General features: G+C 47.1%; 7 protein-coding genes across 11 annotated transcripts; 3 read left to right on the top strand and 4 right to left on the bottom strand.

Annotated features, from left to right (window-relative positions):
• Nucleotides 1-19,098: 19,098 nt before the first annotated feature.
• On the top strand, nucleotides 19,099-61,591 carry PLCH2 (phospholipase C eta 2). The gene is made up of 22 exons (XM_040084783.1): nucleotides 19,099-19,208; nucleotides 34,513-34,659; nucleotides 35,010-35,253; nucleotides 35,763-35,892; nucleotides 36,903-37,073; nucleotides 38,900-38,993; nucleotides 41,365-41,568; nucleotides 42,629-42,749; nucleotides 43,984-44,155; nucleotides 44,427-44,534; nucleotides 45,704-45,862; nucleotides 46,584-46,676; nucleotides 47,135-47,235; nucleotides 47,552-47,649; nucleotides 47,968-48,150; nucleotides 48,509-48,616; nucleotides 48,781-48,905; nucleotides 49,304-49,388; nucleotides 49,889-50,035; nucleotides 50,937-51,016; nucleotides 55,244-55,583; nucleotides 59,859-61,591. The coding sequence occupies exons 1-22, from the start codon at nucleotides 19,166-19,168 to the stop codon at nucleotides 61,589-61,591; spliced, it is 4,686 nt and encodes a 1,561-aa protein (XP_039940717.1). The 5' UTR covers nucleotides 19,099-19,165.
• Nucleotides 61,592-64,717: 3,126 nt separating this feature from the next.
• Nucleotides 64,718-75,120, top strand: LOC120762273 (probable glutamate receptor). Of its 3 annotated transcripts, none has more exons than XM_040084508.2 (11): nucleotides 64,718-64,863; nucleotides 66,024-66,132; nucleotides 67,798-67,829; nucleotides 68,859-68,918; nucleotides 69,607-69,786; nucleotides 70,609-70,835; nucleotides 71,092-71,189; nucleotides 71,647-71,864; nucleotides 72,316-72,541; nucleotides 72,967-73,214; nucleotides 74,052-75,120. In XM_040084508.2, exons 1-11 carry the CDS (start codon nucleotides 64,798-64,800, stop codon nucleotides 74,151-74,153), a joined length of 1,566 nt encoding a protein of 521 aa, XP_039940442.1. In that variant the 5' UTR covers nucleotides 64,718-64,797; the 3' UTR covers nucleotides 74,154-75,120. The 3 variants fall into 3 exon arrangements, with proteins under 3 accessions (XP_039940442.1, XP_039940441.1, XP_039940443.1); XM_040084507.2 differs by having other exon boundaries at nucleotides 66,021-66,132; XM_040084509.2 differs by lacking the exon at nucleotides 64,718-64,863 and adding an exon at nucleotides 65,380-65,474 and having other exon boundaries at nucleotides 66,021-66,132.
• Nucleotides 75,121-75,651: 531 nt separating this feature from the next.
• PANK4 (pantothenate kinase 4 (inactive)) lies at nucleotides 75,652-94,650 on the bottom strand. Its single transcript, XM_040084506.2, has 19 exons — nucleotides 94,418-94,650; nucleotides 91,741-91,823; nucleotides 91,071-91,279; nucleotides 89,480-89,663; nucleotides 88,877-88,969; nucleotides 87,564-87,717; nucleotides 86,674-86,855; nucleotides 85,202-85,283; nucleotides 83,986-84,086; nucleotides 83,201-83,356; nucleotides 82,296-82,408; nucleotides 81,684-81,771; nucleotides 80,284-80,435; nucleotides 79,816-79,871; nucleotides 79,357-79,406; nucleotides 78,064-78,171; nucleotides 77,806-77,906; nucleotides 77,278-77,346; nucleotides 75,652-76,163 (listed from the first exon to the last, which is right to left on the bottom strand). The coding sequence occupies exons 1-19, from the start codon at nucleotides 94,533-94,535 to the stop codon at nucleotides 75,950-75,952; spliced, it is 2,313 nt and encodes a 770-aa protein (XP_039940440.1). The 5' UTR covers nucleotides 94,536-94,650; the 3' UTR covers nucleotides 75,652-75,949.
• Nucleotides 94,651-102,885: 8,235 nt separating this feature from the next.
• Nucleotides 102,886-104,718, bottom strand: LOC120762339 (transcription factor HES-5-like). Its single transcript, XM_040084659.2, has 3 exons — nucleotides 104,604-104,718; nucleotides 104,125-104,302; nucleotides 102,886-103,949 (listed from the first exon to the last, which is right to left on the bottom strand). The coding sequence occupies exons 1-3, from the start codon at nucleotides 104,667-104,669 to the stop codon at nucleotides 103,681-103,683; spliced, it is 513 nt and encodes a 170-aa protein (XP_039940593.1). The 5' UTR covers nucleotides 104,670-104,718; the 3' UTR covers nucleotides 102,886-103,680.
• A 9,870-nt stretch (nucleotides 104,719-114,588) lies between these two features.
• Nucleotides 114,589-116,395, top strand: LOC120762332 (transcription factor HES-5-like). Of its 2 annotated transcripts, none has more exons than XM_040084644.2 (3): nucleotides 114,589-114,843; nucleotides 114,991-115,171; nucleotides 115,302-116,395. In XM_040084644.2, exons 1-3 carry the CDS (start codon nucleotides 114,781-114,783, stop codon nucleotides 115,538-115,540), a joined length of 483 nt encoding a protein of 160 aa, XP_039940578.1. In that variant the 5' UTR covers nucleotides 114,589-114,780; the 3' UTR covers nucleotides 115,541-116,395. The 2 variants fall into 2 exon arrangements, with proteins under 2 accessions (XP_039940578.1, XP_039940577.1); XM_040084643.2 differs by having other exon boundaries at nucleotides 115,299-116,395.
• Nucleotides 116,396-122,463: 6,068 nt separating this feature from the next.
• On the bottom strand, nucleotides 122,464-146,085 carry MMEL1 (membrane metalloendopeptidase like 1). Of its 2 annotated transcripts, none has more exons than XM_040084723.2 (23): nucleotides 145,032-146,085; nucleotides 144,719-144,882; nucleotides 138,137-138,196; nucleotides 137,377-137,538; nucleotides 136,884-136,964; nucleotides 136,318-136,413; nucleotides 135,925-136,043; nucleotides 135,206-135,271; nucleotides 132,690-132,824; nucleotides 132,006-132,095; nucleotides 131,621-131,757; nucleotides 131,067-131,160; nucleotides 130,691-130,819; nucleotides 130,324-130,422; nucleotides 129,873-129,956; nucleotides 129,511-129,614; nucleotides 128,889-128,947; nucleotides 126,838-126,957; nucleotides 125,707-125,840; nucleotides 125,213-125,278; nucleotides 124,153-124,248; nucleotides 123,809-123,885; nucleotides 122,464-123,460 (listed from the first exon to the last, which is right to left on the bottom strand). In XM_040084723.2, the coding sequence occupies exons 1-23, from the start codon at nucleotides 145,079-145,081 to the stop codon at nucleotides 123,361-123,363; spliced, it is 2,322 nt and encodes a 773-aa protein (XP_039940657.1). In that variant the 5' UTR covers nucleotides 145,082-146,085; the 3' UTR covers nucleotides 122,464-123,360. The 2 variants fall into 2 exon arrangements, with proteins under 2 accessions (XP_039940657.1, XP_039940658.1); XM_040084724.2 differs by having other exon boundaries at nucleotides 145,070-146,085.
• An 11,451-nt stretch (nucleotides 146,086-157,536) lies between these two features.
• On the bottom strand, nucleotides 157,537-170,353 carry TTC34 (tetratricopeptide repeat domain 34). Its single transcript, XM_040084874.1, has 7 exons — nucleotides 168,748-170,353; nucleotides 168,474-168,697; nucleotides 166,668-166,860; nucleotides 165,066-165,232; nucleotides 164,363-164,630; nucleotides 163,235-163,449; nucleotides 157,537-158,311 (listed from the first exon to the last, which is right to left on the bottom strand). The coding sequence occupies exons 1-7, from the start codon at nucleotides 170,351-170,353 to the stop codon at nucleotides 157,793-157,795; spliced, it is 3,192 nt and encodes a 1,063-aa protein (XP_039940808.1). The 3' UTR covers nucleotides 157,537-157,792.
• Nucleotides 170,354-260,571: the final 90,218 nt, after the last annotated feature.

Here is a 260,571-nt window from a genome sequence, read left to right as displayed (position 1 = left end):
GCTCTGTGCCATGGAGTTGTCTGAACTGAGCTGGGAGATGCAGAGCTCAAAGAATAACTATTGTTGGCTGTTGTTCTTTTTTCAGTGTTGACAGCTCGCGCAGGGGAAAATGATCTCTTCTCTTAGGAAGCTCTGGAGATTACAGATGTGATTGTGCACATCAAGTGTAGACTGGAGATTGGGTAGGAGGGAGGGAATTGTGTAACTGATGTCTGTGGCAGATGAATGTGTGCTATGGAAGACATCTGAGGCAGGAGAGGCTGGGTTTTTTTGCATTTAAAATAAATTAAAAAAAGATTATTTAGCTTAATATTTACATCAGAACTTCATTTATTCAACACAGGACTCATTTGCTTGAAACATATTTAATTTACTGCCTACAATGATGAAGTAGACAGCACTAAAAGTTTTGGCTGGGTTTTCACAGGACCTGATTTTCTAATTTTGGTTAAATATCCAGCAACTGTGAGGTCAATTTCACTTTCTGTTGTTTTAAAATTTGTGCTGGTAAGATTATTTTTTACTAGCTGAATATATTTACATTGTAGGTGTATTAAAAATAGCCTGACAATGAAATAATTAATCCATGATTGATAGTCATTATCCTAGTTCTTACCTTTTTTACAGATTTGTTGGTGTTAATTTTCCTAGTAGAGCCATCAAACCATTATCATTGTCTAAGTGTGCTTCTTTCCTTATATTAATTTGCAAAGAATTTGAAAAAGGAAAGTGCAGAAATTTAGATGTGAAATGGGTGCACTGCATCATTTGTGTGTTCTGGCGCTACAGAAGTGAGGTGATCTATTCCAGTTATTGCTGTATCACACAAAGTGTCTGCTAGGGAACTCGTTTTTTATCTATAGGGTGATAACTCCTGGATGTGCATTACATATTCCTGCACATGCAGCTCTGTCAGTGTGCAAACATAAGACAAAGTGCAAAGGAAAGTCAGAAACAGCTGGAGGGAGAGAAAGTCTGTATTGTGCCTGGGCAGCACTTCCAGCATTCCAATGCAAGTGGGTCTGGACCTAAACAAAAGCTGGTCTGGGTTGAGGAATCCCTTTGCAGGCTCAGAACACCCACTTGAGCCTGGCCTTGACTCCGTCATTAACTCTTTCCCTGGCTCTGTTGAAATGCAGCTCTGATCTTGTTTTGCCCCTGCACTGTCACAGACACTGAGCCACCTGCAGAGATGTGACAGTGACACTGCTGAGCTGCTGTCTGGGGCAGCCTGTGCCTTCAGAAATTACACTTCAGCTTTGTCAGGCCCAGGCTGCCAAACGCTTCTCTTTTCATATTTCGGTGAGTTTATCTGCTAGAAAACTTAGGGAAGGACAGAGCTGGAGAGTTAAACCACTGGTTGCAATAACTCCATGAAGTTAATCAAATGCCCCTCAACTGATCATTTGACCCCACTGTATCATAGTTACCTGCAATCTCCTTTTGTACTTACTCATTTTCAATGGCTTGGAACTCTTGGCACTCTTGTGCAGCTTTCTGATGTTTCAACTGAGACGGTTTTCAAAACCTGTTGCTTTATTGTGGTAAAAACTCCACTTTTCTGTGTAGGCTGTACATGGATCAGGAAGCAGATTGCTATGTAAAAAGGAAATCTGAGTGGAATGCAATTAACTTTTATGTAATTTGGTTATATATAATGCCATTAGTCCTTATTACGGTAGCATTGGGAGAGTCCAAAATCAAGGAGGGATATGGCAAATTCAGTAATCCTCTATTTTTCAAATATGCTCTGGCATGTCTAGACTCACTTTTCCCTTGTAATCTGATGAAAGAGTGTTGTGCACAGACATGCAAAATCCTGTTTGCTGAGATATGTGGTACATCAGATTAGCCTGGAGAAGCACTTGAGCTGGCCTTCAGCTTGGGCTCCCACATCTGCCTGGCTGTGAGCAGCGGCTGTCATGGCAGGACTCAGGCTGGGGCATCTCCAGAGGTCCCTCCCAACCCAAACCACCAAGATGAGCTGAATGGACACGCAGGTGGCATTTTGTGAGTTGGCACCAGCTGTCTGACAGGAGCTTCAATTAAACTTAGATTTCTGTGAAACTGCCCATCAGCTAAAAATAAAATGTGACCTGATGCCGCAGTTCTGCTTGTTCTGCATGTACAAGGGAGTGAGGGAAGAATGGGCCCTGGTTTGGGTTTGGGTTTTGTTGGTGCAGTTTGAATCCAATCTGCACAGACACACTGTTGTCCCTTTAATGACTGAACTCAAACATGTCACTCTCCCCAATTTGGTGTGACACAGGGGGTGGTGCTACAAAATTGTCACACCAAGTCCTGAAGGTTTTGCACAGTCTCAGCTGAGAGTTGTGTTTTCAAGACCTTTTTTCCTTCCTGAATGGAGGACAAGGCTGTAGTGTAATGAACACTGAGAGCTGCTGTTTGTCCTCCCTTTTGCTGCAGAGGCAGAAATGCACAAGTGAGGTTTGCAGAATGCACAATTGTTTCCTTTGTTGGCAAGGTCAGCTTATACTAATTTATGTTAATAAGTCCACAGACTGTTGTAATGAAGATATGAATCTAAGGACACAATATTGGACTGCTCAGCAGATCCAGATTCTAGTTCTGATTCTGTTACTGCATTCTTGTTTGGCTCTTTTTGTAACTTCGTTTCATCCTTGTGGACGATGGAGGGCAGGGATTTGGGAATTACGAATGGCATAAGGTACCTGCAGGATGTCTGGCTCCTTGCTGCCAGCAAAGCGCTGAGCAGGAGGCTCAGGCTTAGGAGTCCAGAATGAACCACTGGAGTCCAGGACCTTGAACTTCATTATGACTGTGCTTAAGTATCATGTCTTTCAGCTTATGTGACTCAGATTCCTTTTTCCTGTCTTTGAGGAATGTATGTTTGTTTCCTCAATGATTTTTAGTTTGAATCAAGTGAACTTTTCAAGCCTTGCCGTTTAGCCCAAATAGATTCAACAGGTAATGAAAATCTCTAAGACTTTCTAGATTAATTTATTTTTTAGTTTTTTTGGTTGGGATTTTTGTTTGCCTGTTGTTTTGGTAAAAGTGCATTGTAATGCAGTTTTGGAGGCTCTGTGCCAAAATGCCTAAAGGTGTTTAGTCTCCTAACTCCTATTCAGGCTCAGACATTCCTGCTGCAATCTCCTGGAAGGCAGGAGCCTAAATACCAATGAATTGACACCTGCTCTGGAGCAGGGAGGTATCTGCTTTGTCTTCAGCTCACACAGCCTCTGCCCTTGGTAGTGATTTTGCTTTAGAATCAGGAAATGCTAATAACCACTTGTCTTTGTCTCAATGGAGGTTTATTAGGATAAACGCTTAGAAGGTTGTAAATCTGACACAAAAAACAATGGGCACTACAAAGGCGCTTCCGACAGAGCTCTGCTTTGTTGGTCCTTCTCCGTGGTCTGTAGGAATATTGCAGTTTGGCCTCACCTTTCTTTGCTCTGTGCTAGTGAATCATGAGGCTGTAATAAAAAGGGGAGCGTTACCTGGATACTCAATTTATGTGGCACCTCTGCTTCTCCTGTAAAAGTTAACTGGGGGAAACGAGATAAACGGGGCTGACTGAACTCTGTTGCAGAATCAGTGGTTTTTTTCTGGATTAGAAACTAAATCACCTGAATGTTACCATCTGTTTCTTTTTCTTTCTTCTCCTCTGTCCCCTCAAGTGTTCCTGCCCTATCTCATGTATCTGCTGCTGCCTGTAAAGATTTTGGGCGTGTAGCGGGAAATGGGACAAATCCAGCAGAATAAACAGCGCCGTGCGCACCCCGCTCCCGGTTCAGGACGTCGCTCATGCACTGCGCTGTTTCGCGGTTGCCATCTACTGGGTGAACGTGTGCTCGTGGACACACAGCCTCCATCCTGCCAGAACACAGGGCTGGGAAATTTCAGCTGCCCCAGAAGCAGCTGAGTGCCGATGTTCATGGAGCTTTTGTAGCTGGCATCCCTTGGGGGTTATTAACCAGGGTAACTGCTACTCGTAACCACTGCTCCTTGCGAGGCAGAATAAAAGCTCCTGGTAGATGTACCTGGTAGCAGCGAAGTTACCCTGGTTTGAGCCTGATAACAGTGAAAGAGGTAAAACTCATGCTCAGTCAGATGGTTAGAATAAGTACAGTATGTTTAGGGGTAGTAAACCAACTTCTGGATTGGCTGAACCAGTGCTGGAGCAGTTAAAAATAAGGTCTTTATACTGCTGCGAGAGGAAAAATATGTTCCTTTCATTCATTCATATGAGTGCTCAGGCTGTGCGTTGTCAGCAATGGGAGGGGAGGAAATCCAGTATTCTTTAACGAAGTGCAACGATATTGGCATTATCTGTGGGAAGTTCTGGAGATGCTGCCATTAGCTGTGAATAAGCCTGTCAGTCAAAGCCACTCAGGGAGATGCTGCTCTGGGAGGCTCTGTAAACAAGAGCTGAGTCTCTCCCCCTTGCACTTTCTCACAAGCAAATTATTTGTATCTGCTGATAGCTCTAATAAACTTAATCTCCCTGAAAGCCACTGAATGCAGTGACTACTAGCCTGTGTGTCTTACAGCATGGCTGGCTTTGGTTTGCATTTGGAGTTTGGCAAATCGCTTTTTAAAATCCAAGCAGTCCCTAACTGTAATACTGTGAGCTTCCCTGGCTTTTGGTATTACTCACCTCCCCAAACATTTCAATGCCCTTCTTCTCCAAGCAGTTTTCTATTTATCTTCACATCAGAATCTTATCTGTCAGTTTGATCTGAGGTTAAATGCTTCATCAGAGAGAGGAATGCTTTGTTTCTTGAGAGAACAAATGACTCCAGTTGTCTTCTGAAGCAAACCATTGTGGTTTTCTACAGTTATCAAACTATGAGGAACCGCTTGATGCGTGGCTGCTGCCATCTCCCAGGCAAATCCAGGATCCTTCAGCTGCATTGCTGGCTCTGTAGAGAAGAAATGAGAATATTCCTGAACTCATGATCTCAGAAGTACAAACCATGAGTTAGACCTGTGTAGCCACAGTGAAAAGAAGCTGTTCTATAATGGCCTTTTATGCTGAAAATGCTCTGCACAAAATAGAAGAGCTGTGAATTGTTTAGAGAAGAGTGAGTGAGATTATTTTTGACAATATCAGAACCACTGATATTTCCCTGGAGTAATAATCTTTTTCCCTGCTGAAATGCTGAAGTTCCAGGCAATTGGCTCAGTGAAGAAGACAAAAGATTTTCAAACTGTTTAGAGACTATTCTAATCCCCTTAACTGGTGTCTTTCTTACTGAACTGAAAGGGGGGATGTTGAGTCCCAGTAGGCCAGCAGGATTTGTGATTGGATCTAGGGAAGGAAAGCTTGAGGTTTGTGTCAGTGAATGAACTGTGTGTTGTCATATGCAAGTACTTAGAAGTGTGGGACAATCAGTGAAACTCAGAGGAAAGTCATTCCAAGGAAGTGTGCTCCAGCACCAGGCAAGTCTTTGGAATAGCGGCAGATGCAGGAGCTGGGCTGCTGTCAAGATGGTGCTCAAACATCAAGAAATGAAGCTTAATGAAAGTTCAAAATGCTCATTTGCTAGAATTAAATATGAAAATAGAAATATGTCAGAAACACTAGTATTCAGATCCATGATTGCAGAACAGGTTTTGTCCTCATTTACCAGCAGAAAAAAAGGAATAGATGGACTACAAAGTGCTGTTTGAAGTAGGGGAAAAAAGGGTTTGTGCTTAATCCTGCATGCTGTTCTCTGGAGGAAAATGGTTAGTGAGGAAAATCTAGTCAATTTGACTCGTTTTTCTCATAGAACTCTGAGTAAAAATTTGCATCAGAGAGGTTTTACTGTGGGCAGGGATTAAAAAGTTAAAACTCTCTCAAGAGATGCAAATATCTACAGAGTTTTAGATGTACATACATACATATATACATATATTCATATATTCATATATTTGTATATATATATAGTAGTTCTCCCAGCAAAACACAAAACTTGGTGAAACCTTTGCACACCTGGTTGAGTGTGGAATTGACTGTGGGGTGGTGTTACTAAACTGTGTTTCTTTTTTAGAACAGGAGGTTGAGTGAAGCAAGATCATTTGTTCTTACCTGACTGAAAATTCACTGCAGGAGAATGAACAGGATTCTGTTCTGTTTCCTTGAAAATTTAAGTGTTTGGGGATGAAGGCAGTATACACAGGTGCATCCACATTTCATTCTTCTAGCAGCACTGAATTTGGTTTCATTGCAAGTGATTCTGTTCAGTTTTGGATGTTCAAGGTTAGAAGTGTTAAGCTCTCTACCTGAAGAAGCAGCAAGCATTAGTTGGAGGAGAATAAATCCCTATCAGAGATCCCTGTAAGTTTTAGAAGCTGTAGGGACTGGGGAACAAAATAAACTTAAAACGTTCATAGGATTTGTGACCCTTAGTCCCTCAGGCATAACTGAGCAGGGGCACCTCGTGTGGTTGTAGGAAGTCATGGCTGTGTTGGTGTCTGACTGTAGCTCCCAGTTAAGCAGTACAAGAGAAAAGCAGAGGAAACTTTAAAAGAAGGAACATGAGCATTAAGCAGCTGTCAGAGAGAATCCCCTGTTGCCTTGGAGGAGCAAACATTTCAGTGTCAACTGACACGAGGTACACCAGGAAGGAGCTGTCAGTCAGGAAAGAGTTAATTGTTCCAGCAAAAAGTAGTTTAGCTAAAATCCTACCTCTCCTCTCTCCCCCGCTTCCTCGGTGTTGTGTAGAGGAAAGGAGTTTGTACATCGCAAAACTGACTGTGATTCCTCAGTGCCTGAGCTAATAAACGGGATGAAATGCAAACTGCCTTCTCACACAGACACAGAGAGAGACTTGCAGAAGAGGGAGCAAGACGGAGGGAAATGCAGAGAATTTTTACTTCCTAACATAGGCAATTGAGGAAAACTCTCTTATCTCTACAAGACGATGGATTTAGGAAGCCCATCACAGAAACACAGTAGGTGGATTTATTCTTTTTACTCTATCCACTAGAATTTTTGCTAGAAGATAAATTGTAGTTGTGCTTATGGGCTCAGTTGTTGTTCAGTAGTACTTTCATAACATCACATTACTCTTCCTTTTCCTCACTTGCTCAGAGACATTCAGCCATTTGACCCTATTTGTTAGAGGACAATATTTTTTTAGACCTTATCAGCTCACTGTCATTTCAAGAGATCTTTTATCTTTAAGAAGGCATGTTTTATTAATTACGGCCACAGCATCTAGGTAAATACAAAGACTGCTAAGTAAATGAAAATCCATTCCACTTACAGCAAATGAAACATGTATTGCTTCGGAGAAACCATAATGCTAAGGACAGAGCAATTCCCAATTCTCTAAATGAATTGTTTACTCCAGAGGAGTTTCAGCAGCTGTAGACATTGCATTTGAGTGTGCCTTGCAAAGTTTACTGATGGAGGATGGCAAAGCTGGCTTTTAAACAACAGAAACTCCACCACAATGCACTGAACTAAACCCTGCCCATCATTTCCTAATGTCATTACTCACTGCTGCGTGTATAGAATGATTTCTGCTGCCATGCAATGCTGATGTTCCCGCGTTCTCTCAGTGATTATACAGGAGTTCTGCTGGTGACGATTATGCTGGTCAGGTTTGATTGTGCAGTCATCTTATCTTTACGTGGTACACAGTTCATTAAAGCCATTCCCATGGGCAGTTCTCAGATGGTTCTGCAGTGTTGTGTGTTCCTGGGGCTCTGTACACGTTTGTCAGGTGCATGTCTCTTGGCAAGGTGTGTTTGTGCAGAGGGGGCTGTTCCTCGGTCTGTGTCTGCTTGAGGATCATGCTACTGCATCTCTAACGATGGTTGTAACACTTCAGGTACCCTGGGTGATGAGGCATTTGAAGGAGATAATTAATCAAGTAAATGACTGACAAGTAAATTACAGCCAGCACTCAAAATGCATCTCACTGTTAGGAGCACCTGCAGGCATTCAGGTGCTGTGCAAGCCAGGTCCTCAGTTCTAGTCTGCATTTTCCTTCTCTCTGTGGGCTTTATATAACCTTCCCCACTCATCTCACATGCATTTGCACAGTCCTACTGAGATGATTAATCCTCAGCTGGAAGAGCTTTTTTTAATAGTACAAGTACCAGATATTAGACTCAAGCTTCTTACAGACAGTGTAGGGATAAATCTCTGGATTCTCTGCACAGGGTATCATGGTTGCAACGTCCTGTAAACGTGGCTGTGATATCAGAGAGACTTTGCCAAGAACTATCACCAGAGGGTCTCTGAGTCCTTCACTGTCTGTTTCAGAGCCTGATTTGCTTTCTTGCCCTGAGTTCAGGTGACTGGACAGGCTGTGCTCTGAGCAGTTTGCTGTTTGCTTCTCAGCAAAGTTGTGAACTGACTGCAAGTGCCATGCAAGATGTGCAGATTCCCTGTCTTGATCAGAATAAAGTTTAAAGCAATAGTAAAAGTTAGAACTGTGAGGGAGTTGTGAAGATTCCATGCTTCCTTTTTGTTGTGAAAGGTGCAGCATGAGTAGGTAATTTAGGGACAAGAGACAATGCAGTGACAGACTGTGCCTTTCATTTTCATTTTCATAGTGGAGAAATAACTGTTCTGTCAATCTCCAGCACCTGAAGAGGTGATGCTTGCTTGTCTCGATGGATGAGATGCACGCACTTGTGAGAAGTGAGGAGGCTCGGGCATGCCCCTGGAAGACACTACCCGGATTGGCACAGCTTTTTGTGTCTAAGACCTGTAGCTCAGCACTGTGCACTGAATTCTCGTGCCCTTCTACCCGGTGGGGGATTTGCAGCTCTGTTTGCAGTTTCTGTGAGGATCGAACAGCCGGTGCTTGTGCTGCTCTCGGTTTCCCCTCCTCCCTGGGCAGTGGCTGTGCTGCCCGGGGCTGCTCCCATCGCATCGGACGGGGGAGCTTTCCGTGCCGCTCCGTGCGCCCGCAGCGCATCCCGGCGGCAGCGAGGGACAACCGCGACCCTGGGGGAGGCGATTGTCCCCTCCCGAGCGCCGCTTCTGAGGCCACACCGGGCGCTGTTTCCAGCTGGGGCTCCTCAACACACGGTGATGTTTCCAACTCGAGATCCAGCAGCGCTTGGTGCCAAGTTACAGCTCTGGAGCATGCGATGCATAAGCTTATAATAAACTTAGAAACTTCTTCAGCAGCCCTTCTTCACCTTTTTTTCTTATTTGCCGGCTTTGTATTTTCAAATGGCATCAGTTGCCCTGACTGACAACTCTGTTAGTGAGAATTAACAACATATTTCTGGTGAGAATTATCAATTTACTTGTGACCTTCACTCCCAGTTCAGACTGACACAAGATAGTGAAGACCTTTGATACCCACGTGCTTCTGGCAAGCTTTTCATTTGGTGTTTCGTTCTTTCCCTGTGTTTCTGGGCCAGCTTTCATGCCATGCCCCTGCTGTTCAGCCATTCATGTTCATAAGAGGCGAGTCCTAACCCTCTTAAAAAATAAAACCCAGCTGAGGTCAAGCCTGGCAGTACAGCTTTGATGCTTGCTGCTGTAGCAGAGAATTCAAAGTTTAGTTCCCCACAGTTCTCTCCCCTCAGAGCAGTCTATTCGTTTATTCATACATTATTCACTGGTGATTTGAGTAACAGATGTGTATGGGGGGGCATCCATAATTTATTACAAGGATGAACAAACTGTGGCCTGTGGACAGTGAGGACAGGCTGAATTCCCTGTGCTGGTGGGGGCAGGGGTTTTCCTTAAACAGAAACAGGAGTGTTTCATGCACTGGGGCCTTTGGGCACCTGGGAGTAAGATCAGCTTCGAGTGAAAATTTTGATCCTTGGAATTCTGTGCCTGAGAGGGCAGAGCAAACATAGAGTGGGCACAAGGTCTCTGATCTAAGATATCTTCACTAAGAACAGTGAAGCTGCTGCTTGCAGGTTGATTTTTTTTCTGCTGCTCAGACTGGCTAATCAGATAAACTGAGTTCTGTGCTTTCATTTAATCAGTGGCAGATAGCTAAAATGAGTGACTGTAATTGTAATTTAGCAGTGACGGGCAGAGATATGTGCAGAGAATTGACTTGCAGCAGGCTCCTGTGCTAAGGCAGGAGCTGCAGCGCCTCTGTTCTGTTTGTAGGACAGCCCTGGGATGTGACAAGGCCCAGACTCGTGTCTCTTTTTTGGTCTGCTGGATTTTGGGGCAGGTTAATAGGATTTTTCAGTCTCCAGTCAGGAAGTATTTGTAAAGCCCATCTTTTAACTGCAAGACTCAGGTCCAAAAAAATTTTATACTAAACATCTTAACTAGAGGTGTCTTGGAAAACTTGAATGAAATCACTTACTTTGGCTCTATGGAGTTTCACTAAATGGGAAATCCTTTGTAGAACAGAATTTTTTAAAATTTGTTCCTCATGTCAGATGAAAAAGAAAATAGTATTTCACTGAAGGTTCAAATAAACCTGTTTATTCAGTTTTAGAACAAAATGTGCAGATTTTTTCACTGTTATAAACCATCTCATCTAATCTCAATTTATATATATCTAATCTGTACTAGATACAACCAGGTACATCTAATCTATAATATATATATATAAGTAACATATACTATATACTATCTCATGTGCTTTTTTCAGCCAGTAACTATTTTGATGAACCAAAACATGTTGATTCAAAATACATGAATTATTTTGGGAACTCTCCTCTGTAGAAATCCTGGAAGGAAACGTTCCCATTTCTTTTCACAATTCTCTGCTACAACACTGTCCACTGATGCTTCTAATACCTGAAAGAAATCTAAGTAAATATAGCTGTCATAAGACATGAACTGTGAGTTGTAATAGGAGTAGAATAAATATAATTGCTAAAAGAAGAAAAGGGACTTTTGGAACAAGCCCTTCCAATCCCATATGTTTTAATTCCGCCTGTGCCAGTCTGCATTTGTGTCATGGCTGAGTCTTTGGTTCTTTCACGAGGTGATCCAAAGGAACACTTTGGCACCCTTAGTGGTTCTTGGAAAGAAACTTGAGTTTTATTCTTGAGTCTCTTCCATTTCTAACTTAAAGCCCATCTGTGAAAGCCCAATATTCTGGGTTGGGATTTTTCAGCACAAGTCTGTTGTAATATTCTGATATTTTTGTGCAGAACAAATGGCAGTGGTGGCATTGAAGGAACTGAGGCACGGTCAGTTCTTTCACTGTTGGGTTTTATCAATAAACAGCAAAGATCAAAATGTCACTTTCCATGGTGTTCTCATGGCAGTGCATGTGTTAAAACCAACACGGCTGTTCAGTTCAGCTCAGGAACTGGAGCAATCCTGGCTCTATCCACACTCAAAATGTGGCACAGCAGCTCCCTGCAGCAGGTTCTGCCAGGAATATTTACACCCCAGAGAAGGACACAACACATTTCCTGAGCTGGGCATTACCTGGAGCACCCAAAACCCCACAGCTGAGGGGAGAAAATCAGTGAGCAGGGAGCTGCAGCCCCCCCAGAGGCTGTGTGAGAGCCCAGCAGGAGCGACCTGGAACAGGGAACTAGTCTGGGACTCCAGGGAGCGGCTCGGGCCGAAGATGTCGTGGAGCTGCCTGGGGATGATCGGGCACATGAGTGCAATTATTTTTTACAGTAAAATGGACTAGGTATTTTGTAATAGTCTCTGACTGATGGCTGGGAGAAGGGGGATGAAAGGGAAGGTAGGTGCACTAGCTTGCAGGTATGAAACAGAGCTTAGGATTTTAGCTGTGTAACGCGGTTTAAATTCCACATCTCTCTGCATCTTGCAGAGAAACCTAATTTTTTTAAATCTCCACAGGCTTCTCGGAGACAGAAGATGCTAATTTTAGAAATGTGGCAGCTCGTCTTCTTCCCCACCCCCTTCCATTTGCTGCCAGAATGCTTAAAAATCCAGTAAACAAGCTGGAGGAGAACGGGGAATAACCTCAAGACCTGAGGTTGGTGTTGGCCTCTTGTCGGTGGCATTTTTGGGGAAGGATTTGCCCCCTGCCCGTGGGTCTTGAGTTTGAAGCCGATTTAAAAATAGAAGAGTATCAGTTGAACTGACAGTGAAAAGAAGTATTTAAAGGTGCAGTAATTGTGGCTGGCAGCCCCTTTGCTGACCTGATTAATTCTGCACCAGTACTCAGGATAGTCTAAATGAAAGCATTGCATAAGGAGAGTGCTGAGAAGTAAAGGATCAAGGCTGAAACTTTCACGTAGAACTTGGATATTTCATTTTTGGTTTCTCTACACACCAAAAACCTGACACAGAAATCTCATGTATCTGCTGTGGGAGTTTGTTCTAATTGCAAAATACAAAGTACACTACAAAAAGGTCTGGTTAGAGATACCTTTTTACTGTGCAAAAAGGTGAGTTAGTTCCTCTTAATGAGTACCCAGAGCCCTAATTAGTGGATTAGCAGGTATTGAATGATAACTTCCACACTCTATACTGATCTTCTTGTATTGATGCATCTTCATCCTCTGCTTCAATCTTGTGTGGACAATGTATATCCAAACCCAAATGTGTTAGGGTTGCAACCATCTAATTATCAGGCCTTAGAGAGCAAATTGTTTTGTCTTCATTTTGGCAACAGGTGGAGTGATCTGAGTGTGTTAGGCAGAATTTTCATGATGAAACTTTTTTATTTGAGAACTTCTGAAGCAAAGTACCCAAAATTCCTTTGGCTTAGAAAGACCCAGCACTTCTCCACTAATATTATGGAAGTCTTTTATTGTACCTGCTCTTGTGGGCACTTGAAGCTGTGTGTGCATAAATATGTAGGAAAACGTTTAAAATTAGACATTAATTGCTGCTTCAGAGCATGTGTATGACTAAAAGTGTTGTGTTAGACCTATACAAGACACACGTGTGTGTTCAGTCTAGAAAATCTGCTATTTTTAAAGTAGGAAATGTGAGGCAGTGAAGTGTTCATTACACTCGGAACACGTGGATAATAAATCTGTTTAAATTTAACATGCATCATAATTTCAAACACCCTCGAGTGTCTGGAAAGTTTAACAAAGCATGAATGCCTCATCTACTTTGTGCCTGCACAGAGCAATGCATTTATCTTTTCCAATTTATGTGGGACAATGGAGCAGAGTGCAGCACAGCTGTTTTCTAGGGATGCAAGCATATGTGTCTTCTATTACTAATTAGTAATCGATTCCACCCCACTGTGCGTTTTTCATGGCTCAACTGTCTGAGAACTGTGTCTGTGCTCAGGAATCCATGTCACAGTTGTGACTGAATGAATTGCAAGTTTTGATTTTGGGAGAGAATTATCTCAGGAGATTTTGTCATATGTGTCAGAGTGCTGTCTGCTGAAAAATGAAATGATTAATTTATTTCTTTGCTCCGTTCCTGTCTTGGGTATCTCATATCTTGTCCCCAGCACACACCAAAGATGTGAATTAGCCTGAAGCAGGTTATTATCTGTTCGTAGGGACAATCCATATAGTTCAGGCAGCCATGATTCTCTTCTGGTAGTGGTTGTTTTGTGCCTTTTCCACAGCTCTCCCACAGTGCTGACACCGGATTCTCAGAGGCAGCACAGCTTTGCAGACAATGGGCTGCAGGGTGGAAATATGTCAAAAGCAGTAACAGGACCAGGAGCAGGGAGCTGTGAGCAGGCTCTCTCCACTACAAACGGCAGAAACATGGAATAAAGCAACTGCACTGGGCTGCACTCAAGCAAGAATATTAATGCATTTCTATTTTTAAGGGGAGAAAAAAGATTGCGTGGAGAAACAAAAAGGGATCTGAGGTAATTTAACATTAATCTCTGTGAGCTGTGTCTCTGTTGCTTGGATGCATCTAAGACAACCAGACCCACTGGAGTAATTGAGGTTTAGCACCTCAGGAGGAGTTGCCAAAACTAACTAGAAGAACAGGGAAAATATTGTGAGGGAGGAACTACAGTCAGAGGGAAGGGAAATGATCTCTAGGATCGTTCTTCAAACACAACTCCTTCCTAGGACGCCTGGAAGATCTGCCTGCCCTAAGGTGTCCTGTTCCCAAGGGCAGGTGGGTGTTTGCCCGACAGCTCTGGCTGTAGAGAATTCCTGCATTTGGGAAACAGCTCTGGCTGCAAGCAGGCACTGCCAGAGCCACACACTCTGCAAGGCAGCATTCACTGGTGCCTCTGGGCTGCTTGTAGTTTGTCAGATATTTAATGATACCACAATGAGAGCAATAGCGCAGCAGGATATAACACAGAGTTCGACTTTCCAGTATAAAACTTGGAGAGACAAAGATGGGCAGCAAGTTACGTTTTTCTTTCAGTGATCTGAAAAGAAGTAGCAGGAATTCCAGCAGCAAACACATCTGTGTGTCTGCTGCTGTCACTGCAGCACCTCCAGATTTTATCACCTGCACACAGTATAAACTACTTACTGAAGTGTTTTTGTTTAAACAAAGTGATTGTTAGTCAGAAGTTTGAAAACTTGTTTATAAAACACCATAGGAAACAGAAGTGCTGCAGAGAGGCTCCTGGTGTGTGTGGGGCTGGGGTTGTGGTGCTCTGGACTCTTCTTGTCACTGAAGTGGTTGAGAACTCAGTACTAGTTCAGTCTGGTTGGTAGCTGAGCTTTACTTCTACCAAGATCTATTTGAAACTGTTTTTGCCTTCTTTCATTGCTGCTTTTCCCCCTTCTCTGCTAGACATGAGCATCTTCCATCTTACGTAACACAGATTTTCTTGGAAGAATGTGTGTTCCCTGAAAACCCCAAACAGCCAAGATGATTTATGGGTCTATAAGAAAATAGGCCACCAAAACAGTTCAGTTCTCCCAGTCTCCAAATCACAAAAAAATCTAAGACTTAAATAATAAAGATTGTAAATGTTGTTTATTCCAAAAGCGTATGGTGAAAAAATCAGGTTAAACCGGGTTAGTTCAAACAACTTTCTCAGTGCTCTCTTTCCTTCTGGTGTTCAATAGAAGTTTGGGAGAAGGGGGATGAAAGGGAGAACCAAAGGAATAGTTGATATCTCTGAGAGCCAAAGGAAGGGTTGTTATCTCTGTGTTACAAACAGGCTGGTGAGCCCCAGGGAGGTGAGCCAGGCGGTGGCACAGGGTTTCAGGAGCAGGTACAATTTAGCTGTTAAGTTTTGATTTCTGTCCTGCTGTCAGACACACGTGGCAGGATATGAGCCTGTAGCACTGGACACGTGCAGGACATCACCTTTGCTCCTCTGCCTGAGGAGAAGCAGAAGGCAACACAGCACCCAGTATCAAAGTGTCTGATTTTATTACAGAAAGAGTCGCAAAACTTATGTATGCAAAGCAGCCCCTTGGTATTTACAGCACATTCAATGCCAGTCATTTTGCCCTCTATTTGAGTTGACAATGGAGAAGTTATTACTTGCAAGCTGTGAGAGTTTTGATAGCAGCCTTCAAGTCAATTTTTGTTTTAGTTGAACACACTGTTGGTGGTTGTTTTCACTGTTTCTATTCCACGAAGATAATTTTATTTGGAGAAATCCATCTTGTGTACAGTGTGCTGGGCCTCTTCACCTTTTCTCTGTAGAAAGTACATGGGAAGGTATCAAGGGGACCTAGGGAGAATTTCAAATTACAGAGACATAACTATTGCTGCATTAGATTGTGCAATCCCATGGCATCATCTGATGCAGGGCTGGAAATTGATCATCCTACTGGATGCTGAATTTATTGTTGACTCAGGATTAAATGTATGGAAGGATCTGATAGTTTTCTAATCTGATAGTGTTCGTCTTGGTTACTGTCTGTAAACATTTCACAATAAAATCTTAATTCGAAACTTCCCAACTCTTCATATGTTGAAAGAATGGTGATTTTGTTCTGTGTCTTGCCACCTGCTGTTCTCTTCTGTGGTAAAGTACATTGGTAACTATGGGAACAAAAACTTAAGAACAGACACCCACATGTGTTGAAGTTGATTTATAGAAGGTCTTGAAGTGATGCCACAGATTGTGAGAGATGGAACTCTCTGGATGGAGTTTGATGGCTTTCAACGAGGGCTCAGTGTTCGACTTTCAGAAGTTATTTAGAACGTCCCTGGGTGTTGTGGATGTTCCATTCTCCACATAACCATGGTGTAATGTGGTGGTGCTGCATTTCCCAGCTGGCTCATTCTGTCCCTAGCAGTGCTTACACTCTGCTGTGCTGGGCAACAAGATCTCCGTTATTTCTGTCAGGAAATAGGTCTGAGGATGTGATAAAATGTGGCAGCTGGAGCCTTGGGATGAAGGATGTATGTGTAGCTGCATGTGTAGCCCAGTTATAATGCAGCCTTATAGTGCATGCCACTGTGGCCTCAGCTGAAGCCTGGGTGCTTTGTGTTGCTCCTCTGGAAGTGCCCCGTTCCTTTCCCAGGCAGCCAGGATGGTGCTGTGGCTGTGGCAGAGGTCTGGGACAGCTCAGGATCCTGTGTGGACAGTGCAGCCACACAGCAAGGGCAGATCTTTGCCAGGTCTGGCTCAGCTCTTCTAACCAGAATCAGCTGCTCAGTAGCATCACTCTGGGCTTCTTCTGCTTATCTTGGAAAGCAGGAACTGAGAGGATTCCTGGCCCCCTTTAGTCCCTTCTCAGGACTTAAATCTTTGTGATGTGACAGCACCACACCACAAGGCACTCTTCTGCTCTGGTTGGTAGAGTTGGAGAGCTGGGAACGGAGGATGAAGGAATTAGGGCATGCTATGCTTTGTGTAATACGGAACTGACAACGGTGTGGGTTTGCTCCGTGCCAGCGCTGTGCTCTCTGAACTGGAGTGCTGGTGACCTTTCCCTCTCATATATGAACTTCTGGTGTGAATCAGAGTCCACAAAAGACAGATAAAAGTTCATCATTGATTTCAAGAGTCAGCAGATTGTCTTTGCACAGAGAAGTTTCCTGGTTTAGACTAGACATTACTTGGCATAAAAGAATCTTTTAATGTAAAATGCTTTGGTCTCGATGATAGCACAGTCTGTGTTCTCTTTATTTCAAAAAATTTGCATCTGTTGTGAAGGCATTCAAATGTTTCTCTGACGTTTGTTCTGTGACCCTGTTCTAACTGCACAGCAAAAAACCCCCAGAGAAACAAAACATTTCATTTTATGAAATTGATGTCTTACGGTAATTAGGTTCTGATTCTGCATCTCGAATGGTCTCAGATGGGAGTATATTTTTCTTTCTAAAGAAAGCATAACCTGGTGAAGCAACAAGCTTTGCTCAATTTGAGGGGGGAATTAGTGAATTAGTTGATCATCCTTAGCTGTTATCTTTAAATTTGCTCTGTCTCTTGATCGGGTTGTGAGGAATAGGTGGGGTTGAATGGGAGGTTCATTTCTAGCGGTGAATTGAGCCTCCCCTGCAGTGTGAGGATTTCCTGCCCTGGGATTCCCCAGAGAATTTGTCTGACAGGCATTTTCTGCACTTGCCCGTCTTCTCCCCTCTGATATGAGACAGAGATTTGTTGATAACCTGCACTTGCCAACAGGAAATAAGAACAAAAATGAGAGTTACTTTTAGGATAAACCTGGCACATTCTCCGCAGTGTTTGCCCCGATAATCCTGTGTTAAAGCACAGTGGCTGCAAGAGGAGTTACCCAAATGTAATGTGGTCTAAATACATGAGGCCCCAGAGGCTCCTGCAGTAAGTGCTCCTCAAGTGCTCCTGCATGGGTTGCTCAGGAGATGAGACCTCAGGGGACGCAGCTAATGCTGGAAGCACTAAGCAAATAGGATAATGTTTTATTGAAAGTAAACTTGAGCCAAATCCTGGAGTCATTCCTTAGATGGCAAGGACCATGGGATTCATGCCTAAATGAAAACTGTAGAGGGTTTTGACAGATCTCGCAAAGATCTTGATCTTCCTGCAATAGCAACTTATACCTAAAATGCAAAGATGATGTAGGATGGAAACAGCAGGACAATCCAGCTGCAGCAGCTGGGAGCTGTGAATGAGAGTTTAACAGCCCTAGTGTGGAGAGCCTGAGTGGGGTGGGAGAAGGGTGACTCTGGGAGCATTACACAGCCCCTCATGTGCTGAAGTGGGTCAGGATGAGGAGGTACGAGGCAAGAGGGCAACATCAAACAGCACAAACAGATTGGCTTCATTTCTGCAGTCATGTGGGGAGAGGATCCAGAGCAGCGCTGCCTGCCTGAGCTGTGTGGGGTCCCTGCCTGCGGGGCTCCGTGGCAGATATGCCCCGGGTGTTGGGCAGGATACTGCAATCCTGCTTACCCTGCATCAGTTTCCTTTCCTAGAGGGGACAGGAACTTTTTCCCCAGTCCTTTATCATTCCTGTTTAATTAGACTTCAAGTCCTCAAAGGAACAAATTGTTTTATCCTGTGTATTTCAGCACCATGTAGGAGGGGCAGGAACTATCCCTGGTTGGAATTTTTAGGCAGCACCCTCATACAAGGATGCTGAAATTCTTCCCCAGGATTTAGACAGAACTCAAAGGTCTGTGTCTGTCTTCTTCTGCATTGTGCTTTGGGACACAGCCTACAATAATGTGCATTGTTTCCTAGCCATATCCCATTAATTCTGCATTAATATTTCCTTGCATATTAAAAAGGTGGGAAATAGATCATCTTTGCCAAGAAAAGTAATTAGAAAGAAATCCAAAGAGAACGGCTTGCCTATTTTTATCAGTAGCTGTAGACTTGCTTTCTAAACTTAAGCGAGTCTGGGAGAATCCCATAACAATGTGTAGGATGTTGAATGGGCACAGGGGAGGCATTTACATAAAAAAGGAGTTGGTTTTTTTCCCCTTCTTAAATGAAGCAGCACCTCACTGACGTTCGCTGCCTACTGCAATACATCCCGGAGGAATCAAAAGTTAATTATCCTCTGCGCTTCTTTGCTGACATCCACAAGTTTTTCCTTCAGTTCTTTTCCGAGGGAGTGAAGCAAAAGACATCCCCACGTCCTGCCTGAGAGCAGGGAGGCAAAGAGTTAACAAACAGTTATCCCAGGTGGCTGAACACTTGAGTTGCAGGGGAAAGGCTGGGAACATTCATTGAGCTCCTGCGCTGGTTTCTACCTGCCAGCAGCTCCTGATGCACTCCTGCACAGGGAATAAAGGATGAGCCTGCTCCGAGCACGGGCAGCAGGCATCCCTAGGAGCCCTCGGATGCTGCAGTGAAACCAACGGGCAATGCTCTCTTCCTCATTCTTTAAAAGAGTCTTTTGAAAGATCAGGGATGTGCATATGGTCTTTGCTGCTTCCCCTGGTGTTTTCACTTGAATCTCTCACTGGAATATGGATGATGCAAGCACAATTAAATGCCTCAGCCCAGAAAAAGGTAAGGGGAAAACCTTTATTTTAACCACCTTTCTGAGGGAAATTAGTTTTACTGTAGAGGAAAGTGTAGTTTACAAAGCTTCCTTGGGCACTTCTTTTCTGTTATTCAAACTTAAATGTTTTACACAAATACAGCAGGTTCTTAAGGGAGCTTTTGCTGTACCTTTGCTCCTACTATCATTAAAGCTTAAATAATAAATGTATCTCTAATGGCTGCTTCTTCCTGCATAAAGTGTGCAATGAGGGAGTGCACCAGGTATGTTCATGTTCCTTTTCTGCTCGCTTAACTAGCTGCTGTCACCATAAGAAAGGCTTTCTATTTTTAACCAGAGACCTTCTGCTACCCACATTAGAAGAGAGAAAAGAGACTACAGTTCTGTTGTGAGTCAGCTGTATTGTTTTAATTTTTAAAAACAGGTGATTTTCTACTCATTAGATGTAGTTTCTTTGCACCCATCCAACAGGAAGAGTGCACAGAATCAGTTGGGTTTGAAGTTGTCCCTGATGGGATTAAACCAGGGGTGTAGCCAGGGAAGTGCCTCGAGCTGGAAGAACTGTGCTGCAGTGTCCTGCATGCTGAACTTGGAGCTCATCCCTCCTGTACTGATGGCTGCTGAAGGAATCTATGAATTCAAGACCAATTCTCAAAAGCCCAGCTTTTATTTTTAAAAGCTTTAGTTCCTTGTTGGTTTACTCAGGAAAAGCCCAGAGTGAGAAACCCTTCCCAGTGAGGTATTTTAATTGACTCCAATGCCTGGTTGCTTGTCTGTATGCATTCTGTATTTTATGCCTGTTAGGTTCGTGGTTTTATAGGAGTTATGCAACAAGTAAAGAAGGGTGTCTTGGGTTCTGTGTCCCCAGAAAAGCTGCTCTGAACACTGGCCTCACACCTTGGTGTCTTTGGGAAGGCAGAGCAGCATCCCTCACTCCCTGTGTTTTCAAATAATCAATGCCTAGTGCCACATTCCTCAATCCCTTTTGAAGAAAACACTCCTTAAAGTTCTGCCTTCTTTTCTAAAAATCATTTCTGGATGAAAACTTTACCAAAGTGGAAAAATGCTTGGCTCTGACTTGGTGTTTGAGTGTCAGAACCAAACCTCGTACCCGTGAGCTCTGGTTTGGCTTTGCCGTGTCTTTGTTATTAAAATACCAAAAATAAGCTCCAGCAGTGCCATTCACTGAGAAAAGGACACCAGGTAACTCAGAGAGGTGTGGCTGTACCTGTGCAGTCATTCATCACTGCAGCAAATGCTTTCCAGTAACTGAAGAAGGATGTGGATGTGAAAATTACAGCAAATTGTCTTTCAAAGGTCCCATTCTAGAGCAGAACTGTAATTAAAAAGAGGGTGACCATAGAAGATCACATAGGAAAAGGTTCTGTTGTACATAGAAATTGTTTTTTCCATAGTTTAATGACCATTTTGGAAATGGTTTTATTTATTAATGAAATTAATATCAAATCTAAGAATACTTCTAGGCTGTGACAGATTTAAGGAATCTTAGAAGTATGCAAACAATTCAGGTAAATAATGAGAGAGTCTCCGTGTGCATCACAACAACAGAAAAATGTTAACCAGTATTTCCTTGGAGATTTGTTAAGAATGAAGCAGAGATGATGAGATGCATTTGAGCATTGTCAATATTTATTTAAAAAGCAAAAAGACCCCAGATTTTAAAACTTGGCATAGGAATTTATTTACCTGTACCATATTGCTGGCATAGAGGCTGGAGATTTGGGAGCTTTAACTGAGCAATATGCTAAATAGGGAGTAACTATTTCCTATATGGAGGAACTTCTTTTATTCCAAGGAAAGAAGGTGGCTTCTTAAATCTTCTTAAGACTCTGTAAATCCTCAAGTTTTGGATTGAGTTGGCTGAAGTGGTGCATTTATCACAGAACTGTGGAATGGCTTGGGTTGGAAGGGGCCCAAAATATTGTTTTGTTTCCTCTCCCTGCCATGGGCAGGGACACCTTCCACTATCCCAGGTTGCTCCAAGCCCCATCCAACCTGGCCTTGGGCACTGCCAGGGATCCAGGGGCAGCCACAGCACCTCTGGGCACCCTGTGCCAGAGCCTCAGGACCCTCATAGGGAACAATTCCTTCCCAATATCCCACCTGACCCTGCCCTCTGGCAGTGGAGAGCCTTAACATACTTTTAATGATTGCATTTTCTAACAGAAGCATTTCAGGACTGAAAACAAGAATAGTTTGGTTTTGAAAATATCATGAGGGGACAGCCTGAGTATTCCTGATCCAGTTATTGTTCCCTGAGACCTGATGTACCAGTGTGCATTTGTATTTTGAACAGACAAGGTCCTCAGTGAAGGTGTGATGGAGCAGAAATTGTGTCACCCAAAGTCATTTTGGCTTCTTCCTACTGGGTTTAACCTCCAACTTCTGAAAACAGAGGAATGAGAGAAAGGGGCTCTCACCTGAGGATCTCCCTGCAGATCATCCAGGTAGCAGTTACCAGGCAGGAAACTGCAGAGGCTGAGATTGAATCAGTTTGTGATTAAACCATCTCGGTGTTTCTGCCAGATGGTGTCGTTCTAAGCCAGCGAGTGGAAACACCTGGAGAACAAATGGGGTCACCGAAAAGAGCAGAGGTTCCATGGGCAGGGCTTCCACGGGCTGAAGCCACGGGCAGGGGGTTGGATGAAGGTTCTTTTTAAAGGGTTCCACCTTCTTGCTGTCATCTGTAGCATTAAAAGGAAATGGGATTCTCCTCCCTTCTCCTCCCACTCAGGTATAAAACCACTCATGGTGCAACTGAAGCCAGGAATTCCCAAGTGTATGGAAGCCTCCAGAAGCCTTCATATGATGGTCTATTCAAGCATTCATAGGGAGAGGCACCAACATCCAGGCTCTCAAGGCTCTGGTGTTCCAGTGACTTGCCACTCTCCTTTTTTAAGGGGTTCTGGCTGACTAGAGGCTGAGTGATGATGATCCAAAATATTCCTTGCTCCCAGTAATTCTGAAATGTTCCGCTACCACTAAAGATAGTGATAAACAACTGATACTGTCAGTGCTATTGGGAGAAGAATGGGCCATGTCCTGAGAGAAACATCTTGTCTGGGAAAATCCTTCAACAATGTGGCAGCTGCCAAATATCTTCCAGTGGAACAGCTCGTGGGATGTGGCTGCAGAATTTCAGCCTCCAAACTGCGACAGACCCCCAGGAGCAGCATGTGCACAGTGTCTCTCACTGGGGAAGATCTACACTCACATGTTCTCAGGTTCTCCAGCATCATCGCTCCTGATTTTGCTTCTTACTGAAGATGCTGTTTCTGCTGGTCTAACCCTCAATTAGAGACGGTTTCCAGACGCCTCATCTTCAACTTGATTAAGGAAAAAAAAAAAAGAAATAGGGAAACATTGCAAAGAAAATGTCACGTTAATGCTAAGTGGACAACTTCAAATTAACTGGTACCATACGTGCAGATTGCTGTGATTCATGTCCCTTCTGTCCCTGACAATCATTTGTGTGGGGAATGTGAATTGAGTCCAGCTAAATGGGAAAGATTTCCCACTTCAGGGAATTACAGAGGGATAATCAGTATTGGCCCCTGCAGGTCTAAAGATGTTATGTGGCAGAGAGCAACTAAATTTTCTGGCCTGATGAGATCTGACATAGAGTGAGTGTGGACCTGCCAGCACTGAACAAAGTCCAGAACCACTGCTAAATGTGGATCCCTGTAAAATATTTTCCTGAAAGCCCATTTTTCCAGTTCAGCCAGTGAGCTGACACTTTCATCAGCCTTCAAATGCCTGCTTATCTTCTGGCTCTAAGCCCTGGGGAGAAATGAATCTGTCAGGATGTTTTGTTTCAAACTGAGGTAGATATTGGAGGCCATAGCAAAAGACAGAAACACATTTCCTGTAAGAGCCCAGGAGCAATTACTTTACTTCCTGTACATTTACCTGAGCCCTACTGAAACCAGGACCAAATGAAATTGTCAATCAGCTGTGAGACTGCAGCCCCTGACCTTGCTGTGGGCTCCAGCTCAGCACCCTGCACTCTCTGTGCTGCTTTCTGCTGGAAATCTTCACCTCAGGGGTTACAGCAGGTGGTTCCTGCTCAAAGGAAACCACAATTAAGGTCATCTTTCAAGCTTCCAGGAAAACCTGCCATTGGTTTCTGAGATTTACAGATGCTGGGTTCTGTTGAGTGATAAGTTTTTGAAAGGAAAATTTAAAGAAGAGTCTCATAAGGCTGTCTCTTGGATGTCGCAGAAGCTGAGAAAAGCACTGAATGAAGACAGAGGCAGAGTTATTCCTAGAGCCATTGCAGCTCCTTTTTTTTCCCCCCATCTTTCATGAGACTGGTCTATATTTGAAGAAATAGGGAGTCTGTCACATATTTCAAAATGTACATGGCACAAAAGGAAGGTCTAGAAGAGTTCTGAATTTATAGAGATAGAATACATTAAAATTCATCCCAAATACAGAAGTAAAATTTGTGAGGTAAAATCACTTTGTGGTGATGCATTTCAGTATCAGGTGTCTTTTCTGAACATCTTTCAACCTGTCTTGCATTCCTGTGCCCATTTTGCCTTGGAGTCTTGAATCCTTGGTGGGGATTTCCTAGAAGGAGTGATCATATTGATGGATTGCTTTCCTCCCAACCTGCCTTAATCTCCCCTCTCTGTGTTTATGGGCCAGGGCCCTGAACAGATGGTCAAGCACTGAAAGACCTTTAAATGTAAAGGGTTTATGATCTTACTTCAATTAAGTGTGTAGGGACATTTTCTTATAAGAGTTGGTGGTTGGAGACAAGGTGACCTTAGAGCACCATTTATAGTCTTAAAATCTTCATTTTATGCTGACATTTTTCTACAACTGGCAAAATTTGTTTATAAACAGCTTTGCGAGGAAAAGACTTCAGCAGCTCAAATCACAAAGCCCGTTCTCACTTAATTAAAATAATTGCAGCATTTTTTTTCCAGATGAGCCCAGTAGAACTAAACATCATGGCAGGAGGCAGAGCAGTTGTCATTAAATTAGTGCCGTTGTTGCTAATGGGTCCACGTTCCACAAACACTCCTTCAAGTGAATGAAGTAATTTAAGGGATTTCACAACTGATTCATTTTAATAGTGGGACTTTCTAACCAGTTTTGGGGAGCCCTGGGAACGTTCATGGTTGTGGTTGCTTAAAGCAGCTGTCCCAGGGCTTTCCCACTGTGAATTCCAGCATGAAAGGAGCACCAGGGAGAAGTGATGTTACAGCCTCTCCCAGTGGGATCAGTGGAATCAATGGCTGGATGCTGAAGGCAGGTGTATTTCAGACAAGATAAATAACTTGCTGAATATGCTCTGAGCAGGTGCCCAAATGTTTCACTTGGAGGCCTGGTGGGTGAGACACAGAGAATAACCTGAATTCCGCTCGATCCAGGCAAGATGTGCGGCGTTAATCTCGAGGGGGGATTACTGTGCTTAGAGGTGCTGTCCAGATGGTCGGGCAGGCTCTGCCTGTGCCCATGGCAGAGGTCGGCTGGGTGGAGCTGGGCTGGAATTAGGGAAAAGGCAGCTTATGCACAGTTGGGATAAGGCTCTGGTCTGGCAGGTGCTCTGGCTTTTCTGAGCCCAAAGCATGTAAAAATGATTGATTTAGTCAATTCTTAATAGAACCAATACAGAATTATTTAGTTGAAAGACAAAAATAGAAAATGTAACGGTGAGTGTCTTTTCTTCATCAGCATCTGCTCCCCAAATCCCTCTTCTTGGGAAGAGCCCACACTAAAAACATGGGCAGCTGTTGCATACACACACAGCTGTGAAAAAGCAGAGAGTGCATTGGAAACACAAAGGCAAATAACTCCAGCAGAGAGAAGCTGCAGCTGAGCTGGCTGGTCTGGCTGCCCACTTCATGCTGCTCGAGACCTCTTGGAAGCAGCATTTCTGGGGAAAAGGGAAGAAACATAAATCACATGTTTAGAGGTAGTGAATGAGCATCATCCACCTTCGGTTCATCAAGTCCAGACATCTCTGCTTGTGCTTGTGCCTCTGTATGTGGGGTTTTGAACCTTTACTGTAACCAAGAGTATCCCTGACTTGTATTTAGTGATGTGCACTTCAACGAGATGCATTTGCTTTCTGTATTTCAGACACATCTTTGCATTTAGTGCTTCAGAAGGCAGTGACAGGCTGCCTAACTCCTGTGAAGATCTTGGGCTGGGGTAGCTAAGATGTAGCTCTAAGTGGAGTTTCTGCAGCCTTTACAGGGTATTTTGACTGGGGTTTAGAGCTGAAAGTGCAATGAGGAGGGCAAAAGTAAGTGAGAGAGAGGTGTGCCAGAAGGCACTGATATCTTCTGTCTCCTCCTTGTATTTTATGGCTATTGTTGGTTGGCAATCATTTTCTTTTGATTCTTCAGCCATGAGGAGTAAGATTTCCCTGGGTGGGAAAAAGGAAATGGGAATAACTGTATCGAAGTTCTGTGTATCACTGATAGCTGCCCATGAGTGGCTCAGTGTTTTAGAATCAGACTCTTGCGATGAGGTCAGTTTGTTAATCTGGTAAACTGGGTCTGTAGAGTAGCCATGCAAAGGTAAAGGGAGTGCATGGCTGGGAAGTCACAGGTCTAATCCTGGTGGATTTGCAGGTCAAATACCCTGCCAGCCTTGTAACATTTAATGTCTTTGGCAGTCAAGATACTGAAATTTCTACTTCTGGTTTTTCTACTTTGAGGGCTGCAGCTGTTTCCCCATGTATTACATAACTGTTCACACTTTTCCCATCCCTCAGCAGTCAAGTGAATCCCTCCATCCTGAAGGACTGCATTAATGATAAACCCATTTGTCTCAGGAGGATCTCCATCCTGTTCCCTTTTCTCCATCTTCCAAACCATATGCGTGCTGTGCTCCTGTGTCTTCTTCAAGATGTTCTTTCTGTGGGATGGAGTCTGGCTCCTCTGGCACTCTTGAAGTGAATTTCTTCCTCTGCAAGACTTTGACATTCCAGCATTGTTCAAGGGTTCTGAGTTCCATTTTTAGCTAAGCCACAGGCCAGCCTGGAGATTCAGACATTGTTGGTTTTAAAATCTGTTTCGTGGCATGAAAAGCCTTTGTTACACTCAGACAATAATACGTTCCTGAAGTGCTGCGGAAAGAAGTCTTTAATCTCCGTGTTATGTCAGGTGAGCAAGATTTCTCTGAGGATGTCAAGTGAGGCAAGAATAGAAACCCATTTCAGTAGGCTTAGATCCTAAGTCCTCAGCTCAGTGCGCTTAAGAGTTGGGGGATGGATTGTGTCCAATTTAACCCTTCCTTATTCCCTGTTGCTTTTCCATCCAGTACCCAGCATAATAAATGGAGGAGTCTTCTGAAAGATTTTATTTTGTTTCCAGATCTTTGTTTCCATGATGATTTTCTTAGGAGGCCTGAAGGGGTGTATGGATAGTGTCAACTGAAATAACTTAAATTATCCTTCTCTGTGTGCTCTTAGGATGAAAAATCTAACTTTAACTTGAATATTGCAATAGTTATTTTCCAGTGCTATAAATCGTTGACATTTCTCTCTACTCAAATAAAACCAAATCCACATTTCAAGCCCCATTTTTGCAGAATTCTAATTCTGAACCATGAAATCAATATCTTGAGCAATGCTGCAATGGGAGTTGTATTTCACTCTTCTCCTCCCTTTCCCTTGTCCCCAGGCTGATAACACATAAATGGTGATGTCCTGGCAAAACTGATATTTGGATTTTTGAAGGGAGTACCTTTAGCATTCTGTGCCAGCCACTGATTTTGCAGCATGTACAACCTGGAAAACTGCAAGGAAACCTGATTAGTACTGCAAGAGGGGAAAAAAGGAGCCAAACACTTGCAATACTTTTGGTTTTTGCAAAAGTTTGCCTTAACTCTGTGTCCTTGTATTTGAGAGCCTCAAAGTTTAGTTCTTTCTCCTTCCCTGTGAGGTACAGCAATGACATTCTTGCCATTTAAGGTGTTATTTCTAAAGCATGGATATTACATAAAGATGTTTATGGGTTTGTTTGAGGAATTCAGAGAAGCAGATTGTAGAGAAGACACCAAAACTCACAGATCCCAGCTCTCATCCTGGCCCAGGCTTCACGTGAAGAAAGGATTAGGATCTTAAGAGCAAAGTTTCCTTTGTTCTTCCCTTCAGGGCAGTTTTCTGTGGGATGCATGTATCCTTCTGAGCATTTCACAGGAGAAGTTGCTCTTTTCCTGATGACAGTTTGCAGTCATCTCACTAAATTGCTCTTGAAAGATGCCTTAGGAGGGTAGAAGGCTGCGGTTGAAATGTTTGAATAAATAGTGGCAAGAGTGTACACAGCATCACTGCCACCCGTGGTGCAGACCCAGTTTGGTTCTAGTTTGGAATTAATGTGTGGTTAAACTCTGAGTCAAGCCCAGTGTAAGAACTCCGGGCATAGGTAGTGAAATAAACAACTTGTAATTGAGAGTGAATCATCTCCACAATTAACTACTCCAAACCTTTTTTCAAACTGTGAAAGGAAGAGTAGGAAGCACTTAATGGATATGTTTTTAAACGGGCAATTTGTGTTTAGCTCATCAGAGTAGAAGCATATGAGGCTCCTTGTACAGATCACAGATGGCAAGAGAGATTGTCTATTGTACTTAAAACTTAATGTAGCTTAAGTGGTTGTGATCACCTAAGTGACGGATTCCTATATTTGGAGTTCAATGAGAGCATTTCAGCTGGAATGAGGTAGTGATTTAGTGCTTTTGAAAAATTAATCCTCACCTGCTTTTATCTGTCAGTCCTGGAGCCCCCTCGGTGCTCCTGGTTCTGTTACGGCTGTTCTGGGCACAGGAGTTTCCTGGCTGTGCCCTAAGCAAGATCTTCTATGGCTGTGTCAGCCTGCAAAGACATCCCTAAATAGACTGTGAGATGGAAAGATACTGGGGAAGAAGGAGAAGAAGGAAGAGAAGGAGGAGAAGAAGATGAAGGAGGAGAAGCAGAAGAAGGAGGAGAAGAACAATGCACTTTTTTGAAACCTTTTTTCCCTCAGCTGTAACGTGTCACCTAAATCCCTAGACAGGATAGGGCAGGAGCACAGCTTTAGGATTAGTGCGTATGATGGATTTAGGATTTGAAGCAAACATGTGTTGCTGTGTTTCCATCGTATCTAGTTTTTGCTGCCTAGAGAGAAATGTTCTTTCTTTTGTCAGAAATGTCCATTAAAATAGTGAGGAGAAACTTTGGAGAAGAGAAGAAGAGCAGCACAATGATATTTTGAAGAGCTGTATGAGAAGAAAATGTGATTATTCTTTTTTCCCAGCCCTGGAAAGAGACCGAAGAGCTTATGTACCTGGGCAGATCCACAGTGAAAGGCAAGGGTGGCTCAGGAGGGCGGAGAAGGGAATGGATTGTGCTGTTCACTGTGCATTGTTTACTGCAGGGGATGTTGTTGGTTGGTTTTGAAGAGCAGGCAGAGCCCCGGAAAGAGTGGGACCTGCAAATCTGTTGGTAACCAAAGAAAGGAAAGGGTTTTCTCTTTGTGGGAATCGCTGTCAGGAGGAGGAAGCGGCGAAGGAGCCAACAACTATAAATTGCTGTAATGTCTTGATGATGCTGAGCAGCTGGGAAAGTACCAAAGGAAAAAGAGAATCAGCAGGAGGAAAAGAATATCATCAGGAGGCCTTGCTGTCCAGAAATGGTTTCATCTACATGCCAAATTGCCTCATGGTCCATCATGTGTCTTCTTTAAAATCTTGAACTGAAGCCCACTCAATCCTCCAAAATAGTCACAGGTATATCACAGTAAAAAGGATTTTATTGGGATTTTAATGTTCTAAATCGGGACTGTAAAAGAGGCCTAAATTTGCTGAGAAACTGTTCTGAAAATACCTGAAAAATACCACCAGATTTTGGAAATCAACAGCTATTTTCTATTTTTTTTGATAGTATTTTTATTCTATTTCATGGAAAATGTGTACTACAGAATCTTGATACCTCCTAAGGAGGCCATCAGTGCTTGTTTTAAGTCCAGCTCAGATATGGATCTCTCAAAATCTCCCTTGCTTCAAAATAAGTTCTCAGTGGCCCGTCTGGCCGAAGACTTCTTCTGGGTTGGTGGCAGCATCGTCGCTTCTCCGAGATGGAAGATTGGCCACTTTGGTAAGATGCTGAATCCCTGCCTTGAATGAAATGGTCTTTAAATCTTTTGTGTTGAAATCTTAGCTAGTGGCACCTTTGTGTAGCAGCAGCGTGGGGAGCAGAAAAGAAGGAAGGACTTGTGGCAGCCCTGGTCTGATGTCACGTTGCTTGGTTGGTGGTGTAGCTCTTTTTGTCTTCAGCAAGCTCCCACTTATAATTCCATGATTGATTTATGTTCTTCGGGACAAGCTAGAGCAAAGTTGTACATTTTGACAGAATTTTAAAATATTCTGTTCCATAGACTCTGTCTCCTTTTCCTTACCCACAGCAAGGTAGGTTTGCTATCTGCCAGTATCATACACCTCTTAACTCTTTAATTTTATTTGCGGTTTAGAGTTTTAAAAGGAACATTTGGAAGTATCTCTGCTGTCTTCATCCACACAGGGTCACTGGACTGTTCAGAGGTTGTTTTCTGAACACTGATACACAGAACTCTCAAGCTTCACTGGCTCTGTGAGAAGGATCCCCTTTGGGTGCTCACGGCAGACTTTTGTTTAAATAGCTAATAAACCCAGCAAACCTAATTAAAGATGGCCAGAGAAAACAGATGTTCTAGTAAAAGCACTTTAGTAACAATCTTCTGCATGTCCAGTGAGGAAATCTGCAGCCTTGGCTGGAACCACCTGTTCCTTTGGAGCACTTTTTCTTCTCTATTTGTCTGTCAGCTTCATCGATCAAAGAAATTTTTTTAGCAAGAGAGTTGGACACACAGATATGGGAATTTTCGCAGAGGTCAAGAAACACCATCCAAATCTGCTTCTGCAATTTCCCTGGATGCAGGTGGCTGGTGGAGGGATGGAGAGCTGAGAGCCAGACCTCAAATCAAGCCCCTAATTTCCACAGGATTAAGAGCATCTCTTCTCCCATTAACACCTCATTTATTTAGGGGTTGTGTGCTTTAAGGATGGGTTCAGTCTTCCATCATCTCTTGTACACAGCAAACACTGTCCCAACCATTGCTGGCAGAATTATAGAGAAATGTTCTTTTCCAAAGACACTTCCAGATTTTTTTGGCCACTGAGGAGAACAGTAGAGAGTCCTGGACTTCAGTGACGCTTGAGCCACTGAGAGCCAACAAGGGAGAGCTAGGAATGGTTGGTTTAAAAGGTGAGTGGGATGCAAAATGAAACAAATGAAGATTAATGAGTTTGGATGTGATCTGTTTTTTAACTGGACCCAGTGTAGTGATGCGAGTGAGCCTGGTGTACCTGGGCCAGGAACACCACAGAAAGTTCACAAGCAGGATTGGCAAATATCTTCTGGACTGTTCAGCTGGGCGGAATTCCCAACACACTCTGCTGGATATATTATTTATTTGGATATAGTGCATATTTTATATCATTATATTGATATATTGATTTTTAAAAAGATTTTATGTGTCCTGTCTGGAAAGAAAGTTATATTCCTGGCAGGAATACTTGGAGCCAGTCAGCTCTTTGGTTTACATATTGATGAGCCACTTATAGCTGCGAAACCATTTCCAGTGAGACTTTAAAAAAATGGGGCAGTCATTATGTCTTCAATGGCTTGGCAGTGCTGAATGTGTGACAAGTGTGGGAGTCCTCTGTTTGTGCGTGGGAAAGCTGTTTTGGTTTGGTGATATTTTAAGGGAACAACTTGCCCTTCTGCTGCACGTGTGCTGGGGGGGCTGTGTTCCTCTGGGCTCACAAACATCTTCTGGAGGCCCTGGAGAGAAACAAGCTGCTGAAATCTGTTTTCCTCTCCTGATGTTGTTTAGGAGGGTGGTTGTTGTGAGGCACACGATTGGGATCTGTCCATGGAGCTGAACTCAGCACGGGGGTTTGGTGCTCCCTGTTCGCTGTCCCAAAGCCTGGGTGGGGCAAAGGTGTGTGACACAGCCTGCGGCTGCCTTGAACCCCGGGACGTGAATCTTTTGACAAAGCTGGTCCATGTACAAAAATACTCAATGACTCAATCTCCTGACTTCTTTTCATCCCCACATGCTAAAATACTCCCACTCCTTCACACATTTATATCAAACTCAGAGACTCCTAAAAGACAATAATGCTACTGAACCATAAATAATTAATTTGCAGACACTAGAACATCTTTCTAACAATAGGCATGAAATTGGTCTCCTTTTTCCCCCTCGTTTCAGGACAAATTATAGGGTCTATGGCTTGTGTAGTTTTGCTATTTATTGTTACTTTATACACTTTGTATAGTAAATATAAATGTTATTAAGAAGCATGAAAAATCACTGTGAGTCTTTTTGCTGCATCAGTCCAGTGTGGAACTGGGTGTTCCATGTTTCTATTCCCTGCTCTGCTCTGACAGAGCTCTGTGCTGCAGTACAAAGATCCATCTTCTCTCCATGATTTTTTTTGTCCAGATGCAAATCGAGGCAACTCATTAGATCAGAAGAGAGCTGAACATAAGCTGAATTCTGAAAAAAAAAAAAAAAAAAAGGAACTAATGAAGTGCAAAACAGAAAAGCTGTAATTCAGCCTTAATTGAAGATAGTTAAGAGCCATTTCTTCGAAAAACTGATTGATTGCAAGACTGGGGGATATTTATTTGAAGTATAGAAATGAACCCTTAAAGAAGAAATCTGAACAATGGCAAGGAGAAGCAGTTCTACTTCTCAGCAGTGTGCCCTTTTCACTTACATGCTGTGAAAGACTTCAGGAAAAAGCCATAGAATTTTCTGTTTGATATAAGTACCACTAGGATTCCTTTTTTTTTTTTTTCCTTCCAGTCTCTGTAGTGCTCTAAACCTTCAGTCCCACAGAGGAGGGGAAGTCTGAGAGTGCCACACGCAGGGACAGGTGTGGAGGTGTCCCTGCTCCATCTCCTGGCCCTTGCCTGGAGCCCCCAGCAAACACCTCTGCATTCCCTTTGGGAATTTCCTTCCCACTGCATTGCCAGGATCCAGAAAAGCTGCTGCTCTGGCACAGGAAGGAAGGGATTTCTTGTACCCTCCTTTCCCTGTGTCGCCAGCCCCAAAACGATGGTGACACTGAAATACTGGGGCTGGTCATCACCTGAGCTCAGTCCAGGTGAGCTGGAACTGCAGCAGGTGGCTGTGAGGTGCTCAGGGTGGCATTGAGTGTGAAATCCTACAACAAAATAAACAGCAGCATTGAAAAGGCAATCCAAGGGTGCTTATTAAAATTTTAGCAGCAGGGAACATATTCCTACTTCATGCAAAAGCAAAGTAAATGTCTGCTGCAGAAAGTGTAATTTTATTTTGGTGCTTCTTCATTATGTTCTGCTTTGTAACAGGTGTGATCTTTGATACTTTTCACATTCCTACTCTTCTCATTCCTTCCAATAAGATTATTTACTGCTCTAATTCCCAAAGAGGAAGCTAGAAATTTAATGTGATTCAAGTGTGTGTGATTAGTGTTCAGAGAAATTATTTTATTAGCAATTTTGACTGATTTTTTTTTCTCAAAAACCCTATAAACCTTGTGAAATTAAAATAAGTTCATGCTTCCCATAATTCTTATCTCAGTAAAGAGAAATTTGTATCTTCTTCTGAAGAAATATGTATCTGAGAAATATGTATCTTCTTCTGAATTGGAATGAAAGCAGATATTGAAAGTTTGAATGTCTGGAAGAGGGCTGGGCTGAGTTTGGATCTGATGTTGCAGTGGATTCCAGTGATGTTTCTGGCACAGCACTTGCCTTTATGGCTGATTACCTGCTGAATATTGATTTTCTCAAAAGGTATCTGTGACTGAAGCCAAGGGTCCAGCTTTAAGAAGTAAAATGTTACACGAGGGATTATCTTGCTCTCAATTCCACAACTTCTCTCCATGAATATTTAATTAACATGGACAATGAACCCTACAGAACTGTGCCTTTAAATTAAAATTTCCTTTTACTATATCAGTCTGCTTTCAAATTAATCTATTTTGCTGAACCTTTTCCAGAGTAAATTAATTGACTTTTTCTGAACATGAGCTCTAAGGCACAGGGACATCAAAGCTTTTTCCCATTTCTTTTTACTTACCTTGCTTTTGCCTGAGAGGTGGACTTGAATCACCCCAAAGAGCTGTGTGGGTGTTGATGCATTTTGGAACATGTGGAATCAGTGTTTTTTTCATTTGGACACTGTTTCATCTTTAATCTCAATGGCAGAAGATTGATAAAAGACACCTGACCTCAGAATCTCCTTGAATTTATTTCTAAAATAGAATGTGTATTGCATGTATTAATTTTCATTCTTCAATCCAGAATCTCAATAGTAATTTTCACTTCTCATCTCTAGGTCTGAAAAAAAAATGCTGAACATGATAATAGTTTTAATTTTACTTTAACAGATCAGGCAGAAAGTCAGAGGAAAATCAGGTCACAGGCTCTGCTCTGTCATCAGGGGAAATAAATGGGAGACTTGGCAGAAAATGTGAGTCTGCATTTATTCCTGGGACAGAGCCAGCCGCTCACAGCTGGATTGAAGTTGTTGAGCTTAGTCCTTGCAGCAGCTGGGATTCAGAACCAGGCCCCAACCTGGCTCCCAGGGGCTCCCAGTGCCAGAGCCCTGGTTTGGCAGCAGCCCCCCAGGAAAGGGCAGGAGCCCTGCCAAGGCAGAGCAGACCCTTGGAGGGAACTTCTCCCACACTCATGACTTCTAAGGCCACTGCCTGCAGTGTCTGGGATGCTGCCAAACCCACAGCAATGGAACAGGTGCTGAGACCCAGAGGCAAAGTGCAACACAGGTGAGAGGCCTCCAGCTAGGAAAATGTGGGTTTGGGGGATTTGGAGGATGAAAAATCCATGAGGTTCTTGCTAAGCAGATCTATAGGATCAGTGACTCAATCCATAGGAGCAGTGGGACCTCCCTGGCCAAGGATTTCAGTTTCCAGGTGAAATTTCATCCTGTGTCCAGCACAAGATTTACATGTTGTATGAGCTCAGATTTGAGATGGTCTTGAGTAAGGCGCATACCTTGTGCTTGTCCCAACATATGAACATTTCATATAAATTAATATGGGAATGAAAACTTTCACATTTACAGGTAAGCCCACAGTCACCGAGAATCTTTCTACCTTTTTCATCTTAATACCTGACCTCCCGTATCAGACTTGAACCGTTCACTTGGCAGCTGCTTGATGTGTTTCCTTCCCGTAAAGGCGATTCCAAAGGGAGCAAGGTCTGACTCACAGCTCTCTCTTCATTCCTCTCCTCAGTGGAAAGATGTATGAGCTCCATGCAAGCGGGCACCCAGATGATCAAACTCCGTGGTGGCTCCAAGGGGCTGGTCCGCTTCTACTACTTGGATGACCACAGGTCGTGCATTCGCTGGAGACCCTCTCGGAAGAATGAGAAAGCCAAAAGTGAGTGTCAGCCTTAGAACATTCCCTCTGACCCTCCTGGGACACTGTCCTCTTGTAAACAAATGAGAATGGAGGGTCTGGCTCAATGAGAGGTGTTGTGCTTGACTTTAAAGGGCAGGAAATGATTTTATGACGGGTAATTTATGAAGCTGAAGTTGCTGTGGTTGGTTGTGCAGGTTGCAGGGGTGGAATGTGCTGGAAATGAGTCGGAGGCAACCCCTGTGTGACCTGGGCCCTTGCAGTGTGAGGTTTGGGCTCTCCCTCTCCGGGATTTCTCTGCAGGGTGAATGCACCTGCCCAGCCTGCAGCATGCTCACAGCCGTTAATGAGCTGCACTTCTGTCACTGCAGTTTCCATCGACTCCATCCAGGAGGTGTGTGAGGGGAAGCAGTCAGAGATCTTCCAGCGCTACGCCGATGGCAGCTTCGACCCCAACTGCTGCTTCAGCATCTACTATGGGGACCACATGGAATCCCTGGACCTGGTGTCCTCCAGCGCCGAGGAAGCACGGACCTGGATCACAGGGCTGAAGTACCTGATGGCAGGGATCAGCGACGAGGACAGCCTCTCCAAACGCCAAAGGACCAGAGACCAATATCCTTCCTGTGCTGCCTGGGAGCTTCCCCAGCACTGGAGAGCTGTGGATAAACTCAGGATTCCTTACAGAATTTGCTTTGCTACAAGTAAGCACTAGGCTCAGAACTTCAAAGCAGTTCCCATTGTATTCCCTGTTTCCAGAGATAGAGTTCCTGTTTTGGGCAACATTTGGAGATGAGTGACTGCAGTGGACTGAAAAACACAGAGGTATATTCTTCAATCTCCCTCCCAGTGTAAAACCATCCATTAAATTTGGTGATGTAACACTGAGAATCCCTCAAAAGTTTTTCTTCTCTGTTGTCAAATAGGCGCAGAGCACATGTGGCATGTTGAGCACGGCAAGTCTAGAAGCTGTGACTGCACTAACATGACGAGAGTTAGATATTAGCTTGACCTTTCATTCCCTGTCTCATTTTTAGTGTTTCCTAATGTGAAAAAAATCATATATCCATGACCTTCAGTAATATCCTTCAATACTCCCTGCTGTTCCTTAACTCCTGTTCAATGTGGTTGAAGCAGACCTTTGATGAGGCAGATAAAAACGGGGACGGCAGTCTGAGTATTAGTGAAGTGCTCCAGCTCATGCACAAACTGAATGTCAACCTACCCCGACAGAAAGTCAAGCAAATGTTTAAGGTAAGAATTTTTTTTCCTGAAAAAGCAAGGCTTTAACACGAAGCCCAGTAGGAGAGATGGCAAATACTTCAGCAGCTGGTTTGTTTCCACTCTGCTGAGAGATACTACACAGTCCATTTGGTAAACTGGAAAGAGCTCCAGAAACACGTCACAGATAAATTGTTATGCACAGAAAAAGGCAGCACACCAGCTACCTTCTGGTGTTACATAACATGAAAACACACTGCACCAAGATTGCTCTTTTGCTATACCTTTTTGATCAGAAACTCCATCATGTTTCCTCCTCTGATCATGTTCTCTCTAACAAATTTTATCTAATAAAGTATCCAATATCCTATGATAGCTGGCACTAATAAAATATCCACCAAGCAAACTCCTGTATCTGTCAGATTTTTGCACTGCTAAGAGCTGTTTGTTTGACATTGCATTCTGCTGACCTTGGCCCAATTTAGTGAGCAACAATGGAGATGGCAGTTTTGTTATCACAAAGTCCCTGCAGGGACCAGCAAGCCTTTATGTGAAATCCCTGATGATTTTTTTTCTTTACTTGCAAAATTAGTATTCTTCCAGATCTTATTAATTTATGGCCATGGATTTAACAGATATCCTCTCAAATCCTGGATATAAAATTAATTTCAAGATGACTTGGGCTCCGATGATCTGAGGATGTGAGTGGGTAATTCTGCCAGACACATTCATGTTGTCGGAGGGTACCTTGTCTTTACTTGATTGCCATAGACAGAAGAAACCCTTCAGCAAGGCTCCCTGAGGAACAGCCAAAACCTTCAAAGTTGTTTTTTGGCTCCTGCACTGATGTGTCCATGGGAGAGGTTCAAAGCTGTGCAGAGGAATCCTGTGACAAGGCTGATACATCAGTCGGTTCTAGCAGCCACGTCAGGCAGCTTCAACCTGCATTTAATCCCAGTGCTTCCCTCTCATCCAGGGGTCTGTTTATTTAGAAGTGGTGCAGGCAGTTGTGTTCCTGACTGTCTCGTTGCTGTGTGCTGCAGGAGGCTGACACAGATGACAACCAGGGCACGCTGGACTTCGAGGAGTTCTGCGCCTTCTACAAGATGATGTCCACGCGGCGCGATCTGTACCTACTGATGCTCACCTACAGCAACCACAAGGACTACCTGGACACAGACGACCTCAAACGCTTCTTGGAGACTGAGCAGAAGGTAGGCCCAAGCCAGGAGCAGAGTTCCAGCTGCATGCCTTCCTGCTTGCCATTGGGAATGAATTCCCTTTTAAAAGGAGCGGGGACTTCAGTGCTGTGCATGTGAAAAACAGACAGATGTCTCTAGATTTTCATCTGTAGGCTGGCGGGACTGTTTCTTGAATCTTCTTGCTCTCAGTACCTTTATTTTTTCCTGTAGGTTCTTTTGGTGTGCCCCTAAATATAATCTCTAGGATTGCTTTCTTTATTCATGTGTTCCCCTTGAACAATCCCATCAGATTGTCTGTTCCCAGCATTCAGTACCTTGGAGCCATGCTGGTGTTCCTGGCTCTGCCCATGACCTAGTGCACAGCCCATGATGGAACTCTGAACTACTTTGTCACACTATCTCAGTGTGTGAACTGGAAGATTATCTTTCAAAGAGCAGTTGAGAGGATGATTAATGTTTAGGAGAGTTTTTGAAACACATTGTAGTGCCTAAGAAATTTTCTCTGAGTGGTTTAACTCCAGTGCTGCAGGAACAAATGCTTTGACTTATCTTCGCCCTTTTCCTCTGATGGTCTCCTCTGAAGCTGCATGCCTGTAAGTCACAAATGTCCATGAGTTTCAGTCATTGTGCATGAAAGGAATGAATAAAAAATCCACCTCTCTGGCAGTTAACTTCTTAGATAAGTGGGATGTGTTTCCATTTCATTGGTCAATTGATCTTCCAGATGCTGAGGGGAAAACGAACATTCACCACAGGATACAAATCAACTCAGCTAATTACTGACACAGCCAAATCCTGCCTGGGGGGCTTCTCTCCATTGCCAGCCTTTCTCATACAACATGGACAGGGAAAACATCTTTACTCCATTCCGAGAAAATCTGGTGTTCCAAAGCTTCATCTTTTGAACCCACTATCATAGATGTTCAAATCCAGAGTGAGAGGGTTTTGTCTTCTTCTTTTACTTTTATTTATTAGGTTTTAAATTATCCCCAGAAAAGGCATTGATCCTGTAGCAGATGTGCTGGTGGTTTCATTTTCCCTCAGGCAAAGATTGTGTGTTGCCAAATTGGTGGTCACTTTATTGCACTCTGATGACAAGGGCTGTGTTTTCATGCCGTGTTCAGCATCTAACAGAAAGCATTTGCTGGACAGCTCAGGACAGGGATATTAAATAATATCAGGATAATAGAGAATACATCAACAGTTAATAGGAGCATTAATTGTGTTAAAATTAAGTTACTAAAACATTGCATTATGTAAAAAAGTTACAACTCAATATTAATGGCTCTGGTTTCACAAATGACGACATTTACAGAGACATATTTCCCTTTGTACTCTTCTCTTTTTCAGTTGAGAATGCAAAGCAACCTTGAAGTTAGCAGATTTCCTAGGAACATTATGTCCCGATTCTCTGTTTCCCTGCTACAAACAGATTTTTCTGTCTGCTGCATAAAGATGAGCCATTTTCTTGCTTTATTTTAAAGTTAAAAAACCCTTTGATAATGCAAACTAATCCTCTAATCCTACAAGAGAAGAAATCCCATTGGTTTGTGACAGAGCTCGTTCTGTTTCGATGCTCTGTGGTGCCTAACAACAGATCTGACCTACAAAGCAGAACTCTGCCATCAGGCAGCTGCCAATAGCACAGAAACTTTTCACACAGCGCTCCCCTTCTGATCCGACCTGACACTGACTGGCAGGAGAGAGAATCCCACTGGGGAACTGGAAATCCTGAGTCCCACTATGGATAATCTGCCCAGTTGTTGGACTGGAGGCAGAGGAGAGAGTCACAGAAGCTGTGATTAATAGTTAACACTGCGTTTTTGCTGCTTTTACAGATGACAAATGTGACTAAAGAACATTGCCTGGAAATCATCAGCAAGTTTGAGCCATGCCCGGAGAACAAGAAGGAGGGAGCCCTGGGAATTGATGGTAAGCTGGCTGGTGCAGCTTTTGTGGGGAAAAGGGAACTGTCTCAATGCTCAGGAGAATATTGCTGCTGCTTGCAGAATATATAGCTGTAGAATTTTGTTATGCTGTATAGCGTATGTTTCCAGACTTTTTGCCTTTTTTTTTTTGATATCTACAATTTACTGAGGAACCTGAAGGGAAATCAGATCTCTTTGGAGGAGTTTTGAAAGGTACATATCACAATGAAGCAGCAGTTATTGAAAGTCAGCTGGAACTGGAGGTGTCTCTATTTGTGCTTTTGGAAAATACAGTTGAATTTAGTTGCATCATTCCTGCAGGTATTTTTGGAAATCATTTAGGTCTTAATATAAGAGGAGTGATGTGAGCCAGAGTAAATGTCTGAGTGGGATGATAGATGAAATTGGTCCTGCCTTCCTGACCTTTGCTGCTGAAGCCTTCTCTCTGAATATATCAATGCTGTACCATCAAGCTGGTAGCTGTTATTTTGGGGGCTGACTGTAAGTCCTTTCCCCTAAATAGTAAATCTTCAGGCAGATCTTACTGACTCCAAGAAGGGAGAACATTCCTCAGGAATTAGGCTCTGTGCAAAAGTTCTTGGACTTTTAGAAAATCAGTCTTGTCCATTTCTGTGGGTGTGTTGTCATCCTGAAAAGTGGCAGAACAGAAGTTGTTTGGCTTCCTGCAGGAAGAAGTGGGTAGTTTCTGGTACAGTGTGTAAGGTGGTTGCTTAGGATGGGTCAAGGTCTGTTCTACTTCCAGACTAAATTTTCAATTTATTTTAAAGCTTATGCTAATGCCAGTGAAGGAGCAGATGACATTCTTTTCATTTTCTGGTCTTTACAGGCAGTTGCAGCCACATAAATAATGAATAAGCTAGTTCATTATCTTGCCTTCCTCATACCTGCAAAAGTAAGAGCAGGCTTTTCAAACTATTGTAAGTTTCTATAGAGAAAAACAATAATAAAAAAAATTCTGTACAATTTCTTTGCCTCAGAATGGATGATAAAACATTAGAAACTTCATGGATTAGGGTAAGAGAGTGCCCAGCATGGTGACGTTCTGCTGGTGTCTGCTACAGAGCTCCTGCACAGATCGGGGGGAAGCAGAAGGTGAGGTCCTTTGAGACAATTGGAAAAATCTTGGTGACCTTAACCCCTCCAGTAACTTGCTGGAAGTGCCGCAGAACGGAACAATTAGAGTTTAATTAATGCAGGATATTTCTGGTAACATCCAAACAGAGGTGACTGAGGAGCTGACGGGCACACTGCTGGGCTGGAGCTGACAAAGGAGGAAGAGCTGCTTAAAAATGATCAATCTGTGCCTGCATGTACATCATGTATAAACATGTGCACACACACACACACACACACACACACACACACACACACACACACACACACGAGTTATTCCTCTCTTGTCTTTGAGTGGAGTTGAGACTTGAGATGTCTCCTGTCTCCCAGAAAACAAGCCCAGTGCTGCCCTGGAGACGGGAATGAAGCTGCCATGGAAGCTGAAGCTGCCTGGTCATTCCTCGAATTGGTAGAGCCCGGACAGGAGCATCCTGCCCACACTTGGCTACACTTCAATAATAGTGAAATAACAATACAGGTTCTTTGTCCTTTCATATTCATTCATTGTGCCCTCGGCTGTGCTGGCTTTTGTCACCTTGCGCTGGCCTGTGACAATGGGCTCATACAAAGAAACCTTTACCTCTGTCTGCTGATCGGAGTGGCACCGTGCCAGGGCACCTTCCCTGAGTGTGACCGCTGCGGTCCTGTGGGACACGCTGCTGACAGGACCTTCGCTCATTCCTGCTCCTTCCTGCAGGACTGATAAATCCAATTAGCGTGAACTCGCTACAACCATCATGACATCACATTTTAACAAGAGCTTCAAGCAAACAATGGTGTTGTTGCAGCAGCTGCCCGCCCGGCGCTGGCTGGAATTAATCTGGCAGCAGCTGATTGGTTTGCAGGGAGAACTGATTACCTGCCACGAGTGGTTGGCCGTGTTTGCTGACACACTCTGTGCTCTGTCCATTTTCCACAGTGGCTGCTCTGCCTTGGTTCATCTTTTGTTTTCACCCTGGCTCTGTCACTGATTTGCTCATTGATCATGGTACGTGATCCAAGAGACTTCAATATTCAGCTGGGCTGAGTCGAATTCCCTGGCACTGTGTCCCAGTGTATTGTTCAAAAGGATTTTTGGCTGTTATTTGTGTTTATCAGCTCTTCTCCTTTAATAAAACTTTCATCAACACAAAATGTATAACCTAGAAGGACCTTCATATTTTATCTTTAGGCTGGTTTTAGGAAGGTTATGACAACAAAAAGGATGAAACTGCATTATTTATAGTGTTGTTTGTTGTCAGGTTTCACCAATTACATGCGGAGTCCATCGGGGGACATCTTCAACCCAGAACATTACCATGTGAACCAGGACATGAGCTACCCTCTGAGTCACTATTTCATTACCTCTTCACACAACACCTACCTCATGGGAGATCAGCTGATGTCCCAGTCCAGGGTGGACATGTATGCATGGGTGCTACAGTCTGGCTGTCGCTGCGTGGAAGGTAAAGAGCAAAAACGAGCTGTCAGTGGGCTCTGTGGTCTTGTTTCTCCTCTCTGAAGGAAGATTTGTGGCTTCTGCAGAAGACATGGTAACTGGGGAGAGGAAAATGCCTGGGAAAATGGTGTCTTCCTTTCATAAAGAACAAAAAAATAATGTGATAGAATGGACAAATTTCCTTGAGCGTGGAAATAAGACAGACATTTGAGGAGTTGTGTTGGTAGCGAGGAAAAAAATGGTAAAACTCCTGTTGTAGAGAGGAGGCTGATGCTGGGCAGGATGCAGTGGTGCTTGTCCTGCCTAGCCAAGTGTGTGACAACCAGACTGGCAAATACGGAGGAGTTCCTGCCACACCTAAGAGGAAGGTGGATATTTCTGCTCAGGGAAGTATTCTGTGAAACGGTGACAGTCTCTGCAGTGACCAGGAAGCCTTTCTGTGCAATCCCTTCTGATGCTTGTGCTGCCTTTCTGAGACATTGCCTGTTTCATAATCATCTTTAATGTTCTGACCATCAAAGTGTTTTCAGTTTTTCAGAAGGCAAATATGGTTTGCTCAGGTTGGATGGTGGATGTGCCATTGGGTGCTTCAGAGGAGTAAAACATTTCATGGAAATATGATAAACAAGTATAAAGTCTGGCAAAATCCTGAGTGGGCTAGGGATGATGAGGTGTTGGCTTGGCCTGTGGTGTGAGCAGCTTGGCTGAGAGTCTCTGCTTTCCTTCTCAGGTTCAACAGGAGCACAATGAAAGCAGTGCTCTGCTCTGACATCCCTCTCCGTGTCAGAAACCCCTCAGCACTCGTTAAAAGGGTTTCTTTGCTTGGGGCTTTCTCAAACGCTGGGAACAGTCACCTGGCCCCAGCACGAGGTCAAAGCCAGGAAGTTCCTTCAGGAGGGATGTTCAGCACAGTGGGGAGGGAGATGCAGGGTGGGAATGAACCTGTGCCCTGCTTTGGGAACACAGCTGGCTGGGCTGCTGAAGGGAATTTCAGGGTTTTACGGTCTCCCACAGATGGTGGCCCAGGTGTTCCTGCTCTGATGGGTGTCATTGTTTCTGTCCCACAGTTGACTGCTGGGATGGGCCAGACGGGGAACCAATTGTCCACCACGGATACACCTTGACTTCCAAAATCCTCTTCAAAGATGTGATTGAAACGATCAACAAATATGCCTTTATCAAGAATGAGTATGTATCCAGCCTGCAAACCTTTGAGTCTCAGGGCTATGAATAGGAGTGTTCCCTGGCATCCTTGTGCAGGGAGTGAAGATCTGACCGGTTCCAGAATTCCAGATGGAATTTGGAGTTATTTTCTGGGGGGAAATCCTTCAGATCCCTCAGAAAGAAACACCAAGGCAAAGCTGAGTGGGGATATTTTGTACAGAGGTGTGGAGCTGTCTTTATTGAGCTTGTACAACACCCGAGGAACCGGTTTTTAGTGAAAGGCTGGCAGTTGAACCACTTTGTCTCTCTGGATGAGCACTCTGGTGCTGCCAAGGCTGCACCTGGGTGCTCCAGGGATAGGAAACAAGTCAGGGAATAAAGAATCCAAAGAGACAGAAGCCCAGTTTTGGACAAAGCAGAGTGTTCATCAGAAGGAGGTTATTTTCCCTACAGGTACATTGCTCAGAAGATCAGTATTATTCATGGGAAGTTTCATATGGCAGTTACTGTCCTCCTCCTCCACACACAGTCAAAATGTGTGTGCCAACCTTTGTTTCTTTTTAACTAAGAATTACTTTATCACTGTAAAAATTTTCCAGTAGCTCCCCCAAAGCAGCCCATCTGCCTTTACAAATAGGGTTAACTTGCACTAAATTTCCAGGCCAGGTAAACTTCTTGTGAGCCTGAGATTTTTTGCAGTTTGCCTGAAGTCATGGTAAACAAATCAAAGGAAATGCTTCTGAAATTTTAAATCGGTTTTTTAAACCTTTGCAAAAAAGGACCACATCATCAGCTGGGAAAGTTTGGTCCTGGCTTGGCTGAAAGCCTTATTTTCCTGATGAGGACCTAATGAAGGCCAGATGTCAAGATAGAAATAATTGATTTTTAACTAATGAATCCCTGATAGTTCAGTCCTGCAAAAATCCTTTATAGACTGGCTGCTGTGCTGATCTTTAAAAAGCATCATCTCTAAAGAGAAATCCATTTTCAGAGTGGTTTTACATGGCACTGGAGTAGGTGTTCCACAAGCCTCATCTTCAACCAACAAGGCATTGTTGTTCCTCAGCCTTGGCCTGGATAATCAACAATAAATGAGAACAGTAAAATTAAAACTAGAAACAACATTGCTGTCTTTGTAGAAGAGGCTTTGTCTGCAGGCTTATCTGCATGACACTGCTCTGTTGTTGGTGGGAAAAGTAAAAAGCTGTATCTGGCTGTAAAAGCCAGATTTGCAGCTGACACTTGCTTGTCTCTGCAGGTACCCTGTGATCCTGTCCATTGAGAACCACTGCAGCATCGTGCAGCAGAAGAAGATGGCTCAGTACCTTACAGAAATCCTGGGAGACAAACTGGATCTGTCCTCTGTGCACAACGATGACTCCACAAAGCTCCCTTCACCAGCAAGTCTTAAAGGGAAGATCCTGGTTAAGGTACGCTGCTTCACGTGTCCTTTCCCTCCTCTTGTTTGTGATGGTGGTGATGATTTCTGCCTGGTTATCACTGTACCCTAGCTTAAATCATTTCACAAAAAGCAGACCTTAGGAAACTGCTATTTAAGGTTCAGAGCAAATGTCTTCTCAGTCAACAAGAACCTGGAAATGACATGCTTTGAATAATTTTGGGGTTTTTTTTGGAATAGAAATATTTTAGAGAATCAAGAGATGCATGCTCCCTTGCCTCTGTAATGAATTTATCTTCTAGGGCAAGAAACTTCCAGCCAACATCAGCGATGATGCAGAGGAAGGAGAAGTTTCTGATGAGGACAGTGCTGATGAGATCGATGATGACTGTAAACTAATGAATGGAGATGTAAGTGAAGTGCCCATTTGAATGTAAATGTGTGTCAAGGCTTCCCATCCCAGTGAGAGGAAACCTTGTAGGAGTTTTTCTGGATTGTGGGTGTGGTCTGATCTTTGTGATTCATCACGAGTGGTTCGGGTTCTAAACCTTCATGGGGGCAGATTGACAACAGTGCATGGGAGGCAGCACCTGTTTTAGGGGTTACATTTCAAATTTAGAATTTTAAAGGGTAATATGTCATGATTCTTCAGTGTATCACAGTGTGCTTCCCCTAAAATGCAAGAAAAAGAAAATATTCTACTTAGGTGAAATTGTGGTCATTTTTTACAGAGTGTCACTTCGCTGAATGCTGGGCTTGGCTGATTTTTACTGTAAGGAAAATCTCTGCTGGCTTCAATCTGAAAATCCCTTATTTCTTCAACCTTTTTAAAAGTTCTATTTTTTGTCACTTTAATCTTCTGGCAAGTTCCACTGCGCCTTGCAGAAACAATACAAAACACAGCAAAACCATTTAATGACATAAACCAGATTGCCTTGGAGCATTCTCAGTCCTCTCTCCCTCAGGCTATTTCCTCATTTTGTATTATGGATCTGATCCTTTTCATCTAAAAGAGAAAGTTCTTTTTGAATAAGACTACCAAAGGAGAAAAATAATTTCTTTGCTGTTTGGAAGTTATTACATGTTAGCATATCACTTTTCAATATTTTACAGCACTATCTTTGTTACTAACAGTTCACTTTGCTGAGGTGTACTGATGCTTTAAATCTGAGATTTGCTACACCTGGATTGTTTTCCAAAATGAATTTTTGAAGAGTTCAGAAAAATCAGAGCTTGTTTCATGACAAGCGTAACTGGGAATTCTTGAGGCCCATAGAGAGAACACAATCTGTCACCCCTTAGAAGGCATGAGTGGAAGAGAAAACTCTTGATTTTTAATTTTAGTTTTATTTCCCCACTTCCCTACATGGGCCATGATGCACACAGAGCAGGGAATGGGAATTCTCTTGCATTTTGCCTTTGATCTGCTGAAAAGAAGATTCTAAAGCATCTCCCATCCATTCCACCCAACAGATCTTGCACCTATTGTGCCTGCAGGGTTGGCCTGGCCATGGGATGGGACTCACATGATGCTGTTTTCATCACTGCCCTCTTTAATGATTTAATGTTTTGTTTGCAGGCATCTGCTAACAGGAAAAGAGTGGAGAATATAGCAAAGAAAAAGCTTGACTCACTGATAAAAGAATCCAAAATCCGTGACTGTGAGGATCCAAACAATTTTACAGTTTCCACGCTACCGTCCACAGGAAAGGCTGGGCTGAAGTCTGATAGTAAAAAGGTGAATTGAGGTTTAATTGTACTTGTGTTTCATTGGTTTACTAAAAATATATTATTGACTTCAGCTTCATAGCTGAATTCATGCAACAAATGATGGTGCCAGGTGAACACCACTGTCAGATACACAAAATATTTATCTTGCTCATACAGCAATTGGAGCATGAAATGTACTCTGAAATGACTTTTCAACAGAAAGAATTTGATTTTCCGTTATAAAAACTGCTTATGAAGGTTGGGCTCTTTTGCTCCTCAGTTCTCTATGTTCCATGTATTTTCAATATATTTTAATTTTCTATTAACTCTAATTTATAAAAAGTACTCAGCCCACATACTGCACTTCATGAAGTTGAGACGTTTTCATTTTAGACTTTGTAATAAGCCACAAAAAGTTTGGGAAGATTGCTCCAGACAAAAGAAAAACAGTGGAGATCTGCCAATAATAAGCAAGTGTAATAACCAGGGATTAAAACTAAACCAGGGACGAGAACTAAAAATCAGCTTCCCAAAACATTCTTGGGGTGAGTTTTGGATGTACTTTAAACCCGGCGCTTTACAGGACGTAGCAGAGAGCTCTTGTGAGAGCCACTACAAGGCCAAGGCTTGACAAACCCTTGAGCAGAGGTGTTACCCAGAACAGCCAGTGCTAAACCCCTCCTGTTTGTGCTGGTATCCAGAGACTGAGCTCCGTTTGAGCTCCTGTGTTCTCTCTTTGGTTGCTTCAGAGTAAACTTGAGGATGACGCAGAATCCGGGGAAGATTTCAGCGCCAGCAAAAGGCACAGCCGGTCACTCATGGGCAGCTTTTCCAAACGCAAGGTGAGCCCCTGGCAAGGTGAGGTCTGCGCCAGATCTCGGATTCGCGGAGGGTTTTTTATTTTTGCAGAGGAATTTCGTAACTGCAACATCTGCAGCACCTCGCTCTGAGGCTGCTCACTGAACAGACAGGCTGGGGAGCTGCTTATCATTGTGCATAACAACACAGATTCAATTTACATGAAGCTCTGAGGGCGTCCAAGATCTAACTGAGAACCACAAAAATTAAATTAACACCTTTTATCTGAGGATTTGTGCTTCCTTTATAACAAGGCTCAGACCTTGGGCTGAGTTTTCCCCATGTGCAAATTTTGCTGCAGAGCTGTGTGTTACGAAAGCTGTCATTTTCCATTTTCTCTAAGTAACACAGTCATTGGCATAACAAAGCAGAATTGTAGCCAGCTGCTCAAACTTTTGATCACACAGTTATGACATTATGGTTTTATTTCCTTCTGGCACAGAAAAAAGGAAGCAAATTGAAAAAGGCATCAAGTCTGGAAGAGGGTGAAGACGATTCGGATTCTCAGGGGAATTTAGCCAGGAGCTCTGTACACTACAGCAGGTTTGTTAACAAGTGATTGGACAGTTTTGTTGCTAAAATATGCCTGCATAAATGCACCCATTAAATAAGTTTGCTTCTGGTCTGGATGCCAGTTCGTTGGTGGCTGTAGGAATGTAGAGGGGAGACCCAATGTCTGCCACGAAATCACCAGAATGATCTCTTGCTGCTTTCAGACTAACCAGCAAACCACAGTGGACTTTTTATGCATTTTGGGCTCTTACTGTCTCATATATTTCTTTACCCTGATTTGTTTTTAAATATGAAAGATACATTTACCCCTTAATTTGTGAGAAGTTAATTTCTTTTGTCTTTCTAGGGTAAACCGACAGAAGAAGACAATGAAGCTGTCCAGGGCCCTGTCTGACCTGGTGAAATACACGAAGTCTGTAGGCATCCATGATGTTGAAACTGAAAGTAAGTTGAACTAAAACTTTGGTGAAGATAATTGCTACACAAAGAAATGGAAAGGTTTATCTCCTCACATATCTTTTCATTAAAAGAAGCCCTCTTAATGAAGATTCAGGTCATCATCATATTCAGCTTCATTTTCCCAACCATAACCGCTCCAACAAGCACAGCATCTGCTGTAATTTAGGGAAAACCCTTCCCTCTGAGTGGCATGCACTGAAATGATGCTTGATAGCTAAAAGGGACTAGTGCAATGTACTTCTGAAAGCTTTATCTAGATAATAAATAAATGAATAAGGAGATTAGCTCTAATCTCCTCCACAGTCTCTTCCAGCTGGCAGGTTTCATCTTTCAGTGAAACCAAAGCCCACCAGATCCTGCAGCAGAAGCCAGCACAGTACCTACGTTTCAACCAGCACCAGTTGTCCCGCATCTACCCCTCCTCCTACCGAGTGGACTCCAGCAACTACAACCCCCAGCCTTTCTGGAATGCTGGCTGCCAACTTGGTGAGCAGAAAGGAAACATTTATTTTTTCGTTCTATTTTGGGAGGGATGTTTTAATAGGAGCATTGGAATCACCCCTTAGGACACTCTGAGCCCTCTGCTTGTCCAGCTTTGCTGACCATTGGGTCCGCTTTGTCACTGGCCCTGGATTAGTTACCTTGAACATGTGTCTTACATGCAAGCAGTTGTCTGGTAAATGGAAATAAAAGAACTTCTCAAATGCATGAGGGCTTGAGAGTTCAGCTCTTCTGGAGAGCGTCTCTCCCTGAAGCTGCAATATAAGAGAATAATTTTCCATAAGATATCTGATTTTTTGCATCTCAGAAGTCAAATTTGAATCCGGTTTCTTTTCTTCAATAGTTGCACTAAACTACCAGTCAGAGGGGAGAATGCTGCAACTGAACCGGGCCAAATTTAGTGCCAATGGGAACTGTGGCTATGTCCTCAAACCAAACTGCATGTGTCAAGGTAAGGAAAACCAGTGCATCACTGGCTACTGACAGGATTGAGTGTGGGGTCTTGTTACAGTTTGTTTAAAGTGCATTTCTGACACCAGCAGCAAATGAGCCAGAAGGTATCTGTAATTAAAATCACTTTGCACTTTCACATTATGGGACTCTTCATTCTTTCAGGTGTCTTCAATCCAAATTCTGAAGATCCACTGCCTGGTCAATTGAAGAAACAGCTGGTTCTACGAATTATCAGTGGTCAACAACTTCCCAAACCACGTGATTCCATGCTGGGAGACAGAGGAGAGGTAAGGGTCAGCTGGTGATTGCTATTTTGTGATGCAGGAGGTTTATTTTCAGACTGGCTGGGTTAAGGATGAGGATTTCACATCCTGCTGTTACTTGTCAGGAGACACAGAACTTGAATAAATTAGGTCAGGAGCATCCTACAGCTTCAGGTAGTTTTCTTCACCTTTAAGCATCACAGCAGTTGTTGGATGGTTTTCCTCCAATTGCCAACACAGTGCTTCCAGGAGAAATGAAAAAAAGGGAGAGAGATCTTATCATTTAATAATCCACTCCATATGGCTCAGGACCAATAATTACCCAGACATTCATGTACAGTGCCCACAGTGTAAAAGCCATTTGCCTGGGTTTCACCTTTGTTGCTCTTTCATTTCAATATTCCTTGCTTTTTATTTTTCAGATCATAGATCCATTTGTTGAAGTAGAAGTTATAGGCTTACCTGTTGACTGCTTCAAAGAACAAACCAGAGTAGTTGATGATAATGGTAAGATTATCTGGGATTTAGGTTTTCTATGGCTGAAACATCCTCTTTCAGGCAAATTTTTTTCATAAGAATAGGAGTAGATAAGATTTGGCGCCTATTATGACAAAGCACTGAAAACTGGATTTCAGTATTTTTTATGTTAATTAAACTTGGATTTTGACTTGTTTGACTGAATTGGTATAAATATGCTGAAGGTCTTGGTGTGAAACAAGACATTAATTTTCTCACTATGTGTTAGAGAAGGATATTTTGAGCTTGCTGTAATCAAAAGGCAGGTTGGCCAAACCCCTGCTGGAAGCAGGGCCAAATTTAGGTAAGACCCAACTCTGTTCCTTGCAAATCCTTGTGCTGCTCCTTGTGGGAGTACTGAATTTTCCGAGATCAGCGATCAATCTGTCAGGAAAAGCAGAACGCCACTTCAGCAGAGGCATTCCTTGTGTGGGCAGACTTCTTGTTTCTCATGAATGAGCTACCTCAAGGCTGATTCCCCCCTTTGCAAGGTTTTAACCCCATGTGGGAGGAGACGTTGGTGTTCACAGTCCACATGCCAGAGATCGCCCTGATCCGGTTCCTCGTGTGGGACCACGACCCCATCGGGAGGGATTTCATCGGCCAGAGGACAATAGCCTTCAGCAGTATGATGCCAGGTAAGAGAAAGGGGACGTCCCAAATCACTGGGATGGGATTTTTCCTGTGAAAAATGAAAATCAGTGTATCTGCTGCAGAAATTTCTAGTTAGAACAAGAGACTGGAGTTTGGGCCCTGAGTTCTCTGCCTTAGTTACTGACTGACACAGTGATGAGGAGTAAATCAATGAACTCTAGACTTTCAGGACTAGATTCTGAAAACATGGGTAAGACTGTTAAGGGGAGTGGGTAGATACTGTGGGCTTGGCAGGCTGCTCTGCAGGATCTTTACTCCTTCATGCTTTTTCCTCTCTTTCTTCACACTAGATTTTAAAAAAACTCAGGAGTTTTCCTTGGATTTATGAGTATGAGTAGTAGTTTAACACAGAACAGAAAGTTACTGATTCTAATGGTGGGATCCAGGTTATTAGATGTCATTTTCTGACAGTTCCTGTTTTTTCTGTTTTCAGTTCAGTCTTCTTTCACATTAATCCTTCTTGTCTGGGTATTTTTCTTTCCTTTCGAAGTAAAGAAAAAAGTTCATGTTTAATATTTAAAAAAATCCAGTCTCAGTATACTGACCTTGGATGAAAGATTTGTAATTTTAATAGTGGACTGAAAGTCCAGAGGAGAGAATGTGGTCAAGTTTAAATCATGGATTGACAGCAGCAATAATGGACCCTGGATGAAACAAGACATGGCTGTTTTGTGAAATCATGACAAAAAATGGGGTGAAGTTTGCCAGTGGTGTGGCTCAGCTACCTGAGTGTGGCAAGGTGATGCTCGAGCCTGGATCCTCTCTGTGAGGAGGAGCTGGGAAAATCCTGCTTGATCTCTTTTGCTGCTCACAAGAGGAAAGTCTCCAGCTGCTCCTCCTGTGACCTGTCCCAACCCTGAGCCAGCTCTGCTCCCTCTGTTTCAGGTTACAGACACGTGTACCTGGAGGGCATAGAAGAGGCTTCCATCTTTGTGCATGTGGCTATAAATGACATCTGTGGTAAGGTGAGTGTCCCTGTGGTGCGCAGCATCCCCACAGGAGCTGCCAGGACCTTGTATCACACTGGGGAAACTCAGGGGATGAAGGTCCAGGCTGACATTTTTGTTCACTTAGAGGAGAATTTAGCTCTATGCTTGTCACCGTAGCCTGAGATCTTTCTGAATGTCCATGGAGATATAGGCAAATTATAGGGAAAGTTATAAAAGAGATTCTTGGAGTGCCTTTTTGAGGAAACCATAGGGGAAGGTCATGTCATTGCAGCACACATATTTATATAAATAATGTGATTGTGTCCAGTCCTGTGAGTGATTGTGTCCAGTCCTGTGAGTGCACCTTGCTGAGCCAAACGTTACACACCTAAACCCTGAGCACTTGTTCCCTGCAAAGCTGATGCTATAAAGGCTCTGCCTGATGTTTTGGCATTTTAAATTTAATTAAATCCTTCAAGCTTATTTGCTTTGCATTTTTTTTTTGCCATAATGACTCTTAAAATGCAGAGGAAAGGCGATGCTAGTCATAGCTGGACGTATTTACACCCCTTGTCTGTTATTAAGGGTGTGTTTGCTTCACATGCAGGAAATAAACAACTCTCAGGGCCTCACATCTCAATTTCCACGAAAATAAAGCCCTCATTTCAGACTTTTCCTGGGCCAGATTAAAACGAGACAGCTCCTGTGCTCTGAGTGCAGGGCTCTGTGCTGGTACTGTCAATGAAATTCAGGTACCAAGCCCCTTGAGGATCTTGGTTTGTCCCGCAGCAGCGAGGCGCAGTATCTGCATGGCAGCAGCAGGAGGAGGCATCCAACGGGCTGGGGATGCCCAGCTCCTCCTCGAAAGGGCAATTCGAGCTCTTCCCGAACAGGAAAACAGCTTTTTTTTTTTTTTTAACTGCTACGCTTTAATCACTGCTTAATTATGTAACTCCATCAGCTTCCAAGCCGCTGCCCTCGCCAGCAGCGTTTAATGGAAGGGACAACGTTCATCCTCTGGGAATGTTTGAAATATTTTCAATTCAAGCCTCCTTTGCCAAATCCTCTCTCTGTTCAGCCTCCATTTCCTAGCCTTTCATAATTATTTGCTCTTACTAATTTCTTCTCGAGTGACTGGGCAACCTGTCCATTTCAGCTTTGGCAGTTCTTTCTGGGACATAGATTTTCTTGGTGTTCCCTGATTGTTTCTTATTGTCACCGCAGTCTCTCTGGGTTTGATGGTGTTAAGAAGTGATTCTGTGCACTGACAAAATATAAGGATTTGGAAGGAAAGCCTGTGTGGGTTGTTTTGTTTTGGTTTTTTAATTTATAATTTTAATAAAAACTACTGAATATGTGGAACAAATATTACACGTCCCTTTCCTGTTTGGTCTGTGTGAATCGCTTTTTACTTTGATTTTCGGTTAACAGAGTGCTGTCCCAATTAGAATTTTTTCTTTTCCCCTCTCTTAATTATGAGCAGAAAAATCACCCCAGTTATCAGCCTGGTTTTACCTATTTATTAATCCAGAGATTCTAATGCAAACATTTGCATTTTGGGACTTTTTTATAAATGGAGATATTCCACCTGCTCAGTAGCTTGGTATTACTAAAACAGCCTTAGATTACTCTTGTTTTTTTCACCTTAACTTGTGTGTGAAATCTCTTTCAGATTGCTCTGTTTCCTGGAAAGGCTTTTCTTTGTTTCTGTGTCTTCTGTGGTCTGCTCATGTAGTGCAGAATTTCTCGTGGTTTTTCTAGATGTGCCTATCTCTGAGATCCTCCCTCACTGTTACTCTGCCTTTACTCTGTCTGTTTGTGATTTCAGTGGGCTTCTCTATGTCAAAAAAGTCTCCTTTTAGAAGCAGAGCGTTTTTAGACGCCTTTGAAGGTACCCCTCCTGCCTCAGGGAGGTGCAGACACCACCACACACCTGCATGCCTTGGGCTGGTGGCTTCATAGCATCAACGTTTCCTCGTTAGCATTTTCGAGCTCTCCAACTCATGGGACATGAATTGTGACGTTTGACTGGGTCACTCCTGCGGGGTCATGGACACCCAGAGAGCCCTCTCCCTGTGAAGCAGATCCAGGATAAAAGTCCTGCCATTCTCCCCCTTCTCTGAGCCTCTCCCTCTCCTGCCTTTTCTCTTGAGGGCTATAATTCAAACCCCTTCTTTCATGCGGAAAAGAACGTGGAATCATTTGCTAAATTGTGGGAAAGCCTCTCGTGCTGTTTTTCGAGTCTGCTTTAGAGAGTGAAGCAGCCCTGTAAAAGCTGGGCTGGAAGCTGAAAGCAAAATGTCCTGGATCTCCCTCAAAACCGCTCTTTTATTTTTTTTCCCCTCTTTAAAAACTTTTTTTTCCTCCCCCAAGTTAACCAAATCTGCCTTTGGGTTCTTGAATCACTCCACTGATTCAAGCAACAGTGTCCAGCTTAACAAAGCTGCACCAAACAAGCCAGAATGACACCTGGGGCCCTGCACTGCGTGTCACCCATTCCATCAGTGCTTCCCTTTTTTTTTTGGTGGATATTATTTGTCTGTGTTGTTTGTATGACAATTTTTTTTCTGGGTTTTGCAAATATTTATATTGTCTGATTTTTATAGCAATAAATTCATGTACTTGCCAACTTGTTTCCCACTAATCCAAGCAGACTGTTCAATAGTCTGGCTCTCACAGAAGATTTTCCAATATTTAATATTTGCCTTGCATGGGGAAAAAATCAATCCCCACCATCTTTATCTTATCCTAAAGGTAATTTTTGATAGTCCTACTTATGCTGGAAATTGCCACGTGATGACTAAACTTCAGTCAATTATAATTGACAAAATATTATATATTAAAAAAAAAAAATTGTGAACAATGTTGTTGGTTCTTGTTGTCAGCCGAATAAACCTTGGTCCCACGGGGCAGCTTGGGCAGGAACTCAGGGTAAAAGCAGCTCTTAGCCCAGGCTCAGTGCACAGGGCAGCCAATCTCTGTCCATTAAGTCCTGCACAGCAGAATTGGAAATGCACAAGCGTGCACTCAAATATTTATTTGGGGGTGAAAGACCATTATGATGTAAATGAGACACTTCTGTGCCGTTGTCTGGCACTGCAGAAATGTGACCTCGTGTGACATCACAGGGCAGAACTGGAGCTGACAGCGAGTGCCAGCAAGATTCTGTCATGGGCTTCTTAAAATTCTTCAGTCATGATGTACCCTGGGTTTATCCACTCCTGATGCTACAGCTGCTCACAAGTCTGATCTAACTGGGAAATAAAGAGAATAAAAGGGGAGATGTAGATTAAAAGATAAATGCCTTTCTGTGCTTTAAGTGGTCTCTGTGCATGGAGCAAACCAACACCTTCTCAGGCATCAGCCTGCTGCTTGGAAAGTTGGCAAGTACACCTGGAATGTTTGCAGGAATGCTGGAACTCTGTTTCATTGAAATGTAAATCAGTTGTATGGTGGTGGGAGATTTATGATGGTGAATTTATGCGTTTAATGCTGAAATAACTACTGAAGAAGACGGAGAACTGTATTGTGACACTGACTAACCTCCCTTGTTTATAGTGTGTTTCCTCAGTGCTGAAAACATACACCAGTGTCTTGGGATAAGTGTTGTATGGTAGGAAAAATTACCAAAGTGTAAGCACACAGGTAGAAATTGAAATACTCGATGATCTTTTGTGTGTGTGTAGTTAACTGCTGCTCACGACAGTGCTCAATCCCATTGAAGCGTAGATCTCCTTTATACTGAAAAAATATTCTATTTTAGGGTCAGTGTTTATTTCCCAGCAGTTCCTAGAAAAATGCATTTACAGCAAGAACTGTAAATACTTCTGCTTTGGGTGAAATGGAGAAACTCTTCAGCTTTCAGAATGAAATCCTTGTAGACAGAAGTATTTCCTTTTTTTATTTTTGTCTTTTCAATAGCTCTAATATTTATGTAGATGTTCTAAGTAGTTACATGCTAGAAAGAAAAATGATGACAAATACAGAGATAAGTGTGGCTGGAAAACGTTATCAAAAACAGAGCTGAGGAAAAAAAAAAGAAAAAGAGATGTGTTATTTTGCAAGGCTGCTGTTAGTGATTTTTTTCATTTTTAATGCCTGTCCTATTTCTGGGTTAGTTCTCAGGCTGATGGTAGGAATATAGCAGGAGACTCTGTATGTGAATGATCACTCATTCATGAGTTCCTGTGCCAGGAGGAAGAGCCTTGCATCTTTTATAAGGGGCTTTTTATACTTTTTATCCTTTTCTCATTTCTTTTGCAGGCCAAACAAGCTCTAGGTCTAAAAGGGCTGTTTCTCAGAAATCCAAAGCAGGCCTCTCTGGACAGTCATGCTGCTGGGCAGCTCCATCGCAAACATTCCTTTAGCAGCCACATCCTGCGACGGACGGCCAGCGCACCCACCAAGAGCCAGAAGAAGAACAAGAAGGGCTTCCCCGAAATCACTTTTGACACCAAGGACAGCAGCTCTGCCGGGGCTGGAGAAGGGCGGGAAGTGGAAGCTGCCTCCCAGCCTCGCTTTGTGCAAGAGCCAGAGAGTGCTTCCCCGTCCCCAGCTCCCCGAGACGGCGCCGGTGGGGAGGCACCTGGCAAAGGCTTGAAAGGTAAGGGCTCTCCCAAAGGGCCAGGGCAGAGCTGTGCCCACCCCGGGGCTCCTTTCAGCGAGCCTTTGCCCAGGGCACACAGGGTGAGGCTGCAGGAGCCCCAGGGCGAGAAGCAAAGCGTCTTTGCCCGCTGTGCCATCAACAGCTCGGGCAGGATCGGAGTGGCCACCAACTGCATGAAATGCGTGATTGGCTCCAGAGAGAGCCCTGACCCTGAGGGGCCGTGGAGTGACCACCCCGGCAGGCCCATTGCTAGAGAGCCCCTGCACCCTGGGCAGGGCAGCAGTGCAGAGGAGAGGATAGAGCTCAGGAGCTGGGTTGTCAGAGGGCAGCCCAGGCCACGCTCAGATTTACAGCCGTGCAGCAGCCCGGGAACTGCCGATGATCTGCCAAGGAGCACTCGCTCTTCTGTGACCCCGGGGAAGACGAGCGGTGACTCTAAGTGTCACGGGACAAAGGCTCAGTCCCGGCAGTGGTGGCAGTGCCAATCAGGTGGCAAGTATGGAAGCACTGTCAACTTGGTTGCAGCCAGCAATGGCTCTATATCCTCCAACTCCAGCAGTCTAGAAAGCCTTGGAAGCCCAGAATTCCCCAAGCACTGGTCTGAACCTTCTCGAAGGCAAGTGGGCACCCTACAGAGGGAAATGAATGCCTTGTTCGTTCAAAAATTGGAGGAAATTCGAAGTAAATCCCCTATATTCTTTACTGGTAAGACCAGATTTTCTTCACCCTTCTCCACTGTAGACCACATCATTGTCTCAGCTTCTGCATAGCGTCCTTACTTAGAAGCTCCTCTATGTTGTTTGGCTGTCAAGAAGTCTTTTTTTATTTTTTTAATTTTGGCACTGACAGAAAAAAAAAATCTGCATAAATATTTTTGTTTTCTTTTTTGTAGATGTGTCTGGTTTAGATTAGTCCTTGCCATGCCTAGTTAACCATCTGCAGTAGTGACACTGTCAGTAGTCCATGAATGTTGGGATTGTTCGTTCAGGGTTTTTTGTTTCCTTGGTTTTCTTAGTGAATGTGGTATGATACTAAGTAAATTTTAAGATCCAAACCAGAGCATTAAGTGAGATTGAATATGGAAAACCCACATCAACCAACAACATTTCCATTATCGGCCTTTGTGTTCCACTGGGGCATAACCACATCAGGAATGATATCTAATGTGCTCTCTGACAACAATAAACCTGTTCCCTCCTCTCAGGTCTTACAAAGCCACTGCTGTCAGTCCAGGAATTTCTGGATAGAATTCTCTGCTCTGGGGTGTTCAGGAGATCGTATTTTATAAACACAGCAGCCCATTCTGGTCCTAAATGTGTATGCAAACATTTCTGGTGTGCTGTGATGTTCCACACATGCCCCAGCCGTGTCCTGGGGGCAGAGCTGCACAGCACAGAGCAGCAGAGCGTGTGATCTGTGATCCTGGCATCCCCACTGCAAACAAAAATGTGCCCACTTAGAGGAAAGATCCTCAAGCTGCAGCATTTTGTGGTCATTTCAGGCCAGAAACAGGGGTGTGTGACTGTGTGACTGCACTTGTGCCACGAACTGGGTGTTAGTAAAGATGGGAAATCAAAGCAGAGGCAATCAAAGGATATCTTTTAGTGAGAAAAATGGCTTTTTCCCTCCTGATTTGGCAGGCACGGGAGAGAAGGAAATAGATTTGGATAAGAATTTTCTGCTTCACAGAATTGTAAGGAGAAAGTAGGATATACAGCTTTTGGCTGTGGCTGCAAGGGTTCCTCTTCAAACCCTTACTCTCCTCATTAATTGTCCAAGAAGTTTGGACACTGATGATTACATTTTCAGGAACAGTGAAGTGACTTTGGTGCTTTTCCTATGATGTAATCCCTTTCTTCGTAACAGATTCTGACTGCCTACCTATAGTGGGCTTCTTTGAAAGCCTCATTCAGAAATTTGAGATATTTTATTTATTTGGCCAATTTCATCTGGTGGGGTGCATGCAATTTACCTTCTATTTTTTATACCTTTTTTTAAAACGTATTTTTCCAGTATCTGCTTGGGCTTTTAGGAAAATACCAGGACAATGGGAGGGGAGAAGTTTGCTGGTTCCCGTGACTTGCAGTTAATCCAAAGCAGAAGAACTCTTTCTATGCCTAAATTATTGGCATTGGGCTTTTCACAAACTCTGAGTACTGTGACATATGAAACCATTTCCCATTATCAGTGCCAGCTCCCCTGCCAGCCCCCCAAGTCACTAAACAAATATTGTGATATGCTTGAAATTTGATTAAATCCAGCTGACTTCCCAAGCATGGAATCAGCAAACCCTCAAAATGGTGAAACGGTGCCTTGGACTGGCTGCTGCTGGTCCAGTGAGAGCCCCTCTGTTTGCACAAACAGCTCCCTTTCCCATCCTCCTGCAGGGCCGTGCCTTGGGCCAGGAAACCAGGGAAACCAGCTCTGGCTGCACTTGGGAATTGGCATTCTGCTGGGGAAAGTGCCCCTGGGATAAGGCAGGAAACTGTAGCTGGCCCTTTATGGCAGCAGCCTTGCATTTTCCAGGGATTCCCCTTCCAAGCGCCCCAATCTGTGCTGGTGGATGGGGAGAAGGAGAGTTCATAGATCTGATCAGCTCTGGGCTCTTCCTGACACTTCTCCAGACACTGAGAGTCTGGAATGTTGGATTTGGATACGGGCACACGTGCCTGATTCCCTTCCAACACTCCCAGCTAATGCAGGACGGGCCAGGGAGGAGCTGCTGCCATCCCTGAGCTCCTGCACTGGGCTGGAAATCCTGTGCCAAAGGAAAGGTCTGGTATTCCCTGGGCAGGTTCTGGGGCTGCAGGTGATGTCTTCCATTAGGAGAGGGCTTTGGAGAAGAGGAGTCCAGCTTCCTCTGAGCAACCTGGAAGGTGTCCTTGCCTACATCAGGGCACTTGAAACTTGATTTTTAGGATACTTTCCATCACAAACCACTCTGTGATTCCCTGACTCCATGATTCTGTGATTCCATTTCCCCGTCCAGTGCGTTTATTCAACACTAACAAACGTTTTCATTCTTCTATGATTTAAAAAAATGAACTTAATATCTGTCCATGTGTGAATTCCTTTGAGTGCTCTGGTTGGTCAGAAATTCTTAGCATCCTACAACCACGTGTGAATATTCCTGTATGTCTCCTTTCCCTCCCTCAGCACTAATTTACCCTGTTATCTGCACCTGCCTTCCCTACATTAACTGGATTTTTCCTCTGTTCTGTCCTATTATTCTACATGCACACTCTCTCTCTCTAGTTAAGAACTGAAAGGACAAGCAAGTCAAAGGTAATGTCTGCTGAGTGTCCCTGATTCCAGCACCTTGTTGCCTGCAGTCCTGGTTTTTGCTTGTTTGCTGCCCTATAATTACCTGCTCCTATATCCTTAAGGTCGTGGTCTGGCTCGGCGGTGCTTTGTTATTTCTGGAATGCATGTCTGCACTGTGCTTTGGAGATATGGGAAATAATCTTTTTGGCATGATTGCTTTGGCTCCCAGGGTGCAGGTGATAAACACTGCAGAGAATGGAGCATTTTCTCCAGGTAATTGGTGGCTGCAGTGATTCTCCAGGGTTGCACTCTCAGCCTGCTGCTCATGACCCATCTGTCTGCAGAGGTTTTTTTTTTTTTTAAATAGAAATTACCGAGTTTTTTTAAGGAGAACAAAGTCTGTCTAAAGCTTTTGTTTTGTTTTTAAAAGTCCCATTGCCAACATTCCACTGTCTGCAGATCATTTGTAATCTGCTCCACAAGTCCTGTGCTGCTTCTCTTCTGAGTGGTTGGTCATTGGGATCACATCTGCTGGTCAAACGGGTGTTTTGATTATTGTACATGCTCTGGTTGTGCTCTGATACCCTGACCTGTTTGAGTGCTGGGAGGAAGGAAAACCGCAAATCAAGTGGTGCTGGATAGTGGAGGAAGCAAAGCTGGTTTACAAAAGGGGACACAAAGGGCAAAACCTGCTGGGTACTGTTGTTGTTTGATAAGAAAAGCAGAACAGTCACATGGTTCTGCTGTGCATGGACTGAGATTTCTTGAAGTAACAGGGCTTTGTGCTGCTAAAACTGAATGTGCAAAATGTTTTGCTGCCTTTGGCCAGGCATTTGAAATCACAAGTTATTTTTAAAATCATGATTAACGCAGGCAACTAGTACCTTGAGAACAAAATGGTAACACTTAGGGACTGAATCAGTGCAAGCTGTAATTTGTAAGCGATAATTAACCCTGTATCTCTGTTTTTCTTGTTTCTTTCTTTTTCTTTTCATGCCTCCCAAGCAGATGTCTGCCACTTCTCAATCCAGAGGTCAGTCACTTCTTTATGCAGCCTAGAAACGATCACAGAAGAGCCTGTCCTTGCCAATGAGAACCGTCACTGCAGCCTTCTCTTCCCTCTGCCCGTTACCCCTTACAGTGATTCTGAGGAAGGATCTGGGTCTGACCATTCCACCGAAGCTCCATCAGAAGGAAGTAGCACACCCAAGCAACCTCAAGAGCTCCTACCCTCCAGAGAACAAAGAACAAATCTGGCTGCAGAAGACCAAGGGCAGGATGTCCCAAGAGCAGCTGACACAAGTTTAGTATCCCCAGAGGATGAGAGGACAAGCGTGGCAGGATGTCCCACAGAAGGAAACGGCTGGACACAGTGCAGTGAGGCTGAAGAGCAGGGTGGATCAGCAGCACATCCCCAAAAAGCCAGGCTGGTAGAGGCAGCAGATCTCGGTGCTGGCCAGCCTGTAGGAAACTGCCAGAAGCAAAACAACCAACCAGGTCAGGTATTAATAGACATGAAAAGCACCTCTGAATCCAAAGGGCAAAACCTGGGTGCAGCGGCTGTTCCACCCCAGCAGAGCAATGCCAATAACGGCACGCAGGCAGAGTCTCCCCATAAGGCCCGGGCTGCACAGGCTCTCCCTGTCCCTGTTTCTCAAATGAGCTCTTACGTGTTGACAAGAAGGGCAAAGAGTGAAGGTCTGAAGACGTCAGACTCCTCAGCCTCCATAAAAATTCCAAGCAGCCGGTCTCCAGCAGCAGAAGTGTACTTTGATGCCACTGTCAATGACCGGATCTGGAGCAAGCTGGACTGCGGCAGCCACCGTGACAGCATGTCCTCCTTGTCCAGCATGTCCTCCAACGACACCGTCATCGACCTCTCCCTCCCCAGCCTGGCTCGCAAAAGCCTCCCGGACCTGGGCATCCGCCAGGACAGCCTGGAGCCCCTGGCCATCAGGAAGGGGATGCGCCCACGCTCCGCCACCACCTGCAGCAACGAGATGCCGATGGTCAGCAAGAGCAAGTCCAACCCCAACCTGAGGTCTGGCCAGCTGCCAGCTGATGAGCTGTGCCCCCGGCCCCTGGCCAGGAGCCCTCAGGACGCGTTCTCGTCCATCCCTAGACGGCACACCTGGAGCAGGCTCTACATGGAGAGTCTCAGGCAGTCCTCTAACAAATCCAAAGCGCATGACACGGTTGGGAACACCCAGACAAAGTCCAAAAGCCTTGGGGACCTTACATCTGACGACATCGTGTGCACTTTTGAAAGCAAATACCGCAGCATCAGCAGGAGCTTCGTCACCCGCTCCATGCGGGAGCAGCGCCGCTCCTCGGGCCTGCGGCCCTCGGCCAGGCCCAGGGACGAACTGACTGAGCAGCTGAAGAAGCTGACAGCATTTCAGCAGGAAAACGACATCACCTCCCCCATCAGCCTGGAGCCCAGCGAGTCTGAGGAGGAGGGGGAGAGCGTGGGGCTGCTGCGCCGGTCGTCGTCGCGCAGCCAGAGCCGCGTGCGCTACATCGCCAACAGGGCCCGGCAGGCCCAGGAGAGGCAGCGCCTGCAGGGCCGGGCACAGCTCGGGGGGAGCCCCATCGAGGAGAGGGGCAACCCCGAGGGCGCCTGCAGCGTGGGCAGGGCCGGCTGCACCGACCCCGCCGCCCACACCGCCCTGCCGGCCTCGCCCAAAGCCCAGCCCGACTGCGGGGCGGACACCGAGGTGTTCTTCATGCTCAAACTGTGACCCTGGCAGCGCCGGGCACCGTTTACACTCCTGGCACAGCAAAACACGGCGACCTGAGAGGCCCAAAACATCCTTGCCACGGCTCGGTGCTTCCTGGCCTTCCCTTGAGCCCAAGGGTGCTCGGTATCATGACTCTAACAGAATAGATGAGGATTCATTCTTGTTTCTGCTTTGCCCAGCCTCCGATTTGGCCTCCTTTGTGTGCGACCACTTCTTGCGTTTGCGGTTTGCTCTTGGTCTTTACTAATTTCAATAATTCTTCTGAAAATAGGTAATCTTGATGTTTAATAGCGAAATGTGATGCTGACGACAGCTAAGGTAAACTTTGCTCTCACAAATCGTGGATCCATGTAAGGAGGCTGGACTTAGAATCACATTTTATTTTCTGGAAGAGTTTGAGGCCTCTGAGGGTGTGAATTAATAATGTAGTAGATACAGTCCATCTCCCATCGTGGACCTGCTCATTTCAGTGAAAAATCCATCTTTTCTCTTTGAAGAAGAGCTCTCTTGTTCCAAAGCAATGCTTTTATAAACCCAGCCTGTTTATATATCTATATATATATATATATATATACACCTGTGTGTATGCAAAGATATGTCTGCACATGTATGTACACATGCACACCCTGAAACTGAACTGTGACTGTTCCTTGTCTCAAGGCATCGTCTGAGGGAATTGAGACGGGACAGAGAAGGGAATAGCTAAAAATAGGAAACAACTTCTGACTTTACTTCAGAAATGGCTACGAAGCATGTTAGTCTTTTCTTGAAGCAGCGCTGTCCCTTCTTACGGTATTTTAACAATGCTGCTGTATATAGCACTTTTTGGATGAATTTTACTATTTCTGTATTGCACTGCCATGCAAAATTTTCAATGATATGTTTAAAAAAGAGAGAGATATTTAATTTTTTTAGATGGACATAGAATTAAATAACAACCTAAACAGAGTAATAATTTTTCCTCCCCTTTTTTTTTGTAAACTTTTTATTTTTAGGGATGTTGTCATGTGTTTCTCCCAGTCCCCCATTATGATGTCATTTATTATAGATGTAAATTTTATCAGCGATGGAGAAGAATGTTTACTGAGATGAATTTTAAAGAGAAACAGAGGTTTAATTTTATTTCAGGCTGCATAGAGTCCCTATTATTGAGAAGATATTTTGCCTTTGTAATGATTCTTTTGTGTATATTGCAAAATTTAAGGATTTGTTTGTAAAACCACCTTACACTACTAAAATAAACATATTTAACCTTCCAGCTGGTGACTCTTTAGCTGTAGCACAACACTGGGGTTTGTGATACACAAACATGGTTCATTCTATCTGCTTTACTTTTCAACTTCCTTTGTGGATAATATTTAATTTTACATTTTTTTCAGAGCGGTAGCCAGCACAGACCCAGCTCAGATTTTCTCAGGTTCTTCAGAGCACGTGCAAGGATTGGCAGAGACCGACATTCTGGGGTGTGAGACACAGCACAGGGGCTGGGGCAGAGCCCTGGCTGCGAGGATAAAAATTCTGGGGGAACGGGTGGAATTAATAGCCAAACAGACAGAAGGAGCTGATCCATGCTGGAGCAGCTGTACACGTAACACAGATGGCCCTGCTTCATCACTGAAGGGGTTTAAAGTCTGGCTGAAAATGCTGCAGCACAATTTTGATCTTCACCCGTCACTCAATTGAAAAATCACTTCTATTCCTGGCCAGGCAAAGTGCACAGTGAAAGTGCATTTTACTTCCTTCACACTCCTCCTGGAAGGGTTGTCACTTGTGGAGCTGGAAAGGGGCTCTTGGTTCTAATTTTAGTATTACTTCGCCACAAGAATTTAAACTATGAGACATCAAAATTTAAAATTTAAACTCTGAGATATCAAAGTGTAAGGCTGGCAGTGTCATCACCATAACACGGCGATGGGGCTGGAGGGGTTGGTTAAATATTCTGATGAAATCTTTTCAAATGCTCTTCATTTTTCAAATGCTCAAATGCATGCTTTGTTTGAAAATATTCCCTCACTTTTCCAGCCTGCCTCAGATCTGCTCAGCTTGTCTGCAGGATCCCAGGAGAGTGCAGGAAAGGTTTGGGACGTGCACCGAGGTGACCCCAGAGCGTCACTGCAGGCTCTGAAGGAGAGGAGGTGAAGCTGCAGCAGAACGTGTGATCTGCCAAGAGGAGCCTCCCATTGCGTCCCAGCACAAAGCAAATTTCATTAACATTCTCTGGGCGAAAATCCATTCTTGTAATACTTTAATTTCGGGCTGAAAAGCTGCAGGGAGTCGCTGCCTTTGTAACTTTAATGCTTTTGTAGCTTTAATGTCGAGTACATGGAACTTGACAGCTTTGGGAAGTTAATGTTTAAAAGGCTTATTTGTGTCTTCTCACAATCAGATCATTTTCATCTTTAATTGATTAAGCAATACTAGTTAAATTAATGCACCACACAGGAGTCAGCACCAGGTAGCACTTCAAAATATTTACCTTTGTACAGAATTTTAAGTAACAGTGTCTGGATTTAACTCATTAGGGGTACATGTGAAATTTGCCCTCTTGCTTCCAAATTAGTAGCAGCCACTTTTACAGCTTGTTTTGTAGATAGACACTACATAAGACTGACCATTCATCATGTGTTTATTTATTCCTATAAGTGGAATTTGTTCCAGAGTTTAAGAATTATTTGGAATTTAAGTCAGCAGAAGGCCACAGTTTTGCTCTTCTTTCTTCTGCTCCTCCTGTGCATCCTGAGACTCCTGGATGTGGATTTCAGCCCTTTAAACTGCAAGATCCAAAATGCAGAGTCTCCAGATCACAAGCAGTGCATTGGACGTGGCTGGACACGGGATTTATGGATTTATGGTCGGTATTCCTCCAGCCTGGCCTTCAAGAACGCTGATAATGAACATTGGATTGTGTCTTTCAAAGCTGATTTTGTCTGTGTGATCAACAGGCAGGAAAACGGGCACAGCTGCTGGGGACAGCTCCAAAGGGAGGAATTTTACAGGAACACCAGAGGCCAGTAATAGAATTGTGTGAGTCTCGATGCAGCATCCAGCTGCTGGACTGAGCTGCTTCCAAAGCCTGTGCTCTGGTGTGGTCCCCTCCCTCCCCAAAGCCGCAGGTGTCCCCCGGTCCAGCTGGCACGTTTAGAGACCACTCCTCCTCACCCTCCTCACCCTCCTCCTCCTCTCCCGGGTATTTAACCCAGCACGGGATGCTCGAGCTGCTCCTGCACGGATCCACGGACAGACGGACGGACAGACGGGCCAAGGGAGGGGCTGTAAGTGACAAACTGCCTTCACTTCGTGCTCTGGTTCTGGCAAGGGGCAAAGCCTGCTGCCACAGGCTCCTTCCTGGCTCTTTAACCCAGATTTACACCCTATTTGTGCTCTTAGATGATCAGTAAGCAGCGTGTTAACAACTTTCTTACGGTGATGCCAGCAATTTGTTACCAGCTCTGATTAGTTCGGGTTTTTTAGAGGAGGCCACTAGAAACAAAGATGATTTTGTCGCGTTTACCAAGTTGTAAGGGAAAAGGAACAGGAATTTAGAGGTTGAACCTGCCAGGAAAAGTGCAGCTCCTCCCTGGCTCGCCCTGAAGGCTGCTGCTCCTTTTCCTTTCTTCTTCCCGTGGTTGAGCAGCCGCTCAGTTTTTGTGCTGCTCTGGCAACAGCCAAGAGCAGCAACTACTTTGTCTAAAAAGTAGCTGTAGAATAAATTCGGTATTGGCTGAGGTACAGCTCAGATCTCAGCCCTCACCTCTGGTCCTTTCACATGGATCAACATATTCCCACTTGGCAGCATTTTTTAACAGCAGCAACAACAAAATCAGCATCGAAATTTAACCTGGAAAGAACCTCCTGTGGAGATTTTAGTTATTTCTCTCATCAGGTGAGAAATACAGGGAAAATGAGCGTGGGAAAATACCGAGCTGTAATGCTAAGGGTTTTCATGGGATGCAGGGTTGGGGAAACTTCCCAAAAGCTGATGATCACTAAATCCAGTGTTTTCTGAGCATCAGTCAGCAGTTAAAGCAAGTAATGCCATGTGTAGTATATTTTTGCCTACACAATGTCACAAATTGTAAGTTTTCTTGGCCATTTAAAATTAATTTTTAAATTTTTTCTGGTGTAATAGTGTCCTGTATCTTGTTGTACAAATTCCATTCCCAGGGGGGAACCCACAGAGAGAGACCCCCCAGTGGGTAAATCCCCCTTTTTCAGGTTTGTCACATAATTTTTGCTGCAGTGGGGACTTCAGCAGAGCCTTTCTTTAGTATTTCTTCTGGCTGAGCTCAGCAGTGACTGTTTTCAGCCGGGGATTTTGTTTGGAATTGTGGCTCTACTGAAAAAAGAGCAGAAAATCCAGGGCAAACCGATCTTACCCGGTGACGAGGAACTGCACAACCAGGTTTAACTGCTTGCCTTTCACCTCCAGCAGGAAGGTTCCTTTAGAGCAGCAGGAATTTCTGCTCCAATGGATAAAGGTCTTCACTTCACAATCTGTGTGGTTACAACCGTGCTGCTCCTGAGGGAATCAAGCCAGGCAGGTGAGGAAAAGGATCCAGAAATGTTGGCTGTCCCCAAACCTGGTTTTGTTCTTCTTCAGAGCTTTAATTCCATCAGTTTTTACCTGCCAGTGCTTGCAGGATTTTGTCTCAGTCCCAGAATTTGCTTTCAGATGGGTCATTAAGAGATTCCCCAGGGCTCACCTTGTGGCTGTCACTTTGTGAGTGCTGCCACCGAGTGTCTCTGCTGATGTCCCCGAGTGTCTTTGCTGCCGCAGTCAAAAACCAGATGACAGAGATGGGGCAAGATGAAAAGAGCCAAGGAAAAGGCCGGGTTTAGGTGTGGTTATTGTGGTTGAATCTTCACTTCTGTGAGTTTATGGTCCCTTGAGCTGCAGCAAGATGCGCTGAGGATGGGGGAGAAAACTGAGCTGAGGTGGCCAGTCCTGAGCAGTGCCGGGAGCCTTTTCCCCAGCAGCCCAGCAGGAGCCTCCCTTTGGAAGGCTGGGCAAGCTCCGAGCAGCAGGAGCAAAGAAAAAACTGATTTTCTTTGCAGCCACAGTCGCTTCCTGCAGCCACCAACCCACAGAGAAGGGAGGGATGAGCCCCTTCCCTTTGTCCTGTGCTGCTGCAGCCTCCCAGGAGGATTCCCAGGATTCCCAGGAGGATTCCCAGGATGAAACCTCGATGCTGGGAAGTGTCACTGCCATGACCTGGGCTTGGTGCTGCAGCCCCATCGCCCCTGGGCTTTTCAGGAGCGCTCACAAAGGGGCTTTGAGCCGGGAGCTGGAGCCCTCAGGATGCTCTGCTGCCTTCCAAGGAACCCCACAGGCCCTCAGAAAGAGCCTCCAAAAACTGCTGCTGGCTCTAAAGGGGTTCTAAAGGGAGACAAGAGAACTCCTTTGTGAAGATTTCCAGCCCCCATGGAGAACTGTAGTGGAGAGGGAAAAAACAGGTTTTGTTTTACAATAATGTGGAGTTCAGCACAAGGCCAGAAAAGGCAACGCCAAAGGAGGGAAAATAAATACATAATGAATGAATCTGCTGTTATATTTAGAGAAGAACTCACAGCTTTTGCTTGAAAGAGTGAAAAAAAACCCTGCACTTTTTGGTTTATCTTGAGGGATTTTTGGCTTTTGTGGCGTGAATTCTCTGAGTCCAAGGAACAATGCTAAGCAGGTTCTACAAAAATCATCCTGGATAATTAATAAGCAATATATTGATAAAATCGTTGGTTTATTTCTGCATCTCAGATGCAGAACCTGCCAGCAGTAGGGGAAAGGAAGAGTAGGAAAAAACCCCTGTGTCTGGGAAGTGAGTGGTGAGGAACTTCTGGCTTCTCAGGGGAAAATGGGGCTTGGCAGGAATGGGGTAAATCTGGGCTGTGTGAGGAAGCAGAAGAGCTGGGGCTGCCCCTCCTCAGGGATGGACGGGCTGTGCAGGATCCATCCCGCAGAGGGTGAGCGACGTCATTGGGTGATGTCATTAGGTGATGTCATTGTGTGACATCGTAATGTGACGTCATCGGGTGTCATCGTTAGGTGACGTCATTAGGTGACATCAGAACCTCCTGCAGCCCCACTCCGTGCCTGTCTCTGCCTTCTTTTGTGCCCTGGGAGAGGAAACAAAGGGAGTTTGGGAGCTGAGGGTGATGAGGAGCTGTAAGTACGAGCCCCACACAAATCTGATTTTGTTGTATTTTTCCAGGAGCCGGGAGGAACGATGACGCTGTGAGTAAGGTATGTTTGAGTTCATTAGTGCAGAGCTACTAACGAAGGCACGGGGCAGATGATCTTACATATTTAATTCAGGAACAGTGGTCAAGGTGTGCAAAGATTTTAATCTGTGGAGAGTTATTATTTTAGGTACATTGGTCACGGCTGGCTGTGTCTCTGTGCTGTTTTTGTTGGTTGGTTTGTTTGTGGGGTTTTTTGACTGAATATTTTTTGTCCAGAGCTCAGAATTGAGTTGTGCCCCAGGGAAGAACCTGCCAGGTGCCCTTTCTTCGTGGCTGGTAGAGTTGGGGAACTTCTGATCACAGCTTCCAAGGCAAAGCTCATCCCTCAAACCCTTCCATTGCAGAGAGAATTAAAACAAGATCGCTCAGCTCCTGGAAGGACCGAGGTTTCTCTTGCACATTTTAGATATTTATATATTCACACACACACACATACACACATCCCCTCTCTCTGCCTAGGAAAATCACCCTGTAATTTTACAATAAGCAGGTACTTTTAAGACCAACAAACCTCACAGAATTTGTCACTTCACTGGAAAAAGCTTAAATTGCCCTGAAGTGGCTTTGATGAGGAATCCTCTGGAGCTGGCTGACTGTAAAATCGGAAGATGTGTCTTTAACTCACAGAAGCGAATCCACGTTTCCCCCTCCTCCTCCTCCCAGGTTTCCAACTGTTCTACGTCTCCTGGAATTGCTCTCTAATGAGACCTTAATTGGCTACTAATTCCTTTGTCTGCAGCACACAGTTGGTCTCTTGGGAAGGCCGCACACACCATCTGAAGATGCGCGGCAACATTTGCAGGGGTTTTTGTTTGCATCGGGCAATGAGGCGAAACGCAGTGATTTATTAATTAGCCAGCGAACAGCAACAGTGGGTGCAGCTCCCGGGACAGGTTTGGGGCAGGTTTGGGGCAGGTTTGGGGCAGGTTTAACTCAGGCACATCCCCTACACCTCCCGGGTCACCCCAAACCTGCTGGGGCCATGCCAGGGGCTTTGGAATCCAACTGTTCCTCGATTTCTGCTTGGCAGGGCACAGACTCCCGGGGAGCAGGCGAGGGGCTTCCAACCCTGACGGTCACAACCATCCTGGTAAGGCCGCGCCAGCTGCAGGGAACAGCTGGAACCGCCCTTTGCCTTTGTCGTCCCACGCGTTCACGTGCAGGTGGTGGTTGGGACCGGCTTGGACAGTGATGTTTTGGGGCTGGCTCAGGGCTGTAGAGGTGCCAGCTGTCTGCAGTGGGCACAGGGAGGGTTTGGGGGCTCTGGGGGCACGGGGCTGTGCCAGTGCTCTGGGGAGGCACCAGACCCCTCTGCTGAGCTACACCTGAGGGCACCCCCACGTGCTGCTCCTGCCCTGAGGTAGGAACGATGTAAAGGTCACACAGGGACAAAACCAGGCCATAAGCCCCCCAAATGCATCACCAGGTGCTCCAGACAAGCAGGACTTCCAGGAGAAGCTGCAGCAGCGAATTTTCTGGTCCTGATGTCAAGGACCTGACCGTCAAACCCTGAGGCTTTGATGTGCCAAAACGAAAATATTTGGCTTTTATGCTGAGGAGAGATTTTCACTTATTCCTGTGGTACCTGTGACCTGCAGGACGCAGCTGCCCTGGTGATGCTCCGTATCTCCAGGGAACATCTTCCCAGCCTGGAAATGCTGTCCCTGCGCTAACGTGGAGAGGAATAACGGGGAGGGTCTGCCAGGGCCGGGCTGAAGTCCCCTGGGTGCCCCTGGCCTGTGGGAGGCTGCAGCCGTGCGTGTGTCCCTCCCTCGCAGGAGGATCCCTACGTGATGGTGCGCGGAGCGGAGCTGGAGGGATACTGCATGGAGCTGCTGGCAGCCCTGGCGGGGATGCTGCGCTTCCAGTACCGCGTCAAGGTGGTGGGAGACGGGCAGTACGGAGCCGTGGCCGCCGGCGGCAACTGGAGCGGCATGATCGGGGAGATCCTCAGAAGGGTAACCCCAGTTCGTGCTCCAGAGCCACTCTGCAGGGACAGCACGGCTGGAGCAGCTCCTGCCCTTCCTCAGGGGCTGCTCAGGGACTGGGGAACTCAGAGTTCTCCTGCCTGGGGTGTAGAGCTGATGAGCAGCAAGGCTTGGAGTTGGGTTTGGCCTAAAGAGATGGAAAAAAGGCACAAAGAGACAGCGGCCACAGCAGGAAACTCCTGTTCCAGCCCAGTTCCGGCCCGGTTCCAGCCAGGCACTCCCAGGGCAGCCCTTCTCTGTCCCAGTGTTTCTCTCCAGCCTGTGAGACTGTGCAGACACCTTGGTAAAACTTAGCCTGAGCTTAACCCCCGGGTGGGACCCATTTCATTCAGAATGGCAATGCCCAGGCTCTTCAAGAGTCATTTCACCCCATCAGGTGCAGCCCCTGTGACTGATGTTCTCCCATCTGTGGGGAACACTTCAGTTGAAGCTCTTTGCCCCTCTGAGCTCAGTCTGTGCCCAGCTCCCAGCCAGAGTCAGACACGAGCAGCCTTTTGTTCTGGGTGAGCAAACCCAGCCAGGCTCCTGCAGAAGGAAACCAGAAGCCCCAGATACCAACCAGCACCTCGCTGTGAATGATTCCACTGGGTGGAATTCCATTCCAATGATTTCCATGGAAAATCCGGCCTGTTCCTTGGGGCTCACATCCCAAGGCTGTTGACTTGGAGAAGTGATGCCATTTTAACATCATCCTGCTCAGCCAGGGAAGCACCTGCCTGAGGGACAGAACTGTTTGAGGGACAGAAACGCTCCCTGGGCTGGGTGGCTGATTGGTTTTTGTCTCCTTGGCAGGAAGCTGACATTGCAGTGGCTCCACTGACCGTCACCTCAGCCAGGGAGGAGGTGGTGTCCTTCACCACACCCTTCCTGCAGACTGGGATTGGGATCTTGCTCCGCAAGGACACGGCCTCCCAGGACCTGTCCTTCTTCCACTTCCTGTCTCCTTTCAGCAAGGAGACCTGGACAGCTCTTTTATTCGCTTACCTGCTCACCTGCTTCTGCCTCTTTCTTGTTGCCAGGTACAAATGCATTTGTTTCACAGGTTTTGTTCGAGGCTTTCTCAGCTATGAGGAGATTAGAAAGTCCCAGGGAGCCTTTGCTTTGAGGAACCTCCTGTACAGCTCCAGTACAATGGCTAAGGAAGATTAAATCCTGTCAAATCAGGCCAGCATTATGAGTGGGATCTCCCCATGAGGAACACCAGATCTCTTGAGGGGGATTATTTTTTATTTTTTCCCTCTGAATGTCTGGTTTTATCCTGTCATTTTCCCACAGACTGAGCCCCTGTGAATGGAATGAGCCGAAGAATGAAGAGAACCACTTCACCTTCCTGAACAGCCTCTGGTTTGGGGCAGGAGCCCTGGCCCTGCAAGGTGAGCTGGGAGGATGCACCCAGCTCCTCCTGTGCCGCTGGGGTGAAAAGGTGTCTCAGTAGGGACACTTGGAGCACTAAACCAGTTTGGGGAGCCGTGATTACAGACCTGCTGGGCTTGTACAGGTGATTGCCTCTGGCTGGGGAACCTTTTCTGCTCTGGGCAATGCCCAGCTGGGCACGGCATGGCTGCTTTGTACAGAGGAGTTGTTTGTGTAGCTTTGGGCTGCTGCTGCTGCTCCAGCCCTGCACTGCAGCGTTGCTGCTGCCCAGAGCAGCTCGGCAGGGCCCTCCAGGCTCAGGCTCCGTGTAGCTGCAGGGCACGGTCTGCAGTTTGCCTTTATTTAAAGAGAGGTCTCAGTAGCTCAAGCTGGTGGATCTGCAGTTCTTGGTGTGTCTCTGTCCCCACGTCCCCTCCTGTGTGATTTATGGTGATTTTTCGGCTCCCTGTGGTGCAGGTGCCACCCCCCGGCCCCAGGCGCTCTCGGTGAGGGTCATTGCTGTGGTCTGGTGGCTCTTCACCCTGGCCCTGCTGGCCGCCTACATCGCCAACTTCACGGCCCTCCTGAGCTCCGGCAGCGAGCAGCTCCCCATCCAGACCTTCGAGGACCTGGTCAAGCAGAGGAATCTGGAGTTTGGGACGCTGGAGGGCTCCTCGACTTTCTACTACTTCAAGGTGCAGGGAGACTCCTTGTGTCCATACACAGGGGCAGTAGCTGAGCTGAGGCTGGGTCACACAACTCAGGCCCTATAACCCCCACAGCACCCTCATCACTGTTGGCTCTGTTTTCCTGTAATACTTCAAATAATACGATAATTGTCCTGACCAGCCCTCATGGGAAAATAGGCACAGAACTCTTATTTTTATTCTGTATTCTTTAAAAATCTCTCTACTCTTCAGGGGCTGCCCTGGCGTACCTGGAGCAGCAGGTGCCATCTCTGACACTTGTACCCCTGTGTGATGCTTGTCCCCGGTGTTGGGGACACTCTGTGCTTGCAGGGGTCCATACATGTTTTAAGTGCTCTTCTTCTCCAAATTGTTTTAAAACCCTTGCACAAACAGATCTTCATGTTTTTGGTGGTTGTCTCACCCTTGAGCTTCACCCTTGGATTTTTTTGGGCTGCAGAACTCCAAGAACCCCATCCACCAGATGATCTATGAGTACATGGAGAAGAGGCGGGAGCACGTTCTGGTCAAGACCTACCAGGAGGCCGTGCAGCGCGTGATGGACTCCAACTACGCCTTCATCGGCGAGTCCATCTCGCAGGACCTGGCGGCCGCCCGGCACTGCAACCTCATCCGGGCCCCCGAGGTCATCGGGGCCCGCGGCTTCGGCATCGCCACGGCCCAGGGTGAGTCCCGGTGCCCCTCTGCTCCCCCAGGCTCGCTGGCATGGCAGGGGTGACCAGGCTGAAAACGCTGCACGGCAGGGTCACTGCTCTGTGGGGAATTAACACTGGCACTCCCTGGCCCTCACTTTGGACTCTAACCCATGAATGTTCCATCCCCCAGGGTGTCCTTGGCCCTGGGAATGCAGATCCCCTGGTGCAGTGAGCAGGGGACAGTCTGCTCATGCTCCTCCCAAAGCACCTTCGCTCTGCCCTTATCCTAGAGGTGTTACCACTCCTCTGTGCCCAGGGCACGATGGTTGTTAGCCAGGAAAATCCCTTGGCTCTGTTGTGTTCAGTGACACCCCTGACCCCGTGCCCATTAAGGGTGTTTAAAGCACGGCTGGGAGCTCTCCCATCCTCCTGTCTCTCCCTCTCCCGCTGCCCAGGATCCCCCTGGACCAAGCCCCTGTCCATCGCCGTGCTGAAGCTGCGCGAGGCGGGCGACCTGGACTACCTGCGGAACAAGTGGTGGGAGAGCAGCTGCCTGCGCCAGAGCCGGGACCGCTGGGGGCCCCTGGAGCCGCCGGCGCTGGGGGGGCTCTTCCTCACCCTGGGCATCGGCCTCGCCCTCGGCGTCCTCGCAGCCCTGGCCGAGCTCTCCAGCAGCAGCCGCCGCGCGGCCGCGCACGCCAAGGTGGGTCCTGGTTCCTGCAGAGTCCTGTCCTGTCCCCTGTGTCCCTCCCTTGGCCAAGGTGGGCCCTGGCTCCTGCTCTAGGTCCTGTCCTGTCCCCTGTGTCCCTCTCTTGGCCAAGGTGGGCCCTGGTTCCTGCTCTAGGTCCTGTCCTGTCCCCTGTGTCCCTCCCTTGGCCAAGGTGGGTCCTGGTTCCTGCAGAGTCCTGTCCTGTCCCCTGTGTCCCTCTCTTGGCCAAGGTGGGCCCTGGCTCCTGCTCTGGGTCCTGCCCTGTCCCCTCTGTCCCCTCCTTTCTCCAAGGTGGGTCCCAGCTCCTCTCCTGCCTCCCTGTGCCCCTCCTGCACCAGCCAGGCCCCAGCATTTCCACCCTGACCGTGGTTTTCTGAGGAAAGCTGTGCAGTGGGGCAGGGGTGAGGGGAGGCTGTGCAGCTAAAAGTGCCAAAATTTCACAGCTTGGGCTGTGGGATGGGTTCTTAGCCTGAACAGCATAAAGGTAATAAAAATAAAATAACCCCCATAGCACTCCTTCCCACCTCAAAAACAAAACAAAACCAAAAAAATTAAATTAAGTAACATTCCCTGAAATCTCAAGGCAGCCGAACTGCTTTCCACTACCCTGGGTGCTAGAGAGGACAGCAAATGATCCATAACAAGTTTATTCTCAGTGGTGGCTGTTCTTCAGTCATTAGACAAGGAAATCACGCACACAGTGAACCTGCACCAGTGTCCGAGCGTGCTCCTGGGTGCCTCTGCTCTCCAGCCCTCCCAGTGTGCACACGGAAAAGATGGATCCACACAACAACCCACCCACAGCCTTCTCTCCCCCCCTTTCTCTTCCAGAAATCTTGTTGCTCTGTTTTCACAGAAGAAATCTGCACTCGTCTACGCATAAAAGGAGCTGCCAGACAAAGCCAGGAGCCGGCAGGGAAGGCAAATGCTTAAGGAATTTTTGCTGCAGGAATGGGCCCGTGTTAGGGATGTACCACGTCCTAGGAGCTCTATCAGTGTAGGAAGATGTTTTTCTGCTAGTCTAGAGTGTTAGTTTGCTAATTACACACACACAGAGCACTTCTGCAGTGGCGGTGGAGCTGCAGACACAAGGAAATTAAGTGGCTTGGAAGAATTTAAGTGGTTTGGGGCAGAGGGGAACTGTGACAAATCGATAAACTGGAGCTGAGCTGGCCAGGATGGCGGATCCATGTATAGGTTTGATGTTCACCCTGTAAGTCCATGGAGGCCTGTAGGAGGAAGTGACTGGGGACAGGTTAATGTGAAGCCTCTGCTACTAATTCCTGTATGAGGAAGTCGTGGATCATTGAAAGCTCTTGTCTGTCTGCTGTAACCAGGAACGGCAGCTTAAGCATTGCAGCTATAAATAGCCTCACCCTGCCCTGCCTGAGCAGGTGCTGGTCCCTGGGAAGGCAATTCCTGAATCAGAACTGGCAGCGCTGCTGTGTAACCCCAGCCAGGCCCTGCCTGCACCCCAAACCCCACAAAGGGAGCCCCTGCCACCAAGGAACTGCTGGAGCTAAGAAAGGCCAGGCAGGGCTTGGCCTTTGTCCCTTCCCATCACAGGACAAGGGCCACTGTTGGGTGACAGAGAATGTTTTGTTCTTGTCCAAGAACTGAGGAGTGACAGCTGAAATCCATCAGCACCAGAGCAGGGAAGGAGTGTGGGGATGAGTCAAACACAGCACAGCCCCAGCTCCCCTGCAAGGGGAGGTGTGAGGGAGTTCTGCATCACTCTCCTGCTCTCAGAGAATGCTGAAGTTCAGGGGAACCGTTTTCTCAGCTGCATGTTAAACACTCTCCTCATTAAGCTGTTTTCCCTTTTAGAGCTGGGATGACTGAGGCATGTAAGTGTCAGGGCAAATTGGTGGTGAAATCGCTCCATTTATGAACTGCACAGCTGAAGGAGCGAAAAAGCAAATTGGGTTCCCTGGGAATGGCTGTAATTGCACCGCAGGAACAAAGCCACTAATCCCTGTCAATCCCAGCAGGGAGAACTGAAGGCAATAGAAACCACGGGGATTTCTGTTTTATGGGTGATCCTGAATCCAGCACTGCACCTTCCCTGTGAGGGGAACTTGGTGAGACTCAGCTTCCAGCTGCTGGGGAGGAATTCAGTGCAGCTGCAGGACTCCCTCCCATGTCCCTCCTGCTAATGGGAACAAACAAGGGGTTAGGAATTCCAGGTGTTGGGAAAGCAGGGCTGGTCCTTAACTCAGACTGCAACAGCCCTGGCTGTCAGAGCCTGAGCAACGTTTGTGGGGTGAGAAGGTGGATCAGCCCTTCCATCAACTGAGCTGCACAGAGCAGGAGAGATTTAGGTAAGTCTAAAAGCTGAAAATGCAACGTCAGGTTCACGTAGCAGTTAAAAATTATTCGGTACGTGTCGTGTCACTGCTGGCAGAGTAGGCAGAGATGTATTAAAAAAAGGTTTCATTGACATTTAAATATATTTCTATATGAATGTCTCACAGAACAAAAAAATAAAGTCTTTTCATCACAAATACTGCAGCATTAAAATAAACACTTACCAAAATAAACAATGAGTGATATACATATATATATTTGAGTGTGTAGACTATAGAGTGAATCATATTGTCGCTTTTTAAGTCACAAAAGCACAATATAAATACGGAATTTCCTGTGAACTCTTGTCCCTGTTGTAATAAAAATACATTCTTTACAGTTAAAGTAAAACTAGTGCAAGTCCATCGGCCGTGCCAGCTCCATCATTTACAGGGCACTTCGTACTTGAAGATGACGCTGAAGATTTTGCCCCCGAGGCGGTCGGCGAGCCACGAGTTCTTGATGACGGCCAGCTTGAGGCTCTCACACCTGAGCACGGCGTAGTAGTTGGTGTGGATGGCCCTGCCCATGCCCTCGATGACCACCAGGTCCGTCTGCCGCTCCCGCACCAGCACGGCCAGGCCCTGGTCCAGGCGGCTGCAACACAGCGCGGTCAGAGAGGCCACAGCTCGGCCACAGCTCGGCCACCACTGTCACACCATGGCCACAGCTCGGCCACACTGCGGCCACAACTGTCACACCATGGCCACAGCTCGGCCACAGCTTGGCCACCACTGTGGCCACAACTGTCACACCATGGCCGCACTGAGGCCACAGCTCGGCCACCACCACAGCCACAGCTCGGCCAAACTGCGGCCACCACTGCGGCCACAACTGTCACACCATGGCCACACTGCGGCCACCACCAGAGCCACAGCTCGGCCACAGCTTGGCCAAACTGCGGCCACAACTGTCACACCATGGCCACAGCTTGGCCACACTGCGGCCACAGCTCAGTCACACCATGGCCACACTGAGGCCAGAGCTCAGTCACACCATGGCCACACTGAGGCCACAGTTCAGTCACACCATGGCACACTGAGGCCACAGCTCAGTCACACCATGGCCACACTGAGGCCACAGCTCAGTCACACCATAGCACACTGAGGCCACAGCTCAGTCACACCATAGCACACTGAGGCCAGAGCTCAGTCACACCATAGCACACTGAGGCCACAGTTCAGTCACACCATGGCCACAGTGCAGTCACAGCTCGGCCACACTTCAGTCACACCTACAAGTCACACCACAGCCACACCTTGGCCACACCTAGAGCCCAGAGCCGCCCCAAGCTGCCAGCTGGGATCCTGCATGGAGTTACTGGTGCCCACAAACAGCGGCACCTGAACGCCAAGGGGATCGACTGAAATGTTTAAATGCACCCAATTGAAGTTGTTAAGTTGTGTCTCCAGTGAAGGGACTGAGCAGAAGGAAATGGGTTAAACAAGGCGAAATGATGCTGCTGTCCCAGGATGACATCAGCCATAACCTGACCTGCTCCTCACCCAGCTGCGTCCTGAACACAGACACCTCAGCAAGGGCCAGTCGCTGTAAGGCCTGAGCAGTGTCACAGGTCTGTAAATCCACACTAAGCACCTCCTCATGGGTGTGATTCCCAGCAGGAAAGGAGGCTGGGATGCTCCACAGCCAAACCTTTGACCATCCTGCAGCTGAGGGACACAAAGCACACAGTGGAACTTTGCCCACGTACCTCAGATCCAGGCACGGAGAACTGGAGCCCGTCTGAACCAACAGCAGCTTCTCATCCCTCAGTGCAGAGCTGTTTAAAAAGATAAAAATATTAAACAGCTGCTTCAGCAGGGCCTTGCACATCTGGGAATAAGCCAGAGAAGCAAGAAGATCTAAGCCTCTTTTACAAAGGCTTCCTTTGCTGCAGGGACTTCACCAGGAAATACAAAGTTTCCGTGAGCACAAGGATTGCTCAGTCAGCCCTGCATCCTCTCCTGGGGACGCTCTGTGTGTGACATACATGGATTTGCCTCTATTAACACAGAAAATTCCTGGCAGAGCAGCTGGAGTGCTTGTCAGGGAAAACACAACAAGAAATCTAACTATGGGTGTGCCTGAAAGACCCAATTTCTAAATTTTTCACTTTAATGAAAGCAAACGCTGTGCCTTGGGCTGAGGCTGCAGGTTACAGATGGAACTGAAGGGTGAAATGCAAACCCAGGCTGTGCCCAGGATCTGCTTTCCCCAGGGAGGTGTGAGTGGTGCTTACTGGATCACGGGGTCCATGGCCGCGATGCGCTCGGTCACGATCAGGGACTCGCTGTAGGTGACGTCGTTGAGGGCAGGGCCAGAGTTACAGGCCAAAATCACCTGGGGGAAGGTGCCAGGAGAGGTCACACAGTCAGGCTCTGCCGTTCCAGGCGCTTGGATTATTCCCAGTTTGGCAGAGAAGTGTCCTGCTGGTGGGCAGTGACACCTCCCAGCAGTTCCCAGAACTCCATAGGAATTCGCAAGGAAAGCCACTCACCTCTGTCCCTCTAGAAAGGAGCTCTCGGACAAAAGGAAAGACTCCTAAAATTATGTCTATCCCACTGTTATCTGCGAAAATTAAGGCACATTTATGAGGGGGACCCTCCTGCAAGAGAAAACCAATGCATTCAGGATGGAGCACCACTCACCTGAGGGAAGTTTGTTATTCACAGCTACTCCTCCAAACCCCCACATTTTACACCCTCAGACACTGGAGCCTTTGGGTCTGGATTGCACCAAACTCCCAGCACACACCAGTGACAGAGGAATGGGGCTCCCTGATGGTGACTTTGCACAGGGGTTTAAAACAGCCTCGAGTTCCTGTGCTGTGTTTGAGACAGGGCTCTCAAACTCCAGCAGTAAAACCTCCACCTGCCAACTCAAGCCAGGCCTAACTCCAGAGCCAGGCTGTGATCCTGAACGCGCTGGGTGCCAGCTGGACCTACCTTGGAGGGTGTTTTAAGCCAGCCTGGTGCTGGCTGAACAGGATTCCCTTCTGCCAGGAAAGGGCAGGATGGACTGTGGGGGCAGTGACATCCTAAAATGAAAAGATAGTGCCTATTCTCCATTAACCTCTTCATTTGTTCTCACCCTGGTGTTATGAAACATAGTTCACTCCAGTTCATACCAGCAGAGGAACTGAAAAATGCTTAATTCCTAAAAAAAACCTGACAGGACAGTGCCTGTAGTTCCCTAATTATCCCTGTTACACAAGATTAGCTGGTGCTTTGTTGTAGGATGGAGCATGTAATGATTTGCCATAGTCTGCTCATCCCCAACCTTTAGGCTGCCATTTACAACAGAGATTTACACAAAGGCACAAAAGCTTTTTAGTTAATCTTAACTGAATGGTAAAAGAGATCACATGAGGGAAAAAAAAAAAAAAAAAAAAAAAAGAGCTTTGCTAATTGGTAAGTTCATTACTTCCAGTAAGCTCCTACATTAATGCCAGTTTTAGGCTGGCTACTCATGGAGGAAGGAACAACTCAAACACTACATCAGGCCCCAGGTTTTTAAATTCAGGGGTCTGGGTGTATGGAAATAAGGGCTCTGAGAAGGAGGGGAGGCTCTGGAGCAGCTCTGATAGCAGCTGGGCTCCAGGGGGAATTCTGGGAAGCAGCTTGGGAAGTAACCACACTCTAGACTAACTCCTTTACTCCCTTCTTTATGGGTAATTATTGGGATTTGTTTTGGGCTGTCTGAACAGAGTTTCATTCAGACCCCACCATTACCAAGGTCTTTGATGATGAAGGTGTTTAATTAGCGGGTTTAGGGCCACCCAGGGTCCTACCTTCAGTCGCTCCAGCCACTGGCTGTAGGAATCTTCCAACCAGGGACGTTCTGTGGCACAGACAGAGCAGTGTCAGCATTTCTTATCAGCAGCCTCTAACTCTTACCAGCAGCCACTCTGCACACGGTACAAGCAGAAGGTTTCATGCTGCACTCACTGAAGCATTGAAGCATTTGGGCTCAGGTTTGAAATGTTAAATGTGAAGGTTCAGAGTAGTTCCTGAGCCCTCTGTCATGGGAATGGCAGGGACACAGCAGTGAGTGACCATCTCTGTGCTTAACGAGACAGTCTGCAGGTTTAATTCCCTGGAAGCATTACCCAAACTCTGGCTCTGCATTTAGACAACCCTAACAATCCTAATGATTCCCCGTCATCTGAGCAGCAGAAGCCCCACAAACATTCCCACTCTGTTCCCTCACTAACATCCAGCTCCAACCACCAGCACGGATCTCCCCTTACCTTGGAGCTTTGACTTGGCTTCTTCAAACCCAAACTGTGGCTCAGACTCCAGAACACTGGAACAGGAGAGAAACAAAGGGCACACAGCTCAACACCTCCATCTCACGTCAGTGCAATTCAAACATTTCTTTAGCTGGTGCCCAACAATTTTACTGCACTGCTTATACTGGGGGTGCCAAGACTGGGAAATGTATTTTGTGATCATGTTAAAAGGCTGATCAGGACATTAAATCAGAGTTCTGATGCTAAAAGAAAACAGCCTCAGCAATGTACAGATGTTTGCAGGCAGTAGGCTACAGGCAAAAAAGACATTTTTGTGTCTGCAAACCACCATGAAATGTAATGACTTAAACCAGCTGGAAGGCGTAACTGCTCTACAAAGACTGATAGGGAGATTGAGGAACTTTATTTTTTAGGGAAAAAAACCCCAAACTGGGCATTTTGTAGCTTAAAGAGTGTAACACCTACTCTGAGACTGCCTTTGCTCCCCAGTCAAAGACATTCCCTGCTAGAAGTCCTTTCACCAGTGCAAACTGCCTCTCCTCCCAGCCCAGGGAATCCAGGGACTCGATCACACTCTGGAAACACTTTAAGGCTATTCCATTTTCTTTCTGCTTTACCTGTAAGACAGACAGGAAACACTGGATTTACAGATCAACATTTCTTACTCAGCCTTGGCTGTCTCAGTCCCAAGGCCACATTCAAGCATCTCCTCTGTGTCCATGGCCTCTCATGGACCAACCAATTACTGTTGTCAGCGTACTTAGGACCAAGAAAATACTCTCCTGGATTCTCATAGAAAGTGTCACGAGTGCCAGGATATGATCTGTAGCCCAAGAATTGCTTTTCTTAGCAAGTCAGAGGCGCAATAGATCTTGAGAAGACTGGGAAATGGATCTTGAGCAAGGTGGGGAATGGGAGAGTGGACACACAAAAACCTTGTAGCAGTAACATGATGCATCAACACCAAGAAACCACTACCAGCAGCCCCACAAAGTCTGAAGGGTGGTTTTGCTTTTTTTTTTTTTGCATCATCCGAAATTCTCAGCAGCTCTCAGGTTTTTTTCTTTTCTCTTCTCTGTCACCAGTGAGATCAGTGTTACAGGGTGAGTTCTCTTAAAAAATTTAAAATGATTCTGGGTACCAACATCTTGTCTTGGCTGTAAACTTGTCTGAGTTACAAGAAGCAAACATAAGCAAAAGCCACCTCACGTGTTTCAGCCCTTTCTCAGAGTGAAGGTAGCACGTGACAGGGCAGCCAGGGAGAACTTTCTCTGTATTTTGCAGAAATACGTCAACAGTCAGGAGAAAAGTCTTGGATCAGCCACTAGCACTGTTATTTACATGCCACACAAACAAGCGGTGAGGAACAGACATAGAGAAAGTTGTTTTTGAGAAATACTGACTCAAATGTCCTCTCCCCAATCACTTCATGCCACGGAACAAAACACAGAGAGAAGACAGCTGCACAGTGGCAATGAATGTTTTTAAGAGCAGGAGGTTGTGCACTGTGTCCACCCCAACACCACAGCTCAGCGCTGAGCATCTCCCAAGTGACAAAAGCAGGCAAGAGCAGCGAATTAGAGCAGAATTAGGAGTGACAGCCACCACACACTGCTCAGCAGCAGGGCTGCCACCACGGCTGGCTTCTCAGGGCTGTCAGGGAACTGAACCTTGGTGATATGTTTGGTTATCATTATCCTCACCAGGAGCCTGTTCAGATGAAGGGGTTTATGTCCCATTCCCCAGTGCTGTTTTTCTCCCCCAGCTGCTCACAACCAGTGCAGGAACTGGTTCCTAATCCCTCCCGTCTGAGCCATCCATCACTTGTACACTTTCAGAGTATTGGAAAAGTGTCTTGAACTCACCTTGGAATAGGGATCTGGAAAATTGAACTCATTCAAACAGTGTTCCCTTGTATCCAAGAGACTTCTGACTGTTAAGGTACCATATGCACTTTAAAAAGGGAGAAGGGGGGAAAAAGCAAATCAATTACTTCAAACAGAAAAAGTTATTTTTCCCTCTGTTTCCTCTGTAAATCACAGTCCTCCATAAGAGCACTGAAGCTGAAAGGTGCTAAACCCTGGCCCTACAATAAGATTATTGAATCTACAATAAGATTATTTATTGTAGAATCTTATTGTAGATTCAGTAATCTTAAATCTACAATGAGATTATTTAAATACAGGGAGGGAGGATGTTCAGAATTTACTTGCTGCTGTTTTTAATAACCACGTATAATTTTTTAGTAACCAATTTTATGCCAAGATAGAATTTCTCTCCTCAGCTCCAACACATGAAATCCAAAATCTCTGGATTTTGATTTTGCAGAGGATCTGATGTGTGGCACAGAAACTTGCCAGAGCCTTCAGCCTACTTGGCTTTGTTTGCTCTGCTTCACATCCTGGTTAGCTTTTGGTGGGATTTCACTGCTCAGCAGAAGCAACAAGTGATGCAAAAGGGAAAATAAAAACACTTACAAGGGCTGCTGCCTGAGCGTCTGGAGCTTATTCCAGTATTTCTGCCGGAATTTCTCAGCTCTCTCCTGTGCATCCACAGAGTCTGGCTGACTGGCTGCAGCTCGCTTTGCCACCTGGCAGAGAAATGAGGCAACACTGGAGTTACCAAATTAACTCTTCCTCCTTGTAAGTGATGTGAGGTTCAGTCTGAGCAATAACCCCTCCATCTGCCTCCCTGTTCTGTGTCTGCAGCCTGGCTGCTCCCTCCCACACAACACCTCCCAGCCTCCCTTCATTCCAAACAGTAAACAACCATTTTAACGTCTCTTTTCATCCCAAAAGATTTAAAGCTTGTTTTCCAGTCAGAAATTAAGCACAAGTTCTAACTACTTAGAGGTGGGGAAAAAAATAACAATGCACATACACTAAAGGAGAAACAGGCAGAAATGTAATGGTGCACATCGACCCCTTGTGTTCTTTTTGTTTACTCCAGTGAGCTGCCTGAATCAGCTTCAGTGCAGAAAACAGTAACTTGTGTCTGGTTTAGTTGTGCTCTTCCCATGGAAAAGTGTCTGTGAGCAGAACTGCTCCCAGAGGAGGAACCCAAGGATCTCTGGCCCTTGGTTGTGTAACTGTCCTGCTTGCAGCTCTGTACAGAGAGGTCCAAGTGCCATGGAAGAGAGAAAATACTTTGAACACACCTTTCAGAAGCTAAAAGAAAGCACCACAGAAGAACATTTCTGCCTTTGAAGCCCTCCCTTAAGAGACGGGGACAATGTCAGGTGCCTCTGTTACAGGGAAAGAGGGGCTGCACTTCCAGAGGGGTGACAGAAGGAATATTTTACAGGACAAACATGCTGCTTCACAGATTTGTTTCCTAAATACCCATGTCACTCACACAGGACTCACAGTTTTGTGACACTTACCCCATCCAGTGCCTCCTCAAAGCAGGTGAGCCAGTATTTTCTGGCCATAGCATCATCTGTGAGGTCAACAGTGTCTGGGATGTAAGTGGAGGGGTCTTTCAGCAGAGGAAGGTTAACAAGTGGTCTCTCCAATCTGTCCATTTCCAGCATGTCAAACTAGGGGAGAAAGGAGAGAGATGGATTAGTACTCACTCAGAAATTAATTCAGAAGGAATTAAATTAGCACAAGGGCTGCAGAAGTCCAGCCACAGTTAAGACTGACAGATTTGCAGAAAATTGTAGGTCATCATAAATAGTCCAGTTCTCTCTGTGTATTATTTTATCCATGCCCACCCTATATATAGACAGCAATTATCCAGTGTGAAAATAATCCACTGTGAAATCAGAATTGCTGTACTGTCAGTGACTTTAAGAGGTGACTGGGCTTGTGCTCTTCTGTCCAATCTTGTATTTGTCTTCTCTTAAGAAACAAATTAACACTGCTGAAAGATGGTGGAACACGAAATTCCAAATTCTGAGGTATTTCAGCTGCAGCAAAATCCAGCTCCAGAGAAAGGCTAAGAGACAAACATTCCCCCCACTTTGGTGAAGGAGAGTATGACAAAGTAGCAGCCAGTCTGTTTTATGAAGCATTCCATTCAACAGCACAGCAGACACCAGACTGGTCACTTCTCTGGGAAGCAGGAGCCCCAGGGGCAAGAAGCAACCAGCTGGAGAATAATCACCTGTGTCCAGGTCACCAGTGCTAAGAGAACACACACAGGTCTAGAAAAGACAGCACATACTGTACCACTCCGTGTTCTCTGCATGGGGTAAACATCAGGGGATGTGCTCATTAGCCCAGAACTCCCAGCATAATTCTCTCCCCAGCTGTACTGGTTTGGATCTAGAAAAGAGAAAGACACAGACACACATAATCTGAAAATAAAACTGAGAACACTCCTGTGAGTGAGTCTAGAGCCAGCATCCCTCTGAGCAGTGCTGCACTACACAAGCCAGCTTCCCATGTCTTTAAAAGCAAACAGAATTTTTCCCTCTAACTCCCAAAAGAGATGCTTCAACCACTCAGTGAATTACCTGCTCCAAAGAGCTTCAACCTGAACGAGACAAGAGACAATTTAAGTTCTAAAATCATTCTTTTTAACCCCATTTCCTCATCATTGATCAGCATGCCTCCAAAGCACTATCACTGAGCATTTCTTATTTCTAAATCTGGATCCATTATTAACAAAATAGTATTACAGAACTCTCAAAGCACAATGTCAGCTTCAGAGAAACACTGAAGTTATTTCTAGATTTGCTTTGTTTGAGAAAAGTTTAATGAGCTCAGATGTACAGTACATGCTGCAGAAGCAATGTCTTTAATTCCTCAGTACCTGGTTCTTTGCCCATCTCTGTCTAATGGGTAAGAAAAGAATTCCACATCCATTTTTTGGAGGTGTATTTGATACTTACTGAGCTAAGTGCCATCAGCAGCCTGTGGCTGTGCCACTGTAACCAATGTACTGCCTGGCTTGCCAGTACATCAACGGGGGAAAAGGAAAACTAAATATGCAGAATTCCACCAAAGCACCCTGGATCCAAGGGATCTGGACAGAAGGGTCTCCTCTGTGAGGCTTTTCACTCTCAAACAAACACAGTTTGGAGATGCTGGTATTCCTCAGTACATTAAAGGAATTCAAAAGTGGCCTCTTAAAGAGGGGGAACTTCTCCAAACCCACATTTCCCCAGCTGGATTTAGAGCTGTGACTGCTCTTTGCAGAAGTGCAGAGAAGAGAAGAGCCCAGTCCTGCTGCCTTCTCAAAGGTGAGCAGGAAGTCCAGTGAGAAATTAAGATGTCCCTGCCAGAATGTATAAAACCAAAGCCCAGCATCTGCGCTTATTAGTGCCAAATGGATTTATTTAGGCAACAGCTTACATGCAGCCTCTTAAGAGAAACTTGGACAGTACACTGACATTTCAGAACACAGCATATACAGAACAGAGCAGTGCTGTACTTACTGTCTTGTTCAGCTCCTTTTAAAAATGCCCCAATGGCTCCCAGGTAGCCTTCATGTCTCAGGAACAATGCCTGAACCTCTCCCTGCCACAATATGAAACATTGCAATTGGATGGTCCCTGAGGGCTAACAGGCACTTCTTTGTCACTAGTTTCACACTTTAATTTAATAGAAACAACTAGAAGATGGTAATAGTCATTTGTGCTACATTCTCACACATTCAGCAACTTTAACGGTGCTCCTGGAACAGCTCGGGGAGGAACTGCTCACACCCATCATTCCCCAGTTATCACACAGCTGGAAAACACCCATGCACCAGTGGTGTGTGCTCTATGGCCTTCCCTGGAAAACACCACTGCATCATGCCATGAATATTCAACTCCTCTTGCTTCAACAGGCTGGAAATGCAAGGTCATGTGATTGCCAAGGTAAGCGTGTGCCACTGCAGCCAACACTGCTCCTGTCTTTATTTCATTGCACTGCTCTTCAACACCACGCAGACTGTGCATTACCCACAGGCAAGCGTTCCCCCACCCAGATAATTCAATTATGAATGCAAAATACAGGAATGCAGGGGAGGAGAACCCTCCATCCTCACAGCAAGGCCCCTCAGCTCTCCTAGGCTGGGTGAGACACGACCTTTCCAAGGAATTCAGCAGTGACTGTGGGAACAGCTCACCCTGAGGGGAGCTACAGGGAAACAGCAGCTCCAGCTCACAGGGAGATTTGGATTTGAGCCCCTGGCAAAGTATCTCTTACAACAACCTAAAGCTGCAGTTTTGCAACAGCTTTATTGGAACTCAGCAGGTTTACAGAAAGGGACAACAATGGTGAAATAAAGAGGGGGAAAAGCAGCACACAGGAGTCTCTTACATAAAGCACTGAGATGAGAAAAAAAATGGTGTCATCTACTCTATAAAATCCCCAAAGTGCAGGACTAATCTACCTGTAACCACTAACGAGCTTGTGGGTTGGACCTTTCTCCTAATCAAAAACCTTCAGTATTTTCCACAGCTTCAAAACCTGCAAAGAACTTCAGCTTGGTTGATCTGGGGTTTGATTTTCTCTTTAATAACAAAACCCCCCTGATGCCAACTGTCTCAGCAGAACAACCCCACACTGCATGGCCTGGGGGTGGAGAGATGCAAATCAGCAAGAGGAATTGAATAATGATGGTGACTATCTAAGAACACAGTGGAAACTCATTACTTGGAGCTACAAGACAGACTGTCAATCAAAAAAATAATAATAAAAAGCGAGAAAGGGAGGTAGGGAGAGAGAAAAAGGGCCAGACACAACTCCCAGGCATTTCACATTGATTTCACCCCTCCCACAACACATCCCTGCCTTACCTACCTAAGGAGCAGCCTTCTAAGCTTACTTTATGTGCAAATTCATTTATTAAGGTATCCCAAGAGCCTAGAAAAATACCTAAAATGTGACTTTGCCTTAGGGAACCCTGCGTTTTCCTTACCTTGGAGAAGAAGTTGATGCTGTAGGTTATTGTGCGCATGGTGACGGGGTGGCCTCGGATAAAGAACCCTCCAAAATAGATTTTATCCAGGTTGTGCAGTTTGGCATAGAGGCAGGCCAGCTGACCAATGTCATTGCTGATCATGTGGAGCAAACTTTTGGCCATATCTTCTTTGGAAAACTCTGGAAAGGCAGGAAGTGTAAAGCAAATTACACACAGACTGAAGAAGCTCCAGTGGACTGTGCTTTCCTAACTGAGCCTGCAGTTGGGGAAAGAAAAATCCAGGGTTGGAGCAGTTTTCCTTATGTGTGGAGAAGAAAAGTGTTACCCTCTAGAAAAACCTCACATATAAAATGTACTTCTAACAAGGAGGAAGTGTGATGTGATTGAGGATTATCAGCAAAAAAGCCAAAACCTCACTAAGCCTATGTGAAACATTTCTTGAAAATAAACTTCCTGGGTGGCAGGAACCCATTTCTTCTCTCTAGGAACCAGGGGTGAGGGTTCATCCATCCCTCTTGGCCCGTGATGCACTGCAAGTGTTTCATTAAGATACTACAAATAAACTGCAAATCGTAGTAAATCACTGCCAGCGGACCTTTCTGGAGCCCAGAAAGCCACATCTATTTCCCACAGGAATGAATTAACCCCAGGCTAACCAGACAGCTATTTTTTAAATTCTCCCTTGGCTTAGGCAATCCCAAGCTAAAAATTTAAATGTCTGCTTATAAAGCAGTACTGCAGAACATTTTTAATCAATACTGTGCAGGCAAAGCACAAGATCATGAAAGAAGCTGGTGATTATTTTCAGCTCTGCTTGTTAGATCAGTATCAAGTTGATTCCCAAGAGCCAGAGGAGATGTCTGTGTAGATCCTTTTTATCCCAGTACCTTTGTCTGCTGTGGTGGACTTCCCAAAGCTGCTGGCAATGAGATTCCCACTGAGCCCCAGGGTCTGGTAGGCACCTCCATACACGTCCTTCACCAGCATGTCCACGTTGGTGTGCTGGCCCTTGGAGGCCAACTGCAGCAATTCATCAAATTTCTGAGGGTGAGAGGCACAGTTACTACAGCTGCCCTGAGCCAGAGCTCTTCAGCATCTTTACTGACCAAAACCAGTCTCAGAATTAACCCTGCCAGGCAAAGACAGGCTATTTCTAATTACAGGGATGATCAAACAGACTGATCTGAAGTGGAGCTCCTTTAAAGATGAACACCACAATCAACCCCTTTCTTATCTGCAGATATTTTGTGGAATTTCCCCTGAAAAACTAAAGTGGGTCAGCACATATCAAACAGTCAGAAGCCTCATGGCATCACTTATTTTGGAAGTCAGAAACACAGGAACTAAGAGGAAACAGAATTTTGTCTTCCTGAAGCAGAATAAAAGAGAAGTTTGAGAAAAAAGTCTCAGTGTGCCTTCACTGTTACAGGATGTGCCACTGTCCCTGAAATGAAACTTGCAGGCAGGCTCCATTATCCCAATACTTAATTTATAACCCTGCTAACTTGAATTTCTTCTACAGAAGCAAGAGAGAATTAAGATCAGGCACTGTCATGTTCTAAGATTTCTTCTTTAGGAGCATCAAACAGAAAGCACAGCCCAGGCTGTGCTCTCCATCTGACATTTTCTTATCTGGTGCATATGTAACTGTAGCTTTTCCTACACTGCTGACATTTAGGACACTCATTTAAGCCACAGGGCTCTTTGGGAAGCCCAGCATGATGTCAGAGCTGGCCTGGGCTGAGCAGGACTAAGTCGGGCCCTGTTCATCAGCCCAGGATTTAAACTCAGGTTAGCAAAAAAGGAACCAACCATGAGGCAAAATTTCTCCTCTCAGCTCGCAGACATTTTGCAGCAATTGTGTGCTCCCTGCTTTCTTCTGCACACTATTGCAGGAACTGGGCTGGCCTTTTAAGTTGAAAAGAGAATAAAACATTACCAGGCCACTTTGAGGAGGCTCTTGTCCATCACTTGTCCTTGAGCCCCAAGCGGAATTTGCTTTTGGTCGCAATAAGCATCTTCTAATTCTCGTCCCTATATTCCACCAGTATCTTTTTCCATGTAAAGCTTCCTTTCATGCATCAGAAGTGTCAAAAATATGAACACAAGTCCAGGACTCAGTCCTGTTACCTGCCATTCCAACATTTCAGGCTTCCTCCCACCATTTAATTTAATCCCATCCTAAGAGACACTTGGATACCTTTGTTTTGGTGAGCAGAGCTCCAAGACCCCAGAATGTTCCACCTCCAATTGAGCTGCCCCCAATCCATTCAAATTTGTCTTCTGATTCTACCTGTGAATCAAACAAGGCAGATCTATTTAGAAAGTCCTGTTATAATGTTTAACACAGGTTAAATGTCAGAGTGTGCAGGGTTTTGGAACAGTGGAATCAGTGGAGATGGAATCCTTCCATTGTGGAAGGCCATGCTGCACATACACCACAAGCAGTTTTGGAAATCTTTGTATTTAATTCTTGGCAAATAATGCTAAATATAGAGATTAAACTTGGTCTCTTCAACAGCGTGACAAAACAAACATCAAAAATCACTTTGATCTGACAGTCTTTGTCCTCATCAGGTAATGTAACCACTTCTCTAAATATCAAATTAAATGTAATTAAAAAAAAAATAGTGAATGGAAAAGCATTCATAACTCTGCAATTCATAGAAATAAACTAAAAAAGGCACAATTTTCTTTTTGAACCTTGCAGTACCCAAGAAAAAATGAGGACAAATCTGCACCAGTGAGAGGTGTCAGATCACCTTTATCAAACCTCCAACAGAGCAACTTGGCCACCACTCACCTTCACTATGGAGACCCCTGAGCCAATGTTCACCAGCAAATAAGGGAAAATGTTGGGGTGGTTTGTCTGGAACCGGAATTCTGTGTCTGAATCCTTCTGGTAAGCAAACACCTCGTGGGGGATGTTCCTCAGCACGAAGTTGCACCCCTTAATTAGGCAGGTCATTACATCTTCCTTATCAACTCTGAGGGGGAGGAAAAAGCCTTAAATAAACTTCCCAGCCCTCCTGATAAGGCAGTTTGCTTTTGGAGCAGCAGTTTGCACTGACTTTGCAGATGGGAATTTTCACAGTGTGGCACAAGCCCAGCTCCCTGGAAACACGAAACCTCCAACTGCACGTGGTCTGGTGCTCCCCCACCACGCCAGAACTCCAGCCTGGAGTTCTGTTACACAGTAATTTTAATCCTGTTGTCATTACAAATAATCCTGTTTGCTTGTTTACACTGCTCCTTCCTGCCCTCCTCCTTTCATGGAGCACCTCTGTCATAAAGTAGGTCAGGAAGCTCAGCTGGAAATTAACCATAGAAAACAATTTTCCAACATGGAATAATTGTCTGTTGCTCTTCCCCTGCCTCCAAATAAAGCCCAAAAGGCCCCCTCGACATTCCAGCATTTGTTTATGACAGATTCAAGGGACTGGGAGGAGCCTAAAACTGGGATTAGCAAACACAGGAGAAGAGACTTCTCACTAGAGTAGCAGGATTCACAACAGGACACATCCCCAGTGTGGAGTCTGTGACACAAAACTTAGAGAGGATGATTGATAAGGCAGCTAACACAGGCTGACTTCTGTGTCTCTGTACTGGTATTGATTTATGGGAATTCTTACAGGAAATATCCTGAGGCTTCTTGGAAACATATAAACAAGGCACAAACTCATCTCAGCTCCTCCAGAATGATTTGTGTGTTCTACGATGGAGAAACCAGTCTGACTCGGACCTGGTGATTGAGTACATCAGAACCAATGAAAAACCAAAACTAGGTGCACCATATGAGATAAGCGAGGAAACTGCTTCCTTATCTCGATCAATCGATCCTTAGTAACAGCCAAGAAGGTGCGAAAGGGGGCTGGTGTGAAACACACAGATAACGGAGTCCAGCTTATCAGGAGAAGTAAGTAATCGGCAAAGACAGTGTAGAAGATGAGCACAGGCCCTCAGGGGTTGAGGAACATATCACACAGATCACAGCAGAAGAGGTGCCTTGAAGCTCCCCACAGTGATGATTAATATTGGGGTAAATTAATGTTTTTCTACACTTACAGCATAGAAAGTGTGAATTTATAGGCACCACCATCAGTGGCTTTGATGGCTTTTGTTTCTATATTGATAAGATGAAATCTAGGCAGGTTTCAGTAAAAGCTGTTTAGTATTTGGTGTTTGATAATGGTGCTTGAACAGTAAATTCATAGGGCTGTAAATTCATGGGGCTGCCCTTTGTTCTCCTGCAAGCCTCTGCATGAAGTTTAGGTAGGAGCTATACAATAAATGACTGTCACACGAATTACCTCTGAGCATGCCTGGAAAATGATAAAAGCTTTTGGAGTAGGTGTAATTTTATTCTTTACAGAAGCAGAAGCAGTTCCACTTACTTCAACCCCAGTTTCTTCTCAATAAGGTCTTTGAATTTATAGGCACCACCACCCGTGGCTTTGATGACTTTTGTCTCTGTATTGACAAGATGGTCTTTGATGAAATCTAGGCAGGTTTCAATATAAGTGTTTTCAAATTTAATGAAATGAAGTCGAGCTGTAATCTCCTCCTGAACAGATATTTCATACAAAGGTTCGTTGTCTATGTCCTTTAAAAGAGAAAAGGATTTCTTAGAGAACATTCTTGCAGAAACAAGGTTAAACGCTGAACTACTGAGCATCAATACTTGTGCTTTTTTTTGCCCTTGAAACTGTGTTAATGCCATTAAACGTAACACCTCAAGCTATGTCAAAGAAGAATAGAGTTTCACAGGTCTTAATTCTCCTTAAGCTGAGATAATCAATTCTCCCATGCAGCTGACGTGTAGGAAATCCCTCTGCATGAGGAAAGTTATGTCCGCACAGGAGCAGGGGTTTTTACAGAAGTACCACACTTACTGTCTGGAAAACAAATATTTCAAACAGTACCTGGCAATACAAACACTTCCCAAAAAAGTTTCATATAGAACAAGTTATTAGATGGGTTTGGGTACAATTTCTGTTCTCCTCAGTCCAGAACCTCACTCCTGCGAGTCAGTCACATGCAGCTGATCCCTGATGGAATTCTCACCTTTCCAGAATGATCAAAGGATCTCACTCTTGCCACTTTGTGCTGTACAGTTGAGTAATAAGCCAACTTGGTTAATGAACCACCTGTTCATAAAGAGATGACAAGTTATGATTAATGCCTCACCTCGGAGCAAACAATAGAACTTATGTTTATGTCAGCTCTTGGTTCTCCAGGTCTCCTCAGTTAAAGCCAAAGAGAATTCACGGAAATACAGAAAGAACCTTTGCTGAGGAACTGCTTGGCCTGGTTAACCCCCAGAGCATCACGGGAGGGAAAAGCCCCATAAATTCAGTTTGTGCCCAACTGCTGTGGCATCAGGATGAGCAGCGGAAATTCTTAATTAGCCAGGCGAGTACATTCACCGCTGTCATTTACCTTGTTTGGAAACTTTATGAAACCCCCCAAATCTGTACCAGGATGTTCTCAGCTGGTTTGCCACCACTGAGCAATGCCCTCCCTGTGCACAGGGTGTTTCAGCAGCAACACCTAAATAATATTCTTACCCTGCAAACCCATGGCTGGTTAGAAAATGACCCTCTGTACTGAGTAATTATTTTGCAAGATTGGTCTTGGCTTTGGGGTAAAGAATGCTCAGTGATGTTTCTCAAGCACACAGCAGTTGGAGATTATTACCAATGTGCAAGTCTGAGCAGAGCAGCCTCATCACCCCCCTTCAGGCTTCCAGTCTGTTCATGGCAATAAAACTTTCAACTCTCTCCTTGAAACAGAATTCAACTCCTTCCCCTGTCTTTGCATCTGACCCACAAAAGTGGATTTCTGGGGTTACACTGAATAACTTCAGTGTTTTTCACCACAGTGCTCCAGGTCTGAGGGTAACTGTGATCCACTATTGTGTCAACACTGAAGTCCTGAAAGTAAATAAAAACCTGGCAACATTAGATCCTAAATAATGGCTAAATTCAGTGGCACTGCTGCCTAATAATAACCAAGAAATGAAGCAGCAGAAGTGAAAGATAATCCCTAGAGTGTGCAGCTTTGCCTGCATAACAGCACTGTCAGCTCTTCCACACTCAAATATTTTTGTCAGGAAAATATTTACACCTATAGCAGAAAAACAGGCAGTTTACTCCAGGAAAATTTAAGTGAGGCCAACATAGAGAGACCATGGACAGGTACTTATAGTAACAAAAGCAATACAGCTTCCCTGACCTTGGATCTGATTTCAGTGTCCTAGCCAGTGCTTTAAAGTTTCTGGTAAACAAAACCCACAGTCTGTTCTGCTGAAAGGTGAGGGCTTGGTGCTTAGAGGTGAGGGGTTGCACAGCTTTTTTATGGAAAAGCTTCCCTCTACCCCTCCAAACTGAGGATCACAAAGCCCGTGTTGGAATGTCACGTTCTTTACGCTGACAATGACACAGGTGCTGCAGGAATTCATCACCAGATCCACGGTATGCAGAGCCACGCTTTGTGCATTATCCCCTTCCTCTCCCAGTTCGTAAAGACTTAAATCCATTCAGAACACCAGCTGAGACATGTAACTAGGTTTTATAACTAATCCCACGGCTCTAATTCCGTGCTGACCCGCACAAAGGGACAGTTCTGGCTGTTACTTTCACAGGCATTGAACCAGCAGCTCCTGAGGAGCTGAAGTAACTGGTGACACGACAAGATTTTCTATTATGGTGCACGTTTTCTTTCCACTGTCTCTAAGTCTCCACCACACAGAGCAGTATTCACCTGAGGAGTAATAGCTCGGTTTTCTTTCCCCTGACTTTTCTCCTAGAAGTTCCACTGATCTCGAGACCGTAATATGGAAGGAAAACGCGTGAAATGGCACTTTTGGCTTAGTGGGTGTCCACAGAACGACTGCTTATTCCTGCACGGGAGGCACTTGGAACAGGCTCATCCTGTCCCTGCACAACTCCCGGCTGCGGTGCGCAGGTGTCACCCTGACGTGTGTCACCCTGACGTGTGTCACCCTGTCCCACGGCTCAGGATGTGGGAAATCGGGAGTGTCGGGTCCTGGGGTGTATGCACAGGGCAGCGGGTGTTTTTGGGGGTGACTGAGGCAGCAGTGACAGACCCCGACCCACGCCAAGCCCCGCAGCTGCCCTGCCCGGGCAGTGCCACAGCCGCCGTCCCCAGCCCTTTTTTCTTCTTCCAGGCCCGTTTCGGGAGGCGGAGGAGCGCCCGCAGCATCCCGCGGCCTGGGGCGGGGGGCGGCCGAGGGGCTCCGCACTCGGGCCTGGCGCAGTGGGGCAGGGCCCGGAGCGCTCTGAGGGGGTGCAGCCGATGCCCCCCAGCTCCGCCTCCTCCCGTCTCGTCCGGCCGAGCTCCCCGGACTCTCCCCCGTCCCCCCTTAGCCGCCAAGGGCAGCCCCGGCCGGGCCGCCCCGCCCGGCTGCCCGCGGCCCGTTACCCGCGCGCGGCCCGCCGGGACCTGTAGTGCCGCTCCCCGCCAGCGCCGCTCCGGCACCCGGCCGTGGGACTACAGCTCCCCTCGAACCCCGCGCCGCCCCCACACCGCTCAGGCCACCGGGAGCTGTAGTGAGCCCGCGACCACCCGCGCTGGCACGCGGGTAGCGGGAGACTACACTCCCCAGCGTGCCCCGCGCGGGCCCGGCCCGGCCCCCCGCGGGTCCCCTCAGCGGGGCCAAAGCCACCGCGCGTTCCCCACCGCCGCCCCCTCCCCGCAGGCCCCACCCCTGCCCGGTTACCGATGTCTATGGCGAAGCGCTTGGCGTTTTCCAGGTTACGAAAGATCTCGTCGGGCGGGAGGGTGATGCTCTTGTCCAGGCTGCCGTGACCGCTGCCGCGACCGCCCCGCTCCGCCATTTTGAACGCGACCCGCTCCCTCCCTCACCCCGGCCTCATCGTCATGCAAATGTATGCGCATAGATTTGCATGGCAACGAGGCGGAGGCGCGCGGACCGGGCGGGGAGCGCGCGCCGGCCCCGCCCACCGGCGGCGCGGGGGCGGGGCCTGAGGGACACCGCGGTGTGGGGGGGGGGGGGCGCGGAGAGACCCCGGGGGGAACGGGGGGGAACAGCCCGGGGAGGGGACTGGAGAGGGGCGAATGGGGAGAGGAACCCCCGGGGAGGGCAGAGAGACCCCCGGGGAAAACTGGGCGGGGGGGACGGGAGGAGAGACCCTCGGGGGAGATTGAAAGGGGGACCCCAGGGAGAGGGCGATGTATGACGCTGAGCCCCGGGGGAAGCGCGGGGGGACGGCAGAGACCGCGGGAGGAACGAGAGGGGACAAGGAGAGACCCCTGGTGGGGTCGATAAGGCCCTGGGGGAGATGGGGAGAGACCCCCGGGGGAGGGTAGAGGGACCCCCGGGGGGAATTGGGGAGAACGGGCAGAGAGACCCCCGGGGATACGGGGGAATCCCCGGTAGCTCACGGGGAGCCGGGGTCCAGGACGCCGATACACCCACACAGCCACGGAGCAGCCCCACGCGTGTCCCCTGTAGCTGAACCCCTGAATTTTAACCCCCTGAGTGTTTCCAAGAGTTTTGTGACCCGGAAACATCCCCAGGAATGTGAATTGTTGTGCCGTGAGGTGCCTTGGAAAACTTTATCTCTTAATCAAAAGTACTTTCTGTGAGTGGTGTCCCTGCCTGCGACAAGGGGTTGGAGTTAGACGATATTTAAGGTCCCTCCCAACCAAACCATGCCATGATTTTTTTTCACCCTTGCAGTGACCTTTTTTGGCTCTGAATTCCCAGAGAATTGGCCGCTCAGGCGTGCTGTTATTTTTGTCCCACATTGAGAGAGCTGGGGTTTGATATTCCCGAGCTGTGGAAAACAGCATTGCTCCCGATGGACACAGAACTGGTGGGGAAATTCGGTGTCGAGTCTGAATATCTCTGCTTTCACTGAAATCTGTCTCCTGTCTGTTGAGCTCACGGAAACCAGCTGTAGAAACTACTTCAAAAAAAGAATAACTTTGGATTGATTAACCAGATTTTTATTTATTTTTGAGCATTAGAAGTTTCTGCAACTTCTGACATTCAAGATAACTGGCACAGGTCATACATTGGGTGCAGCTTGCACAGAACACATCATAACATCCTCCAAGGACAATAACAAATTCCCATTTTCCCCTGGCAAAAGGGTACCAAAAACATAAATATAATTTATACACCTGCCTTTCATGAAAGACTTTGATAAATATTTCTTTTATAATTGACAGCACAGCCGTAACTTTCAGTCCTATAAGGACATAAAAACGAGCTCCCGCCTTTACAAAAGGCACACACGCATCCTGAACCTCACAAACAGCCCCGGCTCGTGAGCAAGACATCCCGAGGAATTTCCTCTACATGGTTTGGGGCATGGTTTAACCATTCTCAGAGCGTGCTCAGCACAAACTATAAACATTATAGAACCCCTCGCAGCACCGTGGGAAGGCCAGATTCCCAAACGTGTCCAGTGAGACCCCTGGGCATTCCAGGTGTGGATGCCCTGGCATCCCGAGGAGTCAGAGAAGGCTCAGGGACACTTTTGGGAGCCCTGACTGTCCCAGGGGTTACAGCTTTCCCAGCAGAGGTACATGGACAACCTCGCAGAGGTTAAGAACAGCCGTGGTTCGGCTCCGAACGGCCCCTCCAGCCCTCCCAGCAGGAGGATACAGCTCACATTCCCTCAGAACAACTTTCTCTCCACGCGGTGGGATGGTTGAAGTCCTTCTGGGAGAAGGGGAGCTCACGTCCAAGCAGAGCAATGACCTGCAAAGGGCAAAAATTCTTCCCTACTCATGAGAGGAGTGGGGGCGACTTGTACAGCAAGTCATGCTCTCCTCTGGAATACGGGAAACGTCCAAAAAATCACGGAACTGTGAACTGCCGGTGCCTCCGGCGGCTTTGGAATCGCTTCGGTGCTGCTGGTTTTGCAGGAGGCTGGTGGCTGGAGCTGGGTGCGGAGGAACCGGAGTCCCCGGGTGCCACCTGTGACCTCCGGGAGTGGCAGCTCAGCTTCCCCCGCGTTCCTGCTCCTGTGGAACGGAGGGACGGGAATCGCAGAGCCGCTCTGGGGCACTGCCCCTCAGGATCGTCCTGCTGCGGGCTCTTGGCAGGGGCTGCAAAAGCTGAAGGGGCAGGAGAGGAGAAAGGTGTTACACGGGGAAGGGCCGGCTGGAGTTTTTCCCAAAGGAAAAGGCAGTGAGACGGATGGGGGATGTGATGAGGAGCACTCACCTCGCCCTTATCCCGGGTCGCTCACAGCCATCCCTCCAGCGTTTCGCCTTTCCCCAGCTCGGAGTTGGGCTGGTGCCTCTGAAATCCCTTCTCCAGGAGCACTTCCAGCTGCTGTAAATCCGATCCGCGGCTGGAACACAGAAGGGGAAGAAGGGAAGGTGAGCAGCCAGGCTTCTCCTCCCCATCTCTCAACACCCCAAAGGCTGCGGCCCTTCCCGGCTCTCCGGCAGATACTCACCCTGCGCTTCCCTCCGGGCCATGGGATGTCCAGGGAGAGAGCACCGATATCCCAAGGGCTGCTTTCAGCTCGGAGTGGAGAAGGGAGCCCGGATCTGCCCTATTTATACACAGGGGCCGCATACAAAACTCTGGGTCCGGAGCGACTCGGAGTTTCCCACAGTCGGCAGCCAATCCATGCGTGCCCGGGACAATGGGAAAGCATCCATTACAGCATGGCAAATTGACTGTGAATTGCCTGGGGATAATACCCCGCTCCCAAAGGAGCAGGTGGGCTGGGGAGTGTGGGACACAATGGGGTTTGGCATCGCGGCGCTGGGCAGGGAACGTGGGAAAGCGTTCGCCGTCATTATCATCCAGCTTCTGCCTGATGTTGGGAACGTCAATATCTCAGTGTGCTGCCTTTTCCCAGGCTGTGTTGAAATTAAGCACAGAAGACGGATCCCAGGAAGAGATAATGCTCTGCGCCCCAAAGAGAGGTTGAAAAGGGGAAGATGCAGAATCAGAGGGACTAAACCCTTTCATTGACATTAAACCGTGCTTAGATGAATACAGTACCAGATAATTTTCAGGCAACGAGAGACTAAAATCAAGGGAAGAGCCCTTCAAACAGATAGCTTGAAATATTTTCTCCTCTATTGTTTAAAGTCCCCCTGCAAGTTATATCCAGAGCTCTTCCTTGCTTTTGTTTGGGTGATCTGGGTTTTCCTACGGCAGTCCGTGACATGTAATGATTGTGATGTTTTTCCCAAACATGTCCTGTTTAATTTCATGCCACTTTGCAAATGCCTCACTGTTCCTGAATACCCACATAATTTTCCCCCCTTTACAGACAACTGAGAGGGAGTGAAAAGTCGATTCTTGCCTATTATTTTGCTATATTATCCCCTTTGCAGGATGTACCACAGGTGAGAGGCCCTCCTGTGACTTTGCTCAGTCTTGGCATTTCTCACCTCTGTGCCACAGGTAACGAAGGACAACGGACCACACAAGATCCTGGATTGGAGCTGCCTTGTAGCAATATTTTTATTTTTTTTTTCCCCCAGGCTGTTTTAAGCTGTCAGCTCAGGTCTGCTGCCCCCTCCCAGCACAACCCAGTGCAACCCAGTCATGTTTGGATCTGTCAGTCAGGCATGGGAGGCCTCGTGCAGTTTGTGAATTCCTGTTTCTTACGGCTACAACGTTGATGAAAACCGAGTTTATTTCTTGTGTCTGCCTTTCAGAATCAGACAGGAAACCTCCCATTTACCTGTCACTTGCAGGCAGCCAGTTCTACCTGCCCTCAGCATCCCTCTCAGGGCCAAACCTGTGTCTGTGGATACCTGGACAGCAAAGAGTCCCAGCACACAGAGGGCTGGTGAATAAAAGGATATGATTCTGCAAAAGATGACCCTGTAACCCGTTATTAACCTGAAGATTTTAAAGAATTTTTCACTACTTGGATACTCATCGATTTCCATAAATTGTGTATTCCCTTCCCAGCCCAAAGACACTTTATGTTTAGATGGATCACTTAGGGTACAACAACTTTAATTCTTGATTGTTATCAAAAATGATAACTGAACACGGACCATGAGTCCCATTCAAAATCAGCTCGCTGAATGATTTTGTCAGCTTGTGACTTGCAGTATTCCTTGGAGCCGGGGTTATCCCTGGCCGCATGTGCCTGTGCTGTTACTGCAGAGGGAAGTGAAGCGCGGGATTTTCTGGATCCCTCCCGGGATCACGTGTGATGAAGGGACAGCAGGTCCTGCCACGCACCGCATGGGAAGGAGGATGCTGGCAGGCACGGGGAGAGGGGAGGGAAGCTCTGACCCAATTTTCAGCCCTGGAAATATGAAGTGAGCGGGTTTAAATTATGCCATGCTGTCCTCAGCACAATGCCCCGGCCTCCAAAGGGCTAAACCAGCTCCCACTGATTAAAGCCTGATCCCCTCCTTGAAGGGCCGGGCAGATGGTGCTGCGGGCGTGGGCTCTCCCCGGGACTCCCAGGCACACTTCTTTTGTCGGCAGTTTAACACCGTGAACGGGAAATCCTGGGAGCTGCGGGCTCGCACCATCTGATGGGAATGGTGAACCAGGCACCCTGCCCCGCTGCCAGCCCTCTGCTCCCAAATCCCCGGCTCCCTGTCCCTTGGAAAGGGATCTCAAATCTTCCATTCCCCCGTGCCTGCCTCCTCTGCCCACCCAGCGTGCTGCTGCGGGGTGAGAGAAGCAAATATTCCCCCTGGTTGGTTATTAAGACCTGAAAACTTAATGGCAACAGCATTTCCCAGCTGATGGTTGTGAATAATAAACTGTCTAGGCTTGGGCTGTCCCTACAGTATATTCCTTCTGGAGTGCAGAGGGCACTTCCTGCAAGGATTTTGGTAAGGAAAAATCACCTTCAGCTGTAGGAAGTCCATTCAGTCTTTGTTAAAATCTCTAAGTAGTTTGCTCAGTTTGGTCTTTTAAAAAAATCCTGCTTTAGTGTAGCAGTCTGTCCCCCTGAAACGAGTTTGTGCTCCAAATCCTTGTCCCTGTGCTCCCTGTCCTTGGGAGGAATTTGTGCCTTGGACTGTTGCTGCGGAGCCAGAAAGTTGGCTCAGATTTTCCCTGGTTTGGGAATGAAGGATTAAAAGAGACAAATCCCCAAAATTGCCAAACACGGAGTTGGCTGAACAACGGGACACAATAATTCCCTTTTTTGGAGGGGGATGTGAGATCTGGAGATGCTGTGGGCAGAGGCTGCTGGCTCTGTAAACCGCATCAAATCCTGAGTGGCATCATGAAAATGCTGTTTCCAAAATCACAGCCTGCCATGGGCTGTCCCTGTCTGTCCTTACAGCTCTGCAATGCCAAGCAGGAGCCCTGGCTTTTCCCAAGTTCATCACCTCCTGACTTTTCCCAAGTTCATCATCTCCAACTGGAGCTGCTCCCGGTGACCCTGAGCTGTGGTGGGGACCTGTGGGATTGTTGTGAGTTGAGGAACAACCAGAGGGGATCCAGGAAAGGATCCAACCACCCCAAGACTGTCATTTATAGGTTGGTGTCCATGACAATCCATAAATCAGAGCAGCTGGAGGACCTCCGCCCCCGAGGAATTGCTACTGGGCCTTTCTGCTCCTGGTTTACGGGTGGTGGTTTCAGCCCAGGTGGAGATTTACTCCACACAGAGTGTGCACAAAAGCTGCTACTGCTTGTAATACCAACTGACAGCTTTCTTAGCCCACCTGATCCATAATTTTCCGTGGAGGGGAACTCAGTGTGCTGCAATGGAGCAACAGGTCTGGAAGAGGGTGGGCTATCAGCAAAGCGTGTGGAAACCCAGAATTTCCCTGTCTGTGTCACACAGATTTAGAAAGCAGTGCCTTGTGCCTCTGTGGCTGTGCTTCCAGCACACCACTCGATGGCTTGCACCCATTTTAGAGCACTTTTATCTAAGTCCATTTCCTACATTCATGCCAGTCTGTCTCCCAGATGCCATTGATGGCGTTTTAAAAGAAATAATTACGATTTTTAGTGGGTTTTTTTTCTTCCCCATGCCTTCCTTAAATGGTTTAAAATCTTTCTGACAACCCCTCTTGAGACACCTATTTAGTGTCAAAGAGCATAACGTTCCCAAGTTTTAAAAGGGCCTTCGAATAATACTGATCGATCAATGTGCTCCTTGGGAAAATAGCTCTCCAGATGGTCCATCGGGACAGGAATTGCTGGTCCTCACAATGCGGAGCCAAAAAGCGTCACTAATGTGGGCTGTTGTGAGGCACGCTTCCTTTGTGGGCCTCTGAATGCCCTAAATAGGGAAGAAAGTGTGGGAAACTCCAAGAAACTCAGGCCCACACTCTGAGGTTAATAGGGGCTTTGTCAGGAGAGTATTCTTGAGCTGTGGGATCAGCATAATAAACAACATCTTCCCTAAGGGTGGGAATGTGTTGGGAGCAGGGGAGAGTCACCCCAGGGGCCGCAGGAGCCGTAAGAAGCTTTGCGCTCAATTATGAGAAGTGATAATAATTAATAAATTGTAAACATAACCTTTGCTGTGCGGGGGGGGGGGGGGCTGGGCAGGCCGGGGGTCTGGCTTTTAGCTCTGGGGTAATTGGTAAATTAAAGCCCAGAGGAGCAAGTCTCTGTGCTTGATGAAAAGCAGAAGGGGAGCACTTTGCACCAGGGTGGATCTGACTCCTCGGACCACAAAAAAGCAGCTTTTCCGGTGGGGTTTAGTCCCTTCCCACTGCCCAGGGAGGCATTCAGCGTTTCCCCTCCTTACACTCTTTCTTACACGAGCTGCAGCAGTGCTGCCAGCTGTGACCCTCAGCCGTGGGCTCCTTGGGGGGAATCCCATCCCCAGAGGAGCAGCAGCCTGTTCCGTGCCACGTGTGGCTCTGCTCCCAGCGGTGCACACGGGGCTGGGGTGGGCTTCGGGGCACATGGCACTCCAGCTGAGCCTGAGCTCCCCCAAACTGCCCTGATTCGGCTTGATTTAAAACCCCACAGGCATGGACAACAGCTGGAGTTTCTCTGGGATTCAGAAGCCTGCGCTAATTGACAAGGACAAGTTGAGCACAGCGAGGTTGAAGTGACTTCTTCAAGCTCGCTAAGCAACCATGAAACCTAAAAATATCTCTCGTGAATTATTTAGCAGTTCGTTAGGAGGAACAAATCTGGAGCACCGGTAGAGACCTGTACCAAGCCCACCTTGTACTGCACCAGCAGAGAGGTGAAGAGCACTCAGCCCACATAATTAAGAACCTAAACGATCCATGGCCCAAAATGAGGCAGAGCAGCACATCCCTGACACTTTTGGGGGCTTTTGGGGCCTTTCTGTGTGGCTAACAGAGGATTTCACCACAAACCACACAAGGACTGGGCAGGTTCAGTGTCAGATGCAGTTTGATCTGTCAGCGGAGCGGATCTCAGGTTGCTCCTCGCTTTTGACAAGATCAGGTATTCAGTGTTTCCTTTTGTTTGGGAGCAAACCCTGTGTGCTTAAAATGCAGCTTTTCGAGGGCACCTCTCTCAAGGAAAGTTGGATTGTTGACCAAATGTGTTTTGTGCAGCTCCCGTATCTCTGGAAGAAGGAGAGCGTTCCCAGCCATGAACGCAAATCAGTGAATTACTGGGGTTAGAGAATAGTTTTGTGAACTGATTATTTGTGCAGATTTATTTTAAAGTGAAGGTAAAATAAAAGGAAATCATTTAGGAGAGGAAATGCTTCCTCAGTCTCTAATTATACTTTTAGCCATATGTGGGCTAATTTCACTTCAGTAAAGGGAGCCTAGCAGAATTTGTGTCATAAAATTAAGACAGCGAAAATTAGTTCACCCCATTGCAGGTAGTTCCAAAGATCCCCAAGCTGCTTCCAGACTCTTTGGAAGTTATTGGGAAATTTGCACAATACTCCCTCCCAAACAGGCAGAAAGCACAAGGCTGATCTCAGCTTGGTGGAAAAATTAGTGGGGGAAATGAAGTGGCTGCGGAATGAGTGATTTGTTGGAGGCTGAATAGATTGCTGTTAAATCTGAAAGGCTGACACTTCTCAGCACCTCACTGCAATTTCACTTCCATTTTGATTTTTGATGATTTTCCCAGAGGTTGCTTCCTTACAGGATCTGAAATCCTGTTCTGCCAAAGGGATTTCACAGACATATTTCATGTATTGGAGTGAAGGGCTCAGAACTGACACGTCCTGATGGCTTCCCCAGTGCAGGAGGGTCTGCATGCACCCAGTCCAGCAGTGTCAGCCCTTTTAATCATTCCAAAGCAGAGCATTAATGTCTAAAACCGTTTTTATTATATTGTACAGTGAAGTTGAACATCACACAGGATGAATACATAACAACTTTATAAAAGCTTTTTAAGCTCCTTAGCATGCTCAGTGAATGATTATAAAGTACTTATTGCCTCCCTTCCTTCCCCTTTTCCTTAAGGTATAGCAGAGGTATTTCCTTTACAAAAGGCACCAATTATCCCTCAAATGAGAGCAGCACAAAGTGACATGAAGAGAATTGTCCCTAGAGCTCTCTGTGATCATCACAACTTTCTGTAAGAAGGATACTAAAAATAGCAGAGGAGCTTCAGAAGAATCAGCATTTCTTAATAACATCTTTCACTCAAACGGGAAAGGCTCAATCCTCTCTTTATGATACAAAATACATTCTCCGAAGGGCTCCTTCTTGAGGAAGGTCAATACATTATCTAGAGACAATGGAGCACTTGAACCTGTGACCCAGGCAGTCAGCAGAAAGATTTCCTCTGACAGCCACAGGCTCAGCAGCCTGCGATGGAAACCAAAGGGCACTTGCTCTCTAAATCACCACAGAACTCGTTCTGGTCTTTGGCCAGGAGCCACCAACAAAAGCAACAAATTTGCTGCAAGATATACCCACAGTCCTTCACTATGAAGGGAAACCACCCAGCGACCCTCATTTCTGGTGACAGAAAAACAATAACCGTCCCCTCCTCCCGCCTTTGGAAAGCAATGTTTCCTACTTCCAAGAGGAACTAATAAACCACAGGTCCCTCTAGTTTTTTGTAGCAAAACGTGGGAATGAAGCTCAGCGGGTCTACCAGGGCCTCCAGATGGTCGGAGCGGCAGCCACGCTCTTCTGGGCAGGCTGTTTTCTGGGAAACACGCAGGGAGACACGGGGGAGGCACGCAGAGCTGGAGAGTACGAGGCATCTGCACCCAGCTGAGCCTTGCAGAAGTGCTTGATGAGCTGGACCTGGGTCTCCTTCTTGGGCTCGTAGTAGGACAGAAAGTGCATCGCTTCCTTGAGGCACCGCAGGTACCCGCTGTTAAAGTCCTGCTCTGGGTTCTTGTGGATGAATGCTGAAAGAAAAAGAAGAGCAAATGCAGAGGGTTAAAATCACGACTGAAACATGGGGCAGTGACTTTCCTGTGCTTGGGGCTGGGATGCTCCAGCCCCTGCTTGCCTCGGGCTGTCGGGGAGGGCACAGCCCTGGGAGCAGGTCCAGGTGTGCAATACCTGCTCTGCACTCACTTTTTTGGTCCTGCAGCTGGCTCTGCTGCTTCAGGTAGCTGACAGCCACTTCCAGGATGTCGGCTTTCTCCAGCTTGGAGTTGGGCTGGTGCCGCTGGAACTCCTTCTCCAGGAGCAGTTTCAGCTGCTCGATGCTGCTGTTAATCCGGTCCCGGCGCATTTTCTCCACCACCGGCTTCCTCAGCTGTGAGAGACAGAGCAGATCGTTAGGGATTTTGTGAGACCTGACCCAATTTCCCCTCTGATGCCCTGATACACCCATGTTCAAAATGATTTTGTTTTTTTTTTTTTTTTTTGCAGGAGAGCTGTGTGATGCTGCCTACCCATTCCCCACCCATTTTGATTTCTAAAAATCTATATAACCCCCCCTTATCTCTATTTGACATATTTGCTTTACCCCAGATCACTTCCCCCTCTTCTCCCACGTTATATTTATTTGCTAGGGGCAGCCCAGCCTTTCCAATCCCCTCCGGGGCTCTCCTTACTTTATTCTTTTCCTTTGGCAGCAGCTTCTCCTCCATGTGGACCATGAGAGCATTGCTGGGAGCCATTCCAAGCGCTCAGCCCTGGGCACAGACCCCGGCCAGCTGCTGTGCCGAGCGTGAGGCGATGCTTTGGCAGCTCCCAACTGCCTCTATTTATACGCGGGGAGCCGGGGCAGATACGTGAGTGTCGGGATCGCCGGTGTTTCCCACAGCCCCGCAGCCAATCCAGGCCCGCAGCGGGACAATAGAGGAAGCATCCATTAGTGCATGGTACATTGATTGCCAATGCCCCCGGGGAGAATAACCTTCTGCCCACGCTGCTGGTGGAGTGTGCGGCGTGGGGAGCTGGGAAAGCACTGGCCCTCCAGCTGGTTGGGCTGGGATCAATGGCATTCCTCGGGCGCCGCATGTGCCTGGCACGGTGGTGGCGTGGAGGAGGCACGCTTTTGGGGGAAGGTGGGAAAGGGAGGACAGCACTGCTAGGGTTCAAATCAACAGCCCCAGGGACATCTCTGCCCTTCCCAGAGCCTGGGGGAGCTCTGTGTGTGCGTCCATGCAGTCGTTGCACTTGGATGGGTGACCCGAAGTGTGACCACAGGTCTCTCTGCTGGATATTTCTAAAAGGTTGTTAGACCAACAGTGAGAATAACTAGAGAATTGAAACCCCGCTTCCTCTCTTCCCCATAACACACCAGGATCTGTGGTGCCATTGCATCACTGTTCCCATTGCCCCCACTAAGGACAGCCCACACCTCCCAGCAGAGCTGAGCCATGCAGAGCCACCCCTGTAGCTCTTGCTTTTCCTTTTTCTCACCCGCCTCTTCCATAGAGACATTTTCAGGAATGATGATTAAGGTGGGCTAAAGGATAGCATGAGCCTCAGCCCAGAATCCTGGGAAGTTTTGGAAAACCAGAGGTGGGCCATGAATGGGATTTAGCAGCCGAAGCCTGTCTTTGGCCCTCAGCAAGGAGGTTGGTTCTGCTTCTTGCTGGGGTTTCAGGTGTGCTTGGTTCTGACCTGGCCTCGCTGCAGCCTGGCCCTGGTGAGTGTTCTGAATGTCAGATCTCAGACGCCATGTACTTGCCACACTGTCTAACCCTCAGCATGTCATTGCCACTCTATGTTCTTATCTGGAAAATGTGCTGCTTGATTGTACCTGCATGGAAACACCGGGATGAATTAAGCAACCATTCCTTTTGTGGTAAAGGCAAGAAAAAGAAAAAAGCTGCGAGGCACTGGAGGTCCGCTCAGATTTTTTGTCATGAGTAAAATATCTGCTTGGGTACAGCCCTTGAGGCAGCCCAAAAATAACCCAGGAGCTACCTGGGGAAAGCTGTGCTGCATCCTGCCATGTGTGGGTCCAGCCCGGGGTGCCCCAGGCAGAGGTGAGCTCCTCCTCTGAGCATCTGGGCACGGCAAGGGAGGAGGGAAATGTGCAGTGAGGTAAGAAAGGCAAAGAATTTCTTGCTTGGAAATGCTGCAATGAAGCCCGAGGGTAAGGGGCAGTTGACAGGAAGGAGGGAGGTGTCACTGCAATAGGCAGCGACATGGGACTCATTGTAGCGGCCTGAATGGACTCAGCTCTTTGTGAAGGGCAGATGTTGTCCTTGGAGCCCTTTATCCCCCGTGTTGTGGGAAAGCCAGGAGACAAGACATCTCATGAACACTTTGAAGCAGTCAAAGGATTATGATACAAAATAAGGCACAGCTCAGAGACCATGTCCCAGCTTCTGCCAGCTTTAATGAGGTGTCGCCTCTTTTCCTGTGCTCTCTGGCTGGCCTTCCTCCAGGAGCTGGTATCCCAGGTTATCCCTTTCCTAGTAGGGGAGCCATGCTGGCAGACCTTGCAGCCAGGAGCTGACAGGTAGGCATGGACCAAGCTGGCTGAAGACCCTTCAGTGTCAAAACCCATCTTTTTCCCAACTCCTGAGAAGCCCTGACCTTTATTGCTGTATTAGAACTGATAGCCAGATGGTCTTTTGGGAGCTGGATTCTTTCCCTTTAAATCATTCAGGCTCAAGCACCGTCACTAATGTCGGGAGTAGTTGCAAGGCACACTTCTATTGTCCCAGCAAGAAATGTTATCAATGGGGGAAGAGTATGGGAAAGGCAGAGAAATCCAAACCCACACAGCCTGGCGCTAATAACCCCTTTGTGGAGCTGTGCTTCTGTTGGGCACCATGAACTCTGCGGCTTTTTCACCCAGGAAGGCTGAAACGGGCACGTTTCACCATCCAGAGGCTTCTCCAGGATCTGTGTGCACCAGGAGAAAGGGGTGACAAGGGGCAGGGACACTGGCTCATGCAGGGTCGGCTGCAGGAATGCTGAGCTGAGCTGCAGCTCTGGCTGTCCTGGGGCTCTGGTTTGTTCTACTGTGGGAAATGGGAGAGTGGTGCTGAACTCTTCCGCAGAGCCCTCTTGGAACTGGGAGCTGACCTGTGCCTGTGCTGAGAGGCAGGGATGGGGCTCCCGTGGCCCTTGTGCTTTCCTGGCATCACCTGGGAACACCTCAGGGAGCAGAGTGGAGGAGCAGCAGCACTGGGGGTGCTGAGAGGGCCTCTCCTCCCTGTCTTGCAGCAGCGTTTCTTTTCTCCCTGTCTCTTGAGAGCAGTGCTGGGAAAGCTTTTTTACCCAGGGAAATGGAGGGAGGTCAGGATCAAACCAGCTCTGATCTCAGTTTAATGGGGAGTGTGCAGGTGGCAGCACCACTGAGGGACACAGCAGTGATAACACTGCCAGTGTTGCAGGCAGACACACCTGAGTGGGAAATATTATCATTTAATGCTATTCAAAATGATGAACCCTGGTAAACTGCTGGGTCTGTAGTCACTGCTGCATGGACCTGGTGTAATGTTTAAGATTCACAGATTTCATTACCGTGGATCCCTGCTGTGTTATCACATCCCTTCATCACCTTCATGTTCTCAAAACGTTTTCCCTGGAGGTTCTTGGCCAAGGTGTGAAAAGACAAGGAACTGGTTGAGGTGACCCCTGATGAACCTCTGACAGTTCTTAATTGAGGAGCCACTGCTTCCGTTGGTGTCTCAGATGAAGATCCCTTCTCCCAGCCCTAACCCTGGCCCTAACCCTGCCCCTAACCTTAACCCCAGCCCTAACCCCAATCCTGCCTATCATGCTCTGCGTGGGGTCTTTCAGTGACATGACATTCTACACAGAAAATAGTATAAGAATTGTTTGGCTGGAAGGCAATATATAAAGAAATAACCATGTAAAACTTGTTATTCAGGACTGGCTTCTGTTCCCACAGGGGGATCATAACTCTGCATGTGAACCAATGGAGTGGGAGTCGAGAGAAATCTGCCTCTGCCAGGGGAAAAGGTTATGTTGTTATTAGAACTGTTATATGAAATATTCCATTAAATGTTATTAACGTGGCCTTATCTTGCCTCCTTGAGACATCAGAACCCACTCCAAAAGGGGTCTTAATACTGTAAAGCACATTCTTCACAGATTTAACCTTCTTTAATTAGGTTTTCTTCAGATCCAGAATGTTTAATATGCTGCCATTCCCAGGTGCCTGAGTGAAGGAAAGTGGACTTTGATCATTAAGAAACATCTGAAACAACTTGATCTGCATTTTTAGGTTGTTAGAGGCAAAAGCAATTTCTATAGCTGCTTGTGTGGTGACCCCCAAGTAGTCATGCCCCAATGACACAGTCCTTCTACAGTGAGTATCACAAATAATTAAAAATTAAGGAGAATTTATTATTTTTCTGCCCGACTGGAATTCCCACAAGTCACCTCTCGGCATATTCAAGAGTGCACAAGAGGGATTTATTATTTCCTGGTATATTGACTCTGAAAGGTCTGGGGATTACAGCTGCTTTGCACATGAATAGCTGGAGTGTGTTGTACAAAAGGCATGGTCTGTGGGATAATGGGGTTGGATGTGGGAAAGCGCTGACCCTGGGGGAGAGCAGGCTGGTGCCTGATGGCAGGGATCAATTATGTCTCAAAGGAACACATTGCCCTGGGAGCAGGCTTGGCGGGAGCCACCATGTTCTGCGTTTACCACCCTCCTCCTTCCAAACCCGGATAAAACCACCGCGCCATGTATCCTTCTGCTCCTTCCCGGGGCTCGCGGCGCTCAGTGCTGAGTTGCCAGGGGTTTTGGAAATGCTGCTGTTCCCCATCTCTTATGGGGATGGGGCTGAGGGATCTCCCACGTGCTGCCAGCTTGGAGGTTTGGAGGTTTGGAGGTTTCCTCCAGGGTTGGAGGTTTCTCCCAAGCTCCCCGGATAGTGCTGAGTTTGCTGGGAGCTCCCTGAGGTCCTCTGGAATTCCCCACCTGTCCTGTCCCCTGCCCTGGCCAAGGAAGGGAACAGCCTGTCACTGACAGTGCAGTGAGGGCAGCAAACAGAAGCTGCTGGGTTCGTGCATTTCTGTCATTGCCTGGTTCTGGGTGGGTTTTTTTGGAGATGGTGGCATTCAGCTCTGACAATGGGCTCCGCACCTCTGCAGGTCTGACAGTGCTGCCAGCCTTTCAAATGTCAAAATTTGGGCTTTGATGAACCAAGAAATAGGCTGAACATCACAGAGGTCTAACAAAAACAATTTGATGCTTCCAATAAAAATATAAGCATTTTGATGGATTTTTTTTTACCGGATTGATAGAATTTTCTCTCTTTATAGAATTATGAGGCTTGGATGTGAATTCCTGCTGAAGGCCCTATATATTATGAGTCTCCTGATAAAAGTCACAAGACTCAGCAAACAGTGCTGCCGAGCTTTTGGCAGGGAGCAGGTATCCTGCAGAGAGGATATTTCAGCAGAGCAGGTTGGGAATAGGGAATGTGGCTTCTCAAGTCTGGCCCCAGCAACCACTTACTGTCATTAACGAGAGGGGAATGGTGTGCCGGTGCCAGACAGGAGGGCAGGCGCCTCTCCCCTGACAGGAGCAGCAATTAATCCCATCTGCATGGGGCAGATATTTAATCACTCAGAGGCCAGAGAGGGCCGTGGTGGGAGATAAGAACCACAGGCTTCCTGGGTGCCCCCTGAGCCCTGTTTGACTGTCCCTGCCTTGGGAGCAAGTCTATAACCTGAAGCTGACTCTCCCTTATGCCCCAGTGGATTGTTCGCCTTCCCTTGAGCTCGGCCTGAGTTTTAAGGTGAGTTTTGGGGCGAGTTTTGGGGTGTAAGCTCCCACTGGAGCCCATTTTCTTGTGCTTGGCAGCTGTCAGTCACCAGCTGCAGAGCACAATGGATGTGTGCCCGGGGAAAGTGTCTGGCAGGTGGGTTTTGGAGACATCTTTGCCACGCTCAGCTGGCAGCAGAATGAAGAGATGGTGTCCAATAAAAACAAGAAGGGTTTTTCAGAAGGTCCTGAGCCAGGAAAGGACTGGCATAGGGGAGCACACAAGAGCTGCCAGGCCATGGGCAGGATTGGGTGCCCTCAAATCCATCCACAGGGCAAAGCACATTGTCAGATTTCCTCATATTCCCTTGGGAGTCCAAGGGAATTCAGGGCACACTGCATCTCCTCCCTGAGGAGCCCCAGTCCCTGGATAACCATGCCTGCTGAGAAGCAGCTGAGCAGAATTCCACCGTGCTGACAGACAGACTTGCCCAGGGACTGAGCACAGCTGCACATCTGCAGAAGTAAGAATAAGCAAATGAAGACCTGGTTTACTTTCTGGAGAGATGGAGTTATTTTCTGTTGAACACAACAATAAGTATTTCCTAATTGGGGATTTGAGTTTACCTTCCTTTCCAGCCATTTTGTGGGCTTAGAAAAAATTATAAATAACACTTAAATAATATTTATAAACCCTACTGCTGAACTTGAGGGCAAAGGAGAACTTTCTGCTTATCTGGGTGGTGCATGGCTGTGAGTGTGGTCCAGCCTAGAAATCCAAGTCCTCCCACAAGCAAAGGAGCTGGCCCCATTCAGAGATGCCAAAGCTAATTAAAACAAAAGTGGGTGCTGAGCATTTTTGCAAACCAGATGTCTCAAACAGCCTCTTGGCCACAGAAGCCTGCGACCTGTAGGCTGTTTGAAATCTTGAAATCTTGGTTTTCTCCCCTCAGCCTCATTTTCCCGCCTTTGTAAAGCACTGCTAATAATACATCCTCACCCACGGAGGAGGTCGCTGAGAATTCATTAGCTGGTATTTGTAAAGCACTTTGAAAATGCAAAGCCAGTGCATTATTCCTACTCTTCTGGATGCTTTCCATGTTATTAAAATCAGGATTTCAGAAAGGCTTATCTGGGATCAAAACAGCATCCCAAACTTGAAAGGAAGCAAGACTGTTAAACCATCAACTGTCGCCTCCCCCTCCAGCCAGATGTTAAGCCCTAAAGAACTGAAGTGGCACAAGGAATTACTTTCCCAAGTTCCCCCAGCTGGGCTGACAGGCCTTGATCAATGGTTTTCTCCACGGTGAGGGCTATGCAGATGGTCTGCCCAGAGCAAGGTTTCTGTGCAGTACAAAGGGAAGTCAAACACCATTTCTAATTCAGCTTGTAGCATGGCACACTTCCTTTATCCTGCGCCTGAATGCCCTGAATGGGAGAGCGGTGTGGGAAACTGGAGGGAATTGCACACTCACCATGGCTGCTGGGCTCTGAAACACCCCTGTCCTCAAACCACATCTGCCTGTGACAGGCAGGGGGGAAAGGAGTGACAGATCGAAAAATCAGATTATAAAACCTGCATGGAGGGAAAGTAAACCATGAGGAAAACAGAAGAAAAAAGGGAAGGAAGCTGTGCAGGCAGACAGAAATTGCAGCAGTCGAGCAGCAGGACAGGGAAGGACAGGGAGGAAATGCAGGGTAGGGTTAGGAGGAAAAGCAGGGAAGGGCAGGGAGGAAATGACAGGGAAAGGAGCTGCAGAGCAGAATCTTGCTCATCCACCAGTCAGGCCAAAGCCAATTGTACCAGTGAAGGTGGCAGAGGTGGGTTTGGTTGCACTGAGAATTTTGAGCCACATCCCCTGTATGCCTCTTTAACTCCCCAGTCTGTTCAATATGTCCCAGGAAATGCAGCAATTCCTGTGGACCACGAGGCTGTTGTGAGAGCTTTGTATGACCCATGTGGGGTTGTGGCAGTTGAGTTTGGTTTTCAAGAAAACGCAGTCAGGTTTTATACCAGCATTACCAGGCGGAGGAAAGAAATGGGAAACAAGAGACCTGGTTTTCATTTTGGTATTTGGCAGGAGAAAATAAATTTTTGATTATGTTTTGATCAGTTCTGAGGTAGGCATGGAGGAAATTTGTATTTACAAGTTTAAAGAGATTAGGAGATAGTTCCAGAGGTATCAAATCTGCAGAGTGAATCTTGGAGTCCAAATTCTCTGTTGGCCTCAGTGGGGATCCCAGTAAGGCTCTTGGGATTGGACCCATTTTGTTTTCCACCTCAGGATGCTCTGCAGGACTCGGCAGTAGCTAAATACCCCACATTTTGCTGTCTTTCCTGTTCCCAGTTCTTCTCTGCCCCTGCTCCCCTTTCTGAATGACTTACTAACATACGGCTGTGGACGTTTGAGTACTCCAGAGTTTCCCACACCATTCCTTAACTGCATTCCCTCCTGTCACAAAGGAAGTGTGCCCAACTACAAACCACATTAGCAACGGTGCTTGGCTCTGCTTTGTGTTCAATGGGAAAACCCTGCTCCCCAAAGGCCATCTGGGCAGCATGGACTGGGAGGGAAGCAGTGGGAGCAGGGACCATCCCTCCAGACTTGGGAAAGAAGCAGCATCCTTAAGGCTTTCTAAAGGGCTAACATCTGGCAGGGATTCTGGGGCAAGGCTGTTGTTGATGCCTTGTTTCAAACATCCAGATCCAGTATTTTGGGATCCTAATGAACTTTCTGTAGTGTGCGTGTTTGGAGTAGGAGATGTGTAATTCCAAATTCATTCTTCTTAGTGTAAAGTCCACAGACTCTGCAAACTTTGTAATAGGGAGGAATTTTTGTTACCAGTTTCTTTAGGATTTCCAGCCAAAGAAGAGCATCTATTTTGGGTAATTGAGCATCTAATTTGAGTAAGTCTTCCAACTCGGTCAGTAATTGGGTAATTTTTCCCCTTAGACCTTGTGCAACCAAAGAGAAAATAAAAAGCTGTTTTAAATACATTTTAATTTCCAATTCTTTAAAATCCGTGTGTGACACAGAGTGAGGATGTAGGAACCTCCTCCGCCCAGGAGAGATTTTGCAATGTTCACCTCCCAATAATATATTGAATATTGTAATTATTATTATCACACCCAGTTAAAGTATGTCGGTCTTCCAGCCTCTCCAACCAAAGTGGAATGCCACAGAAGATTGTTTTGCATTCAGCCTCCTCAGGTGCAGGCTCTGGGTCAGTTTGGATGCTGGTGGAGAGGAAATTCTGAGCACTGACCCCTTGACTGTGCCAGTACACAGCCACTCCCAAGAGCAAGGAGGGTGAGGTTGGCAAGGAGGGTGAGGTTGGCATGAGCGTTCCCATGGAATTAATGTAGTTTTTATCTGGGTGTTGAGTGGAGAATCAGATGAAAGCAGCAAGAGGGAAATTGCAATTGTCTCTGGCAAAACTGCCCTGCCCATCACAGGACTGGTACTGTTCTTCTTCTTGTGCTCAATTAATGAGCTGGAGAAACAAGTCCCAGCTCTGGAGTTTTCTGTTTCAGGGAATCTCCCCAAGAGGGATGCGCAGAGGGCAAGATTGGTTTCAGAGGTGGCATTACATGGGCTCAGAGATAATCCACAGGCTTTGAGGAGAACATGTGAAACAGTGTCACAAAAGCTTTCCCACAACTTGACATAAAAGACCCGGAGCTCAACAGCTGCTGCTCTGTGCCGAGAGAAGGGAGCCCATTCAGGGCAGCACAATAGGGATGGAAAAGCAGAGCCTGGAAGAGGTCATTGGAGTCTTACCTGGTGCACCAATAATGAGCTGCAGTGTGAGAGAGAAATGTGTCCCTGTGCCCTGGGTGTGTGTGTTCGCATTAAAGGCCGTGTGTGACCACACACACTCATTAATGTAAAGGTGAACACACCTATACATAAATTAATGTGAATACAAGTGGTATTTACTCACTACAGTAAGAGCTCCACGAACATAAGCCCTGACATTACCTGATGGATAAGTTGCTGGCAGATCTGGTTCAAGTTTTCCAGCAGGAATCCTGGGCTGTGTTTTAGTCTGAGACTGTCAGCTCTCCCAGCTGCAGGCACCTTCTGAGCGCAGGCTGTGCATCAAACACAGCAACTGGCGCAGGGGAGGATAACGAGGAATAAGGAATTTGATTTCTATTAAGTTTATGAGGACATAAATCTCTTCTGCACCCAGTTTTCCTTTGTTTATAGACTAAATGAAAATAATTAGAGTAAAATGTGTTTTGGGGAGGCAGGATATGATACCGAATTGATCCCACAACAATTCCAAGACCCTTCTCCCCAAGTATCATCCTGCAGCTATTTAGAAACAGAAACAAGAAACACTTATGACTTGGCTTGACAGTTTTCTAAAGGGCTGCATAAGATGCTGTGGGAAGGGAACAAGGATCAAACCAGAAAATGTTTTCAATAATTGTGTGTACTTAATGTTTTTATTTGCAGCAAGCCAAAACAGGAAAGCCATTTTCTGCTTCCCATGGGCAAAGCTGTGGCAGAACCACAGGTGGCTCTCTGTGGAAAGCAGGTTAGTGGATTTGAGGAATTTCTGGTCGCCAGGAGCCGCTGGCGTGTGCCTTGTGCCTGCTGCAGCGTGTGCCTGGGCGCGCTCTGGGGAGCAGCATACCCGCCATCGCCAGCTGACCTCCTCCTACCTCCTCCTCCTTCCTCCTCCCGCATGTGAACCCCGGGCTGCCCCTGGAATGCTATTGATCCGCGGCATTAGTCAGCAGCCTTTCCCGTTGAAGGGCAGCTCTTTCCCAGCTCCTGACACGTAACTCTGATCCCAGCCTTTCAGGGAGCACGCACTCCCCACCTGCTCATCTGGGAGAAGGTCATTATCCGCGGGCTATTCACTGCCACTGGAGCATGCAAGAATAGCTGCTTCTCCCATTGTGCTGCCCATGGCCCGGATTGGCTGGCGAGTGTGGGAAACGCCACCGAGCCGCAGACCCACACGCTCGCCCCGAGCTTGGACAGTATAAATATCGGGCACAGGCAGCTTCCAGCTACACGTTTCTCCTGGATTCCACTCCAAGACCTCTCTGCTCAGGACAGATGGCTCCCAGCACCGTTTTCTTGGAGCCCGACAACCTGCTGACACCAAAGGAGAAAAACAAAGTAAGTGCAGGCATAGCAGAGCAGTTTACACCAGCTGAGACCTTGCCTCACTCTGTTTTAGGAGCAGTGGTGGGCAACAAACAGCCCTGCAAAGTGTCAGGGAGAGGATCCTTTAATAACAGATCTCTTTTCCTTTGCTTTTTACAGCTGAGGAAGCCGGTGGTGGAGAAAATGCGCCGGGACCGGATTAACAGCAGCATCGAGCAGCTGAAACTGCTCCTGGAGAAGGAGTTCCAGCGGCACCAGCCCAACTCCAAGCTGGAGAAAGCCGACATCCTGGAGATGACTGTCAGCTACCTGAAGCAGCAGAGTCAGCTGCAGATGAAGAGTAAGTATTGAGTTTTCTTCCAGTCTCCATTTTACTGCAAATCTGTGACTGCTGTATGAATCTCGAGCCATGAACTACTGTTCTAAACTATTCTTTCTTCCTCTCCCTCTTTTCTTCCCTTCTCTAGCAGCAGGGTCCTTCCATAAAAGCTCCCAGTTTGACTTCCGAGAGGGCTATTCCAGGTGTTTGCAAGAAGCTTTCTATTTCCTCTCTCTCCACAAAGTCCGAACTGAAACACAGACCAAACTTTTAAGCCACTTCCAGAAGAGCCAGTCAGCTGCTCCAGAGGTCTCCTTCTCCGCTGGGAATGCCGGTGCCCTGAAACAAGTGTCTCCAAAGGACAGCAGCCCTCTCTGGAGGCCCTGGTAGTCGGGGGAGTCCTCACTGCACGGACCTGTGACAGTCCAGAGGAAGGATCTGACTGCATCTGATAGTCCAGCTCTGATCCTCTCTCCTGTAGGGAATTTTGTTTCCCCCCGTGTTTTATTTATGTATGAGAGAATGCCATGCTTTTGACTTTTTTTGGGATCCTCTGGCAAAAGTTGAGGTGTTCTGTTTAGTGTTGAAGTTGTGTAGGCACTGGTGCAGTGCTGCCCGGGCAGGGGCAACGTCTTCAGAATGAAGGAGGGAGTTTGTAAATGTTACAGCTGTGATGGACAGGAATTGCTGTAGGAGATTTTCTCTAATATTCCCAGTAAGAGCCATCAGCTCTGCTCTGGCTTGACTGACAACTCTGGTTGGCTCAGTCACTCTGGAGGATAAATTTATTCCCTTTGGTTCATGCACGCTTGGTTAAAATATTTCCCTCTGTTTGCTTATCGGTTGTGCGGCGTCAAAAACGGGTTTGGTTTTGGTTTGGATTTCCCCCCCATAGCCCTTTCATAGTCCTGTATATACAGTGTGAGGGATGACCAGGAGTTAGGAAAATATGTGGAATATTTCTACTATTTGATGCTTTTTTCAATTTAGAAAAAGAGTATGTTATTGCTTTATGTTAAAGAAAAGTAGTAGGTAACAGGCTTGATTTGTCAATGTTATACATTTTGGGTGTAAGCTATGCTTTTTTTAGCATTTTCATTATAATAATGATTTTTATCTGTATTGAGTGGTTGAATTCCTGGTGGATGGTGTTTTTCCCAGTGTTGGGGCTGCCCTACGGCTCACCTGCATACTGTGTATGCGTCTCTGTGTGTGTAGAGAGAAATAAAATGCATTTGTGTGCAACTTCTGTGTGGGTCTCTCCATCCGAACAATGTGCAGCCACTTGCACCCCTGGGAAAGGTTAATGTCATTCTGAAGAAAAGGGTTTTTTGTGAAGCTCAAGGATCTCCTATTCATGTTTACTCCGTATATTCTCATTAATCCCACCATGTGAGTCACCCCAAACCTCAAGGAATGTTCCTGTCACACAGATTCCTGCAGAATCCTACTGAGCATTTCCTCAGTCACTGCCCCTCCTGTCCCCAAACCCCTGACCTGAGCAGAAATGTCCTGCACCTGCCCAGAACCTGAGTCCTTCTTCCACACAATTTGTTCACAGACTTAGCCCCTAAGCCGAGTTTTGAAGGGTTGGTTTGTGCCAGGTTTAGAGGGGCTTCTACCAGGATTTGAGGGCTTGGTTTGCCAGGTTTTGAGGGGTGGGTTTGTGCCAGGTTTTGAGGGGTGGGTTTGTGCCAGGTTTTGAGGGGTTTGTCAGGTTTTGAGGGGGTTGCCATGATTTAAGGGGTTTGTCAGCTTTTGAGGGGTTTGACACAATTTGAGGGATTTGTCAGGCTTTGAAGCGTTTGTCAGGTTTTGAGGGGTTTGACACAATTCGAGGGGTTTGTCAGTCTTTGAAGGGTTTGTCAGGTTTTGAGGGGTTTGACACAATTCGAGGGGTTTGTCAGTCTTTGAAGGGTTTGTCAGGTTTTGAGGGGTTTGACACGATTTGAGGGGTTTGTCAGGCTTTGAGGGGTTGGTTTGGCTCAATTTGAGGTATTTTACTGACTTTGGGCATAGTTCCCTCCCTGCCAAAGCCTTCCCCGCTGTGCCCGGCCAGGAGGTCGGGAAGCGCCGAGGGAATCCGAGCCGCACAGCCCGGCGGCTTCCGATTCCCTTCCCATCCCGTTCCCTTCCCGACGCCTTCCTCCGTGCCTCCTTTCTCTTTTGCGTCCTGCGGGGACCCCTGCCTGGGCACCATGAGGATGGTGAGTGGGGAGACCAGTGACCGTGAGGGAACGGCCTCAGGGGCCGTGAGGGAACCAGCTGAGGGGCCATGAGGGACCCGCCGTGAGGGACCTGCCATGAGAGACCCGCCATGAGGGACCCGCCATGAGAGACCCGCCATGAGGGACCCACCATGAGAGACCCACAGTGAGGGACCGGCCGTGAGGGACCCGCCATGAGAGACCCACAGTGAAGGACCCGCCATGAGAGACTGACCGTGAGGGACCTGCCGTGAGGGACCCACCATGAGGGACCCGCTGTGAGGGACCCACTGTGAGGGACCCGCCATGAGAGACCCGCCATGAGGGACCCACCATGAGGGACCCGCCATGAGGGACCCACTGTGAGGGACCCACCATGAGAGACCCGCCATGAGGGACCTGCCATGAGGGACCTGCCATGAGAGACCCACAGTGAGGGACCCGCCATGAGAGACCCGCCGTGAGGGACCCGCTGTGAGGGACCTGCCATGAGAGACCCACCGTGAGGGACCTGCCATGAGGGACCCACCATGAGGGACCCACCATGAGGGACCCACCGTGGGGGACCCACTGTGAGGGACCCGCCATGAGGGACCCACCATGAGGGACCCACAGTGAGGGACCCACCGTGAGGGACCCACCGTGAGGGACCCGCCATGAGAGACCCGCCATGAGGGACCCACCGTGAGGGACCCACCGTGAGGGACCCGCTGTGAGGGACCCACCATGAGGGACCCACTGTGAGGGACCTGCCATGAGAGACCCGCCGTGAGGGACCAGCCATGAGAGAGCCACAGTGAGGGACCCACCATGAGGGACCCACTGTGAGGGACCCGCCATGAGAGACCCGCCATGAGGGACCCACCGTGAGGGACCCGCCGTGAGGGACCCACAGTGAGGGACCCGCCATGAGAGACCCGCCATGAGGGACCCACCATGAGGGACCCACTGTGAGGGACCCACTGTGAGGGACCTGCCATGAGGGACCCGCCATGAAGGACCTGCCATGAGGGACCCGCCATGAGGGACCAGCCATGAGGGACCCGCCATGAGGGACCCGCCTCACAGACCGTGAAGGGAAAACAACCTCGGTTGCCGTGAGGGGAAACCACCTCAGGGGCCATGGGGAACTGGCCTCAGGGGCCCGGTCCTTGTGTTGCCCCGAGGTCCGCGCTGTGCTGTTGGTCGCGCCATTGGAGCTATGGCTGTGCCCTGTGGGCACCGAGTGTGATGCGGCCAAGAGCACTTTATGCTTTTTCCTTGCGTGAAATGCAGAATTGTGTGAGCTGCTGGCTGTGGTGAAGGGTTTATGCAGGAATCACTGGGTCTCAAAGACTGTGCTGAACTCCCCTTAGCCAGAGGCGCAGAGAGAAATCCTGTGGGCTTCTCCCTTCCAGGAACAAACCCCAAGGACAGCGTGTGTGATGTTTGTCCTCTTGACTCCTTCACCACAGCTTGCATGTCTGAGACCCAGGGAAGTAGCTCGGATTCTTTAGGGTGAATGAGGTTTTTGGGTCTGCATTCTCCTTCCAGTAAGGCTCTGATGGTGGAATCCTGTTCCTGCTCCTGGGAACAGCTGAACTCCTCTCTTTATAAGCTCATTGACGTTACAGATTTAGCCTTCAGCCTCTCATCCAAAGTTGTCACTGCGTGGGAGGCTCTCAGAGTGGCTCCCGCAGAGAGATGTGGAGCTATGGAGAGCAGCACACTCCTGGTACCTGGGTTTCAGGTGACACATCCTTTATCTAGAGTAGAACAGCTGACAATTTGCTTCTGAGGAGAACAATTTTGCACTTACAAGCATTAAAGCAAAGAGGAAAGAGCCAGCTCTCAATTTGGATTTTACCCACCAAGTCAGGAAGACCTTTGGGAGTTGTGATGTGGATGACAGGGCGGCAGTTCCACTGGCAGGTTCTAACACCGCAATTACTTCTTTTCTCACATCACGCCTGAGGAACAGAACACTTCCCCAGCTCTACTTTTGACAGCAATCACAGCAATGCTTGTCTCTGTGGTTCTGCTGGCTGGTGAAGCTGCCCTCACAGATATCTGGCAAAGGAGGAAAAGTTATGTGCCCCATGAGTATGAAGAACATGACTGTAAAGGGGTTGTTTTGTAATAATACCCTAAAGAATGGTCTTAGTTCTTCAGCTGAAAATTCCTCTCACTGCTTGTTGGTGGGACTGTTTCCTTTCCTTCGCAGCATTGCAGGGAGTCAAAAGTTTTGGGTGATAGAGTAAAATCTGATTTGAGAGTGACCCAGTAGTGATTCTTGCTCTTAAGAGAGAAGCCCGACTGTTAGAATGGAAAGAGTAGGATTTGCTGATAAAAGCTGATAAAAGCTGACTGTTCATACTCAGTGTTTTCCTTTGATGTGTCATAAAACATGAACAGCACGGGCAGGTTTTGATGTTAACGAGGAGAAAGGGGATCAAACAACTGCTCCTGTGCAGGAAGTTGGTACCGATCCCGAAGAAACCATGCCTAAATTGGACATTGTTTGAACTGTGACAGGCAATGGGGATGGTTAAAAAACCCAAGCACAACCCCCTTTAATTTTTTTTTTCCTTAAATCGTCATGAAGAGAAAGGCAGCTTGAAAATTAAAAGGAATTGCAAAGGAGTTAATGATATAGCCCAGTGGCATTTTGTGAAGCATCAAAGTCTGCAACAGCTGAGTGATCAAGACACTGGGAGTGTCATCAGGGGCTGGAAATCTCTTCCCTTTTACATCCCCTTCAGGAGCAGTGGGCTGTGTGGAATGCCTGGGCTTTTCTTCTTCCCCTATGGACAGTTGACACTTTGGTATGCATTAATTATCCCACCATTGCTTGTTGGTGGGAAAAAACTGGCCTTCCCCCCCCCTCTTTTAAGCATTCTGCATAATGCTGTTTCCAAAAGCATTTTTGTACAGATTTTTCAGATTTTAGGAGAAAAGATGCTATTGCTGGGAAAAGGAATTCTGCACGGCAAGAACCATGTAGTTTTAGTAAAGAAAATTAATATCCTCTGTGTCCACTGTGTCTAAAAATAAAGTTTTTACTAAAGAAAACACATCCTCTGTGTGAAAGAACTTTCTTTCCTGGTACCTGCAGAAGGGAAAACTCTGAGTTATGTGGCTGTTTGCTTTACCTTAAGGAAAAGGATTATTCTGGAAGAGCATCCCTGTGGATGTTTTTTTAAGGAAGGATTTGGTGAGGGTAGAAATACTTTAGTTATCAGAATTGTCTATGAAATGAGATGTGGAGGAATCTGGAGAGGCACAGAGAAAGCCCTGGATGGATGTGCTGGGGCATCTGGGAGGTGACATTCACATGACCATGAGGAATGGAAAAAATGGGAAATATTGGCTTTTTGTTTAAGGAAAATATGATAGACAACTTCTTATTTATTTATTTATTTATTTATTTAAATCTGTGTTAGTTTCTTTCAGCAGAATTAGTTCTGTGTGTTTTTGCAGAGCAAGGTGATGTTTCAGAAACCCTGCCGTTTATAGGAACGGCTGTGCAAAATCACAGCTCTGATGGGAAAAGCTGCAGGCAGTGGAAAGTGGAAGGGTTAGGGAATGCTTTAAAATTCTTTAAAAAATCCTCTGCTGTACACAGGTAGATCTGTCCATGAGGAGACACTTTCTGTTCCAGCCCCCAAAATAAAAACATTGTGATTTTTAGTGTGGGATTTGGTTTTCAAGTGCAAATACTGGTTCCATTCTCATGTTGTGAAAACCTAAACAAAACCTGCCCCTGGAAGGGCAAACTGCCTCCAGTTTCTGTCACCCCCAGCTCTTTTTGTACAAAAAAGAGTGCCACAATTCCAAAGTTTGGTAAGGATTTGAACCTAAAAAGAGGCTGATTCTGAAAAGGAGTGCCACAATTCTGAAGTTCGGGAAGTATCTGAACCTAAAAAGAAACTGACTCTTGTGTGTCTTGAAAATTGGGGTTGCTTTTGGTGGTCAAACCAGCGACAAGTCAGTAAAGCATTTTCTAATTCTAAATAAATAGCAGAGAAAGCAGCTCTCAATGAGGGAAAGGAGTTAATTATTACTGTTGTTCAGTAAATGTTGTAATTAAGAGGAGGGATTTATTAATTTTCAGGCTGAAGTTTCTCCAAAGATGTTTTTGTAAAGAAATGCCTGTCCTCCAGCCCCATAATTATGACTTCCAGTGAGTTCACTTCCAGGTGGAAGCTGCTGTAGGTGAGCTGGGAGCTCTGCACAGCCAAGGAGAGAGGTGCAGCATCAAACAACTACCAATAAATTAATCTACCAACTAAAAATAGTTTTGCGGGGTTTGATGTCTGCACCAGCTGTGGTTCAGTGGAGTCTGAAAGTTGCTCCTGTTGGATGTGAATTTTGGTCATTTAGGATCTAGAGTGCGATTCGTCACCAGGTGGCAGCATGGGAGAAGGAAAGGCTTCGGATTCCTCCCGGCAAACATCAGGATGTGCCTCCTTTTCCTGAGTATGTAATAAAGCTTCTCTGCGGCTTCATTGTCTGCGAGTCTAAAGTGCAGCAAATCACATCTGGGTACAGAACTTCCCGCGAGGCTGAAGTGTTTTATGATAGTGGAGAGGTAACGCAGTGGTCAGCAGGAATTCAGGGCCATTTTCGGGGGATTGGGAGCCTGTCTCTCATCTCCAGTTTGTGTGTGGGCACAGCACCGGGATCAGGGGGGCTGTAAGGGGAGGCTGGAGTTCGTGCACTTGGCACTGGCAGAAACTGGCAGCTGGGAAGTGTTCTGCAGGTGGGAGATGGGATAAACTTACATGAAAAAATAGAGTAACTTCCATGTGCTGTGATGGTCACTTGGAATTAACCCTTCCAGGCACATTTTAATTATCCCTTTAACAGTTGCATGTGCCAGAATCTTTAATGGCCCATCTCTAGGGCTCAGTGATTTTGCAGAGTCACACAGGCAGTTACTGCCTGGCTGTCAAGAGATTCTAGAAAGAAAAGCATTTCCTGGAATAATATTCAGAACCCACTATTAAATGTTGGAAGTTTAAAAATATTCTCATTATAGTACGATGCTTACCAAGGAAAGCCCTCCATACCTCTCCATAGGGAAATCCTTGCTGAATTGTCCACCGTGATTTTTTCTTTTAAATTTTATTAAAAATTAATACATGTTACATTTTCAAGTGTAAATACTGAAAAATAGCCTATGGCAAAATAAAAAGGCACAGGATTAAAACCAGCTTAATTGTTTCCATGGATACATGTCTGCTATTTGGCAAAAGGTATTTTGTACGCTTTCTACAAGAATAAGCATCATTTTAAATATATCTCTGAGGAGTAGGACCCTGTAATTTAACCATAAAGACAGAATTTGTACTTCTAAAATGTGATAATTGTAGTGATGCCTGACTTGGAGGGGGTTCTTTGGAGCAGAAGAGCTCAGGTGCAGGAGGAGAGTGCGACAGGCGTCTCGACATAGAGCTCACTGTGTGACATGTCACAACAAATAGCAATCCATGACAGCAAAGCAGTGATCAAAGTGCAGGGGCATAGACAACACGAGAGTTTACACCAGCTCTAACCTGGTCTGGGGAAGAACGCACCAGAAGCGGAACCAGAACACTGGAAACGGAGCAGCAGAACATCTCAGACAGCATTGCTGAGCCCCAGAAAGTGGAGCTGACATATTAAAATTATTATTCCTTTCCAAAAAATAGATTTGTGGCTGCTTGTTGGTTTTGTTTTCGTGTAAGAATTAGTCCTTGTAACCCTGATGCAGTGTCTTAGTAACAGTCAGGATGTGGTTGGAAACAGTCGTTGTGCCCGGGAACGCAGCGTGGCCTCTGGCACAGCCCGCCGGTCCCGGGATCCATCCCTGTGATCCCGGTGATCCCTGTGTGCTTCCCAGTGGCGCTGGGAGAGCCGAGTGCTTCCTTGGCTCTCACTGCAGCAGCTGCCCTGCAGCCCCGGCTGTGGCTGGGCAGCAGAACGCCGGGCGCATCCCTGCCACGAGCTGTTTGTGGTGTCACCAGAGTGCCCCGGCCTTGGTTACCACACCCGGCACTTCCCTGCAGGGTGCATGGCCGTGCCCTTCTTACAGTGGAACACCTCGGAGAAGGCTTCAAAGTTCTGCAACGAGCCCATCACCCTAAACAAAGAGAAGGGACTCATTTACATGGAAAATGCTGTTCTGGGGAGCAGAAAGTGGTTTGGAGCATCAGAACTTGATTGCAGTTCAGAATATGGGATGCTTTCGGAAATATAGGTAATATGAGCAATGAAATGCCAGAACAGAGTGGGTTTGGTCCTGCTCTATGGATTGGCAGATTCACCAGGTCAGGTACAGGCACGTGCTCTCCAGCAGTCCCACAATCTGTGGGGGGAAATCTGGTAGTCAGTCTGGAGTTATCTTGCATGTTGTCAGACTCTCCTGTGCTGTCGTGGTGCAAGGGGTTGAACGATGCGAGCTGCGAGTTAGTAAATGAGTAAAACCCACCTGTACTTCAGAGGGCTGTGAACATCTGTCTTTATGGACTGACTGGCATATTCTGGTCTGTAGGAGCCACACCAAACCTGGATGGGGAGATTCATCATTAGTTGGTCAGTAGTAAAGGGAATTCATGTTGGGAACCCTCTCAGCGGCTTTCCTAAGAGCCATCCCAGTTTGCTATGATGTCATTTTCTAGAGAGGCAGAATAGATGCAATTATTTACTAATTAGCTTTTGTTTTATCCAGGTCTTGGATCGAGATCTGGGACAGATCTATCTGCCCTTGATTTCCCACAGGTGGTTCCTCCAAAAAAGTCCAAGGGCCTGAGGCACAACCCTGTGTGTTCTCACCTGGGCAAAGTTGAGGAAGAAAAGCTGTTTGTGGGACAGGTTCAGTCCAGGCAGCTTTGGCTCCTTCCCTTCCCGTTCCAGCCACTTCAAGTAGGCCTGGAAATGATCACAGATCAACTCACAGGGGCAGAAGGAGGTGGATTTTGGATTTTTTGGAAGGAGGGATTTTAGACACCACATGCGTTAACCAGCATGTTTCCCTTCTGTATTCGTATATGTTTTCTCTCTCTAATACAAACAGTGCAGAGAATTTTATGAAAAAGCTGTCAGCATAAGCACTGTTGGCTTCATAAACTCTTTCTGTAGGATTTTGTATCTGGAAATAAAGTGTTAAGTCTCCTCTGATTCTTTATAGTGATGATTTTTCTCTCTTCAGGTAACTGCTCATTAAATAGCAGATAGCAACCTTGCTCAATTACCTGTTATTGTTGCACATTAATTGGCCAATTTGCCTTTTTTAGGTATATTGACATGATGGAGACAAGTTAATGTGCCCTCATGCTGGTTAATTCCCAACATTCTGTTTCTGCAGCCTCTCAGGTGCTGAGACAGTCCCAAAGCACGAAACAAAAGGGAGAGCTGAGGGTGAAAAGAGATCCAGCACCACAGAACATCCATGGATCCCATGGGCAGGCAGTTTGTGTCACCCCACACAGCTCCTCCACGTCTGTGATGGCTTTTAGAACAATCCTAATGAAGTAATTGATTGGAATGGTGCCCCTCAGGGTTGGAATTTAGATTTCTGAAAATTCAGGATGTTGTGTAAACACCCTTACCACCATACTCAAAACACCAAAGATAAAAGGTTTTACTGTGACATCTGCTAGGGTTCTTTGTAGGGAAGAACATTCCCTGCTCACACCAGAGCTCCACCTTTGGGCTGCTCCTGGGTGCAAGAATGGCAGCAAGCCATGGGCACATGAGCTTCCAGGTGTACAACAGAGACTTCAGATTTTAGAATATGGCAATAACCTGTTAATTGTCTTTTTTTTAGCACAGAATAAGTCCCCCCATTGCTGGATGCCAGGTAAAGTTAACTCACAGGGTGTTCGATGATTACCTTATAAGCCTGTCGGACTCCTCCGTTATCTGCAATATTTTCTCCTAATGTGCTTATGCCACTGACCTGTAAAAGCAATGATTTATTTACTCTATTGCCAGTAAAATCAGCAACCTTAAGAACCACAGGTCAGTCATGCAACAGCCTGACATGCCTGGAGCAAAGGAAAGCTGTGCCTTTGCGCTGGGACAAGAAAGGAGAGAATGAAATTAAACAAATCACAGGGTAAGAGCTGTAGATGAACAGAACACACACAAATATAACACGGACAGAACTCGGGCTGCTGCTGGACAGAACATCACTGCACACACACCCTGGGCTTCCTGGGCCACACCAGTGTCCCCAGTTTGTCACAACCCTTGTGCCTCGTTCTCAGAACAGTTACCTGTAGCAGCTGGGGTTTGTGCTTATCCCCCACAGGGATCCCCTATGGTTGAAGTCACTATTTGTGCAAACCCGGAGCTGTGCCTGTGGTGGTCGTGGTTGTTACTCACGTTCTGTCCCCCAGCCAGCTCCCAGGTGTAGTTCCCATACTGGTGCACCATGCACAGGGACTGCTCCTTGAAATGCAGCGCTGAGAAGTTGCTCCACCAGTCCAGCATGTTCCCATCTTTGTCAAAATTCCTACCTGCAGGAAAAGCCAGGGGTGAAAGGAAAGTTTTGAGCAAGATTTTAAAGCAGCCGCTCTTCCAGTGTAGCGCCCGGGAGCTGCACTCCCTTCCTCTTTCCTCCTTGAATTTAGATGCTCAGAAATATTTTAGGTACAGTTTATTCTCTTTGTCACGAGGGAATGGAATTGTGGTTTCTGTTATTCCCTGATTTCCTGTTCGGTCCGCAGCCCTGACTTCAGGTATAGCTCCAAGGCCTGGTTTTATTTCCAAGTGGATTTTGCAGGTATCGTGTAACAAAACCTTCCCTCACCTCTGAGGTGTCTGAGGAGCTGATTCTGTGTGGCCACATGACAGAACTGAGGTTTATAGAAAATCAAAAGCTGGTGTTGCAGTTCTGGAGTTTGTGTTCTTGGCTCTCTGGCTAGAACAAGGCTTTTATTTGCTCTAGAACTCAGTTTCTGAGGCTGTGTTTTGTGTTTATATGTAATCTGCACAAACTTAATGAGCATTAAAAAACAGCTTGAAGAAAACCCATGTGGAAGAAACTCCTGACTTGTGGAGTCAGAAGTGAGCTTTTCCCCCAAATTCTTTTACATGTCATTTGAGAAAGTTAAAAAAGTCAATTTATTTCAAGCATTTGTGTTGAAATACAAAGTCTCCTGGGAATTCATGACACGACTGACATTTGTCCTATCCCAAAAATGCTGTTCACAGATTTCACTGTATTTAGGAGCCCATGGATCTGCTTGCTTTGTGTTTCTGATGATGCTGTAAAAATAACATTTTTTTTTTTCCTGAGAATTGTCATTGCCTCGATTTATTTTTAACGTGTGCTTATTTCTTGGGTTCAGGAAACATTCCCTGCAAAACCTTCCACAGAGCGTTGCCAGTGTGCTCCTATTGCTGCTGAGCTGGATGTGACTGTACATGGATCTTCAGTCTCAGCACGCTTTAATTCCTGCTATGACACAGGTTTTGGCTGAAATAATAACATTTTTTCAGTCTTCTCCTCACCGTTGTCATCGAAGCCGTGAGTGATCTCATGCCCGATAACCATCCCAATCCCTCCGAAGTTCAGGGCCTGGGGCTGGTGCTTGCTGAAGAAGGGGGGCTGGAGAATCCCAGCGGGAAAAACTGCAAGGACAGGGAGAAAGAGGGAAATGCTATAGGGTGGCTTTGTTTTTGCATCCCTGGCAGACAGGCTGTTTGCTTGGTGTAAGGGTCAGGAAGGAACAGAAAATATAAAATGATTAGAAACTAGCGCATGCCTCATGTGAAATTGTTTCTCTCTGGATAAATGGAAAATGACAAGTTAATAAAGGTTTAATTTAGCACATCTGCAGCTACAATATCTCCCTGTTTGAGACCCAAGCAGCATTTACATTAAGTTTAGCCTAATTTGGTCCATAATATTTGCTGCAGTGAGTCAAGAACAGAATGTTTAGGAGCTGTCCTTTGGAGACCGGCACAGTTTGTGTGTCAGAGCCATTTTACAGGGGAACTAATGGAGGTTTTATTGGTTTATTTGAGTTAAGGAGAAGGTAGAAATGATACCACCAACATTTGGAGTGTAAAAACGTGCACAGGAGTGATTCCTACAGACCACCAAGGACACTCGATGCCAGTTGAAAGGGGCAATATTAGATCTGTTCTGCCTCAATCTGCTGGCAAAAACCTTATCCAGAACCATGGGATTTGCTTTTCATCCCTTCTACACAAGCTGAAAAGCATAAATGCTTCTAAATGGATTCAGCCTGGCAGTAATTCACTCTAATGAGGTATTTTCTATGAAGGGAGATATTGAAATTATATTGCAAGCACTTATTTCAGAGACAAAACCCTTTTGGCTTTGCAGGTTTTATCCATACAATTTAGTGGAGAAATGCATAAGCCAGACTGCAGTAAGACAGAGCAGTGTGGCAAATTGTTTTCTTAAGCTAGACACATGAAGAAAGAGAATTTAACTGACATGCACACTATTGTGGGTGGTTGTGCTTGGATTTTCACACAGGCATATTCTCCAAGTTGCTTAAATGGGTTACTTTTGTACGATTTATAAGGACAAAGATGGAGAGGAGCCAGGTGGCTTCAGGACCCGAGTTCCCTGCCTGGAAAGCTGATTCCAATCTGTGGGGATAAACTGGGAGCTGAGGTTGGCCCCCAGTAAAGCCCCCAGGAGGGCCCTGCCGTGGCTGAAGGTCCTGCTCTACCTGCAGGATGGAGGTGAGTGGAAGCTGCACAAAAGGAAACAGATTTTGGGCGAGGTCAGAGGGATAAATCATCAGCAATTTGGATGTTTCTGCATTTGGCAATTATAGAAGTTTTCTGTTGTGACTGTTGGTAGATTGGGCTGTTTCCACTCCTGACCTTTGCCCTGGGAGCAGGATGCAATTACTGTCTGGCCTAAAACCCATGGATTTGTCCTTCTATGTTATCAGTAGTTGAGTGGCACATCTTCCTGGCTGTCTGGGAATTTGAATAAGCACTTCTGGAGGGAATTATCTATTGTCTCTGCTGCTGGGGGTGCTCAGAGCTCAGCAGAGACTCAGCAGTTTTAACCTGAGCTCCTGCATGAGGTCTGAGCTCAGGGAGCACCGGGAGCCAGGCAGGGTCTGAGGATCTCCTGTGCTAAGAACGAGGAATGGCAGCCCAGCAGCTCTGCAGAGCTCACACAGCCGATGCTCTGGGAGCAGAGGGAGTTTCTGCAGTCTGGGGTGGTTCTTAGCAGTGTAATTCCAGTGCCAAGTGCACAGAGCGGGCTGGAGAGCTGCCCCATGTGCTATCAGAATATAGGAGCAGGAGCAGCCCAGGACACCCAGGGAGCATTCTCTGGGCTCTGTCACTGATGCTGTCCCAGCTTTTCAAACCCAAGGCTGTTCAGTGACAGGATATAAACTACACCTGCCACGGAGGGGAAGCTGAGTATTCATCTACACAGTGCTTGAGCTGAACAGCCTGGCAGCCTTGCCCAGAATTCCTGGGTGGGCACACGCAGCTTTACCTGTGGATGCAGACCTGCACTGTTGTGTGGATAAAATTAGCTGGTTAAAAGTATTTAAACCTACCTATCTGGTTCCTGTTGGGGGAATAGAATGCGTTGACCACTGCAGCTCCGATTATCCATCTAAAAATAAATGTTGCACACAGTTAGTCGTGATTTTTTTTTCCCCCGCCCTGACACGTTTGAAATTTAATTCTGGTTAAAAAATGCAAGGTATATAGGAAAGGATTGTAAGGATATAATGTTTTCAGGGATTATCCATATAGATATGTATGTATGCATACTTCTATATGTGTATATATATGTGTGTAATATATATATTATCAGGAATGTATATATGGATGGATATATAAAAACATAATTTCCTTGTTAGGAGAAAGAAGAGCCTTGTAACAAGAAGGAAAATCCTTATAAGGAGATTATACAAAGAAAGGATTAGTGTAGGAAAAAGGGTGCATTGATCGCAGCCGTAAAGAATTCCTGATACCAGAAAATACCTGGTGGCTTGTTTATAGGCAGCTTTCATCCCAAACACACAACATTCAAGGGAAAAGGCATTTTTCACTTTACCACAGAATTGTTTAATTCCTTGATTATCTCAGCTGCAGGCATTCCCGGGTATGAGTTAAATCCCCCCACCATCAACCCAGAATTTAGGTTGTGTCTGTGACTCTCTTGAAACTCACATATCTTGGTCAACTCTCTCTCGAAGTTTTCTCAGGCTCTTTTGGGCTCCAGCTTGCAGGTTTTCCAGGATGTTTTCAAAGTAGTTGTGTTCACTGAAGTTTAACTGCACAAACAGGGATCCGAGAACATTGGTCAGCTGAGCAGGAAGAGGAACTTCTCATCCCAGTGAATGTCCTCTAAAGAATGTTTTGGTTGCATGGTTTCACTGAATAGTTGGTTCTTTGCACCAATTATTTATTAATACATTCATTTCAATGTCCTTGGAAAGGGCAGTTGCACAGGTACAAATATTCCAGTGGCAAGAAAGCAAATGCAGGTGTTTATTTTGAAGTATTTAGTGAGATGTGGACAAAAAACTTACATTGGCATATTCCAGGTCCAGTTTCTCATTCTGATCTTCCAAAATGTAATCTGGGTATCCAATTTGTTCTTTGATTGCCATTGCCTGGAAGAAAAGAGTTGAATGTTTCCTCTTAATTGTGGTTTTTTGTTGTTGGGTTGTTGTTTTTACTAAAGTTTTGATACAAAGAATAGTTAAATGTTTGGGGTTTTTTTTCTTGGCTTTGGAATGGTGCTGATGGTCCTGAGGTCAGTTAACAGTTGGAAATAGTTTTTTGGGGGGAATTGTATTATATCCAGCTGGCATTTTTATTGATGTGGGCTAACAAATGATTGAAAGGAGAGGACAATGTAACGGGATATTAATGTCCTCTTTTCCTCTTGTTTGTGGAGAAACTGGAAAAGGTGATACTACAAAATTCCAAATATTTCAGGTTCATAAGGGAATACTGAAGTTCCTTGTTATCTCTGACCTTCTCACGAGCTTTCTCCTTGGATGCCTCATCCATCCACTGTAACTCATCCAAAGTCTCCACGAACGCTTCACGGATCTTCTCTATTAAATCTCGGACCTGAAAGAGAGCCGGGGAGACACTCATCATTCACATGCCCAGGCACAGCTAAGGAGGGGTGAAAAGCTTCCTGCTGGAAGGTGATGTCTCTAAATTCTGTGCTCTAAACCATGGTACTGAGCATCTAAAAGAGCATCACAAACGAGTTCTTGCACCTTCTTTACTGGTGGACAGCTCTCCCAGGCAAAAAAATAGGGAGCTCACCCCAGAGGGAACGGGCGCCGTGGGCATTGTGGATGTACAGTAGTACGAAGGGTAAACTACATACCATCCTCTTGCTCTCACCAGCAAAAGTCTCCCGGACATACATCGCTCCCACCGCGTTCTCCATGTTGTTGTTGACGTAACTCACGCACTCCCTCCAGCGCGCCTCCTCCAGCGTCGTCCCGTACAGGGCCTGCAGCACCAGAGCCCAGCATTAACCCTGCCCCTGCAGCGATTCCAAACCCTCTGCCTAAATTAACACCAAGGCTTCCACTGCTGCGATTGGGTTTGTTTGAGGATTCCATGATGTGATCACAGAATCTAGGATGGTTTGGGCTGGGAGGGAGCTCTGAGTTCATCTCTCCGCGAACCCCTGACAGGGTTATTGTGTTGACCAGGCTGGATTTGGTGGCTCTCCTCTTCTTGAGGAGAGGAAATACCTTCCTGTAGCTGGCCCGAGCGTCCTTGAAGCGCCGGCTCAAGCTGCTGACCCGGTCGATCACCAGCCGCCAGATGAGGTAGTTCTGGATGGTGCTGTGTGGGAAAGCAAAGCTCAGCTTAATCCTCTGTAAAACCCAACACTAGTGCAGGCAGTCAGAGGGGAATCTCAATTTTGGATGGAGACAAGGAAGGAAATAATTGCTGCCAGTCCTGGGTTTCACAGCATCTCATTTAACTGCAGAGTCATCCAGCCTGAGGACTGGGCTGTCATGTCTGTTCTGGGATTAATTTCTTATTTTTCTTCCTTCTGGAATGTAAAAAGAGCTAAGCCTGTCATGTACTTTTTTCTTCCAATTTAAGCTTTTCTAAGCTAGCAGCAAGTAAGACACCTTGTACTGCAGTATTTGGAATTTGAAACCGCTGAAGGCATTTCCTGTATTTTACAGGGGTGCCATTTTTCCTCAGAAGCTCAGAATTAGCAAGAGGGTCCAATAATTGACATTCCAGCAATCCTTCTGTGGCTTTTGTCCTGCCTATCCTGCAGCTACTTTACCTGGCTGAGTACTTGGAGATAATTGCTTTCAGCTCTTGCAAGTACGGCATCCCATACACAACCACCTCTTCCTCTGGGTCCACCTGAACATTTACTGAAGACATGACACGCTGGATGAAGAGGGTCCAGTTAAATTCCTAGGCAGACAGAGAGACATTCCAATGTTGGATGATTTAATGCCTCAGTAATTGGACTTTTGACAGTCTTATGACCTCGAATGCAGTTGTTCAGTAGGACAAAGCTTTTGAAGAGATTCTGAAGATGAAATTAGGCATGGGAATGATTTTATACCTCTTTGTTGAAGCACTGATAAATTCACAAAGCCATTTCTGACTGGCATGGAATTAAGAGACCGGAAGTATGAGACTGCTCATGAAACACTTACATTGAATGCAAACTTTTCCTGCAGCTCTGCTAAGGTCATTTTGTTGTACAACAAGGTCACATCGTGCCTTTCCTCTGCTGGGGTCGTGGCCTGAAGACATTCACAAGGTTATTACTGGAATCAACTGACAGAAATATCAATGGCTGAAATCACATGCAGGTGCACACATACACAACTCCAGTAATATTCAGATTAACCAGTTTGTTTGGGAAAAGGAAAATCATTTGGTTGTGCCCAGTGCTGCTTCCAAAAATTCGCTACAGGAACCTGGAGCTCCTCTATTCAATAGCATTTCAGGGATATGTTGAGCCAAGTGGTTCCTTCTGTCCTCTTTGGAATGGAAGCCTTCTCTGGGGGATTTTTAGGATGCAAGGGAGCCTGCCCTGGTGTTATCCCAATGCATGGTTAGCAGGAGGTGAATTATCCTGCTTTAGAAGACTTCCAAATAGAAATAAGGCTGGGACTGGAGCAGCACAGTAGCAGTGTACACAGCAGGCAGAACTAGAGACACAGAGGCTATGATTTTTGGGCTGCTCAAGGCACAAAAAATCTTCCTCCCACACTTTGCTCTGTGCTGTGGGTTTTCTGGTGCGCGAAAACTGTGGCACAAACCAGCAAGAGACTCTTCCCCCTCAACCCTTGCCTCCCACAGCTTCCTGAGGAGTTCTTGATCTCTCTACTCACATTTGCAATCTCTGTTTCAAGCTCCATGACCTTTGCCATTTCCTCTTGGACAAAGGAATCGTTTCTGGACACGTTCTTGTCTTCCCGGATCATTTTGGCGATGGTGATCATGAACTGCAGATAAGCTTCTCTCACCTGCAGTCAGACACAGAACGTGTAGAAAAGGTTTGCTGGCCATCATTTCATAGAATCCCAGAATGGTTGGGGCTGGAAGGACAAACCCCATCCTGTGCCCCCCCTTGCCATGGGCAGGGACGCCTTCCATTATCCCAGGTTGCCCTGGGATAGGCATTCCCAGGGCTCTGTGTCCCAGGCCACCACAGAAAATGCTTGGGTTGCTCAACTGCTTTGGAAATTTGTCTCAAGGCTTCTAAACAAGCAGCCAAACCAGCGCAGACTAAAGGTTTTTATATATTTGTATGAAGTCATGGAATCCCAGAATGGTTTGGGTTGGAAAGGAGCTTAAAGCCCATCCACTTCCACCCCCTGCCATGGCAGGGACACTTTCCATTATCCCAGGGTGCTCCAAGCCCTGTCCAACCTGGCCTTGGACACTTCCAGGGATGGGGCAACCCCAGCCCAGGGAAGAATTTCTTCCCAACATCCCATCTATCCCTGCCCTCTGGCAGTTTGAACCCATTCCCCTTGGCATGTCACTCCAGGCCCATGAAAACAGTCTCTCTCCACTATTTCTGTAATTCATCTTCATATTTCTCATTCAGCAAAGCATTATCTTTGACGTGAATACCTTACAGGGTCTTGCCAACCTCAAAACACACTTTCTGATTCTCTATGCCATCCAACCCTGACATTCTGAGTTAGAATTACTGCTTGGGCAAAGAGGAGGTTCTGTGCTTTGAGTTACAGTATGGGAACAGTGATCCAAAATTCCAGGGTGAACAGGGAAGGTTTGAGTTCTCTGAAAGTAATACCATAAATCTTCTCAGGTCTGGTTTTAGCATCTGAAAGAAATGCTCTGTTTCAGACACCTTTGCTTTATTCCTGATGGGGGACTCTGACTGGTTTATGCCTCAGAGCAGGCCTTGAAAAGACATTTGGCTGCTGGGGGAGTGCTGATCTCTGATACAGGAAAACTTGATGCTACCTGCTCTTCTCACATACTTTTCTTCCTCTGTAGACCCTGGAAGCCAGACAAACACAGTGACCGTGGTGAAATCGAGTCTGGGCACTTACAGATGATGATTTGTGGTTTTAGGCTGAATGCTGAGCCTTAATCAGGCCAGACTCCCCCAGGCCTCAGGAGGAGTTTTGCCAAAAGATGCTGGACTAAGCACAGGGGGAGTTTGGGTCATCAGAGTTGGGCTCATTGTCTGGGGGCAGCGAGCTGGTAAATACAAATAAAAAGGGGTTGTGTCTCCTCCTTGGTCATTAGGATTAAAAGCACAGCCTCAGCCCCCCTGCTTTGTGCCTTCAAATTAAAGCTGTATTGAGCAGAACTGGTTTTCATTCACTGATTTAGGATTGTCTCTTCACTGTACCTGATTTCCTACCTCCTCCAAGTCAATCTATGTCTGACCTTCATGCCCCAATGCATAAATATCCCTCTTTTCTGCTATGGGTGCTGCTGTGGCGGTGGCACTTGCAGGGGAGATTCCTGCATCACAGCTCTCCACATTTCCCTGCTTCCAGGAGATTGCTTTGTCCCAGGAGCTGGCAGCTCCTAAAGGTGCCCAGAAGGTGTGGGTACAATCTCCTGTAAACCTCCCAGGGCTATATTTATCTATATTCTATATCAAGTGTAGTCAAATACACTGAAGTGAGAAGAAAACTCCTCCCACTGATGTTTTCATCTGCCTTTACAACCACGAGACAAAAGAGTCTCAAATGCTGATTGTTGTCCCTCTGTATTCCCTTCCATTCTTGTTAGGAAAATTGGTTTGATGTTGGGCTGCAAATACTCTTTGTTGGCAAGGCATAATTGAGGAAAATAAAATGTACTAAAGCGGTATTTTCATCTTGGAAACAGACAAATTATCTGGCTCTGTTTGCAACAGCTTTCTGTGTATTCACAGAAACAGTGTTTTTGCAGAATCAGTGTTTTTGCCCTGAGCATTGGCAGAGGAAAGCAGCTAGAAAATAATCTCTCACAATTTTGTGTAATTTTGGGGGAAGGGGAGAGTAAGTGGCAGCCGATTCTTACTTGCTGAACATCAGAGATTCTGAGGAAGATACAAGCAAATCCCCTGCACTGAAAATGTGAAGCTGTCCTTCACAATGAGAGACAGTCTAAGCCATAAAACAGTTTCATTTTCCCATAACCTTCTTCATGATTTGGCCAGTTCTGGGCAGGTTTCATATTTATACAGGTGTTCAGTCCTTTGGTAAACTTCACAAAATGTTGGCTTAATTAGGAAAAAAAATGTAGCAATGAATGTCAGTCTAATTCTGATTGTTGCATAGCGTGACGATTCATGTATTGGGGTTTTTGAAAGCACAGGGATAAGGAATAAAGTTGTTTTAGAGGCACAGAGTAAATCAATACAAGGGATACTTACTCTTTGATAGTTGCCCCCATTAAAGTAGTAGTCCCTGGATGGCATTCCCAAACTTGGCTGGTCAATCTGAAGGAAAATGCATTTCTCTGGTTAGAGGTGAACAGGAGCTGGGGTTGTCCAAAGGAGTCCTTGAGAGGCAGCAGGAAATGCTGTCAGGGTTGGAATGACCCTGCCGAACACCCAGAGAATTTGTACTCTCCTGGATCTGGGGTGAGGTGGACGGTACAGCTCTTATCTCTGGCTTTCCAGGTAAGGACAGGGTGGATCTTAGTGTGGGTGATAAAGCAAAATCTTTCCGTTATCATGGAGATGCAAGAACAAATTTAAGTAACTTTTCTAGGCTGCTTGACTTCAGGGCTGGACTTCTTATGCAACCATTCATGAACAAACTCTGAAATACTCTTTATGTATTTTAAACCCATCCTACAATATGTTAAACCTCATTATCATTTTGGTAAGTCACAAGAATTTGCAGCCCTTAAATGCTGTCAATCAGTAATTAAATTCCATCAATCCTTATTTCTTTTGCTGAAACAAAAATTATGCTGCCATAAAACATTTCCCAGTATGTCTTTGAGACAGATCTGACACGTGGGGTACAGAACTGTTGCCCACATTTTGCCACTATTGTTCTGTGGGAAGCTCATCTGTCTGCAGCATAAATAATTATCCACTATGATTCCGGCAAATAAATAATTCCCTGTAATTTTTTTTCTTACATAAATGATGTGTCTGCTGGAATCCCGGTCATCATTCCACACGAACATGTCAATGAGGACACGTTTGTTAAACCTGGAGTTCATTATGGAAAGGTTTTCCTCCATGCTCCAGCTTGGCTCTGGGAGATAAAAGGGAAAATAGACCCAGTGTGTCAATCTGTGTCAGACTGATTGAAGTTGCACCGTTCACAAGCTGGCTGCCGAAATTTTTGAGATCTATTTAAATGGATCAATGAGTGTTAAACGTGTGATATCCTGACTTTTGTTTGGTAAGAGAAATTGAAAATGGAGGATTTCATTTGGGATTAAATGAAAATGGAGGATTTCATTCGAACAGTGGCCTCCCTCATTCAGAAAATAATTCTGGCTGAACCTTTCCAGGCCCAGCATTACCTTTGGTCTTACTCCAGTCTGCAGAAGCCACTGGCCAATCTCCAACCATCCTCAAGGCCTCCAGCAGAGGCAGGGAATCTCGTTGCTCTATAAGGCCTGAGGGAGGAAAAACAAATTCTCTGTTGTTTTCATACAAAAATAAAATTAGGAAAAATAGGTAATGGGCCTAACGGCTTAAATTTGCAACTGAATGTGTCCTAGCAAGAAATAAGAGATGAAACCATTCTATAGTAGTCTTCAGAAAAGGAATGAAAATACTTCTGTGGCTCCAGTGCTGATTTGGGATGGATTGGTTTGGGAAAGATGAGCTGGGACAGGTTTGTGCCTTCTGAAGGAAAGGCTTTGCATCCACACCAGGGATGGATACCCAACATCCATCCTTTCCATGTCCCAAATGGGTTTATTGAGGTTTAATGAAACACTGAGGCATCTTCTTCCATCTGAAGATGAATTTTCCAGGCACGGCCACATGGATTAGACAGCTATTGACTGGATTTTGCTTCACAGGACTTAGGTTTTTCTGTACACCTGGTTTTGAACAGGGGAATCGATGGAACAACACTCACTCTCGTTCATGCAGGACTTGTAAAGGATTTTAGCTTTCTGAAATGCTTCTCTGTCCCCTTGATCTGAAGTCTCCAGCACACCTGGGGAAGGAACCATTGCCATGAGATTTTTGCCCTGAAGACCTTTGATCATTTTGCCGAACTCCCTGAGGATTCAGGGCTGTGAGAAGCACTTGTAGGCTGCAATTACTGTCAAACTAGAGAGCTCTTCATGCCATTAATGAAAAAAGTGTCAGGAGGAAGGACCTGCAGACAGAGCTTGTCCTGCTCCTTTTGGAGTTAGTACCCAATCACCTCGGGCTCATTTTTAGTGGGAACAGGATGTTCCCACAAAACGGGTGTAGCAAGAGATGTAGAGATTAAAGGACCAGAGAGGAAAAAAAAAAAAATCCCGATCAACACTTCTCTACAAGTTTATTTCTCTGTCTGATGTGCAGTCAGTATCCTCAGAAATCAACCCTGGTCCCTGGGGATGGAGCAGCCTCTCCCCTACCTTTCAGGATGATCTCCAGCTCGTCTCTCAGGATGTCAAAGATGCTGTATCTGGAGCTGGTCTCTGGGATCACGTGCCGGTTCAGCCAGCCCCCGCAGGCGTACTGGTAGAAATCCTTGCACGGGTCAGCTGTGGGGTCCATGTTCTGGATTATTCTGGCAGCTGGGCGGCAAAATTGGAGAGCTGAGTTCTACAGACTGCCCAGGGATCTCTGGGACTGCTGAAGGCTCGCAAGGAGCTGCTTGGCAAGTCTCGTTCCCACACATTTTGACTTGGGGAGTCCTATTTTCTGCTTAGAAATGGATCTGAATGGCAGAAGAGTTGTCCCTGAGCACGAGGCCTTGCAGGGAGGAGTGCCCAGGGCTCCCCTGCTCTCCAGTTTAGACACTTCCTGAGAAACCCGTGCTTCCAGGGGGTATTGGGGACATCTGTGCTGGAGTCTCACCCCTCTTGAGGTGTAGAGACCAAAAATAAGAAGGTAAATACCCCATGAGAGAGAAAATTCAGTCTAAAGGGGATTTTTTTATGCTTCTGGGTACAGATTGTGTTGGTCAGTCCATGGCCTTGTGGCTCAGAGCCAGAGCTCTTGGCCACGCTGGCAATTTTCCTGTGCTGCTTATGAATGATACCCCTTACCCAAGGGGAAATCTCATTCCTTTTCATCTACTGCAGCCTTAAACTCAGAATTATCACTTATTTAGATTCAGTAACAGCACACAAAGCCTCCCCTCTGCAGCAGTAATTCACAATAACCCATTACCTGCTGTCACACACCCAGGGGTGGTACAGATGTTGCCCGAGTTGGTGCCATAGTGGGAGCCTGCAGGGAGAGGAGAGGAAAACAGATGGAATTACTTGTTTTGGAAGGAAATTGCTCCCAAAGTCACTCACCAGAGCCCAATCTCGGTGACAGCTCTGCTCGCTTTGAGAGCAGGCGAGTGAATGTTGGTGCCAGTCAAAGACATCAGATGACAACCGTGAAGAAATCTGGGGATTTTTGAGGAGAATTTATTGGCAGCACAATGACAACAGTCTTGACAGTGAGTTTAATCTCTCCTGGAAGGAGAATAAGACCATCTTTTCTACCTGCTAACTGTCTCCACAGTCTACTCTGAAAGTATGGGATCCTTTTTTAGACGATCTATTAAGATGCTCTGAGCATCTTCCAGGTCACTGAAATGAGAGGTTTTAACAGGAGTTACTGCTGCCACACTGCTTTGAGTCACCACGAGCAAATTTAGGAAAATATATGACTTTTATTTCTCCAGCTATTTGTGTGTTAATTGCTGATTTACAGCACTCAAGGGCTGCAAATTCTTGTGACTTACCAAACACAAATTTGTTTGGCCACAGTTTCATGTGGCCTTTAAGGCTGGTTCTTGCTGCTCATCTGAGGGGTTGTCCCTGGTCTGGAATTTTCAATGCTGGTGGAATAGTGTAGAAATAAGGAGGCTGTGGACCTGTGTTCAGAATTTGTCCTGCCTTGAGTTAAACATGGAAAAGACCACAGAAGTCCTGCTCTTGGCTATTCATTTCCTATTTCTGAGCGCTTAGTCTTGGTTTGTGAAGTTCTCCCAGTGCAGAAGAGCCCCAAAAAGCCAGTGCAGACATCATTTTCGATGCTGAGTATTCAAGTGCATGTGTTTGTGATGCTGGGCAGGTGTCAGGTCCCTCCTATGTGCTGTTCCCTGTGGAGCTGCAGGGGGAGGGAGGGATCTGAGCCCCCCCAGCCTGAGGGCCTTGGCCCTGGGAGAAGAAAATCCATTTTGTTGGTTCAATTTCCCATTTGAGAAACTGGATGTCTTGGTTTAGTACTCACTTATATCAAATAGGCAGCTCTGTGGTTCCACTCTGGAAAACAAAATATTGCTACTTTCCAGTGGATTTAGCCATTTTTAAGCTTTGTTTTTGGTCCTCGTTTGAAGAAAAGAGTTACTAGAAAAAATCGCTTTCAATGCAAATAAGTGCTTTACATGAGAGCAAACAAGATTACAGTAATTCAGAGAGAAATAAACCAGTGGGGGAGAAAAGAGGACTTTGAAGTTCATCAGTGGAAGCGCCATAAAAAGCCCCCACTGTGCTGGGGAATGCTCAGGGTTCAGCTGAGCGTGGCCGTGCTGGGTGGGAGCACATCTGCATGAGAAAAACTCTGTGTCCTGCCCTGCCTGGTGTCTGGCAACCTGAACAGCGGAGGAGCAAAATATGTGGAACAATGGGAAGCTTCACAGACATAGTTATCTTTTTTTTTTTTTTTTTTTTTTTTTTTTTTTTTTTTTTTTTTTAATGTTTGTTTCAGCGTTTGTTGGGATTTTTTTTTTTGTGCCCTGGATGAAGCTAAGCAGCTAAGCCCAATTTTTGGAGTTTCTTAGACCCTCTCATAATTAAACAATTGGCAAAATCAAACCTAAGAGCCCAGGGTGTCTCCAAGGGGAAAAAATAAAATACTTGGAGGAGAAGAAATGAGTAGTTCAAGGGCAAGAGGAGAGGAGCAATAGCAAAGAGCAACGTGAAGAAGAAATTATTGTACTACAAGAATTTTGTGTGTCTCTCATTGTTTCCCAGGGGCCGGGCAGGACTGAAATGGATCCTTTTTTCTTTCTTCTACTTATTTATTTATTTATTTTAAAATCAAAGCTTCTCTCTTTGCTATAACTTGACAATGTCTCACTTCAATTTCTGGAACCAACTGCTTTGAATGGGGCTTGAGCTCCCCTCCCTTCCCCAAGGCCTCGTGACTGTGATGCTGTAACTGAGCAGGATGAGCAGCGGGGCCAGAGCTTGGGCTGGAATTCGAGGGCGCACTCAGGGCTCTGAAACTCTGCCCCAAAACCAGATCATGGGAAATGGCTGGGGAGGAGATCTCAGTTTACCTCGAAAAATATCTCCTTTGTTTCTCTATGAATTCTGTTCTTTTATTCCTCAGTACCTTTCCTGCCTCTGGGTATGACCGGCTCTGCCCTCTTTGGCTTTACAATCTCACATCTTTGCCCACTCAACTGGAGCTTTGTCACCTGCACCTTCCAAAAACTAGAACTGAATTTAAAGTGCACCTTCTGAATTCTCAACAACTCTGCCTTTTGTTTTCTCAACTACTTTTCTAGAACAAGAGCCCAAGTTTTCAGAAGAAACTCAGGTATTTATGTATTTTCTTCCCTGGTTAAGCACTGCTGACAGGTTGAGTTCCAGTGATAGAGAGGCTCCTGCTTTGACATCCATTTCAGTCTGATCCAGCAGCAGCAGAGAATTGATCAGGGAAGAGAAGCTTTAGTGGAGATAAATGGAATGGCCTGAGCTGTGGGACTACTCCAAATGGAAGAAAATGAGGGAAATGAAGCACTCCAGATGCTACTTCAGAGGTGAACTGCTCACCTGAGGGATGGCAGAGCTGGGACATGCTTCAGACCCCCTGGGGTCACTGTAGTGAATTTATTGTCCTCATTTGGCCTCACAAGGAGCCACTGAGCCCTGTCACCTTTCCTGGCCAGCACCAGGAGCCAGGAATGCCTCGTGGGATCTCAGGACGGCTGCAGTCCCCTTCAGCAGCTCACCTTTGGAGTGATTCTGCTTTTCAAACCCCAGCTGCTTTTCCAGGGCCTTGCTGCAGCTCCTTTTTTAGAGAACAAAAGCCAAGCCAAGCCTTCTGCAGGGCTCTGGAGGACACAGCTTGTGTTTGGTGTCTCCCCACTGCGCGTTTGGAGGAGCACAGATGGCTGGGGACGGCGCACACGGGGACAATTAGAGGCACAGTTGTCACCAGGCATTCACGTGGGAGCTTTTACCTCTCAGCACCTTTCCTTTTCTCAGATCTCCTCTGCTGAAGTGCTGCTGGCGCTGCAAGCTGCCCTTGTTGCCGTTAAAACAGAAATTTGCTCGCAACAAACAACGGAATTGCCAGGTTCAGGTTTGCTCTCTCAGAGGGCGCTGCCTGTGCCAGGTGTCAGCGTCTTCAGACCGAGTGCAGAACACAAATGTTTGGTTTTATTCCACCTTTCCAAGGATTTCTTACTTATAATCACAGCTGAGCCAGAATTTCGTGTGAGAATCAGTAAATTGTGTGTTTATTTGCCCGTTTTGCAGCCCTGCTTGGCCTGTCACTCCCCATTACAGCTCTGCATTCATGTAGCTCCATCTGACTACGACTGAGGAGAGCCTTGCCACCCAAATATCATCATGACTTGTGTGTTAGCTGCCACTTCTCAAAATTCTGCATCTCCCCTGAATAGCTGCCTCGTTAATGAACGTTCCTGACGTCAAAGGACATTTGGACTTCACACCAGTGAAGGAGAGGAGCCAGAGCTCAGCTACAAATTTGTCTCAGTTTTTAGTTTAGGTACTGCTCCTGCTCAGCTTGTGTAAATTGGTTATTTAAGTGCACAACAACCACTTCCAGCACAGGGAATGCGGGAGGAAAACGTGTTTTGTTTTTTGTTTTAAATCCAGCCCCAGAGTAAGGTGCTGCTTGGGTTGTGTTCCTGTTTTTTGGAACCCGCCTAAGGAGACAGCAGAGGGCTGTGACCTTGGGCCTCCTAACAGCCAGCAGTGACAAGGTGTGGGGATGCAGACACAAAAAATACCCGTGAACCTTCCTCCTGAGAGGGCAGCCTGGGAGCCAGAAAGTCAAATAACCAGAATTACAGGAGCAGCAATTAGGTGAGGTGGGAATATTGGAGTTAAGTTTCTGGAGGAGCTGCTGAGTGATTCGATGTGCCAGCTACAGAGAGGGTTGAGATGTTCCTCAGGCTGTGACTTTGCAGCAAGGGCTGAGCTTTGGAGTTCAGTAAATACTGAGGGAGAGCTGTGAAAATGCTGCTGAGGTGGGGGTGTGGGTGAGATGGAAGCATTGAGAGCACAGCAGATCCAAACCCAGCCCTGCTTCCCTTGTTAAGATCACCCAAATATTACTTTATTCTTCCTATGTTTTCTTTCAGCTTATTTAGATGAGGGTGTTTTTTGGGACTGAAAACTTCCTTGGACGTCAAAAATCCCCAAATTGTGTCCAGAGCTCTGTAACTGCACTGCTGTGAGAGCTTGAGTGTTTTTGTTGGCTGGGCATAGAGATAAAAATCCCAGTCAGCATTAACAGGACTCCGGGAATTATTGCTGTGCCCACAGGGCTATTTCATGCACCACAATGTTCTTCTGCAAGATATATACAAGCAGAAAGATATTCTCCCTGAACCACAAAGTCTAAACATGCCTCTATAAATTAAAAAAAAAAAAAAAAAAAAAAAAAAAAAAAAAAAAAAAAAAGTGAATGCAAAGCAGGATAAGCAATGCTTTAATTTTCTAATTTAATTCCTAATTGCAAGCTAAACAAAATTGTTTTTAGAAGCCTGGGTAGTGTAATTCTGATCCAGGATGTATCAAGGTGAAGTGAGAAATCTGAATCTGCTCTTAGTGAAAAATCCAGTGTCCCACACACTGGATTTAACATTAACATTTAAAATTAACATTTCAGTGAAATTAGCAATAGAAGAGTCCCAGGATAACGCTGTTGGCTGTATCACGTGAATGGTGCTCAGCCACATTGTGTTTTTCCTGTTCTTCTGTGGGATTTATGTGGCACAGCTGAGCCAGAGGTGCTTTTCCCTTGGGGAACCTGAGACTTGAGGCTTTTGGCTGAGCATTGGGAACGGGCTGAAGTGTGACAGCAAAACAGAGCTCAGGGAGGCATCGGGACAGAACTTCTCAAGAAAAAAGAGATGTTTCTACTGCAGGAACAATCTGAAAAACTCTTTCTGCTCCAGCCCTTGACCCAGGCAGTGCATGTTGACACTGCTCTCTGAGGATGAAGCTCCTGCTGCTCATTTCCCACCTGGAATCTCATTTCCCACCTGGAATTCCCTGAAGCCCGTGGCTGCTCCGGCTGTGAGCTCGGATGGGGACAGAGGCACAAAGTGGCTGCAGGGCAGAGCTGAACGCACCTGGTGGGGTGTGAGGAGCACGGACAGGCACAACATCGGCCCTGCACTCAGGGAACACTTCCAGGGAAAGTTTAATTGCAGATACGAGCCTGCAAAAATATTTATGTTTTAAGCCTGTTTTCTCACAGATAAGCCTGCCTTAACCACATGCAGTGAGCACAGACTCTGCCTCTGCACTCGGATGAGACCAACACTTGGGCAAATATTATCAATACCTGAATTCTGGATTTTCTGCACCCAGCAGATGATGCAGGGCAGATTTCTCAAATCCTTTATGCATGCAGGCAACAAAACCCTGCCTAGCTCAATGTTTGATACAGAAACTTCTCCTCCAGGACCTGGCTCTGGGGAATTTCTCTCCTCTCATCTCCTGAGCTAATAAAATAAAATAAACTTTCTGATGAACTTTCTGAATACCAAATACTCAGATTTTGCCCGGCATTCCACTGCTGGTAGCAAAAGGAGTGAACAATAACGAGGCTTTTTTCATGAATTATTGCTCAGGACTGTGCAGGGTTTCACTCACAAGTGCTGAAAATGCAGCTCCCTGCAGCAGGGGAGGCAGAGACAGTGTGAGGAGACAGCAAAGCCTTGCTCTAATTTTGTTGTTCCCACTTTAACTTCGTTCTCCAGTGTTTTAACAAAGCTCCCAGTCCAAGAGATTTTAATGGAAGTGACAAACATGAGGCAGAGCTGCTCCCGAGCATTTGATGCTTCACAGGGTTTTAAAGTGGGACTTAGCACTCGCCGTACCAGTGGGAAAACTTTGGTTTTACCAAGTGCGCTCTGCAGTTGAAATATTTAGGCAAAACACTTCAAAATAACGTGGCTCAATGTCAGGTTTCTGGCAAGATATTTGCATTCAAGTCACTGAAGCAAATCACACTTAGAGATCCAACTGCCTGATGGAATATTTGAAAAGTCTCCTTTTCCTCAGCAGCAAGTGCCTTTTCTTTTTTTCTTCTTTTTTTTTTCTTTTTAAGCTTTCACATTGTAATAAGCAATTTCCCCTTCAGGGAGATTGTTTTTAGAAGTGTTTTAAAGCAGCTGTTGCTTTAAAAACCCTGACAATAATGAATCTTGGCTTGTGCTTGGGATGAAATAAGGAAACGCCAGTCCTCACACACAGACACACACCTTCCCTCTGAAAGAGCGCATCAGCTTTGTCAAAGCAGCTCTGAGCTCAGCGCACTGCATGGAATTAAATAACAGCACAGAATCTTACAGAGCACAATTCAGAATTGAAGTAAAAGCCAAGATAATCTCTGTGCACGAGCTGGGAGCGAGGCAGAGAGCGCAGTCCCTCACAGAGGTGACCTCATGCTCTCCCCGTGGTTTTGTTTCCCTTCAGCTCGGTGAGAAAAGGACTTTTTCTGCTGTTTGCAGAGGGAAGGGGAGGATTATTCCCAGGTTCTTACCTCTGCTGCTGGCATAGAGGATCACCAGGGCGACGGCAGCACAAGTCATGAGGAGCAGCAGGACGGCCAGCCCGATGGCCACAAAGCTCCAGCGCTTCCTCCCGGATTTGGTCGATTTTTCCACGATATCCATTTGACTTTCTGATTTCCCCATTATTGTAACTCTAAATCGGGGAGGGGAGGGCGAGAGAGGGTTAACGGCACGGCTACAACAGGACAGGGAGAAGAAACGCACGAGAAAAAAAAAAAAAAAAAAAAAAAAAAAAAAAGCAGAATAAAAGCAAAGGGAGAAAGAAAACTTCCAAATTATTACATGTATTTGTCCATTTGATTGTCCACAGATTTGCCAACCTCATTCTCCATCTCCTGTGCCTGCGTGTCTGCTCTCGCGGGGGGAGCTGTGCTGCCCCAGGCTCTCTCTCTCTGTCAGAACTTCAGGAGCCTCTTTGGGAAGTGTGGAAAAGTCTCATGACCAGGTTGGGCAACTCCTTTCTCCCAGGCAGAGGAGGAGGGGGGCAAACTGCCCCACTGCTTCCGAAGTATTCACGCTGCCGTGAAGAATTCCCTCCGTGGCGCTGGGCAGGTCTGCAGGGCTCTGTTAACAGCCAGGGAATCCGAGCTGGGATCATTCCAGGTGCGAGCGCCCTGGAGCGGCTCCGTGGGCAGCGGCGATGCAGGACGGGGACAGCGGGCGGCTCCGGGGACACGGGGCGGCTCCGGGGGCTGCGGGAGGCTGCGACTCTGCGAGGCTTCTCCGAGCCGTGCTCAGGGTGGGGAGCTCAGCCCCGAACCCCTGGCAGCTCCAGGGAGATGCTCCGGGGGAGGAGGAGGTGGGATGGGCTGGAGGCGCTCCGCTGCGCTGCGGCTTCTCCCGAGCTCCCCGGGATCCTGCTCTCCCAGGAATGTCCCCCGGTCACAGCCGCTCCTCTGCGGCTTCTCCCGAGCTCCCCGGGATCCTGCTCTCCCCGGAATGTCCCCCGGTCACTCAGCCGCTCCTCTGCGGCTCCCTCCGGCTCCCCGGGATCCTGCTCTCCCCGGAATGACCCCCGGTCACTCGGAACTGCGCTCGCAGGGAAGCTGGGAACCTGCTGGAGCTATCCGGCTTCCCAGAGAGGGGAGAGAGCTGCTTGCCGGCAGCTTTGGGGTGGGATGAATGTGCGCGCAAATTGATCTATGGGTTGTTGCAGGCAGTGCGCACAATTCCTTCATGGAAGTCGGGCTGGGAACAACTGGGAAAGGCAGTAAAAGCAAGGGCAGGATGATTCGCCTTGGGTTTTGTTTCACCCTGCTCCAGAGCGGGCTCCGGGAGGAGGGAGAGGCAGACGGGTGCTGGAGGTGTTTTCCCCGAGCTGGGGTCACTCGCTGCAAGAGCTCACACCGGGGAAATGTTCAGGTTGTGCCTCTGCGCTCCCAAGTTTTGTGTGAGTTCAGGAGGAGGTGCTGGGGGCAGAGCAGGGATTCCTTCCTTTGTGGCTGTTTGCTGGGAATGGACACACAGTGTTCCAAGGATGAGGAACAATGAACAGCAGTTCCTTCTGCCAGGAGCTGAAGTCTCCTCTCCCAGTCAGCATTCTGCCACAAAAATCCCTGGGAGAATTTCCCTTCTATTTTTTTTTTTTTTTTTTTTTTTCCTCCGGAGTTGTGTTAACTCAGGCTGCTGGCAAGTGTGAAGGCAGCAATTCTCATCCCACCAGCTGAGCAGGAGTAGGAGAGCACAGGGATGTGAAACGCACACAGAATCACAGAATAATGAGGTTGGAAGAGACCTCTAAGATCATCAAGTCCAACCTATGCCTTAACACCTCAACTAGACTATAGCACTAAGTGCAAGTCTTTTTTTAAACACATGCTCCAGCAGATCCCAGGTGTCCATATGGGAAATGGAGCTGCAGAAGGCAGCGTCACTTCTGAGGACAGAGCCATGCATTTAATTAGGGTTTAAGTGATCTCTCATTTCTGTTCGCAGAAATTTCTATTTTCTAGCAAAGTTTGGTTTCCTGTGTTTATGGGAATCTTCCTTGTTGAGTTTTACTCCTACTTTACAACGTAGCTGGCTCCGAGTAGACTCTACCTGGTTGACTTCCATAAAACTGCAATAGGCAGGTGCCTCACGGGACTTAGTGTAGCAATTTTGGGAGATTTAATGCAGTTATTTTTGTAGATTTAATGTGGTTATTCTCATAGATTTAATGTGGTTATTTTTGTAGATTTAATGTAGTTATTCTCATAGATTTCATGTGTTTATTCTTACACCATGGCTATAAGACACTGCAGGGTATTGTTTTGCCCATTTTGGAGGTGGAGAATCGAGATGCCAGGAATCTAAGAGCTTTATTCCTTCTGCTGTTCAAGTAAAAAAAAAAAAAAAAAAAAAAAATTCCAAAAAAAACCACCCCAGCTCAAACAACCAACCCAACAAAACAACAAAACTCAAGAAACTCCTTATTTTCTGTGTGAGGAGCACCAGCAACTGTAAAGGACATATTTGCAGAATCATTAATTTTGATTGTCTTGAGCGACTTTGAGTGGTCACTGGAATGGAGCAATCCATCATCCTGACAGTGCAGCAAGGTCCCCGTTCTGGTCACTGCTTCAAAGGGGACAGACCTGCTTCGATTTCTGACAGCCTCACCTTGGAGCCTCTGTGGCAAAGGCAACTGAATGCTGTGAACTGGAATGGGGTTGCTTCATTATTTATTTTCCCCTGAATCCCGCATTCAATTAAATTATTCGTCATTTAATCACCGCCTGCAGAAATTCTCATCTGCTGGCCCACTCTACCCTTTATTTTAAAAAAGAGCTTTAAAAACTTATTTCCTCTTTGCAGTCCTGGGAAGGTGAACACTGGTTTGGGGATTTCTTCTTCCAGAGGTTGAGGAACAGTGGGGGTTTTCAGTTCTTGGAAAACATCCTCTCTCCCCAAAGCAATGTAGATGCAAAACATACGAAGCAAAGAGGGATTTGCTGTTTGGGTTGGGCCACTTTGAAAGGATTTTTCCCTTTTTGCTTACTTTGTAACTTTGCAGAGGAGGTTCTCCTGTTACTGGAATTTGGAAGTGTAAAGAGCTCGCAGGGGCAGGGTTACAGCTTGAAAAAAGCCTCAAATCAGGGATTTTTCCCCTTGGATCCTGCAGGGATAGGGCTTGAGCAGCCAAGCTGGATGACTGCCTCTTTGTGGGATGTGTTTACTGGGAGCTCAGAGAGCCCACATGTGAATATTTACTCAAAAGGTGCTTCCTCAGGCACAAGGCATCCCAAACTGCTCAGAACTACTGAAAACAGACAGGGAGCAGCTCGGGGGTTTTATGCAGTGCTCTTCTTCTTGGGAAAAATTCTCAAGTCTGGGGAGAATTTAGGTCAGAGGTTCCAGCTCTGGACAGCAAATATTTGAGCTGGTGCCTCGCTTGTCTGGGAGACAGCACTTGAATATTTTTGTCTTCATATTTCCCATGGAGAATCTGGAATAACCATGGCTGTACCTGGGACACTGAGCTGGGATGAGACTACTCAAGGATATTTTTCCCTTGCTTGGAAGTTTGCTCGCTGTGTCATAGTTGCCACAATGTCAAGCTGACCTTCAACTCCTCCTTTAGAAGGAATTGATTCTGAAGATAGAAATTGTCAGGAGTTGTGCATTTTTTCCCCCTTCTGCTTGTATTTGTTTTGCCACTGGTGATGTGAACCTCAAAAACTTTGTGCTTATGAGGATACATGAGAATATATAACCCAAAATTATATATATATGTGCAGCTGGTATTATTCTATGAGAATATATTACCTACTTTAGTTGCCTGCCCGGGTTTTTTTGCAGTTTTTAGTCCTAATATTGATCTGATTGAATGCTCTGTGTTGCCTGAATAGATGATCCTAGGCTGCTGCTCCCTGTATGCTCCCAGAAACCCAGGGAGTGGATGTGCAGCAGGGCAGTGATTTCCCAGCTGGAGCTCTGGGGCTCTCCTGCAGGAATTAAACAGCTCCACCAAATGTAAAAACAACTCCATGTCCTAAAGCAATCTGAGCCAAGCAGGACGTGGCAGCATCTTCAGTGTGTTTTGTCTTAAGAGTTGTTGCCATGGAAACAAAGTCTCTATCTGGTACATCCTTGTAGCTATCCATAGTGAGATGTGAGGGAAATTCTCTTACCTCTGGGTTTGTAGTTTGCCCTGCATCCTTTGCCTATTAAAAACTCTCTCTCTCACTCACACACACACACACGCACACACACAGGAAAAAAAAAAAAAAAAAAAAAAAAAGAAAAAAGAAAAATTTGAGGCCATCTTGTGTCAGTGGAAGTGCAATTCCAGATCTGGAATCTCTTGTGTGTGAACTGCACCTTAGAAACCATCAGCTCTTCTGTGTGAGGGGCAGAGGTGTGGGAAGCAGCTCCAAAACTCCTCCAAGACTGCTTAAAATCTCTTCTATTATTTATCTTTTTGGGTTTGGTACGATAAAGAACAATGAGTCTGGAAGGAGAGCTGTTACCTGTTGTCATCTGAGTTTCAATGTTCAGGTTACACAGACACAAAGGTTATTCTAAACAGGAGAACTGGCCTGAACCAAGATTTGCGATGCGTGTCTAAAATGGATCGGTTTAGTAACCAGAACAGTGTCCATTATTCCAGTCAAAATGTCAACAAATGAGATTAGTATACTCTTTCAACTTAAATAAAGAAGAAAATCTGAAGCTATAGGGTGACATTAAAACAAAAACAAAAAAAAAAGCCCAACCCAGCAGCCTCTCCCCAGTGAATCAGCAGATGCCTGGCTCCAGGACAATGGCTGGATGCAGCCTGTGATTTATTGTGGCAGGGATGCTGCCCACAGAGGAGAACTCATTGTGCTCGGAAATAATGGGTTTGTCTCTGAGAGCCAGCAGAACCCTGTCATCTGTCAGCCAGCAGAAAAGAAATAAAGCTCAGCATTGAAATATCTCCTTGGAGCAGGTTGGCTGCCAGCTGTGTGTGGTGGAAATAAGTCCTGGTACAGGCACAGATGAAACAGTTCAGAATTGGGAAAAGCTCGAAGTTTAGGTGAGGTTTCCAAACTCTTCTCTCCCTTTGGAGGTGAGCATCTTTGGAGCACCCTCAGAATTAAAAACTACCAGACATCAGTGTTATTATGCAGGAAAGGTCCAGAAGCTCCTGCCCTGAGTTTCTGGATGCATTCACTGGAGAGACAAGCAGGTAAAAAGGTGAAGGTGTCTTACCTGGCTCTCGAGGAGGAGGTTTTTCAGCTGCAGAGGTGCCTCGAGCTGTTTCTGGCGCGGAACTGGGCTGCTCGTGTTTTCTGGCAGTCAGAAATAAATGTTTGTTCATGTTCCCAGCAGTGACCCCCTTCCAGGCTCTCCCCAGGAATGGTCTTTGCCAAGTGCTGTGGCCAAATCTGCCTCTCTCCCCCTCACTCACACGAAGGTGTCTCCCAATGCCCAACGAATTAAATGCTCTGCTCTGAGACTTCTCAGGGATTTAACCCCTTCCAACGTGTCTGAAATCGCTTGGTTTTGTGTTTAGAATGGAAAATAGGTTGTGTAGCAGGGCTGCCTTTAAGAGAACGATGTGATTTCCCGGCTTTCTTAGCATTTGGAGAATTCACTTCCATTACAGTAATTAATTCTTAGGAAAGTTCTCATTTTTCATGAGGTTCTTTACCTTTTTCCCCAAGAGGTTTTTTGAGACTTCTGGAATGCAGCCTCTCATTTTCACACTTAATTTCAGTATTGTAATTATTTCAGTACTGCAATTATATTCTTAATGAAAAAAAACTCTTCAAAATTATACGTACAGGGCTTGAGAGGTATAAAGGTATATTTTTGCGTTGCTTTGCTGTATAGGAAGACAGATTCCAAACAAAATAAATCTCAGATATTTTACCTTAAATTATTTTCGGTTACAGAGCACATGCGAGTTTCAGCTGTTCCAATGTACTGCTTTTAAAAATGACAAGGAGGTAATTCCTGTTTCCAAGGAAAGCTGCTCAGACCAGTTGAAAAGTTAGAGTATATAACCCTGGTGCTGTATTTAAACATCAGGCACATGTTATTTAATGCAATACAGAAATCCAAGGCATAAAATCCACTTCAATAAATTATTACATTTGGTTTCAGCAAGACTGTGAAGTCCTGGATTATCAAAATGCTTGTAAATACGCTTAACTTTCGGCAAACCTCCCATTTTCACCCAGCCCTTACTCTTTTCTTGCATTTCCCACCGATAATTAGGATGCTATGGGGGAAATCAGGAGCTCGCCATCCTTCACCTGAGGGCTGAACTTGCACCCTGAATGGACAGTTGGAGTGTGAGGGGTGGCTGTGGCAGGAGCAGGAGCTGCAGGACAGGAGGAGGCAGAGTGTGGTCAGCTCCTCCAGGCAGCAGCTGCTGAAGGTGCCTCGAATCCCAGAATCCCAGGATGGTTGGGATTGGAAGGGTCCTCTGGACATCAGCCAGCCCAAACCCCTGCCAAGGCAGGGTCACCTGGAGCAGGTGACACAGGAGAGCATCCAGGGGGGTTTGGGATTCTCCAGAGAGGGAGATTCCATGTCCTCCCAGGGAAGCTGTTCCAGAGCTCTGCCACCTTCACGGGAAGAAATTCTTCCTCAGGCAGAGGTGGAATGTGATGTGTTTTAGTTTATGGCCATCGCTGCTTGAATTTAGGGTTAGGAATGGGTGCTGGGGTGCAGAGAGGTCCTGCGTCCCTCAGAGCAGGGTTTGGCTTCCAGGTGCACCTCTGGCTGGAATTTCCCATTAGGGAGAGCGGTTACCTGTGGTTCCCTTTGGAATGGGCAGGTTCCTTGTGCAGCAAAGCCCCTGGGGCTCAGCCAGGCAGGGTCAGGCCTGCACAGGACATCTGAACATCTTTATTATTCCTCAAGCCTTGCAATTGTCAGAGGCAAGCACAGAGGCTGCACTGGGGCTGGATCCCGTGGGATGCACGGGAGATTTCCCCGTCCCTGCTGAGGGTCTGTGCCAGGGCAGCTGTGCCAACAGCCGGGCACAGAGCAGGGGGTGACCTCCGGCAGCAGCTGGGGACGGGCTGGGGACAGGGGCTGGGGACAGGGACAGGGGCTGGGGACAACGTGCAGCTCTTTTACAAGAATGGAAAATGTACAAATAATGTCATCTTCAAAGCGCCGTGTACCCGGAACTAAGAGGTACTGACAAGCATCTGAAAGAGAGAATTATCCCCATTTTACAGATGAAAGGGAGTCACACAGAGAATCAAAGTCAAGATTAGATTAATAAACATTGATGCCAGAGGAGCTATTATGTCTTGTCTGGCAGCTGGCAGAACAGAGCGGAGAATTTCACACAGATTGCTCCATTAAATCCCTAATCTCTGTTTGGGCTGAGGAAAAGACCTCCAGAGCTGACACAAGACACTGCGCCATCTTCAAGGGAGCTGCCTGTGGGGCACTACTGGAACTTCACATCCTATCCCAGCAGGAGTTTATTTCACTTCTTGCTGCCTCAGCTAATTTTGTTGGAATCATATTTTTAAGAGCCGCCCCCTCCCCACAGCACCTGAAATCTCCTTTGCATTTGTGCTCCCTCGAGGTGAATATTGAGTTGATACTTTTCGTGTGGGAGACGAGGGCCAAAAGGACGTTGGAATGGGAAAAGTTTAATCTTGATAAAAGATTTCTTTTTTTTTTTTTCCTGTGAGAATAATCAATCACTGGAAGAGCCTCCCCAGGGACATGATAAGGCCCCCCTCACTGGAAGTTTACAAGATTTCCCAGGCTGGGCAGGGTGCTGGATAATCTTATTTAGGACCCTTTTCCCATTGGATGTTGGCTCAGATGACCTTGTGCTGTCCCTTCCAACTTGGGCTGTTCTGTGATTCTCTGTAAAAGTTTTTATGCATAGGAACTGATGTGAGTATGTGCTTAAAGGTTGTGTTGGATCAGGTCTTGGGGACCAAATCCAGCACCAGTTAGAGGGAATATTCCCCAGTTTCCCTGTTGAGAAGGGGTTGGATCTTTCCAAATGGCTATTCTGAGCTGTCAGTTCTGTGACATTTTCCTCTACATCTGTGCTTGATGTGTGATTATCCTGCAGTTCATCAGGCAGGTTTATTAGGGGACTTAATTGGATTGCATTAGCTCGCATTTAAGCCATCCGAGCCATTTGAGAATGCAATCAATTAAAACATCCAAGCACATTAATGGTGTGGACATGGGGCAATTTATGAAGATGGCTAATTACCTGTTTACTTCAGGAAGCAGATCACGAGCGGCCAAACAATGCACGAGAAGAAAAGAAACAACATTGCAAAAATCCTGCTGGCAAGGCTGCAAAAGTTAGCGCATGGCAAGGAATCATTGTTTCCATTGTTAAAGTCTACAGCAAGAGAACAAACCCTACACCGTGACAGACGCTCAGAGGTGTTCCCAAAAATTTCAGATTTGAGTGCGACTTCCAGAGAACAGACTGAGCGCGTTGCCAGCGCTGGGATGTCCTACAATGGCACATCTGAGGTTTCCAAGCAATCAAAGGGCTCTCTGAGATGGTCATTTCAAGTGGGGAAATGCTAATCCCTGTCAGTTTCCCATTTCATCCTCTACTGGTCTGGAGCTGAGACTGGGGCTCTGTGGGGCCTCTGGGTCCCTCGCTCCAGGTGACCCCCAAGGAAAAGTTTCTGGTGTGGCAGCGCCCACCTGGAGATGAAAGCACAACTGAGGGGTGTAAGAAAATGCAAACCAGGGTGGAATGGAATCATTAACATCCTCATGTGCTTCCTGCTCCCTCCTACAATCCCCCCCCCGGCTTTACAGCTACATTCTCTCGTTTACTGATGCAGTTCAGGAATGAGGCATGCAAACTGATTATCAGCTACTGCTCTTAATTTCCTTTACAGTCCAGGGGGAAATTCTTATTCTTGCTCATTCTCTGCAGCTCCTGACTTTTTTGGGGTTGTGTAGGGAACATACAAACACAAAAATGATCAGGTTGGGTGGTGGCACACCTAAAGTACAGCTGCTCTGGCACAGAACAAGTCCTCAGTGGCTCTCAGGGACATGAGGGAGGCTTCTCAAGGTTTCCAGGAGGTCTTGGCCAAGCATCTTGTGCCCAAAATAGAATTTGGAAGTGAATTAATTGGAAATCACCTGGTTGCACACGTCTTAGAGGTGAAGGTTCCACACTTGTATTGAGGTGTGGGACCAGGAGAGTCGGTAGCACCAGGCTGTGATTCAGGGAGGGCCAGGACAGAAGCTGTTCTCTCACTTTCTCACTTTTCTCAATTGCTGGTTCATTAGTGAGGAGCTAAAAACAGCATCACTGTGATCATGAGTGGTTTCCACTCTCTGCTGACATCTTTGGGACTGGCTCATGTTCTCCAGCCTCCCATTTGGGGGGGAAATTTGTTCCCCAAACATCCTCAAACCTCCTCAGCTGCTGAGAGCTACAACCAGCAGTACCAGCTGTGCTTGTTTTCTGCCCTCCTGGCATTTCTGGGAGCCCATAAACCACTGCTCCTGTGCTCAGGGGTGTCTGTACACTCCTGTGGGCAGGTGCAGTCTCTGCAGCACTGACAGAACAAATGGAAATGGAAAAGTCATTCCTGAAATCCACAGCAGGAGCCAGAGGGGAAAGAGTCTCCTGAATGCCACAGCTTTGGAATGCTCCTAAATAATGGACTTTTCTTAAGGTGCCACTGAGCAACGGCTGAGTGAAGCAGCAGACCCCAGCACAGACCAGCGTGGCTGAAATCCAGCTGAAGCAGCCAAGGCTCCAAAGGCAGGCTCCAGCGGCAGTGATAATTTCATGTAACACGTGAAATTTCTGGTGACAGCGACTCCTCGGAGCCCTGGCAAATTGGGAGCGGCTGGATGCAGCAGCAGCACGAGGATAACAGTTAATAATCTTCTGCAGGGGCATGATGGCAAAAGAAATGGCTTTCAGATTAGCTGTCATTAGAGTGAAACATCTGCCCCTGCAAGCCAAGGGGACTGTCCTCACTCGGGCACAAGGAAGCTCATTAAATTCCCGGGTTTGCGTGGCGCTGATCCAGAGCCACACTTCCACCACGCTCTGAAGCTGGGAAGCACAATGACTTGGGCTGAAAGGCAGGAAGATGAATTCCCTGGGGATGTGTCAGCTTCCAAAGCAGCTGCAGGAGTCGGTTCGTGTGTTTAGATCCCCTTAGTACCTGGGAGCGCATGGCGAGGTGAGATGGGAAAAATTAATGGCAGTGATGGGGTTTAAAAGGAAATTAAACCTTCTGAGATCACAAAAGCTCAAAGTTTAGCTCTGCCTGAACTCCGAGGAAAAGCTTCCAGTGGAATATTTAATTCCAAACACTTTGCCATCATTTCTAAGCTGTTCTTTGCCTGCTGGACTGCAGAGCAGGAGGTCAGGAAACTTCCCTTGTCTAACTCTATTTGTGATGCAAATATTCTCACATCTGATTTTCCTTTCACACACTTAGAAGGAATGTTGAATACTTCAGAGGGGCAAGCCTGGCAGGGCTCTGTTTGTGCAGGAACATTCTCAACCGTGATTTCACAGTTTTCTTTCACCCTTCATTACCTGGTGATGATGTGCAGCACAGTTATTAAGGCTGCAGAATACTTTAAAGGAGCAAAAATTTATGGAGAGCAAAGAAATGGTTGGTGGTGTCTGTGCAGAGCTCAGAGCTGAATAAAATTCAGATATTTAAGTTGTAATTAATTAATGACCGCAGCTGCAAGCTGGATTACAAACAGGTATCCAGTTTCATCTTTTATTAGGCCGTATTTTCTTCTTGATTACATTAATCTTGATTAATATAAATATATTTGAATTCTTCGCAGCTGTGTGACATTTACAGCAGAATTCCTTGAGGGTGTGTCCTACAGCACGTTGTACAAGGAGCAAAAAATTTCCTTTGCTGAGTATTCAGCCTTGGGCTGCTTGCACAGGGTGAGGGAAGGGTTTCAAAGCAGAGGGAAGCGGTTCCCCAATCCCCATGAATCGCAGCTGAACATTAAAGAAAGGTACAGAAACGACCACTGCAGGTTTTTCTGACAGATTCTTCAATCTGGAGGAAGTAGAACCAGTTGTTGTTGTTTGGTGTTTGTTTCTTTGTTTGTTTTTAATGCTTTTTATCTAATCATAGAATGATGGATTATGGATTGGTTAAAGCTCACCTGGTTCCACCCCTGCCATGGGCAGGGACACCTCCCACTACCCCAAGTTGCTCCAAGGCCTCTCCTAGAAAATTGGTTGGAAGAAAAAAAAAATCCTTTAGGAGCAATAAATGCATTCCGTCCAGGAGAATACATTGCTTAACAAAAAGTACAGGCCAAAATGTCCCAAACTTCCAGACTAATGGAGGTATATTACTCTGGGGGACAGGACAACTGGATTGTCTTCCCAGGGCTTTCCACGGTCCGAAAAAAGTGGGATATCCTGTTTTTACATAATGGTAAGACCTCCAGAAAAAAATTCCAAAGCCCTAAACAACCACCTCTCAAAAATTTCTCGAGACACAGAGAATTTACTCTGAAGAAAAGCATGGTAATTTCTTTTTTTTCCCCAACTTGCAAATGGAGTCATCTGTTGTTTAAGGATATCATTTCATGCTTGGAAAGAAGCTCTCCCACAGCACCATGATGCCCATTAGGGGGAAAAATCCTCATCAGTGTCACCAGGATTAAAATCGAATTTGAAGGGCAAGAAACCCAGTTTTACCTGTGCTCTTAGGGCAGAAAAGAGGAGCATGAAGAGAAGAGGGAAAGGTGGAAGGTTCCAGGTGCTGTCATTGCTATGGGTTGATCCCACAGCTGCTGAATGAAATTCCACCCTGGAACGTTGCCTTTGAGACAGCAGCACAACAAAAAAGAGAACGCTCCCTCTTCCCTTTCATCCTAATCAAAGCAGCAGCGCAGTCCTCAGCGCTGCTTTAATCTTTGTTTTCAGCGGTAGTTTCTGTTTCTGTTATCACACTCCAAAAACATCGGGACAACGCCTTCGGAGCAGCCAAAACAAAGCAAGGAGCTGCTGCTCCCACCTCGGGTCCTTCCTGCTTCTGGACTGAGCTGAGGGCTCCCATCACGCAGGTGAATCCGCAGGGATGTCCCAGCGCTGCCCCCGGGGTGCCCCAAGCCCACCTGAAAGGTGGAAAACAGGCACAGGAGAGCAGGACGAGCCCTCCTGGGCCTGCCAGGGGCTGATTCCGAGCTGTCCAGCAGGGAGGAGGAGGAGGAGGAGGAGGAAGGGATGCTGCAGCGCTGGGATCAATCCCACCTTGGATGCAGCCTCCAGCCTCGTGCTTGTGCATCGCAGGGCTGCAGGGCTGGCTCTGGGGCTTGAGCACCCAGGGGTGTGAGGGATGGGATCCAGCAGCTCTGGCAGACATCCCTGTGAAGAGCTGATCCCGCTGCCTGCCCTGGCAAAGGGTGACACGGGGGCTGGGGATCCAAGGTGAAGCCTGGAGCGGATGTTTGGTCTCTGCTCAGTGTCACCCTTCACCTTCTCCAGTATTTCCCTGTTCCCTGGGGCGGTAGAACAGTTTATTTGGTGTTTGTGCTGCCCCATCCCCAGGACTGGTGCTGATCCTGGCAAATCCACTGCATTCCCACCAAGGCAGATCCTTCCTCCAGGAGTGGGCTGGAACACAGATGGGCCTGCACAAACACCTTACAGGAGTTACTTTGGACCGACCCTTGGACTGACCCATAAAAATCGAGTGAACAGAACGTGTTAAAGCTCATCAAATAGCTAGGAAATGCTTGATTATTATTCATGAGCTGCAAGTGATTTGAATGTTTTCCTTCAGTAGGACTGGAACCCGTATGTGAGAATTCCTTGTTTAGCCAGAAAAAAAAAAGGCTTTTTTTCACAATGGGGAGTTTACATAATCCACAATATTTTTAAGGAAGTCTGAATGCTGCAAATTGCGGGTTTTTTTCCTCATTTACTCTCTTGGTCAGTTTTATTTTGCTGCCTCAAACGTTCTACTCCTAATTCTGCTGTCCCACATTCAATGTCACGTCTATTGCATATTTATTAATATCATCTCCCATCTCTCTCCTTTTCCTTCACTCTTGCAGCCTCCCAGAAAACAACCAGACTGGAAAATCCCCGAGCAGAGAAATCAATGTATGCTACAGCTCGACGCCTCTCTTTTGAGTCTTGCTTTCAGCTTCTGGAGCTCGGAACTTTTATCAATTTTAAGCCCCCAGTCTGCGATTTCCCAGGCCTCTTCGTAACGCCGCTTCTCGAAGTTACATTGCGCGATTTTGTGAAAAGTTTTGGTTAAAGATTCCCTGCCCGGGCAGTCAGTGATGGTGCCCAGGGCCAGGGGCTCGTCCAGCTGCAGGGCTTGCATGTAGTGCTGCACTGCTGCCTCCTCCTGCGCCAGCGCCAGCAGCAGGAAGCCCTGGCAGCAGTGATCCCCCGCCCGTGTTTTTGGGCTGCTGCAGCCGTGCCCCTGGATCACTTTTGCCATGTCTTTCAGAGCTTCCTCGTGTTTGTCCAGGCGCATCAGGCAGGCAGCTCTGCGCCTCAGGTGCCTGGGGCTGGCCCTGCTGGCCAGCACAGCCAGGCTGAGGTAGCCCAGAGCCTGCTGGTGGTGGTGGCTTTTCATCAGCACCTTCCCTTCCTGCGCTGCTGCCTGCGGGGACAGAGGAAATCCGTGTTGGTTAATAAAGGAAAAAAAAAAACAACAGGGGGTATCTAGTCTGGACTGGTCATAGACACAGGCACTAAGAAATCTTAGTTGTTTGCTCAAACGTTGGAATTGCATCTGGCTGGAGAACTTGTAACTGGTGTGTTTTTGCATGAAGATAAGATATAAAGCTCCTGGCTCGCTGGGCAGTTGCTGTTATCACAGGAGCTTCTGAAGTTTCTGCATTGCCTGCCAGAATTTCTTCTGAATTTGTTTACATTCCTTAGGAATGGTGAACAAAAAAGCTGTCCTGGACCAACATCCCCAGGTGCTGCCCTACAAATGCAAGTTCTAAAAACGATTTTTTTTTTTGTCTCTACTGGAGCTTACCTAAGCTGTAGGGAAAAAAAAAAAAAGCGGCCAACTGGTGGCTTTGCTAATTGTTAATCTCAAGTGCAATTTAAACTCTCTGCCCTCATCTGAAGGGAAAAACAACAACAAGAAAATAGAGAAGGCCCTAAGAGCCACATAATTTTTCGGTTCATGGAGGTCAATAAAGAAAACTCCATTAGAACTATTTGCCTCAAATGGATTTCTCATTATCTCCCTTTATTGATAATAAATAAAGCTTTTAACGTGCTGCAGCAGAGTGGAATATTCAAGTTATAAACAAGGCTGCCATCAGCAGCTGAGGGCTTACAAAAGGCTGGGCCAAACAAGATGAGGCTTCAAGCGAAGGATAAATATTTCCATCCTCCTCATTTCATGGGTAACTCCTGCCTGGGGATGCAGAAATCCAGTTAGCCCAGCTGCTGTCTCAGTAGCCACACTCAACAGCCAGGTCAGGCCCTCCAGCCTCTCTGTGTGCCCCTTTTGTTTTGGCTTACTGAGGTTGGAATTGACCGCCAGGACTGAGGAAAGCAGGTTCTGCAGGAAAGGGATCAATACTGCAGGGCAGATCCCAGCGCCTCATCTGAGAGCAGTGAGATTAGTGAAATAATTCAGCCTCCTCTCATGGTTTATGAGGAATTTTGCCCCAATTATTTCATTATAATGCACATTTTATATATATATATATTTAATTTATTTTTTTATTATTATTATTTTTTCTATTTTGCATGACATTGTCATATTTATTAAGGAGTCTCTCAACTTCCACACAGAGGAATATCAACAGGACCTGTCCCCAAACAGTGTCAACACCTGTCTTTTACAATTCTGGCCCCGTAAGTTTTCAGGCAGCCTGACCAAACCCATCTCAGATGTCTTGTGCACATTTAAAGAGCTGCACATTTACTTGGTCCTTTGAAAGGTCTTTAAGACAGCTCCTCAATGCAAGAGTCCCCTCAGTGGCAGGAATTTAACCAGGGATCAAGGTGGAATTGCAGCTGCGTGAGGAGCATCCTGGCAAGGGAAGGTGTTTTTATTCCCCTAGAAATTCCAGAGTTCTGGATCACATTGTTCCGAGGAACGCAGCGCTGTTCCTCAAGATAACTTATGTTTGTGTAGTTAAATTGTCATTTTCAGCCTCTAAGGTGCATTTGTTGTCTCAGAGGCAGAAGAAAACACAATTGTTGTTGTTGTTGTGCTGAATGCCGAATCTGATGCTGGAGGTTTCAGTGCTGGGGACATTTGGGGTTATTGCACCACAAGCAATATTGCATTTATTGCACTTACATGCACCACACAATGAATATTGCATTTATTCACTGAGCCACTGCTTGGGCTCCTCCACATTTCCCTGAGAGTCCCCAGATCAAGCCACGAGATTCTGCCTCTCCTGCCACACTTGGAGGAAAAACCCCATCTGAAAAGAAAGGATTCCCTTGCACCCTTGCTGATGGAGCAAGGTGGGGCAGCTGGATCCTGGATTCTCTTTTGGCTCTGCCTGACTTAAGGGACCTGAGCTGGGACATTTTTGGCGTGTAACAGGGAGGGATTGATCAGCAACTTGCACATTATCTCCTAACAGAGATAAATGAAAACCAGGCTCAGGGAAAGAAGAAGAAGGAAGCCAGAAGGACATGGCACAGCTGAGTTCAGCTGCTCCCCGCACGTGGCCTTGGAGAAGCATTTTGGTCATCAGCCTCATTGCAGGTGACCTGGAAGGGCAGGAAAATCTGTGAGAGCATTCCAGGGGAACTCGAGTCCAACTTGTCACTAAAAGTCGGATTTTGGCTTCCAGACTGAAATAATTCAGGTGCCACCTGGAAAGGGCTGTGAGTGGATCCCTGGATTAGGTCTCTGTGTCCCTTTTTCCCATCTATTCACCTCACGGAGTGTAAAGGACTGAACATACACATACTTTTGTGGCATTTTTCGTTCCAGTCCCTAGGGACCAATCTCATGATATGACCAAGGCTTAATTCCTTATAAAGAAAACGAGTGAGGAGTTTACTGGACATGGAATCATGGCCAAGGGTTAATCCCTGAGCAGTAAATCCCAATGGATGCAAAGATAAACTCGGAGCTTTGGGAGAGGGTTTGGTGTTTCCAGAAGAGTTTGGAACAAGTCTTCCCTTCTCCACCTGCATGTGCCATGAAGGGCATGTGGAATGGCAACTTCACCTAATTCTGGCACAGACCATGTAGTTTTGGAGACACTTTTTGCAGGAATCTGGATACCCACAGGAGCTGCAGCCCCAAGGATCTGTGTGAGGGGCTGGGAATCAGCCGTGCTTTTACCCCTGACTTAGGAAAGCCAAGGGCTGAAGCTGCACGAGCAGCAAGCAAACTCCCTTCCTCTGACCTTTTGCAGCTTAATAAATCTTTCAGATTCCTATTCCCATGGGGCTCTCCCAGTTGTTTACAAATTTCTCAGCGTAGGACCCCTTGGACTATAAATAATGGGAGAATTTTATTGCTTTGTTTTCCATGAAAAAAAAAAGAAGAGTACATCAAGGAGCTCTCTCCTTCCTCCACCCTTTCCTATTCAGCTTATGGAGAACTATTTTTAGCTCTTCAGACCTGGCTCCAGGATAATGATGACACGGTTTTAAAATGCCTGCAATTCCAAATACTCAAAGAACAATATGGCAGAGATGCTTTTGTGCTGGAACGTTGAGACTGGGTGTGAGGTCTGAACTCTCCTTTTCCTACCTGGGAAATTCAGGAACAGAGAAAACTCCCTCTCCCAGCACAGGAACCCTGGCAAAGTCAGGCCATCATTGGGAATTTTAGCACTAATTCTGTCTGTAAGCTTTTTAAATTTTGCTTTTACTGAGATCTTCCTTTCACAAACCAGAATAACCTTGCGGTCCAAAGGAAGTGCTGCTGGGAAATCCTTGGAGACAATGGGCAGGTGGATGAAACAATTCCTTCCCCACCCCAGAAAGCACACACTCCTCCCCTGGCCACAAAATACATCTAAAAACCTGCAGGTGCTTGAGTTCAAACATTAACTAGTCGAACAAAAGCACGAGATGAAAGAGAGCATTGTTTTCTTTTCAAACTTCTGACACAGGTATCGGGCTCCAGTTTCGAAATCAGCCTGGTCACAAGCAGAGGAATCTCTCATGATAAATAAGCCTCAGTGAGGTGTTTTATTTCAGACACAGCTGCCCAAAAAGAGACAGCAATGAGTTTCTCTCCTGTTTTAAAGGCTTCACTCACCTGTGGCACCAGTGGGTTCTCACATGTCAGTGCAGCACAAGCGATACAAATGTTAGTTTGTTTTTTTCCTTCTCATTTTTTCTTTTCTTGTTGACAGCAGAGAACATCCCTCCTGTGCTGCCTCAGGCTGTGAGAGCCCCACAGGAGGAGCGATGTGGCAGCAGGGGAAATTCAGCTGTAAAATGTCTTCATTTACAGACACCTCCTTAGGGCCTCCCCAGCCACAGCCTCAATTGTTCCTTTATCAAACTTTCCAAAGTGGAAGATTGCAAATTGCCTCTGAAATCTTCCAACTCTTCCCCCTAAGACTGAACTTTTTACATTATTTAGAAGAGAGGGGCTCTTTTCTCCGTAATGGGGCATGTCTGGGGACTGGTAAATTAATACTTGTTTACTTATATCCTCCTGCTGTTCTGTTCAAATGCATTCCAAGGGCTGCTCTTGCTGCATTAAGGATATCAGCATGTTGTTTGTATTATAACCTGGGAGAGAGCATAACAATATAGCTTCTCACCAGGGTGCACACCAGCAACAAATTGAATAAAAGGAAGCAAACTGATTCTGGGAACACAGAGCTTCTGGGTAATCAGAATTGCAGATGCTTGGCTGAGTGTTAAAACTCTTCGCCATCAATCTGACCTTCTCCTGTCTTGTTACTGGAGATATTTTTTGGGTGTACTTTGAGGGAGAAACTTGAAAAAAATGCTGAATCATAAATACCTGGGGGGGACCAGAGCTACTTGAAATTGTTGTGTCAGTTTTAACTAAGAAAACCAGCCTCAAAGCCTTTCATTTTATAAAAATATGAGCATATGAAAAATCCTAAATGTTGCTCAAAAAATCAAGAAAGATGGAAGCACTTAATGTCACTGAATTGAAACACTCAGTATAATTTTACCAAGAAAATGAACAAAACATGAATCCCCCCTCTCCAGGAGCCGTCCATGAGCCCCATGTATCCCCCAGACTACAACAATTAGCAGTGATCTCTTAAATTCCTACCTGCTGCCCCTCGCACCCCCTGAATTTCAGTGCGGGCATCACCAGGTTTTGTGCCAGGGAAGCCAAAAAAAGAATCCCAAGTGCTCAGATGTGGCAATGATGGATCATTAAAGACTGGTCAAGGTCACTGCAGTGGAAGAAGTTTGGCTCCAGCGGCCTGATCTGGCCGGAGGAAAAGCCAATTTGTGCCCTGTCCATCTGATAAAACTCTTCCCACACTTCTCAAGGAGTGAGAAATCCCTGCAATCCCGGTTTTGCTTCCCAATTCTCTCCCCACCGAATCCACGGATGTGGGATCAAAGAAAAGGGCTGTACCTGAGCGAGATGCTGCTGTTGCTTGGTGTCGACAAAGTTCAGGAGAAAAGCCAAGTCCTCTTCATCTCTCCTGGCCAGGACACTGAGCGGGGCAGCTGCCCCCGCCACGCCCCTGCTCTGCAGCTGCAGCACAGCCAAGCGAGCCCTGGCAAAGTCCTCAGCAGGACGGTGGCCAAAGGCTTCCTGCAGGTGCCTGAGGGCCTCTTGGTGCCTTCCTGTTGGGGAACAGCAGCACAAACTCCAGAAACCACCCCGTGGGGAGAGAGGCAGAGAGAAACCTCGGCAGGGCAGGGGTCAGGCTGCCGGTCCACATCTAAACGTGTTAATTACGTCATACCCTGCCCCAAAATGTTTTCAAACTTCTCTTGAGAAGCACCACCCAGCATTAACCAGCACCATCCAGCATTAACCAGCACTGCACAGCACCATCCAGCACCACCCAACACCACCCAACACCATCCAACACCACCCAGCACCATCCAGCACCACCCAGCACCATCCAACACCATCCAACACCATCCAACACCATCCAACACCATCCAATACCATCCAACACCATCCAACACCATCCAGCACCATCCAGCACCATCCAGCACTATCCAACATCATCCAGCACCATCCAGCACCATCCAACACCATCCAGCACCACCCAACACCATCCAACACCATCCAACACCATCCAGCACCATCCAACACCATCCAACACCATCCAGCACCACCCAACACCATCCAACACCATCCAACACCATCCAACACCATCCAGCACCACCCAACACCATCCAACACCATCCAACACCACCCAGCACCATCCAGCACCACCCAACACCATCCAACACCACCCAGCACCATCCAACACCATCCAGCACCACTCAACACCATCCAACACCACCCAGCACCACCCAGCATTAACCAGCACCACCCAGCATTAACCAGCACCATCCAGCACCATCCAACACCATCCAACACCACCCAGCACCATCCAGCACCACCCAGCACCACCCAACACCACCCAACACCATCCAGCACCATCCAACACCACCCAGCAGCGCTCTTGACGTTTAATATTCCCTTCCATCCGTCTCCTGCTCGCCCACCAGGCCAGACCTGTGCTGAAGGACTGGAACTCACCACTTGCCATCAAGACGTCGGTGTAGAAGATGTGATGCTGTGCAGCCCTGCAGATCTTGGTCAGTGCTTTTGCCACCGTGAGAAGGTCCCCGAGGGTTTCTTCTCCTGGGAGGTCTTTGGTGGCCACGAGCTGGGTGAGGGCAGCCCTGCCGTGCTGGAGGAGCCACCCAGTGACCAGCCCTTGGGAGTCAGGCTCCAAGGACAGGATTGCTGGGATCACTGCTGCTGCCTCCAGCTTCAGCGCTGAGATCAGATCTTGCACTGCCTCCTGTGGAAAAACACCACCAAGGAACGGAATGGAAGCAGTAATTAGGTATTGATCATTTGTTCTGCTGGTTGCTTTCTGTTCTCTGCTGAGCCATGGAAGAACTTTGCTCTTCCCTGTCCTTGTGCTGCAATTTTTCCATTTTCAAAGCTGATAGTGGATGATAAAGGCAGGTTTGAATGAGTGTTTGCAAAGTGTTTTAAACTCCTTGGGTTTAAAACAGAATGGCCAAGGTTTACTCTTCCTGTCTATAGGCTTGGGAACGAAAATCAGTAACCTGAGGTGGGCTGTTCATGCACCCAGCCAAACCCAGAGCATTTCACTGCCCAGATTCTGTGAGAAACTCCCGATTTCACTGATTCCCCAAAAAATCCTGTGATCCTTTACACTCACATTGTTCAACACCCTCAGAAAACTCAGCAAAGCCCCACACAGTACCTTCTGCTGCCTCAGAGCGAGGTGAACAAACCCCCGGCCGCTCAGAGCTTGCACATTCCTGGGCTCCTCCTTCAGGACAGCGTTAAAATCAAAAATCGCCGTTTTCATCTGCCCCAGGTGCCCGTAGCATCGGGCCCTGGTGAGGAGGCAATCCTCAGCAAAGCCACCTGGGGGACAGGGATGCAGCCGTGGTTACTGCAAGGATACCCACGGGAAGCCACAGAAAAGCTCCACTTGGCCTGAGGACACCTCAGGATGAAGTACAATGAGAGCTTGCTTAAGTGGAAGTGTCCTTTATTTTCGCTGCAGGTGGAATTCCTACCATTGCGTTATCAGCCATGAGTGGAAAGGAAGAAAGGATCCGTGTCAGGCCGGAGTGGGAGCAGCGCGAACGAGAGGAGAAAGCCCTGAGAGGGAGATCTGAGACTGTGTGAGAGTGGGGGCATGAAGCCATTTGGCTGTTTCAGTAAAGTGGGGCCAGAATCGCACAAGAGTTTGGGTTGGAAAGGACCTTAAAGATTCCCCAGCCCCCTGCCACGGGCAGGGAAGGTACACATTGTTTTGGATAAATGAGTTATCCAGATGGGACCGACTAATTCCCTGCCAGAATTAATATGCACTGGGATTTGTGATACTGAGCTGCCTTTTTTATTTATTTATTTATTTATTTTATTTTTATTTTTTTTCCTCTGCTTTCACACGGGTGCTGTCCAAATAAACACATAGAGCTGTCAGTGAAAATCCTGGTCCCTCCACTCCCTGCCTGCAGAGTGTTTTTCTCCCTGCCATCCACGTGTCCCTTCCTTCCAAGGCAATTTCAATAAGGACCTTAACACGCCCAGGGTTGCAATCAATAACTGTGGCATCCAATATTGGATGATAAATCATCAGTGCCACTGGAAATATGTTTTCATAGGGAGGTCAGCAAATGCAGCTGCCTGCAGATATCAGCCACCAGACAGCTCCAAGCAATTCCTCTGCAGTAATGAGGCTTTTTCTCCCTCCTGATCTGCTCTAAAACTTCTGTACCAAAGATTATTATCACTCTGGAGTTCTACCAGTTGGCTCCTCTAAAGACAATATCTATTCCTTAACAAGCATCTGTTCTAGCAGGTGGGGAGCTGATAAGCTGGAATGCACGGGCTGTGAAATGGAACCATCTCCAAGCAATTAACAGGGTTTTTATTCCATTTCCATGAGCCAGTCTCTCTTCTTCTCTGTGCTGCTGTCATAACATTTGCTCAGAGTGAAAGGCAGATTTCCATACAAACATGGTTTCACTTGGAACACGCCAGAAGCGTTTCCATGTCAGCCTGGTCTCTCTCCTGAGGGAAAGCTGGGATGGTGAAATGTGTGAGGGGCTGCATTCACTTCTCTGCTCTGGGTGCAGAAAAGGGGTTGATGTCCCTGTAGAACGGAGCCGAACCCATTTAAATGAATTTAAAATTGACTACCTTATTGTTTAACTACACCACTTCACAGCCCAGGTGAACCTGCTGTGTCAGCCCTCACCGGGGAGGTGACAGAGGAGATCTGGACATCCTGTCCCACCCATGGGATTTCCCTTAGGAGCAGATCCCCGCGGGCATCCTGCTGTCCTACCTGCAGCTAGGATGGCAAAGGACAGGTGGGCAATGGCCTCTTTGATGGCAGCACCCTCCTGTTTGCCCTCCAGGATGGCCAGGGCTCGCCAGCGGCAGTGGCTCTGCAGCAGCTTTCGGTCCTCGTCCTGGAAAATGTCCAGGATTGGCAGGAGGCAGGAGGAGTCTCCAATTCTGATCAGTCTCGTCAGCAGCTTAAGGATGGGAGAGGAAAAGGCAGCGGAGAAAGATCTGAATGAGATGTGAGGTTGTGTGTGACACCATTGTGGCTTTCCCCAGCTTCCCCACCTCTCTCTGGGCTTCAGCCAGCCCAGGACCTCAAATCTCCCTGGTTTATCTCCTCAGCTGGCCCTGGTGTGAATGCAGCTTGGAGAAAACAGGAATTCTTATCTTTCCTCACCACCACTGCAGCTGTGGAGATAATTCTGGGCAAATACCTGGTGCTGCCTGCTTTGTTTTGGGCAGCATCTGCTTCACGTTGGCAGTGGAGTGTTTCTATAAATATGGGATGATTGCCCAAAAAAAGAGAATGTTCCTGTGGAACACAAGGGTTCCAGTGACCCTTTTGGCTACAAAATCAAACCCAGTGAATGAATGGAAAATTAGGGAAGTGCTGTAACTTATTTTTAGTATTGTTATTGGGAATCTGGGAAAAGCATGGATTCAAACCCACAAACTACTGTCTTCCTGGAAAAGAATCCTGTCTGACCTTTGGTATCTTTGCCTCAACGAGCACTTTTTAACTGCATTTCCAATGAAAATGAATCAAAAAATGGTTTTTACAGTGCTCAGCAGAGACTGGATATTTAAATCTGAGCCAGAGAAGCCTGGGCAAGAACAAACATCCTGATGTAGCAGACACATCCCTTGAACCGATAACTTCATTTTATCAACAGATAAAAGTGATTGGCATCTGACAGGCAGGTGGGATAAAAACATTTTGAAGAGAATTTTTCAGATGTTCCCTGTAGAACTTGCAGCAAAAGCTGCAGATGGAAATCAAACTTCCAAGAGAAGCACTCTAATAAAGTCTCACACCCTTCATTAACAGCCTTCCCAAAGGCAGCAAACTTTTATTTTTCATAGTGAGTACTGACGTGCTGACAGTAACACCTTCCCCCGAATCGGTCAGCAGAATTTATATGGCAGTTTTTAAAAATACAACGGTTCCCTCTGATGGCAGAGCCTGGGAATTCAGCTTTGTAATCCCGGGTAGGAGAACAGACTTCCTGGAACGGCTTTCAGGGACTCCAGCAAAATTTATCAGCACTGGAGAAAGAAAACTGCAGAATGATATGGGAGTTTCTGCATTTGTGTCTTTCTTCTCCAACGCTCCATTAGGATAATTGGGGAGGTTGCATTGGGCCTTCTTTCCTCTAAGGGAACATTCCCAATCCTATAACGTTATCCCCAGGGACAGGATGCTCTGCCTGGTTAAAGTGCAGAGAAAAGCCATTAAAAATCACGTGAGGGATGAGCTGGATTCAGCTGGGAGTCCTTGTGTGGCCTTTTTGGATACGAATTCCTGTGATTCTGTGATTTTATGGCAATATCAGCCCCATATTTACACCTTCAAAGCTCTTCTAGAGCTCCTGCACGTGGGCTCCGAGTTTCACCGTGCCACATCTCTCCCTGTTGCTATTCAGAGAGCTCCCAACAGCAAAGTTTAGTTATAAAGGGGAAATGCACCCAAACCACTGAACACAGGGATGAATCTGCAATTTCACCGCGGTCTGGGACAAATCCAGCAAATCAGCCGTTGAGGAGGGAATGACCCCGAGGATGAGGCTTCCCTGGTGCTCCTTACCTGGTTGCCATCGTGCACAAAGCCCCTCTTGAGCTGCAGCAGGGCCAGCCTGGCCAGCACGGGAGCTCTCTGGGGGTTTCTGGAGAGGGCCAGTGACAGCATCTTGTGGGCTTCTTCCCCACGGCCCATCTGGTACAGGGCATCAGCACACAGGATCCGGGACGCCTCATCTGAGCTGTCCAGCTCCACCAAGAGAGAAGCCAGCTGGAAAACCCCAGGGGCGTCTCTGGAGGGGAGGAAAAAAAAAAAAAAAAAAAAAAAAAGCCAACAAAACAAAACACCTTCAAGGTTGGGAATGTGCACAGCCCTGTTTGGTTTTTCTGAAAGGAAACTGAGCTGCCTCCTGGGTACCTCTTCTTCTGGAGCATCATCTGTCCTTCCTCCTGGAGGACCTTCAGCAGCAATCCCCTCTGGTTCCAGGGCACGTAGGACTTGATGGTGAAGACGGTTTCTTCCAGCTTTAACTGGCAAGCCGTGATATAATCCAGGGCTGTCAAGAAATTGCTGCCGCCAGAAACGCGGATCAGCCCACGCCCACACAGGGCTTTGATGCAGCTGTTGGGATGTGGGGAATCGTGCTCGATGACCCTCTGGAAGTCCTGCAGGGCTCCCTGGTGGTCCTGGGCGTGGAGGGAGCAGAAGCCTCGCAGTGCCAGCAGGGTGTTGTGGTAAGTGCTCTGCTCTGCTGCCAGCAGCTGCTCGCACATGTGCAGGGCGGCCCCGGGCTGTCCCTGCAGGAGGTGACAGTCTGCCAGGCGGACGCTGAGCTCCCGGCTGGACCCTGGGCAGATGTGCAGGAGCAGCTGGATTGTCTGGATGACAGGAGGGAGCAGCTCAGTGCCACGACTGCCCCTGAGCTCGGCCCGAGCACGCACAGCCTCCCTGTAGGCTGCAAACCTCCCCTCCAGGGCGGCTCTCACCTGCTCCTCGATCTTCTCGGCATCACAGGGTGAGAAAAGCTCTTCGAAGCGTTTCATTGCCTGGGCAGGCTCTGCTGCAAAGGCCGCAGCTAAATCCTGCATCATTTCCTGCGTCCGTCCGCCCAGGGAGAAATACCCGGCCGCTCGTTCCAGGAGCAGAGCCGGAACGTCCTCACCTCTGAGGTTCTCAGCTGAGAGGCCCTCAAGGGCCTTGGTGCAGACAGCCACGCACTCCTGGAACTGGCCCGTTTTCAGGAGGTGAGCCGCCCGCGCCCTGCGCGCCCAGGCGTGCCCCGGTGCCACCGCAGCCAGGAAGCTGTAGCAGTCGCCCCACCACTGCTCCGAGGAGCTGCAGCCTGGGCTCTCCTCCTGCCACGAGGAGAGGTGATCACGGAAAGCCTGGAGCACGCGGGGCAGGTGCTCCCTTTGCCTGCTGCACACGTAGGCCACCGCTTCAGCCGGGCGCAGCGCAAAGGCTCGGACGTAATCCAGGATTCCCTTCCCGACCTGCGTCCCGGAGAGCACCCGCGCCAGCGCCCTCAGCAGCAGCAGCTCCATGGGAGCCTCGGGGTGAGCCTCCAGCAGCAGATTGCATCTGCTCACCGCCTCCTCCCAGCACCCTCGCCGGAGCAGAGCCTCCAGCTCGTACGCCGAGGCCACCGCGTTGTTGGGGATCAGGGTGGAGAGGAAAATTGCGGCTATCCCCACGCTGAGGGACACCACGGCCAGGTTCCTGCTCTGGATCTTGGGGATCCGAGCCTCGCCTTGGCACCAGGCCTCCAGGGTGGCCACCACGGGCTCCCGGAGCGCGCGACCCGCCGAGTTCACTCTCTGCACTGCCGTGGGGGCACAGCAGCTGAAGGCAGCCAGGTAAAAAGCGGTGGCTGCTGGAAATTCCTGCTGGGAGAGGTGCTCGTCCCCTTCCCCGCAGAGCAGGGCGGCCAGCTCCTCGGGGGACATTTCCTGTGCTCCGACCTTCACCCGGCGGCATCAGGGGCGGAACGTGGCTGGGGCCTGTAAAACAGAAATGAGGGGATGTGCAGAAGGGTTTTAGCAGGAAATCGGCAGTGAGGGGCTGTGGAGAACTTGTTTTATCAGGAAATCGGCAGTGAGGGGCTGTGGAGCTGAGTTTCATCAGGAAATCAGCAGTGAGGGGCTGTGGAGCTGAGTTTTATCAGGAAATCGGCAGTGAGGGGCTGTGGAGCTGAGTTTCATCAGGAAATCAGCAGTGAGGGGCTGTGGAGTAGAGGTTTGATAGAAAATCAGTAACAGTGGGCTGTGGAGCAGGATTTTAGCAGAAAAACAGCAGTGAGGAGCTGTGGAAAAGAGTTTTCACAGAAAATCAGCAATGAGGGGCTGTGGAGAACAGGTTTGAGAGAAAATCAGCAACGGGGCAGCATGGAGCAGAATTTTAGCAGAAAACCAGCCACGAGGGGCTCTGGAACACAAGTTTTTCTGCTTGGAGGGAGCAGCTTTTCAAAGGCCGGATGCCAGGAAGCCCAAGTGTTGTGAAAAGCCAGGGTAAAGCACGCACACCCCGTGGTCAGCGTTCCCTGCCCACGGAACGAGGCTGGGACACCCATCTGATAAATCTTTAATCATCAATGTCGCCGCTGCCGGGGGACACGGAGGAGACAGAGCCACACCTCGATGCTCATCCCTTACCTTTTCCCTTGGCCTGGAGAAAGGACAAACTCGGCGGTTTTCCACCCGGGGGGAAGGAAGAGGCTCCTGCCCCTCATCCCGCACACCTGGGGCCGGCCCTGCAGGCGCGGGGGGAGCGCGGATACCTGAGAGGAGGCGAGGGGCTGGGACGGGAGGGATGGAGGGAGGGAAGGAGGAAAGCAGGGAGGGAGAGCAGGGCAGGAGCGGGCGCTGTGTTGCCTGGAGACCGCAAACACTGCCCGGTCCGGGTGTGCTGCGGGGCGGGGACGGGCGCGGGGACCGAGCCTGTGCTTCTCTCCTCATCCCGGGGGACAGGGAGGGATGCTCAGGGCATGGCCAGGGCAAGGGTCCTCCTCATCTGACAGAAATGATCCCGCACCTCGGGGAAAGGATCGCCCTCGCCTTGAGGGAAAGATCCCCCTCACTTTGGGGAATGGATTCCCATTGCCTTGGGGAAAAGATCCCCATCACTTTGGAGAATGGATTCCCCTCACTTTGGAGAATGGATTCCCCTCACTTTGGAGAATGGATTCCCCTCACTTTGGAGAATGGATTCCCCTCACTTTGGAGAATGGATCCCCCTCACCTTGGGAAAGGATTCCTCTCACATTGGAGAATGGATCCCCATCACCTTCAGGAACCTAACCCAGGTCATGACCCTCAGCAGGACAAGATACAGGGAATTACACAAACCAGCAAACTCTGTGATGCACCCTAAACTTTTAACTTTTTTTTTAATTAATAAGCCTTATTTTTTAAACAAAAAATGTTATTTTTAAGAGCAATCCTCATTTCTTTAATAACTACTCTTTATTTTAAAATAATACCCTTTGTCTTGTAAATAATAACCCTTATTTTTTGATAATAACCCTTATTTTTTAAATCATAACCTTTATTTTTTAAGAATTGGAATGTTTTTAGCAGTAGATCAACTATGTTTTTAGGATTGTTTAGCCTGCTGATGTCCCTTTAAGCCAGGGCCACTCTGAAGTGCAACTCTTTCTTTCTGCACATTTTTTGACATTCAAAAGAGTTAAAAAAAACCCCAAAAAACCCAACCTCTATGATGGATAGAGATTTTTTGACATTTTATTAAGGGTTTGCCCATTACGATGATTTGATTACTTTCACTTTAATTACCCTAATTAGCCATCAAGATATAATTTAGCATTGCTGTCACATCGGGCCACAGGTGATATTGCCAGGAAAAGACTCAAGGGCACAACAGGAGCAGTTCTGAAATAGAAATCACATTAAGGGGAGCTGGGTTGATCAAACACCTCTGCCCCTCCTCGGAGGCTCAGGCAGAGCTTGTGGGAATAAAATTGGGGCTGGAGCCTCTGACGGAGCCCGGTCCAGGCTGCAGAAATCATTACCCATCATCTGACTCTGCTGCATGACTGAGTGGGCTGGAAGTTGCTTCCAGCCACGTTTTGCCCTGTAGATATAGAGAATGTGAGGATGGCATTGTCCTCCATCCATCATTTCCAGCTGAAAAAGGCTGGTTTGGAGAAGGATCCTGCGCGTTCCCTGCTGTACACGCATGGTTTAGGGGATGCTGTGCTTGGCCAAAAAGGCAGCAGCCTCAGGAAACGTTATTTTGTTGACTTTAGGTGAGAAAAACACAACCAATTTTATGTTGTGTATCAAACTTAAATCAATTTAGGTCCCTGACTTCGGACCTTGAAGGAATAAGAGGAGCAACATTTAAGGAGCTCAGTGGAAAAGGAGAATATTTCTCCGTGCCCTGGTGTGATCCCTGAGAGGGTGAGTGTTTAAACCTGTTCCTGTAAGAGGTGGAACCAGCAAGTCTTAAAGATGTAAAAGATCTTTTCAAGCCTCCAGACAATTTGCTGTGTGTCCTGTGGGGTAAATAAGACCAGCTCCTTTCCTAAAAAAAATCATAAAAACACAGGAGAGGAGAGGGGGAAATTGTGGAGATGTCTATCTAAACATTAAATATTAAGTCTGCTACACATTCATTAAAGAGTAACTCTACTACAACAGCTCCTCGCTATTTCTCTGGTTACTGATGAATTTTTAAAGGGAGGTGGGTGGGGAGGGAGAAAATACAGAACAAGTCTGCAAATTCTGGTTCTCCTGCTTTGCAGAGCAGGAGGTGCACAAACACCTCTGCAACATCCCTTTGCAGAGACAGGGCTGAGAATCCTCTCACCTGTTTCTTTTAAAGGCTCTCAGTTCTGCAGTGTAACAGGTCCCTTCTCTTATGGTTATTAAATGTAGCTAGGACTGAGGCTGAGAAATCAGCACTCTGGGGTTGAAAATTTGGCTTAAAAGGAGGACGACCTTTCTTTGACAGAAAGGAGAATGATGAGGTGGGGTATTAATAATGTAAAAAAATCTTTGATTTATTTGATGACCGTTTTTCACTCTGAGCTGTACCTGGCTGGAGAGCAGACACCAAATTCTGCTCTCTTTAGGCAGCTGCAAATATTCAGGCTGGGGAATGAAGATGTTTGTCCTAAACCATCCGGGCTGGGTGACCGAGTGCCCTCCCCACTGAAGCCGAGGAGCTCTGCTGGTGTGTGAAGCCACACGATGAAATTTCATCCCGAGGCATCTTTAGTTCCACGCCCTCGGTCTGTCGGGAGAACTGGGCTGCCAGGAGCTCTGTTGTCAGCCTGAGCAGGATCTTTCTCCTGTGGAGGGAACTCGCAGCCCTGGCACCGAGTCCCCATGTCCCCAGAGCTGCTGCTGTTCCTTTGGGTCCCAGCAGAGTTCAAATGGAGACCTCTAAGGGTTGTTAGTGACAGATCTGTTTCCTACTGCAGTCTGGTAGGAAATACTCATTTTCAGGATGTTTTCAGTCTTTTAAGTGCTGTTTTTATCACAGAATCATTTAGGTTGGAAAAGTTCTCCAGGATCGGAGTCCTTCCTGTGCTGGATCCCCACCTCGTCACCTCCAGTGATGGGGACTCCAAACCTCCCTGGGCAGCCTCTTCCGAGGCCTGAGCACTCTTTCCATGGATAAATCCCTCCTGATGTCCAACCTGAACCTCCCCTGGCCCAGCTCAGGGCCATTTACCCTCATCCTGTCCCTTTTCCCTGGGAGCAGAGCCTGACACCCCTCCTGTCAGGCAGTTGTGGAGAAAGAAGGTCCCCCCTGAGCCTCCTTTTCTCCAGGACTTAAAATCCCATTATAGAATACATTAGCCAGCTCTTTGGTCAAACATTTCTGCTCACCAGACAATCACAACCTCCTGGGCGCATGGAGGTGTGTGGGCACAGAAAGCCCAGGTGATCTCCGCATGCACTGGATTATTCTCATCTCTGCTCACCCAATAAGAATGACAACACAGAGGATTGCAGGGATCGTGGATAAGGAGCAGGATTAAGCTGCACTTGAGCAAGATTACAAAAAAAGCGTGGTTGTTCCATTAGGAAAAGGAGTAATCCCTTTGTTTATGTTCTGGAGATTAAAGCAGTGAGAGCAGAAAGCACCCGGAGGTCACCACACGCAGAATTTGCTGTCTCAGTGGCCGGCTGGGCTGTGACTCGGGGATTCAGCTGTGCAGATGCAGAATTTAATCAGTTCTCCTTGTGCTGGGAGTTCTGCAGAGTGAGGCAGGGAAGTGGATCAGCCCGTTCCACTGCAGGTGGGAGCGCTGCACTTGGAATGAAAAGCAGGTTCCCCTGTGATGTTCATGGTGCTCCCTTGGGATGTCCACGCACCTGCCTTCCCCTCGGATGCAAAGGCTTGAGGGTAGAAATTTCTAGCTGAAATCACAGAATTATGAGGTTGGAGAAGATCATCAAAACCAGCCTGTGACCGGTGACCACCTTGTCACGCAGACCAGAGCTCTGAGTGCCACATCCAGTCATTAAATCGGTGTTTGAGAGAGCTCTCAAACACGTGGGTGGATGGTGGTCCAGGCCAGAGAAGTTTTAGCCTGGTCATTTTATACTCTGACTCAGTCAGTCAGGATCTGCCTGAGTATTACAAAATTCACCCCCTGTAATCTTATCCTTTCCTGCTCTGAGTTATTCCACTGGAATTTCCCAGCCTGGCTTTTAGGATTTTCTAGATGGAAAGTGTTGAAATCAGGAACAGTTGGGCCATGTGTGACTGGGGACCAAGACCAACCTCTGGACATCCAAACACTCCAAACGCTCCAACGTCCCAGAGTTCCCACCCTCATAATCAGACTGATTTTCCATCTGGCTCAGCACCTCCGTGTCCAGTGAAGGACACTGGAACAGATTTGTTTGAACAAATTCCTCAATATGCCAAGAAGAGGGTATTAAAAAAAAAAAATTAAAAAATCCATGCCCTCTGCTTCTGTTCTTCCCAGTGCAAAGTGACAAAGTCATCGCATTTCTGTGGTGTGATGTGTTGTCATGTTTACTTAGGACAGAAGCATTTGAGGCTGAGGACAGCGATGAGTTTGATGGGCTGAGCCTTAGAAGGGACTCCCAGCCCTGCTGCAACTTGGAATAACTGACCACGAGGGACAAAAAAAGAGAAGCTGTTAATGTTGCCAGCTGAAAACAAACACTGCTAACCAGCCCACTTCATCCCTCCTCTGTTAATATTGAAGCCTTCTGCTCTTATTTCCCCCCATTCCTTCCCTGCTTTCCAAACAAAGGGGGATAAGGGGATGCTGTTAAGGGATAACTTGTTTGGTTCTGCTTTTTCCAACTCGTCTGGGCCTGCAGTGAGTTCATCAACCAGCCATGGCAACATCAATCACCCAGAAAAATAGCACAGAGTGAAATGACTTTTCAAAATGTCGTTGGTATAATTATCATCTTGGCCATTACATTAAATGCCACCATTTATAACTGTTATGTTTAAGTATGCAAACAGTAATTAACTTGGTAATGAACTGAGGACCCCTGTGCCTCTCTTCCCTCAGCTAATTTGCATGTTAATTATCATTAGCAACCAGGGAAACAAGTTATAAACAGCTTAATTAGCAGCTTAATCATTTTTACAAGAAAACGTGCTGCACTTTGATACACGAGCAAGAGTTGGATTAATGAAGTCAGACGAGGGAGTTCTCCCTGTGCTGGTCCTGCTGCGGTGCTGGGCTTGTTTTGGGGTTGTTTTGGGCAATTTGGAGCCCCCTGCACACCCCTGTGCACACTCAGGCTCTGGGCACCCTTGCACAAGGCTCCCTCAGCTTTCCTGATGGGAATCTACTTAAAAAATTCTGAATTTCCTAATAAAACTAATTTTCTTTAGTTTTACCCCCATCCTATTTTCTTTTTGGCAGAAATTTCCTGTTAGTTTAATGGGAAATTTAGATATAGTTTGATTATTTAGATATAATTAGATTGTTTGGTTGTAGTTTGTTGGGGTATTTTTGTTGTTCGTGGGTTTTTTTGTTTGTTTCTTTTTTCTTTTTTTTTTTTTTTTTTTTTTCAAGTGCTTATTATTCCATCCTCCAGCTACAATATATATATAAATTATATATTTATATATTTATATATAAATATATGTGTGTATATATATGTATATATATATAATATCTTTATATCTTTATATATAAAGATATAAAGATATATATTTATATAAAAATATAAAATATAAACATAATTATATTATTTATATTCTAATAGAAATAATAACCAGCTCACATACATGTAGAATTTTTTTCTCCTCTTCTTTTTAAGGTTTTTTAAATTGCACTCAGAAGTTAAACAGAGAACTGGAACTGGGTCTTAAGGACATAATAATTAAAGGAAGGCAAATCCAAACTGGAAGGAGAAATGCAAGCTGTGGTTTGTAGGTGGTGCTGCCCACTCTGTCTGATGGCAGGTGCAGTGACCTGTGTGGATTTAGGAGATTTTTCCAGGATCCTGGATGCGTAAAATCTCCGGATGAGGCTCACCCTGTTCTTACCCCTTGGATAAAATATCATTCTGGGATTCATCCCACATTACCTGGCCAAGAGCGCTTCTCACTGGACCAGGAGACAATCGTTTGACGGAAAACAGCAGGAATTTTGTCCCAAGATAGGAACACATTATCCAAGCAGGTTGTGGGATTTTTCACCAGGGATTTTTGGGAAGGGGTCAGAAAAACATCTGTAAGAGATGGTTTGGGGATTCTGGACTCTAATTCAGGACAGCAGGAGGACCTGGAGCTGGAACCGGGCAGTTCCTGGGATGTGGCCGCAGAGCATCCCTGGGGCTCCATTGGGACGTTTGGGATCCGCCAAAACCCCTTCCCCCGCAGCTTTGGCCCAAAATCAGGGCTGAATTCCCCATCCCACGGGAACCCAGGGATTGTCTCCCGCAGGACGAGGATTCCCGCGGTGACGAGGAGGGAAGAAAGAGAGGTTCGTACCCAGGTTGCGCTGGAGAAGCGACGCCGCCGCGAGTGTCACCCCGGCCCCGCAGCGCCTGCAGTGCCGGGCCCCCGCCAGCAGGGGGGGCCCGCGCACCGCCGGAAAGGGCAGCGCCGGGAACGTTCCGTTTGGGAATATTCCCCTGAAATTATTAATTGTTTTTATTTTTTATTAACTCACGAGCAGGAAAGCTGCCTGTGGGCTCAGCGCGCGGAACTCGCCCCAGAAGGCCGCTTGCAAAAATCCTGGCTTTTCTATCCGGAATGAAAGAGTTAAATTTGGGGGCTCGAATGCCTTAAATGTCTTTGCTGCTTCTCTCTCTCTCTCTCTCTCTTTTATTTTATTTTTTTTAGAATTTTTTTCTTTCTCCACAGACAGAAAGATTTTGATCTTTGACACTTGAATTTACCACTTGAATTTACATCACTGGCCCTTATTAATTCTGCAGGGATGGGTGAAAATCTGAAAGTTCCCAGCTCAGGCAGGCAGAGAGCGGCAGTGGATGGTACAGTGAAAAACTGCGGTCCTTGGAGGTTAATGTGTAATTTTAGCAAAGAAAATACAGTGAATGCTAGAAGAGGAAGGAATTGTGGCATGAGATGAGGGTGCAGTGCTCCAGCCGGCTCCAGAGCCCTGCCTGGCTCGGGAAGGGGACGAAGGGGGGGATTTACAGCAGCTTGGGGCAGCCCCGTGTGTTTTATCTGCTCTGCCACTGCCCCCATCATTTCCTAGCGAGGGGCACTGCCCCTGGAATGGCAGCCAGCAAAGACAGAGCTTCCTGTGCTATGTTCCATAAATTCTTTATCAGCTCTGTAATCAGAGAGCGTGGCTGGATGTTGATTTTGTTACGGTACCTGGAGCGAATCTCTATATGTTAATTTAAAGCCATAAAACTAAAGCTTAGGGTTTCGGCGTCCTAATTGAAACTTCCTCTTCTTGGAGGCATTCATTCCGCTGCAGAGGAATAATAATCACCGGGAAAGAAAGGGAGATGCAGATAAAATGAGAGGGCATTGTTCCCAGGATCCCATAAATGCTGGGGAAACTCCGGCACCTGGTGCCCGGCACACCGCTCTCAGGGATCCCCACTGGAATTCTGTCGGATTTTCCCAGCAGTGCAGTAGAAGCTCCATGAGATTTGTTGTCAGGAATGTGGGGTTTGGCCTTTTTCTCCTGGAGAATGCCCTCGTTTGCACTGTCACTGTGCCAGAGCCAGGCACAGGTCGGGGTTGTGTCATTTCATTGTCCTGTTGAAATTCAGTTCTCCTGCTGTGGAAACGCTCACCAAAAGCAGAATATTTGTTCTCAAAGTGTTGAAAGCAGGCCAGGCAGTCACTGGCAGCTGCAGATCACATCCTGAAAGTCTCCAGCCCTCAGCCAAGAGTGGGATGGGAGCATCACCCCAAGGGAAGCACACAGAGGGTGGGTGGTTGGTCCGGGGGGAGCACTGGGCTCCCTCCTGTTGTTCTGTTATTTCCTCGAGCTCAAGGTGTAAGTTCTGCTCTTCTGCACCCTCCAGCCTCAGGGTTCTGTGTCCAAAAATCCCATTAAAGCCCAGACAGGGTGTGGGACCTCGTGCTTGGAAGCGAAGCAGGAAGGATAAGACAGCAGCAGCTGCCAGACTGGGAGCCAAGGGCTGGAGCAGATCAAAGGCAAAACTAAATTATAGATTGATAGATGCCTTTAGTTTATAAGTTATTAAGCACCAGGTAACAGGTTAGATTAATATTGTGCCTGGAGGTTTCTTTTTTGCCTTTTTTTTTTTTTTTTTTTCCCTTCTCTTTCTCCTTTTTTAAAAATTGGAGAAAACAAAATATTTTTCTAATTAAGTAAATCTACAGTGCTTGCTAATGGGGCCCGTCTGTGTGCTTGTCAGGGCACAGGGAGAGCTGGAATAATGATTTTATTTTTTCATTAAATAGAATTATAGGCAGTTACTCAAAGCAACTGTGAGTCTAATTGAAAGAAAACCATTTCTTCTTAATTTACTTTCACGGTTCTGGATGATAAAAGAGTGCGTTCGCTGGAAAATTAAATAAAAAACACAACACGAGGAAGCTTGAAATAATGCTGCTCAGGCACAGGTGGGAGCACAGCAGTTTTCCTGCTTGGTATTAGTGCAGATACCAGAGCTTCCTCTTACACCCAAAAAGTGCATTTTTTTGCTTCCTAACCTTTCCTTCCAACTCCCCATTTCTATTTCCAGGACATCACTTTGTTTTCCAGTTTTCCATCCACCGCTGACCATTTTGCAGGGGTAGATTTCCCTCTCCCCCCATGGATGGCAGCAGTTTTTGTCTGTATCCCAGAGATTCCTGGCCAGTTCAGGCACTGGGATCACTGGGATCACTGGGATCAGCAGGCAGGGATGGGATGTGAGCAGGGGTGTGGGAACAGCCCAGGACACGGCAGGGATGTGCTGCCCAAGCCCTGAAATCACCATGTGTGAGTCTGGGAGAAGCCAGGCGAGGAATTCAGCTTGGAGAGGGAATTAGAGTCACTCCAGGAGTTATTCCAGGGGCAGAGCTGGAGGTGAGTCCATGTAAGGACGAGTTCCAGGGTCTGAAGTTGCATCTGAGCGGGGTCCAGGGGCTGGGAACTGCAACAGGGCTCTGCAAACACTGCCCAGGAGAAGGCGCCAGCCCAGGATCTTCTCCTTTCTGCTAAGGAGAAGGAAGACGGAGAAGGAGAAGGAGAAAGGAGAAGGAGAAGGAGAAGGAGAAGGAGAAGGAGAAGGAGAAGGAGAAGGAGAAGGAAGGAAGTAAGGACAAAGTTCTCCCCTTCCCCTGTCTCCACCTTCCCTTCCCCTCCCCCTTTCCCCTTCCCCTTCCCCTTCCCCTTTCCTCAGCTCCAAGCACCAGCCTCAGGCTCCAAGGGCGCCTGGGATTTCCCAGAATCTCCTGAGTTGCCCGGATTTCTGTTCTCTCAGTGGCCAGGAAAGGTTTGCCCGTGCCTTTCTCAGCCCTGAGTGGCCGCAGAAACCTCCAGGCCCGTGCAGAGTCTCCCGGCACGGGCACGGGAGGGGTTAAATGGATGGGAACTGATTAATTCCATGGCCGGGGTCCCTCGCTGGCCCTGGTGCCACATCTGGCAGGGTCACAGCAGCAGGGCCGGGCTGCAGCAGGAGGAGAGGGTCTGTTTCCACTAACCAGTTCTGCTACTTCTTACACTAAGTACTTCCTAAAAAAGGCCTGGGATAAGGTTTCACCGGGGCTGCCGTTAGATTTACGGGGATCCCATTTGCTCCAGCTCTTGGATTCACTCAGGCCGGGACAAGATTAAAACCAACCCTTCAATTTCCTTTTTTTTTTTTTTTTTTTTTCTTTAGGAAATGAACTGTGGCTTTTCTGCTAATGAAAGTGCAGAGACACTGAACTCATTCAGGCTCTCTGCTGGCTCTGGGTGTGTTTGATGTGTCTTCAAGGTGCACCTGAAGGAAACAAGAAGTTAAGGCAACTCCTGGCAATTAGCACTGAGCATTATTTTCTGCCTTTTATCGATGCCTGTGCATATAAGGAAGCCAGAGCAGTGATTGGAGTTGTCACTTCGGGAAATGTTTAGTCTTTTCTGTTTGAAAATAGGATAAAGAAAATGTAGTGAAACTTTCCATGAAACGAAGCTCAGTATCCAAATGCCTCCTGTATCTTCCTGTGATCCTGACAAACCTCTTTGATTCCGGTTTCATCCTCATGCTGGTAACACAAAACTCAAGAAGTAATTTCAGAAGAAAATTGGAATCTGCTCTTCTTCTTCTCCTGAAATATTTCTAAGGAATGGTGTCTGTAATTGAGAAGAGCTTTTCCTTACAAACTGTTCTGCTGCTGATGCCATGAGACTTTCCAAGGGAAAGAACCTCCCTGTGACACCCCCTGATCAGCCGTGTCTTGGATCAGGATGATTCAGAGCAACGGGACAAGATATTTATATTTTTCCCACCAGCAGATTTAGCTGGGAATTTTCTGACAAAAAGGGTTTTCATTGCTAAGTGCTGGTTCAGCCAAAATTATTTTTCTTCCATCTCACTCCCAGAAAACACTGCCTCCTTTGTTTCCTTCTGCTGCTGGAGGATCTGGGCCTCTGGGATCAATGGTTCCAGTGCTGTCCCAGCACAAGCATTTTCCTCCCTTTGGAAAATATGAAGCCTTCCAGGTAGTCTGGAGGAGAACTGGACACCATAAAAATCCCCATGGAGGCAAAGGAGCTGGGATTTTGGGATCCAGCTGAACCCTGGCTTGAGTCTGATCTGCAGAGGACTTGCCAAAAGAAGGCTGTTGGGGATTTGTTTTTTGCTTGTTTATTTTTCCTCAGTACCAGAAAGGATGGGGTCAGGTAAAGAAAATCCGCAGTCAATGGGCTCACTGTGCTGTACTGATAATTAAAACTGGGAGGAATCATCACCAGGCCTTTGGAATTAGATGCTTTTTTAGGTTTGGGAGCATGCTTTCCATGTTAGATGAACTAAAATGAAGAGATGCTGCTGGATCTCCCATTTTTATTAATGTGGAGGCTCCCCCTGGTTCTGAACATCCCAGGGAAGTGCTCTGAGGAATAACCAGCATCCTGCGAATTGCCTGATAAATGCTTCTTTCAAAAGAAAGATTTTTTTTTTCCCCCCCAAACTCTTTAATACCTTCCTAATCTGAAGGACAATTTTTCTCCTCTATAATCACTATATTAAAATTTAATACAGAATATTAATACAACATACTTGATGGCAACCTGAATATTATTCTGGATGTATCTGCACTCCAAAAGCTCCGTGAGGATTTAACTCTTCCCAGGCTCGTGGGAGCAGCAAAGGTGTTTTTGTTGCTGCCATACAGAGCAGTGCTGGGAATTTTGTTGGCAGGTGGCAAGCAGGGAATGTGTCCTCTCATTTTGTCTGCTGGGATCATTTCTGTTCTGGAAAATGTTCCTTCTGAGCCCATCTTTGCGGGGAATTTAGATGATGACAGAGAGGGTGCAGCGGATGTGGAGGCTGTTACTGCTGCATCTGTGTTCAGTCGTGGCCGGGTGGAGGATGGAGAAGTTTGGACATCCCTAAAAAAAAAATAACTGAGGAATAGAGAAGGAAATTTTACTGTCCCACACAGCAGCAGGGCTGTTACCTGTCCCCAGAGCCCCTGGGCTGTGTCTGGGGGAGTGAGGGCTCCGTGCAGGACTCTGAAGTGTGGAAAAGCACTTTCCCACCTTTCTCCTTGTGTCCTTTCCTCCTGTGCTTCTCCAGATTCTCAAGATCTCGTGCTTTGCTCCTCCTGCAGATGGCCCAGCCTCACCAACAAGCCTCAGAAAGGGGATCAGCCCCCAGATGGTGGGATTGGCTTCAACCCACAAGATTACTGTTGAAAGATTGTTTTAAAATTTGGGGGTTTGGAGGTTTGTGTTTCTAGTGTTCAACCTGTGGTCCATGACTCGCTGCAAAGGAAAACTCAATTAACTTGTAAACGCAGCCAGGCAAAAGCTCTGGCTTGATGCAAAGCGCTGGAACTCAGGACAAAAAAAAAAAAAAAATAAAATTCCGTGTGGCTGACAAAGCCATAAAACCTCAGATCCACTCAGAGGAAGGAACACAGGAAACAAACATTTCCATGCAGTTTTGGTTCTGCGGGTCCCTTTTTGCAGGAGCGGCTTCGCGCGAGCGCGTTCTGAGGGGCTAAAAACGGTGAGAGTCAGGGGCTTTTTTTACAGCGAGTTTTAACAGAGCCGCTAGGTAAAATATTCTCACCTGGAAAGAAGTCTGTGCTGAGGTGGAGGGAGGGGAAATAAATTGGGAAAAGAAAATAAAGCAGCAGGCAGTGGGTGGCAAAAGGGAGCGGGGGACACAGCGGTGAGTGTGAGGGATGACTTGGAAAGGAGAGGGATGCTATTGAGGAACAGCAGTAGGAAGGAAAAAAGGGGGGGGTGCTGAGGGGAAAAGCAGGAGACATGGTAAGTTAAGTAAATTCACATTTATTTCTGCAAGAATTTGCTTCAAACGCTCTTCCTGCCCTCGCTGAACGCTCGGTGTTTGGACGCCCTCCACGCCGGGGGAACAAAACGGCTCTGTTGGAGCGCCGGGGGTGAAGCCCCGGTCACAGGCACGGCCGGGCTCCTGTGCCCCACCTGAGGAGCACATGGAGCTCCTCCAGAGCTCCCCCAGGCCCTGCTGAGCCCTTGGACCGGGCTGGAAAACCCAACCCCGCTGCTGATTATCTCCAAGAGCTCCGTGGAGAAGCTGGTTCTGCGCCCTGGTCACCTCCCAGCCATCCTGGTGGTGTTTAAATTCAGAACGGGCGCATCAGGCCACGAGTTCCCGTCCCACCCCGCCAGGGAGATGTGCTCTGAGGTGGTCCCTGGTTAATGGAGAAAATGGGTGGCTTTTCAGCACCAAGGAGGACAGCAGGGTTTCCCCCAGCTCCCCTCCGCGCTCACGGACAGCAGATACGTCCCAGCTCCTTGGGACTACAGCCAGGCCATCGTTCTGGTCCAGCAACGGGAGACGTTGTGGGGCTCTGCTGCTGGAGGATTCTGAACGTGTGTTGTGCTGCGAGGGCTCAGGGCATCTGCAGCGTGACGGTGGAGATGTTCCTGCACTGGCCCGAGGAGGATCCTTCTCACAAATCCTCAGTTTTAACCAGGACTTCCCATTCCCTACGGAATCCTGCGTGTTCTCAGCTCTAGTGGCTTCTCCAGACAAAAACTGCAACATTTAATGATCATAATTGGAAATATTTTACCTGTTATGGACCCCAGTTGTGAGTGTGTTGCGTGGCAGTTGCTGTGGGCATATTCCACAGGCCAGCAGTATTAGCATTATATTTATACATAATTTTTTTTATTAAAACCGGTTGTTCTGGGCCACCCTTATGGATCTGTTATTTTTAAGTGTGAGATCTCTCCTTTATCATACCTTGTGTAATGGCATTTAGGAGAAGAGCTGAATCCACTTTCTGTGTCCATTAAAAAGTGCATTTTACTGCTATAGACCCATTAGTGTTTTATGCAGGAGCACTGTAATTTTAAAGAAATTTTAGAGATTTCGTTTAAAGTCCCTTGCAGAATTTATGTGGCTTTATCACCTGCAGTGAAAGGCTTTGACAGATAAATCCTGAGATGCTTTCTGAGGTGGGAGCGCCATCCCATCCACGTGAGCTGGGAGAGAATCTTCCAGGAACAGCAGCATGACCGGCCAGTGGTCTGACAATTAAATCTAATATTTCATCCATTGCAAGTCTTGGTTCCTGTAACAGGATCCCTCCTTCCAATGGGTGAAATTTCCCTTTGGGACGTAGGATCTGCTGGAATTTTGAACCGGGGTCTCACCCTGTATCCCTGGCACTGGCAGTGATGCCAAGCCAGGAGTACCACGGTTTTCTAGGAGAGGTCTGTCCCTCTGTGAGAGCATCAGAACCAGGGAAAATATTCTAGAATATGAAGCGGGTGTTTTTAGGATTTTTTTCTCTGTTGATGTTTTTCATTACTTGGGTTTTTGGGTTTTGTTGGGAAGGGCAGTTGATTTATCCAAGTTCATCCCTGCCAGAGGCTCCTCTAGCCAGGGGTGCTCTGAATGCCCTGGAAGAAACCAGAGGTTTATACCTAAATTTCTGATTAATTATCAGAACAACTGATCAGTAGCTTCTCAGTTAACTGATAACCTTAAAAACAGATTAATTATCAGTTCCTGAAGGTGGAGAAGGCTGGAGCAAGGGCTGCTCCTCGTGCCATTTATCTGTAAAGCTCCTGGTGGGCTAACCCAGAGGGCTCCAAGGCAGCCTCCAGCTGGCTGACATTTCCCACACGTTCAGGGTGTCCCCCCAAGATGTTCTCCAATTAGTCACCATCACTCACAATCTGTTTTCCATATTCACCCACAGTTTACAGTCAGGCAGAGGAGCACAATGGCAGCACAGCTGCTCCCAGCCAGACACAAAGGTTATGGCTCTGTGTACATAAGCAAGCTGTGAAAGTTCCAGTCCCAGCCACCCAGCTCCTTCACCCTCCTGTGCTTTTAAAAGCCAACAGAAGCAGAAACAAACAGTGAGTGCGCCTCTCGTCTCGGCCCTGGAAAAACATTTGGAAGCATGGAGTGAAAGGAGGGATTTTTGTTTTTCTAATTTGATTCCCATTGCTGCAGCTGCAGCCAAAACCTTTGGGTTCTGGAAAAAGTTCAGAAAGTGCTGCTTTTTGGAAGAGGTCGTGTTTATTGGAAAATTACATCTTGCCCAGTAAAAACTGACAGTATAAGTACTCCAGTCTATTAAAAGCTACAGAAGGCACAGTTAAGAGTTCATTTAATGATTGCTGCAGATGGGGTTTGGGAACTCGGAGCCCTGGCATTGGTGAGTTGGGTTGGAGTTTGTGTTCTGGGAACACGGAAACCATCACTGTCTTATTAGTGACCCCTCTCGTCCACCCTCGTGCCTAAAGCAGAACCAAGTGCCACAAGCAGGCTCTGCCTGGTGACTTGTAACTCGTTTTTCCTGAAGGAAAAGGTGTCAGGGATCAATGCAGCAGCTCAGTGAGAGCAGTGGACACACTGCAGCTGAGGGAGCCCGAAGCTGGCAGACCTGGGATCCTATTCTGGGAGCAGACTCTGGCTCAGACTGGGGCATGACCCCGTGAAGTTTCCTGGAACACTTTGGACTATGGAACAAAAATACGTTGTGGAAAGAGAGGAACTGCTGCCCCAGAGATGTTAGACCTGACCTAAACCTCATCAGAATGTCGTGAGCTGTAGGCAGTGTTTGCACTGAGTCCTTAAAACACAACTGCTCCACGGCAGAGCTCTCCATGGAGGGAAGAAGATCCCATCAAAACCTGGATCTCCAGGGAAGACTTGTTTCTCACAGTTTGCCCATGGAGAAGGGAACAGCCTTCTCCTTTGCTCAGGGAATCCTCCCATTCCTTTCCCCCCAGCTGCCAGGTCTCTGCAGAGCAGTAGAAACCCAGAACAGCTCCGGTGGTTTGCATGGCTCTCACACACATCCCACATCTGCCTGCTGCTGTTCTGCTCAGCCACACCCTGCTGGGAAGGTGTGTGAGCCTTGGGGCTGTGGATGCCTCTGCAGCTGTGCCAGATGTTTGAGTCCAGCCCAGCCCTGATGATGTCTTTTCAATTCCAGCCCCTGCCTTTGCTGCAGTGGTGCCCGCTTTCTTTGGGCTTTGCCCCCTCTGACAAACTTCTCACCTCGAATTTTCCTGGTGCCCTCAGCCCGTGGGTTGGGCTGGAGCAGCAAGTTGCTTGTGCCAGGGGAGTGGAAGTGCTGTGAAACTCAGTGTTTTGGTTCTGGGGTCTGTTGGCTGGACACTGACTGAGATCCCAGGTACCCATGGAGGTTCTGCTCCCTGAGACAGACCTGGTACTGGATCACCTACAACTGTCCAGGGATTCTCTTCTCACTTCACTGGCTCCTGATGCCTGGAGAGAGTGGACAGAGGCTTCCTGTGCTTTGGAGAGGAGCTGCCTTTCCCCTGAGCATCAGCTGCAGTTTCACTCCAGCCAGCAGAAAGTGTGTGTGTGTGTAAAGGTCTTGGTGTCGCAGATGCTTAGAACAAATTCAGTGTAATTCAGTTTTACAAGCGGTGCTAGGCTAAATCCAAATCAACATTGCTTTCAGCAAAATGCAGTTAGAGTTCTTTTTGGCCTGCTAGCAGAGCGTGTGTTGCCATATTTGTCTTTCAGAAGCGAAATAAAATATGACATTTACTGACAGCCTGCTTCCAAAGTGGAACGGGCTGGTCTCAGTTACACGCCAAGGCTCTGGAGCCAATCCATGATTGCTCCTGATTCCCTGGGTTGGAGCTGCCATCAGGATGGAACCTCTGCAAAGAGGAAAACTCATCTAGCAGCAGTCTCTTGTAAGGAGATGGGGATGTTTCTTTCAGGAGGGATATTTTCAGCTCAGATGATGGAGTGAATTTCGGAACTCCTCGTGCCCTGGGCTCAAGCCTCGTTCTCAGCCTGAAAAGTCTCAAAGGCAGCTGCAATTCAGACAGTTCCACAGCTGAAAACTGGAGAAAACCCAGTCAGCAGTGTGTGGAATAGTGTATGGCTCCCAGGACATCCTTGGGGAGCCCCCCTCAGACCCAGGGCACTCGCTGATCACTCAGCATTGCTGTTCATTTCCTTAGAGCTCCTTCTGCTGGGGGCGACACGGGATCATGGAATGGGCTGGGCTGGAAGGGACCTTAGAGCTCATCTCTTTCCATCCCATCTTCCACTATCCCAGGGTGCTCCAAGCCCTGTCCAGCCTGGCCTGGGACACTTCCAGGGATGGGGAATCTCCAGGGCCTGACTTAGTTACATTTAGTTACCATTGCAGGGGTTTGTTCTCCATGGGGAATAACCTCATTAAATACTCTCTCACGAATCTAGCTCCCTCCCCAACATCAAGCCTGGGGAAAAGGAGGGAAAACCCGAGGTTCAAGTGCACATGGATTTATTCTCTGTTCCTCTTTCCCTCAGAGCTGTTCCCTTCCTGTGTCCACCTTTGGACTCTGGACTTTCTCCCACCCAGCCGCTCTCCTGGGACGCTTTCCTCGCGGAGCAGGTGCCACCCCCACCTCAGCCGGGACAACGTTTGCTGCTCTCCCCCCGTTATTCCCAACGTCCTCAAGCCTTGTGACATGACTTTGGTGATAAATAGTCATCATAAATTCTTTAATAGGACAAAGATAGGCTATCCCTCATCCCAGCCAGGCTGTGGGAAGGTTGTAAATCTGGAACAAGAGCCATTCGTTTGGTTGGAGAATCCAAAGCTTCGCTGTTTAGAAGGATTCATTTCCACCCTCCCCCTCAGTTAATCATTCTCTAAGTCCTCATAAATATCCTGGGCAAAGGAAAAGAACGACCTATTCTTGCTGTGCCATAAATGGGTGGCGTTGTGCTATGAGTTTTTACTCCTCAGCTCTCAGGTGAGAAATTCAGCAGCAAACCAGAGGCTGCAGTGTGGGGGTTTCTTGCTGACTCTGCTTTCTAGGCCAAAAGGAGGTGGAATAAACGTGTTCAGAGACCACACAATCTCCCAGGAGAGAGAATAGAGACAGCCAGGATCACATGTAGGTGTGTATTGATGTCTTCTCTCTTTTTAAAATCTGTATTGGTGGTGCAAACTTAAGAAAATACTGCACCAAAGTACTGCAGCACCTCTACTGGTTAGATTTCAAAAGAGCTCAATTATCTAATAATTTTATCTTTTTTTTTTTTTTTTTTTTTCATTCAAAATGTGGAGGTGGAAGGGGTTTTCAAGGCTGACTCTCAACTGCAGGAGGCAAAACCACTTTTGTTACTGAAGGGAGATATTTTCAGGCATTTATTGAGAACATCTTCTGAAAGACAGGGAAAAAATGAGTCATGAGGATTTCCATACTAAATAAAAACCACTGGAGAAACGACCGTGTTGTATTTCCATTATAAAGGAAGGTTAGGAGCACTAAAAGCCAACGTGTGAGCAGACTTCACCCAGGAGCAGCTGAAGTAGCCACAGTTCTACTCATGGCTGATTCCTTGAGGATCCGGCTAGGAGTCTGCTACAGGTGGAGCTGCTGCTCGCTGGACCCCAGTCCATGAGCTAGCCTTGGCCAAAAATTCCTTATCCAGATGTGCAAGTTATTATTTTTCCTAAAAATGCCATTTTTCCTCTTGAGAATGGTTTCTCACCAGTTCTTCACTTGAATTGTGTTTTGCAAAAATGCTCTGAGTTTGTCAAGACGCGCTGCTTTGAAGTTTTAAAGGGTGCGATTGTGATCATCCTGGTTTAAATGACTTTCTGCTCTTGAACTTTACTGAACTGAAGTAAAAAATGTTCAAAAATGAATATTTCTCCAAATGGAAAGGGAGCAATATGAGAAAACATGACTTCCTTTAGGCAACTAAATATCCTTGGTGGTCGTGGCCAGAGAAAGGTGAGACTCCAACTGAAGGAAAAATGGGCAGGCTGGTGGTTCCAGAGTTGAGCTGTGTTTGTTTTGGCAACGGGAACATCTGTCCCTGGCAGTAACAACTGGTTCCTGGCAGTGGTTTGGTGGTTTTGGTCGCCTGCAGCCCAAATTGTAGAACCACTGGTGATTATGAAGGCCACACCTACAGCTTAATGTGACCACACGTGTCTTCCTGTCACCAGCTGGCTCAGCACTGATTCATCTGCTCTGCCATGGTGGAAAACTTACTTCTCTTGTGTGGCTTCTTGGAAAGGAACCTGTGGTTGGGAGGATCATTCTTGGAAAGCCGCAAGAAATCCAGAGTGGCCTTTGGGGATGGGAAGGAGGGAGGTCACTCTGCTGGTGCTGAGAAGTTCAAATGTGTTCGGTGGGGCAACCACCGCCATGGATTCATGACTTTGAAGCTGTGCAAGAAATCCTGGAACACAGGAGTTATTCCCTGTGAGTCTGCAAGTTATGAGGAGGAAGTATAGAGGGGAAAAAAAAAAAAAGGAGGAGAAAGAAAATTGTCTATTTTTAATAAATTGCTTAGCTTCGGTATTAGCGGACCAGGCTTTGCCTTGGGATTAGGAGCCAGCTTGGGAACCAGCGAGGGCTATCTTTGCCTTCCTCTAACCTCATTAACTCTGTAATGTTAAACACATTCCCGAGCCGGGCTCCTCTCCGCGTCCTGCCTTCCTCCCAGGGCAGGAGCACCCATCTCAAAAGCATCTCTGTGAGCCGCTCGCGGGGAACGCCGGCGCTCCCTTCTGAGCTCTTATTGTCCGTGCCCGCAGATAACTGAGCAGGTATACACTTCAATCCAAGATAAACACCTCCCTGGCCTCCCGTTTATTGCGGCCCTGGGCCGCTCTGAAGCTCGCCACTGTGCTGGGCTATCGTGGCCTCTATCGCCTCCTCGCAGAATGTAATCCATAAAATGCTTTCATGGTAACCTTAGACAGCGGCGAGCGGCGATAACATCTCGAGGCCCCCGTGACAGACAGGAACTCGCAAGCATGGAGTTAATAATGCAAACGTTCAAAAAATGAAACTGGCAGAAGGAGCCGAGGAGGGGAATAAAAGGGGCCGGTGTGGCTGTAATTGGGACCATGTGAGCTTCCTTAGAGAGGGATTAAGGGAAAGAGACAGGCCTCGCCCGCGAAGATTAGTTTCAATTAGACGGGCTGGAGGCGAAAGTCAGGACTTGGTGAAAGATTAAAACAAGAAGGGAGAAAGTTTCCATTGCTTTTGCTCCAGGCCTACACAAGAGGGTTCAGTGAGATCACGCTAATTGAAGGCAAAGCTTGCATGGAAGTTCGGAAGAGCTCGCATTAATTGATTCGATGCTGCAATTTTTTTCCCCCTTATCCACAGTGTTCTTTTGGGTTGTCCTTTTTTTCTTTTTTTTTTTTTTTTTCCTTTTTTTTTTTTTTCCTTTCAAAACCGTCCCCAACTTTTGCTGTGGTTGAAATGAAGAGAAGTTGTGGACACCTCACCCTAGAACCGAAGAGAGAGCAGGGGACGGTCCTTGGTGCCATCCAGCCAGTGCTGTTTCCATCTCCCCGAACCCCTCCCAATTTAGCATCAACTACCAGAACCAAATGGATGCTGCCAGTGTTGCTCCTGCACAGCTGAGCTCCTGGTTTCACGAGTTAAAAAGCCTCTTCTCTTGACAGATTTTTTTCCCACACGAAGATCCAATTTAAGGCATTATTTGAAAGTCCCTGCTGAAATTTACAGTGTGAGAATCACAGAGACTTGTGTTTTTTTTCCAGTTCTGAGGCTGAGTTGGGCAAACACGTGGTTTCCTCATGGCTCCCATGAAAAGGAGATCTTCAGGAAATGGGAAATGGTGTTTGAGTCCATCTCTGCCTGGCTGAATCCAGTGCTGGCGTAACTGTGATCCCAGGGAGGAAATTCTGCTGCTTTCCTCCTCCTGCCTCCCTCCCCACTGCTCTTCCAGTTTCAGTGGAAAAGGAAAGAACAGAATCACAGAAATTGGAACTGGGGAAGATGGGCTGGAGTCAGCTGGTGCAGAGCCTCTCTCTGGCACAGCCCTCGGTGCTTTGTCTGGTTTGCAGTGCTGAAATTACAATTACACCATTTCCTTGAAGAGGAAACTATTCCAAATATGAAAAGGTTTCCATGTTAAGAATTTTCTCCCTTAGCCCCTTGACAATACTGAAAGTTATAGGAAAATGTATATCCAATCTTTCTATATTAGATCAATATTTTTATTCCATTAAACTCGTCTCTGAGGAGCAAGAGACATCATCTTTTGCCAGATTTCTGTATCAGATTGTCACTCGGTGGGTTTTTGTTGCAGAAAGCGTTGGAATTACAATGCCCAGTCAATTAGAGTTAAATGCATTTTCACAGCCAGCCAGAAAAACATTAGCACTAATCAAAACCATTGCGCCGACAGGGATTCCCAAAGAGATTTTTCTGTTTTGTTGTGCTTTATGAAAATGTTCTCTCAGCTAGAAACATCAAAAGGCAACCACGAGCATGTTCAGCTTAAATATGAGGACAAGAACGGGAGCTGGAGCTGCAGGGGGATCTGTCTTTATCGGTTGCTGCAGGATTTTTGCATCGGAGCTGTTCCCGGGGCTCGGCAGAGGAGGTCCCTTCCCGCAGCCCCAGTGTCTGATCACGCCTCGCTCCCATCCCCTGTCCTCAGCTCCACACGTGCACATTGCTGGGTTTCCGCGCCCTGGTTCCCGCTGCATTTTTCAGATTCACAATGAAATCAGATCCCGGGGCTGATTGCTCAGTACCTTTCATTTTTCATCTTGGGAAAGGCCAGCTCTCCCTGTGGGATCCCACCTGGCCATGGGATGGCTGTGGGATGTTCCAGTCAGGGAAAAGGAATAACTGCAGGGCCGACCCTCGGAGTGGAGCCCTGTGTGTGCAGTGGGGGTGTTTTCTCCCATAAATATACCTTTTCAATGCACACATCACCTCAAGGTGATGCCTTAGGATTTAACTTCTATATTTTTCAGATCCTGTACTGCTTTATAACTCTAAAACCCCGTGGCCTGTCAGATACTGTTCTCCCATTTTATCCAGACAATTCCTCTCCAGGCCTGAAACTCAAGGACACCTCACTGTGTCAGGTCCCGGGAGATGTAAACAGCAGTGAATGGGGGGGACAAACTTGGAGTAATTACTTCATTACCTGAAACTTTGATTGGGGTATTAACCCCTGATATGTAAACGGACAAGACTCATAACCACATGAAAAACTTGGGAACGTTGTCCATCTTGGGTGTAGCCCCTTGGAGGGTTTTGACTGCCCACGGTGCACCTATTGAAGGCCTTTCATAAACATCCACTTTTGTTCTCTTAATTTTGTCTAGCCTCTGTTTTGGGCAGCCACTCCAAGGCATCAAAGGTATCTCAGGATCCCTTTCTTAGCACAGAACCCGGAACGCTCCAGCTGCGGCTCACGGGGATCTCTGAGAGTCCAGGACCTGGCAGGTTTTTCCAGCCATGGAGATGACACCATGGATATTCCTGAAGTGGATTTGGACTCATCTGGGGCTGCAGTTGGCCGATGGGTGTAAAAATCTGAGAAGTTCTAAGAGTGGGCTGTTGTTCAGATGTGGGAGCACTGAGCAGAACCAATTGACATCATCCGCTACCTCCGAGTGGCACCTGGACACAAACAGCACTTTGTAATCACAGGATTTCTTTTACATGGAAACATTGACAACATTCCAATGTTTCCTGTGAAAACCCGCTATCCCTCTTTCCCTCTCTCCCACCTACCTCCCTCCAGCCTCTTTTTTTTAGGGGCTTTTTTTGGGTCTGGAGTTATTACATGGAAGCCTGATAAATGGATGCTGTGAATGAATGTTTTCCAAACATTGTAGGAACTATTAAGAAAGCGGTTTTCCTTCTTCCCCTTTTTCCTTCCCACACTCCTCCCCGCTCCCACTCCACAACTAATAGCACACAAATAGCACTTCATGCAATTTTGGCTACTCTCCACTATTCCAGGCAGACTTCAGGAAATCTCTTGATTTATAGTTGGGGCATCCAAAGGCAGCATGCTGCCTGCTTCCTTCAGGGATGCCTGTTGGTGACATTTAGTGGGGTTGAGGTGCAGTATTTCAAGTGGGCAATATCCATATTTTAGTCAGATAACGCCATGTTTATACCCATAAATTGATTTAGTAATGAAATAAGCTCCTTTCATGATGCTTGCTGGCTTTAGGGGCTTTGTTATGGTATACTCAGACTTCCTGAAGTTTCGTTTACCAAAGCAGAGCCAAACTTTTCTATCCATGTTCCCAAAAGCAGTCCAAGTGAACTCAATAGGGCCATTCACATTAATAGGGAAAGCAGGGTTTGGGACTGGGTTCAGAAAGCCCCTGGAGCATGTGCTGGGGGCTCGGTGGCCTTTGGGCTCCCCACTGCTGCTCTTGGCTGCCCCAGGAACATCAGTCCTGAGATGCTTTATGAGGCTGGAGCTTCCTGGAGCCCTGCATCTGCTCTCCTGCAGATGGGACGGGTGGAAAGGGGCTCCAGGCCAAACCCGAGGCTGCAGCTCAGTGCCTGGCCCCTGTTTTGGTTTTTGTCTCCATCATCAGTGACCCACAAGTGGGAGCAGTCGCCAGGAGAATTCCCTGCTGTGTGGAAGGGTCACAGGGTCCTGGGGGTCTCCTGCTCTCCCAGGACTGGTCCTTCACGAGGACAAGTTGGTCCCTGGACACTGGGGGCTGGCTGTGCCCGGTGCCATGGGAAAACATGGAAAAAATACTCGGGATTGCTATGATTCGACTTGCTTGCTCTTAATGGAGGTTATATTAGTTACTTTTCAGTGAGGGGCACTGTTTTCCATGTTGGTCCCTTCTCTTTCTTAGGTATTGGGAATTTGAGACTTTTCATGTGCCACCGACAGAAATTCAGCCTAACTGGGTAACACAGAACCTAATCCCTGGATAAATCTGCGCCTCTGACACAGGAGTTATTTGGAGAGAGAAAAGGCCTGGAACCTAATTGTGTGCTCTGCAGAGAGGATTCCTCCTGCTCAGAGCACAGAGATCACTGTGGACCACGGAGGGCCAGAATAAATCGTGTTTCACCGCCGTTACTGCGGTGCCTGTCTGTAAAAACTGCACCTTGCTGAAGGTCCTTGCTGGTCTGACCTTGCTGATGGAGACCATGGCAGAGTTTCCTCATTTACACTGAGCTTAATCCAAGCTCCCTTGCAGTGGGGACCTGCGAAATCTTTCCATAGGAAATGTGGGAATAAGTGAGGCTTGGGTTTTCCTTTCCTTCAGGAGACAGGACTGTCACTGTTGTGCTTGGAAGGAGTTCCTCATGACATCTCCTCCTAAGCTGGGCTGGTCCTGGCTGCAGGGGGAAAGTGTTTGCAGAAGGCAGAGAGCTTCTTTATGGCACAGAAAGATGGGTGTTGGTAAAAGTAAAACAAACAAACAAACAAACACACAACAAAACTGGGGTTTAGGTTTTCCTGTCCAATACCTCACGGGGAATGAAACGTTAATTGAAAGATGCACCTAAATTCCTGCACCCCTGAGCCCAGACAATGGCTTTGACCCAGGATCAGGGTGTTCTAGTCCCATTTGGAGCAGAAATGTTTTTCCTGCAGTGTTGTTCCAGAGTTTTTGGTCCTTTTTTTACAGATGGGTGACCCGTGGCATTCCTTCCTTCTGGAGATGTTCTGGTTTTCTCCTCTGTAAACAGAGGAAACACCCATTTCTATGAAGTGATGAAGACAAGACCCACACAGCCTTGGCTCTGCTGAGAGCTCTTTAGAAGAGTCCCAACTTAAAGCCTCATTCTATCTATTACTATTATTATTATTATTATTTCAAAATAATGTTATTATACCAAGCTGTGGCATCCTTGGACAACTCTGGGGCATCATCTCCCACTGTCAGCAGAGGGGATTTACCTGTTTCAAAACATATTTGGAATTCTGCCCAGAGTTAAGAACTTTTTATTGGATTGGTCTCATTCCGAAGGGAAAGGGTGTAACAGCACTGACAGATATCCCAGAGTTTTTTAGGGGATGTAGCTCCAGGTTTCTCATCAATTTCAAAACTATATTTATCTATAGGTAACGGGGATTTTTTCCAGTTGTATTATGTTTTGCTTTATGTTGTTTTCTACTTCATTCATTCATTATCTTAAATGGAAAAAAAATCCCTCACGAACTGTGAAACAAAGGAGTTAATCTTTTCCCTAAAAACATTCTGATATTTTGTATATCTGCTTTTCTCTCTGGACTGGGGCAATAGGTAAAGTTTTCTCAAGAACAAAATAAGCCACGCTCACAGAGAAAGCAGAAAGTTTTTTAGGTTTCAGTCCTGAGCAGACAAAACTCTGACAACTGTGCTCCCAAAACCACACCATGAAGGCACCACATTAAAACTTTTTTTTTTTAAGAGAAGTCTGAAGAGGAAAATTAGGTGGAGGAATAGAAAGCAGGACAAGCTCCAGAGACTCTGTTCCTCCAGAGTTTTGTGGGACTGGGGCCTTTGTCTATTGAAAAAAAATGGCCCCCAAAGCCCCTTCTCGTCTCCCACTCCTCCCACGGCTTCAGTTAAATTCTCGGATCGTGAGGGCATGTAGGGAACAGCTGCTTATGATCTCTTCACAAGTGCTGGATCATTGGTAAACAACCATCCCTCCACCCTCTCGGAGAGAAGGGGGGAAAAAAAAAAATTATACAAAAAATGCATTCATTTTGCTGATGATGAAGAGTAATGAAGAGCACGTGCACGCTGCGCGCGGAGAGAGGGAGAGAAAAATGACAAATTAAATCATGTCTGGTTTGACAAGCCTTTAAGTGTAACAGATCTGCACTTGTGCTGGCTGACAGGCGTGATTGATACCACGGAGCACTCGTCAATTTTTAAACACACAGCCCGAACAAAGAGCCACTTCATCCTGGGCCTCGGAGTGTCGAGGCTACCCGGGGTAAGCACCCTCCGTGCCGCGTGTTTTCCTTGGCAAACCCCCGCTCCTCGCTGTTTGGACAACTATATTTATTTTTATGATCCTTAAAATATTGTAACCCAGTCAACTCGACAGTCATTTAAGGTAATTTCTGGTCTGAACAGCATCTATTTTCTAGACAACTTTACAATAATCTGTGTTTGCTGTGGGCCAAATTCTTTGTGTAGGTAGCTCTGTGTTCGGAGCTGTTAACTGGGGGAGAAGTCGCAGGATCCAGGAATTTCTAATAACTTGAAATCTAAACCTCCTGGATGTTTCAGGCCATGCCATTTATAGAAGATATTTAGCATGGCAAGACAATGTGCTTTTCTTTGTGCTTTATTTGTGTACAAACCAACCAACCAACCAACCAACCAACCAACCCAGACTTCGTATTTTTGGGAGAAAAATCTTGGTCTGAGACAGACTTTGGAAGTTTCAGTCTGAACAGGTCAAGGTGTTAAACGTAAAAAAGGGCAATAGTGTAAAGAGAGCCGCTCTTTAATTATCAGTGTTTTGTAATTGCACCACGTGAACAGTTTCTATGGGGTTTTTAAATATACTAAATAGGAGCTGGAGGATAATGGATTGTTTGATATCAAAGATGGCTCAGCAGCTCAGAGCAGCCAGAGGGACTTGTGATGGCACAGAAACAAGCACAACCCCCCCGCAGGTATCCTAGAACGTGGGTGATCCTGTGGAAGGAGACAGCAGTGCAGTAACTCTGATTTTTAGACTTAACTCACTCAGAGTTGGTGGAAGAACATCCCACCCCACCCTGCAGGCAGTGACAGTGTCTGCCACCTCCGGGTGCCCTTGACTCATGTGTTTACATTGCTGTGAAATTATTTATTAGCCGGGAAGAAGAATCAGCACAGCTTTTAGCTGAATCCATGGTGTCTGTAAATCCAGGGCCCTCCTCAGCCTGGGGTTTAGGAGATGCTTCCTTTCCTATCAGCTGTGTCTGTGCAGGGATAATTCTGTGATCCAGCCTCTCATTTTCTGTATCTTTACTGCTTGTCCTGGGCCCTTGGCTCCATTAAGAGTGGATGCCCAACTCTGTTTATTTAGGCCTTTTTAATCTGACATTTTCAATCAAGCTAATTCATCCGAGAGAGACCAACCATCCTTTTATTTATTTTAGCCTATTTCGGCAAGGTAACCCAATCCAGACCATCTCCATATCTTGTTTACAAGAGCAGCTGTGGTGACAACATCTGTCCTGTGTAAAATGTCAAAAAAAAAAAAAAAGAGGGAGAAAAAAAACATAGAGTGAAAATCATAGAGGTATCATAGCTGTTATTTGGCCACACGTGGCAAAATGAGCCTCCAAAATTATTTCCTGCATTATTCAGAGAAGAGAAAAAAGTCAGAGTGAGGTATCAGAGCTGTGGGTGTGGGTTTATGTCCCTGTGTCAGCCCATGGAATGTTCCATGGTCCAGGGTGGGATTTGGGGTGTCTGTGCAGGGCCCAGGAGTTGCACTTTGATTATCCGGGTGGGTCCCTCCAACTCAGGATATTCCATGACCCCATGAATACTGTGCCCAGGTAGAGGAACCTGTGGAGGAAATGGTTGTTTCATGCTCATAAAAGGTACTTGTTTATGAGAAAATAAAGACAGGTTTTCTCCTGATGTAACTGATCAGATACATTAGAGAGAGAAGGTTAAAAGGAGGAAAAAATGCCATAAAAAAATCAGGTTTTGAGCTCAGTGATATCTGAACAGGCAGAAAAAGGGTTGTAATTATTGTGATTATTTGCATATCAAGCTCTTGTAGATTCTGAATTGCACTAAAGGGATTTTACACCTTGCTGGTGAAAACTGCTGACTTTAAACGATGCTGGGAAGTCTCTTTTACCATGCAATAAACGAGGGGAAGCCTGACAGAATTCCACTCTGGGAGGTGAACTCAGACCAAAATGACATTTCAGAGGTGTGAGGGAGTGCAAGGGAGGGCACTGCCACAGCGTGGCACCACTCTGTGTCCCCAGGAGGGAGGGAAAGCTGAGATTGCCGGGATGCCTGGGCAGCACTCGATGGCTTGTCCTGATCCCTGCTGATCCCTGAAAGCTCTTGGATTTCAGGAAGAGGTGGGAGCCTGAGGAATTTATTTGTCACTTGAGCTGGGGATGACCACCAGGACTGAAACCTGCAGAGTCCATTATTCCTTGCTGTTGTGTGGTGGGCTCCTGTTCCGGTTCTCTGCTGCGCCATGTGTGGTTTGACACGAACTTTATGAATTCTTGTCCACAGTTTATGGGATAGCATTGGAATAATATTTATTTACATGCACGGAAGGGGCTGCACATCAGGGATGGCAGCAGCCCTTCCTTAGCTCAGGTCTGATCTACCCATAAGAACAAACCCCATGGGTAGAGCTGGCAGAAATTTGGTGTTCCTGCACTTTGGGGAATTCAACACATCCCCATCCTAAGCAATAATGAAATGATTGTTTTGTGAATAAAAATATCTGTGTTTTATCCAAAAGCCATTTCTTACAACAACAACAACAGCAAAGTGAATTTTATATATCTGACAGGCACCTCTTTGCTACTAAATCTGAAAAAAACCCGACGTTAAATTAGAGAGAGGAAGAACTGCCCCACTGATCCTTCAAATGTCAACCAAATCAGAAAAAGATCTGACGCAAAGCACTGTGCATGGCATGGGAGCCAAACACACCTGAGAGAACTCTCTAGCTGCATCACGGCCCAGCCTTGTGATACACAAAACTGAGCCCCGTCTGCTCCTGCTGCTGCGCTTGCATCCACGTGACAGAAAAGATTAAAACAAGATACCAACAGAAAAATCAACTGATACGGGAGAAGTGAACGGGAATTCCTGGAAGGAGATTGTGAGATAGCGACAGCTTGGAGTGAATCCAAACCCAGTTGCAGCCCGGAGAAATTGGCTCTCTGTTGTTCCATGTTTTCTGTAATGCAAACCAGTGTGTGAGGGGCTGGGGGGATGTGATTGTCATTAGGAAAAGCTTTTGCCAGCACAGTAGCTCAGGCACCAGGGGATAATGTGTTACACGCTGATGCTTTCCAGGACGTGGATTCCACTGGATTCCATGGCAGTCGCGCTGCTGATTCCATCGGGAGGATCCGTTCCCCAACCACAGTTTCCCCTCATGGCAGTGCAGGTTAAAGATCCAGCCTCGGTCCAGAGAAATTCCCCCACCTTGCTGTGACGCTCAGGTTTCACCCGGCACCGCTGCCCTCCGAGGTTCCAGGAGGAGGCTGGATTTCAGACACCGGGCAGAACAACGGGACAAGCGACCCCCTGGTCCTGTTACAGCTTAATCCCACCCGGGGAAAGGCTGGCTTGGCGCTTCAAAGCTGGGGCACGCCAGAACTCTTGCGGAAATGGAAGCACCTCGTGGGGATGTGCCTCTCCTCGGCCGTGCCCAGCTCCCGCTCTGTACCCAGGTTTGCTCAGGAACCACTGCAGGAGCTTGGGAGGACGGGGCTGATGGTCCTGACAGCGCCAGAGCTGAGTTCAAACCAAGCCACTTTGTCACGGAGACACACAAAGCAGTCACACGCAGACAAGAGATTTTCACAAGGCAGAGGTCCTTTCGATTTCAGCTCACAGCTGAGAGAGCCGAGAGAAGGAAGAGGAGCCCCTTTGTTTATTTTTACTTTTTATACGTTTGTGGGTCTAGCAGAAGATTGGCTTTTTGGGGTTTCTACCCCTCAGCCTCAGTGGCTAGACCAATTGTCAGTTACAATTGTTTTCAGGTTAGAAATATGCAAAGGACAGAGAATGAAAAACAAAGGATTTGTTTATATTACATCTGTGGGAAAGGTAGAAAACAGCTCTAATATTCTACAGTAACAAAAAGATCTGATTCCATTTATGAAAATCAAAAGGCTAATAAAGAAACTCAGAAAAACCAGGGTAATACCACTTCGGGCATCCAGGGGAGCTTTGACCACTCGTGGCTGTAAAGGAGCTCCCAGAGCGTCGGCGCTGCGCTGGACAGCGGTGACATCCCCAACGGAGTGACAGCGAGTGGCCCCGCGCTGCCCAGCCCTTCCCTGCTGTAGTTTCAAATAAATGCAATAAATTTGTCCTCCTGTCCTCGCTGCTTTGCTGCTGGACACGGCCACGTTCCACTTCAGAGGGAGCAGGTGCTGATGGCTGCGAAACCCGACCCGGGGATCGATTGTAACGCATCTTAAAAACTCCCGCTGGCCAAGATGTAAAAGGGAGTCTGCAGAGCGAGATTTTCTTCCCTTAGACCTGGAAAACCTGGTGGTGTCTGTGGTTTTGTAAAGCCTCTCATACTTTATTTATTTTTATTCCTCTGCTAGCCCTTGGGTACAGATTACTTTCAAACAAGCTGGTTTACTGTTTGCATAACACAGGCTTAAATTCAGTTAGAAATGGATCATTTTTCAAGTAAAATTCCCCAGAAAATAATTACAAGTATTTGGGGGTGTTGGGGAAAACATCAGAAATCTTTCTTGCTAAAGTCTGGTGACACCTGGCAATTAAAAATAAAAATCCATTTCGTGATCCAGACCTTCCTCCTTGTCCTTGGGGACAAATTAAACTGAACTGCAGAAGTTTCAAACATACTTCTAAATCCAGCATCGTTTGCTTCTGGGTAGATTCTACATTCTACAAATTATTTCTTCCTGGGAAAGTGTCTTGGATTCATATTAATGAGGATTCCATGTTTGTGGTTAGGGGAAATTCAGTCTTGTGGCTTTAGCAGCCTCAGGACTCTCATTAAGTGCAAGAGGTTAATAATCTAAACTAGCAGTTAACTAGCTCTGGTCAGCAGAGCGTTATTGCTTTTGGCTCAGGCGAGCTGAGCTGGTCCCTTGTCCTTTGCAGTGCCAGAAATGCAGGTGGAGACCAAACCAGGTGAGCTGCAGATGAGCCCTTTCTAATTTTGGTGCTGGGGGAGATGTTGGGAAGTGTCTGGAGCGGAAATAAGAGACCGATGGAAAAACTATATGAGAGGAGGGAAGGTGCGAGCTCTGGGGTGAGCTCTTCACCCAGAGGTGCTTTGTGCTCTGCTGGTTTGAGATCCTGCTCCAGCCAAGGGCTCTGCACAGGCAGCTGAGGCAAAAGCCTCTTTATTTGTGGGAATAAGAGGTTGCTTTGCTGCAGCACAGCTCAAACACGCAGAACTCCCAGCGCTGTTGGGCTCTGTGTGGGGAGGCATTTCATGTGTCCAGCATGCCAGGGACAGCCACTGAAAGAAATCATGGAATTCCAGAACCCTGGCTGGAGTGGAGCTCTGGAGATCCTCTGTTCCAGCCTCCTGGTCAAGCAGCTCCATTTGGGGCGGGTTGCTCGGGGCTGTGGCTTGAACGCCCCAAAGGGCAGAGCCTGCAGAACCTCTCTGTTCTGGTATTTGATTGCTGTCCAGATGTGCATTTGGAATTCTCACCTTCCAGCTGGTGTCCAAGGACAGCCTGCTCCCATCTCTGCATCCTCTGCTCAGAACCGGTGCTGGGGTCTCCTCTTTTGTGTGCCAAAAAGGGTCACCTGTGTCCAGCCACACTCCAGCCCCTATCCTTCAGTCCCGTAGTCCTTTGGTGAACCCCAAACTGGACACAGTGCTCCAAACCCAATGGGAAAAGAGGGAAAGGTTCATTTCCCTGGCTCTGCTGGCTGCAGGACAGCCTGGGATGTGGTTCCCCTTCCCACCTACCAGCAGGATTAAGCTGCTTTGTGGGTCAAGAGCCTGAAAGAATTAGCTCAGGTGCTCCTGACGTTGAAGAATTGCTGCAGAAAGGGGAGGGCGGTCACAAATTGGCTCTGTCCTTCTGCAGCCCATGGAAACTTTAGTTTTAATTGCAAAGACTCCAAGCAAATTAAAAAGAAGCAGCCAAATCAGTAATCCGGCTGGCTTCCTGTAGCGTCCTGACAGGTCCCACAGGCCTCTGCAGAGACAAGGGTTGGCTGGTTTCTGCCACATCCCCTCTGCCTAAATTTAGAAGGGTAAAGAGATTCTAATCTGTACAAGATCCTTTTATGGAGTAGACTCTGTTCCCAGAGGAAAAAATGGGACATGATCAGATACCTTAGAGTGATGCCCCCCTGCCTTTCTAATGTGTTTATTTCAAGGATACAGTTCATTTTAGCAGATGTTTCCTGCTGGAGCATCCACGGATTTATATTCTAACATTTTTGGAGAAGAGATCCCCAAATATCCAGAAAAACACATTTAATTTAGTCTTGCTAGCATCGGTCTGAGAACAAGCATCCAAGCTGTTGTCTGGAAATCCAAAACATCATTGTGGAGAATCAGACAGAGCCTGGGCTGAGGTGTCTGAAAGAAGAGCTCTGTTTCCCCAAGGCAGCCCCGTGTGCTGACGCAGCTCACACCAGCCTGAGCCGCCTTTTCACCTGCTGCAAAGGGGGAAAGGGGCTCATTATCTATGATTTTTGGGAGGGATGGAGATGCCTTTGCTGTCTGGAGCTCCTGTGGTCTCCCGGGTGTCTCTGCTGCATCAACAGGCAGCTGAGGTTTGGTGGGGCAGGGGGAGCAGCAGGGGCTGCTCATGGCCAGTGCAGCGCTCAGAACACTCGGAGCCTCTTGCTGACGTGGTATGGGGCTGTTCTGAAGCCTCTCTCGCCTTCTGTCAGGCTCTGCACAAGCAGTTCCCCTTGGGAAGAAGTGCCTGGGACTCCAGCCCAGCCATACATCTCTGTCAAAATCCCTATGAATAAATTAACCTTTCTAAAGATTAGTGCACCCTAATACCTCAGGGTTTTTTTTGCTTGGGTTTTTTTTTTTTTTTTTTTAGCAGAACAAATGCTAAAAACGCCTTGACAGACCTGGCTGGGGTTTGTGCTGCGGAGCATCTACAAGGGATTATGCTGTGAGTGGTGTTAAAGGCACAGCCGTGTGATTGTGGCCAGCACTGGCTGGTCCCCTCCTCTGGAGAAGGGCAAAACACACGGTTATGAGTAGGAAATCCTCATTTGTGCAAATCATTAAAGATCTGAAGAAATCTCTCACGTTTTTCCTTCTGAAACACTTAGAATCCAGCCACCTCCTAGTGCTTCACCCCTGGTAGCTCCCCAGACAAAAACGTGGTGGGATTCAAACAGCTCCGAAGGTTTTGGAAGCTGCACAATTGCCGGGAGAGCCGAAGCACTGGTGGCCAAATGGGAACAATGGGCTCAGTGTCAGCAGCCCAACATCCCCTCGTCCTCCAGGCTTTTCCCTCTTTCCCTGCTCGACTCCAGCCCTTATTTTGGTAGGACAGACCAAAGGGAGGTCAGGTATCTGCGGCTCCATTCTCCTGCCATTGAATTGTTGGAGTTGATCTGATCCTTTCCAGGCGGCCGGGGCGGAGGGGGCCATTCCAAAGATGGCAGGGAGTGTTTTGATTTTTGATCCTTTTGAGATGAATTATGGGGAGGAAGCTGTCTGCTATCAGAGGAATTAGTCAAATTCCTTGTCAGATGTGCAATCCCATTAAAAATGCATTATCTGTTTTCAAAGCTTAAGTGTGGGTGTTGGTTGAGAGTCTTTAAAATATTATTGTAAACTTTCACTGAGAAGAAGTATTCCCGAGTCTTTCATGAGGGCTAATCCCACTTCACCTACCGTAAACCATCAGCTTCTGGGGTGGCCTTCATGAGCAGTGCAAGGCCAAAGCATGCCATTATTCTGGGAAAACCCCCCTGGAAGATGCTCACATTTGTTTTACGACGTTATTAGCAGCTCAGCATTGAGCTGATTTGTTCTGATAATGATTCTGCTCCTCAAACTCTCCCTTTGCTTTCCTGCCTGGCACTTCACGGAGTTCAAACAACTCCCTGAATCCAGGGCTGAACTCATCCCAAATGAGATCCCCAACTCTGCTGCCAGCAAAGAGTAAATCCATGACTTTTAAATGTATCTGCTCCCAACCCGAATATCTAAAATGTAGATGGAAGGAATCTCAGTCAAAGTTTGAAGAATGTGCTCGTGGAGGGAAGCCACAGGTTCTTCTGTGAGGGATTAACGGGATATCCTGGAGCAGTCAGTGTCACTCATTCATTGGAACACATTCCAAAGAATTTTAATAAGCAGATAAAGATGCCATGTAAACTTCTCTTTTTAAAGTACCTATTAATTGCAGAATCCCACACACTTCCTATTTTTTTTTTCCCTGTTAATTTTTTACATGTAAATAGGATTTCCAGGAAAATCTCACAGATTTCAGATGCCTTTCACTGACACAACCACAGCACGGCTCCAGTTGGATTTACAGTAGCCATGGCACATCATAAATGATGTGCTGGGGCCAGCTGAGCTCTGTTCCACAGGTTATTTCCCCAGACCTTTGGTCATTGGAATTATTGTTAGAGAACATGAGCAATTCCATCATTTTCATTTGCTTCTCTGAGCATAATTGGGGTGGCCACAAACCTGCAAAATCAGTCTGTGCAACAAAGGCACATATTTCAATGATGAAAAAATAGGGTGGCCACCTTTTTAGAGGAAGGAAACAGCCTTGGCTGGCAAGACCTCCCTTCTAGGCCTGTGCCAGCACCGAGGGCCATGTTTCATGTTACTTTGTTTTTCTGTTCCATGCGAGGAGTTGGCAGAAAATAGGCAAATTCCTCAGGTCTGGCTGGGTGCTCTGGCTCTTACAGCGACCGTGTTTCCTGCCTGCATCTCTGGCCAGTGACTCAGTTTCTATAACAACTCCAGCCCTCTGTGTCAGTGCAGGGTAATGGAGCCCAGCTCGGTGCTTATCTCCTGAAATACCTAAAAAATTCCGGGTTCAAATCACTTTCGACGCCGTTGCCAGTCCACCTGTTAAAATATTTTCCAGACAACGAAGTATGGAAGGAGTACAAGCACATCAGGAGTGCCTGGGATGATGTGCTGTCTTTGAGGGCTCCTGAGCTGCTTTGGTTTTATTTGAAGGGGGCTGAACTCCCCAGAGATCAAAATTGGGGCCTGTAAATGGATGCTGGAGAATGGAATAATCACTCTTTCTTTAGCCAATCTGTATAAAAATTCAGCCCAAAATTACAGCTGAAGTAATTTTGAGAGTTTCCCTCTCTCCTCCGTTAAATTAATGAAAGAAGACCAGCAAATACTCCCCTCCACCTTTCCAGGCTCAGCAAGCAGTGAATCTTCAGAACCTAAGCTGGTCTAACTTGCAAAATTTCCACCACTATTTGCAGTCTTGGTCCCACGGAGCTCACACTGTCCCAAGCATCAGAGGCAGAACCCTGCCTGACATTGCCCAGACAACCTCGTAACCCGGTAGAGCCAGAAAATAAAGAAATTCCCTTGGCTTCCAAGTGCTAAGCAGAGAACATGTGGTGCTCAGGTCTTCCCCAGCCCCACGAGGCAGCTGCAAACACAAGTTATTGCAAAGCTGCAAAGCAGAGACGGTGGCATTTCAACGTTTCCTCGGCTAGAATGGGTTTATCTCAAAATTTTATGTTATTTCAACAGAGTGGAGTGTTTACCATAAATAGCAGGGCCTGCAGAAAGCCTGTTGGAACACTCTTCCTACTGTGAAGCAGCAGTACCTCAAGCCTGAACCAATTTAGGGGAGGCATCGGCCATATGATTTTAATATTAACAAGTGGAGCAAATTTGTGAGTGGGTTGTTGGCGGGTTTCATAGCGAGGGGCACCTGCAACCCATCAACACGGCTCAGGCAACAAGGTGTCAATGCACAGGCGGAATAAAAACACGAATTTGGTGTGTGCAGGGATCACTCAGCTTGTGGGGAGGTGTTAACACGCGGGAGGAAAGGAAACCACGCCGCTATTTGGTGCTTTGTTAGCAAAAGCCCGGCTCTGGGAGGGGTGGAAGGGGGCACAGGGCACAGCCCGGGCTGCTGCTGCCAGCTGCAAGGCTCGGGTGTGCGGGGTGGGAGCAGGGCTCGAGGCTGGAGGTGGCAGGAATTGGCCTTGACCTTGTCTGAGGAGGCAGGAGAGAGCTCCTGTGGCATGTGGGTCGCGCAGGTCTGGGAAAAGTTTGGAACGTGCAAGAGGGGCAGGTGGATATCTCAGCACAGAGCAGTCTCCTGAAGTCACCCTAAAACTTGTGTTCCTTGAGAGGTCCTTGAAGCACCTTGGAAGGGTCCTTGAAGGACCTTGGAGGGTCCTGGAAGGACCTTGGAAGGATCCATCCCAGCTGTGCCCTGAGCTGTTGCTTGCATTCTTTGCAGGGATGTAATTTCTTGCCCTGTTTCATAGATTTCTCCCTTCTTGCAACATCCAAGAGGGTGATCTCAGCACGTTGTTATGTCCCTTCTGTTGTGTGCCAGCTTCGAGGGCGCATTTCCATTTATCTGAATAAGCGCAGACCCACGGTGACACGATCCAGGGGCAGACAACTATGGGCTGTCACAAGAACATGGGCCAGTGTTTGAGGGAACACAGGTCACCTCCTGATCCCACCTTCCCCTCTGACAAGCATCTGGAGCTGCTGTGTCCTGCTGGAGTTTCTCTTTGCCTTTCCCTCTGTTGCTTTACTCCTTTATCTGGGAATGTTTGGGCTGCTCAGCCTGGAGAAGAGGAGGTTGTGTGGAGAACTCTTTCAACCTTCTAGGACCTGAACAGGGAAGAGGGAGAGGGACTGTTCGCCAGGAATTGGAGTGAGAGGACAGCTGGCACAGGGTGCCCAGAGAAGCTGTGGCTGCCCCTGGATCCCTGGAAGTGTCCAAGGCCAGTGTGGAGCAGCCTGGGATGGTGGAAGGTGTCCCTGCCCATGGCAGGGGCTGGATGAGCTTCAAGGTTCTGTCCAGCCCAGCCCATTCTGTGATTCTCTTGCTTAGCCAGCCTTGACTTAGCAGAATATTCACCCTCCATTTCAGGAGGTTCACACCCCTCCTTGGCACGTGGGGACCTTCCTGTGTCCGTGGTCACTCCTGCACACCTGGAATAACACCAACCTTCTTTCTCTGTCCAGTTGAACCCCCCTGAGCCCACACTCTGCTTTGTCATTCACTGTTTCCTGTCACTTGCCATGGCCTCTTCCCTGGAGGTAAGAAAATAACCCGGCTCACTCCTTCCCAGTGGTAATCTGTTGTTTTGGCATCCTGTGAATGACTGGTTTCAGGCGAGTCTGTCAGCATCCCTTGCCAGCAACCAGGTTTTGGATGTTTGCTTTGGGAACATTTTGTGGTTGAGTGGCTGTGTTCCATTCCACATGTAAACACGGGCGAAACTCACATTTAACAGTTCTAAACACTTGGACACCGGTCAAAGGGGCTACTCCGCTTCTCTTTATTTAATACACTGAGATTTTGCATAAAGCACAGAACAATTTAGTAGCAGGAATGCCCAGGACCTGCCAAATGTATGATTTTGTTTGATTTTATTTTTAAAAATTGCCTAGCGCACAAGCTGAGCCTTTATTTGGAAGGAGATATCGAGAAAGCAAAGCTTAATTGACTCTCAGACTGTGCAACTGGAGTCATGTCTGAAAGCAAGGCTGCCTTTTCCCTCAGCCTGTGCTCGTACTGGAGGCCACTTTCCACCCCAATTTGCACGAGTTGAAACCGCAGTAACTCCCCACGCGACCGTGCCAGTGTGGCTTGAGACTGGAACTGGGTCTCCAGCTCCCTCAAGCTTTGTTTTGACTTTCTCGGTCATCTGCTTGCTCCCGGTGATGCCAATCTGGTTCCTTGCCGTGGCCGCGCGCAGGAGCCTGGCGGCAGCACCAGGGCCTCGCGTCTGCTCAGCAGTGTCCCAATTCCAGACCTTTTCCTGCTTCTTCGTGTGGCAGAAGGTGAATGTGCTGGGCCCTGTGTGCTTGGGCCGCTTCGTTTTATGCCCTGGATTGTTTGTTGAGGACCAAGCTTTGAACTCACACTCCTTTTCCACACTCACGAGAAATCCACGTGGAGCTGCTGACGTCCTGACGTGTATTTATGGTGAGCTGACATCCACTGTGCAACGAAACCGCCACTTCCAGACATATTTCAGCTCTAAATACGTCCTTTAGGCCTCCAAAAGCAGGCCCTTTTCTAGTGAGGGTCCTGGGAGCAGCAGAGCTCAGCCTTTCAGGCATTTGCAGTTTTAGGGCACCTTCTGGCTCACTGAACTCCCGCGGGCTTTCATGCCCAGCCCAGAGAGGACTGGGGCTCTCTGGTAGCACTTGTTGGTGCTCCACAGCTTGTCTGCTCACATGATGCTGGCAAGCTGCCTCATTTCCAGCTGCTAAATTGCATTCAAAGGCCATTTAAAATACTTTCCTAATAAAACTTGCCTATAAAAATAGTTACTATAGCTGCTGCAAGGATGTTCTAGGAGCTGGTCCAAAAGACAGCCCCTGCTGAGATGAGATCCACCCTACTAAAAAAAGCTGAGAAATTGCAGCCTTAGCAGGATTCCAGCAGGAATGAGCAGCAGCAGCAGCAAAGTGGCAGCGGAAGCGTTAATCAAACCTCGGGCTTTCTTAGTTAATGCACAGTCACTGCTGCAGCTGATGGATCAGATACGGAGCAGGGCTTGTTGGGTAGGGTTTCTGAGCTGTTTAAATACGTTACAGCTTGGCTTTTAAAGTAGAAGAGCTTGGATTAATTGAGTAAGTGGCACTTAAGAGATTGCAGTTTAGGAGGACGTGGAGTGTGGCTAAACACAGCCTGGGTGTTCGCTGGCTTTTCCCTCTCCCTCTCTGTGGCTGCTCTTTCCCCAGGCTGGGGACGCAGCAGAGCTGCTGCAGCTTCTATTGCCAGGGAGCTGAGACATGCAGCTGTTCCCATTCTTTGATCACAGGAGATAGCAGGACAAGCAGACCCAGTGCTGATGCAAACTCCTTTTTTATTCAGAACCAGCTCTGTGAAGCCCAGCCCAGCTGCTTGGGCTCCCAGGAGGGGCAGAGGAGCGTCGGCACAGCGGCCCCGTGGCAGATGGTACCTGCCGTGGCCTCCCTCTGGCCAGGTGTAACTATTCCCTCTTTGCCATTCCATTCCAAGTGTGCTGGAAATGCAACTTTTTACAGGATTCATTTTCTCCAAATGCAGCAGAAACCCTCAGGGGCTGACACTTCCCTCTGAGCTTGAACATCTTCTTTCCCTTCTCGTGGAGGGGAAGGGTGGCTCTGCCCCAGCCCCATTCAAACAGCTGCTGATTTAATTTGTTCTCTTGTTATCAATTCAGCAAGGAAAACCTCTCCAGGTCTTTCTGATTTGTGGAAACCTCTTCTCAGCACTTTGTCCCAGAAGAGAAACTTGTTTTTTCTTCATATTTGGACATGCCTGGTTCATATTCCAGCTGCCACAAATAGCCCAATTTCTCTTCTTTCATCAGGACTTTTTCCTTCTGTGCCATTCCAGTGGCAGACGGATCTGGATTCTCTCTCCAAAAGGGATAACAGCAACAGAAGGAGCTGTCAGGGAGCTGGTCCCACTCCAAAAATTTGCTCAGAATTGGGCACCTTTGTGTGTTTTCAATTTTGCTGTTGTTGTTGTTGCTGCATTCCAGTTCTGATCCTCTCTGTTAATATGAGGATTTAGGGGTAAACCTTACAGGAACTCCTCCTTTACACACTTGAGCCCATACCAAGGATAAAATTGCACATCTCTGACCACTCCTATAACTCTTAAAAGCTTTTTACTGTTCTGTTCCCCCCAGAAAAGTGCAATAGTTTGATGACACCCTGGAGAGCCAGAGTGGTTTTGCTGTGAGTCCCTTTGGAAATGGGTGATTTTTTTTTTCCTCTGTATCACCCTCTCCTCACTCTCTCCTCGCTCTTTGCTTGTGATTTCCAGAGAGAGATTGTTGCAACACTTTGTTTTGTGGTGAAATCAAAGCTGGGACATTTGGGATTGATGCAAATAAAACAGCAACCATGGAGCAACACGAGGTGCAGACTTTCTGCCTTTGGAACTGCCTCTGTTGCTCCGGCTGCAAGTGGAAATTGTCGCATTTGGGAATGTTAAAACATTGATTTCTAGTGCTAGAAATTTGCTTTCTGTGAATTCCTTCTTTTCTTTAAGCTTACCTGGCTTTGAAACGTGTTAAAATGTAAATTTTTTAGGCTGCTAATTGAGATGTTTTAACAAGACCTAGGATTGCAGAAACAGTCTCCAGGAATGGGGTTGTTCATTATTGTTTTTATGGAAAGTTCTGGCACAGGGAGTGATGGGGTGTTTTTTAGTTAATTCTGAGTGAAATATAAGAGCCTTTCCTTTCTAATTTGTCTAATTCAAGAGTGGGCACTTAGAATGAGATTTTTCCCTCCTGTCTAATTTCTGTCTTAATTTTTGATCTGCCATGAGAGGCATAACATAGAGGGCTATCACTTATTTCATCCTTCTGCCTTCCTAGAATATAAAACTAGAATATAAAACCACAGACTTTTGGGATCATTAACTAAACAAGACCTGTATAAAGCCGATTTGACCCATATTACCCAAATTAAAGCCAAGATTATTTACTAACACTGAATTTTTCTGAAGTACTGTAAGCGTTGTCTACACCTCTCAACTTTAAAGTGATATTTGTGCTTTTCCTTGAGTCTGTCACTGCAGCTGGAATTAAGGACATCCTTAAGATATGATTTTTTATAAATTCCAAGCACTGACGTGCCCATATTGACTGGAGTGATGCTCAGCCTGTACGGAAATCAATAAATATTTAGGACCTCACTGCAAGCGTGTAGTTTTTAGTTCTTGCCTTGCCATCACAATAATGCTCTCTGCCAGTAGGTGGGGTTCCAATCCTGTCAAAAAAAACCTGGGAAACCCTGTCCATGAGTGCTCGCTTCCCTCGCACTTCCATCCACAAGCTGGCCACATCTGGAAATGTTTGATTTGATATAGTGTCGTTTTACATTGCAGAAATGAGCGTAAGCGGTTTTTTAACCCACCAAGTGAGAAATGTGATCTGGGTTTTACTACCGACCCTTTAAATAAAAAACAGATCGCTTATTAAACCATTATCTATCAAGGATGTGGAGAGGGTTGGAAATATCCCAGGATCAGGATCGGAATTGGAAGGGACACATTTCTATCTACTGTCCGGCCCTGATGGGCCGGAGTGCAGAGCTGAAATACCTCACAGGAGGGGAAACAAATGCAGGGAGACAGGAGAAAGGAACAAATCCATCTCCTCTCCCTGCATCAGCCTTGGCTTTGACCATTCCCGCTCAGGCCCGGGGCAGCGCTGATAGGAAAGCGCTGAAATGTGTTATCAGGTGTTGCTTGTAATCAGGGGTGGGGTAAAATCTTCTCTCATGAGCTTGTTGAGCAGGAATAGATCAGGGAAAGTCAGCACATCCCAAATCCCTCCTCAGGGCAGGCGAAAGGCAGCGAGAGGAGCAAACTCCTGCTTTTAACACAGAGCTCAGAAGTGCGGCGCCCTTCGTGCCAGCTCTGAACGCGGCACTTTGTGAGCTGCAGCTCATTTCTTTGTGTCCCAGAGGATGCACCCCGCTTATTGCAACTAATTCAGCCCCTTGTTTTCACCCCTCTTGGAGGGATGTTTCCTCACATCCCACTGGCTTTGACAGAGCCGCTCACGTGAACACAGCCAGCAGAGCTTGGCTCCCTGTGAATTACGACAGTTGGCATCTGAAATGAAAAAAAAAAAGAGAGATCAGATCCGAGATGGATTTTTTTTTGGCCATCATGTTGCATTTAAAAGCTCGTATTACTTTGGTTGTATTACATTGCATCACACTCGGCCGAGTCAATGTGTCATAAAGCTGCCTCGTGTAATTGTACCCCGCATAAATGCACCAGAATGCCCCCGAAAAGTGATATTTCATGCTTGCCAGCTAACGCCTCGGCGAAGATTAAATCCACCAGAAGTAGGTATGTCCAATTGTTCGTTTGGATCAGCAAATAATTCATTACCCACATTATCTTTTTTTTTTTTTTTTTTTTTTTTTTTCTGAAATGTCACTCCGTGTTGTAAATCACTACAGGGCCTGCTTAAAAATGCCAGCGCAGGGATCTGTTTTAAAAAGAAAAAGAAATTTTAGGGCCAATTCACGCAGCAGTTTTCCCCCTGAAGCAGGGCTGCCCATCTCCATAGGCGAAGTGCCTGCTTAGAGGATTTCTCTCCCTTTAAGTCGTGATTCTCCCTGGGCTCAGTTCATTCACGTGGAAGCTCCCACCCAGGCACAGGACTGGAAATCCTGAGGGGAACAATCTGGGTATTGTGAATGGGACCCTGCTCTCTGCTGTCTTTTTGTGAATTATCTCAGGGAAAGGGACCATCCTGCTCTCTCTGTGCCTCCGTTTACCCTCTGCAGAGGCTCAGGACGTTGCTGTGTTAGCAGCACGAGGACTGGCTTTCCGAATTAATTCCTTCAAGCCGGGATGAGGGGACAATGTTGGGATGGGGATGGCGAGGAGAGACTCAGAATCTCCTGAGTGGGAAGGGAACCACAGGGATCATCAATTCAACCCCTGACACTGCATAGAGACCCCAAAAACTCCCGCCCTGGGAGCATTGTCCAAATGTCCTGGGGCTGCTTTGAGACCGTGCCCGTTCTCTGGGGAGCCTGGTCAGTGCCCCAGCACCCTCTGGGGGAAGAACCTTTCCCAAAATCCAACCCGAACCTCCCCTGACACTGCTCCAGATGATTTGAGGGGTCAGCACAGGAGCTGGAGCTCAGGAATTCCCTTCCTGAGAGCAAGGGGAGGTGACTCCAAGGAATTGCTCGGGTGGGAGCTGCTCCCGTTCTCAGGGAGGGAAAGGCAGGTCCCTTCCACCCATGTGGAAACACAGGCTCCAAAAGGCACAGAAGGGGAAGGGAAAGGCCAGGATTTGGTGTGGCAGCTCAAATTCCTGCCAGGGCCTGGGGAATGGGAAGGAGAGGCCAGCTGGGGCCAGGCTGTGGGGTGAGAACCAGGGCGTGGAGGAGAACTGGGGTTTTGGCTGGTCCCGGTCCAGCTGCAGGGTGGGCAGTGACTTTTTGGGGTACAACAGAGGTTTTCAGTGTGCACAGGCAGTCAGCGGTGCAGGGAGAACCCGAGGCACTGCAGAGATGTTGCCTTTCAGCACAGGAAGCTGCCAGGCTCAGGTTGTGCTGTGAATTTTGGCCAAGAATTACCTCAAGAAATGAGTTTCTGAAACGCTGATGGAACTGGGGAAAAACAGAACAGCACCTCTGGAAGCACAAATTGACCCTTTTCAGCAGTGATAACTGAAATATTTCAGCATAATTTCAAATTAATACACTCCGATGGGTACAAGTGCTGGGATTTTCCCTCTTATCAGAGTGATGACATTAAAGCTCATCTCATTCCAACCCCTGCCATGGCAGGGACATCTTCCGCAATCCCAGGGTGCTCCAAGCCCCATCCAGCCTGGCCTTGGACACTTCCAGGGATCCAGGGGCAGCCACAGCTGCTCTGGGCACCCTGTGCCAGGGCCTGACCCGTGTGTCAGACGCATTAATTAGCCTGGTAATTAACCTCAGGATGTGCTTTTCAAAAGCCTCTTAGATTAATGCAGGAAGGACGATGTATCCAGGTAGTTACCACCATTAAATTGCTGCATTTTGCCAGTAGAAAGTTTCACAGAATATCCTGAATATCCTGAGTTGGGAAGGACTCCCAAGGATCATCGAGAGCGATGTCTCTGCGTTGGCCTTGTTCTTACGGCACCGTTCAAACTCGTGGTTTGTTGTCGTTGGGAATGCCGAGGAGTCACATTTGTTGGGATTGAAGCAGGATTTATTTTCTGCATTAGTTAATGGCACTTCCTCTCCTCGGCCAGCATTCCGACTGGAGGGGATGAATCTCAAGTAGAGCAGCAAAACTCTTGGTAACACTTTAACAGGATTTATTAAGTTTGTTTGCTTGAATAAACAGCAGAATCCTCAAGCACTTTCTCTTCTTGAGGTTTAACAAGGAACCTGGATGCCTGACACTGTGATTTCAGGATTTTATGCGCGTCTTTTTCCTCAAATACATTCACAGATCCCAAATTTTATCATTTTTTAGGTGGCAGGAGGGAGGTTGACCCTGAAGTGAGCACCTGTATTGGTGAGTTCCTCAGCTCATGGGTTCCACAATGTTTCTCCAGCTGGTTTTAAAGCCACTGCAGTCAAGCAGGTCCAAAAGATTCGTAAATCTGTGTCCCAAATTTGCACCAGCACAGATTTCCAGGGTATTGACTCAACACAAACCCTGTTCCACGCTAATTTTAGGAGTCATTTTTACATCACCAGGAGTGGAAAACATCACACACCTCTACTGCGAGCATCAATTGGGAAGAAATAATATTGTGATTCATGTCCAGGCATAAAAGTTTATAGCTATTATTTAATGCCTGTTACACCTCAATCCCTGTCTGTGTGTGGAACTTGTTTGCTGTTCGTGTTTCTCCACGTGCTTTACATTCAATTTCTGCCATCTCTCCCTTGTTGCCTTGCCCAGGTAATTAGCTGTTCCACATTTGGGGCTAATTAGGAGAAACTCCAGGCTACTGGTACAGTCACACACTTTGATATTCAGAGCTGCGTGGAATGGATGGTTCTGATCCATTCCTTCCCAAGGAGAGCAGCACCAGTGACTCCAGCTGAGCCACTCCTGATTTTTGGAGCTGATTTATCCACGATAAAGAGCCTGGCCCTGCTGGTTTCCCTGGGTCAGTTCTGTTTGCTCTGGGGGATGAATTACCCCGCTGGCTGTAGCTTGGTAGGGCTGGCTGTGAGCTCCTGAACCCAAGGCAGGTTGGAATATGCTCAAGTAGTTATAAAAAACCCCCCCCTTTGGATTGGATTTGGAGCTTGGGATCCATAGCTTACAGTTCATCCTCTGCTAAACCTCTGCTCTAAGCTTATATATTCTACTCACACTGCACATATCTTTGTGGTTTTTTATACAAAACCCTTAGGTACTACCCAAGAGTTGTAGTTTTTGACGCACTCTGAATGCTTCCTATTGAAACTTTTTCACTCCAAACCATCTTTTCATGCCTGTATTGAAAATATTACCAGCCCGTTTGTGAAAGAAAAAAACCCCAAGTTTCCATGTCCATATGGAAAATGGCTGAAGGGTATGGACGAAATTAGGGGTTGCCTGTTGGAACATTAACAGATTTGTCACACTGTTAGTCCCAGCTAATCCATGCAAAGTTGGGAAGAAAGCGATTCAGGGTGGATTTGGGAGCTCCTGGCTGTGGGAAGGGCTGCCCAGAGCGCAGGGCAGGGGTGTTCCTATAGCCTCCTAAACACCAAAATCCTGATTTGCACCTGGAAATCACCTGGCAGGGGAATTCGCTGCACCTTGTGTAACAAAACCACTGTGGAGCTCGTTAACTTGGACATGTATATCCATTTCTCTTCACCACAGATACACTGAGAATTCCTGGATGTACCCCAGGAAAAGGTGTGGGAAGAGCTGCCAATGGATCTCAAAGAACCCAAGATAGGGGAACAGTTGAAACAACGCAGGTGCACGTGGGTGTGTGCTCCCTGTGCCTTTGCACTCCTGAGGGGTCCTGTCCCAGCAAGTTTGGGTGACAGAATTGGGCTGAAATGTCTGAATTTCGCTGCGTCTTTGTCACAGCTGGAGACCCCCAAAATCTGGGCTGCTGTGGTTAAACGTGCAAGAGACCCAGCCCTTGTTCAGCAGTGATCAGGGAAGGGCAGTTCTTCTGCCCCTAGACTGCTCCTATCATTTTCTAATTTATATTTTCTTCTATCCTTAGACTGCCCTATTATCCAAACAGGCCACTTTGTGAATCAAAATGAGAGAAGATGCCAAAAACTCCTGCAATTTTCCCCTATCCATATTCATTCAGAGAAAACTTAGGAAATCCGTGCATTTTGCTGCATTTCCCACTGCCTGTCCAGGATTGAAGGATGAACTGTACTCCACGCTGAAGCTCTGCTTTGATCTCAGGATATTCCTGTTTAATTTCTGGTGTTTTTAGCTTTTATCCCCAAATCTTTCGGCCTGGGAAATGGGGTTTATGCACACACCTGCAACACAGGCCAAAAGAGACAAAGGCTGAAATGCAGAGACTGAAGAAGGCTGGCACTTTCCTTTTGTATTGTGGTGCTTGGTTTTTTTGGTTTTTTGTTGTTGTTGTTGTAGTTGCTGCTTTCCAGTTCTGATCCTATCTGTTAATATCCTAGCTTGGCTTCACTCCCTCGGAGTTTGATGTCCCAACTTTTCCTTGTTAGCACCAGGAAATCATAAGCTTATAGTGAGTGATAGCCAGCGGGTCTGGGATTGATTACAAACAAAAATCCTAGATAAGATCATAAATTTAACCCATCCCTGTGATGTGATCGTATCAGGATTCAGGAACGTCTCAAAGTTGTTTCCGATTTTCAGCCACTTCATCTGGTTTCCATCCACCCCAGCTGGGAGCAAAGTCCTCTTGCGGTGGACTCTAATCCGTGCCAGCCTGGGCTTGGAAGAGCCCCTCGTTTCTGTTATTATTGTATTATAAAAATGGATAGAAATGCTTTAGACAGGGTGGATGTTTCAAGGAAGATCGGCTCAGGCGCTGCTGAGATAAAACTGACTCGTGAATCAGAGCACAGGGCTGGTTTCCTGCCCTCCTCCCATCCCCTTCCTGGACTTTGGCCGCCTCTAAACAAGTTCAAAATGGTATTTTCACACCCTGAAAGTCAGGAGAGGAATACTGGGGGAAAAAAATAGAGTAATACTATTGAGAATTCCCTGAGAAGGACAACTGAACCAAAACAACTGCGGCCGGTCCCCACAAACCCGAACGCTGCCGTGTTCAATCCCCATTTCTCCATCCCAGGAAGAGATATTTGTGCTCCTTCCGCAACCACAGCTCGCCTGCTTTTATGGGCATCCTCCATCCCAGCTTCCCCAGCTGGAAATGGCTGCTGGGATGCAGCCCCTGTGCCTGAGAGCAGATTGAGCTCTCCACCCTCGGCGGCGGCGCCGGGGCCGATGCGCTCCCATCCATCCGCTGGCCCCCTGGAACCAGGTGATTTAATGTTACTGTGGCTTTAACGGCCTCATCGCTGCTCTGGCTGCACAGTAGTTGTCTCCTGTGTGACTGTGCCTGGGAAAATCTATTACTGGAGTGCCATTAATCTGAGGCTGCCGCCTCTGGCACTTTCTGACTCTTCTATTTAATGGGCCTCTGCTTCCGGAGCTCTGGAGACATGCTGTTTTCCTCTCTTGATCAGCTTTGTTTAATTATCAAAATATTTGATGCAGAAAATTGACATTAGTTGTGAAGGTTCCTGCCTTCCTCCTCCTCCTCCTCCTCCTCCTTGCAGCTCTCCCTCCCAGCTCTGCAGTGACATTGAGATCTTCTGTGTTTTCCACCTTCACCTTAAAATAGAAAATCCCTGGGGCTGCTGCATTGGTGAGCCACAGGTACCTGCTGTGAGCCCTGGGCACGTAAACCTGCACTTTCGTCTCCTTTCTGCACAGGTGACAGTGGAGCCAGCTGGAATTGCTGAAAACCTGAGAAAGGGGAGCCCTGTGGGTCGCTGTGCCTGTCTCCAGGCTGAGCTAACCCGTAGGTGAAGGCTCAGTGAGGTCCAAAGTCATGGAAGTCTCCTAGAGCTGAGATTTCCACTCTGGCTTCCTTCTTCTGTTGCCAAAGCTGGAGGCTTTAGGGCTTGCAGGTGTTTCAAGTGAATGTTGCTTACCCACCTCATTCCAGGGCTTTGGGATGGGTCCAAATGAACCAATATTTATGGCTAAAACAAAGATTATGGGGTAAAACTGGCACCATCTATATCAGGATCTTCACGAGCCGGGAATTCCTGCAGAAGTCCTGACATTGGCCAAAAAACCCATCGGTGGTGAGAAGGCAAATTCACCTAAGGTGAATTATGGTCCTCACTGGATATCCTGAGCTGCTGGAACAGCTCTCACATGGAAGTTGTTTCCTGTGCCATGGAGGCCACTATGGAAAATAACCTTTCTCCAAGCAAACCTCAGCAGGTGTAGTGCAGGGTGAGAGGGGAAACGTCTGCGCCCTGCTGTTTCAGCCAGGCCAGAGGAGCTGGTGCTTCTTCCTGGGTTTTGAGTCTCTGCTCTTTGTCAGCATTTCCTGGGGCCAGAGGCAAAGCGGCTTTGAAGAGGCTCCCAAAGCACTGCCACAATCTCTGTCTCCTCTTTCTGCTGCCTCTCCACAAAGTGCAACAAATAACGGGAATTCCTGAGATTTGGGGCTGCTGGGAGGCAGAGCAGGGGAGCTCTTTATGGGGTGATGAAACACAAACACCACTGCTGCATTTATTTCCTCGGACGTGTTCCTGTTTGCTCCACTGGACTCGGCTCCTTACTCCCAACATCCAACCATCATTTCTCCTTTCCACATGCTCTGCTTTCCTCGCAGGACTCAGACAGGCTGTGAGGAAGGTGAGGGAAGTACGGATGGGGCCTCTAAACATTACCCAGGTCATTATCACGGTGACTTTCAACAAGTAAATCACATCCCAGCAATAATTTTCCACCTTTACCAGCAAAGGTGGTGTTGTGTGCTGCTTTATGCCTCACATGCTGCTGTCACCCTCAAACCGGGATTAGCTGCTGTTTGATGTTTGTGTAGTTTATTTGGGTCTCCCTGTATAAACACTTCCATTTCCTCTTATTCATTATAATTAAAGGCATTACATTTACTAATTAATTCCTATTAGAAGGCTGTCGGAGAAGCTGGGGTGTTTGAACAAAGCATTTTGCGGTGAAAAATAAATAATATTTCGCTGGAGCTGGAGCACTTTGCAGAAGGACACAGATTTTGATGAGGAAGCTTCTGGGCATCAGAGTGTTATGTGCAGCCAAAGACAAAGGGACACTGAAGGAAGAGGTGACCGGACACGAGTGAGCTTTCTCACTTCATGGATGATTTTGTTTTCACCCCATGCAAATAGAAACAAGTCCAAGGTCTCCAAACCTTGCAGTGCCGGGTCAGAGCTTTGCTTTCAGCTGCTGCTGCGCTCAGCTGAGCCCTGCTGAAGGAAGGGAAGTGGCTGGGCTGTGCTGGCACCTCCCTCCCAGCTGGAGCACGGAATGTGTCTGATATTGCCCAAGGGACAACCAAAATGGTGATTTTTGGGCTCAGGTTTTGAGCAAGTTTTCAGCAGAGCTTCCACTCTGCCTTAAATAAAGGGCAAATGGATGATTCACAAAAACCTGGCCTGTTAGTTACTGGTCCTTGGCTGTGTAATTAAAAAAAGAAGGAGCAAGGTTTATGGGTTTTTCCCCTCCTCTCTCTTTCTGCAAGGTTTGATCCTGTGTGGTTTAAATTCTTTAGCCCTTCTCTCCCACTGCTTTTATCCTTGGAATATTTTTGTGGAAGTCAGTGGAGTCACCTGTGTGTAATTCCAGAATAATCCATGGCAGGCAGCCCTGGACCACTCGGATAAATGGGGAGTGCAAGAGACAATCAGATTCAGGCTCTCCTTGAGAATAACCACTGCTAAAAGATCGCTGCTAAACCTCGGTGCTGTTAGGGGCTCAGAAATGCAAAGCTGCTCAGGCAAGAGACATCCACTGCATCACAAATTTGGGCATCGCCCCGAGCTTCATTTGTGCTGCAGATGAAAATAATCCGAAAGATACAAACCACCAAGGTGCAGAACGGGCTTTCCAATTCATAAGCACAAGCCACCACGAGTTAAAAACCTCTTGGTTTCTTCGCTGAGTGCCCCAGGCAATAGTTTTCATCTATATTTCTCCATGGTCAGAAGTCAGAGCAGACCACTGCTATCTAAGACCTTGACTTTTTTTCCCTGACAGTTACAATTATTACAGCCCGGGGGACTCATTTTCTCAGTCTGGCCACCCGCTGACCTAGCCTGCAACCAGAATACACTTTAAAACAAACAAACACCAGCTCAGCTCCCCTCTCCTCCTCCTCCTCCCCCAGCCCTGGAACATTTTCACACCGCGCCCCTCGCAGAAGGATATTAGCCACTATTGCTGAAGGCACAATCACATTATCAGCACCATTCTCTCTCCCTTTCTCCCTCTCCTCCCCCCAAAGATAAATTTTTTATGTTGCTATTTTCTTCTCTTTTGTATTTGGCACTCGATATTTACGTGATAAACTGCAGAGCTGCTGCTAAATGGGCCCTGATACAACTTAATAAATACATAACAACATCCAGCCTGCGCTGCCGTGTCCCGGGCTCCTCGGGATCCTTGGAGATAATGGCTGCTAAATGAAAGTTAAGCCTTCCTGTAAGGAAAACAGATATTTATCCTGCAATAATTAATGGCATTGGGTGAGCTGGCTGATAATCCTGCCCCCTCCCTGTTTGCTCTGTTTCCTTCTCCCTGAGCGTGGCTGCGCTGGAGCACCAAACTCCTCGGGATGAATGTGTAAGGAATACACAACTGATGATTTTTTTTCACTTGTCTGCTGTTGTCTGCTGCTGCAGCTGGGAAATGTCCACATTTAGTCAAGCTTTATTAGGCCAGACTTTAGAGAGAGAAGTCAGTGTGAGGTGCCCACTGAGCTGAGGGGATTCAGTGGACACAGCAAGAGCAAATCCAGGGCTTGGGCCTCACTAAGGGGAGACATGGAAGGGGAAAGAGCAAAAAAAAAAAGGTGCAGATGGAAGGAGGGAGCCCAGGTTCAGGCAGATCCTCCTGCCATGGAGGCATCTCACATTCACCTGAAGCGTACAAACCTTTCTCTGTTCTGATAGTTTAACATTTCTAAAGCTATTTCAGCAGTTTCAATGTTTGTGTGTGTGTACAGGAAGTAATTCAGCCTGGGTAATTTCTTATCACACCGTGGACAAAACACTGCCCCCAAACACTCCAAGCAAACATCCAGTGAGGTTTTCCAGCTGAATCATCACTCTGTGCCCTGGAGAATCACAGAATCCCAGAATGTTGGGTGTTGGAATGGACCTTAAAGATCAACTCATTCCAGATCCGTGTCCTGGGCAGGGTTTGTACCCTCAGGTCCCGTTTGCACCCAGTGAAGGTGTTCCCAAAATGCTGTTTCCTCAGGCAGAGCTGCCCAGGTATTCCTTTGGCCAGTGCTGGGATATCTTTCTGTGGAATTGCATTTCCTTGTTAAATCCCTGATAAGAGGACTGCTCAGAGGGTCAGAGCATAAAAACTTCTGCTGGAGGTAACCTCTGAGTGTTGTACAGCTGTGAATCACACGAGGGGACCTGAGTTCCTACGATACACACTCGGAAGTTTTGTTATCTCCCCAGGAAAAAAGGAGAAAGTGTCCCAGAGCTTGAATCAGCCACAGCAGAACATTGAATTAAATACTTCAGCAATCTCTGAGAACCCTCTGGTTTTGAGATGAGCTGTTTTCCCTGTGATAACCTTGACGGGAGGATGAAGTCATGCATAAACACACACAGCGGGCACATGTGGAGGAACATTCAGGAATCATCCCTCTACTTTCCCTTTCCAAAATTCCTCTCTTTTTCTTCACCAGAACCTTTCCCGGCCGTGTCCTAATTGCCGAAACCCTCGGCACAAAATGCCGTCAGCCGAAACGAAGCGAGGCAGACTCGCGCAGAGCCGCCACCGGCGCACAAAGCGGCTTGGCTCCATAGAAAACCCCAGTGGATGCCAGGAGGGATCCCAGAAAACCTCGCAAGATTCTTCCCAACGCAGCCCCGGGGGTGCCGAGCTCGTCACCTCCCGGCACCGGGCTCTGCTCCGCCACCACCCCGCGCTGCTGGGCATTCCCGACACCGCCGAGATCCACATCCCGTAAAAAAAGACCACAAGGAGCTTTGAATGCTCCTGGAAAAGCAGCAGGTGGCTGCCTGGGCCCCTCGGAGCAGGGATGTGGAGGTTTTTCCATCCACGCCCCCCTGACAGGTGACTGCTCCTCGGACGGGGTTATCTGGATTTAGCATCCGGAGAGCTCGCTGCTCCCTGTTTGTTCAGAGACGAGCCATCTTCAACCTGTTTGAAGCCCCCTTTTTTTTTATTGAATTCACACTCTCGTGCCAAGCGCTGAGAGATTTACCGCGGTATTGCGGGAGGATGGGAATCTCATGAGAACGCGGGGCTGGCTGCCAGCTGCGGGCGAGCTCCGAAAGCGCCGGGACAATGCGGGGTGACGGGGGGAAAAAACGCGAGTGCAGCGCCCAGACGTGGCTAAAGAGAGGTTTTGGCTCTCCGAGGGCTGCTGGAGGCTCCGTGCGGCGGCTGGAGAGGGGTCAGCAGAGAACGCAGCCGACCCGCAGGGCTCCGCACCCCGGGCAGGGCTGAGCCACAGGTGCCCAGGTGCGGGGACAGCTGCTCCCTCCCCTCCTGCTCCTCCCCAGGCTCCATCTGCACAGGCGGAGCCCCGGTCGGGCTCATCCGAGGCGAGGTGCCCCGGCGGCTGCGGTGCGCTTCTTGCAGATGTTGCCGTAATTTTGTTGTGGTACAATTTGACGTACGGCTCCCCGCTGCATCCGAAAGGGGCACATTATCTCAATTAATGTTTCACGGCAAACACGGCACTGATAGTATTCATGGGACTAAAGACTATTACCATTTGCATGGTGACTAGCGCAAGAATTATGACTATGTGTGTTTTCCGCAGCGAAATTTGCCCTCGGGCTCCTTTTTTTTTTTTTTTTTTTTTTTCTTTCCCCTTCCCCTTTTTGGCTTGTGACAATGTTCCCTTTTTCTTCCTCCTTCTGTTTTGATTTCTACTTAAAGTTTTATGGCTCTGTCCCCTCCAGGGTGCTATTATCTTGTATGCTAATAGGGCTATGCATATTCTATTAGCGTTGTCAGTGTGAGATAAGAGGCACATTCTGTAAGGAGCACTCAGGGGGTAATAATCCCAGCAAGGGGTCTCAATGTTAGTACATTATCAGTCATCTTCACATTTCACTGGAGCCTGTTTATGCACCTCTTCAGCTGCGCAGCCCAGACACCGAAAATTGCTGAATGTTTACGGAAACTGTTGTAGGGAGAACATAATGGGGCTTGGAGATTGACTTGATAAAGGAGCCTTCTCCTTTGTGGCTGGCAGATCCAAGGCGTTCGGAGCTGGGTGCAATAAGGAGGAAAATGTGTCAGGGTAATATCTTAGGGTAATATGTTAGGATACTATGTGAGGATAATATGCGAGGATAATATAAATGTGTGAGGTGGCAGTTAGCAGCTGAAAGGAGGGGCACATCCACGCTTCAAGCAAAGGATGAGAACAATTCGGGTTCCCTCAGAGATTTATTTTTTAATTTTTTTTTTTTTAATTATTATTATTTTTCCCCTCTCCTGGATCGCCTCACCAGCCGGGTTGAGACTTTTTGCACCCTTTAGGCTCGAACTTGAGGGCCCACGGAAAGAAAATCGGTGGCAGCGTGTGAAGGGCGAATGAGTAACTGTTTGCGACTCTTTGGGAGTTCAGTGACATTCCTGGGTGGCAGCAGCGGGCAGCGGGCTGTGAAATAATTGTCATGTCAGGGTTTTCCCCAGCTGGGCAGGCAGTGGGTGGATGTAGCTCCTGCTTCTCCCTCTCCACGCGTGTCCCCACTAAAATTCCCAACGATTCAGGGCCAGGAGCTCTCCTAGGGATGAGCCTCTGTTTTGTTCCCACTCTCCACTTGTCCATTATTTACCAAAAAAAGGGAGAAATTTCGTCTCTTTTTCCACTTTTCTGAGAGCACAGTTTCGAGGGAAGCTTTCACAGTGTTAGGTTTTTATCGTGGAAGTTGGAGGAGAAGAAGAGAAGCCTGGTGTTAGATCTTTGTACGTGAAGTTAGAAATAAATGTGCCTAAATGGCATTTTAATGGGGTTTCTGTGTATTCCTCAGTAATGTTGTTACTTCTGATCCAGCAGAGCTGTGGATTTATGTGGTGACACCTGGAATGTGATGGGACTCAAAGTTATCATTTAGTTGGGCTAAGGATGGGAAGAAAAGGAGATTTTGTGCATTTCTCGGGTGGGATATGACATTAGGTCTAAAATCATAGGTTTTGTAACAAATTCAGTGCCTGATTTGGCACAATCAGGGGAAATTCCAGGAAAATAATCTAATGGGTTATGAAAAAAATAGATGAGAGGTGAGGAGCCAACTTCATATTTAGAATGAAGGGACAAACAATTTCTGGAGGTAGGGAACTTTTGCTGTTCCTACTTTTCTCACAGCAGAACAGTGAACAGTGCCGTGGGCAATCCCTTTAGGGGAGGCTGAAATTGTCACTCAGTATAAAAATGCAAATTTTTAAAAGCATAGGTGCCCAGTTAGGGCATCTAAACTCAATTCCTGGCTTCAGGAGGGAGAAAAAGGCTGGTTTGGATCCCTTGTGTAGGACTTCAGCCCGCACATGGATGTGAACACTCACTCCTTACTTTAAAAATATTTGTCCTTGACATTTGCAGACACATGGCTCACACCAAATGTATGCAGCTCCATCTCCTGAGGGTCCTGAGATTAAAACCCCTGCTTTCTCACCTTGTGATCTGGCATTAATAGCTGATAGAAAAATCACAGACATGACTGACATCTTCCTAGAAATGTGAGCCTGTGGAATTAATGAATGCCATGCAGGAAAGCAGGGGTCAGTTTGGAAATAGGATTTCTGCTGCCAGCCATCCAGTCATGAACTGGACAATCTGCTCTGGGCTTTTTTTTTTTTTAACTTTTCATTCTTTTGCTTTTTTTCCCCCCCATTTTAGGGTTGAGGGAAATCGGTCTGGAGAGTAAAGCAGTTGGGAAACGAGCAGCTCTGTTTCTCTGGGCGCTGGAAATCAGGCTGGCTTCTGTTTGTGTGCCCTCAGCACGTTCCTTGGCTGCTGAATTCAGCACCCTGCCGTTTATCTGCAGGGTAAATCTGCAAATCTACAGGTCCGGGGGCTGCTGGGGCTCCCAGGGCTGGTGGGCAGAATTCCAGCCCCAAAGTCCATCAGCTGGTTGAGGCATGGAAAACTCAGCCCTGGAGGACTTTTCCATCCCTTTCATCCATCCATCCTCACCTTGCCTTGAGGTCTGGGGATCTCCCGTCCCCACAGCAACAATGACAATAATTTTGTCCCCTCTTTTCTACTTTATTTTCCTGCTGCATCTGGCTCCAGATTTGTCAGCACTGATCATGTCAGGATGAATTTACATTTACATGTTGAAATAATGTTATTCATAAATGAAACTGTTCAACCTCTGTACAAACGTTGTCACCAGCATGGATCTAAATCGCTAAAAATTCTCTGCAACCAGTGGTGATCTCCACAGAAAAACTGCACTTTTCAGGAACGTTTCATCCAAGAAGCAACACCTTTCTGGGTATTTCTAGCGTGAGATGCAAACTTGGAAGCATTTTCTTTGGAGAAGATGGGCGGATTCACTTTTCCCTTTTACATCTTTCCATTTGTCTGTTTTCAAGGGCAAGCAAAAAACCACAAACAAACAAGATAGAAAGGAAGTTGAAAGAGAAAGAATTGGAAGTGTTCTAGTTACACTTTTTCCCTTGGTAAGGAACAGGAATATTTGACCAGCAGTCCAGAAATGCTGCAAACCCTTCATCTGAGAGTGACATGCCATTTGTCACCGCCCTGTCACGGCAGCTCCCAGCCCTCCGAGCTCGGCTGCAATCACTTCTGTTGCTTCTGGGTGCACACTGGTTGTTTTGGCTCCCACGGTGAGAAAGCAGAATTCCTGAGCCTGTCTAAGCCAGGAACAAATGCTAAACTGCTGCTGCTCCTTTGACATCTCCCCAGAAAACCCCCTGTGCCCTGGTGCCTTTGTGCACCCACCTTGTCCACTGGCACTGAGGGGCACTAAGGGCTCACTCTGACTTAGTTATTTCATTTAATGAGGAAGTTTTTTTTCATTTAATCCAAATGAGGGTGTGTTCAGCTGAAGCAATCACTGTGAATCAAACTTCTCTTTGCAGCACCCAGCCCAGATGTGTTTGTAGGAGGTAAAAGGATAAAATTAATGAAATCCCCAGGACGGAGCTGTCTGATGTTTTCTGGGGGTTTGTTATCATTTCAGAGGGACTTCTGGGAGAAGGATTCCCCAAAACATCCCATTTGTGGGACCTCTATGTGGGAAATGGATTTGTAGAGAATTCTCAAAGCCTGGCAGAGGGCTCACAGAGTCTTGTGCGTCTGTGTGCAAACTCTGAGATAAAAAATGCTGACAGAGGAACGCTGCGGAATAGGACAGACATTATTGAGAGAGAAATGGAGTTAGAAACAAATTTCAAATGGTGGGTTTGCAAATAAGACTAGATACTTGAGAGAAATAGGACTGTGAAAGATGCATTGTACACATTGGGATGTGCTCCCAGCCTGCTGCTGATGCCTGAAGTTTTATCTTCGCTGTGTTTCAGGTTCTGTGCTGCCCAGGGTGCGGCTCTGAGCTCACACTCAGCGTCACTCAGCTCTGCACACAGCAGGGCACAGAACAAATCCTGTTCCACATGGACACCAAGGACAGCTGGGACAAGTGTTCAGGACCAAAAGCACAAACAGTGGCAGAAGGGAGAAAACAAGAAGGATGGGACCTCACAGCCTGGAGCTGGAATTGGACAATGAAACCCCAATGTGCAAATGGAGCAAAACCTATAAAAGTGTGAGACCTCTTGAGCGGGCGACCATTTTGTGTCCACTTTGTGTCCATTTTGTGACCATTTTGTGTCCATTTTGTGACCATTTTGTGTCCACTTTGTGTCCATTTTGTGACCATTTTGTGTCCATTTTGTGACCATTTTGTGCCCATTTTGTGCCCATTTTGTGTCCACTTTGTGTCCATTTTGTGCCCATTTTGTGCCCATTTTGTGACCATTTTGTGCCCATTTTGGGTCCACCTTGGGTGCAGCCCTGCCCAGGCTCTTGTCCTGCCCAAGGTGGACCCCAAAGACCTCTCAATAAATATCCACTTTATTCTCCAGCTCTGCCCTGTCTCTGTCCCAGCTCATCACCGCAGTCAGGAATTGCCAGAGCCCTCCTGGAACAGAGCCCCAGAGCCCCCAGGAGCCCCCGAGGTGGGGCCAGGGTGGGACCCCAGCCCCTGGCAGCCCCGGGTGCCATCGGGGAGCGCAGGAACGCCGCAGGAACGGGCAGAAATGTGGAAGCAATTACTTTAAGAGCCGTCTTTTGGGCAATTCCCCGAGAGACATCAGACCCTGTATTTATGAAGCCTATTGCATCGGGCCCTAATGAAGCAATTAAGCAAAGGGTCCTCTGTGTTTGATCTAAATGTGGTAATTTTTACAAAAACATCGCCGAGTGATAGATACCCATAACTCAGAGTCCTTAATTGTACTTAATTTGTTTGGAATACGAATGTGCATTTAATTAAGCCGGGGCTTTGCCCACATGTTTAAAGAAGGGCTGTCAAGGAAAATTAAGGCCCAGTTTGTTTTCAAAGTTACTGGTTTTTATCAGGCCAGGACAGAGATCTTCGAACAGAAGGTTACAGATAATTAGGCAGAGACCTCAAGCCAAAAGAAAAAGAGAAAAAAAGAAAATAAAAAATCCAGAGACACTGTACAGCTGAGAAAGCAGGAAGAAAAACCCCTTGATGAGGAAACCTAAGATTCGGCTGCTCACACAGGGAAGTCATGCATGGCTGGGATTTGGGAAATGGGACCTGTTGGTTAAAATGTGGTTTGTGTTTCTAAAACTGGGGGTGTTTAGGCAGGAGCAGCTGGTTCCAGGAGCGCTGGATGCAGGGATGGCATCACCACGGAGCAGGCAGGGACGTGGAAAGGGCAGGAAGCAATTTTTAAATTTCTTTTTTTTTTTTTTTTGGTCCTTGGGATTCCTGAATCTGGGAAAGCTGAGTTTTAATTACCTCTGTCCCAAGCACAGAAATATTGTAGGTGCTGCTGGTGTAGGTGCCAAAATTCATCCTGTTGGGAGGAATATTCCTCTGATGCTTGGAAAGGGAGTTTATTCCTGGAGAGGCAGAGGTTTTGACTTGCTGGTACTGCTCTGAAGCAGCACTTTTTTTTACACAGAAAATTATTTTCAAGAGTGGCAAACAGGGGGGGAAACCCACAGGAGAAAAAAAAAAAAAAATCTTGAGCAATTGTGGATTTCAATCTTTAGTGAAAAAAATTAAAGCAAGCAGTTAGAAATTAATAACACTTCAGCACACGAAGGAAAGGGGGATTTTTTTTTTTTTGGTATTGAAAAATTGGTTTCCCAGCACAACAGCAAACAAATTCCATGTGTGGACGCCACGCTCTGGGACTCCTCAAGAATCACATGCTGGTTATCAGCTTCTCAACGCTGTCATTTTTAATGTCCCGGTGAGACATTTCTGTCAGGGGATTCTCGGGGTGGAAAATCCTTCCTGTGGTGCCTAAATGGGGTACGTGGCCAGCAAGGAGCTGTGCACTCATCAGCAGAGTCACAGAGAGGAGCTACAGCGTGAACAGAGCTGGAAATTGAACCCAGATCCCCCACGCTTAGGGTCTGGAGTGGGGAAATCCTGTTTTCTGGAGGGTTTTGATGGGCTGCACTGCCGATGGCAGCTGCAGTGGCATTAATTATGCATCGTGAAATGGGAAAAATGGGGTGGATTTTGTAATAAAAATGGTAACTCCGGTGTTATCTCCTGATTCTGGAGCTGCCTTCATCCACTCACAGCTGAGAGAAGCTCACTGTGGGATGGCACCTGCTCTTCTCTCCTTGGGTGGCTCAATTTAAAAGTTGGCAGAACACCCAGAACGGCCCTAATTTGGAATAAAACGAGTCGACTTAAAATAAACACGGAATAAAATAAAATAAATCCTATGGCATTAAAGTTCTTTTGGCTGGATCAGCCCAGGCCTCACCAAGATTTATGGCACGGGCGTCGGAAGGAATGTCCAGCCCAGTTAGAGCAGGATTCTCCCATGGTGCAGGCGTGTGAGAGTTTGGAGACCCCAAAAAAGAAGATGTTGAAGGGAAAAAAAATGCTGAGGAGGAGGAGGAGGAGGAAGAGGTCACTGGTTTTTGATGTGTCTGCCCAGCACACTGAAGCAGTTTGCAAAGGCAGGGCCCACAGCACAATTCTCCTCCCGGTTAATGAGTGTGGCAGCTGCCTCACCCCCTTGCCGGTGTTTAAATTTTTTTTTTTTTTTTTTTTTTTTGCAGCAATAGCAGAGAATTTGAAAGGACATCAGAGGTGGATTTAAGGGGCTCCTGGGAAATCAACTGTTTCCTGTTTCAACAGCTTCTTCATCACGGCTCGCTTTCTCAGACACTGAGTGATGTTCTATTAATCCTGGTGCGCAGCGATTCCTGCTAAACGCAGAGCTGGCCTCAGCCTCCATTTGTGAACCTCAGTTTTATATTTTATTTATTTTTTTTGCCTCTTCACAGACAAAAAACTTCAGGCAGAGGTCCACTGACCAAGTGGGTGATTGTGTTCCAGTGCATCCCGTGAATAATGTGGATAAAAAACCCTCCAGTGAATAATTCATTTTGCCCGTCTCGTTTGGAATTATTCGTGGGTGTATCCTCGCCCAGCTCCCTCCCGCCTGGGTTTACACAGCAGCCTTGTAATTCGCAGGCACTTAAAATATCAAAGCTGCTGCTCCCTGCAGTGTGTTCCTGACCATTCTGGGGGATTCCACGTGGACAGCCGAGCGTTTTGTGCTGTCCCACAAAACCCAGGGGTTGATGTTCAGGTGAAACATCACACAATATTTGCGGCTGTGACGCCTATCTAGGATTAACAACAAAAAAACTTGCAAATGAGGGCAGATATTTTGGCCTGGCTGTAAATGAAAGGAAAATTATTATTCCGTGCTCAGGTGCCAGTTTTCTGCAGCAATCACCAAAAATCAGATTACACCCTCACAGCTTGGCAGTGACTTCTGGATTTTCGGTCGTGTGGATTTTCGGTCTGGATTTTCTGATGTTTTGGTCCTGCAGGAGGAAGGAGCTGCCTGTGGGGATGGCATTCCCGAGGGGTGTGGGCAGCACTGGAAGTGCCTGGGCATCGCTGAGAAGCTCCAGAGAATTCCCTGGAGGGTGTGGACTCTCCCTCACCAGAGAAATTCCAGAACCTTCTGGACACAAGCCCGTGCTCTGGGGTGACCCTGCTTGGGCAGGGAGGTGGGAACAGGTCGCCTAGTGTGGTTCCTTCTTCTGTGGCCCTGTGAATGTTTTATTCATCGGAACAGAAGGAGCCTGGTGGGGCCGGGTTTGTCAGAGGGGTTTTGAGGAGCCGCGGAAGTGTCAGAGGGTGTCCAAAGCGCCCATGGCTCTGCTCTAGCTCTGGAATTGGTGCCAACCACATTCAAAGCTGCTCCTGGGTGCTGGATTTGTTGGTCAGGCTGCTCAGTTTGTGGCTCTGTAGGACGGTGGAAGTGGCTGAATGGGCAATTTGCGGAAATTCCAGTGGGAATCTGCTCTCGGAGCATTCTCCTGCCAGCAAGTTGTGAGGATGCAGCTGCTAATGAGGCCTGGCAGGGCAGGGGGTTATCTCTGCCTGCCTGGGAGTTCCTGCTCTGCAGAGAGAGGCTGATGCTCCTTTGGGCTCCTTCTCGGGGGCTTTTCCCTTTCCAGTCCATTACAGGTGACAGAGCCGATGAGGAGCCTGTCTGTCACCACCGTCCCCGCGGGGAGAATCTTCCTCCCTGCCCCCTGTGCCCACACACAGCCTCTGCTCACGCTTCTCAGGCTGTGCACCAGGAGAGGGAGAGCTCCCCTGGGAGCAGGATCGCAGCTGGGTCACAGCTGGATCACAGCTGGATCACAGCCTCCCAGCCCTGCCCCACACCCCGCTCCCGGCACTGCTCTGGGACAAACCTTTCCCAAGTGCTCCGTGCCCCAAATAAATCCCCGCCTGTCACTTTCTGAGCGGGTCCAAAGAAGATTCGTGCTGTGAGCATCTCTGCTCCACCACCTGGGGAAAGATCACCAACAAATCTTGCCCTGGGCCCATCACCCAGGAAGGAAAAACAGAAACAACCCCCTGACAGCCGGGCCGGGGGGGAGATGTGTTGTGCAGCCCCATGTGGGGCATCCACAGCTCTTTCATTTATAGAAATGCAGGTTTTTAACGCGGCCAAGGTCGGGCTGCCCTGCTGCTGGGAACTGCTGCTCCCACCTTGCAGCAGGGCAGGGAAAGGGAGCCCTGCACGGATCTGGCTGCGCTCAGGGGGCACCTGCCAGGCCAACCCCAGGGTGGAAAAGCGACCTGGCAGTGGCCACGGGGATTCTGCGCCGAGCAGGGATGGAGTGGGGAGGGTTTGCATCCCAAGGCATCGATCTGAGCAGCTGCAGCAGCAGCAGCGCGTTTGGGTTTCGCTGCTAATGAATATTTGTGCTGTTCACACCCCCACCCCTTCACTTCCCGCTTTGCCAGAGTCCCCGTGCCGCTTCCCAACGCCCATTTATGAGGAATAAAGGTGAGACAAACAAGAGTACCCACATGTGTGTGTGCATCTCTATTTGTTTAAGTGTTCTCCCATATCCCACTCCCTTCTCTGGCTTCATAACACCCCCTTTTCCCCTTCCTAGATCAATTCCAACCCCCTTTATTACAGTTTTCCACCTGATATTCCAAAAATTATTTTTCTAGGGTTAATCCCTAACCCCCCCAGCAATACCACTGGGAGAGCTTGTATGGCAGGTTTGAAATGGTTACTGCTCGGAGCAAGGAGCCTTTTCAAGTCTTTATTTATTATTCACGGATTGGAGGAGCTGGAGCAACAATTTTCGGGTGCGATGCACCGCTCTGCCGTGGTTGTGTCTGACAGACCTGCGCTAATTACTCTGGGGGGGTTGGATGGAGAGCCAGGAACGGGTTGTAGAAAAATGTGAATCACTAAAACTCAGGTCCCCGAAGTCAAAAGTGAAACAAATAGGGAGAGATCATTATCTGAGGCACAGCCTTGCTTGCTGCGTACAGGAAAAAAAAAAAAAAAGGGGGGGAAAAAAAGCGCTATTCCCATGTTTCGTGCTTCTTTTTTCCTCTCCTTTAGACCCAAGCAGTAATTCTGTCTCTGCTTGGGAAATTTTGTACAGTTGGGCCAGACAGTGCATTTATCCTGCTCCAGCCCATTTTCCTGCTCTTTGGAAGGCTGGAGCTGGACTTTGTGTGGCCTTCAAAGAGTCACTTAACCTTCCTGTGCATCAGCTTAGTCATTTGTAAAAGGAATATTATAATAACAGACACCCCTGGGGCTCTCCCAGATTTCAATAATTAATGGGGCTAAAGCAGTTGGTGAGCCTCAGATTAAAGGCGCTAAATAAAGGGCATTAAATTCATATTTTTCACTCCAGAAAAAGCAAAGCATCAGCGTGGGAAGTGTTGCTTTAAAGCTGGGAGCTGCTGTGAGCCTCGTAGTATATTTTAATTTCCGTGCTCCCAGTTCAGCAGAGCTCTGAAATCCATTTTTAATTTTGCAATGCCCATTTTTTTCCCCCCACGGCTGAGGGCTCCCAGCCTGAGGAGCTGTTTGAGGCAGGCCCTGGAGGAGCAGGGGGAGAGGAGGAGGATCTGTGCGTGTCCGTGTGTCCATCCCTCCCCACGTGTGACCCCAGCCAGAGCATCCTCACCGCGGGAAAGCCACGGGGATACGGGAACCGGGACAGAAGGCAAATCGATAAACGGAGCAGGAGTGAAACCACGGGCTGTGCATTTCCAGGGAGGTTCTGTGGGATGGATGGAGGCTGCTGAGCATGACCTAATGCCGCAGGAAAAATCAGCAAGCACCGACCTCAGCATCCAGGCAGCCCGAATATTGAACCAGAGGTCCTTGAGTAATTGTCCTTTCTTCACTCCGGGGGTGAAAAGGGTACATTAGACATTCACCAGCAGCAAATGGCACCTGACATCTCTTTAAGTGAAAGTCAGCTCGGAATTTTTTTTAATGGCCCGGCATAAATCTTTTAAATTATAAATCAATAAATAGTTAATTCAATAATAGGAATCTTTTAAATATTTAATGAGTCATATGCAGAATGGCTCTATAACGGCATGTTGATGGAACTGTGTCAAAGGAATTTGAATCCAACTTTTCTAAACTCCCCGTATTAAAATAGTTATTGATTCAAACATAAGCTATGAAGACTCTGGCAAAAAGTCAGGGGGGGGCTGGAGGGGCTTGGCATACGTTTCCTCATCCAGGAAAATGTGAAGCCAACAGCTTATTTTTAATGATGGATTCTGGGGCTTTTCAGGTTGTATGAATGCTCCCAACTACAAAAACGAGAGAGACCCAACGCAGACAAGATTTTGCATGTGCGCACTCATTAAAATTCTGGTTTAAAGACAGCTGTGCTCTGAAATAAAATCCGGGGCAGCCTGGCCCTGGTTAAAAGGTTCTGTAACCAGCTCTGCCAGGGGCACCGTGAGCCATCTCCACTGGAAACTGCCCCAGGTTTGTGTTCATTTACCAGAGTTTTCAGGTGAAAGGCAGTGGGAGGTGCAGCTGTGCACACCAGACCTGAGTTTGTTCCTTTAGGATCTGTAATCAGTGTCCACTTACAAAATCCTTCCCTCAATTACCCTCAATTGAGGGCGTTTTGTGCTTAATCCTCAGACCGGATCCAGCGCTCTGTTATTCCCCAGCGGAGGTGGCATCTTCACATCTCCTGCAGCCCCACCTTGGCCTCCCAAAAAACAAAAGAGCTCAGTGCCCATCTCCTTCCAGGCCAGATGGGGAGGGGATGGGGCTGGGAACAGCGGGAAGGAGCTGCTCCAGTGGGGAAAGGAAAACAGGGAAGGAGGGCACAAAGAGTGGGAAGAAGGAAGGGAGGGAGGGAGGGAGGGAGGGAGGGGGGAAGGAAGGAAGGAAGGAAGGAAGGAAGGAAGGAAGGAAGGAAGGAAGGAAGGAAGGAAGGAAGGAAGGAAGGAAGGAAGGAAGGAAGGAAGGAAGGAAGGAAGGAAGGAAGGAAGGAAGGAAGGAAGGAGGAAGGAAGGAAGGAAGGAAGGAAGGAAGGAAGGAAGGAAGGAAGGAAGGAAGGAAGGAAGGAAGGAAGGAAGGAAGGAAGGAAGGAAGGAAGGAAGGAAGGAAGGAAGGAAGGAAGGAAGGAAGGAAGGAAGGAAGGAAGGAAGGAAGGAAGGAAGGAAGGAAGGAAGGAAGGAAGGAAGGAAGGAAGGAAGGAAGGAAGGAAGGAAGGAAGGAAGGAAGGAGGGAAGGAAGGAAGGGATTGTCTGGCAGAGGAGTTGGGATTGGTTTTGCAGTGTGGCTGAATCACAGGTAAATTCTGTGGATTCCAGAATCAGGTCCTGATGTTTGAGCAACAAAGAGGGATTTGGTCATAGAATCACGGAATTTTTAAGATTGGAAAAAATCTCTAAGATCATCAAGTCCAACCATTTCAGGTTTGAACCCTAACCCAAGGCTTATTCAGTATTTCAGGATCTTCCTGCCCTGGAACCACTCAGCGATAATAACAGGGGAGTCTCCACGCCCGTACCAAAACCAGCAATGACGGCATTTGACGTTGCCTCCTGAAATAACAAAACGCAGTGTCAGGAACTCCTCATCGCCACACCCTGCACCCAGCATAAAGTGGTTTATGTCCTGACTGCTCAGGATCGGTCTCACTGCCCTGCGGGGGAGCCAGGACCAGCCCAGACCCGGGCTGAGCATCACCTGAGGCAGGATCTGCTCTTTGCTCTGCCCGTGCATCCGTAATCAATCGCAGTTGGTTCAATATTTGTAGCAGATTAGAGTTTCATTTGTATTCTGCACACCTCTGCTTTCTCCTCTCTCCCCGGGTGTATAAATATACCTCCAGAAAAGCTGCCTGCATATCCTTGTTGGGTTTTTTTCCCCCCTCCCTGAGATGACAGATACTGTAACAATGGCTGTAGATTAATATCTCCTTAATCAGCCAAATGAACATGACATACAAGGGTGACAGCTCAATTTGCTGCTAACAGATTGTGCCTATCACAGCCCTCCCATTCCAAGGGATGGTTATTTCTGGAAGAGATCACGAGGCGAGGGGAGGACCCCACAGCTCAGAGGCTCCCATTAAATACATCAAGCACCTCATAGGTGTTACTCAGCCTCCTGTCAGGACACTGACTGTGTGGGGAATGAAATGAGCCCTGACACAGACACTGGCCCTGCTGTCGGCTGCCTCTCTTTATTGCCAGCTCTTTTTTTGTTTGCTCACTTCTTTCCCCATTGGAGCAGCTCAGGCTCCGAGCCTGATCCCTGAGGAGATGCACCAAGTGATGCCGTGGGGGAAAAGGAGTCTGGGGGGAAGCCTCACGTTAAATCTGAGCCCCACAGCTCAGGGCTGGGTTGCAGGTGGGATTTCAGGTCGCTAATTCTGAAATTCAGCCTGCAGGGTTAAATCCCGATCTATCCTTTCCTGCTTCTCGCAGAGTTGGAAGTGAAGGGCCCACGGGAGCTGTGCAGGTTCTCCCCAGGGGTGTCCCCAGGTCCCTATGGCCTGAGCCCAGGTGGGGACTGGCACCAGGACGTGGAAATCAGGCTCAGGCCGTGCTTGGTGAGCCCAGTTTGGGGGTTTGCACCCCTCGCCCCTGTGCTGGGGACTGGGAGCGTTCTGGGGCTGTGACTCTGCTGATGTGCAAACGTGTCCTGGGGTCAGCAGGGTCTGATCCTGCAGGGCTCTGGCAGGACAGCACAGGTGGCTTTTGGTGCCTGAACCCCAAAGGGCTGAATTTCCCAGTGAGTTCCATCCCCTGCTTTTGTTGACACCCCCATAGTGCCTTCCCCACTCTGATTTTGCACCCAGATTTATCAACCACGTTTGCAGGTGTCTGCCAGAGCCATCCACGGGCAGGGATCTCCCCAGACCTCCCAGCAGATCCCACCACTCTCCGTTTTCTCAGGGAATGTCCTTGCACAGCTCCCGGCAGTTTGCTTCAGGACAAGACACGTGTTTACTCTTGAAAGACGAAGTTGAGTTGTTTGAGTGGAAAAGGTTTCCAAGGCAAAGTTGTCAATATATTACTGAAATAATGGCGTGAAGATATATCCATGTGATTGCATAAGGAGGCTTCTGTCATTCCCTGCACTTGCCACAATTTCTGTCATACAAATATGTTCATTATTTTTATCATTTTTTTTTCTTCTTCCTCTTATTACAGGTTTTGCCATGAGAATAACTCATCAAGGTTTTATGACTAATAAATTCTCTAAATTACAGTCCAAGGATGCATTACTTTAATTTTTCCCCTCCATATTCTGTTTTTAATTGCCAGGCGATTTCCCACTTGCCTTTTTTAATGACTCATTAGGCTTAAGGGGAAAGAACAGAATTTAGTCCAAGAAAGACCTTGCATCGAGTTTTGGACACTTCAGGAGGGAAGTGATACATTAAGAGAGGAAAAAATCTGAGAGGAGACTTCAGATTTCAAGGGTTGAAGATATTCAAACCAAAAAATTTTAAGAAAGCTGCAGGCCAGGCATTGTTTATTAATTATTTGAACAATTATCTCTAATGAGAAATGCAGCCAAGATGTCTTTTTGGTTTTTGCAGGATGTAGATGCATGCATGACCTTTAATGTGTAAATGGACCTCCTGGGATCATTGCAGAGTTCTGAAGGTTAAATTTAGACGTGTCCTTAAAATCCTTGTGAAATCAGGACTTGGGGGGAATAAAAGGCGACGCTTTTGGTTGCAAATTCTTCTCGTGGGCTTTGTGCTTTGCTGTCTGGTGGTGACTGGGGGCATGTGGGGGCACCTGCTGCTCCCTGCTCTGGAATAAAAGGGAATGCTGCCCGTGTGGGGTTTGCTGAACTCACTGCCCCTCTAGGGTTTACTGATCCCACAACCATTGTGGGGTTTCCTGAAGCCACTGCCCATTTTAGATTTGCTGATCCCATTGCCCATTTTGGGGTTTACTGATCCCACTGCCCATTTTAGATTTGCTGAACCCCCTGCCCATTTTGGGGTTCACTGATCCCATTGCCCATTTTGGGGTTCACTGATCCCATTGCCCATTTTGGGGTTTACTGATCCCACTGCCCATTTTAGATTTGCTGAACCCCCTGCCCATTTTGGGGTTCACTGATCCCATTGCCCATTTTGGGGTTCACTGATCCCATTGCCCATTTTGGGGTTTACTGATCCCACTGCCCATTTTAGATTTGCTGAATCCCCTGCCCATTTTGGGGTTCACTGATCCCATTGCCCATTTTGGGGTTTACTGATCCCACTGCCCATTCCAGCACTGCCCATTTGGGGTTCCAGGGGCACTGCCATGGGATCTCCATCAGCAGATTCCATCTGTGAAAATTCCCTTGTGCCAGGGATGGGTTCTCCACTCTGGATGTAAAATGCCCAAATCTCACACAGGGATACGAGCCTTGGCCTTGGGTATTGGAGAGATGTGAACCCCAAGTAAAATTTTAGCCACAATTCCAGCTGTGTGAAGCAGTTTTTTAGGTGCTCCTGGAGGTCTGCTCTCCTGCATGGATCAGGTCTCCAGTGGTGCTCTCCCTGCCTTGCAGCCTGTGCCCATTCCACACTCCAGCACAAACCCCCTCATTCCAAGTAATTCCACAGCATCCTGCTTAAATCTGATCAGGATGTTCCGCTGGAGGACTCCCTTTATTCCCTTTCTTCACCCTGATGGAATTCTTCAACCGGTCATGGATTTTAGGGTCACTCAATGTCACGGATTCCCCTTTTCTGGAGCGTTTTCAGGCAGATCCAAACAACCTCTTCCCCGGATTTGGCACTGGACAGCCAGGAGAGGGTTTAGGAAGATGAGGGTTCCTTTCCCACTGCCTCATTGTCCTGCTCACCTTGTTCCTGCTGAGGCTCTGCCCAGCCTCAGCCCAGCCTGTGGAATTCCTCCTGTCCCTGCTTGCCTGGGATCTTCCAGGGGAGAACATCCAGCTCCCACATTTCCCAGTGCTGCCCTGGCTCTCCCAGTGCTGCAGGCGGCTCTGCAGGCAGCTGAGTTCTTTATTCCGCTGTCCAAATCAGAGATTCTGCTTCCATTTCACACAGATTTTGAAGCTGTTCCCAGGTTTCTATTGCGGTGGGGAGTGACAGTGAATCCCAGGGTGCTGCTATCCCGAGAACATCAGATAATCCAAAACACTGTGAGTGAGTGGGGCTGGAGGAGCAGATTTCAGGTGGAAAACTGTGGACAACAAAAAGCTGATAAAACCCACGAATACAGTGCAGAATAAATTTCAGAATATTTAACAGCAGGAAATCTGCTGGTGATACACAGTTAAACCCCTCGATGTTTCACAGACGTTATTTTTTTGGGGACGGGGATTTGGCTGTGCCAGGCCTTCTCTGAGGACACCAACTCTGTTTGGGGACATGTCCCCACATGTGCTGGCAGAGTTCAGCTGCTGCACTGCCTCGAGATTTTGGGGAAGCCCTAAAGAGAGATTAAATCCCACTGAGTGCACGGTGGAGAGGCAGAAAAAGCAGTTTACACTGCGAGTAGCATCGCAGCCGCTCTAGAGGGAGGCAGAGCGCCGCTGCTCCAGGAATCATTCCCGGGATGTGTGAGCAGCACAATCAGCACCACCACCAAAAAAAAAAAAAAAAGCAAAACCCAAAAAAATGCTCTTTGTCGAGCTTGTTTCAGGTAGCAGCACGGGTTATGCCAGAGGCAGAGCCCTGAAATATTCACTTCCATCACTGGCTCAGCAGGATTTGGCTGCCCAGCACTTCCCCTGCGATTGCAGCCCTGGGAGGGCAGGACCAGGGGGTGCTTTGGGAAGCTCGGAGCTGAATTTGGGGCTAATCAGGGCTGGAAGTCGTAACAAAGTGGTCCCAGTGCTCACGTCTGGGCTCCCAGGACGGGGGCGCAATTATATCCCACGTGTGAGGATTATTTAAATGCACTCCTGGGTATTTCTCCTTCCTCTGCTGGGAGCTTCTTCCCACCAGTGATTCCACCAGTGATTCCTGGGCTTCACCCACAAAATCACTGATTTTGGGGGCTGCACCCTGTGTTCAGTGCGAGATAAAATCCAGCCTCGCTGCAGCTGCCGAGCTTCAGCCCAAGCTTGCAGGGAATCTTCTCTTCTGCAACATTTTTGGTTGTGTTACTTTTAAACTGGCGCAACAGCCCGGTTAGTAAATAGATTTTAATTAATATCCATTAAAAAAAAAATGTGTTTGCGTGCCTGTTGAGGCCTTGTGCATTATTAAAAATTATTTATTGAATATTAGACTGGTCCAGGACCCTGCTCACTGCCATGTGGCCGTTCCACATATCCTGTGCCTTGGGGAAGGGTGGAACTGGCCTGGCTCTGCTGCTCCTCAGCAGCTGAGGATGATTTTAGACCTGTGTGAGAAAACCTGAAATGCAGTTCACCCCAGCACGCACGGAGAGGAATTCTGTGACTTTTTAGCCATGAAAAATCCATCCCAGAGAACTGAATGTCGCACAAAGAGTTTGCAGAGCGAAGTGATCCCACTGCAGTCCCAGTAAAACTCCTGAAAATTTTGCCTGTACGTTTTCAGGCCGTGGTCTCCCTCTGGTAACTCAAGTCCTGACGTGCATTAACTGTTTAAACCCAATTTCGCTGCAGTTAAAATTGAATATGACTGTTAGTCTAGAAAATATGGCCTATTTCCTTTTACTAGTTAGCTTTTAAAGGTGTTTTACAATTCAAATGAGCCATGCAATTAAAGGTGACATTGCCAAAACTGGACAGACTAAAATTAGACATTCCTGCTGTGTGTTAGAGCTTGGCCCACGTTTAGATCATGCTGTCTTTGGGCTGTACCTGTCTGCTCCAATCTCATGAGCCAACAGGACACCAAAATGTTCCAGAACCCTGGTGTGTTGTTCTGTTCTTTCTGTCTTCCAGGATTACCTGACCCTTCAGGGCTCCAAGCCCACTCACACACGCTCGTGCACGCACACAGCAATATTTTAGCTGTTTTTTCTTGGGTTTTTTTAATGTTTTTTTTTGCGCTGCCTTGACCACTATAAATGCATAATTAGGAGCAAGCCCTGCCTCAAATCCCTGAATTCTGCATCCCAGAGCGGGCAGCAGGGTGTGTGTGTGCTTCTGGCCTGATAGCCACGGGCTGGGGGGAGCTGCCAGGCTCAGGGACAGTCACTTACTCCTGCTTTGATCTGTAGTAGCCTGGGTGTAACCCCTGAGTTACAAGGGTGTTGAAAGAAGGGTCTCTTTCCACCCATGGGTGGGAGCTGGAGGAGCCTGGGGGTGTCTGGCAGCGCTCAGAATCCCTGACATCCCACATTCTAAATACCCCAGAGCATTAATTAATTTGTAATTACACCGTGCCTGGGTAATCAGGGGCGTGATTACCTTCGACAATTAGCGCTCTGCAGGATTCTGTCCCCACAGTTTGGGGACAGCAGCGTGAGGGGCTCCTGAACTCAGCAGTGGATTCCGAACTCAGAAGTGAGGGGTATCCCCCAGAAAATGCCCTGAACAGGGGAGGTGGCCAGGAGGAAAACTCTCCCTCATTCCAAGCCCATCTCCCTGGGTCTCCTAATGGCATTCCTGGAAACCAGTGGAGTTGGTTATGAGCTCTGTTAGAGTTATGTCTAACTGGGGAGCTGCAGGGAGCTCTCTCTCCTATCAGCCCATCTCAACTGCCGGGCACGATGCTGTTCCCTGGTAGCAGGAAGGTGAGGAAAATTCATGTTTTTCTTACTGGGAGAAGGGGCGAAGATTGAACACCTCCAGTTCCAGAGGGATGTGTGCCCACCCCAAAGCCAGATAGAAAGGATATTCAAAATCTTTGGAAGAAATGGTGAAAAATTCCCAGAAAAAAACCCCAAAAACCCAACATAAGGTGTATTTTAAGTTCCCCAGTGCAGCTCCCTGGCAAGACAAGATCATATCCCACCATACACAATAATGGAGTGTTTGTGCAGCACATTTAAGGGGTTTTACAACGTGCTGTTGAACTTCTGTGTTATAAAATAGCACATAAATATGCTGAAAACTTCTTGTATTGCCTGTCTGCCTTCCCCCACGTCTCACCGCAGTGCTGAAGCGTGGCCCTGGGAACAGGCACCTGATCCAGGATCAAGGAATCTCTAAAACTCTCTGAAAAACTGAGTCAGTTTTTACAGCAGCAGCGACAAGAGAAAGAGGAGTTTGAGACCCCTGCAAAAGCTGCATCCACTCCCTAATGCCAGGGCCAGGCCCAGCCACACTGGGATTTTCCCTACGAGGGATTCCTGCAGGGAATGAGAGATTTGTGGGGATTGGAGCACTTGCAAAAAATAAAAGAAACTGGAGCGCAGGTGCCTAAGGATGGAGATAGTTTAAAACTGGGATTGTGTCCTGAGGGATGGGGGAAATCCTCCACTCCCAGCAGCTGTGCCAGCAGGGATTGAACTTCCCTGATACCTTCTGGGCTCTGAGATGATGAACCAAAAGCTCCTTGAGCATCTCCCCCCATCCCAGCCAGCAGGTACAAATGTATTCCCCGACTCAGAAAATGCCCACTGTCAGGAAACAAAGTAGTTTTTAAACTTTAACGAGCAGAGTAATGGAAATGAAATACAAAGGGAATGAGGGGAAAAAAAAAAATTGAGTAAAATGTCTTTTTATTTTGGTATTCTGCGGCAAAAAGTGTGTGCACTAAATAATAAATAAGCCATGCAATGTTTTTACAGCTTCTTTCATATGCGTGAATATTTAAAACATGCAAAATGTGGAATAGGCATTTACTGGGGACAAAAGCAGAGGACTGATTTTATGTACAGAGAGCAAGATGGGAAAACCAGAGAAATGCATGTTTAATGGCTTGCTGCTCGCAGAAGGGAGATATTTCCAAGTGTGAACATATTTGTAGACAAACCAATCTGACAAGTCTGCTGGGGGATGATGGATTACGCCAGAATTGGCCCTGGGAAGCAGAATTTTGTCGTGTGGGTGCTCGTGGTGTAAACAGTGCCTGGGGCTGGCAGCAGGGCTGGGAGCTGGGGCTGGGCTGGTACCTGGGAGCTCCCGGCTCTGCTTCTCAGCCCTTTGCTGGGTTTATCTGTTTTATTCACATTCAGGAGTTTGGTGACCCAGGGGGAGGCTGAGGAGGAGCTCAGGGGCTGCAGCTCCTCCTGAAGGATCTCTGTTCTCTGCTCTGTGACAGGGACAGGACCAGGGAGCTGCTGGAGCGGGGCCAGGAGGGTTTAGGTTGGATTTTGGGGAAGGTTCTTCCCTCAGAAAAAAGAACTGCCCAGGCTTCTCTGGAAATGAAACAGCCCCGAGGCTGCCAGAGCTGCCAGGGATGCACAGGGGTGGGATTTTGGGGTGTCTGTGCAGGGCCGGGAGCTGGATCCATCATCCTGAGGGTCCCTTCCAGCTCAGGACATTCTGCGAGTCTAAATTTGAAGCCAGTACCTCGTGAGCCCTTAAGCTGGTGTTTGAAGAGAGGCTGGGGGAGCTGAGGAGAGCCGTGGTGCAGTGCCAGGCTCAGGGCCATGAAATCAGAATACCCCCTCAGAGAGAACAGGGATCACCTGAGATAACAGATAACAGGAACACAGAGCCCCACAGTCCGGGGTCAGGGGGGTGCAAGGGGAGGAGCCCTGCAGGGTCTCCTGGGGCTCTCTGGGCTCTGGGTACAGCTCCAGCCTCCTGCCCTTGCCTGAGAATCCCCATCCCTGCAAGTGTCCCAGGCCAGGCTGGATGGGGCTTGGAGCAGCCTGGGACAGTGGAAGGTGTCCCTGCCCATGGCAGAGGGTGGCACTGGGTGATCTCTAAGGCCACTTCCAACCCAAACCATTCTGGGATGCCTGTGCTGGCCTTCCCAGTGATGCCTGAAGTTTTATCTTTGCTGTGTTTCAGGTTCTGTGGTGCCCAGGGTGCGGCCCTGAGCTCACACTCAGGGTCACTCAGCTCTGCACACAGCAGCGACACAAAACAAATCCTTTTCCTGCTGCACACCAAGGACAGCTGGGACAAGTGTTCAGCCCAAAAGCACAAACAATGGTGGCTGGAGGGAGGAACAAGAAGGATGGGACTGCGTAACCTGGAGCTGGAATGGGACAATGAAACCCCAATATGCAACTGGATCAAATCTTATAAAAGCGTGAGACCTCGTGACCAAGAGTCCATTTTGTGTTCATTTTGTGTCCATTTTATGTCCATTTTGGGTCCACTTTGTGCCCATTTTGTGCCCATTTTGGCTCCACCTTGTCCTGCCCAAGGTGGATCCTTAAAGGCCTTTCAGTAAATATCCACTTTGTTCTCCAGCTCTGTCCAGTCTCATTCCAGCTCAGCCTTCCCAAGGCATCACCAGCAGGGAGGAGTGACAGGCTGGGGAAGTGAGTGTGAGTTTATCAGGGACTTTCTCCAGGGCCACTTGGCTCTTTCCTTTGTGCTGGGAAGTAGCTGAAACCAGAGAAGGAACAGCCTGTTGCCCTGACTGGCAGGGGCTCCCTGCTCCCCGGCTTATGGTTTAATGCTTCTTTAACTGGATTTTTTTTTTTTTTTTTCCTCCTGACTTTTGATTTCTTTCTGCCAACTTTATATTTTAATGCGTGTTTTTATGGAAATATTTATGGCGCACATGTTGCATATAAAACACTATCATAAAGCTTTTTTGCTTCAGTCCTGTTGAAATAAATGATGTTATTATTATAATAATTTCATAGAGTTATATCTGTTCTGTAATGAAAAAGACCTGTGGCTGCTTGAGCCATCAACCCAGGCAGTTTTTACAGCTTTCTGTAGCTGCAGTGACCTCATGGAGCTGCTGAAGCTTTTAAAATACTCCATTTCCCAGCAGAAGCGGGCACACAAAGCAGAAGGAGCAGACAGAAGCAGGAGGTTTGACCACGAAATCAGGATGGGCTTGAGGCTGCTCGCAGTGTCCTATTTGATGGGTTTTGTTACTGCACCACCAAAAACGGGGTTAAGTCCCTCAGAAATGAGGGATGGATGAACCATCTGATGGTGAGGGATGGACCCTGGGGCTTGTAAAGGACTTTTCCTTCCCCAGCACTTAAATTACAGAGTTCTTGTCCACCTTCAGCTCAGCAGATTTTGGTTTTCTCAACAAGGACGGACCCAAACCCAGGCTGCAAAGGAGCCAGAGCAGAAAAAAAACCCAGCATTAAATCTGTGACCATCTGCTTGTGTAAGTTTATCTGTGTGTGCCCGTGCGTGCACACTCGCAAGCCTTAATGACAAATTTGGAAAGGCCTAAAGCAAACAACTGCAAGGTGCTGTGCCTTTGCAGGAGATTTTAAAAATTAATACTGAAACACGAAAATGCTTTATACAAGAAAGGAACCTTTTAGTAACTTCTGCATCCTAGGAAGGAAAAGAATAATGAATAATTCAGCCCTGCGCTGAGGAAACTGATTTGCTGAACACGTGGAATAAATCTGGGGGGGAACTGGTCCAGATCACCTGAATTAAGAGTTTGGGGCAGGAATGATGAGAGTAAAGCATGAGGGTCTCTGTGATACTGTTGTGAGTGGTGTTCTTTGTTATCCCTAATGTTATTTAGGACCGTGGTGCCACAGAATCCTGAGGATGCTGCTGGTTGTGAGTCCTTTGGGAACCCACCAGGAGAAAGTTTTTAGCATTTCCAGTCTGGTTGCTCAGGAGATGGGACAGGAGGGAGCATCACCTGTGAGCTGGCAGCTCTGAGGTGATGGGACATGGTCAGACAGGGAGGGTCCTACAGCAGGCTCACATCAGCTTTCAGCTAAAAATACAAACAGCGAGTGAAAATCACCAGAACAGCCCCAGAATTCGGCAGCTTTTGGGACTCTGTGTCCCTTTTATTCTAAAGAGTTTTCTAGAAGATTATTTAATCATTGTAGAGAGCACAGCCAGGTGACCCTGGAGAAGATGCTGGTGTTTTTATTTCTGTCACAGTTCAGGGTCAGAAATTCTTCCCCCCGTGCCTGCTGCAGCCTTCCTCAGCAAGGCCAGGTGTGAGCTGCAGCCCCATGAAAAGTGGAGAGATTAAATCCTCTGCCAGGAGAGCTTTGCTGCTGGTTTGCCCTAGGACAGGGCCCAAATTTGTTCTCTTCAAAAAGAAATGCCTCAGTTATCCCAGAATAACCCCAAGACATGAGCCAGCAGCGAGCCTCCGTTACACTGCGCAGATAATACTGCAAACGGAATAAAATTTAATTAAAGGAATTATTTCCGAACCATTCTGTGGTGTTTTGGAAGAGCAGCTGCACCTGCAGAAACAGCTCCTTGTTAGATCTTCAAACCAGGAGCGGAGTTCAATGGCTGAGGCAAGAACTTGAAAGCAGGGAGGGCACAAGGGTCTCTCCAGCAGGTCAAGGTCATCCCTGGACAGGATCAAAGGGCAGGAGGTGGGGGAGTTTCAGGGAGAACAAAGAGAAGGGCAGGAGATGGAACCCCAGTTAAAGCACTTAGGGGATGGGTGGACTGAAAACTCTGCTGGTTTGGTCTGAGCCTCCACATAAAGTGTTTTATGTGTTCACAGCATTGACCCTGATTTACTCTCTAATTTTCATAAATGTCACACTCTGGGTGTTTGTTATTGCCCTCGCTGTGCTCGGGCACAGGAACTGCCAGGAGTCAAATCCCATTTTTAGGAGGTCAGTCCACGTGCTCCTGCCTTCCCTCCGCTGAGTGACCCGAGCTGGGTGAAACCACCTCAGGGAGGACATTTGTCCCCGGCAAAAGCAGCTCCAGGTTGGCTTTTCTGGGATTTCTCTGCCTCTGTGGTGACGGCCCACACTCAATTCCATCACCTCCTCTTTGACTTTCCTCGTGGAGCTCCTCACGGGTGGGGCGGGGGGGAATTTCCAGCAGAAAGAGCCAGTGTTTCCTCACCTGCCAATTAACCACAAGCACAAATTCATTTGCTGCCCTCGCAGCCACCCGGGCAAGGCTGTGTGGTCCATTTGGAAGGCCAGCCCCATCCCTGAGCGCAGTGAGGGCACAGACTGAGCCCCTTCTCTGCCACGCCGTAAACGAGCCGGGTTTTGCGTAGGGAGCCTTGGAATGAGCCCCTCGGAGGAACTGGCTCCATAAACTTTTTATAACCCATATTTTATAAGGTAGAATGAGTTGGGCAAAAGGAGGGTTTTTTTGGTGTGCGTGTGTCTGCGTGTGCACGTGAATCAGGCTCGTGCACGGGTCAGCCAGCCTGGCAGAGTGGGCTGGACCAGGGGCACGGTGGATGTGAGATCCCACCTGAAGGTGTGGATGAGAGGAAATCTCCTGGGAACGGCGCAGAGTCGCTTAGAGAGGCATCAGGAGTGTCCAAAACCACACTGGACAGGGCTTGGGGCAAGCTGGGCGAGTGGAAGGTGTCCCTGCCCACAGCAGGGGCTGGATTGAGTTGGTCTCTAAGGTCCTTTGTGACCCAGAACCTTCCATGGTTCCATGGAACGCCAGCACCCAGCTCCGGCTGACACCCTCAGGTCAACACCAGGTGAGGTAACCCCGAGCCAGGCTCTGTAAAACCCCGACTTTTCAAACCTGGCCGTTTCAAAAGAGGTTTAGAAGCTGAATTTTAAGGAGTCACAAGCTCAGCCTCCCAGGCTGGGAACATCTCCATCCTCCTCCATCCAGAGGTGACCACAAGGTGTGAAAACACCTTCTGACTGCACAGAGAGGAGTGGAAGAATTCCATAAAGCTGTTCCCGGTGCCACAACTACGAGACAGGAGAGAATTTTGCTCCCAATATTTGGCAGCTAAAAGAAAAAAAAAACACCCAAAAAAAGCCCCCAAACATCACTCTGCAACAATGATTTAGACATGGGGCAGGATTTGAGGAGTTGTAAGGAATATTACCTGCCATAAAGTTTGGACGGTGTTGAATTCACCAAAAAAATGCCCGATGTAAAATCATACTGTCAGGAACAATTAGGCATGGTGCATAAAAAACCTCTTAGAGAGATTACACTTCCCAGATTGTTTTACAGCAAAACTTTGTGTTAATGTTACGCTTTGAATGCCTTTTGCCATGAAACATTTAAGGAACAACAGTTTATAGTCTCTGATCTTTACGGTTTGGAAGAATGAACACTCTCCTCATGTTAGGCCAAATTGATGTTTTAAATTCAGGAGAAACGCCATCATGGCATTAAAAAAAAAAAAAAATGGAGAGAATGTCCTGAGAAGAAAGTGGTCAAATCATTCCAAGATGTTATGCGTTTAAAGGGGGTTTTTCGGCTTTTTTTCCTACGGAAAAATTTTCATGGTCCTGGGCATATGGTCAAAAAACACAGAAGTGAGATATTTTTAGACAGGCACATTTGGGATAAAATTACCCACTCTGGAGGGCTCAGGGACAACCTGGTGTGTCTGTGGCACTGGGGATGGCAGGGGGATGCTGCTCCAGCACCGTGGCCTGGCTCAGGAGCACCAAGGAGAGGCTGGAAGCTTCTCCTCCTCCTATACTGTGTCAGGTCCTGTCTCCTCCGTGTCCGTGTGCATTCCCACAGCCAGGCTCAGGGGAGAACCTCTGCCCACCCCAGCAGTGAGCAGAGCAGGGTTTGCCCTGGCAGGAGGAGCAGGGCTGAGCGCAGACACAGCCTGACATAACCACGGCAGGGAAAGGGGCTCAGACAGGGGTGAGGGACCCTCCTGTCCCCTCACACCGAGGAAAGCTGCAGGAAAAGCCCCTCCAGTGACTGACACTGCCAGGACATGGCTGGTGCATCCCCTGTGCTCCCAGCACCTCCTGTGCAGCGCTGCTCCTGCCCTGGTCTGATCCTGCTCCATTTCTGGTTCTGCCCATTCTCTGCTTCTGCCTTGGGTCTGCTCCTGCCCTGGGTCTCATCCTGCTCCATCTCTGCTCCTGCCCTGGGTCTGCTCCTGCCCCATCTCTGATCCTGTCCCATCTCTGATCCTGTCCTATCTCTTGTTCTGTCCCATCTCTTGTCCTGTCCCATCTCTTGTCCTGTCCCATCTCTGCTCCTGCCCCAGGTCTGCTCCTGCCCTGGGTCTGCTCCTGCAGCTCAGGCTGCCTGCAGGACTCAGATCCAGCTCTCCCAGCCTGGCCTGCAGTTTCTTTCCAGCCCTGTCAGCGCCTGCAGCCAAGGCATCCCTGGCAGCTCGGGCTGGATTCTGTTTGGCCTCACGCATCATCACCAGCCTTGCCAGTTCATTCAGGCCTGGGGTGATGATGTGTGAGGCAGAAAAAGCCCAGCCTGGCCCTCAGGTGCTGGGCACAGCCACCACAGGGCCAGGGGAATGTTTTTCCTGCTCTTTCCTTTGGTCCCTGTGGGGCAGTGTGACCTGGGAATCCTTGAGGCTGCAGCAGGGTGAAGATCCCTGTGTGGGGATTTTACTTTGGTTTTCTTCTCTTTAAGGGGTGCCTTGATGGGCACATGAGTATTTTTAGGAGTGGCCTGGCATCAGACTAATAAATACATCCCGAGCCGGACTGTTCCGTGCGGGATTTTCTGTTCCCACCCCATATTAGGAGATGCAGTTCCAAAATAACTGCAAGTGCCCATAGCCCTGCAAATAACCCACTGGAAACTGCAGAGCAGGAAGCAGAGCCAGGCAGGAGCATCCCGGATGCTCAAAAGTCATATCCCATACATTTTCTGGCAGGAATGGAAAAACAAACCATGGAAGGCCCTGGGACATGTGCACATAAACACTGAGTTTGCAGAATTCCACACGTCTGGAGCCAGGTGCTGCTTGCTTGAGCTGGCGTGGGAAAGGTTCTTTAGGATGGTGACCGAACAACCTTGGGCTTTCAGTTTGGAGATGATTGAGCTGGATTTTGGTCCCTGAATGTTTCCAAGGGTTGATGGAATCACAATCCAGCCAATCCTCACAGGTGTGGGATGAGCAGAGTGAGTAAATCCAGGGAGATCCCGCTGGGAATCCGGGCATTCCCCTGTCTGCAGGTTCAGGTTTGCACCCAGCAGGGGGGAAAGGCTGGGGAGGAAGGTGTGGATCTGTGAGGAGGGGGAAAGTTTAGGGAGAAGTCTCCTTTCTTCTCATTTCATGTGGGATTTAGGGACTCACGGTGCTCAGGAATGCCAGGACCGGATCCAGAGCTGATGGACACCAACAGTTTCCAGCACCTTCAAGGAAAGCTGGATTTTGGCATTGATCCCGATGGTGTGGGCTGAGCTGCAGAGCTGTTCACCTGGAAAATCAACCCTGAGCCTGCCTGGGAGTGCTCCTGTTTGCTCCTTTTTCGTCAGTTTCTCTGCAGAATCTCAAAAGTCTCACCCCAAAAGGCTCCACCAGACAGATGGGCTGCCCTGGAAGCCAAAGCCAAGCTTGTGTGTTGGGCTCTGTGCCTTTAAGGTGGAGCGAAACAGGAGTGCCAGGAGTGCTCCTTTCAACTTCAGATGATGTGATAAATTGGTCAGGCCTCAGAAGCCACAGTGCTTCCTTATCCCTGCAGCTTTGATCTAAAAAGCTGTTTATTTATGTTTTATGGAACCATAAAACCTCCAGTAAACATGTCTCATGCTTTCTTTATGTTCTACATGAATTCTGTCACGGAAACATCGGGGAGAAACGATGGAGATCTTTATTGTCCTGCTGCTGGTGCTGGTGCTGGTGTCCTCCTCTGGAAGTTGGGATGCTTTGTGTGGGATTCATGAGGGCTGCAGATGTCCTGCCAGCCCGGCAGCTGGGGGAGAAGGAGGTTTTTCCTCATGGAATCCCAGTGGATCCAGCACCGAGGGCACTGTGAGAAGACAAGGAATTGATATTTCTCTTTCTCTCTCACTTCTGGGGGTGTTGATAACACTTGGTGGGGTTTCCTCCTGTGCCTGGCTGCTGGTGAGGTCTCCTTGCCAAAGGGTTTGGTCCTGGATTGCAGCATCTCCCAGCAGCCACAAAAGTCCTGGGAAAACCAGCCCAAAACAGGGAGCTCAGGCTTTGAACCCCTGGGAAAAGACATTTTAGAGCATCAATAATATCCCAAATGACACAGCAGGGCTTCCTTCCACTCATATAAAATAATGAGGTTTTGTTTCATTAAATAAAATGAGAATTATCAGATTGTTTTATCAGAAATCAATAATATCCCAAAAAATATTTGGGATTATCAGCATAGAATTATCAGTGTTGTTTTAACAGATACCAATAATATCTCAAATTACACAGCAGTGCTTCCTTCCACTTATACACTTATATAAAATAGTTCCCATTTACCACAAGAGAGAATTATCTGTGTTGTTTTAACAGAGCCGAGAAATAAATCTGTGAATTCAGCGTGTGCCAAATTGTTCCTCACTGCTGGGATCTGGGTGGTTTTGCTCTTCCTGGTGAATCCAGGTCTTTCCTCTGGGTTTTGAAGAGCTCCCTTGGCTCCCTTAACTGCTGCCCCTCTAAGGAGAGATGTTTTGGGGGTTTGCTCTGTGTCCAGTGGCTCCTGTGGAGAGGAATTTTCTTTCCCTGGAGAAATTCGCCAACATTCTGTGTCTGCTTGGGCTGGGAATTGTGTTTTTTTCTGCCTGAGCCCTTTGCACAAGGAGATTTGGGAAGGTGGGAAAGTGAGAGGGAACATTCTTCCCAAGCCTGCAAGAAAAAAAAACCTGAAAATGAAAGAGTTCTACTGTAAATTGGGCACTTCTGGGGCTCCTGCCCAGGAGCAGGCAGCAGCTAAACCCTCCTGACAAAGGGATGTGCATTCCCACAAGGGTTTGGGTCCAAAAAACCACCCCAGATGCTGCGGGAATTATTTTGTTATGTGCATCAAGTCCCTTTTTATGAATTCACGGGGTCATGGTAGAGATGTAAGAGCTGGAACACGGGCTCAGAGCAGGACTTTTAGAAAATGGGATGGGTGGAGCAGGACTTTTAGAAAATGGATGGGATTCCCCATCCTGGGTGTGTTTGGGGAGAAAACAGGGCTGGCAGAGGGGCCAGGAAGGGCAGAGAGCTGAGTTGTTTTCCTAACACCCTTTTTAACCACCTCTGCTCATCATGGTGATTTATTTCTTTATTTCCAGATTTAAAGGACTTCTCTTTTCCCACCCAGACGAGCACAGAGCTGTCAGCAGGGCTGGGACCCCCAGCAGCCAAACAGCTCAGTCTGGCTGTGAGAGGAGCAGGGAGGGATTTAAACTGGGGCTGAAAGCCGGTGAGAATCGGGGCTAATTCACCCCCAAATCATCAATGTGGCTCAGCATTCCAGCAGTGTCTGTGCTCTGCTTGGTTCTCCCTCTACCTAATGTGCTCCTCAAGCTTCTCTGAGCGCCACGAATCCTCTTTGGGGCGCTGGAGCAGGGCTGGTTCGGGGCTGGGAGAGTTGCTTTGCTCTCCACTGGAAGGGAGAGCCAAGGAATAATCCCATTTTCCAGCCATCGTCGTACCAACAGAAGCCTGTGTGTCGTGCCTGACCTCGTGTAACAAGGTTAAACCACAGGGATCCCCTGGAGAAGTTGCCATTCATCTTTTATATGTGAAGATTTTCGAGTATAGAGAGGGGATAAACCTAATACGGTGTTTAATGGGGGGAAAAAAAAAAATTATGACACCAATAACACATCTGTGTCTGTAATTTCACAGGTTTTCTCTCTGTGTATTTATATATGTATATATGTATAATTTAATATCAGCCTCAGGGTTGTGGTCTCACATGTCATCAGCTTGCAGGAAACTGGATCCTTGGCCTAAGTATCAGATGAGTTGCTAATGTTTGGAAAAAAAGCAAAAAAACATGCTTTGGGTCTCTGTTTTATGGCTGTTATTGAAGTAAGAATTTGTGATTGTAACCTGAGCGCTCGCCAGGCCAACATGTTTTCGTTATTGTCTGGATAATTGAAAGTCCAGGCAAATTCGGACGCTGGGAGACATTGCACAAGAAGTTCTTGGAGCTCGCAAGTGTTGAGGTGGCTCAAATTAGGGGTGAATATATGAATATATTTCAGCATTTAATGCGAGGCTTGAAGATTTGTTTTATTCCCCAGACATGGGTGATTAACTTGTGCTTTAATTCACTTCCAGTTCTGGTTATCCAGCACTCCCAGGCTGTCACCCACAGCTCTGCTCTCCTGAGCTGCAGTTTGGCTTCTCAATCTCGCTGCAGTTCAGGGTAAAGGATCCGTGAAAATGTTATTCCATCGTCGCGGAAGGAATTGTGCCAAGGGAAGGGAGCTTCCCTCTTGTGGGAAGGGCTGGGAGCAGAACTTTTCTGATCTGTGGAGATGCACCTGTGGAAGGAAGCTGCTGGATCCTCACCAGCCTGTAAAAGTTTAGACATTTCTGTCCACACCCCACCAGCTCTTGAGGAATTTCTGTTTTGTGATTGCAAAAACCGAGTGATCCTGGCCCAGCTTGTGGCTAAAAAAGCCCCAGAACCTCGGTTTGTGGGCAGGAATCGATATTTATTGGAAGTTCCTGGAGCTGGAAGGGCAGGGGATGGGGATGGAACCCCAAAGGTGGTCCTGCGTGTCACCGAGACACGATGACAGGGGCACCTCTCTGCCACAGTCCTGTTCCCTGGGTAAACACAGGACTCAAACCCTCAGGATTTATGGGCCCAGTGCTTTCCCCACCACCTTGGCTCCAGAGCTGACACACACAGAAAAAGGCAAATGAGTTTTGCACGTTAATCCCTAATTAACTGGGCAGAACTGGGAAATGAAGCCCAGCAAAAAAACTTTGGGTGGCTTTGGAAAACACCTTGGGATTTGTGTGCCAGGTCTCTGGATCCTTTAATTGGATGCACATGTCCGTGCTGACAGAAAAGGGGGTTTGGGCCCTCATTAATCTTCACACACCAGAGGCAAAGGGTGCAGAGCAGCCCACGAGGAGCAGCCCTGCCTCGTGCTGCCCCACGGCTTGGGGGGAAAAAAAAGCCTTTGAACAACTGGGAAAAGCCAACTCCATCCTGAGCTCTGCAAGGAACTAATTACTCACCTGGGCTCTCCCCCATCCCAGCTTCTACCCCATAAATCCCCCAAGCAGCAGACATCCACCAGCTTCTCCCCTCAATCGGGGTCTTTATGTACATCTCGACTTGCTGGGGGAAGATTCATGGCCAGAGCTGCCTTTAAGTATTTTTGTTATGAATAGAAACCCTTAAACATTTCCTTCTCATTTAATTTATCTTTTTTTTTTCCTTGCTTTCAACGCCGTGTATGAGGTAGAAATAATGGGAGGCACAGTCTGTCCCTGAGAAAAGGGACTTAAAATAATCAAGTGTGCCCTGGGAAAGAGAGGGGCGAGGGGAATAAATTGTCTATTAGCGGCAGGACAATGCCAGTAGGGACCAGTGTCCCCAAATAGTCACTTCATTCCATGCTGGAGGATGTTGGGCACGAGGTTTCTACCTGATTTTGGAGTGTCCTGTAGGATGATGATACCCAGAATCACTACAGCTCAGCCATTCCTCTTCTTCAAGGTCCTTCTTAGTAATTAATAATGAAGATCTGGTGATTTATTTACACTTGCACCAGTGAGGTTGGGGTTTTTGTTGTGTGTTTGGGATTTTTTTTTTTTCTCTTTTGCCTTGTTTGGGTTCTTTTTTTGCGTGGTTTTTTTTTGTTTGTTTGTTTGGGGTTTTTGTTTTTGCTTTGCTTGTTTTCATTTTTTTTGTTTATTTTTTTCTTTTTGCCACAGGGACTGGGCAAGTTCAAGCTGTGGTTTGAATTAGGGGTTCAAACAAATCAAAAGGAAACATTGACTTCCTCCCACTCAGGTATCCCAGCAATAAACCTGAGGAGATTTCACTTGGAAATGGATTGTGGATTTGCTAATACTTTTACTGAGTCCCGTTTTAAAGCTTGCCATGTCATTTAACATCACAACAGAGCACAAAACCCAACGCTAATAATATCTTTAGAGCTTAAAACTGAGCCGCGTTGTGATTGAATGCTTTGTTTATGGCATCCTGGACGAACCAAAAACAGGCAAAAAGCTGAGAAAATGCAGGTGATGGATAAAATCTTTGTGCAGAAATCCCTGGGATTGTTCAGTGGAGAAGATCCGGGTCTGAAATGCAAATCCTGCCCCGTTGGCTTCACGTGCGCTCGGGCCAGTGAGTGAAATAACAGCCTGCTTGTCTCAGCTGCTGAAAGCCCCTTTTTAGGGGCAATTTGGTTCCCTGGCTTTTCAAAGGGAAATTTTCATCCACCTGATTTTCCCTGGGTTCTGTTTGCAGGTGACAGATGGACTTACAAATGTGCAACTCGTCGCCGGGGCCGGGGTGAGCCTGCCCATTAGCCGCGCCGCGTGCAAGGGGTGTTCTGGGGGGATTCAGGAGAAAAATGGGCATTTTCGGGAAAAATAATGGGCATTTTGGGGGGATTTCAAGAGCAAAATGGGAATTTGGGGGGAGTTTCAGATGGAAAAATGGGCGGTTTTGGGAATTTCAGGAGAAAATGGGCATTTTTCTCATTTAATCCAGTAGTGCTTTTTATAAAGTCAGTGCCAACCCTGCAGGTGTCTTTGGGGTAGGCAGCTCTCACCGTGGTGGGGAGTTCGCCTTCTTACCTGGCTGCTCTGGCATCTCTTCCCAGCAAAATTCTGGGAATAAAACACCTGGAGAAAATGAGAACTCCAAACTCATCACCCCCCGAGCTTCTCTGCTTCCCACTGAGGGAGGAGAACATTTTTTTCTTCAGGGAGGCTGAAGACAGCCTGTGTGGTTTCATCTAATCTGCTCCTGGAACTGCCACCACCACGTCGGATAGCTGGGATTTGGAATGTTAACCACGGAATCAGCCCCAGGAATTTATAATTCACCTCAGCTATGGCGAAGTTTGGTACAATAAGATCATTATTGCCTTGAGATAGCCTTCAGGTCATTAATTTAAATTAGAAATGCCTTCAAACAGGATATTGTGCACAGCTCCTTCCATAGGCTTTAAAGCTTAAATAAGCTCCAGAAATCCTCGCTGCCAGATATTCTGTTGGCAAAATGTGGATCACCACTTCCTAAGGGTGCAGTGTGGTTGTTGAGAGTGGCATTAGAGGCATTCTTAATTGCGCTAATGATTATTGTTGTCTTTAAAGGACCGGAGCCTCACACGAGATAATCACTTGTCACCGACCTGTGGGGATTTGGCGCTGGGGAGGGGGTGGTTTCCTGCATAACTGGATTCAGGCTAAAATAACTGTGACCTTGTAAATGAGGTGGATGTTTGCTAGGGAAGACAACTCTCGGAGCAGTGGAGGCTGTGGGAGAGGGCTGTAGTTGGAAAGGGAATTTTTACCAACAGGAGAGAGCACTGTGAGGTGGGAAAGGCTGAAGGAAGGGCTGGGAGGAACCTGGATGCGACGGGTGAATGGAGATCCAAAAATGACTTCAATATTTGAGGGTGCAGAGATGCTCCAGTGCAAAGAGAGGGTTGGAGGGAAGGCAGCCTGGAGGCCAGCCTCTCTTTGGCTCACTCTGGGGCTGGAAATACTGGAAATCATCTGCCAAACTGAAATGACACAGCAGCAGCCACCTCGGAGGGCAGAGCCCGCAATTTCTGCTCCGTGGTTGGGGTGGATGTGCCACGAGCAGAGCTCAGTGCCTCGGCCTCTGCTCCATCCTCAATGCCACAGCAATCAGATTTTAACAAAAAAGCTCCCCCCAGAACTCAGCACTAAACTGTGCTGCCAGGCTCGGCAGGAAAGACCCAGCAACACTTGAATTAACGGTTCTGTCAGCTACAAATTTTGGTCTCTTAGTGGTTTTTCAGTCAACCCTTCCAGCCTTCGATTCTGATTTCTTTCCCCAGCCCGAATTTCCCCGTTCGGAACGGGGATTACCTCGCATCCAGGGTTTCTGTCTGACGCGGATTTCGAGTGAGGGGCTGAGCTGTCAGTGCTGCAGGCATCTGGAGAGACCCAGCCTTCGAGCATCCAACCTGCTGATTGCAAACGTACCTGTGGAGGTGTTTGCAGTGAGTGTTGGGTGATCACAGCACACGCGGAGCCCGGGCGGCTCCCAAACCCTCCCAGGGCTGGGGCAGCAACCTTCATTCCTGGGAAACGATTGCTGCAGGGTTTGTGCCCTTGCTTAAATGATGTTTTTGAGGTTTCCTGGACAAGTTGCTGCGCAGTAGTGAAGAAAGGCATTCGTTGTCTGGTCCAGCTTGTTTCTTGGAAAGCTCAGAGTGGAGGCTCACTGCTGGTTATGGATAACATGAAATTGGGTTTTTTTTCCCCCCTCGCTAACCACCCAGAGCTGCCCCAGTCCTCGCTGCTGTCTCCCCATTTCTTGGCTAACTGGGGGAAGGAAAGCTCCCTGGCAGCTTGCCACACCGAAACCCCCCAGCCCTGATTTATTATCACCAAAACCAGCTGCAGATGTTGGCCGGGCCAGCGCTCTGCTGCCAATTAGGGCGTCTCATGCAGAGATTCCTGCTCTGTTTGCCTGGCACTGAGGAGAGCAGGGATGAGGGGACTGGGGCCACGCCATAAAAACGGAATTTCAAAAGGTGGGAAATGGGCTTCACCTGGGCAGGTAGGGGCTGCAGCAGTGTGGGGGGAGGTTGGGCCAGATTTCAGGGGTTTCAGCCCATTTCTTGGGTCTCTCGCTGTGCTAATGAACCCTAAAATTCCACACTGAAGCTCACCCAGCCCGTGTGGTTTGGGGGCTTGAAATTTGTCTGGGGTTCACTGGAAGTCTGTCTGAAGTCTCCTGTATTGGAAAGAAGCTTTGAGCTGTAAGCAGCCCCCAAGCCTCAGCTCAGCCCCCCTGCCTGGGGGAGCAGCCCTGGGAGGGTTTGGTTTCTGAAACCATTTGGGGAATGGTGAGAGAAAATGATTTTCAGGGAGATCTCGGATGAAAACAGCACCACTTACAACTATGGAGAGGGGAGAGGAAGTGATACAAACATTTCCAGTGTTGTAAAGTACGGTCAGCCTCAGGTTAGATATTTCCTCCTGCTGTTAATCCATTGTTTAAATCAAATTGGTCACAAATCCAGATAATCTCATTCAAAATTAGAGTGATATAAAACATGATTCCTTGAATCCCTTTATTCTACTTCTATTACATTTTTGGTCTATGATCTTTGTGGCAATTTCAGCAATAATTTCCCAGTTCTTCATTTCCAGTGCTCCACGTGACCTGTTACATCCAGAAAGCTGCTCTAAGTGTTATAAACATGATGAATATCTCCAACTTAGATTTTCAACACTCTGTGCAGCATTGCAACTTCAATTTGACAAAGTTAAATGCAGCTGAGAACTGTGGGAATTAAACTTGGGGGAAATCATCTGAGTGCAGATAATAAATGTGGAAATTGTGGGAGAAGAAAATCTGAGAGTCTCATTCACAGGTCTCATTCGAACTTGTGATGGGAGGATGCTCCTATAGATAAAAGCAGTTGTGGTCCTTAGTAAGGATTCCAAATAATTTAATTTTCCTTAAGTCAGTGTTTTTTAGTGTTGTCTAAAACTTTTGAAATTCAGCAAAAAAAAAATCTGGAAGGTGTTCTGCTACTTACTAATTCTCACAGGGCTTCTATTTATGCTGTGAACTGAGACTTTCTAAAAATAAATAAACAGGAAGTCCAGGAGAACTTAAAGGTGCCTTTTCCTAATCATTTTCCCCTTCTACAATGTGTCTGCGTCCATCTTTTTCTGCTTCTTATAATTTTTAAGGCCAATAGGAAATAAAATCTCAGACTCTTGGTTTATAAACCTGTGCATTTCCAGCTCTGGATGTTTGATTTAAAAGCAGCTCTCGGTGACCTCCTCGGGTATCGGGTGCTGAGTGCTCCAAATGAAACGCAAAAGCTGAGCTCACTGCCGGCTGGGTTGGAAGGAATTCCTTGCCTGCACACACGAGATCAGAGCCCATTAGCCACCAATATTAGATTAAATGAGACTAAACACTACAGAGGGTGATTTTCCCCTTCTCCCCGTGGTTTATTATTGCCCTAATGCAAAGCACTGCTTTGCTGGAGAGGCTTTGCAGTGTTTAGTCTCTCCCCGGGAGCTGCGCTCGGGATGCTCCGAGGGGATCCCGGAATTTGGGGGCTTATCTCCAGAGCAATCTGATGCATGGCCCCAGCAGAACTGAGGGGCGAAACCCGATAACTTGGGCTTTGCTCAGACTTAATAGCGACATAAAAGCCTTGATTTTCCCCTCTAAGGGCTGAGATGGATTTCCCGATGAAGATGCGGTGTTGTGTTACCGGAACGCACCAAAAAGGATTTTTTCAAGCAAAGCCCCCAATAAAGTTCCACAGCTCCTGTTGGGAATTGGGATGCTTGAGAAGGGCCAAAAACACCCACCTAAAAAGCATGAAAAGAAGTTTGGGTGCTGCTAAATCTTCCCTGGCAATGCCACTTGGCAGAGCTCTCGGGCATCCCCCGCGCTGTGTGTGCCCAGGGTGTGGGATGCGGCTCTGCAAAGGAAGAGGTTTTGTTTTGTCTCTGCTTTGTCTGTTTGGGAAACTGAAAATTGGTTCCTTCCAGCAGGAATTGCTGCTTGCCAACGGGACACATTCCCTGGGATCTAAATGTGGTTTTGCTTGTGGCAGAGCTGGTGAATGCTGGGTGTCTTTCTTAATTTTCACTTTCTCGGAAGAAAAATGCCGCAAAAATTTTCTGTTGGGTCTCCTGAGGGAATTAACTGATGCTTGGCCAGGTGAGTTCTACCTAAACCTCAGGGATCCACAGGGAAACAACAAAATTGGCACAAACCATGTCCTGTTCTCTTCTGCCTTGGGAGAAAAAAAAAAAACAACAACAACAAAAAATAAACCAAATCAACCCATCCCTTCAGGCTCTGGAGGTTTCTGCATTGCCATGATTCCAGGGAGCCGGTGGATCCTGAATTTCCCCCAGTGGAGGAATCTGAACAAAACAAATCCCACATTCTGCTCAGATTTTTTTTTTTTTTTTTTGTCACTCAAATGCAATGCTCTGGTGTGACACAGAAATGTTGCCAAAACCACGCTGAATCCAAATGCTTCACAGAGCTCGGTCAGATTTTTCCTGAATTTTTGTTTTAGAAGGCCAAAAAAAAAAAAAAAAAAAAAAAGCTGTAGCAGAATCAAGTAAATCCTGGTCATGCTGTTATCAAGTGTCACTCTGGATTTTCAGGGATTTCTACTAATTTTTTTTTCTGTAGGATGAATGTAACACCGTTAGAAATGTGAAACTAGAGTAAAGTTTAGATGTAATAGAATATTTCCATCCACTCAGGTTTTAAATGACCAAACTGATTTTGGAATTTTGCTCTCTTGCCCAAAAACACAGGAATTTAAAAATCCTAGAATTCTTTATTAATTGGACCCCCAATTTCTGCATAGACCTGTTTTTCCCTTCCTGTGAGGTGGCGCAGAAATCTTTAAGCAGCTCAGTGAGTGTTTTACACCAGGTACCTGCTCACCGGGCGCTCACCTGAGGCAGGGATGAATTCCCACCAAGTATTTTTTGTCAGGTCCAAAAGACTCATCTGCAAAGGAAGGAATGATCCTGATTTTCCCAAACCCTAATGAGGTGCCTCAACCACAACATCATTATTCATTTTTGTTGGTGTCTGCAAGCGTTTTATCCTAATTAATTACGAACTGAGCAGAGCAGCAGCGGCTGTGCTTGTGTTTGGTGGAACCAAAGATGATATTTTCTGATTTAGGAAGCTTTCACAGGTGATTTCAACCCCCAACCTTAAACAGAAATCAACCTGTGGCTGGGACAAGGTATCTGAGAGTGCGTTGGAATTTTCTGTGCGTCAGGACACCCTGGGTGTAGAAATTCCTGCTGTGAGGGACAGAAAAGTGGCTCCAGGGATGAAGGGCCTCTGCTCCTTGGGAGGTGCAGGTTTCACATCAGATCTGACCAATAAACCCTAAAACCTCCAGGAGCAGAGGCTGGGGACTTCATGGGCAAAATCTCATCTGCTTTGCTCAGAAATCCTTCATTTACACCCTGTAAATTCCCTGTGGGATTGGAGATGGGCGGGATTTGGGTAAATGTTTGCAAAGTTGGGATGATTCTCTGCACTTTTTGTGCTCCTCCGCCAAAACAGGAATAATTTTTCAGCCTGCAGACCAACAGCAGGATAAGATAGTTGGGTGTAAGGAGCGCAGCTACTCCAAGCTGTACACCTATGTGTTACTCTGCTACCAGCATTAATTTGGTGTAGAACTTCGGAGTGTGAGTACAAAAACCATATTTTAGAATTAACACGGAGCAAACCTTGTCCCCTGATGAAGCAGGGAGTGAAATCCCCTTTGGAAAAAAGGGGGCTTAGCACCACTGTCCCCGACAAAAGAGGAGCCAGCAAAGGTTGGTGGGCCCGGCGTGGCTGGAACATCTCATCAATGCTCTGGCTTTAATTGAGTTCTTTCACTGCTCATACACTTTTAATAACATCTGGAGACAGGGAACCCAAGGCCGTGGCTTCTGTTTCTGATAGATTCCTTTGCACCGAGATTTAATGGATTAGGCAAAATGATGTGAAAAAATGGATCTCTGATTTATGACCTGCAATTTTTCGCTTACTGCAGCATTTTTATTTTTTTTTTTTCCTCCCCCTCAATCAGTGTTTTCCACCCTGTTAAAGTCTTGTGTGAATAAGTGCTATGTTGTGTTTCTGGATTTGCCCCGAGGGCTCATCAGACGACCCTTTGCCTACAGTCCCCACCAGGCCATTTAAACAGGAAGTTTAATTTTATAGTATTAAAAAAGAGAAAACGGTACTTAATTATCTGGCTGTGAAACAGCAGTACTCTTTCTTAATTTTAGTAGCTAATAAAATGCTGTTCCTGCAGTTAAC

Source organism: Hirundo rustica, chromosome 22 (genome assembly GCF_015227805.2).
Source record: "Hirundo rustica isolate bHirRus1 chromosome 22, bHirRus1.pri.v3, whole genome shotgun sequence".
In the NCBI taxonomy this organism is placed as follows: Eukaryota; Metazoa; Chordata; class Aves; order Passeriformes; family Hirundinidae; genus Hirundo; species Hirundo rustica.
This window is presented reverse-complemented; position numbering and strand designations above follow the sequence as displayed.

Coding starts and splice junctions, on each gene's coding strand:
- LOC120762273 (XM_040084507.2), top strand. CDS start 64,798: ATGCTCGAGCTGCTCCTGCACGGATCCACGGACAGACGGACGGACAGA. Junction 67,830..68,858: donor ACGATGACGCTGTGAGTAAG/GTATGTTTGAGT, acceptor TCTGCTTGGCAG/GGCACAGACTCCCGGGGAGC. Junction 72,542..72,966: donor CGGCATCGCCACGGCCCAGG/GTGAGTCCCGGT, acceptor CCCGCTGCCCAG/GATCCCCCTGGACCAAGCCC.
- TTC34 (XM_040084874.1), bottom strand. CDS start 170,353: ATGTCCCCCGAGGAGCTGGCCGCCCTGCTCTGCGGGGAAGGGGACGAG. Junction 164,631..165,065: donor TCGCTCTGAGGCAGCAGAAG/GTACTGTGTGGG, acceptor GTTTTTCCACAG/GAGGCAGTGCAAGATCTGAT. Junction 163,450..164,362: donor CGACGTCTTGATGGCAAGTG/GTGAGTTCCAGT, acceptor GTTCCCCAACAG/GAAGGCACCAAGAGGCCCTC.
- MMEL1 (XM_040084723.2), bottom strand. CDS start 145,081: ATGGAGAATGAGGTTGGCAAATCTGTGGACAATCAAATGGACAAATAC. Junction 132,825..135,205: donor ATGGGGGCAACTATCAAAGA/GTAAGTATCCCT, acceptor GTCTGACTGCAG/GTGAGAGAAGCTTATCTGCA. Junction 126,958..128,888: donor CCCCAACAGGAACCAGATAG/GTAGGTTTAAAT, acceptor CTGTCCTTGCAG/TTTTTCCCGCTGGGATTCTC.
- LOC120762332 (XM_040084643.2), top strand. CDS start 114,781: ATGGCTCCCAGCACCGTTTTCTTGGAGCCCGACAACCTGCTGACACCA. Junction 114,844..114,990: donor CACCAAAGGAGAAAAACAAA/GTAAGTGCAGGC, acceptor TGCTTTTTACAG/CTGAGGAAGCCGGTGGTGGA. Junction 115,172..115,298: donor GAGTCAGCTGCAGATGAAGA/GTAAGTATTGAG, acceptor TCCCTTCTCTAG/CAGCAGGGTCCTTCCATAAA.
- PANK4 (XM_040084506.2), bottom strand. CDS start 94,535: ATGGCGGAGCGGGGCGGTCGCGGCAGCGGTCACGGCAGCCTGGACAAG. Junction 82,409..83,200: donor TTGAGGAGGCACTGGATGGG/GTAAGTGTCACA, acceptor TTTCTCTGCCAG/GTGGCAAAGCGAGCTGCAGC. Junction 81,772..82,295: donor ACGCTCAGGCAGCAGCCCTT/GTAAGTGTTTTT, acceptor CCCTTTTTAAAG/TGCATATGGTACCTTAACAG.
- PLCH2 (XM_040084783.1), top strand. CDS start 19,166: ATGGATGATGCAAGCACAATTAAATGCCTCAGCCCAGAAAAAG. Junction 35,893..36,902: donor AAGTCAAGCAAATGTTTAAG/GTAAGAATTTTT, acceptor TGTGTGCTGCAG/GAGGCTGACACAGATGACAA. Junction 42,750..43,983: donor TATGCCTTTATCAAGAATGA/GTATGTATCCAG, acceptor TTGTCTCTGCAG/GTACCCTGTGATCCTGTCCA.
- LOC120762339 (XM_040084659.2), bottom strand. CDS start 104,669: ATGGCTCCCAGCAATGCTCTCATGGTCCACATGGAGGAGAAGCTGCTG. Junction 104,303..104,603: donor TGCCAAAGGAAAAGAATAAA/GTAAGGAGAGCC, acceptor TGTCTCTCACAG/CTGAGGAAGCCGGTGGTGGA. Junction 103,950..104,124: donor GCAGAGCCAGCTGCAGGACC/AAAAAAGTGAGT, acceptor TTCTTTTTCTTT/CAGCATTCATCCACAAGAAC.